The sequence below is a fragment of the Notamacropus eugenii genome, chromosome 6 (assembly GCF_028372415.1).
Source record: "Notamacropus eugenii isolate mMacEug1 chromosome 6, mMacEug1.pri_v2, whole genome shotgun sequence".
Taxonomy (NCBI): Eukaryota; Metazoa; Chordata; class Mammalia; order Diprotodontia; family Macropodidae; genus Notamacropus; species Notamacropus eugenii.
The window spans coordinates 108,497,626-108,785,983 of NC_092877.1; the positions used below are offsets into that span (position 1 = coordinate 108,497,626).

Consider the following 288,358-nt stretch of genomic DNA (forward strand, 5'->3'; position numbering starts at 1 on the left):
TTTCCTGACGTTAGACAATCACAGTTTCTTTTTCTTGGGAATGTTGAAAGGGGGGAAATAATAAGTGAAAATTAAGTAATCCAATACTAAAAATCAGGTGGTGAGCATCTAACCTGACCTAAATATATGCATTCCTCCTGCCTTACCATATCTCTTGCTACAAATCATTCTGAGAAGAACAGACAGCAGCAAGTTCAGTTCATGTGCATTTGAAGGATGGCCACTTCAGAGTTATCCATTGCAAAATTCACGGCCAACAATCAATATGTATTTTCAGGGAGAAAGCTATCCTTCATTTCTGTTATCAGGCAATCTCAGGCAGAAACCATATCCTTTGTACCCTGAATGCTCAGCATTTGCACTGCTTCATCTCAAAGGCTGAGGCAAGGGATTACTTTGTTCTAACACATATTTAGCAGCTGAAAGTCTCTGCATTTCTACTTAAATGAGGGTCTCTAGGGCAAATGGGAGTGTTGAGGGAGAAGGGGAAAAGAAGGAAAGAACAAAAGATGAAGCATTCTATTACTGACAGAAGGTATGGGATACTATCATTCATGAGAGAAGATATTGTGGTCAAACTTCCGTGGGGGCACTGTTAATGTCACAGGCTAAATATCCGAAAAGCAGCTCCTATCTAGTAATAAATATTATTTTCGTAGATTCATCCTGGGATAGTATTAAAAAATAAGTACAGAAAGACAATGTGGCATAATTGAAAAAAGCCCTGTGACAGGAATCAGGAGATGGGTTCTAGATCTAATTCTGTAACTAACTGGATGTGTGACCTTAGCTAAGTCATAACCTCTATGAGTCTCAGTTTCCTTAAATGTTAAATGAGGTGGTTGTAAGAGATCTCAGAGGCCATGTAGTCCTGCCCTTTCATTTTACAGATGAGGAATCTGAAGGTCACAGAGGAAAAGTGACTTGTTCAAAGTCATATAGACAGCAGTAAACATTAGAAACAAGTAGTAAAAAGAATTTAAACTTGGATTGTGTGACTTCAGAGCCAATATGCTTTCCACTCTATCATACTGTTCAAGGTGCTTTCTAATATTGTATTACTCTATGATTAGGGTTTTAATCCTTACTAAGGATATTCTGCATATAAAAGTTTTTTTGGGGTGCTAAAACAGTCCCCCCCAATTACTGACAATTTCAAATTACTGACAATTACTGACAGTTGTACTCTTTACAGAAGAGTAAAATCAAAGCACATTTAATCAACCCATTGATATGTTCACTGCTGTTTATTTGCGTAGACAGAGCAGAAAGACACAGCGATAATTTAGGAATGGGCCACTTGAAGTAGGGCATTAGCCAGTTGTCAGAGTTTAGTGGTTATGATGAACATGCGCTGAAGACAGAGATATTTGGAACTGATGGACTCATTCCTCTAGCTGTATTTTTAGCCTTCTGGGAGTATGTCCCAAAGCTGGAAGTTAAGTAGAATTCAACCAAAAGTCCTCTGAAAAACATGTCTTCTAATAAAAGAATGGGCTGAAGTAAATGAAAGAAATCTCATTATTTCTGTGAAGTAGGTATCAGGGAATAGTGATAGAACAGTGACATTTTCCCCTCCAGGCTAACCAACTGAATCTGGTACCAGCTGGAAATCACTACAAACTACCCTTGTTCGATGGGTGTTTTGGTGGCCTCCTTGACATGGAGTTGTATTCTCAATTGTATTCAGTTTCTAAAACATGCATCATCATAGCACAAATGAAATCTCATTGATTTTGTTTTTTCAGATACTCTTCACATCAAAATCTCATTTGCGTGTTTCACAGAGCGCACAAAAAAGTGCCATTTATGGTGACATATAGTTCAATTTTGTATCTCTTATTGATTTCCATAGCATACTATATGTCTGCTTTCTAAGGACTGAACTGGCTAAGTATAATCACTCTTATCACCAGTAGGTGACCACTTGGTGATGAATTCTCTGGCTTTGATAACTTATAAAATGAAGAAAAAACACAAAAGGCTTACAGTCCCATTTGGTCTCCTTGTATTTTGCAAAAATGGCAGAGTGGGGGAAAAATGGGCAAAGGACAGAAAAGAATCATATGTTTTTAAGTGTCTATAAACATTAAGTGAACTGTTCATAGTCTAAATGTGAGATACTTGTCTAGTGACCCACAAAGAGGCATATTCTTGAAGGAATGGAGTTTTATCAATCTGGGTATTCATGCTAGAAATGAAACCAAAACACAAAGGAAATTGCAGACAGATGGAAGGATGGCACATGGGCAAGAGAGGTAAGTAAAGGAATGAGTAGAATTGGTTTTATTGTACTGCCAAACAAAATCCATCATCTCATGGGACATTTAGTCAACTTGTATTGCAGTACACATAAATATTAAAAAAAAACCCCAGAACAAACAAGTCCCCACACAAGATGAAAATAATTATAGCTTAAGAGCCAATGTTTGTTGCAAAGGATGGAGACAAAGGGAAATACCACAAAAGCTCAATAAGATTCCCCAAACTAAACCAGCATGGTTGATCTATAGATAAATACTGATACTCAGTAACTTCAATGCAAAAATAAGCATATGTGAGGATGGTAAAAAAAGGAAAATAGGTTCAGGAGTAGGAATGAGAGAGACTAAACACTCAGATTACACAGAGACACCTGCCTATACATTGTAAGTACTTTCAGAAGAATAATAGAAGACTCTGGACATGGTGAACATGGAATAAATTGCAAAATTAATTTGATTATATTTAAATAGTTATTAAATGACTCATTGCTGTTATGGGGGTCATTTCTGAATTAGCTCTCTGTGGTTAGTCAGATCATTGACTTGTTAGAGAGAAGATCAAATCAGCATAAAGGTAGAGGAAAGAATGTAAATGATCAAATATATTGTACAATTGAAACTCCAACCTGACTTAATTAAGCAATTTATTAATACCAAAAATTTGAAATGGATGAAAGAACAGATATTGACATTGATTATGAAAATTTAATTCAGAAGTTTCACCAATGTAAGTCAATTGCCATAACAAGAAGTCCAAAAGATCCTGAAAACCACCTTAGTCAGCAAACAGTTGACCCACTGACCAAACAACACTATTTTAGGCTATAAGCTTATTTGTAAAACCTTATAGAGGAGATGGGAGAGTATTTTGACCAGTATTGCCTCATAAGACTTCAAAAATAAGTTGGTAAGAGACCAATTAAACAAAGTCACCTCAAGGGAATTTAAGGATGAAGCTGGAAGGAAGATACCAGATGAAAAATGGAAAAGAGTTGCAAAGCTTATTATAACAAATTATATTTGCCATTAAAGACAGAAGAGTTATCAGATTTGGATGTTAACATCACAGTCCTGAATATCCTTATTTAGGCAAGAAGGGATAGATTTAGGGTGCAGATTGAGACATATATTTTTTTGAGCATGATGAATGTGAGGTCTCATATTTGTTACAAGGGTTTTATTTATCTTCTTTTTTCAATGGTGGGGAGGAGGTAGATTTTCATTCTTTGAAAAGAATTCTTAAAAAGAAGGGAGTAGAAAGGCTTTTGAAAATATTCCACAGTAGACTACATCTTTATCATGTATCATGTATCACTAACTGACTGAAAGATGTAGAGAATACAAGAATGCACTCTGCTAATTGTTTTTAATTGCAAAAAATATTCACTGGTCCATTGGAGCATTGGTATATAGTCTTGTATCACATGTTGTCCTGCATAGTATCTCAAAGATCATTCAATTAAAATGTGAGGCTCCTGGTTTTAGTTGTTTATATTGTACTACTGAGTACTGTGTAGTGGTGTAAAATGAAACCAGTTCTTTACTAGATGGCACTGGGAAGTGATTTTATTGACCCTTCCATGTAGTGGTCAAAGCCATGACTTCACTTTCAAGATACCTAGGCAGAGTCTGTACTGGTCATGACCAAATTTAGGAATTAAGAAAAGTTCCAGAAAAGATTCTTGAAGTGGATATACAATCTTTTTCAAACTGATGATGTATTTAATCACATCTGTAAAATGAGTGTGTAGGGCTAGATACAGTGATGTATGCCTATAATCTCATCTACTGGGGAGCCTTAGACTCTTGAGCTTGGGAGTTCTGAGTTACAGTAAGCTATGTCTATCAAGTATTTGTGCTAAGTTGGACACCAATATGGTGAGCCACCAGGTTTGGAGACCCACCAAGTTGAAAAAAGAAGGGCAAACCAGTCTGGGTTGGAAATGAAGTAGGTCAAGGATCCTATGCTGGGTGTGGGGTTCAGGCCCTGGATAGCCATTTCACTTCTAGCCTTGGTCATATAGGGAGATTTAGACTTAAAAAAAGAAGGGTAGGATTTCATATTCTCTAGAGTCCCTTCTGGCTCTCAAGTCTTAACCTGTGCCTATTTCTAGATAAACTTTAGCCCTAAGCAGAGGTAGAATAGGTAATTCTTTTATGTGGTGTGATTTGAGGAATGTGGCGAAAGCCTTGTAGTGAGAATACTGTGTATAGATAGCTCTTTGGATACCTAATTATGTTATGTTTAAATGTGTTTCTAAAAGTTACGCTCTGCTAAGCAAGTATTTGTTCCCAGAAAGAGGATATATGGACCCTTTAAAAGAAGGCAGCAGATATTTTAGAGAGCAGTGGTATTTGATTCTGTTTGTGATGGTTGCCATGGAAATAGCCTGATGCAAATTTTATTTTAGGTTACACACAGTTAAGTTATTGATTAAAAGGGTAGAGGGATAAGCCTGAAAGCAGTTTCCTTCAAACTAAAGGGAAAAATGTAAGCATAGAGAACAGCCAAGTAGAAAGAAACCTTTTTATGGTTAGGAAAAGACAGTCATGGGAAAAGTGGAGAGCAACAAGGGACTTGGGTGATGAAAGGAATTTCAGGGACCAGTCTGCTGGCTGGCAGAGGGGCTTCTTTGGTGAGAGGAAGCCTTTAAGAAAGTCCTTTCCTCCAACAATCATCCAGTCTTCTAGGTGAGGGATGGCTCTGCCTGCCTGCCTTCTGCACTCCTCCTGAAAGCTTTTCTTCATTTCCTTGTCTTTCTAGTCAAGGATCAGGCAATCTGGAATGACTTTTCCCCCCCTCGTTTAACTTTCTTTTTTTATCAGGAATTTAATAATCATCAAAAGGAGACAAATACTGAAATGCATGAAGAATCAAAAAAAAAAAAAAAAAGAAAAAAGGATTACACTTGAACTGGTACATCTGTTACATAAAGTTTGTTTTTGTTAAAGTGTAAATTAAATTGCACAAGGCAGTCACAAAATTGCCATTTCTACATTCTTTACCTCTTTTGTTTTCTTCTGTGTATGTTAAAATGTTTTATTCATGCATTTTTCTTTCTTTTCTTTGCATTTTTATCATTACCCACTAACTCATATTCCCGTAGAAGCTCCCACCCCCTCCCAAAAAATAGTTAACCAAAGCCAATCACCACAATTTACTGTGTAACCAGACATTTTTTCGGAGTTCTTGCTCCTGATTGCAAACTCCTCATCATGACAACTCTTATGCCTCTGTCTTATTTCTTTGTTATAGTTAAACTTCTCTTCCCTGCCTGATGCCTCAGTGCCATCACTAGTACTAGATTGTGTCCATCCCCTGGCAAAGAAAAGAAAGCTTTGAATCTAACCATGTTTTGGCTTTCAGTCATCTGTGGCTGCATTTGAATAGATATTATCTTTAGACTTTTTTGTTGCTTCATGGTAGTAATTTAAATATATGTAGAAGAACTATCAAAGGATTAAATGACATTGGGATGCTAGTCATTAGTGATGATATTGGGGACCATATTTAGCATGGGGGCTCAAGGCGATAGTATGGATAATCCCATTTCCTCTCAAAGGTACCTTTAAAAGCTTTAGGAGGAGTTATAGTTGACCATGCTAGGATTACCTGACCTCCTAGTATAAATGTGGGTTGGGGAAGTAAGTCCAGAGTCTCACAACATTGTGAAATGTGTTTCCAGCAATACTATCTACCAGTCTGTTGCAAACAACAGGAGAAAAGTCATAGACATATCTAGAGAGTGATTTCCAATAGGTCATGTTCGTTGCTACTTTACCTCTTTGAATACGACACTAAGAGAATGTCTTGGCTTCAGTATGATTAGAGAAATCCAATACCAGCAAATTAGATACTCAGTAAACCAGGGTATGGGAACTGGTAGGAAATGGGCCATGAGAAAAGTGGATTGATTAATGACTATGAAGAAATGATGACATTTCAAAACCCAGTAACCGTCAGTACTTTCATTTAGCAAAAGCTACATGGTGGGTTAGTGAGAAGAGCACTGGGTTAGAGGTCTCAAGACCCCCAGTTTCCTCTTATTATTTACTAGTTGTATTGCTTTTGGCCAGTTTTCTTATCTCCTTGGTCACATTTTCTTTATCTAGAAGATAAAGATGGGAGTGTTAGATTCCAAGGCTGCTGTCTAGCTTGAAAGTTCTATGATTGTTGAACTTAGCACAAGGACAGGTACCACAAATTCTTTCTTCAGGGTAACCTCATCCTAATTGCTTTCTTGAACAGGATAGACCACTGGAGATAATGACTGTCTAATGGCCTTCCTACAGGAGTGGTCAATAATGATGTTGGCCCTAGCTGCTTTCCTGCATGGTTTTGTGCTTTGGAACTTTAAAGGTCTTTTATCAGGATGCATTGGTCTCATTTTCACCTCAATTTAGTGTGCCATTTCAATTCAACTCAATACATATTAAGTGCCTACTTAGTGTAGTGATGAAAATACATACATGGGCTTCAATTTGAACTATTGGACATAGTACACACATTAAACTGAGTACATCTCCACTTGGCTGTCCTAAAGGTATCTCAGATTCAGAAACAGAACTCATTATAGTCATTCCCAATACTATCTTTTCTAACTCCAACATTTTTTAGTTCCTTAAAAGAACAAAAATAATTCTTGGACTTTTGGTGGCTCTTCAAAATAATGCTAGGTCTCAGCTAGGACTGTTGTGATTTTTTAAATCAATAGTAAAGCCATGATAACATTGCCTATCTCTCAGTCTATTTTTGGAATTAAGGAAATAAAATAGTCACAGGCAAGGTGTTGGCAGTGTTGAGTGATACCTCTACTAACAAAAAATTAAAAAAATTATGAGTCTTTTTAGATGACCATGTTGTCTCTGCCTTATTTTTATATCTCAGTGTCTACCCCGCTTTAAAAATGACAAAGAAGATAGACCAAGCATTGGCTGCTGGGGTCAGAGCAGTGCCAGACCATCCTGTTTCCAAAGGAAGATAAAATGATTGGCAAGTTTGATGTCTCCTCCTCTTTGTTACATACTTTTCTTAGCAGAGGGTATCTGCTTCCGGGGGGAATTCTCCTGACAGGCATTTGGGGGTCCTCTTGCTCCCTATACCTTTTTTCCTTGTCCAACTTAGATTAGGAAAGGAAATTGTTGAAACACTCACATGAAAAGACTGAAAGAGTTAATACTATTGGGAGTATATGTCTATTTTCATAGAAGATACATTTCCAGCTAAAGGAAAAAAAGCACTTGATTATGAATTTCTAGCATCAGTGAGCAGGTATGGAAGTATACACATATATAGGCATGGATGTATGTATATACTTCCCCATATATGTATATACATGCATTAACAGACATACAGAAGTACATGTATATGATATGCATATACATACACTTATATGTATATATAGGTATACACACATATACATACAGTAGATACACATATGCATCTATCTATCTATCTATATCTATCTATCTATCTATCTATCTATCTATCTATCTATCTATCTATCTATCTATATCTATAGCTATATATCTGTCTGGTGTCTCTAAGATCATCTCACTTAGGTGGTTATTTTTCTACCTATGCATAAAGTTGGCAATAGTTAAAGGTCTCTACCCCCTTCCTAAAGTCAGTCATTCTTTTTTTACAAATTAAATTGTTTTTATTTTTTGATTACATTTTAAGTTCCAAAGTGTCTCCCTCCCTTCTTCCCCATCCCTCATTAGAGACAGCCACTATTTCACACATGCACACACACACATACACACACACTCACACACACACTCACACACCCCATACTATGCATACTTCTATTTATCAGTTCCTTCTCTGGAGATGGAACAACCTAGATGTTGTGTATTCCACCACAATCATAAACCACAACCTGTTGAGCCATTTCTTGATTGATGGGCATCCCCTCAGTTTCCATCACAAAGAGAGCTGCTATAAATATTTCAGAACATATAGGTTTCTTCCCTTTTCCTCTTATCCCCTTATTACTTTCCATATATAGCATGAACTTTGCATATTACACCACTATGGACATTGACAAATCTAGAATTTTCAGTACCTATTGGGAGTTCTTAGCCTGTGGTTTGGGAACTTATTTTAAAGAATATTTTGACAGCTGTATTTTAATAGTTCCCTTTATCTCTATGTATTTTATTTTATGCATTTTATAACACTATATTGAAAAGAATCTAAGTTTCACCAGACTGCCAGAGGGGTCCATGAAGCAAAAGGTTAAGAACCCTTGATCAATATTAATGACAACAATCCAGTCTCCATATGTTAGTCATACCTGACTCATGCAGTGATTTTTGACTCCTTTTTCTTCCTTCCTTCCTCATCTTTTTCTAGTATATAATGTAACCAAACAAAAAACCAAAATCCAACCTTTTACACTCTTACCCATTTGGCAGTATAATCTTTCCCTAAGGAGAGCTTGTCCTGAAAATGACTTTGCTATTCTTTGTACCATTGGAGGAAGAGAGCAGGCAGACAGTATTCTAGAAAATCAGGTTTTATTGAAACCAAAGTCACTGTGTAGGAAAAAGACTCTTCCTATATATGCTTCATGCCCCAATCGGTGCTGATTTGTCACCTTAGCAGGGGAGACTTCCAGGCTTTGCAGTCAGTATACATGGAAACAACATCTCATAATGACTGAATTTATGATCTGATGGATAATAATACCTGCTCCGCATTTATATCTCACTTGATCTTTCTCTATAGGTCAGCTTTCAACTACATTTGATCATTTTATTATACCCCTGGTGAACCAGTATTTTTGCCCCTGAGGAAATTGAGTCCTAGAAAAGTTAGCTGGTTTTTCCCAAGCATCTGCCATGGCTGGGCTAGAAATCAGGTCTCTTGAGTCATAGTTTGGAGGTCTTTCTACTAGAACCAGCTATTTCTTAGAATTACACTTTTGGAAGGAACACTGGACTCATTCCCTTGCTCTATTTATGGACTATACAAAAATTATCTCCGACAGATAGATGTCTTAAACCTTTATAGTTGAATTTGTTCCATTTGTTTGGTTGGAATGAGCAAGAAGAGGAGAGGCAAATATTTCTTTAAATCTTGTTAATTAAAAAAATGAAGGTAAAGTTGACTCTGAATGGTGATCTTAGGTTTAAAAAAGATCTCAGAAAACATTCACATGGAATTGACTCATGTTTATTCTTGTTTCATTCGAGACACTGATGAATCATCTGTTGAGTAATAGGGATGGATGAGATCAGAGGTTCTTACCTTTTTGGGGGCACAGATTCCATTCAGCTGTCTGCTGAAGCCTATGGACATTCTGAAACTGTTTAATGCCTACATCCTTAGTTAAAAGAAATGATAAATTTCAATTAGAAGTTAGTTTTTTAAAAAAAGTTGTAATTCCCCTCCCCACCCCCATTCAAAATTACAGGCCCTCTGAAGTGTGGATAAACAAATTAAGTAACCCTCAACCAGAAGATCTCTAGGGTCTCTTAATGTTTTATCATGGTGTGATTCTGTGACACAGAAACTGTTCCTCTTCTGTGAGAATGGTGAAGCTGCTGTTGAGAGGTGTGGACAGCGCCTTCCTGAGAATGTCCAGCAGATGGCAGCATTGGGCAGCCAATGGCTTCCCCACCTCCGTTCAGTGCCTTAGATTTTCATTGTCTGTTCTTTCTGGCTTAGGGGGAGGACTCAGCTAAATGCACCTCAAAGACTTTCAAACACTCATGGTCCATGGTAATTCGAAATGGTATGTGTTTGGTAAGTCTCAGTGGGACTAAATCTTTATGGAATTGGCTCAAACGTGATGCTAAATTATGTATAATAAAATGGTTATTTGGAAGAAACTACCCCGTTGGTCGGGTGCCAGGTGAGCTTTGTATTTCATCTTATTTCTACTATCAAGATAAGAATTTTGAAAAGACAGATTGCTTTCCTATAGTCATTTTTGTCTTCTTTAGGATCTGTAGTTTAATTTTAGGAAAACAGCCCGACACCATTTTCTGTGACCCCAGCAGGGCACACCCCTACTTCTTTCTTCTCATCCCCTCCTCCCTTCCAAAGGGAAATGCATGTGCCTTTATGTAGTGGTGCCTTTAGACAGTAGAGGGCACAGTTGGCACGTGCTATGATCAAGCCAGGCATTAGAAAGTGAGCTGACCTAACTCAGGACTTGGGTGTGTTTAAATCATAGTTAAAGGGTGACCTTGGAAGCCGAGTCTGCCTTACCCTCTTGTAAAGGAAGGGGAGATGATGGCAGGTTGGAACCTTTCACACTGCATTTGGGCAGACAGCTGATGGCCTATTGTAGCTCCCGGTATTAGAGGGATGGATTGGAGAGTAAGGATGAAGAACAGTGGGGCTCCGTTGATAGATGTGGGTTTAAACTCCATCTCTGCCACTTGCAAATAAGTTAACCTCTATGGACATAAATTTTCTCTGTAAAATGGGGTTCACAATACTTGTGCCACCTGTGGTACAGAATTATTAGAAATGTAAAAAGAAACAAAGAATGTAAAAATTAAATTATAAAGTACCGTATAAAAATAAGTCATCAAAGCAGATCCCTGTTAATAGACTTGTTCATCTCTTGTGCTCAAAGAGGACCAGTGACATCAGGAAGGGATGTCTTGACTTGCAAGTGAACAGGATTTAAGTGAGTCAGTGCTGTGCAAAGTCTCTCCTCCAGAGTCATCAAAGTCCAGTGGCAAGGCATAGGTAGGACAACTGGCAATGTCCTTGGATACAGAGGGAAACCATGGTCTCTTAAAAGCTCAACCATCTCTGAGATGACAGGACGATAATAACTCATATTTATTAAAGAGGCAACTAAGTGGCTGGAAGACAGAGTGCTGGATTTAGAGTCAGGAAAACCTGATTTTGAATCCTGCCTCACATCCTTACTGTCTATGTCACTCTGGGCAAATTGCTCTCTCAATCTCAGTTTCCTCATCTGTAAAATGGGGATCATAATAGCCCAGGGGATCATGATAGCATAGGATCAAATAATTGCATGATATCTCAAGCATTGAGTGAAACTCAAGTAAGATAACAGGTGGACATGCTTTGCAAGCCTTAAATCATTGCATAAATGCTAGCTATTATTATTCTTAGAACCAAGTGCTAGAAGGGACCTTAGAGATCATATAGACCAGTTTTCTAATGTTACAGATGAAAAAATTGAGATTCAGAGAGCTGAAGTGTTTTGCCTAAGATCACACAGACGGGGGAGAGGTGTTGTGAGAGGCTCTGGTGAGATCATGGATGTAAAGCACTTTATAAATCTTAAATAAATTGCTGTTGCTATGAAGATGCCTGCAGTCACCAAGCTTCCTTCCAGTCTGGTGATGATGTCATTCCCTGAGCCTTTGGTTGCATTTCTGTTCAACGTAAGCAATGTTTATAGTGTGATACAAAGATGTGCTGGCAAATGTTTAACAAGCAGGCTCCGTTAAAAAAAAAGTAGTCAGTTACTTTTAGGCTTAATCTGTATTATGGACACTTTCTTAAGACTAAACGATCAGCACAACAGTAAATCGTGCCCTGATTTGCAGGGATGGTTTACTTCTGAAGTGTGAATGAAAATATAATACTGAAAATTTAACAGCTGGCTCTCGAGCCAGTGTGGGCTGGCTTCAGCACCCCCCTTGGGCGTCCTTCATTTGAATCGGGATCCAATACTCTTTGGGTACCCTGGGCTGCTCTACTTTTGTTCATTTCTGCCATTTTGCAATCACCCTTGATGTCTCCTCTCAGCGTTCATCGGTGTCTTCACCTCTAACAGGAAGGGTTTGGGTTTGATGATCTTCAAGATCTTTTCCATTTGGCAGAAAGAGCACTGACTATGGAGTTAGAACACCTAAGTTCCAAAGGTCATTAAGTAGCCACCAACTGGGGCAAGTCACAGAACTTTTTGAGCTTCAGTTATTTTATCTGTATGATGGGGGTGATTTTTACTTCTACTTCAGACCTCTCAAGAATCATAAGGGAAATGCTTTGTAAACCTCACTTTGATGTAAAAAATGTGAGTACTTTTGTCATTCCATAGACAATGGGTTTACGTAAAGCTAGTTTGGATAACCTGTACAAAGCAATTGATTAGTCATTTAATCAACAAGCATTTCTTCTGTGCATACTATGTGCCAAAGGTGAGGAGACGTGTAAATGAATGGGTACATAGATGATAAAAACAGATAGAAGGCAATTTTTTTTTTGAGGCAATCAGGGTTAAGTGACTTGCCCAGGGTCATACATCTAGTAAGTTTCTGAGGCTGAATTTGAACTCAGTCTTCCTGACTCCAGGGTTGGTGCTCTGGAGGACAGCATGACCAGTATATTTAATCACCAAACTGTAGAAGGGACCTTTCCCCATTACTTAATCCCTTAACAAACCCCTCTTGCCTTTTTAATATTCATAATTTATGTTATGTAATTGCATCTTTACCCTGTAAAAATCCATCTAGATTTCTCTGAAGTTGTTGATTCCTATTGGAACTTGACCAGCTTTACGAGAGGTATCAATCTCAATAAATGCGTATACTTGGATTAGAGGTGGTCTGACTGAATTCTTTGAGACAATTCTACCATAATACATCATGAAGCTGCAATAGTTTTTTGGTGTCCTGGAGCTGAAACTCAACAGTTTTTGCCATCCCTGGGTGGGCACAATCTCTGACTCTGACTTCCCCCTCCACATGGAGCAGAGTCTCTGATTTGGACCCCCTCTAATCCAAAGGTAAGCTTATCTTTTTCCCTTTTCTTAGCTGGGAGGTTGTTCAAGCACCCAGGATCACTTGGGCCCTAGTGTCCAAGGCTTTTGTGGCCAGCAAATTCCCTTTACACAAAGGACACTGTTTAGGAACTTTGAAATTTTTTCCCCTTCGTCCTTCAGTGGGATGCCACTGATGAAAGTGGCTATGGGGGAATTTCCTAAGGTATACTGGCATTAAGTCCCAACTCACATCTATGGGACTACTAACTTGTAATAGGGCCTGGTCTGTGTGTCATCTGGAAGACCCAAGAACAGTTATCACTATCTGTGCTTTTTGTTTGTATCTGTCTGCTTTCCTTTCTCCTGCTCTTGCCAATTCCATCCCATTCCTCTGTAGGGTGGGACATTCATCTCTACTAATGAGGATGTCTCACACCAATGGGCTTTGGGACTGAGGTTACATTAGTGCCCTGGGCCAAAGTTCTTTGAAGTCCCCTGTAAAGATCAGCTGGGGCAAGTCAATAATAATATCTTATTATTGTAATTTTATACTTCTTTCTCAAACTTTTATATCTCATTAAATGAACCCAATTGAACAGAGATGGCATTTGGAGACAAAGGACACCAAGGCTGATTGTTCCTTTGGGAAACAGCTGAGTAGTTAGCACTAATTCTTTTGGAAGCAGGCAGCATGAGATGTAGAATTCAGTTGTCATTTCCTACTCTTTTGGAAAGAATCAAGAGATGAGAAAGAAAGGCCAGGATGCATGGTGGGGAGAGTCTTTGAGGCTCAAAGTGGGTATTATAGTACATTGAGTCTAGAGTGTTCTAACTGCTTCAGTGACTGCAAATTCTCCAATTCTGTATTGATCCGATGTCCATGGATTTTAAAAAGTGGTGTGGTTTCCATGGCTGCCCATTTTTGAAGGGCTATTAAGTTTGGAGATTAGAAGAAGGCAATAAATATAATATATTTCAGTTTCCTTAAGGAATTTGAAGAAGTCTCTTAAGATAACCTGCAGTATTAACTGGAAGAATATGGGTTGAATGCTGGTACAGTTAGGGAATTCTTGGTTTAAGAGTCATACTGAAAGAGTTTTTACTAATGGATCAACACCAACCTAGAGGCAAAATTCTATATCTGACCCTGTGAGATTCAACATTTTGATCAATAATTTACACGAAGCTTTGGAAATTATATTTTACTGCTGATTGGCATCACAAAATAGGAGGGCTAGAGTATATTGAATATATATGCATGTATATATATGTGTACACACACACACACACACACACACACACACACACACATATATATATAAATGTATTGAATTAGGATTCAAAAAGTTGTCTTAATAGACTGGTACCACAGACCCAAACAAACTAACTATAACGGGGAAAAATGTAAAGCCCTGAATTTAGGTAAAAAACATCAATAGTTAAATACAAGATTTGGTAGATTTCAGATGAAAAATATTCAGAAGTTTTAGTTGACTGCCAGTTCAACATGAATCAAGAGTGTGATTTGGCTGCTAAAAAAAACCTAATGGAATCTAATACAATTTAATCTGCACTGATAGAATCGTATATCCAGATCAAGGTAGACAATAGAAAATTCAACCATGCATTGATAGATCACCTGCGGAGCATTGCTTTTAGGTAGGTAGGTAGATAGGTTACGAGCATTTCTTAAGTACTTACTATGTGCTAGGTGCTGTGCTAAGCACAGAAAGAAAGATTGTCACTATTCTCAAGGAGATTATGTTTCTGCTGTGGGAAGACAACATGTGACAGGAAACTGGACAGCAGGAGATGGACTTTGGGGAGGTAGTTGGGCGGTACCTGAAAGGGGGCATGGAGGAACAGTCCTTAGCAAATAACCTGGAGGGGAATGAAGCACAGTTGGCCTGTGCTTGTCCCCAAAATGTAGGTCCCAAGGAATTCACTGATGGGAGGAGGGAAGGAAGCATAGTAGAGATAGGACAGTTAGAAGGCTCCACGCACTGAAGGAAGGTCTGAGGTGAAAGGGCAGCTGATGGTAGCAGAGTCCATACAGTCAGAAGCATGGCCTGGAGGGAAAAGAAATATTGCCAGACTGGACCTTCCATACTGTCCAAATGAATATTCAGGATGCCATCTTGAAGTAAGTAGGATGACAAACTAGAAATACCTAAGATAAGGCAACCAGGGTGGCAAAAAGGTCTAGAAAACATGAACCCACTCTCCCAGAATGCGCATAATGATGAAAAAACTAAGAATATTTAATATAATAATCATATTTATAAATCCTTACAACAGTTGAGGCAGCTATGACATCATCACCCCATGTTGAGTCAGAATGGTGTGATGGATTGAAAGCCTTGATGAAGATGGGGGCACATCCAGAGGATCTAAGGACCACTGTATCTTTGCTGCATATCTTTTCAGGGCAAAGCAAACCCACTTTTGTTAACTGTTGAATGATTTATGAGTGACTCATTTCATCCCAACATTGAACTTGAATTGACAGTGCTCTTGTTAGAGCTGCTTAATCTAGATGGGTTATGATCTGTGTTGATGCAGGGAGGATCTACACCAGCCTTGTCTTTGACACATATTGAGTGTGTCACCTCGGCCAAGAAATTTAACCTCTTGGAGTTGACCTACGTTGGTAAATGGAGTTTCCCCACTTGGGAGTTCCCTCTGCTAATGAAAAAAGAGGTCTAATTCCTATCCCTATCCCCACAACTATTGAGGTAGCTTGTACAATTATTATTATAATCCCTGGGGCTGAGAAAGGTTAAGTTCAAACTTAAATGGGGCAGAGAGATGGCTCAGTGGATAGAGCACTGGCTCTGGAGTTCCAATCTGGCCTCAGACACGTACTAGCTGTGTGATCCTGGGCAGCTCACTTAAACCCAGTTGCCTCCCAAACAACCCCCCAAAACCAAAGACAAACAAACCAACCTTAAATACAGGTACAGTCCTCTTTTTACTCCATGACATTGTGCCTCTAGAGAAGAGAAGAGGGAAGTGCAATAGCAGTTTTCAAATATTTAAGGGGTAATGATGTGGACATACAGCAATTTTGGTACTGCCTCCTGAAATGATATAAACAATATATTTGTAAATATATATTTGTTTAAAAGCAAGTAGACTGCATGTAACACATTTTCACAATTTCTTATTCAAGTTTCTTTTTTGTACTTTGTCTTTCGAAATGTTTGTTTCATTACAAGTTCATGATAAAAATAAAATTTAATTTAAAGAAGAAATATTCTATCATTCTAGAGAAAAGATAACAGAAGTTTCAGGGTAGCAGGCTTCTGACTCAGTGAAAGAAAAAACTTTTTAATAATTGGAGGAGTCAATAGGTAGAATGGGAAGCCATGCAAACCAGCAAACTCCTTGTCACTGGGTTCCAGCAGAGATGGATGACCATCTGACAGGAATATCATACTTGTGATTCTTATCTTTGCAAGGAAGTTGAACTAAATGATGTAACCTTAAAATTCTTTTAATGCTTTGCCTAGTCTTGTTCAGGTAAAGACCAAGGAAGAGATCCCATTGATAAGAACGCCTTTGGAATTACCTGGTTTATTACTCTAAGGGGGCTTTAAGTCTCCTGGAAACATCAGAATAAAAACAAACCCAACCCTGTCGCAGTCTTCTCTGGGATGAAATTTCACCTCAATTTGGAAGAGAACATTCCCAAGAAGTGTTTCTTTTCAGCATGATTAAAGTCCTCAGGTTCATCCAGGCTCATTCATTTTAACTATTCCATTTCCCAAGAATATCATCTCATTACTTTTTCAATGACCCAATATTTTCAGCACAGTGAATGAGTCTCGAAAGTCATTTCAACCATTGATTATTTTTGGTAACCTCCTGATCTGCTCTGAATCCTTTTTTGTTTTAATTTCCATTTATGTCCCCTTGTCTCATCATCTGTTCTGAGCTGAAAATAGTAACTTGGCTTGACCTTATTATCTACCATTTAAGATTTTATAGTCTTTGGTTAAATCTCATCTTAATAAATGTTGCTGGGCTATAGATTTTGGATTTTTAAAAAGGCTGCTCTTTGCAGCTCATATCTGTTATCATGGGATCAAGTTTATTGCCCTTTATGTAGTCAAATTCTCACTATATCTTTTTGATAAGGGGTCCTCTCAGGGTCAGCCTTATGAGTGGGCAGAGTAGGTGACTGCCTACATAATGTGTTTTCAATGGCAAAGGAGCTAGCCCTCTTCTATTTCCAATATCTCTCCCTTCTAAATGATCCATAAAGTTCTATATTCCAGCTTTGTTCCTTTGACATCAGGCTTTTTTCTTCCTGTTAAGATGCTTTTGGATCCCCAGTGGTCTAGTAGAATTAAACACATAAACATATCAAGTCTTGTTATCCTCTTCTTTCTTGGACCTGAGAATAGATTTTGAAAGGTATTTAAGGGGGTGAGATCAGGTCAACCTTCAGGGTTAGAAAATAGCAGAAAAGAAACCCTCTACATCAGGGACTAACTATGCTGACTTCACAGTTTTGAGGAGGGAGGGCTCTGGGTTGCCTGAGTTATGATAATAGAAGATAGCAGAAGGGATTAAATGTGTTCTACAACAGTTAAATTTCTGCCAGCTTCCTGGGATTATTATCCAGTCCTGTATGAAGTTATCTTGAAGTTTTTAATTATACCTCATCAATGTGTACTAAGTAGTTGGGCATGATCCAATTATCATCGAAGACCTTCCAGGGTTAGTGAAACCAGAGGTTTGAAGCTGTGGTACCTGTCCCTTTTGGTTCATTCAGTTTCATGAGAGGAAGCAAATTAATGTACAGGCATTCTGGACTCACTCTCCCATAGTGAGATGGGCTTACGTTTGCCCCTCAGGGTCTCAGGAGTACCCTTGACAGTATATTTCTTCTCTAATGTTTTCAGCTCTAGCCCCCATTCCAGTGTGTTTCCCCAATGTTAGCCACTAGTTACATTTAAAGAATTAACATAGATAGGCTTTTATAAAAGGATACTTACTTCACAGATGTAGCAAGAACAGAAGTAGCAACATTTCCCCCCTCCCCAGTACCTAGGGAACACACTCTCTCCTACACCAACTTGGACCCTGGGAAGCGTGGTCTAAGACTTAATGCACTTTCTACAAAGTGTCTGCACCAGTGAATTCACTCCCAAAGGTATCACGGCCAATGGATGGATGAGTCAGCATCTCTGCTCTAGCTGGGCTAAGTCAAGGAAATATTTTAGATTTTCCCTCCTCACTATCTGGCCTCTGACAAATCCTGGCATAAACTCCAGGTTCAAAATCCTGGTGCTTCTCTCTCCTGACCTTACAAAGCTCATAAGGTAATGACCATTGTCAATCTCCTTTACCTAAAACAGAAAAGAATAAGCACAAAATGGTAAAGCATAAAAACAATTACTTAGGCATCCCACGTTTGGCTCAAAGGAGATGAACCTGGGGCTCACATTCTGTCTCTGTCATATGAACAGAAGCTAGGCAGAAAAGAGGGAGTGGATAAAGGAGGACCTGGAGCTGTTTGATTGGTGAATCACTTTGGAATACACTAAAATTCCAATCATGCAGCCAATCAATGGTTTGACTTTTTAACATGTGATTAATGGGTCAGAAACCACCTACATAATATTAGTGTAGCCTCCAACCTGTGGAGCAGGGAACTTCCTTTATATGTTATCATGCCTTTGGGAAGGAGGCTTTCCAGCTTTTTCCACTTGGGGGATCATATTACTCCCCTCCTATTATACTAACAAAAGAGAATAATACCTCCCTACTCATTCTCCTTCTACCATTCCAATCTCCCCCCACCTCTTTCTATCTGAAATGCTTTCTTCTTCTCATTTTAGCTATCTGTTTAGGTCCAACTCAAATTTCATCTCTTGAGTAAAGCCTTGTCTGTTCTCCTGAGCTGTTAAAGTGGAATCTTCTTTCTCTGAAGTCCTATAGTACTTAATAATTGGAATATACAGATAAATCAAAGATCTCTGATTTTTGACAACATAGAGAAATTATGGTGTAGATCTTCCCTGCATCGACATAGTTTACAACCCATCTAGACTAGGCAGCTCTAGCAAGGGCAGTGTCAATTCAAGTTCAATGCTGGGATGAAATGAGTCACAAGTCATTCAACAGTTAACAAAAGTGGATTTACTTTGCCCTAACATGGAGAAGATATGCAACACAGATACAGTGACCCTTAGATTCTCTGGCTATGCTCCCCATCTTCATATGAAAACATATTTGGTCACCATGGCAGGATAGGATAAAGGAAATGGTTACTCATATGGCCTTCAGGTATTCACCAGTTTTGATGTGTGTTCGTCCTTTGTTGTGGAAGACCGTGCTATCAGAGAAATAATGATATAACTGGCACTTTGTTTTTTTGAGTGAGAGAAGGCTGTGCAGGTCACCGGCCTCCCTTCCCCTCCAGAGCCATCTGAATCCAGTGACCAGATATTCGTCAGGATGACTGGAGATGACCCAGGATGAGACAAGTGGGGTTTAGTGACTTGCCCAAGGTCATACAGCTAGTGAGTGTCAAGTGTCTGAGGTGAGATTTGAACTCAAGTCCTCCTGACTCCTGCACTGGTGCTCTATCCACTGCACTACCTAGCTGCCCTTTAGGGCAAGTAAATCTCTGTCAAAGGTGGGAAGAGAAGGGGTTGGATTTTCCTCATGTTGTGGTTGGAAGGAAAGAGTCTGTCAGGGAAACCATAGTAAATATTAGCTTTATTACATCACCCGTCACTTACTGGATAAATCCTAGGGAATTGCCTGAGACAATAGAAGTTAAGTGATTTACTCAGTCATATGACATGTTAGAGGTGAGTCTTGAATTCGTGTTTTCGGACTCCATGCTGAGCACTCTGTACCCTGTGCAGGTTGCTTTTATAATTACCTGGAATACTTATTTGACATTGATTGTTGATTGTTTACTATTTAGCATCTAGTTATCTTTTCAAGTATTAATTGCCAAATATTTATAAAATATCAGATATGAATAAGATGCTCTGTTAAGTGCCGATAAGAGAAGATTGTTGAAAGAAGCAGTTGTCCTCAATTCAGATTGCCCTAGGCTCAGAGAGGTTCTAGGAGTGGGACAAGAAGAAATGAGCTTGGCTTTGTGGACTTCCCAGGTAGATTGTAAGCTCATTAAAGAAACCTGGAAAAGAATTTTCTTGCCATGGAGCTCCTACTTAGCACATTTTCCTATACATAATAGATATCCTCAACAAATATTTGAATATATGTTAACTAGAATGTAATAGCAATTAGGCAATGGACCTGTAGCTTCACAGGTATAGGCTACCGCTGGGTGAGGGCACTAGCCCTTCTGTTGCAGTTCAGCATTTTCTCTGCGACCTACATATAGCTTTAGAAAATTGCCTCAAGCACTGGGACATTAACCGACTTTTTTTGGGATCATAGACAGGAGGTGTCAGAGGGGGAAATGTGAGCCCACATCTACCTAGCATTGAGTCAGCTCTATAGACACTACAGTTCTCCAGAATGTAAGAATTAAGAGGAATTTGTCTTTGTATCACCTGCCCCTAGACCAGTGTCTAGCCCATAGTAGGTGATTATTAAATGCTTGTTAATTTGGATTAATTAATCCTTTGGATCCTCACTGGGCCAATAGAATTAAACACATAAACATATCAAGTCTTGTTATCCACTATGCCTTCATGGAGCTGAGAATAGATTTTGAAAGGCACTCAAAGGGTCAGGTCAACCCTGCAGGATTAGAAAGTAGCAGAAAAGAGATTTTCCGAATCAGGAGACTAACTATGCTGACTCCACAGTTTTGGGAAGGGTGGACTCGGTTGCCTGAGTTATGAGACTTGCTGCCTCCTATTTAGTTATGTAAATGACATCTGAGGTGAATCAAAACTGGTAAGTTTCTAAGTTTAGACTTAGAAATGGGCTTGATTATCTCACCCTCCCACCCAGAGGTGGATTTCTATTGCAACTTGGACCCCTTGCTATTATAGTTAAACAATAGGTGCTCTGACATCATGGTATATATGTTTCCGGTATAAGTAAAGTCCAACTCCAAGATGGGAGGATACTATTTTTCTGGGACTTGCTAAAGGATTTGTTTTGATTTGAGGTGGTTCTGTGGCATAGTTGTTAGAATGCTGCCTTTGGAGTCATGAAGACCTGAATTTAAATCTTGCCTTTTAGATTCTTAGTAGCTGTGTGACCATTCACTTTCTCTTAGCCTCAGTTTCCTCATCTGTAAAATGGGAACGATAATAATGCTTACCTCTCAGTGTTTTTGTGAGAATCAAATAAAAATATATGTAAAGTACTTTGCAAACTTTAAAGTGGTAGATAGAGCTAGATTGCTGAAGATGATAGATAGCTAAGCATTTATTAAACACTTACTGTGTACCAGCCACAGGGCTAATTGCTGGGAATACAAAAAACAAAAAAAGGCAGTCATTAATCTGAAGTAGTTTACAATCTAATAGGGGAAGATGAAAAAATCCCTGAAGGAGATCTGGAAAGGGTGGGGGGCAGACAGTCAGTATGGAGGTGAAACCGATGTGTCGGTGGTGTAAGCCTCAGATGTGCGCCAAAGTAGAATAGCCCTATGGTCCTGGGCCTTCTCATGATATGGAAATTCCATCAATCTTGGAGCGGCCTCAGGGTGGAGCTGTCCCCAAGGGGGACAAGCAACAAGTATGGGGGGGGAGCAGGTTATGGGTAGGATAAGGACATATAAATAACATCTCTTGTTATTTAATTTGGAAAAACATTTCATAGTATTCTTTTTTTTCTCCTGCTGCATGTAGTTTAGTATCTATGCCATCTCCAATGCACTATGACATTAAACCAGGTTCATATTTGAGAATATTTGAGATTTTCTCTTCCAAATCAATTTAAGTTGTGACTATATTTAAGCCAGGGTTTTAATGAATCTATCAGCACTTTTCCCTTCAAAGAGTGACAGGACATAAAGCTGGAAGTGATCTTAAAGATAGTATAGGCAAATTTCATGATTTTATAGATGAGGAAACTGAGATTACTCAGGGCAGGATGAGAAATTGGATGATTGGGGATAGAAGGATAGGAAAGCCATTGGGGAGCAGAAGGAAAAGATACAGGGAGAGTTGGTGGGAACACTGACCATTAGCTTTTTCTTCACAATTCTTTTTTCAAGGCATGGTGCTATTGACATTTCCTAGGGAATCTGTAAATAAGAAGGGTTTGGTTTGCACACCGAAGTCTTTACTCTGGGAACTGGAATATGATACCCTGCTTAAAGTATATATATATGACAATCAGATTTCCCAATTTAGATACTGACTCATGATGATATTTAACTATTGGGATATTCTTTTAATTCTTCTAGGATTGTTTCTCCATCTACAACACATGGATAACAGTACCTGCTTCCATCTTCTTAGGGATTTGATAAATCACACCCTGGGATTCTGGAGGGACATTTGGATTTCTTTTGTTAAATAAAATATTACCTGTACATGAACTTGGCATTTCTGTATCAGCAGCAAGTGTGGGAATTGTTTCTTCCTACCTGACTCCTTCCTCTTACCTTTTCCTAGCCTCAGTGGGAGAAATTGAATCCCATGTAGTCCAAACAGAAATGAGTCCACATTTTAAAGCAGATTTTTCCTAAGAATTATTCACAGATCTGGTTATGTTGTCACCTGACCTCCAATTCAACATTTTATCAACTCCCTTTTGGATAAGGAGTAACTTCCTGGGAATTCTCTCAGTATAGTGTGAATTCAAGGGCAGGTAGCTATCTGTAGGGTCAAGTTTTTTAAACAAGCAATCAGTTACTAGTATAAGGGGGTTTATTATTCATTCTAACCCTGTGGGTTAAATAAACACAAGAATAGATATGGATACAACCACAGGACCTTTTAACACAGTCATAATAGGAGTACTCATTAGAGCTGCATATTAGCATACCAGCTAAATGAAATAATTCTTGATAAAATGTCTAACCACCTTGTGCCCAGTTGCAAAGTCACTAGCAGGAGCTGTGCCATTACTCTTAGGCATTTTATGGTGAATGGCTAACACAAGGGATTTCCCTAATGGTAGAGCAGAGTTATGTTTGCTTACTCTTTTGGGAAACCCTATTTCTGATTGCTCTAAGAGAGAATTAAGTCAGCCTGAGGCATCCTAATTGTCTAGATGGTAACTTAATAAATCCAGTGTTAGACCTGGGTTTGAATCCTGCCTCCGACTCTCAACTGGTTGTTCTAATCTGCCAGAGCTTCCATTTCCTCTCCTGTTAGATAAGGATGACAGTAGCACCTGCCAAGAGTGTTGTTATCAGGTTCTCATGTAAAAAAAGACTTTACAAAGCTCAAAGAATTTTATAGATACCAGCGGTTTTTATAAAAATTATTCCTATTCCCGGGATCCCCTGCACTAGTGTAACAAAGACAAATGTTTGTGTTTCCAATGTCTTTCATCTGTTGGACCTGGAGATAGACTCGTGGAAGAGTTATCTAAAGAAGATGCATTGTAAGCAGGCATCATAATGACATTTTACATGGACATTATTGGGATGACTTATTTGACCACTACTCCTCTCCCTACCTCCTGTGGAGCTTGGACAGATGTCATTATTTTTCTACTAGGTATTTGTGGAGGGAGCAGTGAGAAGGGGTAATTGTCATGGATACAGATTCCTGTATTGTTCCCTTGTAACAAAATGGCCTTTCCCTTACTGTTGGTGGAAGTTGGAAGTTGTTATTCTATGTGCAACTAGGTGGCATGGTGGATAGAATGCCAGGCCCAGAGTCAGGAAGACCTGAGTTCAAATCTGGCCTCAGATACTTACTAGTTGTGTGATACTGGACAAGAAACTTAACCCTGTTTGCCTCAGTTTCTTCATCTATAAAATGACTTGAGGAAGGAAATGGTGAACCACTCCAGTATCATTACCAAGAAAATCCCAAATGGGGTCATGAAACATCAGATATGACTGAACAACAACTCTACATGCAAAGTTTTTGTGACCAAAGTGAAAGTATGTTGGGTGGGAACATTTGTCTGTCTTCAGGCTGTCACCTCTTTGTCACGATTCAATAATCATGCATGGAATCTGGTTCTTAATTGCATTAATCAGAACTCATTAAAGTCTTTCAAAGCTGCTTGTCTTTATAATGGTGTTTTTATCATATACATTATCCTCCTGGTTCTGCTTACTTTACTCTGTATCAGTTCATGCAAGTCTTTCCAGGTTTCTTTGCCTCCGACCCTTTTGTTATATCTCTTTAGAAAAAAAATTTTGGCACATGTAAAATAATACAGGAACTATATTTCTATCCCAATTGGTTTAATGCCTTTCCCAGAATGATACAGGGTCATTTATGATTGCGGCTCTCTATCCATCACGGTCATGTTGCAAGTCTGGATGATGGGTCTCATGTGTTTGTTGATATCATTGTTCCTAAGATGTGGTACACAGAGCTGAACACAGCATTCTGTACATGATCTGAGGGCAGAGGGGCTAGGCCCTTCCTCCTCTTGGACATTATGCTGTTATGAATGCAACTTAAGCTTGTTCACTTTGGGGGCTGCCATGTCGCTCTGTTGACTACGTGGAGCTCATAGTTTACTACTACTTCCCAGATACTTTTCACAGGAATTGTTGTCTAGTCAGGCTTCCCACATATTGTGTTCCTGCAGTTGGTTTTTTGAAACTAAATGTAAGACTTTCTATTTTTTGGGTACACTGACTTATATATATACATATATGTGTGTGTATATTTATACATATGAGTGTGTATATATATATATATATATACACACACGAATGTGTGTGTATATGTGTATGTGTTTTATTACAAACAAGGCAATTTATTAATGAATCTGGTTTGGTTTGTGCTAATGCTTCTTGGTGGTAGCTGTCACCTGTCCAGCAATTTTGTCCTGATTTCTCTATCCCTGAGGTGTCAGCTTTGGCCCCATCCTGGTCCTTCTCCACCATCTTGAGGCCCTCCAGGGCTTGCAGGACCCTTGCAGGACCTTCAGCATGCTCTTGGAGCCTCTGCTAAAGTGACTGGGCATGACCCCACTGTGCTGGCACCCACCGTAGATATTGGTCGTGGATCTCACACCTGCACTGCCTCAGAGGTACAGGTGATGGGGCTGTGGAGGCAGCCCATGTGTAGAACCAGTTCTTGTCATAGGGTGCCAGCTTCTTATACTTGGCCAATTTGACCATGTCCATGCATCTGGGACTTTTCAGCTTCCCCGACTTTTTCAGGAAGGCAGCCAGGGCTCAGATGAACTCCTGTCCTTTGCCATGAAGCAAGGTATTGTGCGGGCTCCCCTTGGCCAGCCAGGGGAAAGCTGAAATTTATATTTACATGGAAAAGAATATACATTTGTTTTGATTAACTTTCATCTTATTAGATTCTACTGATTGAGTTATTGGATGATAAATCTCTTTTAGCACAGTAGCCATCCTCCCAAGTATTGTTCACAACATAAAGAGATTTGGGAGATTCTCTTACTCTCAACTTGTAGGCTCTACCCAGGAAAACTGGGAAAATGTATGGATGATATTCCCCAGAACTGGAACCAGTTCTTGCCCCACTTGTGAGAATGTAGCAAACAATTTTATGGAAGAAAATTTTATCAAAATAAGGTGGAAAATTGAACAGGAATTTTTGAATGAGCAGACATTAGTTGTAAAGACGCAGCTAACTTCCTGGCTTCACTTAAATGTGAATGTGCCTTCCCTCCTCACCTCTGCCTCTTGACAGCCTTGGACTTTCTTAGGAGGCCTTCCTAGTCCCCCCAAGTCACTTTAGCCTTCTCCTCTAAGATTAGCTTTCTTCTATTCTGTATGTATCATGTATGCCTCTTTGTTTCTACATTGTCTCCTTCATTAGTATGTAAACTCCTTGGCATGGACTGGGCTTTTGTCTCTTTGTATCCTCAGTACTTCGCACAGTGCTAGGCACATAGTAATTATTTACTACTGCTTATTGATTGATTGAATATGAGAACTCCCTTGACTGAGATCTTCTCCTTAAAAGATCCTGGTTTGGTTGCTACTAACTACTGGTGGAACTAGCGGTGATGGGAAGAAGGGTTGTGGATTTCTATCATTCCTTTTTTCTTTTCTGTTTCTCGCAGCTTCTCCTGGTTGTCTCCTCTCCATACAACTGTCAGTCCATGCAACAGTTCCTCAAGCAAAGTGGAACTCATCTTTCTATGTCATCTTTCTTTTGTATGACTAAGGCAAAATACTCTAGGAACTTCTTGCCATGGCTCAGTCCTTAAGGATTGTCCTTTTCTCTCTTTTCTTGTGTCTCCACTTAACAGAGCTCCATTCATCATAGTGCCAACTTTGTGGTGAGTGTGCTTTCTTTTCCCCACTTACTTGAATAGAAGAGGGAAATGGAAAGGGAAGATATTTTATCACCCACTAAACTGTGCTCTCTAGATCAGGAGAAGGAGGCAAATGGTTCAGAAATGATACTTTTTAAAGGAGTTCTTCTTCAAATGTAAGTTACCTGTTCTGCAACAACCCTCTGACTCTCTGGGATTTTGGTTTAGATATTCCCAATCTTTATATCTCCCAATCTTTTTTAAACATATGTACCCTGAGAATCCAGATAGGTGAAATAGACTGATTATTATTCATCATTGTGCTCATATTAAAAAATATTTGTGTAGCTACATTCTGAAGGTGAACATTTAATTCAATAAATAGTTATGAAGTGTAATAAATTTATTAAACCATGTGCAAGGTATTAGGAATATAAAGACAAAATTGTAACAGTCCCTGATCTCAAGGAGCTCACTATGTATTCTATGCAACATGGGGTTTATAATCCATAGGGCCAAAGGGTTATAGATTAAATCTGAGAGGGGGACCTTAGAGGCTATATTTTCTAACTCTTTCATTTTACAGTTGAGAAAAATGAGACGTAGGGAGGTTAAATAACTTTGCCCAAATTCACATAGTTAGTGTTAGAGGAAGGATGTAACCACAATTGCTTTGACTCTAGAACCCCTTCATCTGGGCCAAGTAGTTGGTGGAATGGATAGAGATGGACTTGGAGTCAGGAAGACCTGGGTTTAATTCCTATTCCAAACTTTTACTAGCTGTGTGACTACGAGCAAGGCATTAACCTCTCTCAGCCCCAGCTGCCTCATCTGTAAAATGGGAACAAATCTAGTGCCAATTTTATAAGGTTATTGTGGGAATCAAATGGGACAACACAAGAAAAATGCTTTGCAAATCTTGGAATGCTATATAAATGCTAGCCAGTCATCAAGTGAACAACAATCATTTACTATGTAGCTGGCATATGCTAAAGTGTTGGTGATATAAAGAAAGAAACAGTCTCTGTTCTCGGGGAGCTCCTAGTTTAATGGGGGAGATGATATACCAACAACTAAGTGTAAATGAGATGGATAACCGGATCAATTGCAGATAACCTTAGGAGGAAGGCACCGGCATTAAGAGGGAGTGGAAAGGTTTCTTGCAAAGGTGGAATTTTAGCTAGGACCTGAAGAAAGCCAAGAGATGAGGAGGGAGAGAATCCAGGTAAGGGGTCAGTCGGTGAAAACAAGAGTACAGAGTCAGGAGTATGTGAAACACAGAAGAGGCCAGAATCACAGAGATTGTAGAAAGGAATGAAGTGTAAGATTTCTGGGAAGGTAGGAAGTGGCAAGGTTATGAAGGGCTTTAGAAGCCAAACAGCGTTACCATTATGTTGTGGTTGTGGTTGCTATTTTGGGACTATTGCCTAGGCAAAGAGACACATGGGACTTCATTCTTTTAGCCCATCAACAAATCGACAAATACTTCTTCATAAATGCCCACTACATCCCAGGCACCGTGCTTAAACCCTGGGGATACAATAACCAAAACAAAGCAGCGCCTGGCCTCAGGAGCTTGCGTACTCTGATCATGAGTGCCTCCTCCTTCGGGGAGTCCATTCAGATTTTAAAAATCCTCTGAACTTTCTTTGGTCTTCCGTCCTGAGGATGATTCTCCAAGACCATTTGGCTTGTTGTGTCTCTGCATCCCTCGCTTTCTTGCCCTCCCCTCCTCTTGTTTAGTGCCAGTTTCTCCTTTTTCATACAACCTAGCTTTTCATGAAACTCCCCTCTGCCATCCAAATTTGTTTCCTGCCACAGCCCTTTGCAACCTCACCTTGCATTTTACTGCAGGATCATCTCTTTGCTTACTTGTCCAGCCTTTTAAGAAGAAATTGATCTCTGGAACTTGAAAGCAGAGGTAATTTACATTCTCTAATTATAGCAATGAAGTGCAGTTTGAGACACGGACTGTGTGAAAAGCATAGTTTAAAATTCAGCGGTGTCTTGCTATTAAAATCTAACAGTCTTAGTGCCCCCATTCTCTGTGCATGTCAGTGGCTCTTAATCTGCCCTTCATGCTTTCATTATCTGGTACTGCTACTTGCCTCTTTGGTACCTACTGGAGGCTGTAGACCTGGGGGTTCAGTATGGCAGCCCCTGGCCCCACCGTGATAACCTTACTAAAATCTGGTGTGGGATGCCTCATTCATTTTGACACCAGAGAACCTGCGTTAGAATCCTGTCAGCTGTCAAAGTGATCTTCCCAAAAGTTCATGTCCATAACCTTGTCGTCCTCCCCCCACATTTAATAAACTCCAATGACTTCTCATGACCTCCAGCTTCAAAGAGACCAGTCTTAGTAAGAGTGGTACAAAGATGTCAATGGTTCTGTAACATAAGAGCTGTGACTTATCAACCCCCATGTATAACTTTGGCTATATACGCCACTTGCCCTATGTGCCTAATTCATGGTGTTCTCAATATGTATCCACAAATATGTGTCCAATTCTCCTGCTGATGCTGGGTGTATTTGTGGGAAAGTCAGCCCCAGGTTTATGGGGGAAATATTTTGCTGTTGCTTTAAAAAAAAATCCTTATTTCATGAAATGCCTTATTTGATATAATTATGCAATCGGACTGACTAGTAAATGTAAAAACATTGGTTTTTGTAAGTGAAGTTGCTCATTGACAAAGATTTTATGGGACAAGGGCCCCTAGAGCAAATTTCGTAAGCCTGAAGTAGATGTAAACTGGAAGACCTCATCCCAGACACTATAATATTATATACATGGATTATTGTGGGAGAGTCAGGAGACTTTTATTCTCTGTTTTGCTACAGAATAGATTGTGGATAGAGTGTGTTGTCTTGGACAGGTTGCTTGTTGTGAACTTTTCCTTTCTTAGTAGATGGAGATACCACATATGGCCAAATGATGAGAGTAGTCAGTTTTCAGAGAAAGAAATCCAAGTTATTAATAGCTATATGAAAAATGCCCTAAATCACTAATAATTAGAGAAATGAAATTTAAAACAACTCTAAAGTACCATCATCAGTTGAGCTAAGATGACAGAAAAGGAAAATGACAAATGCTGGAGGGGTTATGGGAAAACAGGTACACTAATGCATTGTTGATGGAGCTGTAAACTAGTCCAACCATTCTGGAAAGTAATTTGGAACTACACTCAAGAAGTCATTATACTGTACCATTATATTGACCAGTCAATAATGCTACTAAGTCTATATCCCAAAGAGATCAAAGAAGGAGGAAAAGGAGTCATATATACAAAAATATTTGTAGCTCTCTTTGTGATGACAAAGAATTGGAAACCAAGCGGGTACCTATCTATTTGGGGAATGATTTGGTTGAACAAGTTATGGTATATGAAGGTGATGCAATACTATAGTGCTAAAAGAGATTATGAAAGGAATGGTTTCAGCAAAACTTGGGAAGAACTGTGACAATTGATGCAAAGTGAAGTGAGTAGGATCAGGAGAATAGTTTATACAGTAACAGGAATATTGTAAAGATAATAAACTTTTAAAGACTTGGTAAGAAGACCAACTGTGACTCCAAAAGACTCATTGTGAAACATGCTATCTATCTCCAGATAGAGAGCTGATGGACTTAGAGGGCAAATTGAAGCATATCTTCCTTCCTTCCTTCCTCCCTCCCTTCCTTCCTTCCTTCCTTCCTTCCTTCCTTCCTTCCTTCCTTCCTTCCTTCCTTCCTTCCTTCCTTCCTTCTTTCTCTTACTCCTCCTCCTCTATCTTATGGTTAATGAGGAAATTTGTTTTGTATGACATATATACTTGTAATAGATTTTATTTTTTTTCGCTTTCTCAAAGAGTGGGGGGAGGAAGGGATGGTTTTTAGAAAAACCTGGGAAGACTTGTATGAACTGATAGAAAATGAAGTGAGCAGACTCAAAAGAATAATTTATGCAGTAACAGTAATATTGTAAAGATAAAAAGGGGAAGAAGAGAATTCAGAAATGAAAATAAACTTGAATTTTAAAAAATGGGGATATTAACCTAGTTCTCTTTATCTCATTGGGATGACTACATACTTCACTCCTGGAAAGGTAGAGGTCCTAGAACTCTTGAAAAGGTGGCAGAGAATATATTAACATTTCATACTCCTGACACCTATCTGGGCTACCACTTAAATAACCTCTTCCAATTCAAAGTGAAAAACGATCGGCAGAAACCTGGTTTCAGATCGAGTTCTTGTGAAGGCATATAATATCATGCCTGTCTCCCAACGGGTGCCATCTGTTCTCATTAGAGTGATAAAGCAGCTACAGATCGGGTAGGGAAGGGGGTCTCCAGGTGCACAGACAGAAGTCTGCTTTCTCAGATTATTTTCTGTTAGGGTTTCTTTTGGGGGAGGGACGGTAGTGTTATTTAGTTTTGTTTTCGTCTTTGTCTGGCAAGCTCAAAGAATTCCTGTCCTACTTTCTAAGAGAACAATCACCTAAATGTTTTTTAGGAAATTAAGTCTGGGGGAAAAAAGATCTTGTTGAGATGGGATATAATGGCTCCTTTACCCACACGCTGTGCTTTGCCAATTCACAACAGAGAAATATTGCAAAAGTTCAGAGCCAAAGTTGATGTGCACACCAATTGCTTAAAAAAAGATTTTGGGGACAGCAATTTTTTTCCCTTTGGCATTCATTTTGGAGAGATATTTTCTGCCAATGTTGAAAAACAGAATCCTATCATTGTCCTCTGTATTTGAAGGTGATACTACCAAGAGAGTTGATTTTTCTTTGAAACTGTGTGCCTCCAAAGGAGGACATAGAAACATTGGGAGTACAAAGAAACACAAAAAACTGATTGCTGCTCTCAGTGAATTCACGTTCTAATGGGGGAGATAACATGTAAATTATAGATGTGTATTTAAAATACCTACAATGTAAATGGAAGATAATCTCTCATGGAAGGGACTGGTGTGCAGGAGAAGGACTGGGAAAGGGTTCCTGCAGAAGGTGAGATTTGTGCTGAGGCTTTAAGGCAGCCAGAAGAAAAAAGTGAGCAAGGAGTACATTCTGGCCATGGGGACAGCCAATACCAAATGCAAGGAATCAGGAGATGAAGGACCAAGTGCAGGGAAGAGAAAGTAGCTCAAGGTAGCTGAGTTGTTGAATATGCAGAGGAGAGTAATGTGTAAGAATTCTGGAAAGATAGGAGGGAACCAACATATAATGCTTTCAGTGCCAAGTAGAACTTTTTAGATTTGATCCTGGAAATAGTAGAGGGCCAATGGAGTTTATTGCATAGGATGGTGACATAGTAAGATTTACACTTTAGGAAAATCACTTTGGCAGCTGAGTTGAGGATATGTTGAAGAGGGGTAGAGGTTTGAGAAAGGGAAGCCAATTAGAAGGCTATCAAAAGAGTTCAGTTGAAAAGTGATGAGGTCTATCTATAGCAGGGTGAAGGAAAGAGGACATATATAAGAGAAGTTGTGAATTTAGAAATAATATTTTATAACAGATTGGATATGTAGGGTGAATCGGAGTAAGGAGTTGAGGAGGGCTCCAAGGTTGTGAAGCTGGGTGACTGGGAGGATGTTAGTGCCCTTGATAGTAGAAGAAATACCAGGAAGAGGGGAGAGTTTTGGAGGAAAGGTAATGAATTCTGTTTTAGTCATGATGAATTTGAGAAGTCTATGGGACACCAGATTCAAAAGGTCCAAGAAGCAGTTGGTGATTTGAAACTGGAGCTTAGGGGAGAGATGAAAGCTGGATACATAGATCTAGAAATAATCTGCTTAGAGGTGATAGTTGAACTCATGGGAGTTGAGAAGCTTATGCAGTGAGATGTTATAGAGGGAAAAGAGAAGAGGGCCCAAGATAGAAGCTTGAGGGAAATTCACAGTCAGTGGGCATCATGTTGATGAAGATATGGCAAAGGAGACTAAGAAAATATGGGTAAACAGGCAGTAGGAGAATCAGGAAAGAGTAGTCATGTATAAGAGAGGGTTTCCTAGAAGAGATGGTGATGTACAATGTGAAAGTTTCCTGAGAGGTCAAAAAGAATGAAGACTTAGAAAAAACCATTATATTTGGTAATTAAGAGACAACCAGCAACTTTGAAGAGAGCAGTTTTATTTGAATAATAAGGTCAGAAGCTAGACGACAGAGGGTTTAGAAGAGAGTTAGAGGAGAGGAAAGGGAGTGGAGATACCTGGCATAGGCAATTAATTGTCTCAATGAGTCTGGCTGAGCTTGGGGTGATGATTGGCTGAAGCGAAGGTTCTTTAAGGATGGGGGAGATATGCGCATGTTTGTAGGCAGCAGGGAAGGAGGCAATGAAGGGCAAAGACTGAAGGGTAGAGAGAGGATCTGGAATCTCTTTAGTGCTCTTTATTGCTAATTCCCATGTTTTAGTGATAACTTAGCTAAAAAGCCTCTATTATTCATGCCACCTAAGAAATGTTTTTGGCGGTGATGGTGGAGTTCTTGTACCCATGCACTATTGATAATGGCAATAGCTATCGTTTACACAATGATTTACAGAACCTCTGATTTGAGCCTTGCCACAACCTCATAAGAATTATTCTATAGGCTTTATTATCTGCATTTCATAGAAGAGGAGACTCAGAAAAGTTAAACTACTTACCCATGGTCACAAAGGTAGTATCAGAAGTGACTTGAACCAGGTAGATCTTCTAGACTCTAAGCTGAGTGAGTACTCTATCCACTCTATCTACAATCTATCGCTAGTAGATGTATATGAGTTAATGATGTCCTTAGCATTATTCTTCTCTCCTTTAATATTTAATTTCCTTTAATAATTCTTTATTATTTCATTTTTCTCTGCTCTAGATCTTACACTCACAATTGGCTGTAAGCATGACTCTGAGGTAGAAAAGGTCTGTCTTTGGGCCTTGGCCCCCTCACTATTATAGGTTCATAGCTTAAGAGGTGGGAGGCACCTACATGTATGTGCCTTTTCCTGATGTCAAACCTTTTCATTTTTTGGATTAGTACCCTTTGGGGTCCCTATGCTCTATCTCATACAATAGAATACTTAGAAGCAGAGTGTTTAAATGAACAGCTCTTTTATGAAAATCATTCTAACACCTTCAGGTAGCAGTGATTCTCAAGGCAGTTATAAAGCAGTCCAGAAAATAAATAATAATAGCTAGCATTTAAATAAAAACACCTAAATAAGAGCAAATTAAAGCAAATGAGAAATAATTTTAAAAATAGGTCAGCAAGATGGCTCCCTGCAGTCTCAGAAACTTCCTGACCAAGGCTTAAAAAAAACTTTTAGGCTCTTGTGAATATGGCCCCCAACTGGGTGGCCCCCAACTGAGTGCTAGAATCTATTATCTAGATAAATTTACCCTGGGGGGCACAGTTAACTCCAACTGCCCCAAGTCTGCCCCACAACCTCATGTTTTCAACAATGCTGGCTAGTGTTGTGGGATTATCACAAATTAACTCACAGCTCTCCGATTCCTGGGCCACAACATACATTCCTCTTATTCTTGCCTATCTATACTGTGGGCTTAAAGTTTTACACAACCACAACTGCCCACTCCCTCATTCTCATAGCAAATGGGGCTAGTATGAACCTATTGCTGTATATGTAGAGTTAAAATGAACTCCAGAGGTTACTTAGTCCAACCTTCCCATTTTATAGATGAGGACACTGACACTTTGGAAGTTTAAGGTTGGTGTCAGAGGTAGACTTTGAACTAAGGTCCTCTGACTGCAGAATGAGTGTTTTTTCCTCTGTACCAATTTCCAAGGGCCTTTTTTTTGCCTGTTTCATCCCTCCAGGCTCTTCCTTCTAGCAAAGGTACCAGTTGATGAAATTAGTTTTGCCTCTTCCCCTGGGTAGTTATAGTTAAATAGGGAACACAAAGAGTCAATACCTTCCAAGCTCTAAGGAAAGAGATCTGTAATAGTGGAATTATAGGAGCTGGGTTAAGGAGCAAAGAGCAGGGTGATCCCACCATCATAGCCTTGATTTCTGAAGTTGGCCCAGCTTTTCTCCCACTTCTCTAGATTTAGGATTGCAGTGTTTAAGACCACTGCCATCACTATATCTTAAAGATAACCAGATGAGTTAAGATAGAACCCTGTAGTCTGTTTTCACATGGGGAAATGCCCCACAGGCAAAGTGTCTAATTTAGCCTGAACATGCTGTGTTCTGACAGCAGCTGCAGCTCCTTCCCCATGGGAGGTCTCTGGTGCTCCCTCCTCCTCTTTCCTGCTGCCTTCAAACTCTCTCCTGACTCCTCTCCTTTTCTCCCTTCCTCTCTCCTCACTTTTAGGACTACAGTACATGGTCTTAGAAAGGACCTTGGAATCTTGAAGCACAACTTTCCCTCATTTTATACAGATCAGCAAATTGAGGGGCTGGGATGTTATAATTTGCTGAGCATCACGTAGATAGTAAGTAGCAGATTACAGTGGGGCAATAGAGATTTCAGACCCAGAAATCTCTCTGAGGTTTCGATTTTATTGCTTCTCCAGTCCTCCAGGGGAAGGATTCATTATCATACCTTGAAACTTTGTCTTTATATCTGAGAGAAATCTTGGTTTAAGACTATGTGCAGACAGATCATGATTGGAGTAGAGGTGGAGTGAAGGGTGGTGGTGCACTCCAGTCTCGCCTTGGTGGGTAAACGTTCCAAGGCCTGAAGTAACTCAAGGACAAAGACATTTTTTCTCTAAAGATAGAGTTCTGGCAAGCCACCCAGGCTGCTATCTTTCCTAGTTAGTTCTGTCCAAGTAGCCACGTTTCAAGGCCAATGGCAGAGACTGAAATTCTTTCAAGGAAGAATTCTCAGAATGGAGAGAGACTTTTTGTCTATGTCTACGCATTTCTGCGAAGCCTCCCCAGCCAGTATTATCCATTAGATTACCCAATCTTTCCACACTGATTTCATGTGACTCCTTCTCTTATACTCTGTGGCCAATGTAGGGGAGTACTTGGTGTTCATTGGAGGAAACATTCCAATTCATGGCTCTGGATCTGCACATTCTAATCCCCTATCCCTGAAATGCTCTCCTTGTCTGTGATTCTTGGAATCCCTTGTTGCTGTCAAGTCTCAGCTCAAGTGCAGCCTCCAAAGTACTATAGTTCTTTCTTTATCCTTCAGCTTAAGATCATATATCCCATAATAAATATTTGTCAAATAAATGACTTTGGCCATTGAAACACAGAGCAAAGAATGGCACTGAGGTAGGGTTCCTTGAACAGGAAGGAAATATTGCACAGATATGGATAAACAGATATGGAAAGAAAGAGGTTTTCAAAAACGTTATTTTATTTTTAATTTATAGAATAAAATAAACACTTCTATAATATAACATAATAAAAAAGATGATTGAATATGAAACTGCAAATCTGTTATGTACAGAGATTTGGCAGCTTTCCTAAGACTGGGTCAAGTCAATCAAGTATCTGGTCAATTAAATTAAAAAGTCAGTCCAATGACTGAACAAATCATTTGGTGAATTCTACTAAAGCAACTGAGCTGGGTGAACTTGGAGGTCCAGCCAAAGCAAATCAGAGTGTCTATACTGGCAAGAATCAATGCAAAATTATAGACTTTTGCATTGTGTAAAATCAATGGACTGCTGGGGAGTCTGGCTGCAATGATTGTGGTAGATTCAGTCTGTTTCTAAAACACAACAATGACAATTTGCGTTAGCTTGATAAGAGGGTATCGCAGATAGGATTTCTATGGCAAATCTAATAGATCTCATCTTTGTAACCTTGTCCCTGCATTATGTCCCAGAATGGGAGGGGCTGCATTGTTAGGTGACCATTTATTTTCTATCTTATTCATTCATTTTATTTAAAGTTAAAAAAGTGTTATTGATGTGTTTTATTTTTTATACTACAGTCACAGAACCCTGTTAGGACTGGGGACTGGATGTATGATTTTATTGTTAGAGGAAACTCTCAGGTGTGGAAACTCCTGTTGTGAATTGGGTGGGCGCATTCTCTACAACTTTTAGCCTTAGAGAGTAGCCTCTAGTGACTTGCCCAGGACCACACAGCCACTGTGTGCCAGAGGTGGTCTCTCAGCCTTCTTGACTTTCAGACGTTCTCTCTCTGCTCCTCTCCCTATCTCAAGGGCCCTCCCTTATAACAAAGAAAACCGGTTAAGCCAAATCAGCTAACACATTGACTGTGACTGACAGCATATGGAACCTTTCCCATAGCTAATCCACTGTCTCTTTAACAAGAGGATGTTTCATGTGAGTTCTCTGAAACTTACGTGGTCATTGCGTTTATTCTGACGTCTGATTGGGTTATTTTCATTTCTATTATTTTAGTCATCGAGTACACTGTAATCTGCACATCACATCCAAATAAACGTTGTGGAATTCAGTTACTGAGACAAAACAGAAGTAATTGTCCTTATAATTAAGGTGAAAACAAAGAGAAAAGGTTGATACACTTAGACCCTGTCTGACATTGATGGGTAATTCAGACAGACATTATGTGGGTCATTGCAAAGGCTGCTGGGGATAAATACACTCCCACTTGACCTGAATCTGAGTCATCTCAGTGTGTTGTAAGCAGACCTGAGAGCCCCTGGCAAAAATTAGCACTAGTTTTTCACTTCTGAGCAGATGTCAATAGATGGTATAACTCATGCCTCAAAGACATATCATTGGTGAGGTAGCTTGGAAATGGGATTGTCCTTGATGGCACCCTACCCTTTCTCCTACTCCTAGTCATGCCTCATTCAATGTCCTTTCTTATTCCTGATGTTTGCTTGATAGATAGATTCAAGTCCAGCTCTAGGCAAGGGGAACAGACTGAAGTTTTCCAATGACCTCCTAGTTTCTTTTGGAATACTGGAATTCCTCTTAGCCAGCTGCCTATTGGTGTCCCTTCCTCCTCATCCCCGGTATCTTTATACAGTCTCTAAGTACTTTGGGCCTCTGGGGCAGTAGCTTTGCTTGGACCTTTTCTTCCACTAGGACACTATGCTATGAACAATTTCTAGATTCCTTCTCATGTTCTGCTGCAGCCAAGCTTCAGCTGGTGTGCAGAGACTAGCAAATTTGGTAAATGAATTAATCCTTGCCAATGGGGTAATGGACAAGAAAGGATCACTGTACTTCTAATCAATCAGTAGTTAATCAACAGGCATGTCTTAAGTGCTTCCTAGGTGCGATGTACCGTGTAAAACTTTAGAACACACCAAAGACATTGTCCTCAAGGAACTTATGTTCTGGTCCAAGGCAACTTGATTTCAGTTTAGCAGAAGACATAAAATTTTAACCCAAAGGTGTAACTTCATTGATAAAAAAATTATATCACCTAAGTGGGACAGATATTTTTAAATAGGGAGGCTTTTTGAATGAGTCAGATCACACCATGTAGGCTGACACTTACTTGGTCAATATACAGGGCAGACCATAAATAAGTTTTGGGGTGGAAGATGGGGACAGAGAGCTGGGTGGCTTTTAGATACATTGGTACCACCCACCCCAAACCCAGTAAAGATCCCCCTTCCCCCAGTCAGACTGTGGCAATTAGAGATAGCAATCTTGCTATATTCAGGAACATTGCTTTAAATAATCCTTCTCTTTAATAGCTTTGCCCCTGGCGTGTGACAGGTGTTTACATTATTAAGTAAAAGCATTTAAACAGCGACCTCCTTGGTATAAGGGTGAAGTAGATTAAAATCCAAGCAGTGCACTAGCCATTTAAATCAATGAGACTTGTCAGATCTGTAACACATGAGCTACTTAGAGGGTGCAGTCACCTATTGTTTTCGAGTTCTGACTAATATCTCAATATGCTCATTGCTTCCAAAGTCTGGCTGGGCCCTGGGATGCTCATTAAAAACTGGATTAGTGGTAGCATCTCTCCTCTGGTGTCAGCATTATTTTATGGATGGTTAAACATGGATCAAATGGCAGTGCTTGGAGTGGGACAGAGCCCGGGCTAACTCCCTTCCTAAAGAAAGGTCCTTTCAAGGACTTATTATCATTTAGTCCCTCTGTCTTATCGCCATCAAGGGCCCTTGAGAGATCCTAACAAAGCTTAGTCTAGACTCCACAGGCCTTTTTGGTATTTCCCAGAAACAAAGCTCCTTTTGTTTATATTTCAGCTTTTAGCAACTTCTGTGGCTTCATGCTGACTCCATCAGAACCAGACCAGCAACCCAGTCCTCCAAAAGTGAGAACCTAATTTTTTTTTTAGACTGTAAGCTCTTTATTTTTTCCTTGATCTTTTTAAAAAATTTATTTATTTAACTTTTAACATTCATTTTCACAAAATTTTGGGTTCCAAATTTTCTCCCCATTTCTCTCCTCCCCTACCCCAAAACACCGAGCATTCTAATTGCCCCTATCACCAATCTGCCCTCTCTTCTATCATCCCTCCCTTCCCTTGTCCCCATCTTCTCTTTTGTCCTGTAGGGCCAGATAACTTTCTATACCCCATTACCTGTATTTCTTATTTCCTAGTAGCAAGAACAGTACTTGACAGTTGTTCCTAAAACTTTGAGTTCCAACTTCTCCTCATCCCTCCCTCCCTCCCCATTCCCTTTGGGAAGGCAAGCAATTCAATATAGGCCATATCTGTGTGGTCTTGCAAATGACTTCCATAAGAGTCATGTGGTGTAAGACTAACTATATTTCCCTCCATCCTATCCTGTCCCCCAATACTTCTATTCTCTCTTTTGATCCTGTCCCTCCCCAGGAGTGTTGACTTCAAATTGCTCCCTCCTCCCATTGCCCTCCCTTCCATCATCCCCCCCAACCTGCTTATCCCCTTATCCCCCACTTTCCTGTATTGTAAGATAGGTTTTCATACCAAAATGAGTGTGCATTTTATTCCTTCCTTTAGTGGAATGTGATGAGAGTAAACTTCATGTTTTTCTCTCACCTCCCCTCTTTTTCCCTCCACTAAAAAGTCTTTTGCTTGCCTCTTTTATGAGAGATAATCTGCCCCATTCCATTTCTCCCTTTCTCCTCCCAATATATTTCTCTCTCACTGCTTAATTTCATTTTTTAAAGATATGATCCCATCCTATTCAATTCACTCTGTACTCTCTCTGTATGTATGTGTGTGTGTGTGTGTGTGTGTGTGTGTGTGTGTGTGTGTGTGTAATCCCATCAACTACCCAGATACTGAAAAGTTTCAAGAGTTACAAATATTGTCTTTCCAGGTAGGAATGTAAACAGTTCAACTTTAGTAAGTCCCTTATGACTTCTCTTTGCTGTTTACCTTTTCATGCTTCTCTTCATTCTTGTGTTTGAAAGTCAAATTTTCATTTCAGCTCTGGTCTTTTCATCAGGAATGCTTGAAAGTCCTCGATTTCATTGAAGGTCCATTTTTTCCCTTGAACTATTATACTCAGTTTTGCTGGGTAGGTGATTCTTGGTTTTAGTCCTAGTTCCTTTGACTTCTGGATTATCATATTCCATGCCCTTCGATCCCTTAATGTAGAAGCTGCTAGATCTTGTGTTATCCTGATTGTATTTCCACAATACTTGAATTGTTTCTTTCTAGCTGCTTGCAATATTTTCTCCTTGACCAGGGAACTCTGGAATTTGGCCACAATGTTCCTAGGAGTTTCTCTTTTTGGATTTCTTTCAGGTGGTGATCAGTGGATTCCTTGAATACTTATTTTGCCCTCTGATTGTAGAGTATCAGGGCAGTTTTCCTTGATAATTTCATGGAAGATGATGTCTAGGCTCTTTTTTTGATCAAGGCTTTCAGGTAGTCCCATAATTTTTAAACTGTCTCTCCTGGATCTATTTTCCAGGTCAGTTGTTTTTCCAATGAGATATTTCACATTATCTTCCATTTTTTCATTCTTTTGGTTTTGTTTTGTGATTTCTTGGTTTCTCACAAAGTCATTGGCCTCAATCTGTTCCATTCTAATTTTGAAAGAACTATTTCCTTCAGTGAGCTTTTGAACCTCCTTTTTCATTTGGCTAATTCTGCTTTTGAAAGCATTCTTCTCCTCATTGGCTTTTTGAACCTCTTTTGCCAATTGAATCAGCCTATTTTTCAAGGTGTTATTTTCTTCAGCATTTTTTTGGGTCTCCTTTAGCAAGGTGTTGGCCTGCTTTTCATTCTTTTCTTGCATCTCTCTCATTTCTTCCCAGTTTTTCCTCCACCTCTCTAACTTCATTTTCAAAATCCTTTTTGAGCTCTTCCATGGCCTGAACCCACTGAATATTCATTTTGGATGTTTGGGATACAGAAGCCTTGATTTCTGTGTCTTTCCCTGATGGTAAGCATTGTTCTTCCTCATCTGAAAGGATGGGTGGAGATATCTGTTCACCAAGAAAGTAACCTTCTATGGTCTTATTTTTTTTCCCTTTTTTGGGCATTTTCCCACCCAGTGACTTGACTTCTGAGTTTCCTCTCCACATCCACCTCACCTCCAGATCCGCCCAGCTAGAGCTTAGGGGCTGAGATTCAAATGCTACTTCCCAGCCTCAGGGCTTTGAGTAGGGGTGGGGCTGCTATTCAGTGTGAGATTAAGTTCAGGTGCTGGGGTGGGGGCAAGCCCTCCTCACGGGCTCAGTTCCCTCAGGGGGTTTATGTGGAGACCTTCAGCAATGGATAAGGACTCCTGACTGCTTTGGGAGCCCCTGTCTGCTGCTGCTTCTGCTGCTGCCTCCCGAGGGGGCCTGAGTTATGGAGACACCCTGCTCCCCTCTCAGCAAGCTGAAAAGACCCTCTCACTGACCTTTGGTGCCTGAGGGTGGAGGGACATGCATGGCTGCTGGAGATTCTGTCCCTGAAGCCTGCTCGGATCTGCTCCCCTCAGTGCCATGTGGCCAAGGGTCCAGGTCTGGGGCACGATGGGCCTTCTGTGCCAGTTTTTCAGGGCTCTCTGGAACAGAAATCTCCTCCACTCTGTTGTTCTGTGGCTTCTGCTGCTCCAGAATTTGTTGGGAGTTCTTCTTTACAGGTATTTTACGGGCTGTGGGTTAGGAGCTAGCATATGTGTATCTTTCTACTCAGCCATCTTGGCTCCTCCCTCCGAGAACCTAAATTTTAAGGAAGTTTTGAGGCATCATCACTATTAAAAAAACAACAACTCCATTTAAGTAGAGAGCAGGAAGTCAATCAAACAATAGACCCCCTGTACCCGGGGGTTGAGAAGTCAATGCAAATTTTTTTTCTTTTGGTAGCCTTGGTTGTACAGGAGAATGGCCAAGTAAAAGCAGTACAAGAGTACTGAGTACAAGGAAATATTTGAAAATGAAAGAAAAGATTCCAACAAGGTCAAAGTTAGAGGTCTGAGTCTCCCTCTATTTCATGGCCATAGGTTTAAGCCAGTCATTTTACAAATTTGGCATAGAAAGAGCACCAGATTCAGAATTAGGACATCTGAGTTTGAATTCTGGCAAGACAGATCATAGGTAATCTGTGATCATAGGTAAGACAGTCAGTTGACAAACATTTATTATGCACTTACTGGATGCTGGGTTCTGTGCTAGGTACTGCTGGGGTTGTAAAGAAAGACAAAAACAATCCTTGCTTTCATGGAAATCACACCTCTTAGAGTCACAATTTTCCCAGATGTTAAATGGAGAAGATAGCTGACCTTTACATAGCATTGTATGCATTGTATTGGTTTGCAAAGTCTTCTCCCTAGATCTATATAATTATAGCTATCTTTCTAACCTATAGCTATATAATTTAATATTTCATATTTCCATGAGGTAAATACTAAAGATATCTTCTAGGCAATGTCTGTTACACTTCCTGATCTACTGTGAAGAAAATGTCTTGCAAACCTTAAGGTGTTAAAGACATTTGAGAAATTATTATTATTAGGGCAGAGAGCACTAAGGATCCCAGTTTTTAGATTTTCTATTAAAATTAATCATTGGTATTCTAAGTGTGAATCTTTGTTAAATGACAAAGGAGGTATGTTTTATGTAAAGACATTCGCCCTATAAATTAAATGAGAAGATACAAAGAAGTTGTAGCTAAATGGAAAAAACTGCTCATAGGTACTCCTTGGAGAGGCAAAAAAACACGTTGGCATATTTGGCTGCTTTCAAAAGTCACAAGAAACATGTCATCAGACACTTGGTTATCTAAGTTTGCATTTCTCATAATGAGCAGAAGGAAAGAGACCACCATGAAGATAATTGCAACTTATGTGCCAACATCTGCTGCAAAGAAGGATTGAAGGAGAGAAATTCTACAAAGAACTTGATAAGACTATCCAACTCTAATCAGCATAATTCTCAGTGATTTCAGTGCAAAGACAGAATAGGATGATAAAATTGTTGGGAAATATGCCTCAGACTCAAGAAACAAAAGCTTGTAGAAATCTCCTGTTGTTGAGTTTTTTTTCAGTCACATCCAACTCTCTATGACCCTATTTTGGGTTTTCTTGGCAGACATACTGGAATGATTTGCCATTTCCTTCCCCAGCTCATTTTACAGATGATGAACTGAGGTAAACAGGGTCAAGTGACTTGCCCAGGGTCACACAGGTAGCAAGGGGCTGAGGCCAGATATGAACTCATAAATGAGTCTCTCTGACTCCAGGCTCAGCACTCTGTCTACTGTGCCACTTAGCTACCTATATATAATGAATACTTCTTCAAAAAGAGAGTCATTAGGCACCAGACAGAGGGAGAACTTTAAAATGTCTCAAAATCAAACTGACAATATATTTTAATTTTTTATAGTACATTTTATTATTTTTAAATGAAAATCTGCCTTTTCTACTTCCTCCTTTCAAATCTCCAAGGAGAAAGAAAGAAAAATAAAATGCTTATCACTGACTTCTACAAATTGATTATATCTTAACACACACATGTGAAATATCAAAATAATGGTAAAGGAGTGATTTCCAAATCAGCTCATTCAACAAATTAGAAGAAAAAATGAGATGCCTTGGCACACAAATAAAATACTCCCACATGACCTATTTAAATAATTATTGAAACCTGAATATGAAAAATGGATAAAGGAACAGACACTGTTTCTATTATCATTTCTAACAGATGTTTTACCTTAGGAAAAGAGCCAGGAGACCAAAAGAGCTTAGAAATCACTTTAGTCAGCAAACACAATCTTCTCACCAAACAAAGAGGTATCTTGGTCATGAGAAGTACCAGTGTAGAATATAACATTTTTTGTAAAACATTACAGAGTTTAGGTTATAAATGGTATTACCTTATGAGGCATGTTGAAAAGGTTAGGGAATGGAAGGGAATGAGCATTCATATAGCTGCTACTGTGTACCAGGCACTGTAATAAGCATTTAAAAAAAAATCCTGTATTTATTTATTTATTTTTAGTTTTCAACATTCACTTCCATAAGATTTTGAGGTCCAAATTTTCTCCCCATAAATCCACTCCCACCACCTCAAGATGGTGTGTAAATTGATATGGGTTCAACACGTACTTTCATGTTAAACCTATTTTAACATTAGTCATGTTGTAAAGAGGAATTAGAAACAATGGAAGAAACCACGAGAAAGAAGAAACAAAACAAAAAAAAAAAAAGGAGAAAGAGCAAACAGTGTGCTTTGATCTGTATTCATATGTGGTACTTCAGAGTTGTTTTGATTCCCACCTCTCTAATCATAGTGATTTAGAGCATTTTTTCATATGACTATTGATAGCTTTACTTTCTTCCTCTGAAAACTGCCTGTTCATGGCCTTTAACCATTTGTCAATTGTGGAATGACTTGTGTTCTTATAAACTTGACTCAGTTCTCTATATATTTTAGAGATGAAATCTTTCTCAGAGACATTGGTTGTAAAAATTCTCACTTTTATTTTTAACAAATTTTATCTCATTTGATCCTTGCAACAACCATGTGAGATAGGTACTATTTACAGTTGAGGAAACTGAGGCAAGCAGAGGTTAAATGGCTTGCCCAGAGTCACAGAACTACTTAAGTGTCTGAACTCAGAACTTCCTGATATCAGGTCCAGAGCTCTATCCACAAACTGCCTCTAGATGTGGAGAGAAAAATGAATTGCAAAAGTCTTTATAATATAAACCAATTTATCCAAATCATTCTAACAGTATTTAAGGATAAACTAGAAGGAAAAATGTAAAAGATACAACAAACTACTTCCCCCCTCAATGACAGAAGAGTCACCACATTTAGACTTTGACATCATATTTCCCAATATATTTAACTACTTTGTGCATGTTCGCATTTATTAACTTTATATTTATGCCATATACATTTTTACATAAACATGTCATCTCCCTCCTTAGAATCCATGCTCCTAGCAGTACTAGAACTAATACTCTTAGTACTAGTATTTCTAGCACTTAGAAGGTGTTTAATATTTTGTCAATTGATTACCATATAAAGGGGGATTAGACTTCTGCAGCTGAAAATCAAATTTTGGGTCAATGTAAGGAAAAACCTCATAACAATTAGAGTTATCTACATGTAAAATGAGCTGCATTGGGAAGTGGAAGGTTTCCTCCTCATTGGAGGTCTCCAAGCAAAGGCTGGATGATCTCTTACTGGATATGATTTACAGGGGAGTCTTGTTCTGACATGGATTGGATCAGGTGGCTGCAGAAACCTCTTCGAAAATCAACAGATTTTGACTCTATTATTTATGTATATATGTATATGTGTGTATATGTATATATATATATGTATATATATATATGTCAATATCATCCTTGATTAAAAAAAAGAGAGAAGGAACAGACTTGCTTATAAAGGCACTACTCTGTAGCAGACCCTATATTTACACTCATGCAATTTACTGAAAAGTATAGACAATACAAGATTGATTTGGGTTATACCACTGGCAGGCCTATACTGCGAAAAGATCAAAGAAAAAAGAAAAGGACCCACATGTATGAAAATATGTATAGCATCTCTTTTCATAGTAGCTCTAAGCTAGAAATTAAAGCAGTACATAGCTATTGGGAAATTGATAAACAAATTATGTTATGTGTAATAGTATACTACAGAATGTTTTTTTGTGCAAGAAGAAATGATGAAATTGGCCAGTTTCAGGGGAAACTGGAAACTATCAACCAATGCTGAATGAAGTGAGCAGAACTTAACCAACTTATATAATGACAATATTTATAAAGAAGAACAACTTCAGAACTCTGATCAGTGTAATAATAAACCCCAAGTTCAGAGGACTAAAGCTCTGCCAGACTTATGCAGACTCAGACATACATTGGTCAATATGGGAATTTGTTTTGCTCAACCATGCGTATTTGTTCTGAAAGTTTTCTTTTTTATTTAAAAGTATTCAATGGAGGGCAGTGGAAAGGATAGATAATAAATGCTTATAAAACATATAAATTAATAAATTTAAAGAAAAATTCCCCAGTTGACCTTGTTTCTTTGTTGACAATAAGGCATTTGATTTGTTCTAGATAGGTAGTCATGAAAGTTCTCCAACATGATGTCTTCAATACATTTATTAGGCTCATACTAGATTCCTTAATAGATACAACATTCGATAGATGGTCTATGTTTGATGATCCCAGTTATCTAGGGGAAGGCCTCTAAGTCCATTAGATGAATTCACTTTGGAAGATTTATTGGGAGACAGGACAAAGACAAGAGTCATACATAGTGAAAACCCATGGATGGTTAGTGATCTGTACTGTGGGAGGGAAAACCTTCATCAGTGAGATCACTGATCTATCAAGGTATTGAAGAAATACTGGTCTCAAGGGGAAATGATTGGATTCATCAGAATGAATCCATCACCATTACTGGAAAAGTAGCTGAAAACATCTGTCATGCTGACAGTAGGTCAATAATGCCCTCAGTGTATATGAAGGACCACAAAGATCCTCTACTTGCTTAAAAGAGTGGAACCTAATTTAGACTGAAGCTGTGTCTATATGACACTGAGACAAGTATTTAATTTGGTCATTTCTCTCAAAAATATGCTAATTCAGTAAAAAAAATCAATCCAGTGATTGAGTATATATGTAAATATGACCAGATAGTTCCATGAAAACACAGTCTTAGGGGCCAAATAAAATCAAGTTCTTCATATATTGGCTCAGATTTGAATTCCCTTTCCCTTAGATTGCAAACTTGAGTGCAAGAACTGTATCTTATTTTACATTTCTTTCTCTGGTTCCTAGCATATTACCTTGAACATAGTAAATGTTCACTGAATATTTGTTCACTTGAATTGATTTTCCTAGGATATAATATGTGCTATATGGGGCTATGTCAGAGGAAGGTGAGAAACCAAGAAATCAAAGTGTGAAACAGATTTACTAGTGTTTATTGCATAGGCCAGATCCTGGATTTATAACTTGATTAACTGAAGGCTTCTGAACAAATTTCTTAATTACCTTCTCTATTAGGGAAATCTATTTTCTTGTGAAATAGAAATAAGGATAGCCATGACTTCCATACATCACTGGGAATTCAATGAAGCAAGAGAAATTAATTTACTCATCTCAGTAAAGTACTTGGACCTCCTTGGGTTAAAAGTACTTTTAAAATTAAGAATTAAATTATGATCAGTTGTTTATGATTCACACTAATGAAAGTTGAGGCAGAATGTGAATAATACAAAACAATTGATTACTTTAAATCCTTTATGTTAGGAAATAAGTCACTCTGTCATCTATACTCTCACAACTTCTGTTTTTGACTTTGTGGCCACAGCCCAGGACATCCCTATAAGGAAGTAGCCAAAAGGTTCCAGGATTTCTCCTTTATTCAGGAATGGATAATTCAGAATCATTTTTCTTTGGAGATTTTTTCCAATTTCTCCTATTTATATATTTTGTTTGTACACAGTGGGACTATATGAGCTCCCCCAGGGCAGGGATTGCATTTTTTTTTTGTTTTCCTTTGTATCCTCAGGGATTAGCACGGGGACAGGCATTGGCAGGTGCTTAATAGATGCTTTTAATGACATGAGTTGCACTTGACTTTGTCTTGAGTAAGGGAGGGCTGTGCAGGTCACCAGCCTCACTTCTCCTCCAAGGCCATCTGAATTCAGTGACCAGATGTTTATCAGGATGACTGGAGATGATGCAGTGGATAGAGCACCAGTGCAGGAGTCAGGAGGACCTGAGTTCAAATCGCACCTCAGACACTTGACACTCACTAGTTGTGTGACCTTGGGCAAGTCACTTAACCCCGATTGCCTCATCCTGGGTCATCTCCAGTCATCCTGATGAATATCTGGTCACTGGATTCACATGGCTCTGGAGGAGAAGTGAGGCTGATGACCTGCACAACCCTCCCTCACTCAAAGTCAAGTGCAAATCATGTCATCATTTCTCTGATGGCATGGTCTTCTTCAGCAATGAAGGATGAACACATTCAATAGATGCTTGTTGTCTTGATGACTGTATTTGAAAAAATATAATATTTAAGAATATTTCAACCTTGTACCTTGATTCCTAAGACTTGAATAACATGTTGTCTTCCATGCTGTCTTCTGCTGAAACATGATTTCAGATGGATAGAACTTAGGAACTAGCAAATATGCTACAAACATTTGAATTCTTGGTTTTGAGAGCTGCCAGTACAAGTTTAAACAAACAAACAAAAAACTCTGATTCATCCCCCCTTTTCTTTTCAAATCTCTGGGTGGGAATGAAAACATGGAAAAGGACTTCAGTTTAGAATGACATAGAGGCATCAAACATTAGTTTTTCTTCTTCTTTTTTTAAGGTTCGGTCCACACTTTCCACGCTGCTTCATCTTTAATCTTGCCTCCTCTCTGGGATTGGGTCCCCCTTGGAGCCTTTCTGGATCATGTGTCTCAAATCATCTTAATTACTTGTGGGCACTCTATTTTCATTTTCTGAAATCCTAGCAAAGGTTACCAAATAAACCTCCATGGGGCTCTATCCCTTGGAAACAGCATGGAGGCACCAGCAGCAGCCCCAGGAATCTCAAAGTTAGTTAAAAGGCACAGGAGGAGTTGGGGAATCAAATCAGAAGCCCCCCTGGTTTTAGCCTGAAGTTGTCATCACACAGTTGCCATTTCAACTCATTTTATTTTGCACAGGGCAGATTCCTCAGGCATTTCTGTTCTTGTCAGGGAGAGAATAATTAAAGATATGTTTTTTTGTTCTGTACTTATAGCCCTCCTTTCCTTGAAAGATCTCGTGGAAACATTGATTACAATACAAGGTGCGAGAAAAGTGGGAGGATCAATTAATCAGTCAATCAACAAGTATTTATTAAGTATCTACTAAGTGCTTGGTGCTGAGGGTACAAATATAAAGAGTGAAACCATCCCTTCTCATAAATAGATTCTAATGGGGAAGACAGCAAATATATATTGAATAAAGGGGTAAAACATGAGATACAAAGTAATTAAGTACAAGGTATTTTGAGAGTGAGGGGAGGGCACTAGCAGTTTGGGGGAGGAGTCAGGGAGGAGATAAGCTTTTATTAAATGCCCACTATGTGCCAGGCATAGTGGAACACAAATATTACCTTCTTTTATCCTTATAACAACCTTGGGAGGTAGTGCTATTACTATTAATATTTTAGAACTGAGGAAACTGAGGCAGACAGAGATCAAGTACAACTGATTGGTTGTTTGTTGTCCTTCATCTTCGAAGAGGACCAAAATGACATCACCGTTGTAAAGTGAAATTTCAGTGTGTCTGACTGTGGCTGATCAGACCAATATGAGCTTGGAATCTCTACCGTGGGTTGGACACAGATAGTCTGTATGAATGTTTGGGGTGGATATCTCAAATCAGTGCATCCTGTGTTTACTTTGTGCTGTCTCAATTCTGCTTTGCTCAAAGAGCACAGCACCTTTTCTAGTAAGTGTCTGAGGTCAGATATGAACTTTAGGCCCAACACTCTATCCACTATAACACCCAGTTGCCCTCCTGAAGGAGGTGTCACTGGAGTTGGGTCTTGAAGAAAGAGAGGGACTCTGTGAAGTAGAGGGAATGTATTCCAGACATAAGGGATGGTCAGGATAAAGGCACCAATGTGGAAAGGAACAGAGAGAAGGCCACTTTGGCTGGATCAAAGAGTGAAAGAGGGGGAGGAATGTCCAATGTGGCTGAACTGTAGGTTGGGGCCAGGTTATGAAAGACTTTAGCTTCTAAACGAAGAATTTGAACTGGCTTGCTCCTGGTCACACCATATAATGCCAGACAAACTGACAGAGATCCCTGACATGGTGATGGCTTGATGTCCATATCACTCCTTCACTCCGCAGATGAGGGGTTTACCCTTGGCTTGGTCTCCTTAAAAGGTGTTCCATTTAAAGACTGTCTTTTATATGTGTCATTTTGCATGAAGGACCTTTGACTAGGAAGGCCTGTGAGGTAGACCAAAGAGACTGACCTTGGTTGTTCTGTCTGGCCTGATGGGAGATAATGAGGAACCCTGACCTGAAGGCAAGACAAAGGGGGAAAAACCCCCACCAAACCTAAAAACCTAAGCTGGGAAGCACAAAAACTTTCTTGGCAGTGATGTCTAGTAGTCGTTGACCTCATCTCCTAAGGGAAGTAGTGAAAGACTCATTACTTGAGACATTTAAACTGGGCCTAGGCAAACTCAGAGGATTGGGCTGCAGGGAATTACATTGGTGTGTCTCTAGACCTTGGGCCTGCCCAGGAGACACATTCTATTTCTAATTGGTTGGCCCAAGGATAAGACCCGTTAGCGAAGGTTATCTCAGCAGTTCAGTTGAGGATAATACTGTGATTTCTGCTTTTGGAAAAGGGAAGAACCTGTTTATAAATACTACTATGTGCATCACATGCTGTGCCATTTATCTAGGCGTCTTCTGTCATCTGCTCAAAGGGATTGTTGAGTCATGTATGGAAATTTTTGAAAATGAATTGCACATCATCCCGTTTGGGTGATAGTTGATGACTGAAAAATCTGTCAGAGGAAGTCTGAGCCGTGGCAGGTAGTTTTTCCTGTCCTGGTACACTTCTTGGAATGACAGGATGTGTAGAAAAAATGCTATGATGAAACAGGCTGTGAGTAGGATCGCTATTTTTAAAAACTCAGTGATCAATACTTTTAGCTAGGTGCTAGAACAGTTCTTCAGGGGAAGGTTTTGGGGTGCAGCCAGTAAATCTAAGGCTCTTTTTGGCAAGTGGCTGATATAAGATGCTGTGGTAGGCTGTACCTTCCTTTAAAGAGAAAAAAATAGACAATTTTGAAGATGCAGATATGCAGGCATCCAAGCAAATGGGAGTGAATTAGAATGACAAATCAGTACTTCCCCTAAGCCTTATGGGACCTATTTTAACATATCATAAGTTCTAAAGATGGAAAGGAACTTGGAGATCTTGTGATCCAACCCTCTTAGAAACTGAAGCTTAGATAGGATAAGTGACTTGACTAAAGTCACAGAACTACTTAGCAAAAGCGTTAGGATTCAAAACTAGGCCTTCTGACTCCAAGTGTGCTCTTTCCCAAACACCCCAATGTCTCTCACATAGGACTCTCACTTCTAAAGGAGACAGACAGATACACAGAGGAACAGAGACACATGTACACACACACACACATACACACATGATGTGCGTACACACACACAGAGACAGAGACAGTGAAATATCTCATAGTTATATAGTGCTTTATAGTTTAAAAAGTTCTTTATATGTTTTTCCCATTAAATTCTCATAGTTCTGTAAGGTAGGTATTATTATACCCATTTTACAGATAAGGATATAAATTAGAAAATTGAGCTCAGAGAGGTCAAGTGACTTGAATGTGATCGCACAGCTAGCAAATGTCTGAGTCAGGGTTTGAATGCAAATCTTCTTGATTCTAAGTCGAGAGAGAGAGAGAGAGAGAGAGAGAGAGAGAGAGAGAGACAGACAGACAGAGAGACAGAGACAGAGGCACAGAGACACAGAGGTACAGAGACAAACAGAAACAGAGAGACACAGAGAGAGAGAGACAGAGAGAGAGGGATAGAGGGAGGGAGACAGAGACAGAGACAGAGACAGACAGACAGAGACAGAAGAGACAGACAGAGACATACACAGAGAAAGAGATGGAAATCGAAAAAGACAGAGATAGGGAGACAGAGAGAAAGAGAGAGACAGAGGCAGAGAGAAATGGGGCAGGGAAGGGAAGGGAAGAGAGGAAGGAGAGAAGGGGAAAGAAAAGAAAGGGAGGAGGAGAGAGGAAAGAGGAAAAGTATCTTCTTGCCAGAGTCTGTTCTATAGTATGGATGTTTCTCAGTTCTATGCCAAATCTGATGTCTCAATCTAAGGGACAGTTCAGTATTAAAACAAGGAAATCCTGCCCTATTGGCAACAGAAAGCTGCTTCCTTGACCCAGACACATGATCTTTTATTAGTGCCTCAGATTTGCTGTTCTGGAGATGGACATGTGGGGTAAGCCTTCGTTATTTTGCTCTCAGTTCCAACTAGACAGTAAACATGAGCTTGGATGTCTCCTGATTGTCTCTGTGGTTCCATAGTTGTTTGTGCCCACTTGCTCCTTCAGTACTAAGTAGTACCACTAAGGTCTCTGTCTCTGATTCTAGCAGCTGAGTCTACTTTCTTATTCCTGGCTCTACCATGGTCACCCCCAAAGAGCAGATATTTGCTGCTCAGTAACTCTTTTCTGCTATTACCAAGATCAGGAGCTCCAAAGGCTATATTTTTGGACAGTTCCTCTTTCCATCTCTCCTACACCCTTTCCACAAATAGCATATCAGCTCTTTGGAGGACAAAATGTATATTTCAGTGGTCAGTGACCTGAACTCTCTGTCATGTCTTCTATTTAATAAACTCAAGTGGCTTCCTATTTACCTCCAGCATCAAGTATAAAAATCCTCTGTTTGGCTTTTAAAGCCTTTCATAACTTGTCCCCTTCCTACCTTTCCAGCTTTCTTATTCCTTATTCTCCTCCACACACTCTGTGATTCAATGACATGAGCCTCCTTGCTGTTCCTTGAACACGTCATGCTCTCTGTTCTCTAAGCACATTTTCATCTTCTGTCCTCTGTGCCTGGAATGTCTCCATCCTCATCTCTGCTTCTTGGCTTCCCTGAATTCCTTTAAGTGTCAGCTAAAGTCCCACCTCCTGCAAGAAACTTTCCTCATCCTCCTTAATGCTATGCCTTGTCTCTGCTTATCATTTTCAACTTATTTATGTATGTCTTGTTTGTACAGAGTTGTTTGCACGTTGCCTCCCTCTTCAGACTTTGAACTACTTGAGAGGAGAGACTTTTTATTTTGATCTTTCTTTATATCCCAAGTACTTAGCACAGTGCCTAGTACCTAGAAGGGACTTAATAAATGCTAATTGACTGACTAATGTGATACTATCTCTAACTATTTACACTATCCCAGTTGTGAAATGTGTACATTTTTACCCTTCCTGATTAGCAGAAAAAAGTCATCTTCTAAAATCATCATAACTTTAAAAAATGATTTAAATTGATTTTATTTAAATTAAATATACCTTACTAAAGTAGCTTCCAGGGTTATCATTCTATAACCTAAGTTCCTAAACTTCTAAAATGTGAAACGTTCTTTTCAACTTGTCTTTCTGTCTTTGCAGCTGTTGACAAATAACATCATTTTTCCTTGCCATTTTTTGGCATTTATTTTTTAAATGAACATTTTTCTCTTATCAAGTATTTATTTTTTTCTCCCTCCTGCCTCCTCCCATTAAAAGAAATACAAATAGACACTTTTATAGTTTTAAAGCATACAGGTCACTTTTATCACAACACTCCTTTGAAGTTCCATGAGCATTATAAATAACCTTAAAGAAACAGGACCTTCTTTTGGTTTTATTATAGGAATCCTTTGGCAAGCAAAGAACCAGGATGAAATTCTGCAGATGAAGTAGAAGTCAGAAAGGTATTATTTACTAGGAATTAGGATTGTGGGAGATGAGATAAAAGTTGACTCTTGAAAGATTGTTAATAATGGATAGGCAGAAGCTGGGGGTAGATTATCATAAATGGGATAAAAGTTAGTGAAAACCAGCAGGAAAAAAGAAGAGCCCTGGGCAAGCTCTCTCTGGACCCTCTATTGCATTTTTGACCAACCGAGGCCTCCCCCTTCACCTTGTCCTTTGGGGTCTTAAAACTCTCTTGATCTTCCTGTGTCTGTGAAGAATGATGGCTGGGGCTTTAGGTCAAAATTGAAAAGAAGATATTTAGCAAATATTAAGTGCATTTCACTCAATGCATTATGTAAGGGGTAATTAATAATATGATGAATTTAAATGTATTTATTTATTTTTAAGTTCTGTTTATTTTTTAAAATTAACTTATTATTTTAATTTTGAAATTAATTACTTTTTTTCCAATTTTCAGTTTTCAACAATCACTTCCATAAGTCTTAATTTTCTCTCCCTCCCTCTTCCCTCCCTCCCTGAGAGGGCATGCAATCTTATATGGGTTCTAAACATATATTCTTATTAAATACATTTTCACATTAGTTAGGTTGCATAGAAGAATTAAAATGAATGGGAGGAACCATGAGAAAAACCAAACTAAAACAAAACATAACACGAGAAAATTGTCTGCTTCATCCTACAATCCAATTCCATGGTTCTTTCTCTAGATGTGGAAGGCATTTTGCCTCAAGAGTCCTTTGAGAATATTTTAAGTGCTTGTGTTGCTGTGAAGGGCTTAGTCTATCAGAAACAGTCCTCACACACTGTGACTGTTACTGTGTACAATGTTCTTCTGGTTCTGCTCATTTCACTCAGCATCAGATCATATAAGTCCTTCCAGGCCCCTCTGAAATCTTCCTGTTCATCATTTCTTATAGCACAATAATATTCCATTACATTCATATACCACAACTTGTTCAGCCATTCCCCAGTTAAGGGGCATCCCCTCAATTTCTAGTTCCTGGTCACCACAAAGAGAACTGCTGTAAATATTATTGTATATGTGGGATCTTTTCCCATTTTTATGATCTCTTGGGGATACAGTCCTAGAAGCAATATTGCTGGGTCAAAGGGTATGTACATTTTTGTAGCCCTTTGGGCATAGTTCCAAATTGCTCTCCAGAATGGTTGGATCAGCTCACAGCTCCACAAAATGAATTAGTGTTCCAACTCTCCCACATCTTCTCCAACATTTATCATCTTCCTGTTTTGTCATGTTAGCCAATCTGATAGGTGTGATATGGTACCTCAGAGTTGTTTTGATTTGCATCTCTCTAATCAATAGTGATTTAGAGCATTTTCCCCTATGATTATAGATATCTTTAATTTCTTCCTCTGAAAACTGCCTGTTCATATCCTTTGACCATTTATCAATTGAGGAATGATTTACATTCTTATACATTTGACTCAGTTCTCTATATATTTTAGAAATGAGGCCTTTATCACAGACACTAGTTGCAAAAATTCTTTCCCAGTTTTCTGCTTCCCTCCTAATCTTGGTTGCATTGGGTTTGTTTGTGCAAAAACTTTCCAATTTAATGTAATCAAAATTATTCATTTTGCACTTCATAATGTTCTCTATCTCTTGTTTGGTCATAAATTTCTCCATTCTCCATAAATCTGACAAATATACTATTTCTTGCTCCCCTAATTTGTTTATAGTATCAGCCTTTATACCTAGATGATGTATTCTTTTGGACTTTCTACCTAGATCATGTATCCATTTGGACTTTATTCCCTTATTTATTTATGGTGTTAGACATTGGTCTATGCCCAGTTTAAACCTATTGTAATACATTATTTTAACAACATGCATAAGAAAATATTCAGGAGGTTAAGACTACATATTCTGACATGGTAGTGAGCATATGTCAATGCATACATTACAAATAAATAATATTTCAATTGCTCAAGAATCCAGGATTTCACTGGTATGAATTCTTCACCAATAGCAATTGCAACTCTCTCTGCCAGATTTGATGGTCTTCATTAAATGCTGTGGTTGAAAAGAAAAACCCTTACCTTGTGGCCAACCTTCTCATGACCATAGGATCATAGAATTAGAGCTTCAAGGGAACTTAGAAGCCACTTAGTCCAATCCCATTATTTTACAAATGAGGAAAATGAGGCCCAGAGTGGTAAAGTGATTTGTCTAGGTAGTAAGTGGCAGAACCAGGATTTGAACATAGGTCTTGTGATTCCAACAAAATTCACCTTACTTATTGACCCTTTACCATATAGATTTGTTTAAAAATCATTCTGTTCTGTTTAAATGGGTTCTGCATAAAAATAAAAGTATACCCCATTTAAGAACTAAGCTTGGAAGAAGCAAGGGTCCTGCCAGGTTGATTAATGTTAATCTTAAGAATCTGATGTGAAGTAACCTTTCCATAAATAGTGAACTTCATTCACTGAAGCCAGGAATGAGTGAAATAGAAGAGAGTTGCCAGGGCAACCCAGATGACTGTGCTACTTTCTCCAATACTTCCCCACCCTTACCCCAATCTTTAGTATATCTCTTTTGCCTCTAGGACAAAATGAAAACTATAGAGCTTGGCATTTAAAACCATCCACAGAATGACTTCCCCCTACCTTTGCAGATTTTTTTGAGATTATTCCTCTTTACATACTCCATGTACCCAGACTGACTTCCTATCTTTTCTCAAAGCACCACATTCTCTATCTCCTGTGTTTGACTCTTCAAGGGCTATACTCCATCCCTTAAATTCACTTCTTCCTCACTACTGTTTCTTTGGATCAATGTTAGATCAGGTGTCATCTTCTAGATGAATCATTTTATGATCCTTCCAGTTGTTAATGCTCTGTCCCACATCAAATCATCTTATATTTACTAGACTGCATTCTAGTATATAAATCAGAATACTAGGGGAGAGACAGCACATTGTGTGTGTGTGTGTGTGTGTGTGTGTGTACGTGTGTGTGTGTTTGTATTGCTAGTGCCTAACAGAGTGTCTCTCATATAGTCCATGTTTAATAAATTTTGGATTAAATTGAATTAAAAGACATAATCAAAGTGGTTTTGACAGACCCAAGGCTCTGGTCTAGCCCTATGATCACCTTGCCTGCTCTTTCCTTATCTTCATTTGTTTAGTGAATTCAGAAGGAAAAGTAGAAAATAGGGAGCATAACAAGTGGAAGTTTAAGGCCTTTCCTAGGAAGGAAAATAGTTCCTTTCCATGTGGAAAGAGACTAGTTAGTGAATACCATCTAGTATCATGAAGAAGCCATGGCATTAAAATTAAGAGTCCTCATTAGAGCTTACAGCAAGGCAATTAATGCTGACAGCTGCTGCCACAAGCTGTCAGCAGCCTAGGGAGATGTTAACAAGCTTTTCAACACCCGAAGCTTAAGTGAGAGAATGTTAAAGGTTATACTTAAAGAAGAATAAGACAAAAACTTCAAATCTAAAAAAATTTAATAATGATAGATGTAACATTTTGCATTTAGTGATAGAAGGCACTTGTGTGTACCTTGAGGTTTGCTTTCTTTTAAGTTTTGCTCTAAATTATATCATGTCTTAAAAATGTTATGCAACCCTTGGAAGTTAGTGTTTAGTTAAATCCTTCTTCATGCATATATGTAAATGTACCTGTCTGTGTTTATTTTCCAGGCCAGTGATTTCATTACTGTAGGGAACTTCTGGTAAGGAAACTCCCACCAATGCAGACTGGCAACCCCTCTGCAGTCGTCAGTCAGTATGACTACAGTTGTAGGAACTGAGCCCAGGTTTACTGACTCTGAGGTTGATGATGCCATGTATGCTGATATATTAACAGTTTTAGATAATTAATCAAAACATGTGATAAATGCTCTGAGACTCAGCTTTATCCTCTGTGGAAAGCCTAGATACTTGATTGTCACAGACATAGCATTAAGTATTTCCTTTCTATCCACCAAGGAATAGCTATCTGAATTACAGGTATGACATCTAAAGAAAAGATAGTTTGCTTAAGGAGTGTCTGCAAATTATTATCTATAAAGTGACATAAGAGGCTTTAGGAATATAATAAGGTAACAGAAGACATTGTGACATTTAAGTGTTTTGTTTAAGTGTGTGCGTGTGTGTGTGTGTGTGTGTGTATGGCAAGGTGATTAGAGGAACATTTCTTTTTTTTTGTGAGTGTGGAGCTAGTGGGAAAGTTAATCTGGTTTCAGAAGTGTCTGCGATGAATTTGGAGCAGATCCAAATATATTTGGGCAGGGAGAAGAATTGAATTTGTTCTCATTCTTATTCAGAGGCACCCTGTCTTTGCCTGATTGATTTTTGCACATGCTTTAGGTGGGCTCTCCACTGGCTTTTGATCCCTCTTTTTGCTGCTCTGCACTTTTCCAGATTAGGGCTTCCTTTTGCACTAATCACAATTTCTTAATATTCCCTGAATGAGACAGTCTTGGAAGCAGGTTTTAATTTGATTTCTCTATGTGGTCTCTCTGCACAGTGTTTTGGTTTGGGCTCGAGGCTGGTCCTGTGCTCTCTATTATAGCTAATGGTAGAGCTTGGCCATATTTAAATCAGTTTTTCTCATGTAGCACTTATGAAAAAGCAAGTTTTGGAAGCTTGGGGATTTATTTAACGAACAGCTCTAGCCATTGCTTCCTTAGTGCCTTCCTGAAGATAATTCTTTCATCTCAAATCGACTTCCATTTTTCAGAACAGAAAGCATCCTGAATGCTCAAATAACCTGATGCTTTTGAGGTGTGATTCCAACAAATTGTTGTTTGCATTTTGCTGTTTTGGAGACAAGCTTAAGAGCTTTGGATGTTGCTGTCTTGCTGACATTTCTGCACTCCGTTCCCTGCTGCACAAATGGTCTTTTTTAACCAAAAAAAAAAAAAAAAAGGAAAAAAAAAGAAAAAAAAAGAAATTAAAATAATGAAAGGTTCCTGAAATTATTCATGTTGTGATACTACAAACCTAACTTCATCACTTAGAGCTTGATAAATGAATAGTTTCTAGATTCATTTAATCCTACTGTGAGTCTATGTAGGTGTATATAGATGATTGCATTCAACTCAAGAAATTCATTATGAAGGGCCTAGGATATGCCAGGCACTGAGGTGATTTGTAGGCTGCTAATAGAAGTTATTAATAGAAAAAACAGTAAGGTGACTTTTTAAACTAGATCATATTAATCAATCCAAATGGGTACTTTATGTTACAAAGAAGCAGGTTGGTAGCTCTTTCCTACATAATACTCTAGTGATGGAAACCTCAAAAGAATAGGAGAATACTCAACTCTGGTACTTTGACTCAAAGGGCTAGGCTGGATGGACCACAAAACCCGGTATCAGTTTTGCGGGCAAGTGGATCTAAAGATGGGGAGGGGTACAGGGCTGACATCAGGCTACTGGAAGAGTGCTAGACCTCTCCAGTCAGTTAACAAACTGACCACAGAAACAGCAGGAGGAGAGATTCTACCAGTAACCACATGCCTCCCACTTAAAGAGTGAGTGTAAATTGTACTTGGCATGTAACTTGTAGTAAATGTTATTAATTGTTCTATCTATAAAACCTATTGTTTATATTATATTTCTCTGCTGAATTGTGTATTCTATGTCTGTGACTGCATCATTGTGGGAGCTTTTTAGGGAGGAAACTCCTTCCATCAAGGCACATTGGCAACTGTTATGTGTCCTGTTCTTAGAGTGTTTCTGAGAGCATTGAGAAGCTGATTTGCTCAGGGACACACAGCTAGGATGTGCCAGACGCAGAACTTGAACCCAGCTTCTCCTGCATGAGGCTGGCCATCTATTTATTATGTCATACCATCTTTTACCATACTACAGACATGCTATTTCCATATGAATGTGAGGTCTGTGTTTCCTGTAACTGTATAAAATCTGATGTTATACTATATTTTACATATTATGTGAACTCTTTGTACTTAGAGGATTTTTGCTCTAGACTTAATTGGCTTGGTATCTGTTTCAGCACATACACATGTTTGCTGCATGTGATCATGTGGGCTATGTGGGCCAAAATATACCAGTGCTTTCATGTGCACTGTTTAATTGGATAATTAATTGTAACTACTGACATACCAATTAATGGATGCTTAGGATATATGTTACATTAGGGCATAACTGTCTACTCTGTGTAATTTTTAGGTTCTGATGATTTTTTTATCCAGGGGGGAGGGAATTTATGAGAATAGAGAAATTCTGCCTTCATGCATAGACTTGCCATGAGGGGACATCCTGGGATTGAAAGCTTAAAAAGGAATGCTTGGGAAGCCAGGAGGAGCATGAGGAATTTGAAAAGGAAAAGGGCTATTTATCCCAGGAATTTCCTCATTCCTGCTGCACCATGTTCCTTTGGGATTCATAGGTATTGAAGCTATCTCTTCCCTCTTTGGTCAATGATGCAGTAGTGATGGCCCAGGTAGGTTTCATTATTCTTGTGGAGGCCAGACTCTGGACTCAGTGTGACTACATCCTGCTAATTCTGGACAGGTATTACCGCTTTCGTATCAAAAGCAGTGACTGCTGATTCCTGAAGACTCAGTTTCTGGAGTGAGAATAATTGCTTCTAGATCTTGGGAGCAGTACAATTTCTGTCTTTCTTTCTATATCTGTATTTGTATTCCAGTCCTAAGTACTATGCATGGCACACAGTAGGTGCTTAATAAATGCTTTGGTGGCTGACTATCCTGATGGACAAACCTCTAATGTAATTTTCTGTTCCCTAGATTGAATACCTGATAGCTGTGGTGTAGGCCTGAGGCTGGGCCTCTGGGCTGAGACTAGGCTGCATTCAACAGGCCTTTATCTCTGGAGCTGGAATGCTTTGGAAAGTAGGATTTTAGCGAGTTGGCCATTGATGTATTTTCATGATTTTTATCCTACTTTCTATTTTAAGTAAAAATTATCCTTTTCATCACTACTGTGTGATATGTGATTCATAAATCAGTTCATCATGGGAAAGAAATTCAGAGGGAACATTAATTTGAGTATATATAAACTCCAAACTGTTTTAGGTAACCAGAAATTATAGGACGGTTCTGTTATACGCAATCCAGATGATGCTGACATTCAGTGTTTTTTGAAACTGCTGGTTGGAAAGAGGGAGTTTATAAGTTACATAAGAAAATCAATCTTCCTTCCTTTCCATCCCTCCTTCCTTTCTTCCTCTCTTCCTTCTTTCCTTTCTTCCTCCTTTAATATTTATGAAGCACCAGTTATGTTCAAGACACTATGCTCATTACCTTATTGTAATATTTTACTTACTAATTCCTCTTTTTCAATTTATTTATCCAGGATTTCTTGCCCACATCTTCAAACCCCTTAGAAATTCCGCATCTTGGTTCTCTATGTTCTAGTGGGTCCACAAGTCCACAAGCATTTGTGTAGTACCTGTTATCTGCCAGGCAGGGGGAGGATGCTAAAAAACAAACTAGAAATGATATTTGTAATCTTAGAAGGGACGATAGTGGTTTCTGGTCCAACTCCCAGCTAAAGCAGAAATCTGTTCCTAACACATCTAATAAGTGGTCCTCCAACCTCTATTTGAGAACCTCCATTGGTGGAGTAGGCAGCCTGCTCCATTTTTGTAAAGCTATACTTTGCAGGAAAATTTTCCTTCCATTGATCAGGATCTAGATCTGCTTTTTGGGGCCAATCTGAACAAATGAATCCTTTTAATTATGGTAACAACACATTTAAAGATAGTGATCATTGTCATACTAAGACATCTACAGTTAAACATTTCCAGTTTTTCCAACTGATTCTTATATGGAATGGATTCTAGTCCTCTCATTCTGTTTTGCCTCCACTCGACACACTCCAAATTATCATTGTCTCTTTAAAAATATGTTCCTTAAATACTTCAGATGTGATCTGACAAGGTAATGTACAATAGTTCTGTTTATTAAGCAGTCTAGGGCCCCATGAGCATTTTTGCCTTTGCAGTTCATTTTCTAGAAACAAGAAACAGAAACCCGTCACTGAAACTGAATTAGGCTTTGCCAGAAGTGGAGAAACATATATTGAAATTTTCTTTTAAGCTATTGGAAGATCATTGTTTAGCTTGCGCTACATTGGTTCATGGTTTATATGGATGGTTGGTTTCAGAGGGTAGTATCATGTGGATATATTATCCCAGGCCAGGACACAACAAAGGTAACTTCTAAGTGTTTCAGAGGGGAGACCACTTGCCACCATTCTATTTTTACTTAGAAGTCCTTGGAAGTGCCCAAGATAGTGATAAAATATTTCTAGTTTATGGATGAGGGCCAGTTCTGACCACAGCAGATGAGCAGCCCCACTGACTCAATTCCCTGTGGAGACCACAGAACTAGAAAGGAACTTACACCTCAGGACAGAACAGTCCTCAATGAGAATCAAAAGAGAGGTGGCAAACTCACATCTTCACAGCAAAATCAAATCAGAGAGAGCAACAACATAGTTGAAGGACAAAGGGAGAGTAAAAGACCAAAGAGGTCTTATCTATCCACCCACAGAAAACTTGAGTGAAGAAAATGAAATTCTCTTCTCCTTCTGGATGATGCATGTGGGGGAGTCATTCAGGAAATCCACAGTGACAGAAAATTAAGCAGGTTTCCTGAAAAAAAAAACACAACAGTGCCTTTTGATACGTAGCTAGAAGTGAAAACAAGGGGAAAGCAGTAATATACAGTGGGCTTTTGTGGAATACTTTTCATCCAAAGATCTCAGAACAGTTTGAGACTATTAACACATGGGTAGTCTCCATATTATCCTAATTTCATTCTTTTGTGGCATTTCATCTTATCTTATGCTAAGTATTTTATAGCCCAGTATATCAGTTATTCCTTACAACAACTTGATATAGGCAACATCGGTACCTACCTCCATTTTTGCAGATATGGAAACTGAGGCACAGATGACTCGAGTTAGCACATGATATGGAGGAGAAATAGGAGCAGAAATGTACTTATGAGCACTAATTATTGAATTACTATTATTATGTTCTATAAGAATGCAAAGGTACACAGAAGGTGCAGCCAGTGGGGGGCTCATTAAATCTTCAAAAGGAGGGAGTGACATTCAGTTAAAACCTAAACAAGGTTCAAGATAAGGGCTCAACATGTTTAAAACAATTAATAACAACTTGTTCCTCTTTGAAAACGAAAGATAAACCACACCACCAAGGCTGTTAGTTCTTTGACATACATTGTAATCAATGTCCAAAATGGGCAGCATAGGCAAATGGATAGAATGATAGATTTGGAGTCCAGAGTTCAAATCTTGCCTCAGACGCTAGCTGTGTGACCTTCCTTAACTCACTTAACCTTCCTGAGTCCCAGTTTCCTCAATTGTAAAATGCAATGGTAATAATAGCTCCTACTGTGAAGATCAAGCAAGAAAATATATGTAAAGCGCATTGTAAATTGTAGCGTGGTATCCTAATGGTAGTCAAGACTTGTATCATGCATTACTAAAACTTGCACCAGTGCATGTGTGATTGCAGTAGGCTTCTGCGGTGTTTAGGGATTTTGCCCATTTCTCTTTTCCGCTGGTTCTTTATATGTACACCTCAACTTCAGGCCCTCTCCAGCATTTTGTTGCTGATCAACCTTGAACAAAGCAACTGTCACAGACCCTGCCCATTCTGAGGTAGGAGCTATTGCTGCTTCGCTGAGCATTGTCAGTGACAAATGGTCCCCAATTCCCTTTCTTTCAGGGCTTTGGAAGAAGCCAAGTCATTCTAGTGTCAGGGGACCCCATTTTAAAGTAAAGAACACTCCCTCAAGGGTCACTAGGAGCTGGGCTGAGTGGGTTACAGAGTGTGAGCTGAGTGAGTGAGTTGGTATAGTGGCAAGAGTTCTTACTGGCTTTGGAATGAGAGGCCCTGGGCCTCAGTACTGCTTCTGATTCTTTGGTTTTTAGTGTGATCACTTAACCTTCCTGGGTCTCAGTTTCCTTCTCTGTAAAATAGAGGGGAAGAGGGTTGGATTAGATGGCCCCTGAGGTTGCTTCTAGCTCTCTGATCTTATGATATAGATCATTATGGTGTCTATTAACCGATATGATAGATATGTTATCTATGATAATATAGACCTGTATGGTCTATATTTACTTTAGCCAATGGAACTCAAGGTCTGTAACAAATACCATTTCAGGATATTAGGAAATCAAACATGATTACCTCTGGAAATCAACAATAGGTCACAGCCATGCTGTGGTTTACAAAGGCCTTTCTTCACAACAAGTGGGGGCATTAATGCAAGCATTATTGTCTTTGTTTTACATATGAAGAAATCAAGGGTTAGACATGATAGTATCATGGTATCAGGGATTCAGAGCTGAAAAGGATCTTAAATGTTTTCTAGACTAATCTTCTCATCTTATTAGACGAAGAAACTGAGACCCAGAGGGGTTAAGTGACCTGCATTAGGTCACAAAGGTAGGAATCTCCAGAGGCAAGATTTGAAAACAGGTCTTTTCCATTCAGAGCCTTTCCCCATCCTACTATTCTGGAATTATGTTTCCACAATCACATGGCTAGTAAGTAGTGAAACAGGACTCACAGCTAATAATACTGTAGCTGAAGAAGATGGATTTAAGCCAAATGATGAGGAAAAGGAAGAACAGATGAAGAAAGTCCCCATTGGGAAGAGGAACATGATTCACTGGGCGAGTAAGAAGACAAGTTGGAAGAGAAAGAGAAGAGGAAACTCTCTGGATCTTCCCCAAGAAGGAAGGAAGCTGGTACAGGATTGAAAATACAAGGAGTATATAAGTAAAGAGAAATAGCTAAAATGAGGCTAGAGGTCAGTAAGACAAGAGAAAAGGAGGCTTACTAATTGTTAAGAAGGCGTGAAGGTTAAGACCTAATGAAGTGAGAACAGCTCCGTAGTTGAAGATCCTGCACAAGTCATCTGCCTTAGCAGTTTTTCATGGGGGAGCTGCTATTAAGAACAAGGGACTGAGGATCTCTTCTATTGGACAATATAGAGAAGAGAATTATTATTATTATTTTTAAAAAAGTTTATTGTGAACTGGACAATTATCAACAAATATTATTTCCATATGCAAAGAAAAATTAAAAAAATTACAACATGAAACTATGAATCTCTCATGTACAGCTGTTTTTCCTAAGGACACATTAACTTTAATGTGGTGGTACCAGTACTGCCCTTCTTCTCTGTGAGCTCTTGGCCTTCTGCTCTCCTGAGCATCCTTTGGTGCATTTTTTATATTTCACTGAAGCTTTCTCCTTGGCTCCTATGCCAGGATGACACAGCAACAGGATGACGAACAGAAAACACTGACTGTAAGAGCTTCTAAAGGCACCTGGGACTCTTCCAAGTCTATGACCCTTGCTGCAAAAAGGACCCAAGATTCACATTCAGAGTGCCTGAGTCCTTTGTATAATGATGTATAACTGAATGCTGGGAATGAAATATCAGTTTCATATTTCCTATGCTCCTTTGTGTGATCTAAAGAGGAATGACCATTAGAAGGGGATACTAAATGACTGAATCTTGTCTTTTTTGGGTTTATGAGCATATTTATGTAATATATATGGAAGATGTGCGTCTAGAAAAAGTTATGGGCTCAAATACATGGTAGATGTTCTAGCATGAATTTTTTATTCCTCTGATTGATACTATGGTGGTATAAATAGAGAGCTTGCCCTGAAGGTAGTAAGACCTGGCTTCAAGTACTACTTCTGACACATACTGGCTGTGTGATCCTGAGTAACGGACTTTTTTTTCTCTTTTAAATGAATTTATTTAATTTTAGTTTAGTTTAGTAATTTTAGTTTAGTTTTAATTTTAGTTTAATTTTAATTTTAGTTTAATTTTAGTTTGCTTATAAGCTTTTGAGTTTTAAATTTTCTCTGCCTCCCTCCCCTCCCCGTCCCCAAGATGGTGCCCAACCTGACAGCAGCTCTACATATACATCCTTATTAAACATATTTTAACTTTAGTCATGTAGTAAAGAAGAATTTGAATGAATGGGAGAAACCATGAGAAAGAAAAAACAAAACAAAACAAAAAAGAGAAAGCAAATAGTATGTTTCAATCTGCATTCAGATGCCATAGTTCTTTGTCTGGATATGGGCAGAATTTTCCATCATCAGTCTTTTGGAGTTGACTTAGAAGAGCTAAGTCTATCAAAGTTAGTCATTGAACAACATGACTGTAACTGTGTACAATGTTCTCCTGTTTCTGCTCATTTTACTCAGCATCAGTTCATGTAACTCTTTCCAGATTTTTCTGAAGTCCACCTGCTGATCATTTCTTATAGCACAATAGTATTCCATCATATTCATATACCACAACTTGTTCAGCCATTGGGACTTCAATTTTTGATGATCTAGTAGTCTATTCCCTGGGAGCTCTGTGCACCAATGAAATCACAGATCTGATAAAACAAATAAACAAACAACTGATAACAGGCAAAATGAGTAAAACATCATATATACTCTCAAATAATTCATGTCTGTTCCTGGGGTTGGGGGGTTCCATGATTGGGACACAATGAAATATAACAGATTCAGGGAAAATATAGTTTCTTGTAGTTGGGGACTAATTGATGGTTTTCATTGGGCAAATTAGTGCTAAGTACACCCCTTAGATTAATAGGTTAAAGGTAGCTACTCCTGGAAAGGTAAAGGGGTGGGAACAGAAAGGCAATGACTCTTTGAGAACCTCTGAAAGTTTGACATTTCTGTAACACTCCATCTCCCCTCTCCCTAGCAGAGCACACAACTTCCCAGAGTTTGGAACTTTCCAGCACCAGGATTGTTTTTGATTAAACATTTAGCATTTTCTTTCAAGAAGCAGTGAATTAAATTCAGTCAGATGTTCCCTTCTCCTTATCTGGTTACAAATGTTCTGCCCATGACAAGTTGCTTTCAGCTCTAAAGAGACCAAATCAGTTGTCAGTTCACATTTAGTGATGTGTCATTGTGCTGTAAATTTCAAATTTAGTTTGTTTTGTGTTTTGCTCTCTATGTATAGTTAACAATTATGAACCATAACATTTTCCCCTGTAGTCCTCTCCTTCAAAGGTAATTCAAAATAAATTATTTTTAAATTGCTGACTTAAAATTGTTTTCCTTTTCATCAGAGTACCAGAAAGCACATCTTAAGAAAGAAAGCCCAGTTTTTTATTGCTAGTACTATATTGATGTTCTTATTACAGCAGTCAAAGTACTCAAAGCCCAAATTAGTTAGTTAATCTGCAGAATAGTCCTTGGAAAAAAGATCTTACAATCATCATACTTCAGATGGGCAAATTAAACTTATTAGTATTTTTCTCCTCCTTTAATATTCAAAACTTCTTTTTTTAAGGGGTAAAAACCTCTGAGGGGTTCTATTTCTACTCTTATTAATATCACATAATTAAAGCCATTTTTCAATATTATAGCAAACAAAGCATATTCCATAAAAGCAATACATACTCATGTGGCAGCATAAATTTGTCTCTTTAAAAACTTAACAAATATCAGGGCATAATAAGACAAATAAATTATTTATAGGCTATTCACTTTTAATTATGTTTTTCAATAAATAGGTATTCCAAAGCATAACAGCAAAGCAAGATGGTCTAATCATATACAGAACACTTCAAGCTAGATACTTGTTAACCTTCTAACAGTAACTGGCCTACTTTATTCCAGATTTTCTTTTCCCATTGGAAAACAAGCAAGAAAAACATTGAATCATTTAATCACTTCTTTCTTACCTATTAATATAATATATAATAGATAATACCTTATCTATTAATTTCTTTATAATTCCATTCTCTCATAGTTCTTCTTGAGAAGGGTTCAAATCTCTTCTCTAAGTTCTCCTAATTATTACTTCTATTTGATAACAAAGAATGATTCATTAGAATATCTCATCCCTGTGTTTTTGACAATTTCCAATGTGATTTTATCAATATAAGCTAATATATTCTATTATTTGATTTTTCCCAGTTTTATCACATAACATCTTCATCCCTGAACAACTTCAACCCAAGGGTAACATGTGGTGTTAAGAGTGAGAGCTGGCTTTATTCATACTTTTGGTATATACCTTGATGAGCAGTCTTTAATTAGAAAAGCCGGTTTAGTAGAAGTCTTCTGAATCCTGTATTGCAATGCTGGAATTCAATGACTTCATATTATTTTCATTATAACATACTCACTCTACCAACCTAGATCAAAGTTTGTCTTAGACTCTTCTACCAAGTCCTAAGGAGTTGCCTGAGGCACTCCAAGGTTAAATGAATTAACTAAGGCCACACAGGATCAGAGGTCATTTTCGAACCAACTCTTTGTGTCTCAAGGCCCAGCACCATGTGACCACTAAAATGTGATCCCTTTCTTTGGGTCCCCTCTTTCACTACCATAGGTTTTAGACTATAAACACTGACATTAGATGTTGGTACTCTATGTATGATAGACTATTGGAGGAACTGAATCATGCTCACATTAGCATTTTCCATATAATATAAAATGAAATGACACAAAAGGTTTTAGTTAGGTAGGAGTATGACTTTGCAGGTATCTTCTTTTTGAAGAGTTGAATAAAGGCATTGGGGAAGTTTGTTTCATCACTCTGTCAAAGATAAGAAGAAATGTCATTTCATGGTGTAAACAGCTTTCTGACCTTGGAGTGCTCATGAGCAGTTGGAGCATTGATCAGCAAAAAGACTTTAATGAAAATATTTGTGCTAACATCTATTGCTTGTAATAAAGAAGAGAAATTACATAAAAAACTCAATTTGTTGCTGTTGTTCAGTTGTTTCGGTTGTGTCTGACTCTTTGTGACCCCATTTGGGGTTTTCTTGGCAAAGATGTTGGAGTGGTTTGCTGTTTCCTTCTCTAGCTCATTTTAGAAATGAGAGAACTGAGGCAAATAAGTGTAAAGTGACTTGCCCAGGGTCACACAGCTGGGAAGTTCTGAGGCCAGATTTGAACTTAGGAAGATGAGTTGTTTTGACTCCAGATCACCTAGTTGCCATATATATTGACTTAGTATAAAACAAATTAACATTATTTATGTTGTATTGTATTTTTGCTTATTTTGTTAAACATTTCCCAATTACATTTTAGACTGGTTCTGGCCCAACTTGATTTGGGTTGCTGGGAATTTGACACCTCTGATGTAGAACACTTGTCTGCACTATGGACAACTCTTTAAGGACACTCAATGCTGTTGTAGAGAACTCTTTAAGATTATATGAGTTGGAAAGATGGTGCAGAATGCATGGGTAGAGGGAATTTTCTCATCTAGGAGTTATTTATACTAATGAAATCACAAGTGCAGTCCCTATTCCTTAAGTATAAGAAATAGCTGGTTATTAATATGAGTAATATCTAAATCAGCTGTCTGTGCAATCAGGCCATCGATGGATTAGAGAAAAGGTCAAAAGTTAATGTCACATCAAAAGAAAACAAAACTGAAAAGGAACTGTAATTAGAATGCCTCCAATCTGACCTATTTAAATAATCCTAGCTGTTGATGCTGAAAATGCAAAATGCTTAAAAGGACAGGCATTGATATTGATCGCCATAGTTTCTCCAGGAAATTTTACTATTGTAAGGCAGTTGCCAAAACTAGGAGGCCAAAAGAGCCCAGAAACCACTTTGGCCAAGAACTCAGTTGCTCAGAAAAGGTGGTTTCCGCAAAGGAAAAACCAAATGAAGGAACAATGCCTCTTGACCCTGCTGAAGTTGTTCATCAGTACACATACCTTGAGAAAGCACTGTACTAAAAATGCATGCCAAGTTGGATCCATCAATGAAGAGGAAGGGGAGAACAAGACTGCTCTGGAATTCTTCTAGGTTATTGCATTTCTTTTTTTAATGATCTCACGATGCCCCCTGAGGTACAAACTCATTTTTTAAAAATTAATACTCTTTTTGTAAAACTTGATGGTTACAAATCATGGAACACCATAAAAATCATGAATGATCTTTGAAATGAAGTAAGCAATGCATAGAATGTATCAGTAGGCTAAGACATACTAACAAAGATGATTCCCACACAAGTGATGGAAAGAATGTTTTCAGGATATGTATAATTGAAAAAGTGAGCTGGTCATATATCGAGAGCCAGATATAAACAGGTGGATAGTCCCAGGGCTGACACAGCCATAATTTGTTAAAAATACTAGGGGAAGAACTCTAGTATAAATCATGAATCCTTTGTGAAAGATCTGAACAAAGATATTCATGTCAGGTAGATAAGGCCAGTTCTATTATCCTCATTTACATATGAGGAAACTGAGACCCAAAGAGTTTAATTAATTCTTCTCAACTCCCCAGCTAATACATAGTAGAAGATAAAATCTGAACCCAGATTCTCTACTTCCAAGTCCATTGCCATTCCCCTTCCACTACAGATGTATATAATTTAACTGATGTGACTTACATGATTCTGTTACTTATTTTTTTCTGAATTTACATAATAAATAAAAAAGAACATTTAACAGCAAAATATAAAAAGAAGATGGTACATGAAATTGTGAATTCATATTGCTTGCTTAAAAAGCATAACATACATACGCACCAACTGCTTGGTGTAGAAATACATCAAATTTCTGAAGAAATAAATGGAGATTAGGTCAGGGATTAAGAGAGAGGATAGAACCTGAAGGGGAACAGTCCCAAGCTAAAACCCCAAGCCTCCTGATTTTTAAAGGGAGATTAAAAGGAAAAAAATAGAACCAAAGAACTAGAGTCCAAGGGAGTGTCTATTAATTGGGGAATGGCTGAACAAATTGTGTAATGTAATATTTTTGGACTATAAAAAATGATGAAAGAGATGATTGCAAAAAATCCTGGATAGTATGAACTGGTACAGATTGAAGTGAGCAGAACCAGAAGAATAAATTACATAAAAAGACAATGACATTGTAAAGAAAGGCAACTTTGAAAGTCTTAAAACAATGCAATGGCTAATTGAACTTTCAGAAGACTTATGATGAAGCAGGTTATTTACCTCCTGGCAGAAATGGTTATCTCAAGGTGCAGAAGTCAAGTCAAGAAGCATTTATTACGTGCCTTCCATGTGCCTAGGCATCATGCTAAACTCTGAGAAGACAAAAAAAATAGATAAAACAAACAAACAAACAAACAAAAATATCCCTCAAACTCAACCCTGAAAAAACAAAAACCAAAACCAATCTCTGCAATGAAGGTGGTTGCAGGTTGTCTGCCTAAGCTTGCTGTGGCTTTATTGATGGCCTCTTTTCCCATAACCCATGGGCAGAACTGGTTGACTCTGTGGGCAATTCTGGAGTAGAAGAAATTGCATTGAATTTGTTGATTATTATTTGGGTATGCCAATTTCAGTTTTTGCCAGAATTGGTATGTGGGCACTGTGTGATCTGCTTCCATTCAGGCAACCATCTTGGTCAGAAGTCTTCTCTTCCTTTTTATTATGAATAAACAGATTTTTACTGATTCAGAGGCCCAAAATTTAATCTTTTTTTAAAATCTTTTTTTCTAATTTATTTATTTATTTTTAGTTTTCAACATTCATTTCTACGAGATTTTGAGTTCTAAATTTTCTACCCATCTCTCCCCACCCCAAGACAGCATGTATTCTGATTACCCCTTCCCCCAATCTGCCCTCCCTTCTATCACACCCTTGCCTTCTCTTATCCCCATCTCCTTTATTTTCTTGGAGGACAAGATAAATTTCTCTACCCCATTGCCTCTTTATCTTATTTCCCAGTTGCATGTAAAAACAATTTTTAACATTTGTTTTTAAAACGTTGAGTTCCAATTTCTCTCCCTTCCTCCTTCCACCCCTCCATCCCCACTGAGAAGGCAAACAATTTGATATATATTATACATGTGTAGTTAAGCAAAAGACTTCCATAAAAGTCATTTGTGGAAGACTAACTATATTTCCCTCCATCCTATCCTGCCCCCTATTTATTCTATTCTCTCTTTTGACCCTATCCCTCCTCAAAAGTATTTACTTCTAATTACACTCTCCTCCCATTTCCCCTCCCTTATATCATCCCCCCACCCCACCCCTTATTCCCTTCTCCCCTACTTTCATGTAGTGTAAGATAAGTTTCATAGCAAATTGCTTATGCATGTTATTCCTTCCTTAAGCCAAATGTAGTGAGTGTAAGGTTCACTTTTCCCCTCTCACCTCCTCTCTCTTCCCTTCCATAGAAAAAGCTTTTTCTTGCCTCTTTTACATGAAAGATAATTGGCCCCATTCTATTTTTTTCCCTTCTCCTCTCAATATATTCCTATCTCATCCCTTAATTTTATTTTTTAGATATCATTCCTTGCTATTCAACTCACTATGTACCCTCTGTCTATATGTGTACAATCCCTCCAACTACCTTAGTACTGAGAAAATTCTCAAGAGTTAGCAATAATATCTTTCCATGTAGGAATGTAAACAGTTCAGTTTTAGTAAGTCCCTTATGATTTCTCTTTCCTGTTTACCTTTTCATGTTTCTCTTGATTCTTGTGTTTGAAAACCAAATTTTCTATTCAGCTCTGGTCATTTTATCAAGAATACTTGAGAGTCCTCTATTTCATTGAATAGCCATTTTTCCCCCCTGAAGTATTATTGGAGGCACAGACTGCCTTTCTTGCTATCCATACCTGGAGTTAGACTCAGAAGAACAGTCACTTAATAGTCCCATAGCTTCTGAAAATGGCAAGTTCCAATAACCAGGTTTCAAATATGATCATAATTTCACTTTGGCTAAGGAATATCTTTTGAGGCAAGTCTTAAGTGTCTTACATACCTTTCTATACATGTTCTAGTTCCTGATTAAATAGCAATCCTAAAATCAAATTTACCATTAAAACTTTAACTTTTCCATCAGTGCCAAATTTTACCTGAGGTTACCTTCCTCTATGAAATTTAGACTAAAATTCTTTCCCCGAAACTGAAGATGTCGTTGATTTATTCTCAGTAATTAATTCAGTCAATTGTTTTAATACTAATTTCTTTTACCTCACTTTGTAACATGTCCAATTTTCCTCCCCATCACTCCCCTCCCCCTGCTTCCTAATACCTTGCATTCTAATTACTGCTTCCCTCAATGTATCCTCCCCTCTAGCACACCTTACCCTTCCCTTATCACCATCTTCTCTTTTTCTTGTAGGGCAAGATAAATTTCTATACCCCATTCCCTGTATTTCTTATTTCCCGATTATATGCAATAAAAATTCTCAACATTCATTGCTAATACTTTGGATTCCAACTTCTCTTCTTGCCCCCTTTCCCTCCCCAACCCCACTGAGAAGGCAAGCAATTCAATACAGACTAAATATGTGTTGTTTTGCAAAAGACTTCCAAAATAATTATGTTATGTAATACTAATTATATTGCCCTCTGTCCTACTCTATGCCCCCTTATTTTCCCCCCTACAATTGACCTTGTCTCTTCTCAAGAGTGTTTATTTCTAGTGACTCCCTTCTTCCATTTGCCCTCCCTTCTATCATTTCCCTCACCCCACTTGTCGCCTCATCCTTTACTTTCCTGTGGTGTGATATAAATTTTCATCTCAAATTTAGTGAGCATGTTATTCCCTCCTTCAGCCACATGTAGAGAGACTAGCTTCATTTTTCCCCTCTCCCCTTATCCCTTTTCTCCTCCACTGAATAAGATTTTTCTTATCTCTTTTATGAGTTATAGCCTGCCCCATTCCATTTCTCCCTTTGTCTTCTTGGTATTTTCCTTCCTCACCCCTTAATTTTTATTTTATTTTATTTTTTTGTGTTGATATCATCTCTTCTGATTCAACACACCCTGTACTCTGTCTATGTGTGTGTGTGTGTGTGTGTGTGTGTGTGTGTATGTACAATCTCTCTATCTACCCAAATACTGAGAAAAGATTCAAGAGTTATAAATATTTTCTTTCCATGTAGTAATGTAAACTGCTCAGTTTTAGAGAATCTTTTATGATTTTTCTTTCCTGTTTACCTTTTCATGGTTCTCTTGATTCTTGTATTGTAAAGTCAAATTTTCTATACAGATCTGGTCTTTTCCTCAATATGAATGATTGAAAGTCCTTTATGTCATTGAATGACCATTTATTTCCTTGAAATATTATACTCAGATTTGCTGGGTAGATGATTTGTGGTCTCAAACCCAGTTCTTTTGACCTCTGGAATATTCCATTCCAAGCCCTTCGATCCCTTAATGTTGAAGCTGCCAGATCTTTTGTTATCCTGATTGTATTTCCACAATACTCAAATTGTTTCTTTCTAGCTGCTTGCAAGTATTGTCTCCTTGATCTGGGAACTCTGAAATTTGGCCACAATATTCCTAGGAGTTTCTCTGTTTGTGTCTCTTTCAGGAGGTGATCAGTGAATTCTTTCAATATTTTTTTTGCCCTCTAGTTCTAGAATATCAGGGCAGTTTTCCTTGATAATTTCATGGAAGGTAATGTCTAGGATCTTTTTTGATCATGACTTTCAGGTAGTCCCATAATTTTTAAATTGTTTCTTCTGGATCTATTTTCCAGGTCAATTGCTTTTCCAATGACATATTTCACATTATCTTCTATTTTTTCAAACTTTTGGTTTTGTTTACTAACTGCTTGGTTTATCTCACAGTCATTCATTTCCCTGAACTCAATTCTCTCTTTCAACGAATTATTTTGTTCAGTGAGCTTTTGAACCTTCTCCTCCATTTGGCTAATTCTGCTTTTTAAAGCCTCCTTCTCCTCATTGGCTTTTTGGACCTCTTTTCCAGTTGACTTAGCTTCTTTTTAAAGCTGTTTTTTTTCTCAGCATTTTTTTGGTTCTCCTTTAGTAAGCTGCTAACTTGTTTTTTAAGGTCTTCTATTGCCTGAGGCCAATTTAAGTTTCCTTTGGAGGCCCTGGAGGCAGAGGCCTTGATTTCCTCTGACAGTACGCCTTGTTCCTCCTCATCTGAAAGGATGGAGGGAGACACCTGTTCACCAAGAAAGTAATCTTCTATAGTCTTATTTTTTCCCCCTTTTTTGGGCATTTTCCCAGCCACTTACTTGACTTCTGAGTTTTCTCTCCACAATCACTTTGCCTCCAGTTCCACCAAGCCAGCAATAGGGGCTGAGATTCAGATGAGCTGCTCCAAACCCTCAGGGGCTTTAGGTGGCAGCAGGGCTGCTCTTCAGTATGAGATTAAGGTCAGCTGTGAAGGTGGAGGCGGGACCACCACACAGGGCTCAGTTCCCTCAGGGGGTTTACAATGAGCCCTTCAACAATGGATGTGGGCTACTGCCTGCTTTGGGAGCCCTGTCGGCTGCTGCCTCTACTGCTGCCACCTGAGGAGGCCTGAGTTATGGGGGCACCCTGCTCCCTTCTCAGGCAGCTGAAAAGACCCTCTCACTGACCTTTGGCACCTGTGGGTTGAGGGATCTGCATTGCTGCTGGAGATTCTGTCCCTGAAGCCTGCTCAGTTCTGCTCCTTTTGGTTCCTCATGGCCGAGGCTGGGCTGGGCTTGCTCAGTATCTGGTATGACAGACCATTCCCGTTGGTCTTTCAGGTCACTCTGGGCTAGAAATCTCCTCCACTCCCTTGTTCTATGGCTTCTGCTGCTCTAGAATTTGTTGAGAATTCTTCTTTACAGGTATTTTATGGGCTGTGGGGTAAGAGCTAGTGTATGTGTACCTTTCTACTCCACCATCTTGGCTCTGCTCCCTGGGTTAGTCTATTTTTTACAGTGTTATTTTCTTCAGCATTTTTTTGGGGTCTCCTTTAGCAAGCAACTGACACTTTTTTTCATAATTTTCTTGTATCACTTTCATTTCCCTTTCCTATTTTTGTTCTACTTCTCTTACTTGATTTACAAATTCCTTTTCTGAGCTCTTCCATGGCCTGAGACCAATTCATATTTTTCTTGGAGGGTTTGGGTGGAAGAACTTTGACTTTGTTGTCTTCTGTTTGTATGCTTTGGTCTTCTTGTCACCAAAGTAAGATTCTATAGTCTGATTCGTTTTTTTTTGGTTTTTGCTCATTTTCCTAGCCATTTACTTGACTTTTGAGCTTTCTGCTTCCAGTGGGGGTTGGGGGGGGGTGTACTGTTAGATGCTGGATTCCCCCACAATCTGTGGGCCTAGAGCTCAAGAAACAGTCGCTGTCTCTGCCCCTGCTGCTGCTGTGGTTGCTGGGAGTTCCTCCACCCTCTTCCCCTTCTGCCACCATGGAGCTGGGGCTGGACCCCTCCACTCTCCCACACTGGTCCCACAGGCTTTTTCCCCTGACCTTCCAATTTGTCCTTAGTGTTTTGGGGTCCTGAAATCTGGAAACTGCCACAGGTGCTAAGAGAATCAGTCTCCCCAAGGCCTGCTCAGTTCCTGTCTGTGCTGGTGCAGCCCATGCTGGACTGTGCCCTTCCCCCTCCATGGCACAATAGACACTTCCTGGTGACCTTCCAGGCTGTCTTGGGCTGGAGATTTCCTTCACTCTATCATTCTGTGGATTCTGTAGCTCCAGAATTTGTTTAGAGCCATTTTTTTACAGATATTTGTCTGGGCTTGGGGGCAGAGCTCTAGAAAGCATGTGCTGTTACTCTGCTGTCTTGGTTCTGCCCCCTCCCTAAAATTTAATCTTGACCCAAGATTGTTGAGTTTTCCTTTCTTAATTCCTTTATTTCCTGCCTTTATTTTTTCATTCCTTCTCTTCCCCTTTTTGTTATTTATTTGCAAAATTTTGGATGGTGTATTTTATAATTAGTATGAACCTGTAGAGAAGGTAAAACCCAATAAAACTGAGTGGTTTGGATGCAGGTAAGAACATAATAAAACAATAATTACTTGCATTTATCTAATTCTTTGCAGTATACAAAGTGCCTTCTTCACAACCTTGAGAGGTGGGTACAATGTTGTTATCTCTGTTTAACCCTACAAATAAGCCAATTGAGGCTCAGAGAAGTTAAATAATGTTTGGGTTTGAATGGCCGGGATGTACCAGAGCTAGGACTTGAACAGGTCTTTTTGATTTCATGTCTAGCATTCTTTTGGCTACTCCCCATGCCATGAAAACATGACCTTGTAAATCTCTACCATATCCCTGTGAACCTTTCTGGGCACTGCAATTACTTTTTCCACTTTAAAGATGGAGATATTGAGACACAGATAGATCAGGGAATTTTTTCCCCCAAAATCACACATCAAGTTTATGATGTAGTCAGAAGGAATAAAACACAGAAATAAAATCAGTTAAATACAAATTGAAGACAGTCCAAAAACAGCTAGAGAGGATGTAGGCAAAATCATGGAGGATAAATCTATATTAGGCTATTAAGGGAAAATTCAGCAGTCATCCCTAACTTGAAAGAATGACATCATAGGGAACAATTTCCACACTTTCCCACAAAATATCCTTTGGTACCAGTGTCAGAGACAGAACTCTGTGCTCTATGGACAATTGTTCTGACCCTGTGTGGCAGTTCTTCAGTTCTTATGTTTCTTCAAATTCCTCTTAGCATTTGGATCTGCTGGAGCATTCAGTTGTGACAGCCTGTGTACTATTTCTAGTCTGGTCAAAACTAGGATGAATGAGAAAATCTCCTATGAAAATCTCCCTTTCTGATTTCCTGCCCCATGGTAACCCAGGTGCATCATTCTTCCTATTATTTGGCACAAAGTTGTTTGGATGCTCAGCTAACACTTGGTAACTGACTGGTGGAGCTTCTTTAAAAATGTTTCAAGTGAGTATTTCAAAGAAATATAATGACCAATTCAACCCACTTAAAAGATGAGCCTGGTTTCCCCCTGACAGCTTCTGCTCCCTTCCCCCTTTAGGTAGTAAAATAAATGAAATTAGCTTTATTTCCCATGCCCCACTGAACTGGAGTTTTGGGCTCTGGTGCCTTCATAGACTGACATGTTAGAGTCTACACTCGGTCTCCATATACTGTCACATGATTGAACTTATTGGGTATGATTTGTCGTGGTCCTTTATGACATTTGTGGATGAAAGGATAGACACTTGTGGGTTCTTTTGCCATTCATAAAATGATATAGCTTGATTGTGCTGAGTCAGACTTAAAGAATCTTAAAATCAGTGCAATTCTGCTTCTATCTGAACCAACACGACCTCAAACTAAAACGGTGAGCTTGATTCTTGATGTAGTAGAAGGAAATGGACTTTGAAGTCAGTGAACCCGCCACTTCCAATGAACTTGAAGTCACTTAGTCCATTTTGTAACCCAATTTCTTCCTTTTTATGATGACCTCTAAGGTTTATTCCAGCTCCAAATCCAAACATAAATGACAGAGCTTGCAAAATTCCACACCTACAGTTCCCCACCTTTCTAATGAGCCTTAAAAGAAGCAAGAGATTTTAAGAACTGGAGGTAAGAGGGAAACATATTCCAGGCATGGCCAACGCCTGGGTAAAGGCATGGATGTGGGAGATTGACACGTTGAGTTTGGGGAACTGCTTGTCCACTTGGACAGAAATTGGAGAGTAGGAGAGTAATATGAAATTATTCTGGAAATGTTGGTAGGTGGCAGCTTGATGGAGGACAGCTTGCATGCCAGGCTGAGGACTTTGTATTTATGAGTGTCTTTCTCATGCCAGTCTAAAACTTTTTCTTAGTCCCATGATGATGATGATTTTTTTTACTCTTAGTTTTCTTGGCTCTGTCCTCATTTGCCACTGTCATGCCTCAGGTTCTCTTTCTTAAATAAACATTTTGTGCCAAGTTGCCATTGTAGCATTGATGATCTTTTATGCTGTGATGGTGCAGTGGTCACTAAAGTGCTCAGTGAGATTTGGATTCTGAAAATTTATGCTCTCCCCAGGGCTGGTCATCCATCTGATTCCTGCATCTCCTCTGGCCCTTGAAGTTGGCCCCCTTTTCTCTGCTACCTTTCATCAAGCATACTCCTCAGGAATAATGGTTTCTAAGCAGAGAAGTTAAAATTGTGTCTTTGCTTTCTTGATGGTTAGAGGGAAACACTTCTCCAAATCAAACAGATAATACATAGTTGCTTGAATTCTTTCACTTTGAAAAAGGATAAGATCTAGTGAATGTTCACGGCATTGAGAATTGGAAGAGAATTCAGGTTGAATGCTCTAAATTTGTAGAAGAGAAAACACTGAGGTAACTAGGTGACATAGTGGACAGAATACTGGCTTTGGAGTCAGGAAGACATCTTTATGAGTTCAAATCTGGCCTCAGACACCTACTAGCTGTGTGACCCTGGAGAAGTCACTTAACTCTGTTTGACTCAGTTTCCTCATCTGTGAAATGAGCTGGAGAAGGAAATGACAAACCACTGTAGTATCTTTGCCAAGAAAACTCAAATGAGGTCACAAAGAGTTGAACATGACTGAAGCAATTGAACAACAAAACATAGGCCCAAAGAGGTCAAGAATTTGCCTAAGGTAACAGAAGAGGAAGGGCTAGGATCTCCTTCTTTTGACTCTAAATCTAGAACTCTTTTCTGCTACATCATACTGCCTCTTATTGGCTGTTGGGTGACTCTCCTAGTCCTGGTATATATTTAAATGAGAACTCTGAAATACATTTAGCCACATGTTAAAAATGTGAGAGGTATCTGCTGTCTGTCCACATATCTTTGCCATGATTTGGATCTATTTGACCACTACTGAAAAATAACTCCTTTCCCTTAATGTCTGGTAGCAAGTTTTTGGGGTGACCAATTCCTTTGCAGATGGAGAGGGGACTCTCAGAGACTAACTACTTGAGCCTATGAGGAATGCAATGTCAGATATGGTATTGCACTAATCCCATTCTGGGATCAATGGAGAGACTTCAGAGAGCTGTTCATGGATACGAAAGGTTGAGAGAAAATGCTGTGGGCCAGAATTTGAGTGACTGAGTGATGGACTGGAAGCTGGAGCTGGGAGACTTGAGTTGTTAGCAACCTTGGCAACAGCCTGATTGAACAGTGGAGGGGTGTGATACTGAACTTGTCCCTGCTGGAGCATTTATGTAGATGGTGTCATTTACCTGTCCCTCTCCCACTTTCTCATACTAGGAGAACACATGTAAACTCCAAAGCTTATCTGTTTCTTTAAAGTTCTTTATTTGCTAACTTAATTAGTACCTTAAAGCCAGCTTAATCTAGATAAAATAAGATCTATCTTAATTGTTTCCAGTTGTGTGATTCATTATTGGTATAGGGGGGATAGGGATAAAGGAGGAAGCGAAAGACTTGTGGTATACTGAGGGACAAAGATTAAACCTTGGCTCAAAGTACTAGGCTTTCTCCTGGCTGGGGGCTTGATTCAAATGAGGAAGAACTTTATGGTTTTGATTTATTAATAACTGATAAACTTCCCTGAGCAGAGTAAACTGAATCTAGGTCCCCTTCCCTGTCTGCAAAGAGTCTGAATCAAGAACAAGCAGTATTAAGCGATGGAAAGAAGTAAAGATTCGGTCAAAAGTAGGTGCCTCAGGCAGGTTTACTCGCCACTGATCTTTATGAAGGCAGGTCTTCTGAGTAAGAGGCAGAGTGAAGGTATTAAATAAAGGAAAGTTTTATTTTGGTTGTTCTACTGTGTCTGACTTTCCATGACCCCATTTGTAGTTTTCTGGGCACAGATACTGGATGGCTTGCCATTTCCTTTTCAGCTCATTTTACAGATGAGGACCTGAGGCAAACACGGATAAGTGACTTGCCCAGGGTCACAAAGCTAGTAAGTCTTAGAGGTCAGATTTGAACTCATATATTCTTAACTCCAGGTCCAGTGTTCTATATACTGTGCCATTGAGTTGTCCTTCAAAGGAAAGTTACCCTTAGTTTGGAGTTAGGAAAGAGTGGTTCTGCCCCTATCCTGAAGGTGAGGGCTTGCTGAAGAAGAAAATAGCTAGTTTTCTTGTGACACTAACCATTGGTTTCTCCAGCTTTTGCAAGGGCTACAATCTCCACTTAATCAGAAATGTAGTGGCAACAACCAGGCATATCAAGGGAACCTTTTCCAGAGTATTTCTAAACATATGTCCCATTCTAAAATTTTTCTCATGCTATTATACTTGTGTAAAAAAGCGTGGATAATATAGGAATGTTTATTCAATATATAGAAATCTAAACTTTACAATCCAAATATATACATCTAAACTTTACAAGGTAGAAATATCAGGGAGTGGTTTTGCATTCAAAATGATTTACTTAATTTATTAAAATATTTCTTTTACATGGTAAGCTCCCCAGGTGCATTTAAACTATGCTTATTTCACGTGGTTTCAGCAATATATCAAATCTGTAAAATGAGAATGTCTATATCATCCCCCTTATTAGAATGTAAGCACATGACTCTGACCAGCCACCCTTCACTCTTCTCCTCCTCCCTCTGGTCTTTGTCACTACTTATCAGCTATCTTCTCATCCTAGAAGATCCATTAGCTCCTGAGAATCCCCCTTCAATTGACGAGTTCCTCCTCAAACCTTCAATTTGAGGAAGGGCCCAGATCAGTACTCCTCTCTCCCCTCCCCCCGGCTCGTGAACCTTAAATTTTGTCACCATGGCATAAACATCTTCTCCCTTTCCCCCCAAACTAATTGTTGGTTGATTAACTGTAATTATATGTCTGGTGCCTAGCATAGTGCTTGGAACATAGCAGTTGTTTAGTAATACTTACTGATTCATCGATTGATTGACATGTAACAAGCAGGGAGCTCACAACTTACTGCTCAGTAGGTAATTCCTAGGGATCTGCCTGAGGTATACAGAGGTTACTTACCCTATGTTATACAGAAGTGTCCACGGTGAGATCTGAATTCAGGTTTTCTTGATGCTAAACCCAGCATTATAATATTATAACATTTCCACTATAAAATTTCTGTTGTAACAACCTGCCTTTCTATGTCTACACTATTCCAACTTAAATGTCCAGACAACTGGAAGGAAGTTGAACAGACAGTGACATTGTGATGGTGTGGAAAAAGGAACCCAGGAGTCTTAGTTCTTGTGTTCTTATATAGAAGCAGAAGAAGCAACAGGTAGGTGGAATATTTATTTCAATATTTCTTCCCTTCAGATCTGTGGTAAAGATTCCTACATTAAGAAGTAATGGAAGAGTCTTATAATCGTAATGAATGAGATATCACATTAATAGCAGAAGCCTTCCATTTGGGAATAAAAGATCTTGAGAAGAAGCCACCTGTCTCATAAAAAAATGAGATGGGCCCAAAGGGGCATTCCATCTGGAGATTCTGGTGACTGACTGATCATCAATGCTCCACTCACATGCCTCTGTGGGATGCAAACCATCCATTATATAATTGCTTATCTATTCCCATCTTTTCCTTTCCCTGCTTTCCAAAATGTTTATTAAGCATTTTTTCAAAGCCCCATGGCCAGACATTGCAATGGCATATATATGAAAAGGAAATCAAAGATTTCACATCTGGCATGAAGTCACATAGTGAGTTAATTGTAGAACTAGGACCCAAGTCCAGAATTTCACTGGGATCCATGTTGAAACACCTGGTCTCAAGAGGCAGCTTGGTCTAGCAGAGAGAATGTTGAATAGGATCTGAGGGTTAACACCTAGCTCTGATACTTACCACCTAAGTGACGTTGGGCAAGCCACATACATGGGCCTTTTTCTCATCTGTAAGATGAGAGGGCTGGAGAACAGGACCTCTGAGGTTCCTTCCAGCTCTTAGTGTATGATCCTATCATCCCATTCTCTGAGTTCCTTTCTGGCTCTAAGATTCTGAGAGTTTCACATTCCTTTCTTATTCTGAGTCCTTGATTGTTATCCTATGGAGAAATGTAAAGGAAGATACAGAAAAGGTGAAATACTTCACCCAGACAATGAACCTAATGGACTCCAGGGTAAAGTTTTTCAACCAGTCTTGACATTCTTTCATAGCGCTTAACATGCGCAGAGACTAATTGATTTCAGTGTGGCTGGCAACCCCTGGTGACACCTGGCTAAGTAGGACAGCAAAATAAAGACAGCTAAGCCATGACCCTTTCAGAAATAGAGCAGAGAATTATTGTCTGGGAAAGGTACCTGATAGGTAGTCCTGAATACTTAAATCTTTTCTTAGCCAGTGTGGGGATGTTTAGCAAGCTTCCTCCTATAGCCTTGACAATGTACTTTCTTCTATGAATGATAAAACCTTGCAGGCTCTCTCCAAGCATTTGGATCTCTTGGGGAGGAGAGTTGATAAGAGTGCAAGCATAACTGCCATGTTTGTGACGTAGACACATAACCTTGTTGTGATGGAAGCATGTACTCCATCCCGGTGGCTCCTCTCTCTGATTGGCTGATTTCTTCCAGAAACCTCATTTTAAGGAAAGCGCTCAGGGTAAGCCATGTTTTCACTTCTCTCTGGATTCCACCAGTGACTCACTGAACTTTCACTGACATCTCTTCCTCCAGCAGGACAACTCTCCTTCCTCCCCCCTCTTCAGCATTTCAGCATCCTTTTATGCGTTTTCTTTTCTATTAGATTATAAGCTCTTTGAGGGTAGGGACTGTCTTTATGCTTATATTTGAATCCCTCGTGCTAAGTACAGTCCCAGGCACTTTGTAAGCACTTAATAAATGCTTCTTGATGACTTTCTTTCATAAGATCATGACTTTAGACATGAAAGGGACATTCAAGGCCCTATAATACAACCCCTCATTTCATAGATCAGTCAATCCACAAAGATTTATCAAGGGCTCATTTTGGGCTAGACCTTGTGCTAAGTGCTGGGAATACAGATAAGGAAGATACAGCCCTTGTCCTGAAGGAGCTATCAGTCTATTGATGAGGAATTTGAGGTCCAGAGACATGTCTGTCATAAAAGTGGTTAGTAATAAAGTTGGAATTTGAAGCTATGCCCCCAACACCAAAATCACAGTTCGTTCCACTGTATCTTCCTAGAGACCTTTGAATAAAGATGGGTGATTGCTTTTGTAAGGTGCCTGAATCTCACAGTCTAGAAGAATCTGCTTATCCCTCTAGACATAAAGAGGAGAAGTTTCTTGCCTAGGGTTTCACAGCTAGGAAGGAGCAGAGATGAGCTAGGAACACAAATCTCCTGACTCTAAGGTACAGACAAGGACTAAAACTGGACTAGAATTTCCGTCCTTTCCTTCTCCCCCCTTTTAACTTCTGATAGATTATAAATTCCTTATGGCCAGAGAATATTCCTTTTTGGAGATCCTTGTGGTCATGCACAGTTCCTGGCACATGGTAGATGCTTAATAAATGCTTACTGATTGAGTGTGTTGTCCCTTGATAGATTTTATTATCAACTTTTGCAGTTCAAATACCCCATATATACATATTTCTATTATGTGTATGAGTGTATCTCTCTCTCCTTTTCTGTCTCTCTGTCTAGCTACAAATAAACAAGAAAAAGACAACAACATAGAGAGACAAAGGAAAAGTCAGAGAGAGAAAGAGAAGTAACAAGACAGAAGTATAGAGACAGAGTTAGACACAAAGACACACACACGGAGTTCCAAGTTTTGTCATAAGACTTGTAGCAGCCACAAAAGATATTCCTCTAATCTTTATAAAAAGTAAACGGTAAAAATCAAGTGAGAGAAGGACCAACCTTAGAGTATTAGCAAATGGTGGGAACTATCGCTTTCGGTGGGCATTTAATGAGGTGACTAGCTAGGTCTGATTATGTTAGCTTCTAGTTGGTCTTTTAAAAAGGTTATGGAAATGAAGGTTCTCACTTTGAAACCAATGGAAAAATCCTCACCGTTACTACATATACATGGTATATATACATATGACTGTGTAATGTATGTGCATGTGCATGTCTGTGTGTGTGCATGTCTGTATACATGTGTATGGCTGTGGATGTGTAAGGGAAAAGGAATATTTGAGAATGTTTGGTTCTGTTTGGTTGTTTGTGTAAGAGTTTCTAGTTTCATTTCAGTACTAGTTAGGGACCACTGTCTCCTCCACAAACATTCTTGCTGAGCGTTGTTTATCACTCTGATGAAAGATCTCTCAGTTTACAAGAATAGCTGTTCTATTGAAAAACCAAGCTGCATGAATTCTGATGATAGAAAACTAGAAGAGGGAGCAAAAGAGAAGCTGTTTACCAGGAGCAGCTGAATGATTTTTTGTTTTTGTTTTTAAGTCTTGGTTCCCTGGGATGAACTCAACATCCCCCCTCCCCCTGGCCCAACCACAGTGGTGGTTGCTTTCTACATTAATGTAGCCAGGGAGAGGGGATTTTTTTTTGTAGTGTTAGACTTAACAGAGAGAGTCTGTGTTATGTGGGTTGTGTTCTATTGCCTAAGGCCACAGGACACTCAATGAAGTTTAGTGCAGGGATCATTATTCTTTATCTTCTAGGGTTTTGATTTGGAGAAATTGAGTCCCAAATTTTGCAGTCTTCAGCTTTCAGGCATCACCGTTTTCAGCAGAGAAGGATGATATGTGATGATCTTCTCAAGTTGTTTTCCAAATTTAATAAAAAAAAAAAAAAGCCTTTCCCATTCCCTACTTCTACTGGTTGGATAACTGTAGTGGGAAAGGGCACTTGACTTGAGTCCACTCTTATAAAAGAAAGCATTTTTCAGCGTTCAGGATTTCCAATGATCTAATAATGATGGCTCCCATATATATGTATATATGTATGTATGTATGTATGTATATACATATCACTCTTTGGTTTGCAGAGTGCTTTTCATACATTGTCATTTGATCCTCACAACAACCCTGTGAATTGAGTGCTACTATTTACTTCCCTCCCTCCCCATTTTATAGAAGAGGAAGCAGGTTACCTTAGAGAGGTTATATGACTTGTCCAGAATCGAACAGATAATTAGTGTCTGGGGTGAAATCCAAATCTAGGTGTTATCGACTTCAAATCCAGCCCTCTCTCTGCTATACCACATTTCCTCTGGATCTATAAATTTTCTTTACATCTAATTTGGGATTTCTTCAAGCTTTTAACAAAGGTATAGATGAAAGACAAATGGGCTTTTAACAAAATGATCATATATTATCCCCCAGGTGGGGGCCTTCAGTGAACCATCAAATATCTAAGTGTATAATTCTTGAATCCTTTATAAATTAGAATAAAGAGGCATGTAGCATTTTATGTGGCTTTTTGGGGAATGAGTTCTAAATATTTTGCAATGTAGTCTAAAAAACAAATTAAGGACCTATTATTTTTGGGATATAACCTTACGAGTCTGGGAAATCTTCATTTTATAAGGGCAAATATAAAAATAGGGTAAGGCAACTGGACCTTTGCCCTAGAGCTCAAAATTTAAAGAATAATCAAAATACTTGCAAGCCTTAGAAACAACTGAACTTGGTACATAGGTAGTAAGACTAATTCTTACTATTCCCCAAGTGGGGCTCTCTCCCTTCAACCTCATCACTCTACAGGGGAGATGTAGACTTAGGGTCACCCCTAGGGATAGTCCCTTTTTTTCTTTCCCCTCCAATCCCTGGCAGGGGATATTCGGTCTTGCTTGATTATTTGTGTATGTGTTTCTATCTTTGTTTCAATGGTGGTTAGTGATCACTTTTCCCCCCACAGGCATTCTCCCTGAGCATTGCCTTGCTGGGTCAACCCTCAAAGCTTGGGTCCTGGATGATACCATCCTGGGAAGTTACTGCCATTGAGAAATTTCCCATCAAAGAGTTTGTCCCAATGGGAAACAGTAGAATAGGTCAGTTTTAAAAGTGCAGGCCACTCTAGCTTTGTAGGGTAGGTAGGACATTCTTAGACCTCATGGCCAACAACCTGAAAGTTGTCACCTGGTTATCCCTAAACATAGGGCATTAATAAAACCAGAAACTAATTCTTTTAGGCTATTCCGTTTGATTCTTTGTGATGACTTCCCAATAACACACTCTCTAGACTGATAAATCTTAACAGCAGGGCAAACCCGCAATGCTGCCCGGCTCCAAAGGCCGGGTAAGTCATGGAGGCATGCACTCTCCCTACAAAAGGGAGCTACAAAAGGTGATTTTTCAATGATCCAAGGTCTGTCAGCTTCATCTCCTTACGAGGCCTCTTGCACAAAGGCTCCTACAGAAAAGGAACAGCAGGAGATGGAAAAAATAAAATATCAGCCTGCTATCCAATAGGAGGAAAGAAGCTGGAAAAAAAACAAACACCAGGGCTTTAGTTCTTTGTGGGCAGCCTCAGTGAGATAACGATGGATGCGAGGCTCATACGGGAGAGTGAATCACTCCGCTGTTCTACCCCAGACGGGAAAGAAAAAAAAAACAGGTGTTTGGGCAATACACCCCGATTTCGAAACCTTGTTACAGTATGAAATATAGTACCATGTTTCCATTCAGATGGCTTCTCTTTGTTAAAAACAATATTTTTTTCCCTTTCTAATAAAGACTATTAAAAAAAAGTAGTGACAAAATAAAATGATGCTCTGAGTGTTAGAATGAAATGTATTTCTCTGGTTAATTCTTGCCTCATCCTTATTTATTAGGAGACTCTATTCTTACAGAAAAAAAGCTTAGAAAGAGCATAATTGCTTATATTTATATGCCACCTTATAGTCACAAAGCACTTTACATCTACTTATCTCACTGAATTCTCACAACATTCACAATAGGACAGATATTATTATTTCCATTTCAAAGCTGAAGAACATTCACTTTCTCTGAGAGGATCAATGAGTTTGTCATAGAATCAGAGGGGACTTAAGATAGCATCTAGATTAGCATCCTTTTCCTCACCCTCACTATTTTGCAGAAGAGGAAACTGAGTCACAGAGAGAGTAAGTGATTTGTACTACTTTTGAATCAAGGAGGTCTTGCCCTATTCTAAATATCTACCTCCATCAAATGGTAAGGTAGAGTCAGTTAATGACTGTATTGCTGAGAATTGTATGGCTTCATAGCAGTAGTCAAAGATTACTGCAGGTTTATGTGATGAGGAAGATAGTAGTGACTTTATCAGAAATACGAAAGGTAGGAGGAAGAACAGGTTTAAGGAGAAAGTTGATGAGTTCTATTTCGAACAAGATGAGCCTTATAAATTATGAATTTGCATTTTAAAATCAGACACATCTGAATAGCAAAGTGGTGCCATCATGGTCCTTCTTTTGACACAGCACTTTTGCAGCATCTCCACACTTTAATCTGTCCTTCTATTTTGTTATTTTATTGGTCACATTCATTTCCTCCCCAGGTATCATCCACACATGCCAAAGTATGCCAGACATTTGCTGAGTGAAGATTTTTCCCCATCCTGATTCAGTTAACGAATGCTCTCTTGAATCCTCTCCTGATATAAAGAACTCGGGTGTAACATTATTAAATCTCCCAATAGATTCGTGGTATAGCTCAGCTTTGCTACTAGAACTACTTTTAAGCAGTTTAAAAATAGCATCAGGCGGATACCTTTGCTCAGGCAGGAAGATTTTGTATTCATTAGCGCTTTCAACCTTGGGTTACTCTCAAATTTTTTTTTCCTACAGGTTTGTCTTGTGTAATTCCCAGAACATACAAACACATTTTTTTCCCTTCAGGACCTACACTGAATGGTCTTGCTGTGTATTTTATAGAGTGCCTTTAAGCCAGCAACACATCTATCTAGGACAAACACTACAGATGCACAACGAGAGTCACAGAACTGAATACAGAGGTACAAATAGGCTGAAATGTGTTCGAATAGTGGGTTTTATAAAAGAATGTCACAAATATTTTGTAGGATTATATATTGAAAAGTAGAAGATCATCTAACAAGGTAAGTGAAAAAAAGGAATGAAGTGTAAGGAAATTAAGTGACAGCGTAGGTCAGAAGTGTCAGAGAGAGGATCTGAACCTGGGGACTCGGATTCTTGAACCCAAGCTTTTTTACATTCTCCCACATTCCCTGTGGGCAGAAAACTAGACTGGTTATTGAGGTAGGGAGTGTTACAGAATTTAGGCTACTGAATGAAAAATGTTTACAAAAGTGTTTACAAATCACTTTACAGTGGTGAGTGAATAAAACCAGCTCAAATAACTACAATATTACATAAACATGAAGGAGAATGTGATTTTTAATGTCTACTCAGTCATCTACCAAGAGCATCTTGCCATTTCCCCTACTTTTACATCGCTTTTTTCCATCTGGAATATTACCCTTTGTAATGGACTACTATAACCATGCCTCCATTTTCTGGGCAAATTAAATCACTCAGCTTTGGAATTTACATCCGGTGGCTAAGTTGTCTAAATTGGTAACTGAGTTTAAATATATCTTTGTTGTTGTTCAGTCATTTCAGTTGTGTCCGACTGTTTGTGACCCCATTTGGGGTTTTCTTTTCAAAGATACTGGAGTGGTTTGCCATTTGCTTCTCCAGCTCAATTTACAAATGAGGAAACTGAGGCAAACAGGTTACTGTGACTTGCCCAGGGTCACAGAACTAGTAAGTGTTTGAGGCCAGATTTTAACTTAGGAAGATGAGACTTCCTGACTCCAGGTCCTACATTCTATCCACTGTTCCAACTAGCTGCTCAAATATATCCAGCTCACTGTACAAAATTCAGTTTCAGATTCTTCCTAGCTGACTCTAGGTAAGTCACCCAGTTTCTCTGAATCTTGATTTCCTCATACGTAAAATGAAGAAATTGGGCTAGATATCCTTGGTGGTCCCTTCTATCTCTAGAACTACAAATTAGGATTCTTGGGTTCTAGTCATCTATCCCTGGACCAGTCCATATTTCATATTCCAATATGGCCATACAACCAGACCATATTTCCAGCTGTCCTGCTAGTGTACATATAACTCCTGCTTTTCCATCTTTTGATCTGAGCATAGAAAGAAAGTCAACACTACCATTGTTTCTGGAAAGGGCATGACAATTGACTGCACTTTGAAACAACTTCTCATCCCTGTGGCTCTCCTTACTAAAACTTCCTTGGTTATCACTCTCTGATATTTGCCATTTTCTCCTAGGAAAGTATCTACTTTTTTGATGGCAGGGACTTTCTCACTTTTCAGTGTATAAAGCAATGCCTGTAGTAAGTACTTAATTAATGATGTTCCTCAATTCATTCATTCTGACCCAGAAGATAAAGGAAGTTTTCATGAAGAAAGCATTAGTTAAATGGATTTTAGAGGTTGGATAAGAACTGAACAGGAGAAGATGGGTGATGGATGACATTCTATGACCAGGGATCAGATTGAATAAACCCAGAAATTCCAAAGGTTGACTTTACAGGTATATGATGACAGAGAGGTCATAAGAAAATAGGTTTTTTTTTAACTTTAAAGAATGTTTTATTTTTTTCAAGTTCATGTAGAAACAATTTTTAACCTTCATTTAAAAATTGTTTTGAGTTCCAAATTCTCTCCCTCTCCCCACCTCACCACAATGGCAAGCAATTTGATATAGGCTATACAATTGCAATCATGCAAAACATTTCCTCACAGAAAAAAATAAAATGAACAACAGTACGCTTTGATTTGAATTCAAATTCCATCAGTTCTTTCTCTGGAGCTGGACAGAATTTTTCCTCATGAGTTCTTTGGAATTGTCTTGGATCATTTTATTGCTGAGAATAGTTAAATCATTCACAGTTGATGATCACACAGTATTCCTGTTACTGTGTACAATGCTTTCCTGATTCTTCTCATTTCACTCTGCATCAGTTCATGTAAATCTTTCCAGGCTTTTCTGAAACCATTCTGCTCATCATTTCTTATAGTACAATAGTATTCCATGACAATCATATACCACAGCTTGTTTAGTCATTCCCCAATTGATAGGCATCTCTTCAATTTCCAATCGTTCGCTATCACAAAAGAGCTGCTATAAATATTTAAATATTTATTGGAAATGTAAAATGAGGTCAGGTTGTGAAGGACTTTATAAAATGCCAAACAAGAATTCTATATTTTATCCTGGAGGAAATATGGAGCCACCAGAGTTTATCAGGGGGGAGAGTGACATGGTCAGATCTTTGCAGAGGCACCTTGCTCCCTTAAGAAAGTCTCTATGATGTAAATGAATATGTAAATTTACATGTAAATGTAAATGTAAATGATGGATTAGAGTAGGGAGAAACTTGAAGCAAGGGATTAATGAGAAGACTATTGCAATAATCCAGGCCAGAAGTGCTGAGAGCCTACACCAGGGTGATAGTTGTGTGAGTGAAGAAAAAGGGGATGTATCCAGGAAGTGTTGCAAATGTAGAAATAACAAGACTTGACAATGGGTTGGATATGGGAGGTGAGTGTAAATGAAGAATCACGTTTGACCCTAGATGACCGGAGGGATTTTGATGCTCTTGACAATAACAGGGGAAGTTTGGAAAAGGGGAGGGATTTTTGGGGAAAGATAATGTGCTTCCTTCTTGACGTGTTGAGTTTCATATTCATTTCGAGATGTCTAAAAGGCAGTTGGTGATGCAACACTAGAACTGAGGAGAGAGAATAGGGCTGGATATATAAATCTGGAAATCATCCAAATAAAGTTGATAATTGAACCCATGGGAATTAATGAGATATTATAAAGCAGGGGTTCTTAATCTAAAGGTTCACACAGAGATTTCATGGATACTATGAACCTGACTGGGAAAAAAGTTATCTATTTTCATTAACTTCTAACTAAAATTGAGTATTTCCTGAAATTATTTTCAAAATATTATTTAGAGAAGGGATCCACAGACTCCATCTGTTTGGCAAAGGAGTCATGACCCGAAAAGGTTAGGAGAACTCCTGCATATTGAAGAAGAAATAGAGGATATAGCATAGAAGACTTCTTTTTTCTCTCAAAAGAAATAATATTGAGCCTGAAACTTGGTTGCTACCATTTATATAGCTAAGTACAGGGAATGAACCTATGATTTCATTGGTATAGTGAGCTCTCACATGGGGAAACTCCCTTTATTAATGCAGACTAGTGCCATTTTAGCACTACATTAATTCAATGAACACATATAGAGTGCTTAAGAGTTATATTCTTAGTTGCTCATAGTACTGAGAGATTCAAAGATTTACTTAAGAGAAAACAGCCAGTATGTGTCAGAGCTAGGACCTCCAGTGCCTGTCATGCTACAGTTGAATAAAAGTAGGAAAAAAATCTCCAACAGCTTATGGATCTTTACTCTTCTTTTGTACTCTTTCCCTCATCTAACCTTCTATACTTCAGAGCACCTAGCACAGTTGTAGTAAGCTATCAATCAAAATCTATTAATTGATTAATTGACTATTGATTAGTTGGCTATTTGACCAATTAACTTAAATATGCTGGATTTTTATAACAAATTATTCCTTACACAGATAATACACCAAGTCCTTTGTAGGAATTAAATGTGGGTTGGTTTTCAAGAGAATGGGATCAATCAACCAGCAAGTATTTATTAAGTACCTACTATGTGCTAGGCACTGTAGAATATGGAACTAGAATAGTTACTCCAGAGACTAGACTACCATTTGGATCATACCTGAATTTTCTGATTCTCATTTTGCTCTAGCAATAAGATTCTCCTTCAACTCCTCATAAATTCCATGTATGATCATAGATAAATTATGAAACTATTCAACTCACCTTGTGTGCCATTCATTCTTTTTTCTCTCATATGCTACCCATGTTTTTATTTTCAACTCCATCCTGATGTGGGAAGAATCAAACACATTTTAAGCAGAATTTTTAATGCAAAAATGTCCCCAGTGGAGCAAAGGGCAAGAATTTAAATTATGTGAGATGATGAATATTTTTTAAGATAAATCAGTCATTTGGTAAAACTGGCTTGTCAAGCAACTTCTCATTTGCAATTAGATGTGAGGAGCTTTTTGTATTCAGGAGAAAGTGTTATCAAATAGTCTCCTAGTGGATAAGAAACTTACATTAAAAATGGAAAACGATTGGCTCCCAATTGACAATGCAAATGAGATCAGAAAGGTGAACCTTGTCAAGTTTTCTACCTTTGTGGACCTCAGTGTCTGACAGTCATCCAAGTTTTAGTTCAATTAAATTCAACAAACATGTTATATGTTATTGTTTGCAATGCACTGTGCTTTGTGTTTTGAGGGATATAGAAAAGAATATGTGCTTTTATAAACCAACAGGGGAAGTAAAATATATGCAAATAAATTTCATAGGTTGTACATTTTAGAGGTACTTAAAGTTTTTGTTCACTTATGTTTGACTTTTTGTGACTCCGTGGGCCGTAGCATACCAATACTGCCCATGGCGTTTTCTTGGCAAAAACGTTGGACTGGTTTGCCATTTATTTTTCAAGTAGATTAAGGCAAACAGAGGTTAAGTGACCAGTGGCCAGGGCCACACAGCTAGTAAGTCCCTAAGGCTGGATTTGAACTCAAGGCTTCCTAACTCCAGGTCCAGTGCTTTATCCACTAAGCCACCTAGCTGCCTCATTTAGAGTATAAAGTACAAAGATAATTTAAAGAAGAAAGGGAGTAATTCTAACTGAGGAATCAATGGAAGCATCATGGAGGAGGTGTCATTTCAGGGAGGTTGTTATATATGACTTTAGTAGAGCTGTGCATGTATGTACATACTATGTATTTGTATGTATTTGTGTGTGTGTGTGTGTAATTTTTAGACTTCAGGGAAGATGAAGACTAAGGAATTCAGTTTGGTGAATCTTAGATTCCCATACACCCTAAAGGCAAACCTCTGTTGTTCTGAGTTTTGTAGCATGGGATATATCACTTGAGACTGGGTGGTTGCCTGATCATCTCCCCATACCCAAAGCTTTGATTTTTGGTTGCCAGCTGGATAGTTCAAGACGTAGAAACTGAAGAGAGGAGAAATTGGATAGTATGGCCTTCTGGGTCATTTCCATGCAACACCAAATATATAATTATCCTTTTACCCCTAGGTCGCGTGCCTGGGTGACCGGTCAGTTAGTTACTTGGTTGGTTGATTGTCTGTCGTCCTTTATTCTTGAAGAGGACCAAAATGACATCACTGTCGGAGTCAAGGTACAGTGTGTCCATCTGTGCCTGATCAGACCAATATGAACTCATAACAGCCTACCACAGCTTGGGCACAAATAGTCCACATGAACATTTGGGGTGGGGATGTCTCTAAATTTGTGCATCTCACCTTTCTTTTGAGGTGCTACAATTCTGCTTTAGAATACAGTGCCTTCTTTGATGTGGACATACCATGCTGGGTAGTCCTGTGCCAGTGTCTCCTATGATATGCAATCCATTCCAAAGTTGTTCAGAGAGACCTTGAGAGTGTTCTTGTATTGCTTGACCTTCAAGTGAGCACTTACCTTGTGTGAGTTCTTCATAAAAGTCTTTTAGGCAAACATATGTTTGGCATTCGAACAATGTGACCAGCCCATTGGAGTTGAGCTCTCTGTGGTAGAGTTTGAATTCTTGGCAGTTTAGCATGAGAGAGGACCTCAGTGTCTGCTACCTTATCTTGCCAAGTGATCTTCACAATCTTTCTAAGACGATTCAAATGGAAATGATTCTGTTTCCTGCTATGACATTGACAATTCCAAGTTTCACAGGCATACAACAGTGAAATCAGCACAAAGGCTCTGTAGACCTTCAGTTTGGTAGGCAGTCTCTCACATAACATACTATGTACCAGGCACTGTGGTAAATACTAGAATAAAAAAGAATGGTAAAAACCAGTTCCTGCCCTTGAGGAGCATAGATTCCACTGGGGGAAAGGGTACCTCTAAATGAAATACATATAAAATATAGACAGAAAGGAAGGTGATAAGAGAAGAAAAAGACAATGGCACTCTGAGGGACAGGAAAGACCTCTTAAGAAAGAGAACACTTGAATCATATCTTGTAGGAAGTGGGGAAACCAAGAATTAGAGCTGAGGGTGCTGAGGACTTGAAGTGTGGGTGGCAGCCCCTGCAGAGGCACATTGCAATTAGGCCAATATGGCTGGATCACAGAGGGTGTGGAGGGAATACACAAGACTGGAAGGGTAGGAAGGCGTCAGTTGTGAAAAGCTTTAAATGCCTTTTATTTGACCTTGAAGATAATATGAAACTGACCGCTAGAGATCATTTAGCACAGACATACTTAGTCAGTCCTTCACTTTGTAAAAATCATAGCTCAGTGGAGGATGGATTAGCGTTTAGCACAGTGCCTGGCACATAGCCAGCACTTAATACATGGCAAATTACTCCAATATCTTTGCTAAGAAAACCCCAAATGGGGTCATGAAGAGTTGGAACATGACTGGACAATGATGACAATAAATGTTTATTGATTGATTGGATTAGAATGGTGAGATTCTTGAGGCAGGAACCAACCAGAAAGGAATTGGAGTAATCTAAATGAGAGGTGGTAGAGGATAGACTTGGAGTCAGTTAGCAATGGATTCAAATCCTGAACTTCAGGACTTGCTAGCTGTATGACCAAGGACAAATGTTTAATCATACTCCACCTCAATTTCATAATCTAAGAAATGGGCGTGATAATACCTCTAGTATCTATTTCAAGAGTTGTGAAGCTCAAATGATATAATGCACACACAGTGCATGGAATCTGCAAAGTGCAGTTATTTTTATTATTACTTTAGTTTACATAAAAACAATACAGTAAAGGTTAGTTATTTGTTGTGTAGAATGCTTCATCATAGGATTCCTTTGCATAGCTATTTTCCTATCACATTTAACATGCTTCAATTAATGAGCATTTCATTTACAGAAACATTTTCATGAGCTCACCTATTGTTTGAGATTAAGTATTCAAAACAATCTATGTATAGTCATGTCCATATAGTAATGATTCAGTGGGCTGACAGAGTGAAGGTAAGAGACATGTTGAGACAGTGAACCATACCTCCAAGCTCCCGGAGAACATATGACAGTGTTGCTATTCCTCAAACTTGAAAATGTTCTAGCTGAGGTGATGGACTACAATTTAAGAAAATGTTGTGAGTAAACCTATACTTTCATATGTGATATATACTATTTCCAGGCGAAAACCAGGTGTTTCTTCCAATAGCAGCTTTACAATGATAGAAATATAGGATCAGGGGGAATTTAAGGGGTCATTTCAGTTCTCAACAAGGGTTGGTGTTAAATTGATCCAGGGCAACTATTTGGGCAGTTTTCTTAAATAATTCATGGTAGGGCACTTCACAGATTCCCACAACCACCCCCTCTTGTGCCTTATTCCATTTACAGTCAGGCAATTCTTTCTTGACTATTACCTAAATCTTTCCTGTTGCAGTTTGAAAATGTCAATCTTTTGGAAGTGAATCACTCATTCTCGAGGCATGGTCCATCAAAACATGGCAAAGAGGGAGGAAAAGATTCATAGGCTGTACATATTCCTTCAGCTTTCTCCCTCTCATTTCTTTTGCACCCTTACTGAATCAGAATTTTTTATTCTGTAAGCTTATTTTATTTTATTTTTAAATTTGGTACCTTTTTAAGTTTAATTTTTCTTCAATTTACATATATTTTCTCTCATCCTCTAGAGAGAAAAAAAGACAGAATATTGTTAAAAATAAGCAGGGTCAAACAAAATGAATCAAAGAATGTAGTTTAGGAAAATGAGGCTCTGAGATTTGCCGAAAGTCACTTGACTAGTAAATAGCAAAGTTAGAACTCAAACCCCAGCCAACTGGCTCCATCTAAAACTATAGCAGTCTGCTTTTATTTGCAGAAAACCTGGCTTTTTTCATTACTAGTATCTTAGGTTTTTGATTGCATATGTATGTTAGGTATCTAAGGTGGATAACATAGCATAATGTCTATGTCTAATAGCCAGTCTAGGAGTCAGGAAGATCCAGGGTTCAAGTCCCGTCTCTAGTATATACTAGTTAAGCATTCATATGCTAAGCCTTTCAATACTACAACATGGGATGCCACAGTAATGGAAGCACATTTGTTCAACTAATGAGCCTGGATCTGAAGTCCATAGTGGTTCTACAGGCCAGACTTAAAAGTTTAATAAGTCAAAAACAAAAGAGAAAAAAAATCTAAAATATTTGTCAATTAGGCATTATTGAAGTTTCTTAGGTTTTGGGGAGGTGGGGGAAGGATGAGAGATACTCTACATTGTCCTAAAATAGGACAAATGGTCTCCCAGACAACATTTATATTATGTATATTTTTATGTCTTGGCCATGCCAACATTATATTATTCTTACTTTTGAAGGCAAAAATATAATAATGAAGGAAAAGAGATTCAATCTTTAAATCTCTACTCCACTATGTTCATGTTATGGATTCAAAAAACTGAGCTAGTATTGAATAAATCTTGAATCCACATGCAAAAATCTTGCATAGTGAAGAGGAAATATAGAGGATGGAGTCCTTTAAATATCTACGAAAAATATAACATGTAATAAGGACAATATATTTCAGAACAAGGTTACTTTGTTTAAAGTAAGGAAAACCACATGAGGGAAACTTCACAGATTTCTGGGGTAATTGACACTTAATGCACTGGTTCTTTACTGTATTTGTGGTCACATGAAGAGGGTTTGCAGAATAAGTGATTATACCAGAGAGTTGTCCCTTACAAATGATTTGATTGTCTGAAAATATTATTTTGTACTCCCAGATGTGCCTTAATCATTCTTTGTGGTGCCTTGTGAAGAATGGGAAGTTAACTTAATAAGTAGGTAGAGATGCTGGCTATATATATATATATATATATATATATATATATATATATATATATATATATATATATATGGGACTAGGAAAAAATGTGTCCTTGAGCACATTTGCAATTGAAATGTTACATATACTAAGTTGGAGTCACAGTCAGCCCACAATACTTCTGGGTGAAGCTGGAACTTCTCAAAATGTAATTAGGAAATATTTGACGAAACAAATGAAAATACAGTAGAACATGGATAATGTTAATATGTGATTTTCTAAGTCACTATGCAGCCTACAGTGATCTTCATGTGTGGTTTACTAGCTGCCCAATTCTATTTGATTTTGGCACCAATTTTCTAAGGGGCAGTATGGTACAATGATTGTATTCCATGATAATGGAAGTTATAGAATCTACTTAATACAAACAATCGTAAACCTACACCATCAGAGGGAGGCAAAATTCCATGCAATTACTCTCTGAATTCAGAACCTTGGACAGAGACCAGATAATTTAGATAAAAGATCTGTTTTCCCAGAATTATTTAGATTGACTCTAGATGTGACTCCAATTTATTAGGGAGCAAAGCACATTCAGTCATCCCATTCCTTAGTCTGTAGAACTCTCAAAGGAAAATGTGAAACAAGATAAAATTGAGATCTTACATAGAGTATTCAAAATGCCTATCAATAGAAAACACATTAAATGGGGTGGAGGAAGGGAAGAGAGGTTTCTAATTTTAGTTTCTGAAAATATGAGAGGATACTATGATTACTTTGCTATATACTTAATTTCACTTTATACTATAAAAAGTACCTCCTGTCTTAGAGTTGCCCTTCACAAAGATAATGTGACTAATTAATATTATTTGGATCTATTCCAGATCTTATACATATGAATGATCACCTTTAAAAGTGGTCCTATTGGGAGCCATGCAGTTATTTAACAATGTTCCAAGTCTCTTTTGGATGTGATTGCAGCACCCGTGGAAGATTCTTTGGAATGCTGTTGTAAATCTTTATTCTTTGAGGGTAGATTTGATTCATTCTGCATTAGTTCATAAAAAGTCCTCTTACGGTTTTTTTTTCTTCTGAATTCACAATATTCGTTGTTTCCTACAGGACAGCAGCCTCAAATCATATGCAATAAAGTCTGATACATAAAGTGGGTGATCCAGCTGGTCAGCACTATTTTTGGTCCAAAAGTGGCATGTGATTCTTATACAACAATGATTTTTTGGAATAGCATGGCTGGGAAAAACCCCTGAAGGCAAATCTAAAGGAGACATTTTGAAAATATTTTCAGGAATGGCAGAATCCTTAAAATATAAAGTCTAAGTAACTATTTCAAAGGCCAACACTCTGATAAGAGGCAGTATGTTATAGTGGAAGGTGCACTGGAATATATTCATAGCTATGTTTTTTGTGATAGCACAGCAAAATAAAATAAATCATGTATAGAAAGAAAATAAGCAGAACCAGAAAAATGCATATATAATGTGTGATATATGAATATAATGGAATGAAATGCAAGAACATGGCTAAACCAAGTAACTGTAATAGCCAATCATGACTTCAGATAAGAGATGAAGAAATGCACCTCCCTACTTACAGTAAAGAGATAGGGGATTACAAGTGCAGAAAACAGCGAATAGTTTGGCCAATGGGTTTTGCTTAACATTTTTTTCTTTGTTACAAGGAAAAGAAGAAAGGAAAGGGGAAAAAACATTTATTAAGACCTACAATGAGTCAAGCACTTTACAGATATCTCATTTAATACTTGCAACAATCCTGGGGGTGGGTTAGGTGCTATTATTATCCTCATTTTATAATTGAGGAAACTGAGGCAGACGGAAGTGAAATTTACTCAGGGTCACAGGGGTAGTAGGTATCTAAGGTCAGTTAGAACACAGAGCTTCCTCATTCCAAAGCCTAGTGCTCTATCCATTGTGCTAGTGACCTGCTTCAAAGTGGCAAGATGGGGAGAAGGAATGTTTATTGGGTATACTGCCAGGGGAGTATATCTGGAAATGGTTAACATTTAAAAACCTGTTTCCTACCAGATTAAATCCAAATATTTTAGCTTGGAATACAAGATTGTCATATCCATTTTACACATGAGGAAATAGATGCAGAGAAGTAACTTTTCATGTAGCTAGTGAATGAAAGAGGCAGCATTCAGACTAAAACCCTTGTATATCAAGTACATTTTTCTTTAATGCAATATATTAGGTGCATTTGTAAAATAATTAAAAATTAATTAATCTAATTTTTATGTCAACCTTTATATATGTACACAAAACAAGACATTATAATACATATTAAGATTAATGTGCATCTCAAGAGATGTAAAAATTAAGTTTGGGCTATTAAATAGATGTAGAGGTTATTTGTTTTTATAATCCCAGATGTCTAAATGTATGGAAATTTGCCTCCACCGAGAACACAAAGAATGCTCCTCAGACTGAGGGCACTGCCCAAAGAGAAGACCTATGAATAATGTCAGTATCTTTCAAATGATGACACAGCCTCCTCTGGTGGAGATTTTCAGTGGATCAGCACTACTTGGTATGTATAAGCACTCTCTTGAGACTAAAAAATTAGCTACATCACTTTAAATGTCCAGAAACTAAAACTATACCTAGGAAGAATCCAATGAAAAGGAGCAGAAATCTACCAGAAAACATATGTGCTTGGACTAAGCTTTATTCCTATGGAAAAAAATCATAATAAGGATATTTTATCTAGGACTCATCCCTCAGGATTTGCCAGCAATGATTTGATGCATTATTTTAAGCTTCAGTTGGAGCATCTTTGACTCTGGTTTGTTGTTTTATTTGGCTGAAGGGGAAAAATCATGATGTTTTTACTTGAATGAGATTCCCTTTGGATGGTTTATGTCAACAAAAAGGATGCATGGCACCATGAGCAGTCTTTGCTTAGAGCCTCTGCTTTTTTAGTACCCACTCATTCCTCAGCCTGTTGTAATCTTGTTTCATTTCCTTCATGGCCTCACTGAATTTTCTCTCTTAAAGATTACCACCAAGTAAACTAATGCATCTAATTGCTATTTCTCAGTCCTCATTCCCTGTGAACTCTCTTTCATTTCTTCCCTGGGTTTCTTCCTACCTCTCTGATCACCTCTCTGTTTCTTGCAGTGGCTCCTTCTATTCCATTCACGTAGTAGTTTTCCCTTTTTCCCAATTCTGGTCTCATCCTTCTCTTCTCTATCTTCATTCTAACCCTTGGTGACTTTATCTACTCTCATTGTTTCAAATGACCTCACTGCCCAGATGTCCGAATAGAATGTACACTTCTTTAAGTCAGGGACTATTTCACTGTTGTTTTTGTGTTCCCAGCCCATTGTGCAGTGGCTGAAACATAGTAGGGACATAATCAATACTCGTTGATTGATTGGTCTCCAGACCACACTGTCTCCCGAACTCCAGAGGATGTCTAATTACCTATAGGGCTTCTCAATATGGAGGTTCATTCAGCTAGTGCCTCAAACTCTAATGTTCAAGACTGAATTTACCATAATTCCTTTCAAATAAGCTCAACAGAAAAAAAATCACAAGTAGGAGCAGGAGATTTGAGAGAAATTATGATAAATTAATACTTAAGACATCAAAATAGTTTTTGGCTGTACCTTTCCCTTACCCTGTCATATCCAATCAACTACTGAACATCATTATTATTTAACTTCTACATACCACTCCCACCTAGCTTCATTTTTCCATTTTCACACTAGTTTGGATCCTTATTATTTTTCATCTAGACTTCAGCAAAACTGTCCTAACTGTTTCTCTTTTTCCAGGCTTTCCAATTCATTTACACATCACTTCAGGAGCAGTTTCTGTCAGGTGACTATCCTGTTCATACACCTTCAATAGCTCATCATTTTCTACCAAATAAAATAGAAACTCTTTAGTCTGATATTCAAGGACTTTCACATACTCTCCCAGCCCATCCCCCACTAGTGCTTCTCTCTGAGATTATTTTCACTGTATATCTCTTGTATGTACACAGTTATTTGCACATTATTTCCCCCATTAGAATATGAGCTCTTTGACGTCAGGGACTGTTTTTACTTTCTTTTTGTCTTTAGTGCTTGACACAGTGCTTGGAGCATAATACATTTGTAATAAATGCTTGTTGACGATCTATCTTCAACCTACTTTTGTAATCATGTTGTCCTAAGTATTATTATGTACTTTGTATTCTAATTAAACTGAGCTATTTTCTCTTTCTTGAGGATAGCCTGTGATTTCCCAGCTTTGTTCACATTGTATTCTCCACCTGAAATGTCCTTTTCCCTGTATTTACCTGCTAAAATCATAGCCATCTTTCAAAGTTCAAATGCTACCACCATGAAGCTTCCCTCTAATCCTTAAGGGATCTAGCAGATTTCTTCTTTCCCTAAACCCTTGCAACACTTTATTTATAGCTCTCTGATGCTCACACAATATTGAATGACCCCTATGAGACAATCTGTGACAGTCATCTGTACTGTCCTGAGCACCTAACTCGTTACCACACACATAGTTAATGAATATTGAATGAATGAACGTAATTAGGCTTTTTAAAAGCAATTGAATTTTTTGAGTTACATTTTAAGTTCTGAACTGTTTCCTTTCTTTTGTACTCTGCAGTAGAGAGAGCCACCATTCAACACAAATATGTGTGTGTGTGTGTGTGTGTGTATGTAAAACCATACTATGTATACTTCTATTTATCAGTTCTTTCTCTCAAGGTAGATAGCATCTCCCTTCATAGGTCCTTTGTAGTTGATTTGAGTATTTATGATAATTCAAATAGCGTAATCATTCACAATTATTCTTTGAACAATATTGCTGGTATTGCATACAATGTTCTCTTGGTTCTTGTTCCACTCTTTATTAGTTTGGTTTTTTAATTATCTGATACAGACATCTCTGTTATTGTTTATGATTCCTTGGGCTATGGCACTACCTAGGTTTTGGGTATACATTGAAAATTATGAACATTTTCAAGTTATTTTAGCTGATTTGATTTCTATATTTGTATCATATTCAAAGTTGTACTCAGAGTAATTGGCCTCAGGTCCCAGGGATAGTAAATGTCTAATTGCAAAAGCAGCATAGGAGTAAAGGAGAAAGGTGAAAAATGGTCTTATTTTACCTCATTAGGTTCTAATGACAGATCTGCCACGAAAAAGGTGTGTGACCTTGGACAGGCTACATCTTCGCACAACCTAACTTTTCTCATCAGTAAAATAAAGAATTTGAACTACATGATTTCTAAAGTTGCTTTTAATTCTAGGAACCTGTGGATTTTAGGAGTCCTAAAGGAAATAATGGTGGAGTATATAGAGTTATAGCAATGTCAATGCCACAGAGCAAGGAGATGGCATAAATAGCATACTGCATTCATAAATGAATACTTAGATGGAAAAGTTATCTGAAATAAATCATGCTCTTGCTGACATCTTGCATCCTAGCATGCTTCTCTGAACTTATTTTTTGATTTTTCTGACTTTAGACCAACGCTCTAAATTCCTTTTTTTTTTTTTACCTGTCTGTGAATTCTGGATAGACTTGGCATCCATTGTGGTGTAGTATTATTGCCACAGTCAGGGAGGCAGGTGAGTTGAGATGTGGTTCTAAGAAGACAGCAACTATTGCCTATTATTGCCTATTTGCCATTATGTCCCTAATGACTGTATTTAATATATTAAGGTAGGGAATGTAATGATTTTGGGTTAGTGTTCTCTATCATGGACTTTGTAGTGAGATGCTTATGTCTGGAGAAGAGAGAGTAAAAGGGTCAAATGAGATTTCTTCATGGCAGAGCACAATAGCTCTGAGGTGTCATGATCTGGACATTTTTTCCTAGGTCTCTCTGCCCCTAGTGTGTGTGTGTGTGTGTGTGTGTGTGTGTGTGTGTGTGTGTGTGTGTCTCCCTGAAAATCTTATGAAATGAACTGTATTGCCAGCTTCCTGAGGCCGTAACCAGAGGACTAAGAAACAATGACCATTTCACATGGTCAGTATGAATTGTATCTTTCACAACATTTTTTTCAGGTCACATCCTTTCCAATTATTCTGTGTGTTCCTTGGTGAAAGGTTGTGGTAACCTGAAAGATACCCTCTCTTCTTTTCAGATCAGGATTTAGAATGTTCCCTAGGGGGACTCTTTCTTTTAGTAAGCTTTGACAGGTCAAATTCTCCAAAGTTATGTATAATAGGTTCATGATTTAGAATTATCCTAACAGTACAGGAAATAACCATTTGATTAAATCATTTTTTTTCCTCATTCATTTACTAGCTGTTGCCTGAACTGACCAATTAACTTGGTCAAAATAGTCACACAGCTTTGGCCAATTGGACATATGTTTAAGGACAGGAAAAGGGGATTATTTTGTGTTATTGTGACATGCAGACTGGCATTCAAACTTTATTAACTATTAAGCATGGTGGCTACGGTAACCTTTACAGTGTCACCTTATTGAAAATTTCACATGGGCATTATGAGAAAGATGCTTCTTATATAACAAAGTTTATTTTCAACCAAATTTTAAAATATAGACTGAATGATTTAGAAATCATATAGAGTTAATGATATAATATTGTCCAATGAAAATAATAAGTATTTATTATTTGAATTTTCTAACTTGAATGGAATTTGAGACCAGTGGGAAATATTATACTGGAATAGAAAACATTGACAGAAACCAATAGAATATAAGCTCCTTGAGGGTAGGTAATGTTTCAACATTGTCTAAGACCTAGCTTCAAGTTTTGCCTATGACATATAAGAGCTAATGACTCTTTAGCTCTCAGTACTCTAAGCATCTTGTGATTCTGTGAAGTTCTATCAATTTGCTTAGCTGCATTGGTGGAGAGACTTTCCACAGTGGGAATTACTTCTATTGCTCAAACCACAGTTCTAAATTTGAAAAAAGTCACAGGTCTGGACTTTGTATTTTCTTATGTGTGTTCATAGTGTTTCCCCTAGTAGAATAGAAGCTTTTCAAGGGCAGAGACTATTTTACTTTATTTTTTTGCCTCTCTATTGTTAGAGCCTAGAATAGTATGTAGTACATAGCAGGACCTGAATAAATTCTTTTAGGTTGATTGGATTACCTAACTAGAGTGTAATAACATGTTTACCATGCTGTAGGGAGGGGAAGGTTGTGGAAAGAAAAGACTTGGGCAAAGTATAGTGAGAATGAGGTTTGAATTTTTCTTTCCTTTGCCTCAACTTACCATTTTCCCTATAGAGATTTAGGGCAGGAGAGAGAAGAGAATTTACTACAGTTTAAGAAACTGGGAAAGAAGAAAGGGGAGAGAAGGGAAAAAGTTGCCTTTCTGTATCAATCTCCCAAGAAACTGATAACTAGTTTCATCCTCAGGACTAGTTTTTTGTATTACATGATTTGCAGGGCAAAAAGTAGGTTCTCTTGTTCCCTATTCAACTCTCACCAACTCCTAAAAGTAAATTCTTCAATACTTTCAGGATATCGTTTCGTCACTGATGCTAACTGATTCTAACAACTTAAAAGATGGTCTTTGAGAATTGTTTTGGCTGAAGAATTTATTACTCTGGAGCCAGTGTGGTAACAAACCTCTCTGAAATGACTGGTTGAGATAACAGATATTTGGCCCATACCATTAGTAGCTGAACTACCGCTACCAAGGTAAACTTGGAGGAGCTTGTGCTTTGTTGGCATAATGCTGGAGAATCCAGGGTCATCTCCACACCATTGTTGTTTGTCTTTTGTTTTTGAAGAGGACCAATGATATCAGGAGGATGATATCTTGACTTGCAAGTGAATTTGATTTAAGTGAGGTAGGGCTGTTCACAGTCATCAGCCTCACTTTCTCCTCCAGAATAATCTGAATCCAGTGGCAAGACATAGGTCAAGGAGACTGGAGATGACCCTAGAGGAACTGGGGGACCCTGACGTTTTTAAACTTAGGCCTTTCCTAGGTCTTAGTTTGTCTGAGGTAACACCCATTTAGTGATTTAAGGGTTTTATTAAGCCTTATTAAGAAATGAAGTAAAAGATGGTCTAGCTTACCTAGTCAAAAAAAAATCAATCTAGGAGGGGAAGACCCTCAGAGTTTCTCATCAGAACAGAAACAAATACTGTTTACACACACTCTGAACCATCAAAATCCAAATAATGACCAAGGGAGGCTTGGGCCAGGACCTATTATTGGCCAATCAGTGAGAGCCAGAGTAATCTGGGTTTAAAGTATATTGAAGTAGTTCCATTTGAATCTCAGTGATCATTATCAAAGCTAGGTTTTGTAGAGCTCAATTTCAAGAAATCATAATGGAGTAGTGGAATTGGGGTATAGTGCAGGGGTGTGTGTGTGTATGTGTGTGTGTGTGTGTGTGTGTGTGTGTGTGTGTGTGTGTGTGTGTGTGTTTGGATTGTTACTATCAGCATAAGACTGAATTTCATCTGCCTTCTTACTGAACCAGGAATCCTACATCTCTCTAAGCTTTCTTTGTACTTTGCTTTTGATGGAATTAAATGCTGCCTTCTTAGAGCTGGATGAACTATCCTGCTGGTAAATCCTGTGGAGTTCACGTTTTTCATTTAGCAGCTTCTGAATTTCCCCATCATTTTCATCAGACCAGTCTTGGTGTTTGCTAGTGTTCTGACCCAGATGAGCAAATGCAGTGCTATACACTAAATCTCTGAACGCTGCCCACTCCTTTTCTGCTCCACTGTTGCCAACTGTTTGTTGGCTCAACTTTCCCTCCAAGTCAGCAGCAAACTGTTCACGTTCAGAGAAGAGCTCTAATTTGTTGACATTAATTCTTCTGATAGTCATTTTGCCTTGGGGGCAGTGCCTTTGATGAAGGTGAATATTTAGCTTGGAAGGGATAAGTCTATGATCAGTCCAGCACTCTACACCACACATTGCCTTTGTTACTCTCACATCTTGTCTATCTCTTCTTACAATCACATAATCTATTAGATGTCAGTGTTTGCTGGGAGGGTGCATCCATGAAGTTTTATTGCATTTAGGTAAATGAAAGACAGTGATGGTGATGAGAAGGTCATGCAATGCACACGTCTTCAGCAGTAAATGACCATTGCTGTTTCTGTTTCCAACTCCATTCCTCCCTAGGACTCCCTGCCAAGTCTGTAGTCTGAGCCTACTCTAGCATTAAAGTCACCCAGTATTATAAGCTGGTCCTCTTTTATCATATTGACCATAAGGGTTTCTAGGTTTTCATAAAATTTTTCCTTGACCTCATCAGGGTTTGTCATGGTGGGAGCATAGACACTGATGATGGTGGCATGGTGTTTTCCTGTGAGTGGCAATCGCATTGTCATGAGCCTGTTATTCACTCCTTTTGGCAGGCATACCATCTTGCTTCACTGCACCCACTCCAGAAAAAGGTGTGTCCAGCTCCACCTTCAGTAAGCTGACCTTCATTTGTCAACCTTGTTTCACTCAGGGCTGCTATTTGGATGCAATGCCTGTTGAGTTCTCTTGCAATAAGAGCAGTTCTTCTTTCAGGTATACTGGATTTTGTGTTGTCTATTAGTGTGAGCACGTAGTAACTCACACTAATTAATAGTAACAATCCAAAGCTCTTTTATGATTCCCTGAAAGCTAATTATGGACCAAAAACCTATGGTGCATCACAACTACTTAGTGCTGATGGAGCCACATTGATTAGTGATAAGGACATGATCCTAGAGAGACGGGCTGAACACTTCCATAGTGTTTTCAACAGACCATCATCAATCAATGCTGAGGCCACTGACCGTTTACCTCAGGTTGGAGTCAATCCCTCCTTAGCTGAACTTCCAACCAAAGAAGAGGTTTTGAGGGCCTTTAGGCTCCTTTCATGTGACAAAGCACCTGGCGCTGATTTTATTCCAGCTGAGATTTACAGGGTAGGGGGACCACTGCTCATACAAAAGCTGACTGAAATTTTCCAGGTTATATGGCAAGAGGAGGTTATCCCTCAGGAGTTCAAGGATGCCTCCATTGTCCATCTCTATAAGGGTAAAGGGAATAGGTTGTCCTGCAACAATCACAGGGGGATCTCTCTCTTAGTCATTGCTGGCAAAATTCTTGCTAGAGTCCTCCTTAATAGACTGATTCTTCACCTGGAAGATGGGCATATACCTGAGAGCCAGTGTGACTTCAGAAAGGGCCGAGAAACAGTCAATACGGTGTTTGCTGCCCAACAAGTCCAGCAGAAACGCTAGAAGCAGAACAGAGGTCTGTATACAATGTTAGTGGATCTGAAAAAGGCCTTTGACACTGTTAGTCATGAGAGTTTATGGAAAATTATGTCAAAATTTGGTTGCCTGGAGAAGTTCATCAATATTGCACGTCAGTTTCATGATGGCATGTTTGCCCAGGTTCTGGATAATAGACACTGCTCTCAGGCCTTCCCAGTCACCAATGGAGTGAAACAGGGCTGTGTGCTTGCTCCCATGCTTTTTAACATGATGTTTTCAGCCATGATATCAAATGCTTTCAAAGAGCATGAACATGACATCAAGGTCAACTACTGTACTGATGGTAAGTTCTTCAATTTGAAAAGACCACAAAGCAAGACCAAAGTAGAGGGAGTGTTGGTGCGTGATTTTCTATTGGCAGATGATTGTACACTCAATGCAGCCTCTGAAGCTAAGATGCAACAAAGTATGAATCAATTCTCTGTTGCCTGTGCTAATTTTGGCTTAATAATTAACACCAAAAAAACACAGGTGCTCCATCAGTCACCAGTACACCATCCATACATGAAACCATTGATTACAACAAGTGGAGAAGTTTTGAATGCTGTGGATAAGTTCACTTACCTTAGTAGTGTACTTTCCAGGGATGTACACTTTGACAATGAGGTTGATGTACACATTGCCAGAGCTAGCTCAGTGTTTGGGAGGCTCTGAAGAAAGGTTTGGGAGAGAAGAGGTATTAGACTGACTACCAAACTGAAGGTCTACAGACCCATTGTGCTGACCTCATTATTATATGCTTGTGAAACATGGACAGTCTACTAGCGCTATGCTAGAAAAGGAATTGCTTCCATTTGAACTGTCTTAGGAAGATTCTGAGGATCACTTGGTATGATAAGGTACCAGACACTGAAGTCCTAGCTCAAGCTGAACTGCCAAGCATTCAAACTATGCTTCAGGGAGTGAAACTCTGACGGGCTGACCATGTTGTTGAATGCAAAATGTATGCTTGCCAAAAAGACTCTTTTATGGAGAACTTGCATGGGGCAGGTGATCACATGGTGGCCAGAAGAAACAATATAAGGACACTCTCAAGGTCTCTCTCAACAACTTTGGATTTGACTGTGCAACATGGGAAACACTGGCACAGGACCGCTCAACATGGTGTGCCCACATAAGAAAAGGTGCTGTGCTCTTTGAGGAAAGCAATATTGAAACAGCACAAAGTAAATGCAGGATATGCAAATTTGGGATATCTACCCCAAATGTTCAAATAGACTATCTGTGCCCAAGCTGTGGTACAGCATTCTGAACTTGTATTGGTCTGATCAGTCACAGTTGGTCATGCTGAAATTTTACTTTGCAATGGTGATGTCATTTTGGTCCTCTTTTAAGACGAAGGACAATGACCAACCAACCAACCAACCGTGTGTGTGTGTGTGTGTGTGTGTGTGTGTATTGCTTGTGATTTCTTGAATGGGTGAAATACTCAATTTTTCCACAATTAGATATAGAAGAATTGGAAATGCAAAGAATTTGAGAATGAACACACTGCAATGGATGAGTTTCAGTCAGGATGTAAATGATAATTAATTGTAAGTGGATTCTTGTTTTGATAAGGGGAGGAATAGTAAGGTCCTGGATGTGTGAATTACATGGTAGGGATGACATGAAGGTGCAAAAGAGAAGAAATGGAGACAATTGTCAAGCTTCACTATTTTTGCAAGGGCTTTTTTCTATTCCAGCTAAACAGAAACTATGCATTTTGAGTGCATATATGCATTGAATTTTATTCATTTTGGGTGATTGTGGCCTTGTATACATCATCCATCAGCGGGGACTATTCTGACAACATTAGTCCCAATAAAATCATATGAAAATATAGATAGTTTATGTTCTTGGACATTCTGACTTGATTAGTATGCTGGACTTCAGAGACAAATTCATTTTCTTCTTGAAGTCTATAGATTATATTGGAGGGTGATACAATTGTCATTCACACAATAACTTGTCTTTCCCATTGACCCAGTGTAGTCACACTGTGGTAATATGTGTAATTTAATGCCTACTGATGGATTCGGAGGAGCTCTTCCAACATCTTTATTATTCAACAGCAACAGTCTCCATTCAACATCTATTTTGTCATGAAAGAAAGCATTAAAAAAAAGCTTTTGATGACTTCTGATTGGGAAAATCTTTCTGCCTAGACAGAATGATGCTTGAAAATGGAAAGTCCTATTTCTCTTAGAAGCACCATCACAAGTTCAATGGGTAGATTTCTTGGTTACCAGGTTTAATGGTTATTCATTAGAGCAGCAATTAGAGTAATGGAAAGAGACTAGGATTTTGAGTGAGAGGATACAGGTCCAAATCCTGGTTGTGCTTTTAACTTACTTATATGACCTTAAGCATATTCCTTCACTTTTATGGACTTCAGAATCCTCATCTATAAAATGACAGATTTGGAGTAGAAGACCTCTAACATCTCTTCTCACTCTGTCTGTGGTTCTTTCATATTGCTCTTAAACTTAATGACTATACTAAAAAAAGGAAATACGCATTTTCCACGTACCAGATAATACATAAAGCATTTAAAAATATTATTTAATTTTATTCTCTTACTATTATCCCCTTTTTATAGTTGAGGAAACTGAGGCAGACAAAGGTTAAATGACTTGCTTAGGGTTATCCAGTTAAGAATTGTATGAGGGAGGATTGGAACTGAAGACTTCTTGATGCTAGTCCCAGCACTTTATCCACCGAGCTACCTAGCTTCCTCCTATGAACACTAACTAAGATTGAATTCCATTCCATTGGTCTTAATAACAAATACCACAGTGACTAGCTGGAAGGAATTACCTAGATGAAATATTCCTGTGCAATTTGACTCATTCTTGTCAATTTTTCTGGCACCAAACTAAAGCATTAATCAAAATCCTAAAGTTCTGATAAATGCTCACGTTTTAGTGATTCTGTTACAGTAGTTTTGAGACTGTTCCCTTCTTTCTACTCATGGGGCCATCACCCTTGTTCAAGCCCTTATCACTTCTCAAGTGGATTTTTGTAGTATATTTCTGAATGATTTTCCTACTTCAAGTTTCTCTCTTCCAACTTTTCCTCAACAGAACTGCCAAATTGATATTCCTACAACATGGGTCTGACTACATCATTTTCCTTCTCAGGAAACTTCAAAGTCTTCCAATTCCCTCTTGAATTAAATACAAACTCCTCTGTTTGATGTTTAAAGCCCTTTGTAATCTGGTACTAACGTATTTCTAGACTGATTTCACATTATTCACACTATTCATCCTCACACACTCTGCTTCCTGGTCAAACTTGTACTTGTCTCTACTCAACACTCCATCTCCAGCCTCCATACCATCCAACCAGCTGTCCTTCACTTCTGGAATATTCTCTCTTCTCTTCCACCCCTTGGAATTCCTAGAAGGCTCTCTTCAAGGCTCAGCCCAAAAGTCATTTCCTACCTGAAATCTTTCCTGATTCACTCAAGTGTTAGTGCTTATTTTGACCATAATGTTCCTTTCCAAAGAATGACATGAACTATTGGGGCTTGAGATCAATTAATTTTCAGTGGTTTTGGGGAGACTGACAGAATTGTGGGAATGGAGAGATTTAACCTGGGGAATCTGGGGCTGTCTTTCACTCCTCAACTCCCAAATACCTCATTCTTTCCAACCAGAAGTAGCCATTTATATAACCCCCAGCTCCTTCCTCTGTACAATTCAGTTCTTTAATGATATTCATACATGTTCTTTCCTTCAATTAATCAACAAGCACCCACTATGAAGAAGGCATCTACTATGTAGAGAGGCAGTATGGTATATGATATAATGGACAGAAAGGTGGCCCTCAGGTTAGAATGATCTGAGTTCAGCAGAGCCAAGATGGCAGAGTAGAAAGACACATAAATTCTACCTTTTCCCTCACAGCCCATAAAATATCTGTAAAGAATGACTCTCAACAAATTCTAGAGCAGCAAAGGCCACAGAACAATGGAGTGGAGGAGATCTCCAGCTCAGGGTGACCTGGAAGGCTGACAGGAAAGGTTTGTCACAACAGATGCAGAGCAGAGCGCAGCCCAGCCTTGCCCATGTGGCACCAGGAGGAGCAGGACTGGAGCAGGCCTCAGGGGCAGAATCCCCAGCAGCAGTGGAAGTTCTCAGATCCCTCAACCTACAGGTGACAAAGACACTTCAAGGGTCAGGGAGAGGGCTTTTTCAACTGGGTAAGAAGGGAGCAGGATCCTCCTCTAGCTGCTGCCCCAAGCAACAGGGAGGCAGCAGCAGCAGCAGTGGGCAGTGGTGGTTGTGGTGGCCATGGCAGGTAGCAGCCAGCGTCCATTGTTGGAAACCTCAGCTTAAAGCCCCTGGGGGAACTGAGCAGCTGATCTGATCTCAGCCCTGAGCATGGTCCTGGGGTAAGAAGGAGTGCTGGCATGTCAGAGCTAAAGGCCACTGAGGAGTAAACTCCTCTTTCTTGATTGTGCCAATCACCTTGGAGGAACTGAGATCTTATAGGTCCCCAGAGTATATCCTACTCTTGACAAAGGACCCAAAAGTCAAGTAATGCCCAAAAAAGGGAAAAAAAATAAGACTATAGAAGGTTACTTTCTTGGTGAACAAGTATTTTCTCTCATTCTTTTGGATGAGTAAGAATAATGCTTATCATCAGGGGAAGACATAAAAGTCAAGGCTTCTGTATCCCAAACATCCAAAATAAATACGCAACAGTCTCAGGCCATGGAAGAGCTCAAAAAGGATTTTGAAAATCAAGTAAGAGAGGTGGAGGAAATATTAGAAGAGAAGTGAGAGAGATGCAAGAAAATCATGAAAAGAGAGTCAACAGCTTGCTAAAGGAGATCCAAAAAAATGCTGAAGAAAATAACATTTTTAAAAATAGGTTAACTCAATTGCAAAAGAGGTTCAAAAAGCCAATGAGGAGAAGAATACTTTAAAGAGCAGAATTAGTCTGGTGGCAAAGAACTGGAAATTGTAGGAATGCCCATCAACTGGGGAATGGATGAACAAGTTGTGACATGTGATTATGATGTAATGCTACTATATTATAAGAAATGATGAGCTCAGTGATTTTGGAAAAACATGGAAAGACTTGCATGAAATAAAGAAAAGCAAAATGAGCAGAATGAAGAGAACATTGCATACAGTAATGGCAATATTGTTTCAAGAGTGACTTTGAAGGAGTAAGTTATTTTGTCTATTATAAATACCCAAATTAAGTATAAAGGACATATGAAGAAAGACATATGAATAAAGACACTGTATGCATCCAGAAAAAGAATTGATAAATAGAAGTATGTATAGAATAACTTTACATATATATGTATGTGTATATATGTATGTGTGTGTATATATGTAGCTACTAGAATCTAATGATAGTCTTCTCTAGGGCAAGACAGGGAAGGAAGGAAGAAATTGACATGATAATTTTGTTGCATATTTGAAAGGAGTAGCAACTTGTACATAGCTTTTGCAGTTTCATGTACAATCACCTTTTTCATTGTACTATGTTATGGAAATGCTTATTTTATTCCATAAATTAAAAGTAAAATTTAAAATTATAAAAAAAAGAAAACAAGATTTTGTTTAATTGAAATGACTGCTTCACAATGGTGTCCCTAGCCCTTTGGAAATTTTGCCTAATGTCTGGGCATTGGGGAAACTTATCCTACCTTTACATGGTAGGCTGAACAATACTAAAGAGGTTAAACCGACAAAACCAGCATATCTATTTGGAAATGCTTAGGTAGTGAGAGGAGGCCACTAAAGTGGCTTTTTCCCTCTTCAGTGAGCCCAAGGATGCTTCAGGTAGGAGCAAAATGACATCAAGAAGCCATCCCCATAGGGACAGTTTTGAGATGTTTTTGAGCTCAAAGATACCATGGTTTCCTCCAAATAATTTCACAGTGAAACATTTTTCATTTTAAGGCATCATAATACAATGTCCTTTAGTTAGATCATAAAAGTTTCCTGCTTTTTGCTTTGTATATAGTGAACTCAGGGGTTAATTTCATATATAATTGGTATTAGATGAATGCTTTATTTCTATTTTTATGTATGGACAGATGACAAGCAGCAGCGGACCAAGGACTGGACTTGGAATCAGGAGAAACAAAAGTTTGAATGCATGTATTAAGCAACTATGATTTAGAAGCATCTATTGTGCAGTGATGCTTGATATTTACTATTTATATGACTAAGAGCAAGTCACTTACACTCTTTGAACCTCAGTTTCCTTATGTGTAAAATAAGTATAATATCATGTTAATATCTACCTCAAAATTGCTAAGAAGATCAAATGAGGAAATGTAGGTAAAGTGCTTTGTAAACCATAAATTACAATTTAAGAGCCAGATATTATTATATGATAGAGATGGTCTGTGCTAGCAACAAGGAAAAATAACAATCAGCTTTTATTAGGTACCTTCTATGTGCCCAGAACTGTGTTAGGAGTTGAAGATATAAATGAGAAGAATGCAAAGCACACTCATTTTTAGTTATGAGTTTATGTTCCATTCTGTTTTTAGTTCTTTGTTATTAAAAAAAAAGACTTTCTATGAATAATTTGACTTACATGGGACCTTTTGTCTTTCTTTCTTGGGTTACGTGCCTAGTAACTAGCTCTTTGGGTCAAAGAATAGACACACTTTCTTCACTTCTTGAAAACATGATTCTAGGTTGCTTTCTAGAATGGTTGCACAAATTCATCATTGGTGATGAATTTGGTGGGCCTGTTTTCCCATAATGCCTACAGCATTGTCTATTTCCATCTTTTGTCTTCTTTTCTGAGTTTTTGGGGGCTGATTGAAAGTCTTTAATGAGTAGAACCGTATAGCTCTTCCCCATTTACAGTAATTAGAAAGGAACTCTTGTAGTTGAAAGGATTATGGTTTCATGGAAATTACCAAGAGAAGGTCAAAATGGATTCAGTACCTACATATAAACAGATATTTTACAAGAAAATTAGAAGAACAATTTATAAATAAACAAGTGATAGAGAACAAAGTTAGGTATAAAATGGATAATTTTGAATATGTTAAATTAAAAAGTTTTTGTACAAAAAAACAAATATAGCCAAGATTTGAAGGGAAGCAAAATATTAGGAAGAATTTTTTATGGACAGTTTATCAGATAAAGGTCTCATATCTAAAACATATAAAGAACTTTGTCAAATCTATAAGAATACAAGTCATTCTCCAATTGAGAAATGATCAAAGGACATGAACAGGCAATTTCCTGATAAAGAAATCAAAGCAATTACAGTCATATAAAAATGCTCTAAATTATTTAAAACAACCTTGAGATATCATTTTATATTTACCAGATTGGCTAAAATGATAGAAGAGGAAAGTGACAAATGTTGGAGAGGATGTGGAAGAATTGAGATGCCAGTTCATTGTTGGTGGAATTGCAAATGATCCAACCATTTTAGAGAGCAATCTGGAATTATGCTCAAAGAGTTATTAAGGTACTTATACCCTTTAGCCATGCAATGCCACTACTTGGTCTATTTGCAAAGAGAATTAGGGAAAAATAAAAAGAATCTATATGTTCTAAAATGTTTATAGCAGCTTTCTTTGTGATGGCAAAGAACTGGAAATTGGAATGCCCATCAATTGGGAAATGGCTGACCAAGTTGTGGTATATGATTGTGGTGGGATACTACTGTGCTATAAGAAATGATGAGTCCAATGATTGGAGAAAAACATGGAAAGACTTGCATGAAATAATGAAGAACAAAATGGGCAGACTCCAGAGAACATTATATATTGTTTTAAGAATGACTTTGAATGAATATTATTTTGTCTATTATAAATACCCAAATTAACTATAAAAGCCATATGAAGAAAGATGCTATCTGTACCCAGAGAAAGAACTGGTAAATAGAAGTATGTATAAAATAATTTTACTCAACATATACATGCACACACACACACACACACACACACACACACACACACACACCTATTTGTGTCTAATGGTAGCCATCTCTGAGGGAAGGGAAGAAAAAAAAAGAAATTTACATGATAATTTTGTTGTATGTTTGAAAAGAATACCAAATGGTGCATAGTAGATTTGCAGTATCATGTACAATCATTTTTTAAATTGTACTACTTTATGACAATGCTTGTTTTATTCCATAAATTAAAAATAAAATAAAATAAATGAGTGCTGGATCTATAGTCCAAAGATCTGGATTTGACTTCTGTATCTGCTACTTACTATGTGACTTTAGGCAAGCCATTTAATCTCTCTGGGCCTCATTCTTATTTCTCATTTGAAAAATAAGATTAGTTGAATTCTGAGGTGTCTTTTGTTTCTGAATCTGTGATTGTGGCAATAAATATTAGGCTATCTGATTTCTTCTTCCCTACATTACTTCTACTTAGTCTGTTTTTCACTATATCAAAATCTCTTTGACCAACTGGTTAAAAACCAAATCCTGTGTTGGAGTGGTGTCCTGTGGATCAGCTAATTAATGATAACAAAATATTCCTCAAGGTGTAATTGAACTTTCTAGACCTGCTGTGTGGTTTGGTGGTTCTGTCTACAATGTGGAAGGATATGAGGTCAGAGAGCAGGAAGCTGGGGATTGCTAGTAGAATTGTTGGTGAGAATACATTATTCCCTGCCACTTTAAGCTCTAAAATCACAAAGGTGATTTACTACATCTGTGCCAAATATTATTAATTCATTCTTGTATTTTTAAATATCACCACAGTGTTTGTGACAAGATCAGCAAATTCTTGTGTTTAATGGAAATCATCAAGACATTTAATACCATCACTACTTACTGCTCTGCTGTGAATGGCCATTACATCTACGCCCATGGGTATTTAGCATGTTTTTCATGATGGTAAAATCCAATAAAAGATACTGTAAACTATTATTAAAATACTGATTAAAGAAGCGTTTTTCTTTTCCTCCACCTCCGCGTTTGATATCTACTACTACCTGGGTAGAACATCAGTCAAGACTTGCGGGGTGGTGTTGAAAGGATGTTCCTCTGAATATTGATTATATAACAATGCATCAAAAGTAAGTCCCAAAATTAACTCTACTGCTTGTTAATAAATAACAATCAATAAAGGCACATTAAGAAGAATAGGGGTTGGTGTTCCCTAGAGGAAATGTTCATAGTAGAGTCCACAGTGAATCGTTTTCAGAAATCAAATTACACCGATGTATAAACTTTCATATATATCTTATCCACTGCACACTTTAAATTCTGGGCCAGCTTTCTTTATTTCCCCACATATTCCTGGACTGCTTCTCCTTTCCACTCCCACATAAGTGCATACTGAGGAGTACCAGGCAATTTGCATTAAGCAAAACATATTTAGGAAGGCAAATGGTTTAGGAAAATAATAAAGTTTTCTCTCCCCCTCTAAAGCTAAATATAGGTGGCTTTTGAATCATCTGAAGGTTTGAGTTGTGCGTGGTACAGCTCTCCCCTCCACTCACCCCCACTAGGAATAATTGAAAGCTGAGGATAGCAGTGGTTAGTTTGCTAAAACCTTTATGAGAGGCATGGAATCACTTGGGGAGAATTGAATATCTTTTGCATTCAAGAAGTGTACTATTTTCAGGCCCCTCTCTCAGCTTTTCCTGGGTTCCATGCCCTAAAGGGTTAGGGGGAAAAGCTGAGAAAAATACTAGAGAATTTTTCTGAGAAAGTTCAAATGACAAGACTATTTGGTTTACAGGAAGAGGAATTCATTATTTTTTGAGTGCCATTGTTTTTCTCTCATTGTCACGCCTTTTATTTACTTCTCATTTCTTTCTAATAGGAAAGAGAGCAGAGGTGGAAAAAGCAGTCCACATCTGAGAATGAGATATCATGCAATGGGTTCCTGAAGCTCTCAAAATATTGTTTTATTGATTTTTTTTATGCCACTGTCACTCTCCCATAACCCTTTTCTGCAGAGAAACTTCCTTGGCAACAAAGAAAAAGAGTTAAATGAAACAAATCCTCACAGTGACCACATCTGACAGCACTGGCAACATTTTGTACCTGCTGTCCACCACTTCTTGACCAATAACAGGGAAATGTGTTTCATCACCAGATCCTTTGGAACCAAGATTGGTTTGTGTATTTAATCTGAAAATTCTGATATTTTTAGCCTTGTTTTTCCTTACTTTATTGCAAAGTTCGTTTTATGACTCTTAAGTTTCTCTCAGAAACACAATCTATTTTTTTGTAACAAGATTCTACTGGAGGTGTATTACTATCTTAGAGAATTAGGAATAACTATTACTCAAAGGGCAATGAGTAGGTTCATGGTAGACCTACATAGGCTGAAATGCACCTAAAGGAATAAATTTAAAAAATGATTGGACATTTAGTAAATGAGGTAGCTCTGGGGAGGAATGAGTATCAAGAAGAAATCACATCAGTTGTATGCAACTAACAAGTCCATACCATAGAAATATGACCAGTGTTGATGGCCAGGTCTTGCTCTTGAAAAGGATTCTTTTTCTTGAATAAGAAAATGATTGCAGCCTTTCTGTGGTGCCTTAAAAGATATATTCCATTATTGAGGGTATGGCCTTCCATTGAGCCCGGAGTATGTATTTTTTTGCTACAGTTCTCACTCTGGTAGCAGTTATATGGTGTATCCTGATTCAATACTAGAAGAGTTGTGGTTGCTAATGTGAAAAACAATTATTAGTAATCTACATTTTAGAGATTCAAAACCTCCCTCAGACCCCTTCTTCCAAAATCCTGACTTTCAATTCAGTTTTTCCTCAGGACATTACTGATAATGAGATTGCATTGACTTTCCTTATCCTGGTCAGCCCCTGCATCCAAGCTTGCAAGTAATTTACTCTAAAGTAGGGAAACCTATTGTGTTCTACTCAAGCTTGGGTGGAGACAAATTCTTTTGTCTAGAGAGCTCAAGGCTGGGAGTGATTTTGTGTGACTGGAAGTGATCTAGCATAGAGATATTTTTTCTGTCCTGGGGTGAAGTGGCAATGGATTGATATCAGTCCCAGTTGAAAGGGTATATAAACTGTGCACCCTAACCTCAAAGTGAGCTCCATTCCAAACTGGACATAAGTATGCCACCTGCTTTGAGAGGAATAAACACAGATACAACCTAATTCTGCATGTCTTTCTTAGATCCAACTCTGAAGGTTGACACTATAATCATCTGGAAAAGAGAAGAGGTAAAAGATGGGATAGGAACACAGCCCCTATAGTTCTTAGGGAACTTATGTCAGGTGGTGACTTTTCAGTCATTCATTGCTAATGATGAGAGAGGAGGAAATGGAGTGACTGTGGGAAAAGCAAGCCTGTGTGTTAAATTGCCATTCTCTCTCAAAAAAAACAAAAAAAGAGAAGAAATAGTATAGAACTAGAGTGGAGGAGGATATCAGGGAAATGTATTATTGAAAAAGAAGATGGGGTAGTTATATAGCAAGAGAAAGGCACAATTGATGGACTGCCCATGGCCTCCACTGATACCGTTGCAATATTGGGAGAAAGTAGCATCTTAGGTAGAACCTTGGCGGCTAACTTTTAGGAAGATTATATGTGTATAGACTCTTATGGAATGGTCAGATATGCCTGGATCGTGATCTGCATCCATTTCCCTGACCCCGTTCTAATTCTAGCTCTGAGAATAGTAATCAGATGTTCATGTTGATGAACTTTATCTGAAAATGGTAATCATTGTGTGTATTGTTTTTTAGGTTCAGTTTTCATAAATGTTGCATACATAGCTTCTCCTATACCATTGCTTACATCTTGAATCAGCTCTGATCCAAAGGTATAATAATTTCATAAAGGGCTACTAATGATGGGGTGTGGGACCTGGACTCTCCAAAACCACAATCCAGCTCCTGAATCTTCCCACACAGCCCCACCTAGAAATTCAATAATCTTTTCAACTATCCTTTTATTGTGGTTCTGATCCAGCTCCAACCTTCCTCCAGACCCAATCCAGCCCTTCATTGTTTGTTAACCTTGAGAACACCCCCAGGAATATTTCCTACCCTTGATTGGTTGGTTGTTGTCCTTCATTCTTGAAGAGGACCAAAATGACATCACCATGATAACCTCAAGTTTCAGTGTGTTCAGCTGTGGCTAATCAGAACAATATGAGCTCTGAATGCTCTACTGCAGGTTGGGCACAGATAATTCATGTGAACATTTGGGGTGGATACTCCAAATTTGCACATCCTATGTTTCCTTTGAGCTGTTTCAATTCTGCTTTGCTCATAGAGCACAGCACACTTTCTGATGTGGGCATGCCACGCTGAGCAGTCCTGTGCCAGTGTCTCCCATGTCACACAATCCCAGGTTTATGGATCACAATCACAATCACAAACAAATCCCAGGTTCTTGAAAGAGACCTTGAGAGTGTCATTGTATTGCTTCTTCTGACCTCTGTGTGATCACCTGCTCTATGTGAGTTCTCCATAAAACAGTCTTTTTTGCAAGCATATGTTGTGCATTCAAACAATGTGGCCAGCCTATTGGAGTTGTGCTCTCTGAAGCATAGTGTGAATGCTTGGCAGTTCAGCTCGAGCAAGGACTTCAGTGTCTGGTATCTTGTCCTGCCAGGTAATCTTCAGAATCTTCTTAAGATAGTTCAAGGGAAAATGACTCAGCATCCTGGCATGGTGCTGGTAGACTGTCCATGTTTCACAGGCATACAACAATGAGTTCAGCACAATGGTTCTGTAGACCTTCAGTTTGGTAGTCAGTCTCATACCTCTTCTCTCCTAAGCTTTTCTTTGGAGCCTCCCAAACACTGAGCTAGCTTTGTCAGTGAATGCATCAGCCTCATTGTCAATGTGTACATCCCTGGAAAGTACACTACCATGATAAGTGAACTTTTGCACAGCATTCAAAACTTCTACATTTGTTGTAATCGATGGTTTCATGTATGGATGGTGTGGTAGTGGCTGATGGAGCACCTGTGTTTTCTCAGTGTTAATTATTAGGCCAAAATTAGCACAGGCAGCAGAGAATTGATTCATACTTTGTTGCATCTTAGCTTCAGAGGCTGCATTGAGTGCACAATCACCTGCAAACAGAAAATCATGCACCAACACTCCCTCCACTTTGATCTTGGTTTATGACCTTTTCAAACTGAAGAACTTGCCATCAGTACAGTAGTTGACCTTGATGCCGTATTCATGCTCATCGAAAGCATTTAGTATCATGGCTGAAAACATCATGTTAAAAAGCATGGGAGCAAGCACACAGCCCTGTTTCACTCCATTGGTGACTGGGAAGGCCTGAGAACATTGTCCACTATCCAGAACCCAGGCAAACAGGCCATCATGAAATTGACATACAATATTGATGAACTTCTCTGGGCAACCAAATTTTGACATAATTTTCCATAAGCTCTCATGACTAACAGTGTCAAAGGCCTTTTTCACATCCACAAACGTTGTATACAGACCTTTGTTCTGCTCCTAGCATTTCTTCCGGAGTTGCTGGGGAGCAAACACCATATCAAGTATTTGTCTGTCCTTTCTGAAGCCACACTGGCTCTCAGGTATATGACTATCTTCCAGGTGATGGATCAGCCTATTAAGGAAGACTCTAGCAAAAATCTTACCAGCAATGACTAAGAGAGAGACCCCTCTGTGATTGTCATAGGACAATCTATTCCCTTTACCATGAACAATGGAGGTATCCTTGAACTCCTGGGGGATAACCTCCTCTTGCCATATAACCTGGGAAATTTCAGTCATCTTTTGTATGAGCAGTGGTCCCCCTACCTTGTAAATCTCAGCTGGAATAAAATCAGCACCAGGTGCTTTGTCACATGAAAGGAGCCTAAAGGCCCTCAAAACCTCTTCTTCAGTTGGAAGTTCAGCTAAGGAGGGATTGATTTCAACCTGAGGTAAATGGTCAATGGCCTCAGCATTGATTAATGATGGTCTGTTAAGAACACTGAGGAAGTGTTCAGCCCGTCTCTCTAGGATCATGTCCTTATCACTAATCAATGTGGCTCCATCAGCACTGAGTAGTTGTGATGCACTATAGGTTTTAGATCCATAATTAGCTTTCAGGGAATCATAAAAGAGCTTTGGATTGTTACTATCGGCATAAAACTGAATTTCATCTGCCTTTTTACTGAGCCAGGAGTTCTGCATCCCTCTAAGCTTTGCTTATACTTTACTTTTGATGGAATTAAATTCTGCCTTCTTAGAGGTGGATGAACTATCCTGCTAGTAAATCCTGTGGAGTTCTCGTTTTTCATTTAATAGCTTCTGAATTTCCCCAGCATTTTCATCAAACCTGTCATGGTGTTTGTGAATGTTCTGACACAAATGAGCAAATGCAGTGTAGGGTGTGTTCAGGGGTGTAAGGTGTGTTCAGGGAGTACCAGTACTTTTGGTGTGGTGGCTGCCAAGCCCTTTTCAGGGCTGCTTTCCACCTTTGGTGTTCACCTGTTTCGCCTATCTCTCACCTGTGGTTCCAAGAAGCTGTAGTGCGTACAGTGGCCACACCCTGGTAAACTGTTTTGGTAGATGGGCCAAATGAGGTTGAGGGTAACCAAGGGGTCCTAAACCCATTGGTGAGTTAGGGGAGTATCAACTCCAAGCATGTGAAGACTTCCCTTGGTGAAATGGGTGTATGAGAACAATTTGTTTCAATGGCCATGAAGGCAGCTGAAGCAGGCCATACGGAGCACTTAGAGCTTGATTAGACACTGAAGAGGCCAAGGTCATCCACTGGGTCTTGAGCCACTGCCAGTCATCTTGACTCTGTCCTGCAACTGGATCATAATGACTCTGAAGGAGAGAGTAAGGCTGAGGACTTTGTGCAACTCTGTCTCACTTAAATCCAATTTATGCACGAATCAAAAGACATCACCCATACCATTTTACTACTATACCTAAAAGTCCTGTGGTAACAGGCAAGTGATGAAGCAGCAGGTGCGGATACATTGGGAACTGTAGTCACAACCCTGCACACAGGCAGCCCAGGCCATAGGGTCATTTCTCATTGGAAGCAGCAGTGGGATTCAGCAACTCCCTGGGTGTCTGAGTAGCCTTTCAAGGATCACACTGCTCACCTCCTGGTATGAGGAAGGAGGCTAGAAAAAGTGCCCTAAAATTTTCTACTTGCCCAACCCTAGCCTGATTACCATGGCAGGTGGGGAATCCCACTCTGTGGTCAAAACACACAAAAAATGTACAAAATGTACAAAAAATCTACAAAGATGATTTCACTCACTATCAGCACAACTCAACAAGTATGCCATCCAAATAGCATCCCTGAGTGAAACAAGGCTGGCAAATGAAGGCCAGCTTACTAAAGCTGGAACTGGATACACATTTTTCTAGAGTGGCCATAGTGAAGGGGAACACCATGAAGCTGGCATAGGTTCTGCAATCAAAACTAATCTAGTCAGCAAGCTGGTATACCTGCCAAAAGGAGTGAATGACAGGCTCATGACAATGAGATTGTCACTTGCAGCAAAACGCTATCCCACCATCATCAGTGCCTATGCTCCCACCATGATGAACCCTGATGAGGTCAAAGAAAATTTTATGAAGACCTAGAGACCCTTATCATCAATGTGCCAAAAGAGCATAAGCTTATCATTCTGGGTGACTTTAATGCTAGAGTAGGCTCAGACTACCAGACTTGGCAAGGAGTCCTAAGGAGGAATGGAGTTGGAAACAACAACAGAAATGGTCATTTACTGCTGACAACTTGCGCATTACATGACCTTCTCATCACCAATACTGTCTTCCATTTACCTGAACACAATAAAACTTCATGGATGCACCCTCGCAGCAAACACTGACATCTAATAGATTATGTGATTGTAAGGAGAAGAGACAAACAAGATGTGAGAATGACAAAGGCAATGTGTGGTGCAGAGTGCTGGACTGATCATAGACTTGACCTTTTCAAGCTAAATATTCGCATTCATCAAAGGCACTGCCCCCAAGGCAAAATGACTACCAGAAGAATTAATGTCAATAAATTAGAGCTCTTCTCTGAGCATGAACAGTTTGTTGCTAACTTGGAAGGAAAGTTGAATCAACACACAGCTGGCAACAGTGGAGCAGAAAAGGAATGGGCAGCTCTCAGAGATTTGGTATACAGCATTGCATTTACTCATCTGTGTCAGAACACTTGCAAACTCCAAGACTGGTTTTTCCTACCCTTAAACCCATCTAGACCCCTTTTCTGGTATATCCTGGTCACCCCAGGCTATGGGCCACTCTTGATCCCACTCACATCTTCCTACAGTCATTCTGTATAACAGTGTCCATCTTGCCCCCATTAAATTACTCAGATTCTTAAAATCCCACCCACTTCTATTGATGACGCAATAAACCTTGTTACTTGGATGGAAAGGAGTCTTGAGTAGTCAAATTCTTTCAAGGCAGACCTGTGTCCTTTTACCCTTGTTATTTTGGAATTCTAGCACCCCTAGACCACAATACTGGAATTATGGTAAGGCAGCTAGGTAGTATAGTGGATATAGCACAGGGCTTGGAAGCAGGAAGATTCTTCTTTCTCAGACATTTACTCACTTTTTGACTGTTGGCAAGACACTGAACCCTATTTGCATCAGCTCCTCATTTGTAAAATTATCTGGAGAGGGAAATGGCAAACCACTCCAGCAACTTGGCTAAGAAAACCACCTAAAGGGGATCATGAAGAGTCATATATGGGGTGGAGCCAAGATAGTGGAGTAAAAGCAGGGATGTTGCTTGACCTCTCCCCCAAGTCCCTCTAAATATATGTAAAAAATGACTCTAAACAAATTAGAGAGCAGAAAAACCTACAAAATGACAGGGTGAAACAAATTTCTAACTCAAGACAACCTGGAAGGTCGACAGGAAAGGTCTGTTGCATCAGTATGAGAGAAGAGCACAGTCCAGTGTGAGACTTGCTGGCACAGACAGGCTGGAGCAGGCCTCAGAAGACCAAATCACTGGCAGCTATAGCAGTTTCCAGACTTCTCAACCCACAAACGCCAAAGACAACTTAGAAGGTCAGTAGGAAAGGCCTGTCAGACCTGGGTGAGACAGGAGTGTGGTTGGGCCCCAACCCAGGGTGGTGGTGGCAGTGACAGTGGCTGCTTGTGGAGCTCTTGGCCCACAGATGGTGGGGGGATCAAGCAGCTGATCAGAGGGAGATTGTAGGGATCTCTTTGCTGGCTCTCGGCCAGGATTCTCTTGGTTTGCCTATGTTTGGATCTGGGCCACAGTCCTGGGTGTCAGTCCTGGGATGAATAAGAACTCTGGTGTGGTTGAGATTGTGGAGGAAATGGAGAGGGATCCTCCTTACAGTTCCAAGGCAGAAAAGAGTACTTGTGGTCACTCACAGAACAGAGCACAGGCCAGGAGAGGAGTAAACACCTCACCTTTGATCATACCACCTTGGAAGAGCTGAAAATTTATAGGTTCCTAGAAACAACTGCCCCAAACCCCAGAAACTTGGGACACCCTCCACACTGGAAGCAGAGTCCCACCTTAACAAAGAGCTAAAAAATCAAGTAATTGTCTGGGAAAATGAACAAACAGTGGAAAAAACCAGACTATAGAATCTTACACTGGAGATAAGGAACATCAAAACATACATCCAGAATATACATCATAGTCATACATCAAATAGTCAAACATCAAACCATACAACAATAGTCAAAGCTCTTACATCCAAAGCCTCCAAGAAAGATACGAATTGGTTACAGGCCATGGAAGAAGTCAAAAAAGATTTTGAAAATCAAGAGAAGTAGAGGAAAAATTGGGAAGAGAAATGAGAGTGATGCGAGAAAATCACGAGAAATGAGTCAGCATTGCTAAAGGAAATCAAAAACTGCTGAAGAAAATACATCTTAAAAAATAGACTAACCCAAATGGTAAAAGAAGTCCATGAAGAGTCATACACAACTGAAATGACTGAAAAACAACAAACATAAGAGTCAGAGCAGACATTCTCCACCATAATCACCAATTTGCCCCCTACGACCCTCTCTTTTCTTTTTGCTCATCTGCCTTTTCCTTTGTTCAAGTTTTCTGCGGCTAAGAACTATGTTTCCCTTTTATTGCCTTCTAGTCAATACCCTGATTGGCTGCTTCCAGCCAAAGAGTTTGAAAAGTGAAAAGGGTGCTTTATCTATTAGTGTTTCTTACTTTCAAAATGATTTCCACTCAACGACCCCATGAAGCAAGAAGTGCAAGTATTATTATCTCCATTTTATAAATGAGGAAATGGAGACTCTAAAAGACTTCAGAATGTCTAAATGTCAGAGAGACTGAACACTGGACTTCTGACTCCAAGTTCAATGCTTACTTCATTAAATCATGTTGCTTCTAAATATGCCTTCTGCTGAATCTGCTTTCCCTTTCTTAGAAATAGGAAAGAAGGCATATGGATGAATGGATGGTCCATATTTATAAGTTCCACCTGCCTGAGGACAAGAGAGAATGAAGACACAAATTATGTCACCTTCTGCCAATACTGTGTGAATTTTTCTGTATTGCTTACTTCAAACTCCAGTAACATATCTATTTTGTGCAGCACAATGTGAAATGTTAATTGGTATTTGGTTTAGTTATATCCTCACTTGCCTATTTGAAATTTGTATTTTTTACAATACCATGGCAACTGAAGACATGTACTAAGGCATATTTAACCAGTAGGGACCCTGTTGACCGAGTGCTTTATTCTGTCCAGTATTAAGAACCAAATGTTGTCAACCACAATACTCTGGTCTGTTGTAACACCATTCTCTCTCTCTCTCTCTCTCTCTCTCTCTCTCTCTCTCTCTCTCTCTCTCTCTCTCTCTCTCTCTCTCTCAGCTGGTTAAGTATCTCTTTGAGTTCTATCCTTTTGTGATTGGCAATGCTTGTCTTTGTTAGTCTAAGGGTTTAATATTTGTCCAATCAGACTCAGATCAATGCTTCTACTGACTAGGGAAAAACAAACAAACCCCAAAACAAAACTTTTGCCTCTCATCCCAATCCTGCTATGGTTCAATGGAGAGTTTACTTGTAAAACCATGTCATAATTACATCTTTAATCATAATAATAGGATAGGAAAAAACAAAATATATAACTACACTAACCAGCATAATTATTTCTTTAAGGACTGTAAATCTTTCTTTGGTCAAATACTCCTGTGTTCTCTGTCACTTCAAGCAAACCATCCTTTTCTCCTTCAAGAATTTGAGGCCCTTCATCACAGCCTTTTCCATGAGGTGCTAGTAGCTTTTTATCCTAGAGTTTTCTCACTCATGGAGAAATCTCCCAAAGTTTCAGTGTCCAGGCAGTGGAGGTTAATTGGGAACTTGACATTCTTTGGACAAATCTTGTCTCCTACCTGTGGGAATTGCAATTTAAGGGATAATACCAGGAACATTGAATTGGTGATAATCTCTCGTCCAAGTGATTCTGTGTCTGTTGCTGCTCTTGGCTTGACTCTGCAGAGACCCATTTACTTGGGTCTCTGGTTTCTTTCACACTATCAAGTGTGAAGGGAAAGCGTCTCCATAGGACATAATTTGTCCTCTTCAAGTGTTTGCTCTCAAGACTACACCTCTGTAGGAAATAGTTTACTCCAATGATTTAGGCTCTAATTGATTGGAGGTGAGCATTCGGAGTCTCAGCCTCAATACTCCCCTTCCTGTCCATTGCCATTTGCATCCCAATCTCCACTCTTTTTCTCCTTCTTTCTTCCTCTCCCTCATCCTCCTTTCTAACTCTAGCAATGAGAATCAAATTATCAAATAAACACTACTATTCTTGAAAAGGTCATGTCAACCATTTGCCCATTGGCTTCAATCAACAGTCCCTATGACTTCTTTGGATCCAGAAATGACCTTATCAGTCATTAATAATTTTCCTTCATTGACAGCTGAGGACAGGGTGGTCCATGAAGGTGATCTTTTTGGGATCATTCACATCTAGTAAAAGCTTTGGTTCTAGACACTAAGCCATCTGCTTCTCAAATTCTCACTTTAAATTTGAAGTAGCCATGATTTTTATTCATTGACAAGGACCATTCTGCCTTGCCTCAGGTGCTTTTTCATGAGTTGATATTGTATTCAGGTCGAGCATTCTATCCACTGCACTACCTAGCAGCCTACACGTAAGATTATGAATGGTTTTTTTTTAATTTGTTTATTTTTTATTCAACTTTTAACATTCATTTTCACAAAATTTTGGGTTCCAAATTTTCTCCCCTCTTGTCCCCTCCCCCCACCCTAAAACACCGAGCATTCTAATTGCCCCTATCACCAATCTGCCTCTCTTCTATCATCCCTCTCTGCCCTTGTCTCCATCTTCTCTTTTGTCCTGTAGGGTGAAATAACTTTCTCTACCCCTTTACCTGTATTTCTTGTTTCCTAGTAGCAAGAACAATGCTCGACAGTTGTTCCTAAAACTTTGAGTTCCAACTTCTCTTCCTCCCTCCCTCCCCAACCCTCCCCTTTGGAAGGTAAGCAATTCAATATAGGCCATATCTGTGTAGTTTTGCAAATGACTTCCATAATAGTTGTGTTGTATAAGACTAACTATATTTCCCTCCATCCTATCCTGTCCCCCAATACTTCTATTCTCTCTTTTGATCCTGTCCCTCCCCAGGAGTGTTGACTTCAAATTGCTCCCTCCTCCCATTGCCCTCCCTTCCATCATCCCCCCCAACCTGCTTATCCCCTTATCCCCCACTTTCCTGTATTGTAAGATAGGTTTTCATACCAAAATGAGTGTGCATTTTATTCCTTCCTTTAGTGGAATGTGATGACAATAAACTTCATGTTTTTCTCTCACCTCCCCTCTTTTTCCCTCCACTAAAAAGTCTTTTGCCTGCCTCTTTTATGAGAGATAATTTGCCCCATTCCATTTCTCCCTTTCTCCTCCCAATATATTTCTCTCTCACTGCTTAATTTCATTTTTTTAAAGATATGATCCCATCCTATTCCATTCACTCTGTGCTCTCTGTCTCTGTGTGCATGTGCGCACATGTGTGTGTGTGTGTGTGTTTGTGTGTATGTAATCCTACCCAGTACCCAGATACTGAAAAGTTTCAAGAGTTGCAAATATTGTCTTTCCATGTAGGAATGTAAACAGTTCAACTTTAGTAAGTCCCTTATGACTTCTCTTTGCTGTTTACCCTTTCATGCTTCTCTTCATTCTTGTGTTTGAAAGTCAAATTTTCTTTTCAGCTCTGGTCTTTTCATCAAGAATGCTTGAAAATCCTCTAATTCATTGAAAGACCAATTTTTCCCCTGAAGTATTATACTCAGTTTTGCTGGGTAGGTGATTCTTGGTTTTAGTCCTAGTTCCTTTGACTTCTGGAATATCATATTCCACACCCTTCTATCCCTTAATGTAGAAGCTGCTAGATCTTGTGTTGTCCTGATTGTATTTCCCCAATACTTGAATTGTTTCTTTCTAGCTGCTTGCAATATTTTCTCCTTGACCTGGGAACTCTGGAATTTGGCCACAATGTTCCTAGGAGTTTCTCTTTTTGGATCTCTTTCAGGCGGTGATCAGTGGATTCCTTGAATACTTATTTTGCCCTCTGGTTCTAAAATCTCAGGGCAGTTTTCCTTGATAATTTCGTGAAAGATGATGTCTAGGCTCTTTTTTTGATCATGGCTTTCAGGTAGTCCCATAATTTTTAAATTGTCTCTCCTGGATCTATTTTCCAGGTCAGTTGTTTTTCCAATGAGATATTTCACATTCTCTTCCATTTTTTTCATTGTTTTGGTTTTGTTTTGTGATTTCTTGGTTTCTCACAAAGTCATTGGCCTCAATCTGTTCCATTCTAATTTTGAAAGAACTATTTTCTTCAGTGAGCTTTTGAACCTCCTTTTCCATTTGGCTAATTCTGCTTTTGAAAGCATTCTTCTTCTCATTGGCTTTTTGAACCTCTTTTGCCAATTGAATTAGCCTATTTTTCAAGGTGTTATTTTCTTTAGCATTTTTTTGGGTCTCCTTTAGCAAGGTGTTGACCTGCTTTTCATGCTTTTCTTGCATCTCTCTCATTTCTCTTCCCAGTTTTTCCTCCACCTCTCTAACTTGATTTTCAAAATCCTTTTTGAGCTCTTCCATGGCCTGAGCCCATGGAATATTTCTTTTGGATGTTTGGGATACAGAAGCCTTGATTTCTGTGTCTTTCCCTGATGGTAAGCATTGTTCTTCCTCATCAGAAAGGAAGGGAGGAAATACCTGTTCACCAAGAAAGTAACCTTCTATGGTCTTACTTTTTTTCCCCTTTTCTGGGCATTTTCCCAGCCAGTGACTTGACTTCTGAATATTCTCTTCATACCCACTTGGCCTCCAGATCCACCCAGCCAGTGCTTGGGGCCTTGTCCCGGGCTTCCTACACTAGCTCTCCCTCCCTGGGCTTCGCTTGGAATCTTACCTCAAGATCTAGATCTCTGTGGGCCTTTGGACGTCTCTGGCCCCTTCGGTGGGGGAGGAAATAACTAGACAGAACACCCATGTTGGCAGCTGCACACTCTTTAATGGTTACATCATCCCCCGAACTTCCCTATGCCCTGGTTTATATACCCACCCTAGCTCCTCCCATGTTCCTCCCTGTGGGTGGAGTCAGCTCTATTAACGAGGCATTCCCAGTACCCTATAGGGCAGGTTAGCACCTCCAGGCATCTCAACTACCCCACAGGAGGCCATGGTCCAGAGCTGGGCCCCAACAGGGTCTGAGATTCAAATGCTGCTTCCCAGCCTCAGGGCTTTGGGTGGGGGCAGGGCTGCTATTCAATGTGAGATTAAGTTCAGGTGCTTGGGTGGGGGCAGAGCCGCCACACGGGCTCAGTTCCCTCAGGGGTTTACTCGGAGACCTTCAACAATGGATAAGGGCACCTGCCTGCTTGGGGAGCCCTGGTCTGCTCCTGCCTCTGCTGCTGCCTCCTGAGGGGGCCTGAGTTATGGGGGCACCCCACTCCCCTCTCAGCAAGCTGAGAAGACCCTCTCACCAGCCTTTGGGGCCTGTGGGTGGAGGTACTGGCGCGGCTGCTGGAGATTCCGTCCCTGAAGCCTCCTTGGATCTGCTCCTCTTGGTGCTGCACGGCCAAGGCAGGGCTGGGCTCAGCTCTGGTCTGTGCACGACGGACCTTTGGTGTCTGTTTTCAGGGCTCTCTGGAACAGAAATCTCGTCTGCTCTGTTGTTCTGTGGCTTCTGCTGCTCCAGAATTTGTTGGGAGTTCTTTTTTGCAGATATTTTATGGGCTGTGGGTTCGGAGCTAGTGTATGTGTGTCTTTCTACTCCCCCATTTTGGCGTTGCCCCCCTATGAATGGTTTTTGCAGAAGTTATAAGAAACCACCTTAGGAAAATAAAAACTCTGTTAACTAAGTTTTTCAGTGAAGTCATTGGATATTTTTCTCAACTTTCTCCATTAACTTTTCAGGGTAGCATGTTTATAAAGGTAACATATACTTTTGAATTTCACAGTTTTTCACTTTAGATAGCATTTTCCCCTTTCTGATAACTTTTTCTGCAACTTGCTAACTACTGAACTGGATTTGATTTGTTTTTTCTCTGTGGATTAGAGAATCCACAGATTCATTTTTCTTATTACTTGAGGTTGCCATGAAAACATCACATGCCACAATAAACCTTAAATTTTTTTCCTGTATTTGAGAAATGTTTTTTAGTCCTTGAAATTTCATTTATAAACTGGCTGCTTAGATTGACTTCCAAAGGTCACACAGGAAGAATGGTAAAGTTCCAGAACCTGAATTGTTGCTTTCTTGAATTTCAGTCATATTCATAATTTATGGAACCACTGCAATTCTAGAACACATTAGAAAAGGTGTAGTTTTGGGTCCTTTATATATGGAGGCAGTGTTGACTGTGAATCAGAACAGATTCATCTAGAACAAATCATGCCAGACTAATCTCATTTTATATTTTGATAGGCTTACTAGATTGGTCCATTATCAACACCCATCATGGAAATACCTGGAACATAAGATAGCTGACAATGTCTCTGATGATATCCTGTGAGCACAGTGAGGAGATGACTAGGGGAGAGAACTATTGGATTAGACTGATTCAGAACCAGTTGAATGACCATACCCCAAAGAGTGACAATAAAGCAAAATCAACCTAGAAAGAAATCTCTAGTGAAGAGCTACCCTAGGCTCTCCTGTCTTTTGCATTGTTCTATTGAATATTTTTACCATTAGGTTAAAACACAGCAAATGCTCTTCAAATATGCAGATAGTACAAGATTAGGAGAGAAAGTTTAGTAAATAATACATAGATAATGGAAACAAGATCCTTCAGGTATACACAGGTTAGAATGAGAGGCTAAATCACACAATATAAAATTTGTTAGATATAAATGTAAAGTATTCTACTTGGGTTCAAAAAATCAACTTCATATGTACAGGATTGGAATGGTAGAACCAGACATCAGCTCATGTTAAAGAGGTAAGCAATTTTAGTACAATGCGAGCTTAACAAGAGTTAACATGTGACATAATCTCTATAATCTGTCAGTCAACAGGGGAGGGGTAGGAAAGGGAACATACATTTTTATGAAGGCTTATTATGTACCAGATGCTGTGCTAAGTCTGGGAGATTCAAAGAAAAACAAAAACAATCCTTTCTCTCAAAGAACTCTCATTTCTAAAGAGGGAGATAACATGCAAATAACTAGGTATAATTAAGATATATAGAGAGTAGATGGGAGATAATCTGAAAGTAAAAGATTATTAGCACTTTGAGGACGAGAGAGAACCAGAAAAAGTCACTAGCAGAAGGTAGAATTTGAACTTACTTGAAGGAAGGCAGGAAAAGTAAGAGGCAGAGGTGAGGAGGGAGAGCATTCCAGACATGGATGACAGCCATTGTGAAGGAAGACAGATAGGAAATGGAGTGTTGTGTGTAAGGAACAGGGAGCAGGCCAGTGCAGGGGGATCACAGAGTGTGTGAAAGGGAGTAAAATATAAAGCTAGAAAGGTAGAAATTAGCCAGGTTATGAAGAGCTTACTTTTTTAAAATTATTATTTACTTATTTTAAATATTCATTCGAAGAAAATTTTGAGTACCTAATTCTCTCCATTCTTCCCCGCTTTCTCACTCATTGTGAAGGCAAGAAATGTAATCTCAATTAAACATGTGAAGTCATGTAAAACACATTTCCCTGTTAGCCATGTTGCAAAAAGAAGAAACGAGAAAAATAAAGTGAAAAAATTGTTCTTCAATTTGCATTGACTCCAACAGTTCTCTCTCTTGGTGGTAGTTAACATTTTTTCATCATGAATCCTTTGGAACTGTCTTGGATCATTATCTTGATGAAAGTAGCTAAGTCCTTCACGGTTGATCAATGTACAATATTGCTATTATTGTGTCCAATACACTCCTGTGTCTTCCCACTTCACTTTGCATCAGTTCAAATAGGTCCTGTCATATTGTTTCATTTTCATCTGAAACCACCAACCTCATAATTTCTTATAGCATTATTCCATCACAATCACATACCACAACTTATTCAGTCATTCTCCTATTGATGGGCATCCCCTCAATTTCCAATTCTTTGCCATCACAAAAAGACTTGCTATATATATTTTTGTGCATGTGAACCTTTTTTCTTTTGTTATGATCTCTTTGGGATACAGACCTAGTAATGTTATTGCTAGATCAAAAGGTATGCAGTTTTATAGCCCTGGGAGCATAGTTCTAAACTGCTCTCCAAAATGGTTGAATCAGTTCACAACTCCATCAACAGTGCTATGAAGAATTTTTAACTTTTAAGAAGAGGACTTATATTTGCTCCTAGAGGTTAACAGAGAGCCATTAGAATTTATAGAGGGCGACATGGTCAGATTTTTCTTTTTAGAAAAATTACTTTGGCAGATGAATTTAGCTGAGATAGAGTAGAGTAGGGAGAGATGAGACAAGGAAGTATTGGAATAGTTCAGGTGAGAGTTGATGAGAGCTTGAACTATTATGGTGGCTGTGTGAGCAAAAAAAAAAGGGATTTACAGGATAGATACTGTGAATATAGAAATGAAAAGATTTTACAATATACTGGATAATGTGGGGTCAATGATAATGAGGAATTAAGGATGATGATGATGAGGTTGTAAACCTGGGTGATGAGGAGGATGACACACACTCAACAGTAATGATGAAATTGGAAGGTTTTGAGGGTACTGATAATGAGTCCTGCTTTGGATATGTTAAGTTTGAGATGCTTAAGGGTTATCCAGTAGGATATACTTCAAAGGTAGTAGGTGGTATAAGCCTAGAGCCTAGTAATGAGATTAGAAATAGATCTGGGAATCATCAGCATGGAGATGCTAACTGAACCCATGGGAACTGATGAGTTCACTAAGCAAGAGAGTAAAGAGGGAAAATATAAGAGAGCTTAGAACAGAGACCTGGAGGATATTCACAGTTAGTGGGCATGCAATGGATAAAGAACCAGCAAGGGAGCCTGAATAACAATTAGACAAAATAAGTGTAGAATAGAGTGAGATCATTGTCACAAACACCTAGAAAGGAGACAGTGTCCAGGAGAAGAAGGTGTTCAACAGTTTCAAATACTGCTGAGAGATCAAGAAGTATAAGGATAACAGATTTTGCAATTAAAAACTCATTACTAGGTTTGGAGAGAGACATTTCAGCTGAATGATGAGCCTGGAAACCAGACTGCTGAGTGTAAAAGGAAAGGATGTGGAGACATCTAATATCGATGGATCTTTTCAAGAAGTTTAGCCTCAAAAGGGATGAAAGCTAGTGGGGATGGCAGGATCAAATGAGAAATTTTTTACTGGGGGATACATGGACCCTTGTAGGCAGCAAGGAAAGGACAAATAGGCAATTTTCTGGAGAAGGGAGAGGATTCATATAGTAGAGTTTGCCCTGGTAAAGAGAAGGGGAAATACCTGGATAGGGATAAGGTGATAAAGGCTAGAAAGTCCAAAGCAAAGGTAGGAGATGAATGAAAGATTGGACAGTCTGGTATCCTCACCAAAATGGAAGCCCTAGCAGGAACCTTCTGGAAATGGAGATCCTGGAAGGAACATATCAATGGATGAAAGGGGCCACAGAGGCACAGAGATGGTCCAGGGTAAAGTGCTTGAAGGAAAGGAGGATGTTTCAGAGTGAAGGTCATATGTGCTGAGAAAAGTTTCAGTGTAAAAAGGCAGTTGAGACAAGGTGGTGAAGTCTGGAGAATCAGACTGGATCATTGTATAGCACAACATGGTAGCTATGATGATTTTTAATAAGAAACTCATCAATATTTTTAAAGCTCAAAAAGTCTGGAGATGAATGAAAGAATGCTAGACTTTCAGTTTTGTTGAAATAGCCTTGGGAAACCCAGAATAACATCAACATCATGATGAGCCATCAAAGCACAATTTTAGTGACTTTTGGTTTTATTAATAGAGACATAGAAAGACAGATGCTTAGTGCCACTGTACTCTGTGCTGGTCAGATCACATCTGGAGTATTATATTTAGTTCCAGGTGAACTTAGCAGAATTAGGAGGGATATGATAGTTGTCTTCAAATATTGAGAGGAACAGATTAAACTTCTTCCACATGGCAGTAGAGGGTAGAATTGTGATTAATGGATAGGAATTGTAGAGATTTGGGGACCAAGTTAGAAAACCAACTGCAGCAATCAGAGTTGTCTAAAAGTTGAATGGGCTGCCTATAGAAGTTATTTTATTTTTAAAAAAGCTAACAGTTATATATCATTTTAAAGTTTGAAAGCACCATATACATCCACATATACACATATATACATACATTATATGCACACACACATATACATTATCTTTACAATGATATTTTGAGGTAGTTAATAGAGGTACCACATATCCATTTTACAGATGAGATAAATTAAGGCTCAGAGAGGTTTACTTGCTCATGGTTGCAGAGCTAGTCAGTGTCAGATGTATACTTTCAATCCAAATCCTCCTTACTGAAGGCCTCCAAATAGAGTCTGGTGGACTGGTATACTGGTAATTTTGTTGATCAGATTCCTGTTCAGGTATAGGTTAGAAAAAACTGAGGTCCCTCCCAATCCTTTGGTTCTGTGAAAAATATTTGCATTTAGCTTCAAATGAAATTTCTCATTGTTTCTTCCTGCAACTTTATTTTCAGGTATTCCTCATGCCTAGTTTTTGTTTTAGGCTGCATGCCACATTCTCTGCCTCCAGAGGAGTATGCCTGATGGAGCATTGAAATGTCTTTTATAACATTCAGTTTTTTCTGACAGCATAACGTCAGTTGCAATCTTCGTTTCAGCATTTGAACTTCAATTGTCCTTAAAATAAGAAGCTGGCGTGTTTCTCTAACTTGGACGTCCTCTTCAGTTGTCAGATGCCTATTATAGTGTGTGTCAATGGCACTGAAACTAAAATACATATCAAATCAATGAGTGCTCATCAACACGGTGGCAAAAGCTAAAATCAAAGCTGCTCGTTTGTATGTCATTTTTATGGGCTGAACCTACCCTTGGAAAAAATAAATGAGGGATGGTGTAAGAAGGCAGTCACGCGAATTCCTGAAGCATAGCACTCAGTGCTGCATTTCAAATTCTTGGGAAGGTGGGCCTCAAAACACATTATACTTTTCACATAATTTAATTGCTTTAATTTTCTTAGATGTTCCCATGTCTATAGGACTCTGATTGTAGAGGCTCTAGCATAGGGTGTGTGCTCTGAATATATGTGATAGATGAATGGGACACATAAATAGCCATCCAGGAGGAGGAGAAAAAGGGGCCATTCTCAGATGGAACAGAATTTCCGTGTTGATGGTGCAAGGCCTCTAAGATGAGTCATCTCCTGCCCAATGAATTGAGTTTAATTCAATCCATACTTTCTCGTGGCTCGCACTGCTGCATAGGATCCTCAAATTTCTTTTTTCAAAAAAAAAATTTACTTAACTCATGTAGATCCTCCTCCTCTCCCCCAACCACCTCTCCCAGTCATGTCAAATCAAGTCAACAAGCATTTATTAAGAACTTGCTATGGGCTAGGTATTCTACTAAGCACTAGGAAAACAAAGAAAGGCAAAAACTCAAGGGCCAACTCTTTGTGACCCATTAGGGGTTTTCTTGGCAAGGATACTGGAATGCCATATCCTTCTCTGGCTCATTTTACAGATGAAGAAACTGAGACAAATAGGGCTAAATGACTTGCTTAGGTTCACACAGCCAGTAAATGTCTGAGGCTGGATTTAAACTCAGGTCTTCTTGACTCCAGGCCTGGCATACTACCTACTGTGTCACTTACCTGCCTCTAGCTGCTATAAATTTCTTTATACACTTTCTTATTTTTGATGATTCAATAGTAAATTTAAAATTTTAATAAGACAGGACACCCTGTAAACTTTTGTATTTATGGATGACATTTTGTTAGACCAATGGATGGGTAAAGAAGGCCTTTGTGATTGGCCATTCAGTCACCTCATCTATCTCTCTTAGACTTTTTTTCTTGATATTTCCTTTGTGTTTGAGATTTTTCTAACTTTCTGAAACTCTTTTTGGACAATGACATTTGAAGGATTTGTTTCACGTTTAAGCTGGTTAAATAATATATATTTGTGTCTCATGGTTCAGATCACTCTGAGATTCTGTGTTCACTTGGATGGCTTTTGATGCTGGGGCTGATGCCAGCAGAGTAATTACCTCTTTTTGGTCCAGTGGAGTTACTTTAGGAAAATTGCTAAAGTACTGATTGTATACTTTGGATCTAGGTTTTACCAAGTATAGGTAGTGGGTTAGAGAAACCACATTAGCTTCTGTTGATTCAGCTTTCATCTCTATGCAGATGATCCTCAGCTCTAAATCTTATCCCTGAGCTCCAGGCTTACTTCAGGTACAGCTTTTCGCACATGTTAATTTGGATGTCTCCTAGGCATTACAAATTCAGCACATCCATACAAGCACTCAAGGTAGCATAGGCAAACTGAATATAAAACAGTTTTTATTTCATTGCACTGAAAATACAGAAGTTGTAAAGGACTTATCAAGACTGTTTATTAAATGCCTGGATCCTTCTTGAATTCATCAAAGACATTTCAGTTAGGTGGGAGAGGAAGTCTTTTTCATGTGGGTGAGATACTTTGTCATTTGTTGAGAAGTTTATAGAAAAGAAAAAGCTCATTCAGAACTCAGAAGTTTGGAGGATCTGGAAGAAGAGAGGAAGGAGTGAAGACACCAAGAGATGAGTTGGAAAGAATTATTACACAGGGGTAACCAGAAAAAGGAAAATGAAAAAGTAGTATGGAGCTATGTCCAAGAAGTGAGAAAGCGAGGAGGGCCACTGACCTTACAGGTATCTCAGATCAGACTTGATTGGTTTTCCACCTCCTTATGGGATGAGGCAAGGAATGCTCTTTTTCTAACTGCTCCTTTTTGTACCTGTCTTTTAATAGGCACTGCAATATCCTCTGCTGCTTCTTGACCCAAATATTTTGCACAATGTGAATCCATAAGGAGGCCAGAGGTTAACAAGGGATAAATATTAAAGGAGAATAAGACAGCAAGTTAAACTTCGGCCCAAATGGTAGAAATTTTATCAACTGGGGGCTCAGAGCAATTGTGATAGTATTCTGAACTTTTCCTTTATATAAACTCCCTAAAGCGCAAAGGAAGAATCCTATGAACCTGAGGGCACTTATGTTACCCTGAGGCTTAAAATTAGCTAATTATCTTAATAGGCTGTTATATTTAGCTGCAGAACCTCTCATAGTTATCTTTAAAAAAATTAACCTTTAAGATTAAATGGGGCGGTTGATCTTGGGAGCAGTGCAGTTAATACTTTCCATGAGTCCTGTTCTACTTCACTATGTCACTGTGGTTCAATCAAGCTCCTCAGTGATTGCCCTTTGGTCTCAAATTGCAACCTTATGTTTTGGTTGATTATTTGTATTTCTTAAAAAACAAACAAACAAACCCGGGAGCTCCAACTACATTAAATTTTTATAACTACTGTGTTCATTGATCAGATTACCCTGTTAGCAGTTACTATTCTAGCTGTATATTTTAATTACTCTTGAACAATCAGCCTTTCTTAGCACTTGAGTAATTTGCTGAGTTTAATTTGTCGCTTTGTCTTCTTCTGGCCTAAATAATTTCATTAGTCATGGCAAACCCTGTGTTGCACACCCTCCCTAGTCTTTTTCAATCAATTTCCTGAGGATTTTAATTAGGAAGAACAGTCAATAAAAGTTGATGCTAACCAAAAGAGCTATTGAAGCAAATGATCATGGAGAATAAATGCCCACAAGATTCATTTTATTAACTGGCGCATTAATGTTTATGCTAAAACATTAATTAATTCATGTAACTCCCCATGACAATGGTCAGTTGTGACACAGAGAAGTTAGGCAACCCATTGAAAGTTGCACAGCAAATCAGAGTCAAAGTGTTTGAAGTTAGAATTTTTGATTTAAGTATTAAATGACTTAAATGTAGTAAAAAATCTCAATATATAGTTGACATTTTTGGGCCATCTTTTGTTTTTAAAAACAGTAAACATTACCCACTATTGTTACAGAAAAGATGGGACCATGTCATAGACTTTCAGAGCTGGAAAAGACCTTCCAGAAGGTCTTTTGTACCATCTCATTTTAAGGAATAAGGGAATGGTTTGCTCAAAGTTACATAGCTAGCTTGTGGCAAAGTAAGACTCTGGTTTCTGGTCTCCTATATTATGACTCTTTTCTTTTGTTTTTTTTTTTCTTTTTTTACAAATAGGTTTAACAAAGATTTATCAAAACTTTTGGATGATGACCACATCTTGGGGTATCAAAGATATCCCATGAATAGTCCTGATCTTAAGGATAATGTCAAAGAGGGCATCATTCCTTAAAACTCACCTTTTCTATGTCCAGAATCCTGAACTCTGAACATCTCCCTTTTTATTTATTTATTATTAATTTTGACATTCATTTCCACAAAATTTTGAGTTCCAATTTTTCTCCCCATCTCTCCCCTCCCCCCATCCCACGACACTTTGCATTCTGCTTATCCCTTCCCTCAGTGTGCCCTCCCTTCTATCACATTGCAACCTTCCCATAACCCCATCTTCTCTCTTTTCTTGTATGGCAAGATAGATTTCTACACCCCACTGTTTCTAATACTTTGAATTTCAACTTCTCTCCCTCCCTCCCTCCCTTTCTCCCTCCCTCCCCCCCTTTCTCCCTCCCTCCCCATCCCCACTGAGAAGGCAAGCAATTCAATACAGGCTAGATATGTGTCATTTTGCAAAAGACTTCCATAATAGTTATGTTGTGTAAGACTAATTATATTGCCCTCCATCCTACCCAGTCCCTCCCTTTTTTCTATTCTCTCATTTGACCTTGTCCCTTCCCCAAATTGCTTACTTCTAATTACTCCCTTCTCCCATCTGCCCTCCCTTCTATCACCCTCCACCTCCTTGTCCCCTCTCCTCTACTTTCCAATAGTGTAAGATAGATTTGCATACCAAATTTAGTGAGCATGTTATTCCCTCCTTAAGGCATATGTGAAGAGAGTAAGTTTCACTTTTTCCCTCTCACCTCCTCCCTTTTCTCCCCCATTGAAAAAGATTTTTCTTAACTTTTTTATGAGTGATAATTTGCCCCATTCCATTTCTTCCTTTCTCCTCCTAATATATTCCTCTCTCACCCCTTAATTAATTTTATTTTTTTATGGATATCATCCCTTCTGATTCAACTCAATCTGTGCTCTGTGTGTGTGTGTGTGTATATATATGTGTGTGTGTGTGTGTGTGTGTGTATAATCCCTCTACCTACCCAAATACCGAGAAAAGTCTTAAGAGTTACACATATTATCTTTCCATGTAAGAATGTAAACAGTTCAGCTTTAGAAAGTCCTTTATGATTTCTCTTTGCTATTTACCTTTTCATGCTTCTCATGATTCTTGAGTTTAAAAGTCAAATTTTCTCTTCAGTTATGGTCTTTTCATCAAGAATGCTTGAAAGTCCTCTATATCATTGAATGACCATTTTTTCCCTTGAAGTATTATACTCAGTTTTGCTGGGTAGGTGATTCTTGGTTTTAATCCCAGTTCCTTTGACTTCTGGAATATCTTATTCCAAGCCCTTCAATCCCTTAATGTAGAAGCTGCCAGATCCTGTGTATCCTGATTGTATTTCCACAGTACATGAATTATTTCTTTCTAGTGGCTTGCAATATTTTCTCCTTGACCTTGGAACTATGAAATTTGGCCACAATATTCCTAGGAGTTTCTCTTTTCGGGTCTCTTTCAGGAGGTGATTGGTGGATTCTTTCAATATTTATTTTGCCCTCTAGTTCTAGAATATCAGGGCATTTCATGAAAGATAATGTCCAGGCTTTTTTTTTTTTTTTGAGATATTTCACATTATCTTCCATTTTTTCATTCTTTTGGTTTTGTTTTGTGATTTCTTAGTTCCTCATAAAGTCATTAGCCTCCATCTGTTCCATTCTAATTTTGAAAGAATTGTTTTCTTCAGTGAGCTTTTGAACCTCCTTTTTCATTTGGCTAATTCTGCTTTTTAAAGCATTCTTCACCTCATTGGCTTTTTGAACTTCTTTTGCCAATTGAGTTAGCCTATTTTTCAAGGTGTTATTTTCTTTAGCATTTTTTTGGGTCTCCTTTAGCAAGGTGTTGACCTGTTTTTCATGCTTTTCTTGCATCTCTCTCATTTCTCTTCCCAGTTTTTCCTCCATCTCTCTAACTTGATTTTCAAAATCCTTTTTGAGCTCTTCCATGGCCTGAGCCCATGGAATATTTCTTTTGGATGTTTGGGATACAGAAGCCTTGACTTCTATGTCTTTCCCTGATGATAAGCATTGTTCTTCCTCATCTGAAAGGATGGGAGGAGATATCTGTTCACCAAGAAAGTAACCTTCTATGGTCTTATTTTTTTCCCTTTTCTGGGCATTTTCCAAGCCAGTGACTTGACTTCTGAGTTTCCTCTCCACACCCACCTCACCTCCAGATCCACCCAGCCAGCACTTGGGGTCTGAGATTCAAATGCTGCTTCCCAGCCTCAGGGCTTTGGGTGGGGGTGGGGATGCTATTCAGTGTGAGATTAAGTTCAGGTGCTCAGGTGGGGGCAGGGCCACCTCACGGGGCTCAGTTCCCTCAGGGGGTTTATGGGGAGACCTTCAACAATGGATCCGAGCACCTGCCTGCTTTGGGAGCCCTTGTCTGCCGCCGCCCCAGCTGCTGCCTCTTGAGGGGGCCTGAGCCACAGGGACACCCCACTCTCCTCTCGGCCACCCAAAAAGACTCTCTCACTGACCCTTGTCACCTGTGGGTGGAGGGACCTGCATGGCTGCTGGAGATTCTGTCCCTGAAGCCTGCTGGTATCTGCTCCTCTTGGTGCCATGTGGCCAAGGCAGGGCTGGGCTCAGCTCCAGGTGTGGTGCGTGACGGACCCTTTGAGTCAGTTTTTCAGGGCTCTCTGGAACAGAAATCTCCTCCACTCCATTGTTCTGTGGCTTCTGCTGCTCCAGAATTTGTTGGGAGTTCTTCTTTACAGGTAATTTATGGGCTGTGGGTTTGGCGCTAGCATATGTGTATCTTTCTACTCCTCCATGTTGGCTCCTCCCCCCCAGGCTCTTTTTTTGATCATGGCTTTCAGGTAATCCCATAATTTTTAAATTGCCTCTCCTGGATCTATTTTCCAGGTCAGTCTTTTTTCCAATGAGATATTTCACATTATCTTCTATTTTTTCATTCTTGGTTTTGTTTTGTAACTTCTTGGTTTATCATAAAGTCATTACCTTCCCTCAGCTCCACTCTCATTTTTGAAGAATTATTTTCTTTCTCCTTTTCCATTTGGCTAATTCTGCTTTTTAAAGTATTCTTCTCCTCATTGGCTTTTTGGACCTCTTTTTCCAATTAAGTTAACCTATTTTTAAAAGTGTTATTTTCTTCAGAATTTTTTTGGGTCTCCTTTAGCAAGCTGTTGACTTGCTTTTCAACTCTTCCATGGCCTGAGTCCATTGCATCTTCATTTTGGAGGTAGTAGATGCAGAAGCCTTGACTTCCCCTGATGGTATGCATTGTTCTTCCTCGTCTGAAAGGATGGAAGGAAATACCTGTTCACCAAGAAAGTAACCTTCTATAGTCTTATTATTTTCCCCCTTTTTTGGGCATTTTCCCAGCCAGTTACTTGACTTCTGAATCTTTTGTCAAGAGGAGGTTCCTTGTACTCCTCCTCACCCCAGGACCATGCTCAGGGCTGAGATTCAGATCAGCTGCTCAATTCCTCCAGGGGCTTTAGGCAGAGTGCTTCACAGATGGACTCTGCTGCCACCACTACTGCTGCCTGGGGCCCATGCTTGGGGGAACCCTACTCCCCTCTCATCCAGGTGGAAAATCCCTCTCACTGACCTTTGAAGCTTTCTTTGGCACTTGTGGGTTGATGGATCTGAGACCCTTCCTGCTGGGGATTCTGCCCTGGAGACCTGTTCCCATCCTGTTCCTGCTTACTGCAGCATGGCCAGGGCTGGGCTCTGCTCTGTGTCCCCAAGTTACCTTTGGCTGGAAATCTCTTTCACTCTGTCATTTTGTGGCTTCTGCTGCTCTAGTTTGGTTGAGAGTCATTTTTTACAGTTATTTTTATGGGCTGTGGGGGAAGAGCTAGAGTATGTGCGTCTTTCTACTCCACCATCTTGACTCTGCCTTCTGACTCTTTTCACTACTAGATTTTCCTATCTCTATCAGTTTCATTCAACAAATTAAAAAAAATGCTGTCACCCCAGTCTTTGTGACCATAAGTGTTCCCAAACTTTATATTCTAGTCATACTGGTCTTTTTACTGTTCCTCATAAGTAGCACTCTATCTCCCTCTTCAATGCTTTTCCATTGATTATTTACCATGCCTTGAATGTATTACCTTCTCATCTCTGCCTCTTAGAATCCCTAGTTTCTTTTCAGACTTAGCTGAGGGTCTCCCTTATGCATTGTCCCTCAAGATCTCCTCTTTTCTTGAGAATCTAGTGCCTTCCTCTGCAAAAAATTACTTTGTGTATGGACCAGACATGAACCCATTGAGGGCAGGGGCTGTTTCACTTATGTTTTTGTCTCACCAGGGCCCAGCATAGTGCCTGGCGTATACATGATTGTTGGGTGATTAAATGTCTTGGATTATAGGAGCAAGGCCTTGAAGCTATATGTGGACATGAAGCATGTCAGACATACACGGATTTTTGAAAATAAATATGATAGTGGAATGAGTATCCAGTAAGTAGACCTGGATTCTAGCTGGAGTTCTTTTACTAAAGAGTCTGTAACACTAGGAAGTTTCTTTGCCTCATTGGCTTCCATTTCCTCACTTGGAAAAATCAGGAGACTGAAAGAGGTGAGCTTTAAAATGCCTTCAAATGCTAACAACATTCTATAATTAAAAAAAAAAACTGCCTCAAAAATGCAATTAAGGGAAGTATAGGAAGAAAACAAGCATTTATTAAGTGCCTAGTATGTATCAGGTATTATGTTAAGTGTTTTACAAATATGTCACAACAACCCTGGGAGGCTGATGCTATTATTATACAAATTTTATAGTTAAAGAAACTGAGGCAGGCAGAGATTAAGTGACTTGCCCAAGGTCACACATCTGGTGCCTGTCTTTGGCTGCATTTGAACTCACATCCTGATTCCAGACTTAGGGCATTATACACAGCATCTACCTAGTGGCCAATAGGAGCTACGTATGAAATATTTAGTTAACAGATTTGTTGAAGCAGAAAGGAGGTATAGTAGAATGAATGGTTTTAAATTCCAGCAGGCTCTGTGATTATGAGCAAGTTATTCTCTGATGATCAGTTTTCTCATTGGTGAAATGGGGATAATATTTATACTAGCTTCTTCTCAGGATTATTGTGAGGAAGAAGCTATGTGTTCCATAAACTTCCAACCACTGTATAAAAAAGAATGCTTATTGTTACCTCATCACTGTTTAAGGCAGGTATTCATCTCCTTGAAATATCTCCTGTGACTAGAGGTAAATAGCCTCAGTTATGTTTTCAGTAAAAGAGTAAAACATGTCTGAGCTGTTTAATCCTTTGAAGTAGGTATTTACTAAATGACACATTAATAGGGCAAATGACATCCTAGTGGAGAGGAGTCTTCATAAATACCTGACCCACTCCCTGGGAATAACATAAGCCTTTGGAGGATTGGAATGGGTCATTCTTGAGATTGTTTGATCTCTCTGAAAGAGGGTCAGCAAACTACTAATAAAAGGTACAAAGAGAGCTTGTGAGTCAACAGTCCTATTATATTTCATCTCAGTGGATTTGCCCAGTGTTCTAGCTTATCAATCAATCAACAAGCATTTCTTTTTATTTTTTTAAAAATTTTATTTTGGACTTAAAGGCTAGAACACAAATACAGAATAGGGAAAAGAAACAAAAACATATCATAAACTTAAATATGGGAACTTGAATACAAAGTAAGAAAGGAAAAAAATATGTCATATGCATAGCAGAACATAAGAGAGGATTCAAAATATGTAACAATAAATTTTCATTTCAAGAAAGCCTGTATGATAAATAATACACTGTATTGAGAACTGTCCATCTTTTCTTTGTTTGCTTGTAAGTTTTCTTTTGTTGTCTGCTGTCTACTTTTTTCCTTTCTTCTCCCCTCCCAAGGCTATAATTAAGTTTGGATATGTTTCTCTATAGCTGTAGATACATACACACACACATATATACATACGTATATTTACATACATATATACATATATATGTATGTATATATATACTTTCCCAAGCAAATTCTACTCCTGATCTTTGTTTATATGTTTGTGCATATCTCTTGTTTCCTATCCTTTCTGCCTCCTCTACTTTACTTTTACCCACTTGCCCTCCTATTACTTGCCTACTCTCCTCCAAGGATCCCACCCCTATTCTTCCATTCCCATAAATCTAGACACCCTGCTATACCCCCTTTTACTTCCTTTATCGTGCCCTCTAAGGATCCCTCCCTTGTCCTCTCCCCACACCCTGCCCCATGCCTCAATTGTTTTGTTTCTTCTGAATTTAGACTTTTTTTATTCTTCTAAATATATATGTATTGGTCCCTCTTAAGCCCATTCCTGATGAAAGTAGGTTACCAGAACTACCCTCTCTCCTCCCCCAACTAATTCCTCTGTATTGATTCTTCTTCTTCCACCTCATTTGTATAAAATAATTACTCTTTTTAGCTATTCCTAAATGGTTTTACTTTTGAAATTCATATCATAGTCAGGTTTACCTCAATCTTTGTTATAAGCCATTCAATTATTAAAAAGAATCCCTTATAATCAGTCTTTGGTATATACTTTATGTTTTTCTTGGTTCTTGTATGTTGCATCTTCTATTAAGTTCATGATTTTTTAAAACAAAGTCTTGAAAGTACAAGAGTTTATCAAATGTCCATTTTTTTTCATTCAGGATAATGCTTAACTTTGCAGGGTATGATATTTTCACCCAGAGCCCCAGTTCTTTTACTCTATGATATATTGGGTTGCAAGACCTGTGGTCCTTTAATGTCTCTGCTGCTAAGTTTTGTGTGATTCTCATTGTGGCTTCATTGTATTTTAAATTGTTAATTATTAATCTTGATGCTTTTAATATTTTATCCTTGAGCTGGGGGGTTTTGAAATTTGACTATGCTATTCCTATGAGTTGTCCACATAGGATCTCTTTTACGTTATGATCGATAATTTTTTTTTTCTATTTCTACTTTCCCCACTCCTTGTTTTAATATTTCAGGAAAAATTTTCTTTATTTCTTGGATTATTGTATCAAGATTCTTGTTTTGATCATAACTTTCGGTTAGTCCAATTATTTCTTTAGTCCAATTATTTCTATATTTTCTTCTCTCGATCCATTCTCCAAATCTGTTGTTTCTTATCAGATGTTTCACTTTCTCTTCCATTTTTTCATTATTCATATTTTATTTAATTATTTTTGATTTCTTATAATTTCTTCACTTTGCCCAATTCTAATTTTCAAGATGTCATTTTCTTCTTTAAGATTCTGGATTTCCTTTTCTAATTGGTTGACTTTCCTTTCATAATCTTCTTGTTTTTCTTGGCTTTTTCTTATTTATTTATAGTTTTTCCTCCAATTCTGTCATTTGATTTTTAAAGCCTTTTTAAAGATCTTCTGTGAATTCTTTTCGGGCAGGTGACCATTTGCTTTTTGGGGGTTTCTTTACTTCAATATCCTCCTCTCAAGATGAACCCCAGTCATCTTTATTCATGCAATAGCTTTCTATGGTTGTATTCTTTCTCCTTTTCCCGTGCTTTTTTTTTTTTTTTGTGTGTGTGTGGTAATAGCTTAATTTTTCCAATCACCTCTAGATCTGGGGTATGGAAAATGGTGCCTCTTGCCCCAGATTTTCAGTTTTCCCCTCTAGTCTGAAACCAAAGACAAATCTCCAGCCTCCTGCAAGTGCCCCAAACTAGGGGCTTTCTGCCCCACTGCTTCTGCACTCGCTGGGCTTGTGCTGGTGCCTTACTGCCCACCCCTCTTTGCTCTTCGCAGCACAGCTGGGTCTGGCGTTCTTCGTCGGCAGAAGTTCCCTCGATCTTGGGCTCAGAAGCCCAACTCCTCTCACTATCCTGGGAGGTCGTGGTGGTGGGGAGTATCTGGGGCTGGGGCTGAGGTAGCGTCTCCAACCAATTAATCCCAGGACTTGCCACTTGCTGTTAAAGCAAACGCTAGCCTGGAGGTGTTTACTCTTCACCAGGACGAAACCTCATCCTGGGATTTTTTTCCCCTGATTTTCTTAAATTGTCCCAGGAGGACCCCTGTCCTGCCCCTAGTTTTATTTATTTTTACTCCGCACTTTGCCTTAGGGTGATATTTTAACGCTTTTGTGGAGGAAAATCTTGAAAGCTTGGAATTTTCTGACCTACCCCACCATCCTCCAACAAGTATTTCTTAAATTCCTTTTCTGTCTCAGGAGCTGTGCGAAGTTCTGGAAATACAAAGAAAAAAGTGAAACTGTCCCTGATCTCAGGAGCTGACTCTCTACGTGAGTGTATGTATGAGTAGACACAAAATATCTCCAAAGTGAGGTTATATGTTTTTGGTGCGAACTGTAAGTTGCCATTTGCCGCCTCTGACTGACTAAACGCATTAAAATGCTCTTAATGACATGACACATTTTTTTGGGGGGATGGTGTTAGTAGATTAGGTGGGGTCAGAAAATGTGTGTCAAGTATAATAAGGTGGTACTTCAGTTAAGATACGAAGGAAATGCCTTTTGATCTGTTTCTTCTTTCACTCATGTGACTAATATGGAACTATATTTTACATGATTGAACATGCATAACCTATGTTAAATTGCCTACCATTTTAGGAAGACAAAAAGGGAGGGAGAACAATTTGGAACTCAAAATCTTGTAAAAATGAATGCTGAAAATTGCCTTCACAAGTAATTGGGAAAAAATACTATTTAAAGGGATTTCTAGGGAGAAGAAGTGAAGAGGAAGAACTTTTCAGGTGAGGGGGGTGAGTGGGGGTGGGGTTGATGGGGAGAAGCAGCCCGTAGAAAGGCACAGGGAGATGAAATATTATGTGGAAGGAACTAGAAGTCCAGGTGGGCAGGATCATAGAAAGTTGGGAGTTATTTTATACCAAATGAAGTCAACAATCAAGTCAACTGGGTCCTCCTTGCAGCAAAATAATATTTATGTACTTCCTGAATTACTTCACTATCTTACTCACCTTAATGGTTATTCCAAACCTTTCCAGCCCTCCTCAAAGCTCTCGTGGCTTTGGCCATGGATGGCCATCATCCTCTCAGCTGAGAATTTTGTCTCATACTTTACTGAAAACTTTGGGGCCATTTAGCAAGAGCTCCCTCTTTCCTGTTCATTTCCTGTCACTCATACTCTCCCTCCTCTATTTCCTCCTTTACTCCTATCTCATATAAAGATTTGTCTCCTTGTTAAGGCAAAGCCCAGAAAATGCACCCTTGATCTCTATCCTGTCTTCTCTAGAAGACTGGTCTTTCTATCATCCTCACTCTCTAATCTTTAGACTTCCCCCTTCTGTTGACTGCTTCCCTATAAACATATCCATGCCTTCTTCATACTTTAAAATCCTTCATTTTATCTTGCTATCAGTATTCGATATCATCCAAAATCTTTCCTCTCTTTCATGGCTAAACTTATTGAAAAAATTTTCTATAATTGATAACTTCACTTTCTCCGCTCTTCTAAACTCTCCACAGTCTGACTTCTGATCTCATCACTCAACTGAAAATACTTTTCCAGTATTACCATTGATCTCTCAATTGGTAAATTTAATGACATTTTTTCAACCTTCATCCTTCTTGTCCTCCCTATAGCCTCTGACACTGTCAATCCTTCCTTCTCTTGGATGCTCTCTCTTCCCTAGGTTTTCATGACACTGCTCTCTTTTGGCCCTCTTCTTCCCTGTCTGATCACTTCTCAGATTCATTTGTTGTGTATTCCTACAGGTCATGCTCACTAGCCATAGCTGTCCTCCCTATCCTGAGCCCTTGTCTCTTCTCTCTCTATGCTGTCTTGCTTAGTGATCTCACGAACTCCCATGGATTCAAATATTACCTCAATGTAGATGATTCTCAGATCTATTTGTCCAGTCATAACATCTCTCCTGATTTCCAGTTCACATCTCCAGCTGCCTATTGGACATCCTAAACTGGATGCTCTGTAGACATCTTGAATTCAACTTGTCCAAAACTGAATTCATTATCTTTCCTTCCAAACCCTCCACTCTTCTGAACCTTGCTATTCTTGTTGAGGGACTCACTATTCTTCCAGTCATTCAAGCTTGCAACCCAGATGTTATCCTTGATTCCACAACCTCACTAAACCTCTCCAAACCCCATTCCTAATCTTGTACCTTGTCCTACTGTTTTGACCTTTGCATCATCCTCTGTGCATGTACATTCCCTTATTTTCTCTAAAATAGTTACCATTTTGGTGAAGACCTTTATCATTGCATACCTACACTACTACATTCTCCTTCTGGTTGGTCTCTGCCTCAGGTTTCTTTCTACTTTAGTCCATGTTCCATTCAAATGTTAAAGTGATCTTCCTCCAGTGCCCATCTAACCATGTAGCTTCCCCACTCACTAAATTCCAGTGTCTAAGATACAGCCCTCAGGATTTTAAAGCCTTCACAAAGAGATCCTTTCCAACCTTTCTAGACTTCCTTCAAGATTCCACTAAAATCCTTCCTTCTCTAAGAGAGATTTCTTGATTTGCTCCATTGCTGATATCTTCCCTCTGAGATTACTCCCTATTTATACTCTCTATATTTTATATATATGGCTGTATAAAGCCTTCCCAATTAGAATGGGAACTCAGTGAGGACAGGAATTGTTGATGATTTCCTTGTCTCATCATTTAGCACTGTGTCTGGCACTTAGTAAGCAATTAATAAATATTGTTGACTTGGTGTGACTTGAATTGTAGACTCCATTCTCCATTTATTTTTGAAATTGGAGGACTGTTTGCCCTTCCCTAATCTTCTAATAGCTTTCTCATTCTCTATGATTTTTCAGAGATCATTATGGAAGTTCAGCAGACACATTTTCCAGTACTCAAGAATATAGTCCACCTTGGCAGCTACAATACTCTCTCACTATCTCTTTACTTATATTCTGGGTCAGCTCCTTACAGACCATTTTTTCCCCTGGACTTTCCAGTTCAAAGATTAATCTTATTCTCAGAGATAACAGAAACCATAGCCCTATCATTTCTTTGAGACCACATTTTCCATCAAGATAGCTGAAAAAAATCTCAGCTTTCCTTAATCAGATCATTTTAAACTTCAGTGCTCAGGACATTCCTACATTCCTACAGAAGGCTTCCTTGCTTTTTCACTAATTCTCTGAAATGAAATAAATGGATAGAGGGGTGGGTCTAGAGTCAGGAAGACCTGAGGTCAAATACAGCCTCAGTGTTTACTAGCTGTATGACCCTGGTCTTACTTACCTTACCTAATTTACTTACTTTCTGCCTGCCTCGATTTCCTCATCTATAAAAATAGGGATAATAGCATTACTTACCTTCTGGGGCTGTTGTAAGGGTAAAATGAGATAACATTTGTAAAGCATTTTGCAAATCTCAAGGAACTATATAAGTGTTAGCTATTATTATCATTATTTTACTTGCTTTTGCTTCCATGTTCTGTACGTATCTTTTAAAAATCTAATTTGGTTAGTGAGGTCTCTGTGCATCTGTCTTAGTCTCTTTAAAATTTACCTCTTTTTCTTCCTCATCGGAATGGTTTTTTAAAAAAGATTTATTTTTGAGAACTTTCCATACCTCCTAGTCTGACTTCCCCTATAGAATTTTAGTCTTTGGGATTTTACTTTATCCTTCTTCTATATCCTTTGAAATCTGTTCTCTCCATATCTGGGTTGAATAATAGATCATCAGCTTTTTATTCCTTTCTTTCTTTATCAATCAATTGTTGTTGCTACTGTCGTCCAGTTTTGGTTGTGTCTGACTCTTCATAACCCTGTTTGAGGTTTTTTTGGCAAAGATACTGGAATAGTTTGCCATTTTCTTCTCTGGTTCATTTTTACATGTGAGGAAACTGAGACAAACAGGGCTAAGTGATTTGTCCAGGGTCGCACAGCTAGTAAGTGTCTGAGGCTGGATTTAAACTGCAGTCCTCTGCACTTCATTTCTGGCACTCTATCTGCTGAAGTGGATAGGATGATCAGGACTTAGTTCTAAGATGCTGGCATTGGTAGGGGATATTTCCTCCCCCTATTTTCTCACTTAGCATTGAGATAGTACTCTCCTTCAACAGCATTTGAGGTAGCTTGGTGAAATGGAAATAAGTAGAACTTTAGTGTGGTGATGCATGTCTGTAATACTTGGGAAGCTGAGGATGGAGGATCTCTTTAGTTCAAGAATCATGAGCTTCAAGGGGCTACATCAATCAGGTGTCTACACTAAGTCCAAAACCAACATAGTGGGCCTTTGGAAGTGGAAGACCACCATGCTGCCTGAAGAGAAGTGAATTTATTTAGGCTGGAAGAACAAAGAAGTTTAAAAGCTTCAATGCCAATCAGTATTGAGATTAGGCTTGTGACTGGCTGCTCTAACTCCTGAGCCTGGGTGAGATTAGGAGACTTAGGAAAGGAGATGGAGATAGAGACATACATATAGAAAGATAGATAAATTGATAGAGAAAGAGAAAGGAAGGAAAGAAGAAAGGAAGAAAGGAAAGCAAGAAAGAAAAAAGGAGCTTTTACTCCAACAAGGCTGATAGATTGCTGGGTCTGAAGTCAGGAGAACCTAAGTTCAAATCTGGCCTCAGACACTTATTATCTGTGTGACCCTAGACAAGTCACTTAACCCTGTTTGCCTTAGTCTCCTCATCTGTAAAATGTGCAAGAGAAGGAAACGGTAAACACTTCAGTATTTTTGACAAGAAAACTCTAAATGGGGTCATGAAGAGTTAGACACGACTGAACAACAATCAGTCAATTAACAAGTATTTATTACGGGCCTTCTATGTGCCAGGCACCATGCTAAGTGCACTATTACTTCTTGCCAAGGCTCTCCTCATTTCCATTCCAAAGAACATTTCCTCCTTAGTGATGAGCCTCAGATCCAGAATGGAAATTCCACGTTTTGATTATTCTGCCTTTTGAAGGATATTATTATCATTTAGGTGAGTCAATAAATGACTTGCTCTCTGCTTTGAGCACAGAAAGACCTCTAGTAGCTGTTAGGATAATTGAAGTTTTCCATCGTTCTTATCCTATGCCTCTTGCCAGGCTTGTGACAGATTGCCCAAACCACACATTGACTTCCTCTTTCTGTACAGGTGGTCTCTAGTATACTCCACCGACAATCTGAATTTTCTGTCTGCTTCCCTTATTTTTCTTTCAAATGCCTCCTGTTCCTCCCCACACTTCGTGTTTTTTCTTGCACTTTCACTTTCTATAAATGGCTTAAAATATAGGAAAGACAGACTATTGGCCAGGGATAAAAAGTACCTAATAAAGATTGGTAAGAATGTATTTACTTAGTGTCTTGAAAATGTAATCAAAAGAGCATATGGATTTTCAGGGCAATTTCTTGAACAAATAAGAAAATCCATTAAAAATGACTTTTCTAAATCAACGCAATAATTCACAGTAGGAAACAAAACACATGAGTATTTTTCTAAAGAGAATGGATCTAAGTAGATAATCTGTCTTAGGCCCAGGTGGGTCTCCTGCACATTTACCAGAGAAAAACTAAGGATGGTTAGTCCAACATTGAAGCATTGCTGCTGGGCCCATCAGGGCTGGGTATTGCAATCACTCCCAGTTCTGAGTCCAAGGACGGTGGTTTCCGTTCTGGCAAACCTGCAAATAATAAAAAGGGAGCAAGGCTCCCTGTTCTTATAGTCTTCAGCTCATTAAAAACCTACACTGGAATCATAGATGGTTCTATGACCAAAAAAGGCAACTACTGACCCATATGCCTGCTATCTCATCTTTGTAAAATTGTTATGATGATGGTCTGGGCAGACATTAAGCATACCCTTGGTAAAAACAAGAGTCGGGATTTAATAAGCAATAGTAAACTTACCCTTTCGTTGTCAGACAATTGACTGATTGGGAGAGTGTAAGATCCCAATATGTTTACTCATTAATAATAATAAATAATAACAATAATTAGCATTTATATAGCACCTACTATGTGAGAGGCAGTAATATTATCTCATTTGATCCTCACAACAACCCTGGGAAATAAGTGCTATTATTATCCCCACTTTACAGTTGAGTTAATTGAGGCAAACAGAAGTTAGGAGACTTGTTCAAGGTCACTCTGCTAGTAAGTGATTGAGGCCAGATCTGAACTCAGGTCTTCTTGACTCCAGCCTCAGTTATCTATCCACTACGCCACATAGCATCCTCCAATTACAAAAAAAATATGGACTCAGCAATAAAATTGATGCTTAAAACCTCTTCACAAACCAGCATGGTAAGATCACAACTGATTCCATGACACACAATTACAAAAATAACTTTGGTTAAAGATCTACTAACGGTCAGCATTAGGTGAAGCATAGAATAGGGAGTCTTAGATACATGGAATCTTAGATTTAGACACAGAAGGGACCTGAGAGGTCATCTAGTTATATGCTCCATTTATAGATAAGTAAACTGAGGTCCAGAGAGCTGAAGTACCTTGCCTAAACTTCCACAGATCACTACTTGTGGCAAAACCCTGAATTTGAACCTGGTCTTCTGACTTCAAAATCTAGGCTTCTTTATTCTATGCCATGCTCATTTGATGTTCATAACCTTGTGAAGGAGATCCCACAAGTATTTTTATCCCCATTTCACAGATGAGGAAAGTGAAACTAATAGAGGTTAAATGGCTTATCCATGGTGACACGGTAGTAGATAACAGGCAAGATTTGATCACAGGCTTTTGACTCAACACTCAACATTCAAATATCTTATGCTGTTCCCCATTGATTGAAATGTTCTACCAGCTTTCCTACTTATGGATTACATGATTGATTGCGTTGAACCTTGGAACACTAGTATGCTTCCCTGAGGAGAGCCAGCATGTTAGAGTAAAAAAAGGGTACTTCATTTGGAGTAAGGAAACTTGGGTCCAAATATCAACACTCATTACTGGCTATTTGACTAGAGGGAAACCACTTGTCTCTCTGAGTTTCCATCATCATCTATAAAATGTGGACAATAATGTTTATATTATGGACTTTACAGAGTTGTTTTGGAGAAGGCACTTTGAAAGCCTCAAAAACCAAAATAAATATCAGTTACTAATTATCATCATCCTTATTCACTCAAAGGCAATTGGTCTGGTCATTCACCTTGGAAAAACAAAATGGATGAAAGGCAAATGAAGACATGCAGTTTAATAGGTGACCCATTAAGTCAGTCCATCAGTACCTACGATGCTATAGATTGGCAGTTTCTTTTTTCTAAAATAGCTCAATATAGATATTCTTTTTTCTCTTCTGCTAATCTAGGAAATTAATATTTTTGTAAATATTTTTGCATTTCACTTAAATTGTTAAATTTATTGACTGTATTTTGCTGTTTGCCTTTTTCATCTTGGCATAGAGAAAGGGCATTATCTGCTTTATTTTATAGTAGGACAAAACTACCCCCTGTCCTGTAAGAACTGAGGAAGTAAAAAAGAACATGGGGTTTGAAGGAGAAGAAGGAAAAACACAGGAACCCTAAGGTTTAGGTACTGGGCCTGGAGGCTACACTACCCAGGAATCCTCATTTATTGTGTGTTGGATCATAGAATTACAGATTTAGAGTTGGAAGGGATCTTTGAGGTCATGGACTTCAAACTGCTCATTTTATAGATGAAGAAACAAATTTAGAGGGTAAGTGACTTGCCCACATCAGCCTGCCTTGAATCCTCGTGGCAGAGAGCATTGTGCCATAAGCAAAACAAGTTGAGAACTACTGAGAGCAAGGTATAAAAGACAGTTAATCTAAGTGCTATGCCAGTATCCAGAAAATATGAAAAAAAATGGAGAAAGATTTCAGCATATTGAGTAGGTCCTCTATGTTAGATTTGTGGAAAGATATGGCTAAGAATTACACAATCTGAGAAGTAGGGACAGATTGGGAGTTCTGAGTTGGAAGGAAAATCCCCAGTGATGGGAGGAAGTTGATCAAAAAGGATGTAATAAGTAGAAACCATGTGCCAGACACAGGAGTTAGAATCAACTGATCAATAATCAATAAACATTTATTAAGCACCTACTCTGTGTCAGGTATTATGCTAAGTGCCAGGGATATAATAAAAAGAGGGAGAAGGCAGGCCCTGCCCTCCAGGAGCTAATATGAAAGGACAAAAAGGAAACAATCTCTTCCCTCAGGAAACTTTATATTCTATCTATCCATTGAAGTGTTATTTTAAGGGGATAGACTTTATATTCCGTTGTTGCTTTGATGTTAGTTGTGTTTTTCTCTCTGTGACCCCACTTTTGGGATTTTCTTGGCAAAAATACTAGCATAGTTTGCCATTTCCTTCTCCAGCTCATTTTAAGATGAGGAATTAAGGCAAACAGGGTGAAGTGACTTGCCTAAGGTCACACTGCTAGCAAGTATCTGAGTTTAGATTTGAACTCAGGTCTTCCTGTCTCCAGGGCCAGCTCTCTATTCACTATACTGCCCAGCTGTCCAGACAGACTTGATGCCTCTTTTTAAGGTTTACAGATACCTCAGTTTTCAAGGAGTGCTCAAGAAGGTGAGAGACAGGTAAAAACTTCTCCATAAACTGATAATAGACAAGTCTGGATAGCTCACCATTTGGGAGAGGACTTACTGGCCATTTACACATAATAAAAATAACGGTACGATCCAGGGAGTAAAGGGCAATGATTTCATTTTCTTGGCTGAACTTTTTGTCCTGGTTCAAACTCATTTTCATGGAAATCTGGAGATGATCTTTGGAATTAAGTAAATTCTGGAGGATCTGTTCTCAGGCTTTCTAATAGCTCTTGCTGTCTTGCAAAGTCTCCAGATATGTAGTTGGGGGTACATGGTATCCTCAAGGGAATTAAATGAGAGTTTCAAGGAAGAATTCACACACTATGAATTCACTCCTCTCTGTAGGCCACACACTGGAATACTCTCTGGACTTTCTCTACCCATAGAAGCTTCTTCATCCTGGAAACTCACTGTACTCCTGGATTACTCACGTGGGAAGAACCCTCTACCTTGTGATCTCCTCCCCCAACTTTCTGTACCGTGCCTCTTCTTTCCTCAGGTAGTTTTATCTTTTCCCTTCCCGCAACTTTTCAGCATGCTGTTGTATGTTGTCTTTCCTAATTAGAATGTAAACTGCTTGAAGACAGTCTTTCTGCTTGTGTGTGTGTATTGTGTATATATATATATATGTATGTATATATATGTATGCATATTATGCATTGCATGTATGTATATATTTGTGTGTGTGTGTATATAAAATGCCTAGGGAACACACATGAAACGACAGACACATAGATTGCCCTGTTGACGTAGCATATGACAAGCAGGGTTCAAAGACAGATTATATTTTTGTGGGCACTGGTTAGCATGGCACCTGTTTTCTGTTGTAACAGAACTTGGTTTCTTGGGACAAAGACTTTTCTTTTGGAGAGAAAAGGTTGATTTATAGCCAAGGTTCTGGGCATGCACTGTTCTCTATCTCCTATGGGAAGAAAAATAGCCGAGTTTTCCTTGTCATGATACTGGGTATATGAAGGACTTTCCTCTCTCACTAAAATAATTGAAACAAACCTCTAGGAGCTAAGAAAAATGATAATAGATTCCACTCTTCCTTCTATGGGTTAGTGGATGATCTAACTGCTCCCATTGAAGCCAGAAGCTAAACGTGTACAACAACATGTCCAGTGGAGCCATACCTGGTAAAGACCCTGGGATTGGTAGAGCACCACTAAGCAGATGCCCATTGCTCTGTCACACCATTAGGAAGAAAACTTAAGCAGGAACAGTTCAATGATACTGCAGGGAGACATTGGTGACCTTCTAGCACTGGAAGTGATAATTCAATGTCTCTGTGTATTCTCAAGGTCCAATCTTTACAGTGATATTGTCTTTATGAAAGGAGGTACTACAGGTTTATGGCAGAAATAGGCTATTTTTCTTATGCTATTTCATTTTAAAGTTTCATTTAAGATATTCTAAACTTAACAAATGCCAAATAAAATAAACATAGTAGGCATATTAGAAGAGTAGACATAGATATAGTAGAATAGAAAAAAGTGGATTGTACATGTTTAAGGGTAGAAGTCAATTGAGTTAATCCACCCAGCTTAAAGAAACAATGAAAAACTATGTCCTTGAGACCTTTATCAGGTGGAAACATCTCTATGGAATCAGCCAATCGATCAAAGTCATTAAATTAATGCATACCCTTGTTATATCCTGTGGGTCTTCTATGAAACAGTAAGCCACTTTGGAAAATAGAATTATTCAAGTATCTTGGTATTTAGAGGAGAGATCAGTTTCTAAGCTTGAATAATATATTTACTAATATATATTATATATTATACATGGAGGGGATCAGCGGCACAGTTGCAATCTGGAAAATCCATGCAAAATATTTTGGACTTTTCTTCATACCAGAGAAGTCTGAATTATTATGGTATTAAAAGATAAAATATGTTGATTTTATATAATACTTTACATATGTTTTATGTATTTCTGAGTTTCTAAACTTTCTCTGTGTTATCTTCTGGCTTTCACGTATTATCTGTAGCTTCTGCAAAACTTCCCAAATTCTTATTTAATTTTTTATGCCAACCAGTGATATATGAAAATTGCAATGGACAAAGTTTGTGATGTGGAAGGGATAACTGTATATTATTCATGTTCTAGTATCTTGAAAGGGAGTCATTTGATGGGAATAGGGAGGGAGGAGAGGAGCTTGTTCTCTTTGCCACATCTTGACTAGTGGAAGACTTTTTGAATTTTGGAAGGCCAGATGATTTGGATTTTTCATCAGTGTCTTAGTAGCAGTCCCTGGAATACTGTGATTGAAAGCAGATTCTGCATTGGCAGCCAAGAACAAACTGGAAAGGAAACTGGAAAGGAGGAAAGGCAGTTTCAGGACTGTACAAGAAACCCAGCACAAGGGTTTCACCACACCGGAGGAAAAATCTTGGAGTCTCTAGAAAAAAAATGCCTACCATTTGTTTTTGTTGGTTTTTTTTTTAGAAAAAGGACTTTAAGGAGTAGTGTTACTTCCTTTTTCACACGTGCTTTCAGCATGAGCCCACTTTCCCTTGGGCTTTCCATGTTCCTTGTGGGAGAGTACGTCACAGACTTTGGGGGGGAATGTTTTGTACCATCTCTTCCTACTATATCGGTTTAGTAGATACTCATTTCTAAAAGCTAATAAAATCTGCCTGACTAAATAATCAAAAGGGGAAGCGTTGATAGCTTTAGTTTGTGAGCCATAGCATTAGAAAGATCATGGTCCATGCTTCAAATACCCAACCTGCCAATGATAGGAGGGCTTGGGAAAGAAGCTGTCATAAGATCATTTCTGGTTTGGCTTTCTTATCATCGTTTACTTAAGATTATTTAAGATGAGTAGGTTATATATGTAGCTTGAGTCTATAAAATCAAACTCATTAACTATAGGTCTAATGTTAACCCTGATGGTTTTCTGTTCTACCTGACGTAGACTTTTCTGTCATCTCTTCTTTGAGGTATAAATCTTTACCTTCCCTTCCTGCTTTCTGTAAAATTCCCTTGTATTCCTCCTGCCTATGCAACTAAGCCTATATAAACCTATATAACCAAAAACCTTTATAAGGTTGCTGAAACTGATATTTCGGGCTCACTGACTTTTTGTTCAGTGATACCTATGCTTTGCACATACTCAACTACAATTTTTTTCTCCTGTATTTTTGTATTCTTGACTGCATGATTGGCAGCAGTATCTTATTAACTGATCCTGGGGGCAATTTTTGTCACAAAGTCTAAGAATATGTGCTACAAATGAAACTGTGAATCTTTTTGTGTAAGGTTTGCTTTTCTTTTCATGTATATGATAAATTCAACATACGTCTTTGATAGATGTTCTACTTTTATGTGATACCTCCTATTTTCTTGTGTGCATTTAAAAAAATGCTTCAATGAGCCTCTTTTCTTTTTCTTTTTTTTGGGGGGGAGGAGGAGAAGGGTCAACCCTATTCTTTCCCATTCTCTTTCCTACCTCCCATCACTCCACTGGAAAAAAAAAAAACCTCTTATGGTAGATGTGGACAATCAAGCAAAATTAATTCCTACCTTGGCTATGTTCAGAAATGGATGCCTTATTTTACATCTTGAATCCTTGACCTCTCTCAACAGGTGGGTAATGTATTACCATGGATCTGGAAATCACTATTGGTCATTGAAATTCTTAGGTCTTTCAAAGTTTTCTTTATAATGTTGTTACTACATAAATTGTTTTTCTGGTTCATTTACTCTATTCTGCACCAATTCACACAAATCTTTCCAGGTTTCTTTGAAACCATGTTTTGATAATTTCTTATTGCACCAAATGTTCATGTGGACTATTAGTGCCTGATTTCTGGTAAAGCCTTCTGAGCTCATACTGGTCTAATCAGCCACAGTTAGACACATCATTCCCTGACCCTAATGTAGTGATGGATTTTGATTCTTTTTGAGAACAAAGAACGTACATTCCTGTGTTATTTCATTAAATGCCTTTGCTTTAAATTAATTGTATACTCAGGTTGGCTAGTAAAATTAAACACGGTGGGGACTTGTGAGTTATAGTTTTGAGTGGATGCAGGCTTACAAAGTACCTTAAACCTGGGTGCCTCCTCTTTCTGAAAGGAGGGGTATTGTCAGTAATAACATGGCATGTGGGGGTTTTCCATTGGGTTATTTGAAAAGGATTGACCTTGGCAAGCAACTTCTTACCCTGTTCTTAGTGATAGAGAGAGGAAGACTGGGCCCTTCTACATGCCTAGAGGATGGTCAGCTTTTTGCTGAGGCCTTTCTCTAAAATTCCTCCATTAAAATATGTAGCTGAACTTCCTGGGGCCCAATCTGCTTGCCTCATAGTCTGCCAGTGAAGTACTCAGGTGGGAATCTCCCACAGCTGCTGTGTGGCAGACACTGGTTTTCCAGTTAAATCAAATGAAGCGAGTGAGTCAAGTTCTCATAAACCATTTGCCAAGTGTGATGACAGTAGGCTTTCTTTTTCTCCCTTTAGAAGAAATGACAGTAAGCATTTTTTTAAGCTTGTGCCCAGAATGTAACGAGTATAGTATTTTTTATTCTGGTGCTGCTTGACTTGCTTCATTGGCTTTTATGATGGTGCTTGGGTACGATTAAATGACAATTTAATGTGTATAATAACTCATTTAAAGTTTTAGCGAGGGCTTGAATGAAGGTGATGGGTTTGAGCACATTTCCAAGGCATAGTGTATTGTTTCAGCGTAAGTCAGTCTTGTCTTGGCAGAGAACATCCCCAACCTTCTTGTTTCCTCCCTTTTCCTTAGTGTCTCTTTCATACTCTATTTTACATCTCTGTGGGGGTAACACAAGTATGTAATTTGGGTGTGTCCTGCTTTATGTCTCACTGAATAAAAAATATTTTTTTGGAGAGGGTCTGGGAAAATTCTCTTTAGTCTCCTGGAATTCTGTGCTCTTTGGGTAAAAAGGGCAAGTAGAGCAGGAAGTCTGAAAATCTTGGCCATGAGATTAGGTACCTAACCTTCTTACTTTTGTTAGAACATGCATCTAATATGACATGTTACCCAGCTGACTCCTCTAGGTCTAGGGTGGGTTAACTAATGAGGGTAACCTTATACAAATGTGAGGGAGTGTTGTAACAGGTTATAATAAATAGCATCATCTTATATTTGTGTTGGCACTTGAAGATTTGCAAGAAACATTACTCAAAACAACCCTGTGATGTAGATCCTGTAAGATGAATTCTACTCATTTTGCAAATGAGGAGACTGAGGCTTAGAGGTATGGCTCTTTACCTTTTGTTTTTTTGTGTCAAGGACTCCTTCAGCAGTCTGGTGAAGCCTATGAACCCTGTCTCAGAATAATATTTTTCAGTGTATAAAATGAAAGAAATCATAGATTTACAAAGGAAATTAATTATATTCAAATAAATACATATTTCCCCCATCCAAGTTCATAGCCCCTCTGATACATATACATATATACACATACATATATATATACATATACACAGTGTGTGTATATATGTATGTGTATATATAAAATATATTAATATAAAATATAAATAAATATACGTGTGTGTGTGTGTGTGTGTGTGTGTGTGTGTGTGTGTGTGTATCCCAGGTCAAGAACCCCTGGCTTACAGAGTGATTAGGTTGCACAACTGATAGATGTAAAAGAATGGGGTTCAAACCTAACTCCAAGATCAGTGCTCTTGAACAACTCTCTCAGAGCCCTAAATTCTGGAGTAAGGACACTTAGATTCAAATTCCAACTTTAACACTGAGCAGACTATGTACAGATCCACTTTTGGCCTCAGTTTTCTTGACTCAAATGGAGCAATGCCATTTACCTTACTTCTCTTATAAGTCTGCAGTGAGGAGAGTGCTTGTAAACTGTAAACAATTGTGATACTCACTACATTAAAAGGGAATATCCTTCATAGGTCAAGAAGGGACAGTGTGGTACAGAAGAAGATGAATGCCTTTCCTTTTTCTATAATCCCCAAATAGCATGATGAGTCTGACAGAAGTGAGGAGGAAATGTGGTCCTCATTTCTTAAGATGCCCACCTCCTTTCCTTACAACTCCTAGTCTGAACCTTTTGCCTGTGATGGATTGGTCATGAAATAGAGAAGCACTTGGGAATTTTGGTTCAAAGAAGTCTCTAGCTTTTAATTTTACCTTAATAGTTAAGTGGGTTGAAAGTTACCTTTTTCTTAGGGCCTGAGCTGCTTGGTTCTAAACTATAGACAAATTTTTAAGTATTAAGAGATACTTGGTGAATGAGGGATACGGAGAGTGATAGGAACGGGTACTGGACCTGTAATTTAATTGGTATAGGAAATTCTTTGGGTGAGAAAACACAATAAATGCTCTGTCTGTCTGTCTATCTGTCTGTCTATCTATCTATCTATCTATCTATCTATCTATCTATCTATCTATCTATCTATCTATCTATCCTATCTATCTGTCAATCTGCTTGCCAATATAATGAGCACCTTCTTTGTAACTTACACTCTTAGAAAGTTGCCTGGGACATATAGAGTGGATGTGACTTACATGAGCTCACACAGCTCCTATAAGTCAAAGGCAAGACTTATACCCAAATTTTCCTGACTTGAAGGCTCGTTCTCTATCTACTACACCATACTGGTACAATGGAAATAGTACCAAAATTGGAATGCTAAACTCCAGGGAGTCAATGGATCTGAATTCAAATCTAGTTTTTATCATACAATTCTGTCTCCATGATCTTGGGTATGTTACATAACCTCTCTGGGCATTAATCTTGTCCTTTGTAAAAAGAGGGCATTACTCACTCGATGGTTTCTAAGGTCCCTTCCTGCTTTAAATGTGTTACTTAAGATCTCTGTTTTTAAAGGCGTTGTGATATAGTAGATAAAGAATTAGCTTTGAATCCAGAAAGCTACATCCTGACTGGGTGACCCTGGTCAAGTCTCTTTATTTTTCGCTACTCTAAGCTAGTGGTGTCAAACTCAAATAGAAACAAAGGCCACCAAACTGTACATTAGGATACAGCCTGCATATTGACTGAAAAAATCATATATATATATTTATATATTTCTTTTTTTAATTAATATGTCAAAACACAAGTTCAGATAAGAACTACATTTTAATCTGGTTCTGATAGTCCTTGGGAGTGTGTGCATCACATTTGCATGCTGGACATCTCTGATAAAGTTTGTAAAATGGAGAGAGGCTGCCTATGTGTATAGGGAGAGGCAATTGCTTCCCCTGGGACTTCTCTAAACCAGTGAAATCACAGGTAGTCCCTACTCCTCTGAGAAAATTTAAAAACCACATAGATAGCAATCCATAAAGGGATGCAACATTTTAAAGTTCTATGCACTATGGGCATAGTGGATACAGAACCAACCTCTGAGTCAGAAATATCTTGGTAGAGGTCTTGCCTCTGACATGAACTAGTTGTGTGACCCTGGTTAGGTCACTTAACCTCTAGGGGTCCCAATGCAATTCTCTAACACTAACAGTTACTGATCTGCATCTGTACAACGATTTCTGATCTGCATTGCTAGTGATAGTTTCCTGACTGATAGTTCCTTAAAGCAGTAAAATCACAAGTCTGGACTATACCTTACAGGTACAAGTTGGTTTCCTTTTCTTTCTAGAGCAGAGCCTTCCTAGGTCCTGAGACATCTATTCACTTAGCACAGGTTTACCCTAATCATAACTTCAGGGCCTCTATGAGTTGATTTAAGAGTGATTATTTTCTACCCAGAAGTACTTACTTCTGGTTTTGGAAGTCATAAAATGTTGCATGTGAGGAATTGAAAATTGTCTAGCATGGCTCAAATGTAGATTGCATAGAAGGAAATAGAATTTTAGCAGACGGGAAAGATGGGAAAGGACTGGACTGTGAAGAGCTTTAAATGCCAAACAAAGGATTTTATATTTGATTCTAGAGATAACAGGGAACCACTGAAGTTTATTGAGTAGGGAATATGTAACATGATCAGATCCATCCTTTAGGAAAATAATTTGGGCAGCTGAAAGGCTAATGGATTGGAGTGTAGTAGGGTGAACACTTAGGAAGCTATTTATAATATGCAGGTGACTGGTCATGAGGAACTGAACTAGGGTGGTGGTGAGTGAAGAGAAAGAGACTTATGAAAAAAAGATGTAGCAGAGAGGGAAATGATAAAGTCTGGCAACTGATTTGATCTGTGGGGTGAGCCAGAAAGAAAAGTTGAGAATGATATTGAGTTTTCAAACCTTGGTTACTAAAGGATAGTGGTGTCCTCAACAATAAAGCAGTTCAAAAGGGGGGAGGGGGAAGGAGGAGAAAGTGAGTTCTGTTTTGGATATATTGAGTTTGAGACACCAAGGAGACATCTAGTTTGAGATGTCCAATAGACAGCTGGTGATCTGAGACAGGAACTTAGGAGACTGGGGTTGAATGTATAGATCTGAGAATCACCTGCATGTAGATGATAAGTGAACTCATGGGAGTCATATTTCTTCAGCAGGATATGAATACCTCGAGGGTAAAAACTGCTTTCCCTCTCCCCTTTCATACCCTAGAACCTGGTATAGTGACTTTCATGTAAGTAATTGATAAATATCTGCTAAATTGAGTTGAATGGACTCTTTGTCATTGTCTATCAAGAAGGGTAGATGGAATTATGTTTTAGGCAGCAGGAGTTCTTAACCTGCTTTTTAAAGTTTGTTAACTGCATTTGAATATAATTATTTCCTTTGTAATCTTATGGATTTTTTATTTATGCTTTTAAAAACATTATTCTGAGAAGGGGTCCACAGGCTTCAGCAGATTGGCCAAAGGGGTCTAGGGCACATAACAGGGCCAGAATCCCTTTTTCAAGGTTCTTCAGGATGTAGGAGATGTACTATTATAGCCAAGCTGACCTTGAAGGGAACCCTCTTCATGGTGCTACAGAATAGGCTGCAAGGAGAAATGACAAGCTGGCTAAGAGGCTTTTTCACTCAAACCTTTCTAACCCCACACAAGGAGAGCCTCTTAATTAGATGTGCTTCTCGGCAAAGAGAGGATGCTAGTTCCCAAAACACATGCAGTCCAAGTACTGGAATATCAAGCTTTAAAGTCATTTGTTCACATCTCAATGGTCCTCTTGGAAAGGAGTGTGGTTGGAATGCTTGCAGAATAGCAGGGTACCTTGGGCGACAGGAGGAATGCCACTTTACTGGGCAATTTAGGAGAGGAATTGAAATCACAACCCCTCATTTATCCATTGGTAATAATGTCTAGTGAATGACAGGGTGTTTTTCTGGCAGGAGCATTTTCTGGCTAGAGAACAGGGCAAGGCTTGAAACAATGCAGCTTCTGACTTGTGTGGATTATTCTCCTTTCCTCAACCAAGGCAGAAAGAACTGGGGCATCACTGATGGTGCCCTCTGAAATGATGGCATTTTAGGAGGGAGGGGGTAAGGTGAGGATGGCATGGGGAAAAATAGAAAGGAACATGAGCTGCTTTCTATTCTTTTTTTCGTTCTTTCCTGCTTGGTTCTTTTTAGTGCCAAATTTGGGCATTAAGAGCCAGAAAAGGGAAACAAGCAGATGGTGGGGAAGGAAAGAGTAGGCATGGTGGTGTGAAGGAAGCCTTCTGTCCCTCTCTTAGTCACTGGTGCCCAGCATTTGTGTCTAAAGACTAATTCTGACTCAATTATTGGAGTCCAGGGATAGAAGGTCACTTTCTTAAAACTGAGCAGTTAGGTTTACCTAGAATTTTCACTTATGCTTGCTGAAGTAGGATACTGTATAATTTACTTGTCCTATTCTTTCATAAAGATTAAAGGAAGAAACACAAATATGATTTAAAAGGGCAGAGACTAACACATCTTTTCACTTAACAAAGGCACCTACTATGTGTACTGTGCTAGAAATTGTGGGGTGGAAGGAGATTTAAGGATAATATTTTATATCTGTTCCTTTGAGGAGTTTAAAACTTAGGAGTGATAAGTGAATACACATATAAGATTTCATGGAAATTAGAATGTATTCAATGGACAAGCCTCCACCAAAATCCTAATCTGATGTTTCATTGTGACAGGAAAGTGACTGTGAGTTGTAGAAGGCAGCTAGGTGGTATAACAAATTAGAGTGTTGGACTTGGAGTCAGAAAGACCTGAGTTTGAATCTTGCCTCAGATACTTACTAGCTATGTGACCTTGGGGAAGCCATTCACCATATACCTACCTCAGTTTCCTCATCTGTAAAATGGAGATAATAATAGCACCTATCTTATAGGTTTGTTGGGTGGTTCAAATGAGATAATATATCTAATGTGCTTTGCAAACCTTAAAGCACTAAAAACATGTTATATACGGTTATTTTTAGTTATTATGAGGTGATACCAGTGGAGCTCTGGCAGGGGCAAAGTAGAAATGCCCAGAAATGTATGTCTCCTGATACTAAATACTCAGTGGGTTTCCTCTATATCTTCCCCCTGTGCCTACCTGAGTACTCTGAAGGCAGTATCCATCTTGTGTTGAGTTGCTGTCCAAGGTAGACGGAGCTGAGTGTGATATGGAGGCTTTCAGAAAGCTGATTTTTAAAAAGAAAAAACCATAACAATTTATGAAACTTTCTATTAAGGTGAGGAAGCATTGTGAGTAGAAAGTAGAGGTGCTGCCCACACTGATGAAATTAGAGGTGTCTTCAAGTGTTGAATTACATAAAAGAAGTTCAAAATGCTATGACACAAGATTAAAGAACCAGAGGAGTGAATGCCTTGGGGCACAGTAATGACCCTATGTGCATAAAGGCTTATTATATAGGAGAGTAGTGACCAATTATTCTCCAAAAGCATGTGCTAAAAATAAATGGGCTTTAGCCACAGTGGGAGGAATTTAAGTTAGCTCTAAGGAAGAATTTTCTGTTTATAAGGACAGTTAAATCTGGAGAAGGTATATAATTGAATGTAGAATTATCTTCTCTAGAAAGGACTTTAAGTAAATCAGTTCCTCCTTTGCCTGGGATGGCTGAACTGGGGTAAAGTCATAGCAAATTTTGCACCTGCGGGAAGGGGAAAGTAGGGGAGCTCCATTGAGGGTATGGCTCCAGGATGGGAACAAAGCTTCCCCCACTATATTGCCCAAGATTTGGCAATTGCTGGAGGATGTGGGTGGGGGTAGGGGCAAAGCCTGGTGATCTTTCAGGGTCCTTGACTCTAAGATCCCATATGTCTAATCTCTCCCTAAGAATTCAGTGCAAATCGTAAATCTGATTTTAATAATTCCTAGCTAAAAGAAGGAAACACATTTTCAAAATGTAAAGGCAGATTTCAAGGGACTGATATGCTTTCAAGAGAGGGAGAATAGCAACCTAAATGTTCCCTAAATGTTTACATGTAAAATTTAGCTTTCAGCAGCTGCCAAGAAATGGTTCTAAATCTTATTGCTTCTGCTATACATGAATCTTGTCTGATCAGCAGCCCTTTGTTCTTCAGGGGCTAAAAATTATTTTGTTTTAAAAACTGGAAAAAAGTGTCTGTGTTTATCCTACTTTGCTTGGTGAAATTGAATAACAGGGAGTCCATGAATAATAGAAAACTTCTAAGGACTATGAAACTAATATTGTTATATAACATAACTACATTGAGATGAGCTTCCGGGAAAGCAAAACTCGCAAGGGAAAAGCTTACATTTCCCTAGCATGGAATAAATGGGATTCTTGAAGACAGGACATCATAAAGTCATAGATTTTTTCACCCTACCTCCAGCCACCCCCAACTTTCAGGCAGGTGAATATCTAAAGGAGGGGTGGGGAACCTGCGGGCCTTAAGTCCTTGGGTGTGGCCTTTTGACTGAGTTCAAGTTTTACAGAACAAATCCTTTTATTAAGGGGATTTGTTCTATGACATTTGGATTCAGTCAAAGAGCTGCACTTGAGGACCTAGGCCACATGTGGCCTTGAGATTTCAGGTTCCCCACCCTTGGAAACCCTCCTGATCAGATAATTATATATATTTTTTTCTTAAAGGTCTCTAAGTATGAGTTCTCCATCTTGGCATTTTTATGCCAATTCTTTGGCTCATGCCAATTCTAAGCAAAATTTGTCTTTGGTATCTGGTATAACCCCTCTAACATGATCTTAATCATTTCTTTTTCAGGTATCCTATGATCTTGCAGTGACCTTTATCTCCCCCCAGTGAGATCCTTAGATAGAGTTCCATGCTCAGAACCTTTTCAGACTATCTCTCCTCATCAAAATCTTTTCCAGGTATTATTTGGCTTATCTAATAAACTAACCAGGCTAACACATGAATGAATTAGTATGCTGCCTTTCGCAGGTTAGATGTTGAAATTTTCCAAGGGTACAAATTCAAAGAATTTTGCTTATCTGGAGAATTTCAAGTATAGCAGTAGGTTATTACACATGGTGTTTTTTGGGCAGGTGATTCTCAAATCAAATCTTAACCTAACTTATTGATATGATCAGCCATGTTGATAGTCATGAATGATTAAAGTTGTGGATCTGGTTGGGAAATGTTGACCAATTTACCTTGAAATAGAGAAAGGACTGAAATTTGCCCTTCCAGGTGTCAGAATACAACTATTCACCATTCATTTAACTCAGTGTCCACTGGTTGTGGCATTTTAGTGCTTGAATGTCCCTAAAATGACTACTTTGCTGATCTGAGGATGCATTGAATGGATGTGAGAAGTTTGAGGGGTAATAGGTCCACCTATACTGCTCTTTTTCTCACTTCCCAGTAGTTGAAGATCAGCGTGAAAAATACTTGTGTTTGCAATCAGTGTTGTGACACAAAACACGAATTTTGTTTTTCTTGGTGACAACAAAATCTGATGCATTTGGACTTAAAACAGCCTTTTCTGGTCACTTCCAACAGTGGACAGAGCCATTTAGCATTTGTATTGTGCAGCTCACTTTTAGAACCTGATGATATCTGATAAGGCATAATTTGTAAATCACTAGTGGGAACTGATTAGGGATAACAATATTGATAACAGCTTGTTAAGGCTGGGATTGAATTTAATCTTCAGTTTTTCATGTGCATCCTAAAAAGCATTCTAATAACCTTTACATTCCAGGGACCAATTTTACATCTGCTCTCACCAAATGTTTAAGGCAGCATTTCTCAAAGATTTTGGTCTCAGAACCCCTTAATACTCTTAAAAATTATTAACCTTTTGTTTATGTGTAATATATCTATGCATGTTATACTATCAAAATTTACTACATTAGTAGTTGAAACATCTTAGTATTTTTATGAAAATAGTTTTGACCTTGTGGACTCACTGAAAGGGTCTTGGGGACCACCAGAGGTCCTTGTGTTATGCTTTGGGAACTGCTGCTTTAAGGAGATAGAGCAGTCTTAGGACAAACACTGTATCTGTCTTGTTGTTTGTATATGATACCAAATGCTGGCACATAGTTGCACCATCCTCCTCTCCCACCTCCACCTGCTTTTCTCTTGGTTAGTATGTTGGAAAGACACACCAAAACATACCCAAATGAAGAAGTTTGTGTTTGGGAAATGAGAACCATGTAACAACTCTCTTTTTATGACCTAAAGGCTCACCTGGGTTTTATTTTTGCTCCATGATTCATCCAAACCAACTAAAGGTACAAGATTTAGGTAGCCTAATTAAATATATAGGTGCTGGCAATAACCTTTCTTCTTCATTGATATTTCAATATCTCATTGAATTTGTGAATACTTTTAGTGGCTACTTCCATCAATGGTAATGTGTCAACCCATCCACACTTCATCCTGTGCAACTGTTATTCGTCTTCCCATAAATCCTTCACCCTCTAGCATGATGGACCTTCCTCTGGGTCCCTTGCTCTTTTTAAAATAATTTTTTATTAGTATCTTCTGTTTTTGACATAATCATAATTTCCCCTAGGACAGCTGAGTGGTGCAGGGGATAGAGCTCTGGGCCTGGAATCAGGAAGACTCATCTTCCTGAGTTCAAATCTAGACTCAGACGCTTACTAGCTATGTGACCTTGGGCAAAGCACTCAACCCTGTTTACATCTGTTTCCTTATCTATAAAATGATCTGGAGAAGGAAATGGCAAACTGCTCCCATTTTTTACCAAGAAAACTCCAAATGGGGCCACAAGGATTTGGACATAACTAAAAACAACTGAAAGAAAACAAGAAGTTTCCCCTAGAATCTCTTTCCTTTCACCTTCCAGACATTTATCTCATCCTATTATAATTTAAAGACAAAAAAAAAGAAAGAAAAAGAAGAGGAAAAAAAATCTCAGTATGACCAATCAGTTCATTGAAAAAGTTTGAAAATATGTGCAATAGATAACACTTGTGGACCTCCCATGTCCACAAAAAGGTTGGTTTTTCCCCAGGTCTTCCCACCTCTATGTGTTGCTGTAACTACAGTGAAATGAAGCCCAACTATGGGGACTTTGTTGCTATATGCTGATTCATTGCTGAATAATCCAACTTTCAGTTCACCCTTAAGACTATGCTATTAATAACCCTGACCCTTCCAGGGAAAATGATGTGGTTTCTGGCCTCCTTACATATCCCTAAGGGGAAAGAGGCATTCCTCCTCCCTATCAGCTGGCTGCCAAATAACCCTCTAGCTACCTATTGTGGATTGGCTACCTTAAGTTCTACACAACTAATAGTTCTCATGGCATACCCGATGCTCTTACTTTTAACACTCTCTTTTCTATGACCCTTTCTTCTTTTTGTCCATAACTTGAAAAAATTATGTAATATATTGATGACTACATCAATTATACCGTCATATAATTAAATCTACAAGCACCAACATTTCTTTATCTCCGTGTTCCTATTCTTCTAATATCTCTATATTTGGAATTATAACAATGGTTCCAAAGGTTATCGTTTAGTGTTGTACTGCTACTTGTCCTTTCACCGGGAGCCAGAAAGCTGCTTTTGCTTTTACCAAAATGGCTGGGATTTTGTGGACTTGCTTCTCTAATAACATTGTCAGGATAGACCTGGGGCAAATTTAGATCAGTGGTGTCCACTAATCCATATATAAGGATCCCTCAGGGGCTGCATATTGACTTAGTTTCAAAATGAAATGTTACCTATGTTTTGTTGTACTTTTACTTATTTCTAAAATATTTCCCAATTACATTTTAATTCAATTATTGCTGCAGTTGTGAGTATTGCAAGCTACTGGCCTACTTACCTTATATTTGATACCTCTACTCTAGACCACCACCATCATCATTAAATTCTGTAGCTTTTAATAAGCCTTCTTATTCAACTAGATAGTCTTTATGACCAAGACATATGTAGTTGTGATGAAGGACTATTTTAGGCACATAGCATTCTCCTGTGGTCACGTAGCTGACTATACTAAATTTTGGTCTGTAATATTTATTGGCAAATAGTTTAGTGTCATTTTTCTCATGGCCCAGGAAAAGAACATTTTGGAGAAGAAATAAATAAAAATTGGTACAAATATAGTAAAATAATGGAGTATATAGATTGCAGCACAGTCTTTAGCATAGTACAGTGTAGACCAGGGATGGGCAACCTACAGCCTCTAGGCTACATGTGGCCCTATAGGTCCTCAAGTGAGGCCCTTTGATTGAATCCAAACTTCACTGAACAAGTCCCCTTAATAAAAAGATTTGTTCTGTAAAACTCGGACTCAGTCAAAAGACTGTACCCAAGGACCTAGAAGGTCACATGTGGTCTTGGGGCCATAGGTCCCCCACCCCTGGCATAGACTCTTATTTAAATGAAATATTTACATTGAGAAGTGGGAAATAGATAAAAGTAATAACATTGACTCTGGCTACCACTACTTTTTAAAGAGGTTCAGTGTATGTAAAAAAGTTGCCATCATAATAAGAAGACTAAAAAAGGTAATACGCAATGAGTTTTCTCAATGAGATCCATTGACACTCAAGAGAATGACCTAGCTGTCCCCACTGGAAAACAAATGAATAATGCACATATTATAGCATGCAGTAGGACTTATAGTGTATTGAATTAGACAAATATTTCAGGTGGAAAATAAAACAGGCTGAAAATTAGGAGACTATATTTGGGAAATGGTGTAGTCTTTTCAATGATTTCTAGCTTTTTGTTGCCACAAAAGCCAATTACAAATGTTTGATATTCTCTCAGTGATTCTGTGTAACTGTGAATCATGATCATTCAATCTCAGAAATATAAAAATTGCAAATGAGCCAAAGGTCAGTGGAAAATGCATGGTAGAGGATGTAGGTGTACTACAGCATAAAGCTAATGATGAGTTGTGTGCAATAAAGTATATAAAGGACGATATGAAGGACATCTATAACCAGGAAAAAAATGTCTTCCTTCCTTCCTTCCTTCCTTCCTTCCTTCCTTCCTTCCTTCCTTCCTTCCTTCCTTCCTTCCTTCCTTCCTTCCTTCCTTCCTTCCTTCCTCCCTCCCTTCCTCCCTCCCTCCCTCCCTCCCTCCCTCCCTCCCTTCCTTCCTTCCTTCCTTCCTTCCTTCCTTCCTTCCTTCCTTCCTTCCTTCCTTCTTTCCTTCCTTCCTTCCCTCCCAGTCTCCCTTCTTTCCTTTCTTCCTTCCCTCCCAGTCTCCTTTCTTTCCTTCTTTTTTTCCTTCTTTCCTTCTTCTCTTGCTTTCTTTCTCCTTTTACAATCTTAACTTTCTTCCAAAGTCATTTTTAACCTTTAGGTAATTTACTAATGTCTGTGTTTTTGATTTCTTTTGTGAGCAGATCATTTTTTTTCCTTATTTAATTTTCTTTGAAATCCTTAAGCTACAAAATGTTATTGTTCTATGCCAAGGCAGGTGCTTTGAAAACTTTCATTATTGATAATACAAATGCAGAGAAGATGAGGCATCTCTGGGGATTTCTCCATGGCCATTACAGCTATCTGTAAATATTCATTAATCTGCTATCATGAAAGTCAAATAGAATGTCACAAAATTACTTGTGGGGAGTAGGGAAAACCCTGAAGAATTTGGAGGATGCATTTAATTTTCAGGTTTAGAATGAAGAAAATGATCTCTTTTTATGTTTGCAAACTTGTGGTAAGATTCTCTTTCTATAATATTAAATTATTCTGAGATACCATGGTAGATTTATTTCCGAAGTTCATAGGGAGTGCCTGATTGTGGGCCAGAGAGTGGGATTCATCTCCATTATTGTGGGGCCAAAACGAAGTTTTTTTTTCTTCTTCCCCACCCTCTTATTTTGTCTCTACAGCTAGCTAAATGGCTTTAGAATGGACAACCTTAAAACTGCCCTTTCTGAAAGTGTTTTGGTGCTTCCAGTGATAGGAGCTTTGGACATTTTTCTTAAGACCCACCTGGACTGTCATATGTAGTTATACTTAACTTTAATATTGATTTATAGCTGCAACTAGAGTAGGGCAACTGAGTCTTTGTTCAGGGAACTGTCAAAATTTGTACCCTTTTAGTAGCTAGACAACTTATGACTATACTTATTTGTTACAAGTGAGGGCATCTATTTGTAGGGAGAGTTAGTGGGTAGTTATAGTGATGAAAAAAAAAAGAAATAAAACAGCAGCAAAAATCATCAAAAATAGACTGAAGAAACCAAAACTTTAGAAAGGTACATACACAGGGCATTTTTCTTAGTGACTTATTTACTTCAGTATATACTTAAAACTTTTAAATTGTATATAACAGAAATTCAAAGTTTCATATACAGTCTTTTTTTCTTATTCTAATTATGCCTAGTTAGCAAGAATAATAGTTTAAATATGCAGTTACTAGATAATTAGCTTCTTTTCCCTTTGGTTTCTGTAGCTGAGGTAAGGTTCTTCCTGTCCTAGGCTTGTCCTGCAGTGCACTTATCAGTATCTTGGGGTCTCTATCTCCGCATGCCAGGTTACTGTACCACCATCTCTCCCCCTTTGGAAGAAGAACAATGTCTCTCCTAACTCACCATTAGCACGGCTCTGAGCCCCAGAATTGCTGTTCATCAGTTTGGTGCTGATTTTTCTATCTTTTCTTTTGAGGTAGCCATGTGAACTAATCCAGGTTTAGAGGTCAAGGGTGAAGTGATGTGTTGGTTTCCAGCAAACTGATAAAGACTTTGCATTTAATCATCACTTGTTTCCAGAGAGGAACTCCTAGTCTTTGGAGTCACTTAAGGAGAAATATAATCTAGAAAATTAAAAGCATCAGCAATATTTGCAGTCATGGAGCTTCAAGGTCAGGAAACAAAGGAGAGGGCACTCTTGTCACTGATTTCAAAGGAACTAATTCTTAGGGTTATTAGCTGCCTCAATTTACAACGCTATATACTCGTGAACACCAAATGCTCATTATCAAAAATTAAAGAAGCGTGGAGCTGAGATTTGAATTATATTTTAGATAATAGATTTTGGAACATGCTTCCTATTGTTAAAATTGACCTGCCTTTACCACTAATAAGGGCTTGTGGTGGGTAATATCTCAGGAGAATGCTGAGCTTGTTTCAGTGGGCATAGGAAAAGGAACAAGGACAAGCTGCTTGCTTTCTATTTCCAGGGTCATTACCAAGGCTGGTCCTAGGTTAAATGGTGAAACAAGTCAGTTTGTCTTTAGCCTTCTTACCATCCCCTCTGGGGGTCCTTTATCTCATCTCATCAGTACCTGCTGCCCACTCTGCCTAGGCATCTAGTCCAATAGTCCAATTTCTAGTCTAATACCCTTTAGGTGCACTGACCTTTTGATCCAAAACTACTCTTTGAAAAGGATTTGAAACTCACTAATAATAAGTTGCATCTGCTTGAGAGCACCTTAATGTGGTTAATATACATTAAAAAAATCAAACTGTACAATACAGAAAGTCAGTTTCATATGTAATCTTTTCGTTTCTTCTAGTTCACCTAGCTAGCATTTCAATAAGGATCACAGCCGAAAGCTGGAGTTCTTAAGCTTTTTGTGTTTCATGGACCCCCTGTGCAATCTGGTTTTGGACCCCTTTTCAGAATAATATTTTTTAAATGCATGAAATAAAATACATACTATCACTGAGGAAGTCAATGATACTGAAATATAGTTATCAATAGACACAAGTTTACAGATGAAAAGAATGAAGCCCTAATGTTGGAATTGCAGGCATTAATTAGGAAGTAGATAAATTTTTGGGGGAAGAGGGGAAAAAAAGAGAAGTGGATCCCATGATTTTCCCATCAATCAATAAATCAATAAACATTTATTAAGTATCTCCTATGTGCTAGATGCAGCTAGGTGGTTCAGGGGTTAGATCACTGGTCTTAAAGTCAAGAAGATCTGAGGTCAAATCTGACCTCAGGCATTAATTAGCTGTATGACCCTGGGCAAATCACTTAACCCTGTTTGCCTCAGTGTCCTCATTTGTAAAATGAGCTGGAGAAGGAAGTGGCAAAGCACTCCAGTATTTTTGATGAGAAAACTCCAAATGGGGTCACAAAGACTCAGTCAGGCACAACTCAACAACAACAAAAATAAATGTGATAGATATTGTACTAGGCACTGGGCATGATTCTGTCCTGGAGAAGCTTTACATTTGTATGTAAATAGACACAAAATAAATATGAATTAATTTTGGGGGAGAAGGTGGCACTAACAGCTGGGGGAATCAGGACAGACCCCATGTAGGAAGTGTCATTTGAGCTGAGCTTGGAAGGAAACTGGGGATTCTAAGAAGGAGAGAGGAGAGAAGAATGCATTCCAAGCATGCGCCAGGGGACAGAGATGGGAAATAGAATGTTTAGTGGCAGGACCAGTAATGGAAGCCAGTATGTATGGGATGTAGTATAAATGGAGAGAGTGATGTTGCAATGACCCCTGATATCACATGGTGCATAGTTACACAAGACTACTGAGAGGCTATTACTCTGGTCCACTCTTTTGTTTCATCATGTCTAGGTTTCTGTACCAGTTTCTTAGCTGACATCCTCAGTTTTATTTCCATTTTATAACTTAGATGCAATTTCTAAAAAATACATGACTCAGGTATTGCTTTAAAAAAAAATCACATCACTGAAGGCATGTTTACTATGACATAAAATTGTTCTCTCTCTCTTTGAAAAAACAAATTATATGAGCCTTGGCTTTTTTTTTTTTTGCTTTTATACTACTTTTTAAAATTTCATTTATTTTCTTTTTAATTTATGAAATAAGACAAACATTTCCATAACATAATAGAGTGTAAAAAGATTATTGCACATGAAATTGCAAATCTATTATGTACAACTTCATATTCTTTTTAAATATATAATAGTTATTATGTAACTTTCTTTTTTTCCCTTTTTTCTTCCCTCCCCCCATCAAAGGAGGGCTACCATTAGACACATACACATATTTATAAAATATGTATATGTAAAACCATTCTACACATATTTCTATTTATCAGTTCTTTCTCTGGAAGCAGATAGTGTCTTCCTTCATAGGTTCTTTGTGGTGAATTTCGGTAATTTCTCCATTGACACTTGAACTTGTGCCCCTCTGCAAACACCCCCTTTCTGACTCCACCACTCTCATCTAACCAAGCATATGTCTTATTTTTCCCTGGACTGTGGTCTAGTCAAACAGATGTCATGGTTAGGGACCATGGTTATTGAGTGGCTATTATGTCTGGGCTTTTTAATCTGTTGTATTCCCTACAAATACTCTCTCTTTAAAAAGCAGTTGCTGTGGATGGGGTGCTAAATACAAAGTCAGGAAGGCTTGAGTTTATATCCTGATTCTGATAGATACTAGTCATGTGATAGGGACACTTTAAGTCTGGGTCTCAGTAGTTAAATCTGTAAAATGGGTTTATCTGTAGTTTACTTCACAAAGTTACCAGGAAGTTCATATAAATATATGTGACATTGTAAACATATATATTGAATTTATATTCTCTTACTTCCTATTATTTTCCTTCCATCCAAACTGGGTAACTCTTGGAGGATTTCACTCTTACTTGTGAAAGAGTTCTTCACACGTCTCATAAAGCTGCCTTAATAGTCTTTTCTTCTCCCAACTGAATAGTCCCTGTTCTTTGAATCTTTCTTTCTTAGATTTCAGCCTTTAAATCATCCTTATGGCCCTCTCCTGAAGGTCATCCAGGTATTCGGTGCCTCTCATTAGCCCATAAACAGACATGATAATAGTATGAGTCTGACTGGGAACATCATAGCTAAGTAGTGAAATGGGAGCATTCCTACTGAGTTCATAGCTTATATTTCAAATAAATGCATGCATGAATTCATTTATGAAAGGAACATTTATTAAACACCTACCATGCACATGAACATCCCTTTATTAAGTTCTTCCTTAAAAAAAGCTGGCATCCAATAAGGCAAGCAGTATCTATGGCTGACTTACCATTGTCTCTAATATATCAAAGATCTTTATCATGCTGGCTCTTGGCTTGTCTCTATCTTGCTCTGGGGGAGGAGGAATAGAAGAAGAATTTCATCAGGTGTGACTATAGAACTTTATTCTGTTTATTTTAGTTTGCCAAAGTAAAAATTGAACTCATATTCTCTTTACTGTCTACTCTAATTACTAACCATCCCTTATGTCTTAGCTGGAGTTTTGCGACAGTTCTTTGATAACCAAGATCTGCTGAACTCATGAATTTTGGGTAAGCAGCTGGCTTTTCTAGTGCCCTGATTCCTTTCCTCTTACAGCATGTGCTGTTTGTTCTATCACCTTCAAGGATTGGATCCAGACAAATTTGTTAAGTTAGCAATGTTTGTCTGCTTGCCTCTGCTTGGTTTTTATCATCTTTCTTCCCCATTGTTCCATGTTTTCTCTTATTTTCTTAGTCTTCCCTTTCATAAATCTTACAAACTCATCTACATTATAATTAGGGTCTTAAAATATAATTAGAGCCTTAAAAGTGTTACCCTTTTTTAGGAGAGTATTTTCAAAGAACACCACTGAGAGAAAGCGATTCTTAACCTAAAGAATTGCTGTACTGTTGCTAGAATCTCAAGCATCAAAGAAAAGAGATATTTTTGGGTAGAGGGGCCTTCCTGCCAACTGACTGATTCTACCATAAAGGTAGGTGGCCACAAACTAGGTCTACTTTCATGGCAATTTCTGCCTCCTTTTCACAAAGGCTTTTTGACTAATCCTCTAAACCTGTTGAAATCTACTTTCTTTAGAATTCATTTAAAAAAATTGCTGATTTTTCTCCTTTCTATTTCTAATGGTTCATGGGCACTTTTTGGGTAACTTTTCTCTCTTGAAGCATCTGCTCATTATAACATTTTCTGTGCTCAACCCTTTGGAGAAATATCATAGCTAGGAAGGTTTCACTATATATATATATTGGGATATTTTTGTATTAGCTCCATTTCTCTTCTGGCTTTGCACACCATGGGGTTGATTTGAGTGTAGAGCTCCCACTGACTTCAAAGGGGCATGAAATAAGTAAGGCAAGAAAGAGTCCCATATAATTTTCCCAAAGGCATCTTGACTTTAAAAAAGACTTGATAATATTTTTAAACAATATGAATATTAGTCCTACTAAGTGAGTTTTGACATTATGAATATCAGTTACAATATTTGAGAAACACAGCCAAGAAATAACCATTTGATATGAGAGAAGCTTTTTCATTTAATTTGACAGAGAAATTTTCTAACTATATATACTTGTAAGAGCTGATATGTTCTCCCAAGTAATTCAAATCCTTTTACAGTTCAGGTAACCAACCATCCAACGTAAAATGTCTGACAGGGCTTTTGACTTTTTTACATGATATTGAGAAATTCACAAGATATTTTAAGCTATATGAATGAAAGGTGATTTACACTTTAACACACTAGCCTGCACCATAACATGGATGACTGTGGACAACTGTGTTCAATGTGAGGATTGGCTCAAGCTCAGTTGGGAACTTATATGATCATCAAACTCATTTTATATATTTAGCCTACCAGGGAAGAAACCTACCTTTAAAAGTAAAACATTTAATTGAGATTAAATTCATTAAGGAATAGTAAAATTCTATCAGTTCACATCCTCTTGCGATTAGGGTTTCATCCTAAGAGAATAATGGGGCAAGCTGGTTTCTTCTGTGACTCTCACTAGTGTGGGGAGAAGCACGGTCAGTGTCTTTTGTGCAGCCAGGGTGAAGGATAGGAAGACCAATGTATATTGCATTTTAATCTTTACCGCCCTCCATTGTGTCATTTCAGTGATCACAGGCATAGTAGGAGGCTCCCTTGGCCACCTCAGCTTTCTCCAGCTTGCTCTTGGCAGCTCTAAGCAGGCTGTGCCACTGTCATCCAACATCTTGCACCTACCACATAGTGATGGTGAGAGTTTTCCTTAGGCCTGTCCTTGAGGCCCAGAGGAACATGGAGAATATATTCTCCTCTAATGTGCTCCTATTGCACTATATGTAAAATGGCCATGCCAATATTTGTACCATTTTTCTCATAGGGATGTTGTATGGGAAGTTTTTGAACTTTAAAACATAAAAATATGTCCTGTTGTTCTGCAACCATGACCTATTTCCTGAGATGGTTTTCTCTGGTACCACTTCTGATTTACAGGTCTATCTCCGTGCCACAGAAGCCTTTTTCATCCTGGAAGTTCACTTCACCTCTGAATTCTCACTGGAAGCATATGGTGTCCCTCCAACTCCTTTCTCTGATTGGTTAGTGTCACTGGGAACTTCCATTTTAAGAAAAGTATCTGGGCTCTACTCCTTCTTTCTTAGAGGATTTTTTTCTACCATATTGCCAGTCCCCTTCCTCATTTGACTTTTCAGCTTCCTTTCGTGTGATTTCTTCTCTCATAGGGACAGAGACTATCATTCTTTACGTTTATAGTTGCATTTCCAGTGTATGACACATAGCAAGTGCTGAATAAATGTTTGTGGACTTGCCTTTTGAAATTTTTTCTCTTAACAGTTCACATTTCTTGGAGAAAGCTAGCTTAATTGGCAACAGAATACAGCCTATGAACTGCTGTAGCAACATTATCAAACATGATTAAATAATTTATGTCTATACTATCATTCTGACCTCTTTCCTCTTTTTTTATGCTGTCATGTAGGGAAAAAACCAAATTATTGTTTGTGTCTGGGTCCCCCAATTTTTTTTGAGGAAGAACTACATTTCATTTTCCTGAAACCTTGAGAGAACTGGGGTGAGGGGGAAAGTTCACAAAAAGACCCTCTGAACTGAAATTCTGTGAGAGGGTATGGTAGAAAGAACACTGAACTCAGAGTCAGAGGATCTAGGTTGAATCCTGGCTTAGCCACATAGTCTAAACGTTCCTAGACTTTAGTTTCCTCATCTCTAAAATGAGAGTGTTGGTCTTAGATCAGTGGGGTCAAACTCAAATAGAAACAGGGGCCACTAAACTATAGGAAGCCACATATTCACATTATCCATGATATATTCTTTTTATTTTGTTAAATATTTCCCAATCACATTTTAATTTGGGACACATCTGGTCTAGATGACTTCTAGAGATATGCTCCTATGATAATTTTGTCATAAAGTGTTTCAAGATAGATTAGAATCAGGGAAAAGTGGGAAGGGAGCAGTGGAAAGAAATGTATTCCTATAAATCATAGAAAGGGTTTTTGGTGTGAGGAAACTGTTCGACTTTCTAATTGTCCTCATTTGGAAGAGCTAGAATCTGTCTTGTGGAAGCAGGATGAAAGTCTTTGGTTTGGAAGTAGACAATTGTCTGTTTTTATTCTAAAGAGACTTATAAGCTTTCCCCTGATCCAAATTTGGCATTCTCTTTCTTGTTCATTTGTTTAATCAGGTTAAATGAATACCATCAGCACGAGAGAGGAGAAACTCAGCTCATTTTATAGTAAACCAGTTATTAGCATGTTTTCTATTTGCATAAACACCAGGCTTGAAGCTCATTGATAACTAAACAATTGACCTTGCATTTTCAGAATAGTGGTGGGTTGCTCTATATTCACAATGATGGGCATATAACTCTAGTTGCATACTTAGCAAAACTATATTTCAGTAGGAATATATGGCACCTTTTACAGGAAAGAATAAATAACCTCTTCCCTAATTTTAAGTAAAGGTGTGATCTTCATGCTCTTTTGCGGTCTAGTCACTAACTCTAACTCTTATCAGGTGTAATATATCCCTGTTGGCAGTTTGATTTAATTGGGCTTGTGGTAACTGATTCAATTGAGCACTTTAATTAGGTAATTATTTTGTTATAAAAGCTGCTTCCCAGCTTGCCAGAGAGATGGGCTTTTCCATTTTCCTCAAGCTGAAATGGAACCTGAATTCTTTTCTTTTATAACAAAGAGGAATATAAATGATCCAAAACAGAATTAGAAAGACATTGAAATTGAGTTGTAGGATAAAGAAAAATAACCTTGACTTATCTATCAAGAAAATACCAGTGTGATTTGGAGGAGTAAAGAAAGGATGAGAAATGTGGGGACTGGGAATGTTAATCCTGATTTTGCCATTAGTTTTTGGTGTGAATTTTGCTTAACCCTCCTGTACCTCAGTTTCCATCTGTAAAAAAAAAAATCAAGATTCCTACTTTATAGGTTTCGTTAGAAAAATAACTGATGAAGACAATGCTGGTCTAATGTCCCAGAGCTAGAGAACAGCTATTAACAAACAAATTAATTAGGATTCTTTTTATAGATCTATCGTGAGTGATTATCTTTTGCTCCCTTAAGAAAGATCTGGTGTATTGCTGAGAACTCATTCTGTGAAAATATTGGTGAGGCTTAGCCTTAAGGGAAAACAGGACCTCATAGTTACTTCATACTTTGGAAATTCAAGTCCATTATGTTGTATTGACAGGCAATAATGATTATAAATAAATTAAGGAGTCCCCAGTGCAAACAAATAAATAATTATAGCTGGCACTAGAAGTGTAAGCATAACCTTAATTAACAGCTTTGCTAATAGCTATGCTCTGTTACTGATGCCCTAAACTGAATTTTTAGTTGTGATATAGCTGACCATCAGAGTCTCCCTCTCTCCATTCCCTTTTTCCTTCCTTCCTTTTAAATTTTTTTCCCAAAGCAAGCTCAAGTCTCTCCTTAGGGCTCTCAACTTCACCATTAACCAGGTTTCTGGGCTGACAGCTGCTTCCTTAGCTTTTTGAATACTAAGTCTAATTCGAAATACTAAACAGCATGCTATGCAAGATTCATATGAAAGTTGTATGTGCTACAAGTACAGCATTCAACTAATATCATATTTATGTTTTGCTTGAGTTTTTTAAGCTCTACCTTTTAAGCAAGGATAATAGAAGCAACTGAACCACTTCCCCAGTGGAGTCCATTTAAACAAATGAGTAGAAATTGAAATCTTCCTTGGTGGCTGATGGGAATGATAGATAGTTCTGGCTCAGAAACCCACTGATCAGGAAAAGAAAAAAAGAATTTCAAGAAAAAACAAGGAAGCAGCTTTCTGAATTCATGTTGGTAAAAGACTGTTTTATCTTCTCTGATTTCCTTCATTGCCTTCATGTGATGTCTTCATTCAGAGACTTTGATTCCAGTACTGGGCATCTGTGAGAAAATGAGTTATATTTAACTGGAATTAAGTGAATTGAAAAAAGATCAATTTCATCTGCAGGCTTGAAGTTTCAACAATGCACTTCTTTCAGGTGACTAATGTAATGTGTAGTCCAGAACCATAGGAAAGTAGCTCTCTAGGTTAAAGAGAAAAAAGATTCAGTGAAACTGAGCCACCATAAATACACTCTGGTGGTTGGAGTTCCAACCAGTCACCTTCTAAGATTTCCCTTTTTGATATTAGAATTTGGTCATCACTATGTTTAAATGAAAAAAGAAAGAGTGTCTTCATCTTCCATACACTCAAACTAATGAAACATTGAATAAGGGAAAAGCATCATTGAATTCTGCAAAAAATAAAGTATTTACATCCATAAAGAATTGGGGCAGTTCTCCTCTGAGAGGCCCCTATCTCTCCCAGAGACATGTCTAGTTGGTTGCTCCCAAATAGTTCTATGTCATGACTGTTCATTTCTTCTTGGTTCTGGCTCCTGCTTAGCTGAGTAATCATTTTGCTTTGCTCAGGATTTCTCATTTTTGTGCCAATTCCTTTCCATCTTTTCTGGCCAGCATTGTTGGTGCTGGCTTGGTCCAGAAACCTCTTGCTGTTCCATAAATGCCTCTGTCTCCTGCCATCTCTGGGGCCATGTGAATCCTTGGATTAGGTGAATGGACTTTTCCACAAAGGAACCCTTAAGTCTTGGAGTGTAGCCTCTCTCCTCTCTGTCTCTCTCCTGCTTTCTCTAGTTGGTCAGCTTTCTCTTCTTGAAGAGCAAGTCCTAGATTATAGCCAAGGCTGTGAACTGGCCATGAATCAACCATCCATAACATGGTATCAAAGGGGTGAGGTGGGAGGCACCCATAGACAGGAAAGTTTACACTTTTTTTTAAAGAGAAAACCTTGTTAAGGAAACACTGGAAAGATTCAAAAAATTCCTTCTAGATTCCTCCTGCATCCTCTACAATGGGAAAAATGTCCATTAAGGGCCATAATGGCACCAGCCACTGGGAGACTCCTACCTAATTTGATATAGCCACATATTCTGCGATATTATGTGGTTGTTTTGGGAATGTGCTAATAGTAAATCTTCTAAGAGCAGGACTCAGGACTGGTCTAGATGACTTTAAAAAGAAAATGAAGGCTGTTTTTATCATCTCCATCTTCAGTTTCAGTGTCATTTCCCTTCTTTCAGAGGTCTTTCCCCAAAAAGGCAGTATAGTTCTCAAGCTATAGCCTTTCTTCTGTCCCTTCACAGAGGAACACAATTTTGAGAGTACATGATGTTTTTTAAAATATTTATTTATTTTGTTTTCAACATTCATTTCCACAAAATTTTGAGTTCCAAAATTTCTCCCCATCTCTTCCCTCCCCCCACCCCAAAATGCCTTGCATTCTGATTGCCCCTTCCACCAATGTGCCCTCCCTTCTAACACCCCTCCCTTCTTTTATCTCCAGCTTCTCTCTTGTCCTGTAGGGCAAGATATATTTCTATACCCCATTACCTGTATTTCTTATTTCCCAGGTGTATGCAAAAACAATTCTCAACATTTGTTCCTAAAACTTTGAGTTCCAGCTTCTTTTCCTTCCTCCCTCTGCACCCATCCCCACTGAGAAGGCAAGCAATTCAATATAGGCTATATCTGTGTAGTTTTGCAAATAACTTCCATAATAGTCATGTTGTGTAAGACTAACTATATTTCCCTCCATCCTATCCTGCCCCCCATTTCTTTCCTTCTCTCTTTTTGACCTTGTCCCTCCTCAAGAGTGTTTTCTTCTAATTGCTCCCTCCTCCCATTAGCCCTCCCTTTCATCATCCCTCCCACCCTGCTTATCGCCTTCTCCCCTACTTTCCTGTATTGTAAGATAGATTTTCATACCAAATTGAGTGTGCATGTTATTCCTTCCTTTAGTGGAATGTGATTAGAGTAATCTTCACTTTTTCCCTCTCATCTGCTCCCTTTTCTCCTCCATTGGAAAAGCTTTTTCTTGCCTCTTCTGTGAGAGACAATTTGCCCCATTCCATTTCTCCCTTTCTCCTCCCAATATATTCCTCTCTCAACCCTTAATTTTATTTTTTAGATATGCTCCTTCCTATTCAAGTCACCCTGTGATGTGTGTGTGTGTGTGTGTGTGTGTGTGTGTGTGTGTGTGTGTGTGTGTAATCTCTCCAACTACCCAGATACTGAGAAAAGTTTCAAGAGTTACAAATATTATCTTTCCATGTAGGAATATAAACAGTTCAACTTTAATAAGTCCTTTGTGATTTCTCTTTCCTGTTTGTCTTTTCATGCTTCTCTTGGTTCTTGTGTTTGAAAGTCAAATTTTCTATTCAATTCTGGTCTTTTCATCAAGAATGCTTGAAAGTCCTTTATTTCACTGAATGAACATTTTTCCCCCTGAAGTATTATACTCAGTTTTGCTGGGTAGGTGATTGATTTTTGGTTTTAATCCCAGTTCCTTTGACTTCTGGGATATCATATTCCAAGCCCTTCAATTCCTTAATGTAGAAGCTGCCAGATCCTGTGTTATCCTGATTGTAGTTCCACAATACTCAATTTGTTTCTTTCTAGCTGCTTGCAATATTTTCTCCTTGAGCTGGGAACTCTGAAATTTGGCTACAATATTCCTAGGAGTTTCTCTTTTTGGATCTCTTTCAGGAGGTGATTGGTGGATTCTTTCAATATTTATTTTGCCCTCTGGTTCTAGAATATCAGGGCAATTTTCCTTGATAATTTCATGAAAGATGATGTCTAGGCTCTTGTTTTGATTATAGCTTTCAGGTAGTCCCATAATTTTTAAATTGTCTCTCCTGGATCTATTTTCTAGGTCAGTTGTTTTTCTAATGAGATATTTTACATTATCTTCCATTTTTTCATTCCTTTGGTTTTGTTTTGTGATTTCTTGGTTTCTCATAAAGTCATTAGCCTCCATCTGTTCCATTCTAATTTTGAAAGAACTATTTCCTTCAGTGAGCTTTTGAACCTCCTTTTCCATTTGGATAATTGTGCTTTTTAAAGCATTCTTCTCCTCACTGGCTTTTTGAACCTCTTTTGCCAATTGAGTTAGCCTATTTTTCAAGGTGTTATTTTCTTCAGCACTTTTTTGGGTCTCCTTTAGCAAGGTGTTGACTTGCTTTTCATGCTTTTCTTGCATTTCTCTCATTTCTCTTCCCAATTTTTCCTTCACTTCTCTTCCTTGATTTTCAAAATCCTTTTTGAGCTCTTCCATGACCTGAGACCATCGCGTATTTATTTTGGAGGTTTTGAATGCAGAAGCCTTGACTTTTATGTCTTCCCCTGATGGTAAACATTGTTCTTCCTGATCTGAAAGGATGGGAGAGAATACCTGTTCACAAAGAAAGTACCCTTCTGCAGTCTTATTTTTTTCCCTTTTTTGGGCATTTTCCCAACCAGTTACTTGACTTTTGGGTCCTTTGTCAAGAGTAGGGTGTACTCTGGCGACATGTAAGTTCTCAGTTCCTCCAAGGTGGCACAATCAAGGGAGAGAAATTTACTCCCTGGCCAGGCTGTAGACTGAGATTCAGATCAACTGCTCAATTCCTCCAGGGGCTTAAGCTGAGGCTCCAACAATGGAAACCTGCTGCTGCCTTCTGTGGCCACTGTAGCTGCTTCCCACTGCTGCTGCTGCCACCACTGCCATGGCTGCCACCACTATTTCACCACCCCACCACTGCCACCTGAGGCTAGGGCTAGGGGAGGACCCTGTTCCTTTCTCACTCTGATTGAAAAAACCCTCTCACTGACCTTTGGTGCCTGTCAGTTAAAGGATCTGTGAACTGCTGCTGCAGCATGGGATTCTGTCCCCAATGCCTGCTCTGGCTCTGCTCCTCCAGGTGCAGCCAACGCTGGGCTGTGCTCTGCTCCATGTCCTGGTGTGACAGACCTCTCCTATTGGCCTTGCAGGTCCCCCTGGGCTAGAAATCTCCTCTACTCCATTGTTCTGTGGCTTCTGCTGCTCTCAAATTTGTTGAGAGTCATTCTTTACAGGTATTTTTATGGGCTTTGGGGGAAGAGCTAGAGTATGTGCATTTTTCTACTCCACTATCTTGGCTCCACCCCCCCAGAGTACATGATATTGTATAAAGAGGGTGTTAGTAGAGACAGTGGTTCTACCCACGACTTTGGCAGTAGACTTGTTCACTAGGCCTCAGTTTCCATATTTATGAAATGGGGAGAATAATACATGCTTTCTCTCCTTCATGAAGTTGTTGTAAGGATTGAATAAAATAATGTATATAAATGTGCTATAAAATATGAATGATAATGATAAAATTCATTCATGTTAAATGTTATCCTTCCTTAGATATTTGAAACCTAAAGGAGAACTTTTAGAGAAGGATCAAAAACATACAATTGAAATTCATCTAACATGTATTGTCTGCTGTGTGCAAGAGAATTGTTTGAGGCGATGTATGCAAAATATAGATAAGATATACTGTCTGTCCTCCTGGTTTGGTCCTTGAGGACCTGTCCTCAAGTCTAATAGGGACACAGGATGCATATGTAACCCATTATAATACAAAACAACATATAAATGCCTGGGAGTGACACAAAGTGCCATGGGGTGAGAAAGGGAGATATCACTGATTGGGAGTTCAGGACATTCAATGACTGAGGGAGAATTTGAGCTGGGCTTTAAAGAATGATGTTAAGGGAGTAGAAATGGATCCTTAAGAGTAGAATTTTGTGTCTCAGTCAAGGAGAAAAGCATCTAGGTGGCCTGGAGGTTAGAGTGCTAGGCCTGGAGTCAGGAAGACCTGAGTACAAATTTGGCTTCAGACAGTAGCTGCGTGAGTCTGGGAAAGTCACTTAACCTCTGTTGGTCTTAATTTTTTCATATGTAAAATGAGGATAAAACCATCTCCCTCTCAGGGTTGTTGTGAGGATCGAATAAGCTACAATCTGTAAAGAAAGTACTTAGCACAAGTACTTTATGCCTGGCACATAGTAGGTGCCTGATAAATGCTTGTTCCTTTCCTTTACCCCCTGAACCTTCCACCCTTTGTGGATGAGTCTCTCCCAGTGTTGCTCCAATCCTGGATACCATTAAGTGGATCAGCCTTAGCTTCTGTAAGATTCAGTTCTCTTAGTCTTCCAAGGATCCTGATAACAGTAAGAGTATTGAAAGGATTAAGGAAATGAAATTGGTAATAGTTTCCAGAATGGGATGATGTATAAAAACAGAAAGTTTTAAAAATTATTTTGGAAACTTATTCATTCAAATGTCATATGCCATCTTACATTAGTGTTTGTAGATCCAACGCAAGCAAAAGAAATTTGATTTTTTTTCTTGCTGCCAAATGAGTTTAAGTTTCACAGTCTAGTACTTTCCCAGTAAAGGCAGCTTTAGATGGAAGAATAATGGACTCCACACAGACCTCTCAACTCCCAAAATAGATCTGCGAGATTCAAGACATTTCAGAGGGGAAAAAAAAATCCTCCACCATAGTTTCTTTTCTTGCAGGTACTGTAGAAATAAAATGATTTCCATTTGTTTCCACTGTCATTTTAGTCACCTTTAGAACTTCATTATTTCTTGGTTTTTCTTCCTCTCTTCCTGTTTTCACCTCGCTTCCTTGCCCTCCCCACAACCTGTTTTCTCTCCAGACTTTTTCACAGTTCCTGGCTGAGAAGTAAACTTGTAAATTATCTGACAATAAGAGTCAGAGAATAAGTAAGTCACCATCCAGTCTGATAGGAAAATCAAAATGTTTGTGATATGTCAAACCTTTAACAAGTCAACTGCTTCTTTTGAAAAAATGTGTTTGCTCTGTTTCTGGCTGAGAAGAACCTAGTAGTTCTATGCATTTTGTTTGAATGTGAAGGGAAAAGTCAGAACGGCAGTAGTATATATCAACCACCTAACATATGATTTTTTAAGAATTTGATTCCAGAGTTCAGACCCCTATATAACAGGACAGACTTCTCTCAGGCATTTCTACTGCACACAGTAGGTGCTTAATAAGTTCACTGACTTGAGTGCATTTTTTGTTCAAGTTCCGTGGGATTGAAGCTTAAACCCATGTACCCTGAACAAAAGATGCTTTCTCTTTGATAGCAGAATTTTGTTTCTTTATGATTTTCAGAATTATTTCTTGCTTGGATCTAAAAGAAACAAACACCAGCAACAACTCAAAAATCCCAAACCCCACAGTTTGGTGCCTAGAGCTCTTATTTCCTTCTTCACTAATCTAAAAGAAAGAGATGAACACAGAGCAAAACAAGCCCAGAGTTGTCATTTGCTCCCTTCATTCATGACAATTGTTTCCTATTTGACTTTTATCCTGTGGTATATAGAAGTTAAACTGACAACTTTATGAGAATGCTGGGAAAGTAAATTTCTAACGCAAGTAAACAACTAAAACCTCTCACATTTTAAAAGGCTTATTCATTTTGCCCCTATGTAATACACTCTGTGCTCAACTGCTCACTATCTCAGACCTTCTGTTTGCTTTTTCTCATGTTCTCTTTTCCTATGATGATGTTCTCCCCTTTTCCATTGCTAAAATATTTTGGAAATACCCTGTTTCCCAGAGCTAAGGTCAACAAGCAGACCGTTTCCTGAGTTTTGCATAATACTATACTTTGCGCTCTGGATGATTTCACCCTCAAGCAAAATGTATTGCACCAGGTGTTCATGCCCCCTATTTTACAGGGAACTGAGAGCCAACATCCATCATGTCTCTGACATGCTCACAATCCCTGTTTCTTCTACTGTACTCCTGTTCCCACCACAGAACTCTGGTCTGTAACCCATGGAGTAATCATGACCCCCAAGAGTTGGGACAATACAGTTATCACAGGACATGTGGGAACATTAACTCAGGACATAAACATGGTTATGTCATAGTCCAGCCCAATTATATATGTGTGTATTGCCTGTACATGAACATGTTAAGCCCTCCTACTCAGGAGGACTTCCCCTTACAAATGTTTTCCTCATTCTGAAACTAATGAAATCATGACTTGATCTCTTACACATTTACTTCTGGCCTGCTCTGTTTGGGCCCCAGTCATTCCCAGATTAGAGACCAGTCCAGTCTGGACCTCTTTCAAAATTCTGTTGTACCTATCAAAAATCCTGCCCCTCTTACAAAGCTCAGCTCAGTTCTTGTCTTTATGAAATCGTCCCTTATTCTCCCTACCAGAAGCAATTTCTTTTCTTTGAAATCCCGTGTCACCTCTTGTTTGTACCTCTTTTATGCATATCTCCTTCTGCCTAGTAACATTGTACTGCAATTATTTACCAATCTGACCTCTACTCTACTCTTGGAGGGCAGGAATTGTATCTTATTAACCTTTGAATCTAGTCTGTAGGTAATAAATGTGTTTTTTTCACCCAGGGAAGGAATGAATGAATCTCCCGATGGGTTAAGTGGAGATCTTTCACAAACACAGCAAAGTCTTGAAATATTAGATCTTTAGAGACTTGGAAAGGGTGAATAATTTTTAAATGAAACATCTCACAATGGATCATTTGATGAGTCTATCAAATTTGGCAAACTGTCCTATCTTGAAAATGATAAAAAAAAAGTAAAACCCTGATAGTTTAACCAAACAAAATAGAACCCTGATTTCCATACATGTAGTATCCAACATGATCAGATAAAATTACTGCTGAGCTTCATTTGATATGAATAACTTTGCTGATTTAGAAGAACACAGCAAATCTACTAACATATGCAACCAAATCCACACATGCAGTCTCTAGCAGGTTTCAGACTGAGAGACTCAATTGTGTGTATTTAGGTGTTTGAACACAAACACTTTATCTGGGCAAGGGAAAAGAGCAGAAAGATCTTTCATTCTCACTTTCTTTTCCAAATCCTCTATTTTGTCTTGCAAATCCCCATAGTAATGCTCATGGGTTGCCAAATTATTCCTTTCTTTTTTCTTCTATCTATCCTGAAACAATGAGGCTCACTTGCTATCTGTCCAAATAGCCCAAAGGCATGACTACGTTGGTCTGGCTTGTTCCTTTAAAGAGAATGACATACCCTTTGCCATATTTGTTCCAGAAGTTCAATGTAAGTCTCCAGGCAACTCTGTCCAGATTATAGGTAGAAATAGCAATGAGATAAACAGTCTCTCCAGCATACTCCTCATCATTAATTCTATTATACAATGAATCAGACCACTCTGGATCTCATTAGCCAGACTCTCTAACAGCTTGGCCATTTTCAAATGGACTGCTAGTTACAGATCATGTGTGCTCAAATATGTCATCAATTCCACATAATTCCCCTAATTGAGAAACTTGTACTTCCATTGCGTTCTCAAAAAGCAATTTCCTAATGACTTATTAAAACAATACTGTCTGCCAGCCTTTCAAAGTTCCACTTTTGCATGGTGTCATGGTATAATTAGTAATACAGCGCTGATGATTGAGCTGAATACCAAGTTGAGCTATTTTGCACACCTTTAACTGAGTTCCGTTGCTAATGGGGTAGGGAACTCTGATTGCTACTTGCTGCCTGAATGCAACAGCAGTAGCTAGATCTTGGGATTACTGCAGCATTTTGATTTTAGCCTCTTAATCTTTTGGAAACAATTGGCATAAATGAGTCCCAGAGTCCATCATACCAAGACTTAATTGTTGGGCTTTTTAAACTACTTTTCTCTGGTTTGAGAATTTCTAAAGGAAATAATGACCCTTAGATTTTGTATCATTATGGAGTCTGATCATAGCTCTATGAGGGAGACAGATATCAGGAATTATATTTCCTTTATGGATGGAGAAACTGAGGCATGGACTGTGTAAATAACTTTCCAAAAGTCATAATGTAGGGTAGTATGAAAACAGTGAAGAAAATGGTCTTGGGATCAAGAGAATATTCTGGTCAATAGATGTATGTGACACATTATTGATTGAGGTATCCAGGGCCAGTCCTAAGCAAAGTAGAAAAAGGGTAAAATATTGTCTTTGTCCTTAATTTACTTGCCCTGTCCACCCCCCCAGTTCATAACCTCATTGGTGAGTTCCTTTGTATTAATTAGCTAATTGGTATCATTATCTCAGAGCAAAGGCCTAAACTGCATCACATGAGTGGTAGTAACAGAAGGTTCTCTCCATAACCTGAGGTAACTTCTCCCACAAATACACATAAACCTAAGCGGGAAGGATGAGCATTCACATAGAGTACACTAGCTGAAAAGTGCAGAGGGAACCTATGTGGCTAAGTCAACTAATGTCTGGTGTTACAATGCTCCGAGCTCTTTCTGCTCTCATGATGGCCTCACACTGTTTCCTGCTGGGCATAGTGTTTCTACTGAGTTGTTTTACTGGGCTTCCTAAGCCTGCTTTTTAAATGTAACTCATCTAAAAAACCACAGCTTTATCTCTGGAAATGCTCTCAGCTGGGCACCATGAATTTATCTCTTCTAAGATTCCGTTGCTGGGGACAGGGACAATAAAATGAGGGAGAAGAGTTCTCCTCCCTCCCACACTGTACCATGGGACAGGCACAAGAGAAAAGAATCACTTTTTCCCCCGTTACCTATCTGTTTCTAGTTGCTTTTCCATATCACCCATTTAGCTCTGATATCAACTATTACAAGCATGGTATAATGAAAAGAGCATTGGATTTGTAGACAGAGGACCAGGGTTTAAATCTTGTCTGTCACTTATCTATATGGGTTTGAACAAGTCTCTTAACCTCTCTGGACTTTGGTTCCCTCATCTATAAAATCAAAGGGTTGGATTTGATGACCTTGGGATCCTTTCTAGATCTAAGACCCTCTGATCCAATTCAGTAAAATAAATATTTATCAAGTATTTTTCTGAATCATACTGGATCTAAAGGTCTTTGTATTTTAGTATGAAGGATAAAGAAAATAAACCAATAACTGAAACACAAAATGCAAATCCATTGGGAATCCAACTTCAATGTCTCCAGGAAATGGATATTCCCTTAGACTAGAAGAGCATCAGGAAGCTCCCATGATGCCAGTAATTGGAGGAGTACATTGCTGGATGCCAGCAACAGAAAGCATAAATGAAGTACAAGTCTTCAGAGGATGGAGTGTGGCGTGAATGTTAGTGTAACATTTCAAATAATTTGTGCTGTAAATTAGGAATTGAGGGATATCTATCAGTGACCTATCAAATGAGTCATTGTGCATTGTGAGCGGGAGTATGTTTGGGGGTGGATTGCTGGATAATTGGAGGATATACTTCAGGCTTCTGGGGGAGGTTGCCCAGGGTTGTTCTCTCAGTTGAGTCTTTATCTGAGGTACATGGGAATAATCAAGAATTAATACATGGTATAGAAGCAAGCATCCTTAGCCCATAACCAGCTGGCAGCTTTGAGGTGTGTTGGATCCTAGGCCAACCATTGTGGACTGATCTACACTTATGGGGACTATGGTGACTAAACCTCACAAAATATAAGTTGCTTGGCCCCCACATTGAACTTGACAGTATATATGAATGGCTACATACCAATGAGAAAACCACAAGCTAAAAGAGAGTCCAAAAGTAAGAGATGCCTTCTGCCTTGGGGGGTGAGTGGTACAGATCTGAGAAGACTTCAAGGAGAAATTTTCAACCCTTTCAGCCAATGGAAAAGATTCTTAGAGGCTAAATATCAAGATAGGGATGGGGCAGTGGAGGGAGGGACATTATATTTCAGGGGTGGGAGATGACACGTGAAAGGCAAAGAAAGGAAGAGAGGGAGAAAAAGAAAGGAAAGGAAAGAAAGGGTAAAAAAAAAGAAAGGAAGGGAAAGGTAGGACAAATTCAGGAGACTGTGAGTACTCCAGTTTGGTTGGAGCATAGAGTTCATGAAGTGAAGTTGTTAGAGGTAGGATTGTCGTTCAACAGATTGTAGAGGGCCTTGAATATGGAGAAGAAAGAGTAATGGACTTTAGTTGGAGGACTTGGATTTGATCCTTTCTCTCTGCTAAGCCAGAATGTGACCTTGTTACAAGGAAGGTTTCTGTTTTTTTCATCTCTTAAATAATAATAGCTTACATTTACGTAGGACTTTAAGGGTTGCAAATACATCGTCCCACAGGATCCTTACAAAAACCCTGTAAGGTTCATGCTGGCCTTGTCTCCACTTTATAGTTGAGGAAATTGAAGCCCAGGGATAGGCCGTTACTTGTCCAGGGTCACAAGGCTTGTACTTGGCTAAGGCAAGATTTGCATTCAAGTCTTCCTGACTCTTAAGTTTCATGCTCTATTTTCTGCAACATGCTACTTCTCAAAATAAGGATAATAATTCTTATGCTCTCTATCCCAGAGGGTTGTTTTCAAGAGCAGACATGTCAGATGTGTGACCTGAGAGCCACATGTGGCCCTTAATCCTCCAGAATGTGGCCTGAACCAGATTAAAATGTAATTCCTAGCTGATTTTAATGTGTTTATGCATCAATAAAGAAGAAATATATGTGTGTAGTTTTCTAAGTCAACATATGGTCCACAGGGATCCTTATGGTCCCCATGTCTATTTGAGTTTAACATCACTGGTCAAGAGCCAATGAGGTAATGTATGTAAGTGACTTTGTAAACTAGGAAATAAACGTGAATGTGAATTATCGCTATTATTATTGTACTGAATACAGCCTGAGGAGTTCAGATGATTCTGTAGGCTGTAAGAAGCCACTGAAGGTTTTGGAGGAGGGGAATTCTATATTTAAGAAAGGCAGGAACAATGAATGAAAACCTTGTTGGTCTCCTAGGCCTCCTAGTCTAAACTTCAGTTCCATAAATGGTTCTTCCTCAGCTCCGGTTTGATTTCCTTTTTAAATTCCTCCCTGTTGGCCAGGGACTCTTGGCTGTCTGTAGAATTTCTTTTAGGGGCAGTGTGGCCAGAGAGTTGACCTTGGAGTCAAGAAATCTGGGTTCAAGTTCTGCTTCTAATTTCTATTGGCTGCGTTCCTGTGGGCAGCTCCCTTAGGCTCTCAGTGCCTCAGGCAACTCTTTAAGAACATAAATCATATTGAAATAGCACATTGGCACAAGTGGACACTGATAAAATGACAGGTCCATACCAGAAAGCCTTCTGCATTTGCTTCTGTAATATACTCTTCCCACTTAAACAAACCAGAAATTCACACAAAAATTTGGAGAAGGCATTCTCTTCTGCAGACCACTCCCATATTTTGTCTGTCAGATGACTTAATGTTTTAATAAAATTTATCTCTTTGGATGAACCTTAAGAATTCTAGACACCTTGGTAGGCTAATGTGGTGGTAGTGGTATTCAGAGTGGGGAACTGATGTCTCAATTCATATCACAAAACGTCTGTTGTGTGGGGAGATAGCTCCACATACTCCTTCCCCTACTTGAAAAAGGAATTTTTTCCCTGTCTTAGTAAACAAAGTAGACTGCTTGAAGGTATATGATCAGAAGAGCTGGAGTTTAACAATTAGGAAGTTTGGAGGAGAATGAGAAAGAGATTACATGGAAAGATTTGCAATCCAGTTAAAAACTGCATATAGCTTCCCTTTCTTTGGCGGAGAAGTCAAGTATTTTTAAAAAAAGAATAAAGTCCCACAAATAGCCTTCATTTGATTTAGTTGAGAAGATGATAATAAGAAAGCATCAAAGCTGATTTAGAATCTTCCCCTATGAAGCAGGGGAATTAATCACAGTATTAGTCAAAAGGCTTAATTGTTATGACTTCTTCTTTCATTTCAATGGGAGAAAAACAACCTTTACTCTTGGAAATAGTTTTCTGAAGTTACAGTGGGGCAGATAACTATGCTTCCTTCTGAAAATACTTAGAATTTTAATGTAGCCACAATATATACCTGTAAAGTAATTTATATCAGACTGAAAAAAACCCCCCAGCTTCCTCCCTATCTCCACTCCTTGACAAATTAAACCAAATCAGTGATACATAAGAGTATATATACCATATGCTCCAAGAAAAATTTCATTTAGTATTGAACACTAAGTGTTCAGAATTGATTAGTTCCTCATCATTAATGAGGTGATTTACAATCATCCCGATTAGTTATTCTTTGTACCAGCCCTGAAGAATAGGTCTCAATTTACAGGAATTGAACAGAGAGGTTAAGCAATTTGCCAAAGGTCACACAGTGAGTTGGTGGCAGAGCCAAGATTGGAGTGCACGGTTCCGATGGATAATTTCCCTTCCATCGCCATTTTAATGAAATCTGTGTAGTTATTCATCAAGTGCTTCTCATTTAAAATGGAAAATCTCACAGAGGAAAAGATGCAAAGTGCTGTGAGGGATATAAAGAGGAAGACATTCATTCTAGCTGGAGGTAGGGAGGGTTAAAGGAAGACTTCATTGAAGAAGTAGCACTAACTGTGGGTCTTGAAAGCTGAGAAACATTTTAACAGGCAGAAATTTATAAGAAAAACATAAGCTCTCAAATTTAGGATCACATATTCTTTTCCTTATTTCAGCCATAGTTCTTATGGCCTGCATTCCATAAACCTTTTGGTTTGCTTCAGTTTGTTTGCTCCAGATCTCTTATTTGATGTAGCAGAGCTCTCAGTGTGGAAACTCCTTTCATTCTTACAGATATATAGACTAGCACAGGGGTGGGGAACCTGCAGCTTCAAAGCCATATGTGACTTTCTAGGCCCTCAAGTGTGGCCCTTTGAATGAAGCCAGACTTCACAGAACAAATCCCCTTAATAAAAGGTTTGTTCTGTAAAACTCAAATCAAAAGGTCACACCCAAGGACCTAGAAGGTCACATGTGGCCTCCAGGATGCAGTTTTCCCACCTCTGGACTTGCAATTTATCCTTAACTTCTCTCTTCTATCCTTCATTTCCTTGCCTGGGGGTATAGAGACATTAAGTGACGATGCTACAGTCCAGGGACTAGGATGTGTCAGAGGAAGGACTTTAAACCAAAGCTTCCTGGAATGTAAAGTAGAGTCTCTATCCTCTGAATGGCGTTACTTTTCTTGCATGTTGGCATTAATTTATATAACTTTTGTATTATCCTTTCATTGTTTTTTTTAAAATATGACAAATAATAATGATAAAATTATTTAATTGTTTTAATTGTGGAAATCTTATGTTGATAGTAAGAGAGTAAGGTCAATAGTGAGAACCTAGCTTTAGGCATGTGACGGGGCAGATCACTTAACCTATGTCTGTCTCAGTTTCTTCATCTGTAAAAATGTGAATAATAATGGCACATCTCCCAGGGTTGTTGTGAGGATAAAATGACATATTATTTGTAAGGCATATTATAAATTTTAAAGTGTTTTTATAAATGCTAACTGTTGTTGTTGTGGAATACTTAGCTGTAATACTTATGCCTGTACCTTCCACAAAGTACAGCTAGGTGGTAAAGTGGATAGAGTTCTGGCTCTGTAATCAGGAAGACCTGAGTCAAATCCAGCTTCAGACACTTATTAGCTTCAGTTTCCTCATCTATAAAATGATCTGGAGAAGGAAATGGCAAATCTCTCCACTGTCTTTGTCAAGAAAACCCCAAATGGGGTCATGAAGAGTCAGACACAACTGACAAAACACTCCCCTAAAGCTTTCTACAAAGGAGATGTAGGGGACTAGATGGATACTGGATCTGTGATTTCATTAGCTTGGGAAGCTCCTGGGCAAGGCTGGCACCTTCTTTGCAACTTAGAGTCAAGAGTTGTCTAAAGCGTGGAGAGGTTGTCACTCGTCTAGGTTAACACAGCTAGTTTGTGACAAATGCAAGAGTTGAACCCAGGTCATCCTGACTTCAGGACTGGCTCTCTATCTTGTAGACCAATTTGGCTCTATACACAGGCATGTTACAAGGATAAAATGAGATGTGTTGAGGGACTTCAAAAACCTTGAAGTGCTATATAACTGCCATCTATTATTATTATTATTATTATTATTATTATTATTATTATTATTATTATTATTATTATTATGAACCAATATAATATAGCAGATAGAGGACTACAAGAAATCCAAAGAATTCCAATCTTGAGTCACGAAGACTGAGTTAAAATTCTACCCCTGATAACTATTGGTCGTCTGACTATGGGTAAATTACAGTTTCTTAGTTCTCTCAACTATAACTCTTTAAGACTTTAAGTTGCAGTTTCAGAGTCTGCCTTAGTGCAAATAACTTCCTCACTGCAAGTACTCTACACAAATGAAACAATAGGTGAAGGTAGTTTCCAATGAGACATTTTATAAGATTAAAATTAGTAAAGTTTATTGTGTTGTGTAGGCATTATTCAAAATAATTCCCATAGTCATTTTTTTCAATACTTGATTCTGTCTCTTTTCTCCCCACTGTTGCTCCCCTGCTTTCTGAGTTATTGATTTCTTCTTTAATGATAGTAGTTCCATGTCTATTTTATGATCCTTGGCAGTTGACTGCTACTTTCCAGAGCTGACTGGACAATTTAAAAGGCTTGTGTTTCTTCAGATGAATTGTATGTTGAGAAGACCAATTTCCTCTATTGCTTCTCTTGTTATTGTGTATTTGGGCAGCCTGGGTAATACTTCATATCAAAGCAAATGATCAAGAACAAAAGAGAAATTCAGAAGCATAATATTGAAGTTTTATAGGTTGGAGACATAATGGTAGCATAGTTGGAATAGAAGTGGTCAGAACCATGGCCAGGGACAGTAATTCCTGTGGTTTACATTGAAGCTGGGGGAAAGCAGGCAGCTATTGCCACTAGAGGGTACTGTCTCATAACTGTGGTCATGTGCAGAAAAAAGTATTGTCTGGGTCTTTAAAGAGTAGTTGTCTCACTCAATCTGGCTGAGTTTGGTAGTTTTAGAAGGTTGACTTTGTTCTCAGAGGGAGAGTATAACACAGGTTAGACTGTGGGGCTTGGGACATGTTCCACTTAAGTGGTTCAGTTTTCTGGGGAGAAACTTCCTTGGTTTTTGTGTCTGTTCCTGGCACATTATCTCACAGGGATAGAACTGTGAGACAGTGTGTGTGCACAGGACCTTGAGGTGTCAGGTGCCTTGTGGGACTTCTTAGTATTATCCTCATATGCAAGTAGTCAGGCCAGTTTCAGTATGGGTAGAGTGATCAGATGGAGTTTTGAATATATTTCTGATACATTTGTTTTTGAGACTTCACTCCATTGTGCCAAGGGCATGTTTGAGAGGTTAGATTTCATAATAGGAATTTGTTAGACAAAAGGGTGTTTGATTGAATTGGTTGCTTTATTGTCCACCAATCCTTATTGTGGTGGAAATATTTATTTTTGAGTTGTTTATTGCTTCTTTGTCTAATACAAATAGTTTTCACTTTATTTGATTATTATAGAAGATGGAAAGTGGTTGGTCACACACTTGTATGTGCAATACTTCAAAGCCCCCTTCAACCTTTTCTTTCAATGGCTAAACACTATTGCTTCTTTTAACTTTTTCATATAGACCTAATTTCCCTTTTATTTCTTTGTTTTCTTGGTAAAATTTCTCTATTATTTGACAAAAGAAATCTTGCATAAGGAAATAGAAAACGATTATAAATTTGGGTGAGATAGTTTAGAGGATTCAACTAGGATTAGCTGAGACTGGCTTGGCCCACGGTTAAAGCAATTGTGGAAGGTTAGCTGAATATAATGACATTTTCAAGTGACCTAATATTGTACTTATACCATATAGCCCCCTCAATACTTTCTCACTTATTTCCTATGAAATACACAAAAAACATATCTTCAGTGATCAGCGTCTATATCTGCATAATGGATACATGGAACAACAAAAAACACAGTACCTGCACTAGAACTGCATGTCCTATAGTTAAGAGGTAATAATTGTTAGTAATTTTTATAATTTATATGATTTCTTAAGAGATCTTTTTATTTTGGAGTAGCAAGGTGATATTACCTGGTCACCAACAGTCTGCATACTTTCAATTAGTATCAGAATAAGGGGTTCAGCCTTCCTCTGAAAAACTTATTTAACTTTTATAAACATATGATTATATAAGAGAAAAGTAAAATGCTATAAGATCATAGCTTTAGAGAGTAAAAAAACCTTAGAGGTCAAATAGAACCAGAGGGCAGCATAATATAGTAGAAAGATTGTTGGACATGGACTTAGAGCATCCAAATTCAAATCATACCTCTGTTACTGCCTGTGTGACCTTAAACAAGTCATTTAGCTTTTATGGGCCTCAGTTTCCTCACATGTAAAATGAGTGCTAGCCTAGATGGGGCCAAAGGTTCCTTCCAGCTTTAAATCTAAGATCCTATGATAAATCAACTACTTCATTTTATATGTGATGAAATTAAGCCCTAGAGAGAGAAAATAATTTGTGTAAGGTAATAAAAGCATTTCAGAACCTGGATTCAAAACAGGTCCTTTGACTCCAAATTTAGTTTTCTTTTTTTTCTGTACTAAATATTGGGTGAAATGAACATTTATATGTCTAGATAGTTGGTTATTCTAGTCCTCTCAGTTATTGGATTTTTGCTGTAATTGTTAGAAACAGAATATAATAGGAGAGGAGACATCAATAATTATGGCAGATGGAGTTTCTTTCAGTCATAGTACTAACATATTGGAGAAAAACAGCATTACCCATAAGAGGCCTCTTTCTATCTTCTCTAAGAAGGATATGGAATTTAAATTATCCACTGGTGAAGAAGAGGAAGGGGTGGGGAAAAAACTGATGACAAGGCAGAAAGACATTCTTCACTTCAGTTACAAAAGTATAAAGCTAATAATCTTTATTTATGAGATAGAACCAAAACTGAGCAATTTTGCAAATATATTCTACTGAGACAGTTTGGGGTATTGGAAGAGTATTGAACTGGGAATTAGAAGATCTGGGTTTGAGTCTTGACTCTTCCACTTACTGACTATGTGATCATGAATAATTCACTTTACCCATTCAAGTCTCAGTTTCCTCATCTGCAAGATGAGGACAATAACACTTACATACCTTGAAGACTTTTTATGTGGAAAGTGCTTTTTAAAATGAAAAAAAAATTTGAGCTGTTTTCAGGTGAAATAATATATTTTGATGATTCAATATTCTATGTACATAATATATATGTTTTTTGATCCTCACAACATTCTACTTGTGGGGTGCTATTATTCCCATTTTTTTATATGTGAAAAATAAGACAGGTAGAGAAGAGATAAATGATGAGCCTAAAGTCACAAAGATTTGACTTTTTCATGGTCCTGCTGGCCACATCCAAGTCTTCTACTCCCAGATCCTGTGCCTTTTCCACCAGAACCCTACTGTAATATGACTATAAATGTCTATATGAAATGTTCAACAGATGTTTGGCTATCTCTAAGCAGGGGTGGTAAAACATGATAGGTAGAGTGTGGGGCTAAGAAACCTAGATTCACATCTGGCCTCAGATACATTAGCTGTGTGATCATGGGCAAGGTACTTAACCTCTTAGAGACCCAGTTTCTTCATCCTTTAGAGGAGGATAATGATAACTGTATTTACTAATCATAATCTTATGCAGTTATAAGGAGGAAATTCTTTGCAAATCTTAAAATTAAATTTGTTATTGCCTTTGGATAGTTTATAGTAAGCCAGATACTCCATAATATATGAAGTTATGTCTTAATACCCAAACTGTTTGACCATTTAGATAAAACTATCCATTGGTTAAAAGTATAACCCAAAGGGGTAGAATTTTTGTGCATTTCCATATTTCAGTGGCTCCATAATTCCACTGATGATAGTACTCCCATGATGATGGTACAGATTATGAACCATCCACACTTTCTCATCCTGTGCAACTAACTCTTCTTCATGTTTTCCCATAGACTTTTCACTAATTATCCTCAATGTGTTGGTGATATTCCTTTAGGTCTTTTTTTTTTTTGGTTTGTCAGTCAATAAGCATTTATTAAGCACTATGTACCAGGTTCTATACTAAGTCCTAGGGATGTAAGAAAGGGTAGCAGATTGTCCTTATCCTCAAGGGACTCATAATCTAATGGAAAAAATAAAAAGCAAACAAATGTGCAAACAAGATATATGAAGAAGAAATAGGAAATAGAAAAAGAGGTAATCAAGAGCAATTGGAAAAGGCTTTCTGTAGAAGGTGAGATTTTTATCTGGTACTTTAAGGAAGCCAAGAAAAGCAGTAGGTGAAAATGAGGAGGGAGAGCATTCCAGGCTTGGACAGTTAGATAAGATACTTGGAACTGAGGGATGGAGCATCTTTATTTTGTGGAACAGCAAGGAGTCAATGTCATTGGATTGAAGTTTGTCACTGAAAGTAAATAAGTATGACTGGAAACGTAGGAGGGGTGAGGTTATAAAGGGCTTTGAATGCCAAACAGAGTGATTTGTATTTGATTCTGGGGGTGATAGGGAGCCACTGGAATTTACTGAGTAGTGGGGTGACATGGTCAGACCTCTGCTTTAGGGGCATCACTTTAATGGCTGAATGGAAGATAGATTGGAATAGGGAGAGACTCGAGGCAGGCAGATCCACAAACAGGCTATTTAAATTGTCCAAGCATAAGGTGATAAGGTCTGGCACTAGAGTGGTGACAGTGTTAGAGGAAAGAAAGAAGAGTATTCTAGAAATGTTACAAATGTAAAAAATTGACAGGCCTTGAAAACAGATGGGTTATAAAGGTTAAGAGATAGTGAGGAGTTGAAGATGACTCTTAGGTTGAGAACCTGAAGGATTGGGAGGACGGTGTTACTCTCTATACTAATAGGGAAGCTGGGGCGGGGAGGGCTCAAGGGAAGAGATAATAAGTTCAGTTTTACCACTATGTGAATACCAGAGAAACTCTTGGACTGTCTGTCTCTTGTCACTTGCCCCAAATATGTGACCATACTTTTCTGATCATGCATTTTTTTGGATAATGTCTTTTATACCATTTCCTTCATGAAAGTTACTGGTAATATGAAGTAACCTACTTGTACCCACAACATGTTTCTCCATTTTCCTTTGGGTCACCTGCAAATTTCTTACAATATTGTGGTGTATCATGATTCATTATCATATAACATTGAAGGGAGAATAGGGACGTTAAATTTTGTTTTAATTCAGGAAGTAGTTTGAAGTAATTGGAAGCACTGTGCAGTTTCACAAATGAAAGCTACCTCCTCTCTTTCTCTTACTCAAGTTTGAACCCACATCACTGTGGCTCTGCAGTATTTGTCTGAGATATATGTAGGGATGAATTAACTCAATGGGTCTATCCACCTGCATATCATAGCTTTGGGATTATTCACTCACTTTATTTTTTCTGTGTAGATAATTAGGATAAATTCTTTTGAATTTTGGGTCTCGTTAAGAAGGCTCTGTAGTGTTCTAAGGTTTGATGTAATCTGCACAGTGCCATTTGCAAACAGGACAATCTAGAGGACCTCACTATCTAAAGGGAATCTTCCTGCCATTTGAATTCCAAATTGGATGTCCATCATGTCAGTGTCAAATATCTTCAGAAAGCATGTCTCACTTGGTGAACAATAATCAAGCATAAATGAATAAAGTGATCTCTGTTGAGCATCTGTTAAGGGACCTTGTATGTTCCTAAGACATGTACGGAAGAGATCTTACTGAAAAAAAAACTGTTAAGATCTCATTTTAGCCACTTGAGTAAAAATCTATTTTTTTATTAGTAATCAAAAAACAAATATAGTGGGGTCCTGTGTCCGCTGTACTTGTCAATTTTGTGATTGTGATAAAGTGGTTTGCTATTGAAAATTATTTATTACTTTCTCATATTTTCATCATTGAGACTGAGGAAACTCATGATATATGTGTAAATCATTTTTACAGGGAATTTATAGAGATGAGAAAGTAGTTATTATTGTCTTGCAGATACCTTTGGGGGTAATAAAACAGGAATAGTTTCTGTGATTTTTCTAGGCATTTAATATTTTCTCCTCTTTTATAGATCTTGAGAATCAATTCTTATTTTCTTTTAAAATTGGGTCACCTCAATTGTGGATTTCTTTATTCTATATGTGGTCTTATCCAGCTTTTATGGTACCATTTTTACTTCTTCATATTACACATTGAAGACTGAGATATGACTCAAATCAAGTCAACAAACATTTATTTATTGATTTCATTTTATTTTTTGCCTCATTTTAATTTTTAAAATTCTTTTTCTTTTTTTTATTTTCAGGGTTCTACAATACTACTATATAGCTTAGATTTTTTTCCCTCCCTCTCTCTCTACCTCCCCTCCCCCTCCCTGAGATGGCATACAATTTTATATAGGTTCTACACATACATTCCTATTAAATATATTTTCACCATAGTCATGTTGTATAGAAAAATTAAAATGAATGGGAGAAATCATATAACAAACCAAAACGTAGTACAAAAGAAAATGATATGCTACATTCTGCAGTTGAATTCCATAGTTCTTTCTCTGGATGTGGAAGACATTTTGCCTTAAAAGACCATTGGGAGTTTTTTAAGTCCTTGCATTGCAATGAAGTTCTAAGTCTACCAGAAAAAATCCTTGCATGCTGTGGTTGTTGTACAAAGTTCTTTGTACAAAGTTCTCCTGGTTCTGCTCCTTTCACTCAGCATCAGATCATATAAGTCTTTCCAGTCCTCTCTGAAGTCTTCCTGTTCATCATTTCTTATAGCACAATAGTATTCCATGACATTCATATGCCTTAATTTATTCAGTCATTCCCCAGTTGATGGGCATCCCCTTGATTTCCAGTTTTTGGCCACCACAAAGAGTGCTGCCATAAATATTTTTGTACATGTGGACCTTTCCCCATTTTTATGATTTCTTGGGGATACAGTCCTAGAAGTGGTATTGCTGGGTCAAAGAGTATGCACATTTTTGCAGCCCTTTGTACATAGTTCCAAATTGCTCTCCAGAACAGTTGGATCACCTCACAGCTCCACCAACAATGAATTAGTGTTCCAACTCTCCCACATCTTCTCCAACATTTATCCTCTTCTCCAACATTTATCATCTTCCTGTTTTGTCATGTTAGCCAATCTGACAGGTGTGATGTGGTATCTCAGAGTTGTTTTGATTTGCATCTCTCTAATCAATAGTGATTTAGAGCATTTTTTCATATGACTATAGATTGCTTTAATTTCTTCCTCTGAACACTGCCTGTTCATGTCCTTTGACCATTTATTAGTTGGGGAATTATTTGTATTCTTGTATATTTGACTCAGTTCTCTATATATTTTAGAAATGAGGCCTTTATCACAGACACTAGTTGCAAAAATTCTTTCCCAGTTTTCTGCTTCCCTCCTAATCTTGGTTGCACTGGGTTTGATTGTGCAAAAACTTTTCAGTTTAATATAATCAAAATTATCCATTTTGTACTTTGTAATGCTTTCTATCTCTTCTGTAGTAAAAAATTCTTCCCTTTTCCATAAATCTGATAAATACACTATTCCTTGATCCACTAATTTGTTTATAGTATCAGTTTTTATACCTAGATCATGTACCCATTTGGACTTTTCTTGTTTATGGTGTCAGGCATTGGTTCATGCCTAGTTTCTGCCACACTGTTATTCAGTTTTCCCAGCAATTTTTGTCAAACAGTGAGTTCTTATCCCAGAAACTAGGGTCCTTGGGTTTATCAGTCAATTGCTATATTCATTGCCTACTGTGTCTTGAGAACCTAGCCTATTCTACCTATCTACCCTTCTGTTTCTTAGCCACCAACAAACATTTATTAACAGCCTACTACGTGTCAGGCACCGTGGTAAACATTAGGAATACAAATAATGGTAAAAGTCAGTCCTTACTCTCAAGGAGCTTATGGTCTACAAATGTTGGATTCTATTGTAATCTTTGTCAATTTGTCAAAGAAATGTTGATGTATCTCTTGAGTTTGTTGTTTGTTCACTGCCTACCAAGTTTCATCTTTACATATTCTAGGAATATCTGGTTTAATGTGTCTCATTCCCAGCTTTCTACAGATTCATTATTTTGTCTTCATCACTCTTTGCTCTTTTATGAAGCAATACCACTCTTAACATTTCATGATAAGTTGTGCAAATAAATTACCATGATTTTGCCTGGTGAAGAGAGCAAGAGTGTGATGGATGAGATAGCTTTTGTGTTTTTTTGACTTCTTTAATTACTTAAAAGAAAAAGAATACTTCCCCAGTGATTCAACCTATATAGGGAATTCTTGACAAGGAAATTCCTTCTACCAATGTAGACCAATAATTATTCTGAACTTATAGTCTTAGAGAGTTGTCTGAACATTGAGTGATCAAGTGACTTGCCCATGATCACACAGCTAACATGTGCCAGAAGGAATATTAAACCTAAGTTTTCTTGTCTTTGGCTCACTAGCCACTTTGTATGCCATCTTTGAAATTCTTGTACATGAGTCAAACTTCTTTAGAATTTTGTGGTAGCCTATATCAGGCTCATTTTCTTTATCTTCTTCCAATTTTTCATTGAGCAGTAGTTTTTTTTTTTTGAATAGGCTGGGTTGGATCAATTGTATTCATATGCCTTACCTTCTCATTGTCATTCCTTTTTTAATTTGGTGTTGATTTTGCCTTCACAAATTTGGTAGTCTGATTGCACACAAATGACTACTTCAGAAGTCACCCCTCCCTCAGTAACTAATCATTTCCTGTTAAATAAGATGTAGTCTGTTCCATTTTTTAGTATACTGTTTTGTGCTCACCATGTTAAGCACCATGACTTTCAGTCTCTTTCATGATGTATATTCAGTCATCCTGCCATTTTTGTCTCCACAGAACTTCTCACATCCTCCCCACCTTTCTCTATGCACACAGTTGCAACCTTAGTTCAAGCTCTTATCACTATCCACTTATACTCCTGTAATAACTTTCAAGTCAGTCTCCTTTCCTCAAATCTCTGCCTATTCCAACTCATCCTCCACATGGCTGACAAAGTGATTTTCTTTAAGCACAGATTTTACTCTGTGACTCTTACTCCAGTGGTTTCCTATTGTTTCTAGCGCAAAATATAAAATTCTTTGTGTAGTTTTTAAAGCTCTTCACAACTTATCCTCACATTTTCTTGAATGTTGGCACTAATAGGAAGTGAATTAATTCAGTAATCACTGATCCAACCAAATAAATATGAGTTTTCCCATCCTTTCACCTCAAACTAGGTCTTATGTGAGCAATGAAATGGGATTTTCTAAAGTCCGTTCAGAACAGCATTTACAAATATACTTACTGATTTTTTTTGCTTATTATTTGTTCAGAGTAAGTGCCTTAATCCTATATCTCTAGGCTATAACAAGTAGACTATGTGCCTGGGAAATGTGACACTTGGATCCTATTTCTGGCACTGCCCCTGGCTTGCTGTGTAATTTGGTATAACAATCACTTATGCCTCTCCCTTTCCCCATTGTTGAGTCAGCTGCTGAGAACACTTAGCACTGTCTAGGCCTAGGATATCAAAATTGTTCTCTAGGTGTGGCCTTGGAAACAGAATAGGGCCAGAGGTAGTGGTATTGGTGGGGAGGTTGGTGTGCTTTGTCAGAGGAGCCAGAACATTTTTCCCCTAAGAAGATTCAAATAGAAGCATTTGGGCCATGTCCACCTGAGGATCCAACATACATTTTTTCTTACTTTCCAGTTTAAAAAGAAATCAGGGGAGTTTTTGTTTCACTTTTGGGACATACCAAAATGTTTGATGATCCAAGGATTTTAAAAAAATCACAAAATGAGATAATATTAAAAATCTGCAAGGAACATTTTGATCCTATAAGCTTTATCTAGGTGGCTTCTCTCCCAGCAAGAGGAAAGACCTTTTTTGAGGCAAAGCTTTCTTTGCCTCATTCAACCATCAAATCATATGCATTGAATGCTCTGTGCTGGGTACTCTGGTTTATTACATAAAATCATTTCCTTAGTTCTTGTTAAAAGAAGCCAGCCCACTGAGTATTCTGCAAAGTCATTCAATAGCTTTATTTTTTTTTCCAGCAAGATTACCACCTTTATCATAAGTTGGCTCATTTTAAGTAGGTAGATCATAATTAATTCAGGGTGACTTTAGCAGGGGATTGTTAGAATCTGATCTTCTTTGTTGGGTAAAAACTAGGCCTTTCTGTTATGTTAATAATATCATATTTATATGGCACTTCACATTTTACTTTACAAAGTACATTTCTGACAATCTTTTGATGAAGAAAGTATAAGGAAAAGGAGAGGAATGTGACAGGTTAGGAAACTGATTTCATGATTTCTTCCATGTGGAAAACTCTGAAAGTGGAAACCTCTATTAATATAGATCAGAAACTTGCCTGCAGTTTATAGTCTTAGAAAGATGACTGGCTAGTGCTGAAAAGTTAAATGATTTGTCCAGGGTCACATAGTAAGTGTAAGAAGCAGGATTTGAAACTAGATCTTCTTGACCCTATGTTGCTTTTCATCCTCATTTTACAAGTGAGCAAACTGAGGATGAGAAAAGTGGGGACATTTTTAGGGCTACGTAGTTAGTTAATGACAGCCTAAGAACTTGTACAAAGATCTTCTGACTGAAAGTTTGGTGCACTATGGGATTTAATGTGATTCCCACTCAAAGAGCTGTATGGGTTTGTCTAGAATTGTGTATGTGTATGTGTATGTGTGTGTATGTGTGTGACAATCCTAATAGGTCCTGGAAGAACACAATGTGTATTACATTTTCTCTCCTTATTTCTGAAGTGTTGTTAGGTGGGTAATGACATAATGGATAGAGTCATGGGTTTGGATTCAGCTAGACCTGAGTTCAAATTCTGCTTCAGATACTAATTGTGTGACCCTAAGAAAATCACAAACTCTTTCAGACTCAGTTTCCTTATCTACCAAATATAATATCACCCACCTTATAGACTGTTGTGAGGATCCAATGAGATAAAATATGTAAAGTGCTTTGCAAACTTTGAAGTATTATATACATGCTAGCTATAACTAAAGTAGTGATCATGGGAGGTAAGGGGACAGGAAATCACAAGAAGGCAAATTCAGCTTGAGAGATGTCAGGGGCGGGGGAAGGATGCTAACTTCAGTCTCTTGTAACAGTGAACCCCTCTATGGTTCCTGTAAGTCTCAGGTGTTTATGATGTTTTGTTTTGCAAACTAGTATTTGCTACCTGTGAACTTGGACAAGTGACTTGCCTGAATTCTTTCCTGGAACTTAGTGAACAATGCTCTTGTGCCTTCCCAGTCACCAATGGAGTAAAACAAGGCTGTGTGCTTGTTCCTATGCTTTTTGGCTTGATGTTTTCAGTCATGTAGTCAAGTGCTTTCAATGATGATCAAGGTCAGCTATGGTATTGATGGTAAGTTCTTCAATTTGAAAAAGCTACAAGCCAAGACTAAAGTGGAGGGAGTGGTGGTGCATGATTTTCTGTTTGCTGATGATGTGCACTCAATGCAGCCTCTGAAACTGAGATGCAACAAAGTATGGATCAATTCTCTGCTGCCTGTGCTAATTTTGGCCTAATAATTGACACCAAGAAAACACAGGTGCTCCATCAGCCACCACCACCACCACACTGTCCATGTGTGGAATTATCAGTTAAAAGAAATAGAGAAATTTTGAATGCTGTTAATAAGTTCACTTACCTTGGTAGTGTATTTTCCAGGGTTGTACACATTGACCATGAGGTTGATGCATGCATTGCCAGAGCTAGCTCAGTGTTTGGGAGGCTCCAAAGAAATGTTTGGGAGAGAAGAAGTATTAAACTGATTACCAAGCTGAAGGTCTACAGAGCCATTGTGCTGACCTCATTGTTGTATGCCTGTGAAACATGGACACTCTACCAGCACCATACCAGGAAACTGAATTGCTGTCATTTGAACTGTCTTAGGAAGATTCTGAAGATCACCAGACACTGAAGTTCTTGCTCAAACTAAACTGCCAAGCATTCAAACTATGCTTCAGAGAGCACACCTCCAATGGACTGACCATGTTGTTCGAATGCAAAATGTATGCTTGCCAAAAAGACTCTTTTATGGAGAACTTGCATGGGGCAAGTGATCACATGGTGGTCCGAAGAAGTGATACAAGGACACTCTCAAGGTCTCTCTCAAGAACTTTGGATCTGATTGTGCGACGTGGGAGACACTGGCACAAGACCGCTCATCATAGTGCATCCATATCAGAAAAGGTGCTGTGCTCTAAGAGCAAAGCAGAATTGAGACAGCACAAAGTTAATGTAGGATGCACACTTTTGGAGTATCCACCCCAAATATTCACATGGAGTATCTATGCCCAATCTATGATAGAGCATTTTGAGCTCATATTGGTCTGATCAGCCACAGTCAGATACATTGAAACTTGGCTTTATCATGGTGATGTCATTTTGGTCCTCTTTGAGAATGAAGGACAACAACCATTTGCTAAACCTGAACCTGGACAAATGCCTTGCTTGGGTTCCTTCTTGGAACTCAGTTTCCTCATCTATTAACTGAGTGAGGTGGGCTATGTGACCTGGGAGGTCTCTTCCTGCCCCAGATCTAAGATCCTGTGTTCTGACTTCCAAGACTTCTTCCAGCTCAACTATCATCCTTGGATCTCTTTTCTTTTTCTTATCTATTGCATTCCTGGACCTGACCTGTCTCTTCCCTCCCCAACTTCATAAAGTATTTAAAAAAAAAAAAGGACTGCAGGGCAATAAATCCTATTGCCAGCCCTCAGAGACAGCTCTTAGCGTAAATATATTGCCACTTGTAGGCATATAACAAAATGTTTGTGCTTGGTTCTAGGACCCCTTACTAGAAGTATCTTCATCTGTCAGCTTGGCCATATCTGGTACTGGAGACACTTTGGTAGTTCCTTGTGACAACATTTCAAAAATGCTGATTTTGGAGATTTTTTATATGGTCAGACATTTGCATTGTTCAAAAAGCATTTTCTCCCCTTATGCTGCAAGTGGGCATTTCTTCTTATAACACAAATATAATTTCTTCTTATAATACAAATATCAGTAAAGTGAGTCAATGAGAGTGTGAAAAGTCACTGATGAAGAGGAATTAGGGAGAAGTCATGAAATAAAAAATAGGGGTGACTAAATCAGCTTCAGAATGGTCTCCACTTAGGACATTACTCATTCCAGGCTTCTTTTAATCCAGGGTTCTGGGGGAACTTATAATGTGCTTCCTATGCCTTCTGCATATCACCTTTCTATTTGGCAGTTTTTCTCTTTCCCATCTTAAAAAAAAAAAATTCTGTGCTTTCAGACACCTTATTAAAGCAGTTCTCTTCAGACTGTTAGAGCTAAGAGTCTGTCAGCATTTTTCATTATAAACCTCTGTCTGCTGACACTCGAGCCTTAATTGGCACTGTTGTATTAAAAAGACAAAAATGCTTTAAGTTAAAGCTGGAGAGACGGGCTAGATTTCCAACCTTAACATGGCATTTCCTGAATTTGGTGGGTTGAAGTTAGGACTTTCATGTTAAATTTCTTTTCTTTGGAAATGGATTCCACCTTTGTCTGCAGTGCTCAATTTACCTGCAGAGAATTAGAGAAATCTCCCTTTGGGGCAGTTTGTTTCTTTGTTCTCTCTTTTTAATCTGCCCTGACTTTAGCCTTATTCTTTTTTTCCTCCCCATACTCGTATGGGATCCTTATGGCATGATAATTACTGAGCTGTAGTTTAAGCTCTGGTAGTTACCTTGGAGAGCACCTCATTTAGTTGCCTCATTTTATAGAGGAAGAACCTGAGACCCAGTTAAGTTAGGAAGTGACCTACTCAAAATTGCCCAGCTAGTTAGTAGCAGAGCTGGAATTAAAACTCAGACCTTTCAGTTCCCAGTTCAGCAGGATTGTTGTTTGAGGTAAATCCAGATGAAGCACTCTAAGCAGAGCTATTTATTCAGTTGTGAGATGCCTTTATAGAGTGAGTCAGGACAGCCCTGGGTTTGAGTCCTACCTTTGTGATTTGTTATTGTTAGGTCTCTTGTTTTTGAGGAGGATCAATGACGCCATGGGGTGATGCCTTAACTCTTGGGTGAATTAGACTTCAGTGAGTTGCACAAAGACATCAGCCTCACCCTCTTTTCCAGAGTCATGATGACAAGTCCAGTGGCAAGAAAAATGTCAATGACTGGTGATAGCTGTGGGATGCAGTGGATGACTGGTGTTTTTGATGTCTGATTAAGCTTAAGTGCTCCATGGTGCCTGCTTCAGTCACCTTCATGCCCACTGGGACAGATCATTCTGCCCATTCTATCATGGGAAGTCTTCACATGCTTGGAGTAGACACCTCCTCCCCCTCAACTCTCCAGTGGGTTTGAGGTCTTTCAGTTACCCTCAATCTGATTTGTTTTGTCCACCAAGTCAGTTTGACTGGAGTGTGGCTGCTGCACATACTACAGTTTCTAGGAGCCCAGTGAGGGCTTGCTTTGCTATTTGCTGGATGTGAAACTGAGGGCAAATCATTTAATCTTTCAAAATACTATCTATCAATCTAGGTTAATACTGGTAATACTTCCCTCACAGAATTATTATGAAATGAAACATTGTAGGTAAAGTGCTTTGGAAACTTTAGTGTGACACAAAATATCAATGGTTACTATTAGTTAATTAGTTATCAAGGACTTTCACAAAGAGACAAGTGTTAAATTGATTTTCCTCACTTTTTCCATTTTCTTGCAAAAACTTTCCTCCTTTCTGGGAAAAATGAAACAAAACAAAACGTGGAAAGACCCACTTAAACTGATGCAGAGCAAATTAAGCAGAAGAAAGAGAAGGGCTACAATAGGATTAATGAAAATAGCTCTAATGGGCAGCTCAGTTCAGATTAGTTGCAATGAAGCATTTTGGTCCCAGAGAACAATTCAATTCAATTCAGCAAGCACTTATTAAGCACCTGCTGTATTCCAGGGAAAGTTCTAGATATTGGCATTACAAAAACAAAAGGAAGTTAGTTTCTGCCCTCAAGGAGCCTCCATTCTCTTGGGGGTGGGGTTGGGGAGGGTGTGGAGTGGCCAAATAACACATGCAGAGATAAACTAATTCGATCTGAAAAAACAGAGAGGAAGAGGGAGAGCATCCTAGGCATTGGACACAGCCTTTGCAAAGGCATGGTTATGGGAAATGGAAAGTCACATACAGGAAGGAGGAAGTAGTTTGGCTGGAATGTAGGGTGTATGAGAAAAAGTAATATATAATTAATTGACCTGGAGAGATAGTCAGGAGCCATATAAATGAGTCTTCATTTTATTCTTCAGGCAATAAGGTGTCACTGAAACATCTTTGTTTTAGGAATAGCAGTTTGACAACTGTGAAGAGGAGGGATAGAGAAGGAGAGGGACTGGATGTAAAAAGCCCATTTCAGTAGTCTAGGCAAGAAGTGATATAGGGGTATAGGGGTATATATAGGGGGTAGATATATAAGGGTAGATATTGTGTGAGTAGAGAAAAGAGTATGTATGCAAAATATGCCTAGAGGTAGATTTGAGAAGACTTGGCAACTGACTGAACGTGACAGATTATGAAGCACATTTATCTAGGTAGATAAAATGTCAAATGTTTTATTTTGTTGGTCAATTTTACTTATCTTTTATTTTCTTAAAAGAGGAATTCAATGATTGTACAAAGTATACTGGAAAATTACTGAGATACTATAAAGTAAATACCATCAATATTGTTTTTGAAAATTAAAAAACCTATTATAAATATTTTTAAAGCCCTTCTTCCCCATTTTATTATTTTTCTAAACACTATGGGAGGATAGACATTTTGTAATGAGAAAATTCCTTTGAATTATTGAGGTTGCACACATGAATTAAAGGGCTAAGGTCAATGAAGAAAAAGGAACAATACAGAGTGAGAAAAAAATTCTTAGAACAGTGGAATTAAAGAACCAAAATGAACTCTAGAAAACATCCAATCCCAGTCCTTTTCCATTAAAGAAATCCCTTCTTTAACATCCTTGTTAGACATCAACCTATCATGCGATGAATTTTCCCATTGACATGGAGCTCACTGCTTTTAAAGCATCAGTTCATTGTTGGACAGCTCCAAAAATTCTTTTTTGGAAATATCCAAAAGTCATATACTGATAACTTCTATTCCCTGATCCTATTTATGAACCAATATAGAATGTTGACCTCTTCCATGTGAAATCCTGCTATTTAAATAGATGACAGCATGCCTCCTGTAAGTATTTTATTTTCTCTGAATCTCTCTAGTGACCTCACCTTTTTCCAAATGCAATACCATTTCAAGTTCTATTATCATCCTGGTCACCTTCCTCTGTATGATCTTCTGTTTTTCAAAATCCTTTTCAAAATGTGGTACCCCAAACTGGGCACAATATTCCAATCATGGTTTGATTAGCAGAGTACCATGGAATTATTCATTTGGACACTGTGCTTTCCATAAGTTTTCATTATGAAGTTATGCAGCCTGTCCCCCTTTTTGGAATTGACCCTGAAACCAAGTGCAGATTTTATATATATGTATACACACACACACACACACACATATGCTTTTTAATACTTTCTCTGGTTTCACTAAGGTGGATACTCTCTCTAATGGTGAACACAATCCATTCATACCTTCTAATTATGTGATATTCCTGCCTGTGATTTCTCAGAAATCCTTCACAGAGTCCAACTGTAGACTTCCTCTAGACATTCTGGACATTGTTTGGATATTAATGGAAAATGACTGCTGTCTGCTGATTCCTCATTCTTGCTGCATGACCCCTTTTCCATTTGTTCATCACACTTTAAACAACCTTTCCAACATAATCCTTGGCTAGTAATATTCTATACCTTATTTGTGCCTGCCTAGCTATTGTCCCATGGATGATACTCAGTTTCATTCTTTGGACATTGTGGTGTTCCATGAGTTGCAGTCATATCACTGGAGGAACATTGATGTTTAAAAGTAGGACTTAGTTTTGGGATCATTAAAATTTGAGATCATTATAAATGCATTTCCCACAGGAATGCAGCCCACCTTTTCCTCCTGTTAAATTATGGGATCAACTCATTCCATAAATAGTCTTTTCCAAGATAATCATATTGATGGATAAACTCTAAAGGTCATCTATATACCTGCATATTAATCTAGCAGCTTTCATTCTTCATCTACTTGGTCATTCAGCTCTCAAATGATTGTCATCTCATGTGTATGGGAATTTGATGTAATTGGTGCATCATCTGCAAAAGGGGACATATGTAGATTTCATTTATAGGGCATTCCTCTGTCTGAAATTTGCCCTAGCCATTCTCTGTGGTAGTGACAAACCCCTTTGTTGACCATAATTCTCATATTTTTGCTTTAATATTTAATTTAATATTAATAAACATAAGAGTGTCAAGTAAAATTATCTCAGTTATCATATTTTTCCATGAATCTTGGATAATTTGTATATATGCATACATATGTAAATGACCATTTGTATAAACACTGTACACACACATATGAAAGGACTGAATTTAGGATATGCTATTTACTAGATTGAATGCAATCAATACAGCATCATGTACAAATGGGGCATCTGAAGGTCTCTGTCACTTACAGGGAATTCCTCTTCTATTTGGAATCTGTGCTAGACTATGTGTGTGTATATGTATATAGAAAATACCTATGTTCTCTATACATATAATATGCACATATATATATATACTATAAAATTTATAATGTAAATATGTAAAATAATATAATGGCATATATAATATAAACACTATCTAGCATATCATATGTTACAAATATATTAATGTATAATGTATATGAAGATATATGTATAGAGTGTGTACACATGTAACTGTGCACATATAACATATACATGCATATATACACACTAAGATATGTATGTGTGTATGTATGTTTACATACATATATATCAAGGGCTCTAATTTAGGATGTGTTATTTTACTGGGTTTGATCAGGATAGCATCATGTGCAAATGGGACATCTGAAGGTCTCTGTCATTTACAGGGAATTCGTCTTCCATTTGGAAACTGTGCTGAACTGTGTGTGTATGTATGTACATATGCATAACATAATATATAGAAAACATATAATATAAATATATAAAATAACATAATATATCACCCATGTATACAATGCACACACATGTATATGTATACATATAGAGGTTTTATACACACATATATGTATGCACACATGCGTGCACATAACAGTTTGTTGGATGATAGGGGCAGTGATGGGGAATCTGTGGCTTTGAGGCCACATGTGATCCTCTAGGTCCTCAAATGTGAACCTTTGATGGAGTACAAACTTCCCAGAACAAATCTAAGGTCACATGTGGTCCTCTAGGTCCTCAAGTGTGGCCTTTTAACTGAATCCATAGGATTTATTCTGTGAAGTTTAGATTCAGTCAGAGGGTCACACGTGAGCACACGAAAGGCCACTTGTGGCCTCAAGGTCCCAGGTTCCCCACCCCTGGAAGGCAATGTTTTATTCTACCAAACCGAATGTTTTTGTTTAGCTGTCAAACAAGAAGCCCAGTGGGATCTTGTATTTTCTATAACTTTTAGTCCATTGTGTGACTGTAAACATATCCTATGCTGAAGAAAACCATCTGTGGAAGCCCACCATTCTTGTGCCATCACTAAAGATGCCCCTGGTAAGTGTGTGGATTACTCTCATAAGGATTTTGTGGCAGTAAGAAAGTAGGCACATAGGTTGTTAGTTAGAGATATTTTCTAAGTTGCTTTTACCTTAATCTTGACATTCTTGCTATAAATGAAATCAGAAGGCAGATAAAGCACCAGATAAATGGAAAGCTGACTCACAAGTTCTCCTTGGAGAAGCAAATAATGAGTTGATAAAAATGGTTTTTAGCATTTGCCCAAAGGCAACATGAAATATTTTGTGGGATACTTTGTCATTTTATCTTGCAGTACTCATGACAAGCAGTTTAAAGTTATTTATTTTAATATTTAATAAAATAAGTTTTATTGGTGCCTTTTCTCTTTACTTCAATGTCATTTCTGGATATAATCTGCCTCCCACCCATGGCCTTGTGGAATTAAAACTCCCTTGCAACAAAGACAAAAACAGCTAAGCATAAGCAACCAATATAGTGATGATTACCCTGCTAAGAGGTGTGTTTCATTATATCTTCCCTGGGATTGAGATCAGTTTTTATAATTATTCAGAGTTCAACTGCTATTTAGAGCTTTTTTTCATGAAAAGCATTTACAAATGACCCCCATGAAGGCAATGGCAGCTTATGAGCTAATATTTGTTTCAAAGAATGAAGAGGTAGAGAAATATTATTAATAACTTGATGATACCTTCCAAATTGTATCAACATATATAATATATGTATATGTATTAAATATCGGTTAGTGACACTACAAAGGGGCATGGAAAACATTTAGAAAACTTGTTGTAGGAGTAAGAAATGAGAACAGTCAAAGACCACATAAAAGCTTCTTGCCTACATATTAAAAATACGTCTTTCATGAAGAAGAGTTGGGAGGTACTAATCCTGGTGAAAAACAAATAGGATTGCAAAAAATAAAATGAATTACCTTTTAACAGGCAGAAAGCAACTGATTATCATATGAAAATCATTTTTGTTTAGTCAGATCATCAATTTTCTAGAAATAATGAAAAATAAAAGAAGATATGACATGAAATTGAGGCAAATTCAACTTGAACTATTGAACACACTGTTGGTGCTGAAAACAGGAAATGGATAAAAGCACAGGCATTGAAATGAACTATTACCATTTTCTAAGGAAGTTTACTTACAGTAAATCATTCACCACAAAAAGGTGCCAAAAGAGTTTAGAAACTGGCCAAAGGAACAATCAATTTCCTTGCTAAGTGGAGAGGCATGGAAGCCAAGGGTAACTCATTTAGAAAATAAACTTGTTTTACAATCTTCCTAAGGAAGATAACAGAGGATTATCAGCAGTATTGACTCAAAAAAGAGAGTGAGGTAGAGGAATATACAAAAGGAATGAATTTGAGAATAATCAAAAAAATGGAAAACATTTATAAAGATTTCTATGATAGCCTCTTTTTTTAAAATTAATAACAATGGAACCACAATTTAGATTTTTATGTCATAATGTCCATTTTGTGGTGTGAGGAAATAGAAAATGAACTAAGGAAATCAAAGCTAGGAAGAGCAGTTGGACAAGATCATACACGGAGGAGGTCCATTCTGAAGTTATGGTGACTACATTGAGGGGAAGAGGGGAAAATCAGTTCTCAAATTCTTTGAAAGAGGAAGAGATACTAAGTACATGGAAAAATCATTATTCATATTAAATGTAAAGTTTCAGGTTTTTAAAAATTATCCTAGTCTGTTTAAATTCTGATTCTGCCCTCCCATGTATTAGCTATTCCTTCCAGCTTTGTGTCATTTTCATTTGTCATTTGATAAGCCTGCTTTCCTTTTACCTTCTTATCGGCAAATTTCTAGTCACTTATATAGTAACTATCAATCAAATCTCAGGTTATTCTACTTGTTACTTCTATTTATAGGGTATTTCCACTTCAAGATATTGCTTAAGGGAAGAAGGAAATAGGGCCATAGTTTCAATAGGTCATTAGATCTGGGGCCATTTTTAGTTGGCAAGAAGGCAAACGATGTCCACCTTTTTCTAGATACCACCTCCTATGCCTAAGGTATTCTCTCCTAGATAATGGCTCCAAGGAATCAAATCATATTGGAGTCACTGTGGAAATGTGCCAAGTTATCATTGCTCTTTGTCTCCCCAGTAGCCAAGTTTTAATTCAACTTCCTCTTATAACATTACTTCACCTCATAGACATTCTTCTTTTGATATGGATCTCTGTCAGGCTCCTTTGTAAAAATGTAGACCTATTACATTCTCTTTATTCACCTTGGCACTAATGTCCTGACTTCAAATAAATGTCCTGAAGCCCTTTTGGCTAGTTTTTATAGAGCAATGCATTTCCCAGGTACCTTCCATCTGCTGTCCTTCTTACTTGTTTAAGATCTAAAATGAGGGCAAAGAATCACAAGGCATAAGGAATGACTTATAATTTCTTTGTGTATCTCTGTTTTTATGGTAGTATTTCATTAGCACTCTCCTGACCTATGGGATTTCTTTTTGATAGGGTTGACTAACTTTTAACTTATACATTGGGACTTTGATAGATCAGTGATTGCCCTAAACTCCATCAGAGCCTCCTAAGCCAGGGCTTCTGGGAAATGCCTGTCCATTAACCCATTTTCTACAGGATCATTTTGCACTCTTCTGCTGAGTGATGGAATGTGAGATTCAAAGAGAGGTTTAGGGGATGAAATTGTTTCTAAAAAGTGCTGTTTCTCATCTTGTGAAATTCTTTTCCCTAGAGAAGTTGATTTCTTTGTGTAGTATGTAACCTCTAGCTACTAAATAGCTATATGTACTGTGATTTCCCTTTCATAATCATATGATTATATGGAATTTTAGATTACATCTCCTCTTATTTACTCATTTTTGTCTGTGTACTTCCATAATTCCTTTGTAGTGCATTTATCCAACTCATTGGAGGCCCTCCTTTGTTTCCTTAAATATTGCAGAGATACTAATAGACAGGGGGCAGTTAGGTGACACAGTGGATGGAGTGCTGGACCTGAAGTCAGTAAGACTCCTTGCCATGAGTTCAAATCTAGCCTTTGACACTTACTAGCTTTGTGATCCTGGGCAAGTCACTTAACCCTGTTTGTCTCAGTTTCCTCATCTGCAAAATGAGCTGGAGAAGGAAATGGCGAATTACCCTAGCATCTTTGCCAAGAAAACCCTAAAATGGTGTCATGAAGAGTTGGACATGACTGAAATGATTGAACAACAACAACTGATAGACAGATAAAACATTTATTAAGTGATTACTATGGTCCAGTCACTCTTCTAAGCACTGGGGATCTACATGCAAGTACGCAAGACAGATCCTAATTTTGAGAAGGTGGAAAGATAAAACAGGAAGGAGATCTGATGCAAGGAGTTGGGCAGAGACTGAGAAGAGTCATGAAGTCTGGCTTAGGGAAAAATAAGATAAAAACTCATCTATCAAAGCCCAGAGTGGTTCCAGACCTGGCATCTAAGGTTCCTTTGGTTGAAGTGGAGGTCTCAGGGTGTGGAGATGCAAAAATGGCCTGGAGGCCTGGTTCTGGGCAAGATAAAGAAATGCACAGGTTGTAGGGACACACGCCAGCTCCCAGGGCTCTGGGGCTAGGAAATCTCTGAGCTCAGGAGTTTTGAACTGCCATGGATTATGCTGATCAGGTCTGCACTAAAGTCAGTGTCAGTATAATGATCTTCCAGGAAAGGAGTGAGGGCCACCAGGTTGCCTTAGGATGGTTGAACTGACTCATGTCATAACTGGAACAGATCATGGCTTCAGTCAATGCCAGTTAGGAGTGGAATTGATTCTGAGTAGCCCCTACATTTCCAGGCTAGGTGAGATGGGGAGACCCAATCTTAAAAAAAGATACTGCCATATGTGCATGTATATATGGGGCAGCTAACTGGTGCTAAGTGCAATTAAGTGGATAGAGCACTGGTCTTGAAATCAGGTAGAATCATCTTCTTGAGTTCAAATCCGACCTCAGACACTTACTAGCTGTGGGACCCTGGGTAAGTTACTTAACCCTTTCTGCTTTGGTTCCTCATCTGTAAAATGAGCTGAAGAAGGAAATGGCAAACCACTCTAATATCTTTGCCAAGAAAGCCCTAAGTCAGACATAACCAAAATGACTCAACAAAGAAAAAAAAAGTCACAGTATGCATATATACATATATATTCATATATATATACACATACATACATGCAAACATATGCACACATAGCAAAGGCTTGCATACAGATATACCAGTGATGGCAGTGGTTATCCCGCTTACTGGTTTCTTTAATACTTTATTTAATTATATACATATTTCTATAATTGTATGTGTATAATCATATATATAATTAATACTTTGAGGGAAGAAGGAAGTATGGCTATAGTTTCAACAGGTCATTTTGGGGGTGCCAACTATGATGATGATGACCGTCCCAGCATGTTTTAGCTATTTTGTGAATTAAGAGAAGTTTTCACAAAAGAATTAGCCCAGCAAATAAAACAGACTTTTATTATGGTATATTTGAACTCATACAAGGTTTGTGGCTTAATGAGACAGAGAGATAGAGGCAATAAGAGAAGAAAACAACAATGCATTGGGGTGATCCATATCTTCACAGTGAGGCCAGCCAAGTGATAGGCCTTGGGTGCTGCCTTGGATTTACTGATAGATGAGCAGCTCACTTAGGCACACCTGATTGACTTCTGATTGGCAACAGAGATTGGTCAGGCAGGGGAAGCCCCTCCGTATGACCAAGAGAACTTCCAGAACAGAGCTTTTCAGTAAAGGACAGGAGCAGAGAGAGAGCCTGTTGGGTAGGAAAAAGGAAATGTGGCTAGAGCAAAACCAGCTTGCTACAAGTGGACCTCAGTCCCCAATCCCGGGGAGAGGTTATTTTTTGGTATTATCACTGTGAGCCATGAAACAGTTAATAAAAAATTTAAAATAAAACATCCATTTGTTCCTCCATTCCCCTCAGTAGTCCCAGAACTATCTTCTTAGGTCTATGTTCCCTTTTCTAGGAGTTTGTAATCATTACAACAGCTATTTTTTAATGTTAAAATATATTTCCTCATTAGTCATGTTCTCTGCTTGAAGGTTAAACTTTTGATTAAGTGATTCTTTAGCATCTCAATTGAGAAAAGCAAGTGGTACCTACTTTCATTATTCTATCCATCAGTTGTTGCTTTTATTTTTTTCTTCAGGTTATCAATATTTTCTTCATATAGCTCATTACAACACAAGCAGCTAGAAAATCTCCAGTGTGGGTTCTCAGTTCTTTGTGACACCTTCTGGTTTTTAAACCAATCACATTTCCTCCCTTATGTTTCTTAGTGATATTTCAGGCAAGTGATCCAGATCATGAAACCTAGGATGGTATAATTTTAGGATTGGTCTGAAGAATAGTGGTTGATATTGTAGTAGAAGCCTAGCTCCCCTAGTAGATGGAAAATAAAATAGGCAATGGGCAGGTTCTAAGACTGGAGATGAGAAGATGTGCAATCTGAGCCTTAAGTAGCATGGCCTAGTGGAAATGAGTCTCGAGTTTTCAGGATAGCTCTGTGTTACAGCAGGGTTTTTTTTGGGGACCCGGTGCTGTTCTCAATTTCTTGACCTATAAAATGAATTCTATTCCTCTCACTGTACCATGCGATTAATTGGCAGAACTAGACTTTGAAAAGACAGAAGTTTTGCCTCCTCCTCCAGTGTCCTATCAATCAGACCATCAGTTTTCACTTTGTAGTGATATTCATTAACTAATTTTTATGCATAGAAAAAGTCTTCAGAAAGAAAGACTAGAAGATTTGAACTTTAAATTAAAGGTAGCAGTTCTAAAATATTTCAATGAAAGAGAACTGAGGAAGAGCTAACATAGCTACTTGTTATGATTTAAACTGGGTGCTGTTCTCAGCCAGTAGTTCACATGGATTGGCTTGTAATCATTTCAACTTCAAAAGAGAAGGTTTTTATTTTAAAGTTTCATCTCACTCATTTTAGACTGGCAAAGGTGAGAAAAAAGGAAAATGACAATGTTGGATGGATTGTGGGAAAACATATCTGCAATGTTGGTGGAGCTATGAATTCGTACGGCCATTTGGGAAAGTAGTTTGGATCTGTGCCCAAGAAGTTAGTAAAGCATGTGTGCCTTTTGACCTAGTAACACTACTACTAGACCTATACCCCAAAGAGATCCAAGAATAAAGGAAAGGATCTATGAATGCAAAAATATTTATAGCCACTCTTTTTGTAGTGGAAAAGAATTAGAACTGAAGGGGTGTCCATTAGTTGGGGAATGGGTGAAGAAATCGTGGCGTAAGAATGTAGTAGACCATGATAATGTCATGATAAATGAGATGGTTTCAGAGAAACCTGGGGAGATGTACATGAAATAATGCAAAATGACACGAGCAGAGCTAGGAGAACAGTTCATATTTTAACATCAACATTGTAAAAATGAATAATTTTGACTGACTTAAGAGCAACTCGATGATCAATAATGATCCCAAAGGACCAATGATGTAGACTATTGCTTTTTGATAGAAAGGCAATACATAGAATGAGGTTCAATTTTGAAAATAGTCAATATTGAAAACTGTTTTGTTTGATTCTTCTTGTGTATGCAATGTTTTGCTCAACAATTTATTGCATGGTTTTGTTTTCCTTCTTTTCTATGGGGGAGGAAAGAACAAATTTAGGAAAAGAAAAAGAGAAACCTTAGATTCTGACTTATATCCAGGTCTTTCCAAAAGGGAGGAAAAGAAGGGTACTTAATATTCAAGGTAAATCACGTATTGGATAGATATTTATTTCCTACACAGAAATGCAATGATATTGTATACAAAAGAGTCAAAATATACATTGATTGGGAAACTTAAAACAGGATTCAGTAAATTAGTTTACAACTAATATTATGCTCTCTTAGGAGGCTGATACTTAAACCTCATCAGAAAACAAGACTGTTTGAAAGGCTTTTGATTAAGGCATTTTATCCTTCACCTTGGCTCTGTACTGTCTAAACAATTTCTCCTATATGTCTTTTGTTAAAAAAAAAAGTCAGACTTTATCTTTACCAAGAGCATTGGTGTGATAGTTGGGGACTTCCCCCCTACAGCGACCATTTACCCCAAAGTACCCAGGACTATTCATAACATTTGAACTAATGAGGTCATATATAAGCTTGGACATCTTCCTCTTAGGAAAGGCATTCATTTACTGAATATCAGAAAAGAGCAAAATCAAGAAGCAACCTCAAAACCAGGCTATTGCTTGCTTAGGAAGGACTTGTGCTTTAGGTGTCACACCCTTCAGTAGAGGAATAGGTCAAGCTGCTCTGACTTGCACCCTTCAAAAGAAGCCCCACATTAAGACTTGAAGCAAGGAAATGAGCTGGAATCTATCTCTCCTTTTAACTGGTGTAGCACCTGTGCATGATTTACACCCAAGATTATGTTTGGCTTATTCTTTATTGAGAGTGCTCCAGCCTTTTTTCTTTGAAAGCAGCAAAAACTGTGTGAGTCCTGTAATATCCAGCTTCTTCCACATTCCAACTCCAACTCACGTACCCACTAATACTAAATAGAATGTAAGCTCTTACAAGACAGGCACCAGTCTGGCTTGAAGGTGGAAGAACAAGGGACAAAGATAAAAATGGATCTACTCTAGTAGAAACTCCAGTCATGGAGAAATTTCCATTTGGTTAACTTCATTCAGGTTTTAAAAATTCCATATTGGTCCATGAGCATAGAGGAAAATTGTGTGTGTGTGTGTGTGTGTGTGTGTGTGTGTGTGTGTGTGAAATTATCCCAGACTGAGTGAAGCAGTAGGCCATTTAATCATCTGTTGGCTGAAAATTATATCTATATCTATTTTAGATTTAATGTGCAGTAAGAGAAGCTACATGGCAAGAGAAGTAAAATGTGGTCAATATTAAGAAAATTTTGGTGAAATTTAGGTGAATGTTCAGGAAGGGTAATTGTACCTAAACAATTTTGAATTCCTTCTGAAGGAAGTGAAACTTATTTTTAAGACTGGGGAGGGGAACATGGCACAGAATAAACACCTTTTATAAAGAAAACTAATGAGATGTAGGAATCCAAAAAAATTTGTAGTGGAAAAGATGAAAACTTCAAAGAATCTATTAAAATTGATATGATGACTAATATGTATAAATTTCCCCCCTTTTCATGGTTTTCATGAACAAATATTGTTTTTTTGAAGATAATAAAAGTAATCTTTAGATCATTCACATATATGTCATTTACAGTTATCCCTTCCATATCACAGTCTGTGTAAAATTTTTTCGCCCTCCCTTTGCACCAGAGAAATTTGAATTATTATGGTAACCAAAAGATAAAACATGTTAATATTATACAATGCTGTAGCATTGTATTTTATGCATTTCTGAGTTTCTAAACTTTTTCTGTGTCCTCTGCTGAGCTTTGTGTATCATCTGTAGGTTTTGCAAAACTCCCTGAAAATTCCCACTTAATTTCTTATGTTGACCCACAATATATTGAAACCATGATGGGGAAAGGATGTGAAAGGAATAACTAATTAGTATGTCCTCTTTCTTCCATAAGCAGAGACTCAAGACATTATGCCTTGAAAAAGTTCTCATAGTCAACAAGAATTGATTAATTTGAGGCCAACCTTCTGCTGAGGAGGCTCTCATCAACAGGGTCCACACTCAAAGTCTTTGCAGCTGGTAGAATCCATTAAGGGACATGTTGCTGCATTAGAAGGCGGCGTTAGTGAAGGATGATACAAACAAAGTGGTACATGCACTGCAAGAAAGCACTTTCTTTTTAGACTGAATTTTATTTTTTCCCCAATTATTGAGTATTTATTTTTTCCCTCTACCTACTGGAAAAAATAAGAAAAATAAAACCCTTGTAACAAATCTGTATTAGTGAAGTAAACTAAGATCTGCATTAGCCACATCCAAAAACAATTGTCTTGTTCTTCACCTTGAGTCTATCACCTTTCTGTCAGGAGGTGGGTGGGCAGCTAGGTGGTGCAGTGGATAGAGCACCAGTGTAGGAGTCAGGAGGACCTGAGTTCAAATCTCACCTCAGACACTTGACACTCACTAGCTGTGTGACCTTGGGCAAGTCACTTAACCCCAGTTGCCTCATCCTGGGTCATCTCCAGTCATCCTGATGAATATCTGGTCACTGGATTCAGATGGCTCTGGAGGAGAAGTGAGGCTGGTGGCCTGCACAGCCCTCCCTCACTCACAACAAAGTCAAGTGCAAGTCATGTCATCATTTCTCTGATGGCGTGGTCTTCTTTGGCAATGAAGGATGTACACATACACAGGAGATGGGTAGCATGCTTCTTCATCAGTCCTCAAGACCTGTGGTTGGTCATAGCATCAAAATGTTTCAGAATTATCTCTACAATGCTCTTCTTACATATAAATTGTTCTCCTGACAAACTAACTTTTAAATAGTTTTGTCTCCAGAATGTCAGGGTCAGAGTTTGAAAAGTCAAAGAATATGAGAAAAGGAAGCCCAGATCCTCTCTTATTACAGGCCAACCTATCCTCAGACAGAAACTAGTCTAGATTGTATGTCTGTATCCAGAGTAGAAGGGCCCTTTGGCAGAAGGTGTTGGGGAAGGGACTCAGCTCTTTGGGTCCAGTAGCTGTTATTATTAACTCCTTCCCCTTAAAAAAAAGGCATGGCCAACAGGAAAAAAAATTTCTAGATATATTTTAGATTACTAACTGTAGAACCATGGCCCAACTACTAACAGAAGCTAGGAAGATATCTGCTAATAAACTGCAGCAGAGGTTTTTGATAAGCTGTATCATACTTGGAAATCTGCACTGTGAAGATTCAACCAGAGCATCAGATAAGGTAGATCCAGGAAGCAGGAACAGGAAATAGAGCCAAAGAATGAAGATATTAAGGGATCTGTTACAACTGGAAGCAGTATGAGGATTTGGGTACTTCCAGTGGCTCAATTTGTATACCCAGGTTTCTGTGGTCTGTAGATCATTCTTGCTAGGAGGCTCTTCTCTTCCCACCAAAGTCTTTTCCAATTCTCCCCATACATACCGACAATGAGACCCATACTATATAGGCTTTCTACTGACTTCTTTTGGCCTTGTTGTCAAGAGCAACTTGACACATTATTTTAAAAAACGTGATGGTTGGTTTTATTCATTTTGTTACCTGAGGAGAACTAATATTTAGCTACAAAAGTGGATGAAAGATCTCTCCTCTGGTACAGATTACAATTTATATATGTCTTCAAATTGTGTTTGATTCTTGTCCATATCCTTCCATCAAGGTCTACCCGGTGTGTTGGAGGCCGTCTTCTGGTTCTTTGAATGTTTTGTAAATAACAAAACACCATCAGGTTGTTGTCCTTCACTCTTAGTATATATAATCAGATTACTCTTGTTTAGCTCATACATTTCACCGTGTACATATAGGCATATGGTGGGAAAGAGGGCAGAAGATATGAAGCTTACCTAATAAGTTATTTAAATACAGTTTCTATTGGAATAGAAGATGGCAAATATATGAATCACAAATTCAGATTTAAATTAAACTTGTTTTTATTGCCTTCTATGTACAAGACACATAGCTATAAAGAGACACTGAGTATACAAAAATGAAGGTACAGCTCTCATGAATCCAAGTCTCTGGAGGCATTCTCCCTTGTGTTTATGTTTGGGAGCTCTTGTATGAAATTTTCCCCTTCCAGAAAGGGAAACTAACAGGGCACCACTTATCTGCTTCCACAGACATCCTCTGCATCTGTGGAAGTATGACTAATTTGCCTCGAAGATCAGACATAGAGAAAAATTCACCTTAGGGAGAAGTTTATGATGAGTCTGTACATTCAGGCTCAGTGGTAGCTGTTTGTTTGATCAGTTCCTTCCATGGGTCACTCCTGTTCTCAGAAGTGTGCTAGTAGGGACTAGTGTATGAAAAGGCTTAAAGGAAGAAGAGGGAATGAAACAACAGATAAATGTGGCAATATTATCTTCATATAAAAGAATCTCATCTTAATTATTTACTACTTTCCTTGACATTGGTGTTAACAGGAAGCACTACTTTCTTTTACCTGAGTCCCAGATCCCTCAAGGATACCAATAAAAAGCACAGCATTCTCGTTGCCATTCAGACAGGACTCCCTTCTCCAGATAAGTCCTGCCAACAACAGGAAGAGGGCACGGACAATAGCGACAATCAAGTGAGCTGCCTGATATTTCCGAGTCAGGCTGATTTAGAAAAGAGAAGAAGGGAGGGAAGATTGGTAGCTTTCAAATTCCCCATCAGGAATAATCCTAACACCTACTTTCATATTTTGACCACATCGAATTAGTCAGTGATACTGTTTCATTGCAGAAGTCACATATCGGCACTGGGTTTCAGTTTACAGGGAAAAGCTGTTTTGCAATGGAGTTGTGAGCTTTAACTAATTGGTGTTTGTAGAGAACTTTGAGATCCCCTTTGGAAAGTCACTACAGAGCCACTAAGTACTATTATCATAATGCTTATCGAGAAGTGATGAATCCATTTCTTAAAATAGTCATTCATTGTTATATGGATGAAAGCATGCTGTACTCAGTCCCATTCATCTTGGATACAGAGTTTCCTGAAGATGAATGGAAAGAGGAAATTAGTGGAATTTGGAGTAGCTTGTGCAGAAGAGAACCATTTTGGGAAAAAAGGGCTCATTTTCTTAGAACGACAAATGCTAGAAAATGCCTTTAGCAACATTTATACAGGCTAGGTAATTGTAATTCTAACAAATGAATGTCTACTGCAGCTACCTCAAATTCCCTCAAAATGGAGGGTCTAAGGGGAGACTGTGACTTGAAAGTAAATCCAGGCACTTCAGCTCACCTGAATACTCATGGCCCCCAAGATCAAAAATTGTACTGCTTAGTAGGTGTTGTCATTTTTGTTGTGTTTCTTCAGATTATCTTTATCTGACTATTTTAACGGAAGATTCTACTTCTAGTTCTGGACCATTGGTTACTCTGGGAAGCAACCAAGAGAGAAGGAGGTAGTTCCAATAGCTGCCTTGAGATTCGTATCCATACACTACGGGAATCTGAATAATAACATTTTGGGATATAATATGGGACTAGATGTCAGTAATTTTGGGTTTGGATCCTGCCTCAGACAGTAGTTATTTGATCCTATCAAGTCATTTAACTGCTCTGAGCTTAGATTTCTCATCTGTAAAATGGGGATAAAAGTAGCATCTACCTCAACATGATTATTGTGAGTATCAAACTGTTCCAGTATCTTTTCAAGAAAATCCAGATAGGGTCATGAAGAATTGGAGATGACTCAAATGGCTGGACAAAGGGCTTTGTAAGCCTTAAAGCACTATACAAATGTGAGCTATTATCATTAGGTAAAGAGAGAATGAATGACATAGAAATAGAGGCATTGGATTTAGAGGTACTCTTTTGAAGAATTTGATAATAGAAAGATGAGAAATAATGGGATTGCTTGAAGGGAGCAGGTGGTGCAGGTTCACCCATTTGTTTTATGCCATGTAGCCTTTTTGGAGAGGCTAGGTGGTGTAGAGAATAGAATGTTGGTTCTGAAAACCAGGAAGACGTGAGTTCTAATCCAGCCTTAGATACTTACTAGTTGAGTGACCCTGGGCAAATCACTTAACCCTGTTTGCCTCAGTTTTCTCATTTATAAAAATGTGCTGGAAAAGGAAATGGCAAACTACTCCAATATCTGAGCCAAAAAACCCTCCAAAACCCAGACGGGGTCATGAGGGGTCAGATATGACTGAATGACAGTCTTGAGTTTCTGGATCCATTTTAGGAGGCCCTGTGACGTTGGGCTCAATGTAACTAGCATGCAATGTCACTGGCAATAAGAATGTCTGGAGAAGGTCACCATCTATAGGAAATCTCTCATGAACTTGAACTTTGCATTGGACATCTTCCATGACAGTGACGAACTCCTTTGGTAAATGTAGGTCTCTCTGTTGCATGCTTCATTTGATATTCATAATTGGAGGACCATCTTTGTTGGTGAATCCATCAAAGAAACTTGTATGGTCTTAATATACACATGGGTGACACCTTGTTGGAGGAGAATCGTTATTTCTTTTTCATTCTGCCAAATCAAGTTCTTTTCAAAAGTCACCAAGTAAAAAGCATTGGTAGGATCTTGAAATTAAGAAGGTGGCTTGGTGTAGAATATTGTTTATGTAAGCCTGCCTATTACATTCTCATATCTTCATTAAGGATGTCCTTGATGTATGTGGAAATTATTCTCATTTTATAGATATGAGAAAGTAGACACAGGAGTTGTTATTAATCTCACATCTTATCTTTTTTTAGTAATAATACTAAAAATTGTGATTCACCTCCACCAAATGTTCAGTGGCTTCTCCTTTTTTAAGATAATTTGACTGACAGTTTCTCAATGCCCTCAGCCCTGTCACTTTCAGCTTGAAACTCCACTGTGAACACATACGGCCCAGATGCTCCTCCCGTCTTTGTTTTCTCTAGTTCTATTTTTTATGTGATATACTGGGGACTAAGATTTTATAGTACAAATATGGTAATTTCTGTGTTTTAGGACTGTATGTTTGGAGCCAGAGGGGACTTCAGAGGTCATCCAGCCCAACTCCACTATTTTACAAGTGAGAAAACTGAACTCAGAGAGCTTAAGTGATTTATTCAAGGTTACACAGGTAGAAAATGATAGAAATAGGTTTTGAACCCAGGTCCAATAACAGCACAGTCAAGTATTCTTTCTACTATATCTTGCTTAGCCATGATGAAAATAGTTTTGTTACAGAAACGCTATTTTATTTTTTGTTCTGTTTGCTGTCCTCCTTCCCGGGTCGTCTTTAAATATTCTTTGGGTACTCCGGTTGAATTGGGACTCATCCCACACTCTCTTCCCTTAACAACTTCTTGCTACTTTTGTGAGATGAAACCAACTTTTATGATCCTTTGTGAGATTTCTGCTGAGTTTATGTACTAAACTGGTATTGCATTTGGTTGCCATACCCCTCTGCTTGTTAAAGAGAGCAAATGTTTGCTGATTGAGACAGTTTTGGGGTCCTTTTGGCCTTCTCAGTCTAGTGAGTGCCTTATATCAGTTAAACATCTATGGGGAATGGTAAACATTTATTCCTTTACCAATCTTCCATTTTTAGTGTCGGGGGCAGCTAAGTGGTGCAGTGGATAGAGCACCAGTGCAGGAGTCAGGAGGACCTGAGTTCAAATCTCACCTCAGACACTTGACACTCACTAGCTGTGTGACCTTGGGCAAGTCACTTAACCCCAAGTGCCTCATCCTGGGTCATCTCCAGTCATCCTGATCAATATCTGGTCACTGGATTCAGATGGCTCTGGAGGAGAAGTGAGGCTGGTGGCCTGCACAGCCCTCCCTCACTCACAACAAAGTCAAATGCAAGTCATGTCATTATTTCTCTGATGGCATTGTCTTCTTTGGCAATGAAGGACAAGCACACACACACACACACACACACATACATTTTTAGTGTCATGAGCTTGTTTAAATAGATCAGGTTAGAACTGCTTTGAGTGCATGTCCCATCTCCTGATTTTTATGCTTTATTTCTCCTTTGGTGTCAGATTTGATTTTTGCTTTAATAAGTGGATGGTCTTATTGCACACAGATGGTTGATTCTGAAATGATTCCCACACTGGTAGCTAGTTGTTTTCTTTCTGCTAAGATGTGATCAGCTTCATTTTTTGGGATGCTATCTAGTCTTTGCCATGTCCAGTACGTCCATGCTTTCAGGTGGGTAGGTAAGAGGCTTCTCGGTAGTGTATATACATTTGATTTCTTTGATTTCTTTATTCTAAGTCTCATTACCCAACATAGGAGCACATGAACTACAATGATAATAATGATAATGAAAATTATAACTAGCACTTATGCAGTGAGTTACATTTTGCAAAGCTCGTTACAAATATTATTTCACTTTATCCTCATAACAATCCTAGGAAGTAAGTACCTTCATTTTATAGATGAAGAAACTGAGGTCCTGGGTCACATTGTTAGTGTCTGAGGCTGAATTTGAACTCAATTCTGACTCCAGGGCCAGTGCCCTGTCCACTGTACTATCTAGCTGCCTTCATGGGATCATAACTTTAGAATTGGAAGAGACCTTATAGATCATCATGTCAACCTTCTCCGTTATTCTATAGTTGAGGCAGAGAGAGATTAAGGGTCTCGTCTGTGACCACATAGCTAGGGAATAGCTGAGGCGGGATCTGAACCCAGGTGTATCTGACACCAAGTCCATCTCTCTTTTCACTGGTGTATTGAAGCCACAGATAATAAAGGATATGTTGATTTCATTTATAAGATTTCATCAAGTTCTTATAATTTCTTTCACTTCCTATCCTCTGCAACAAATCTTGACTTTTAAAGTAGAATTATTTTCATGGTAATCTTTTTGTTTATGTTCACCATGAACCCTGCATAGAAAAATAGCCACATTCTCTATGAAACTCTGTCTCTAGTTGTCTTCATCTGTATGATAAAAATCAATTCCTGCAACTCCTTTATTTACATTTCCAAAAGCTATCAGTCATTCTCCCATTTAACCATGACTTTCTTTTGTCTTCTGTTTTTAATTACCTTGAGAATATAAAAACTGAAGCCATTGAATTACTTCAATAGAATATAAGTTTCTTGGCCATTGGAAGGAAGTAAATAAGCATTTGTTAAGTGCTTACTATGTTCCAAACATTGTGCTAGCCACTTTATAAATATTATATCATTGGACAAATAGCTAATATTTGGAGTATCTATAATTAAACTATTTATAGATAATATAAAATGTGTATAATTATTGGCAGCCTCTTCTTTCCTTTCTACTATTTTGTCCTCACTGGAGAAGGAGAAGGGGGCTATATATGATGGAGAACTAATTTTAATTTTTCTTTGTTTCATGAGTACATTGGCTAAAGAGCTCATCACTAAATGGCTATCCTAGTGGCAATGATTTTCTTTTGGTGCTTAGCTAGGCTAGTTCTTGGAGGGTAGACAAGTCTCTCTCTAGAACTATACAACAGTACTATATATGTATGTATGCATGTCATTTTATAATATAAAACTGATAGATATCTTTGAAAGTTGATGGGAGAAAATAGTCAATATTTTCTTGACAATGACAGTATTAGAGCTGGTTCTAAGTTCTTTAGTATTCCAATTTCTAAGTAGGTATTCAATTTTGTTTATCTCCAACTTCATATCAGAAACATCAAACATAGCAATTGCAGTTCTACTTGTCAAGGGTGGTGTGTGTCTTTGGCGTTTTCCCATTTTATATTCTAAAAAGATCCACTCTATGGTGACTTTAATCTCCTACAGGGAACTGATACAGAGCCTGCCAAGACTGGGCAGTTCAGTGAAATGCAATTGTTGATTGTCCTTTGTTTTTGAAGAGGACCAGTGGCATCACTGGTGATGCCTTGACTCTTGCGTGAATTGGATTTAAGTGAGGCAGAGCTGCAAAAAGTCATCAGCCTCACTCTCCCTTCCAGAGTCACTGAAGTTCAGTGACAAGACAAATGTCAAGATGACTGGCAATGACCTGGGATGCAGTGCATGACTTTGGCATTTTTGACATCTGACCAAACTCTTATGGAGCCTACTTCAGTCACCTTCATGGCTGTTGGAACAAATGGTTCTCATCTACCCATTCTGCCAGAGGAAGTCTTCACATGCTTGGGATAGACATCTCCTAACTCACTGACAACTTTGAAGCCTATCAATTACTCTCAACTAGATTTAGCATGTCTACCAAGATAGTTTTATTGGGGAGTGGCCATTGTGCATGCTACAGCTTCTTAGAGTCATAGGTAAGAGTGAATACCAAATGGACACCAAGTTCCCCTGAAAAGGGAATTATTCAAGAAGGAATAAAGGAACTCTTCTTTATCTACAAGGACTCATCATAGTTCCATTATGTAGTCATTGGAGTCTATTGATATTCATTGGACTATCCAAAAAATAGCAAATAAATTTGAAAAACCATAACCAGTACAGGTACTTGAGTAGTTTCCTGTCTGGGCCTTTACAAAGTAATGATGGGCTGTTCAGATCAACCTGGGGAGTGACATGATAAGATCTATACTTAGGTTCACTTTGACAGATAGATAAGAGTAGGGAGAGACGAGTTAGAGAGAATAATTATGAAGTCATGGCGAGCAATAGTGCAGGTGAGAAGTAATGAGACCCTGACCTAAGATGGGTCCTCTTTGAGTGGCGAGAAGGGACAGATACCAGAGATGTTTTGGAAGTAGAAATGTCAAGATTGGGCAATGGCCAACATGTGGAATGAGGGAGACTGAGAATTAGAAAGATAATACTGAGGTTATAGACATAGATGATGGCAAGGATAGTGATGTCCTTGGCAGAAATAAAGAAGTTTGATAGAAGTCTTTTTTTGGGGGGGCAGGAAAGATATTCTGCTTAGGACATGTTGAGTTTGAGATATCTCTAGTATATTGCTTGATCAGGAAGCTAGTGATATAGAAATGGAGTTCAGGAGAGAGGCTGGGTTTGGGTAGATCTAATAGTCATCTGTGAAAAGATGATAATTAAATCCAAGAGGGAAGAAGGAAGGGGAAAGAGAGAGATGGAGGCAGGGGAGGGAGAGAAGGGAGAGAAAGGGGGAAGAGTTATGTGAATTAGCACCCACAGTTATGGAGAATAATATAGATGATGAACCAGTAAAGGAGACTGGAAGGAGTAGTAACCCAAGGAGGAGGAGAACCAAGAGAGATAAATCATGAAAATGCAAGAAAGAGAGTGAACTAGTGACTTCAGCCTTATGAGGCCAGCTTGCTAGCCATCTGAGTCAACCACAGGCAGGGAGGTAATTAGTCAATACATAAGCAGATTTTTCAAAATCGGTTTCTCTTTCCACTTCAGCTGAAGAGAAGAACTTCTAAAAGGTCTCTCTGAACAACTATACCTTGTGCAGCTCTGATTACTTAGAACAAAGGATTAAACAGGCCTGTTTGGGGTGGGGTCAATCTTTTTGTTATTAAGAAAAACTGACATGCAGGAGCTTTTAGAAGGTGATTGATTATAGTGATTTGAAAAAATTTCAAATAAGAGATTCAGGTATCTAAAGTTTGTGTGGAAAATTCTTTATCCTCAGTAACTGTGACTTTTGATTTTGTTAAACACTGGTTTCCTGAGATACTGGGTTTTTCTCTTCATTGCAGAATGCCTCTTCTTCTTGCCATCTCCCCATATAAACTATGAGATTTAAGAACTAAGCTATTAAGTAATAGTTTCAAATTGTCACAGATGCTAAAAAAGCAACATTTCTCTAACTTGGCTCTTTTCTAGTCTCTACATGAAGTCTAAGAGTGAAATCTTTGGGATGGAGGTCACTAGACACAAGATTTGTCTGTACTGTAGATGAGCCTGGTATGGTAATCTTTATATGAAGAAAACTCCATATAAATAACAACGTATTTATTCATTGTAGGGGTAGACGTTGACAAGCTGTGGTAAACCCAGAAAAAGAGCATTCCAGAATGATGAAAGGTCTTGGATTCCTACTATATGAAGATCAACTAGAAGAATATGGGATATGCAACAAGAAGCTAAAGCAGGACTTAAGGGTGACATAATCACTGTCTCTGAGTACTTGACAGCTGTCAGGTCAAAGAGAGGATTTGAGTTCTTCCATCTGATCTTAGAGGGTAAAAGTAGGAATAATGATAGAAGTTGTAGAGAGGCAAATTTAGGCTTTATTGTATTTCTACTTATTGCATTCTATATAATCTTATTCTATTCTATTCATTTTATTTTATCTAGAGCTGTTCAAAGTGGAATGGTGACTTCATATTCCTTCTCACTGATAATCTTCAAACAGAGGCTAGAACACTTCTGATTGGGTGTGTTGGAGTCAGGATCATTTTTCAAGCACAGGTTGGATCAGACAGCTGCTGGGGTTCTCTGCAACTGAAATTCTGCAATCCAGGTGATGTATTATAGATCCCATGGCTTGTTGGTGGTGGTGGTGAGAGAGGTCAGCTAGGTTGTGTAGTGGTTAGAGTATTGAACCTGGAGTCAGGGGGATCTAAGTTTGAATCCAACCTCAGATGCTTAACAGTTGTGTGACCCAGGGTAAGTCATTTAACTCTGATTACCTCAAAAAAAGAAAAGAGACAGGTCCTGGCCTCAGTGGTTATTCAAATTATGGAGAGAGATGGGCTGTCTCTTTGACTGTAACATTTCTTCACTGTGTGCTCCTGGCCCCCTCAGAACATTCTTTTCCTGCTTCTCTAGCCTCATATACACAGTAAGAATGATGCGTAGTTCCTGCTTCTCCTCATTTCACAGAACTTCTGGGATGACAGTGTCAGAAATGAAGTAGTTATCCTTTGCTCTGAAATTGTGCTCTTAAAAAAATTGCATTGAAATTGCTTTTGGTGCACAGTTTGTTTACTCAAGTTGCATCCTTTTTTTTTTTTTTTTTTTTTTGCAATTTCTGTGCATCTCCAACCTACTAACTTTAGAAGACTTTCATGTCAAGTTAAAGGACTGTACTCATATCTCTGAGCATTATAAAAAGAAAAGAATTAGGCACAGCTATTTACTAAATAATAGTTACAGTTAACTTTGCTCATCAGAAATCTTCTCTGAGTATGGTAGAATTGGAGTTTCTTTTAATGTGGTGTCAAATTTAGAGTACCTAACAAAAATGCAGCTATTTTAAGCATTTCATTTTAAATAAGAGTTTAATTCCTTACCTATTCTCTTTTCCTAGAGGATTAAGGAGACAAGATGTCTGTGGATGTGTGGATACTTATAAGTACACATTTCTTGCTATAATGGTGCTCTTACCTTTTAGCTTATATGACAAATTAGACTTTAGAAGATCTGAGTTCTACTTTGAACTCTGTCATTATCTGGGTTTGGATGTCTCCTGGGGCAGCTTTGTCTTGCCCTCTTTAAAATGGAAATATTTATGAACATCGTGTTTGTAGTATTTAAAAATTTTTTAAGAGTTATGAATGGGAAGGCATTAAGTAAACTAGAAACTTTCTTTTTAACATATTCCTTCCCTGATAGTGTCACTTAATTCACACCTTATAGTAATGGAGACTTTTTAAAGGGCCTTAGATTAATTAGTGCAGAAAACTGAGTGTAGATAGAATGTTTTTTAAGTATGGATGACTTCACTTTATGAATTAGATTGCTTTTTATAAAAAAAAATGTTGCGTGTAAAGCACGTATTTCCAACTTAATTCAAATGTCCCTTCTTACCTCAATTATAATATTAATGATGTGTTTTCAGTGTAAAAATCATTCTACCCCTACTCATAATAAAATCCTAATACATATATATCAAGAAGGAATTGGCTTTCATCACTACACTGTCTATTTTCATTTAATTCTCTCATATCCCCAATGAAAAATGAGCTAATCAATTTATATGATCTCACGTATTTATTTGAAAGCACAGATATATTAAAATGTACCATGTAGTTAATTCTCTTTTTATTTCAAGGTCTTCTTGACTCTATGAAGCTTGAATGTTTAAGCATGTATCCTGGATATGATGTTACTCCATATGTTTAGTAGAACTCCCTTACAGGAATCCTAGGATCACAGATTCATAGATTTAGGTCTGGAAGGGACCTTAAAGACTAAAAGTCAGTCTCCTAATTTACTTATGAAGAAACCAAGGCACACAGACAACTTGGCTATGGTCATATAGCTAACAAGAGAAGCTAGCAAGAAGTTTGAAATATAATAGAACCCAAGTCTTCCTGATTCCAATTCTAGCACTGTTCATTTCTCTACATAGGAAGGGATGATTTTTCAGATGTTTCCAGAAAAGGTAATAAGTTCCTGAGATACAAAAAGGTCTTAACGCATTTTTTCAAAGTACAACCACTGTCTTTTTCTTTGGTCCAAAAGTTTTTACCTCAGCTACTAATTGGTAACAGAGATATTCTCTCCAACATATTCTCTCTAATACCTTTTATCTTATGTTAATGCTTAAAATGTGGGCTAGGCCAGCTGTTCTGTAACTTGTGGAGGCTTTGACATATACAAACTATTTTTGAACCTTTTTTTATTACTAAAACTTATTTGTACAAGATAATTACTCCTCTTACCTGTTCCTAAATGTTTTTACCTTTTAAAGTCATCACACTTAGGTCTACCCCAATCTTTCTTATGAACTACCCAATACTAAAAACAAGGTTAGACATAAGTTTTACATTTTACATACATAAAAGGTAAACCATCTTTCCTTATTGAGTCCTTTGTAATTGGTCTTTGGTATACACCTTATATTTCTCTTGGTTTATACCATATATTTGTATGTCATTTTCTATTAAGTTCAGTTTTTTTTTTAAACAAAGTCTTGAAAGTTTGACAGTTCATTAAATGTCCATTTATTTTCATTCAGAATTATGCTTAGTTTTGCTGGGTATGATATTTTTGGCTGGAACTTTGGTTCTTTTGCTCTTTGATATATAATGTTCCGACATCTGCGATCCTTTAATGTCTGCACAGCTAGGTCTTATGTGATTCTAATTGTGGTACCATCATATTAAAAGTTGTTGCTCGGAATATTTTATCCTTGAGCTGGAGGATTCAGAATTTGGCTATCATATTGACTACAATATTCCTGTGGGTTTTCCTCATAGAATCTCTTTCAGGTGGTGACTGGTGGATTTTTTCTATTCTTACTTTCCCCTCCTGTTCTAATGCTTCAGGGTAAATTTCTTTAATTACTTCTTATATTACTGTATCAAAAATCTTTTTTTGATCATAGCTTTCAAGTAGTCAGATTATTTTTATGTTTTCTCTTCTTGATCTGTTCTCCAGGTCAGATGTCTTTTCTTAAAAGACATCCTCTTTACATTCTCTTCTATTTTTTCATTCTTTATATTTTGTTTTATTATTTCTTGATCTCTTATAACTTTACTGGCTCCTGCTTCCCCAAATCTGATTTTCCAGGAGTCATTTTCTCCCTTAAGATTCTGGATCTCCTTTTCTAACTGTTTGACTTTCTTTTCATAATATTGTTTTTCTTGGATTGTTCTTTTTTTGGTTTAGTTTTTCCTCAATCTCTTTCATTTGATTTTTAAAGTCTTTTTTAGGTTCTGTGAATTCTTTTTGGGCAAGTGATGATTTGCTGTTACTCTTTGGAGTAGAAAAGGGTTTCTTTGCTTCAGTGTCCTCCTCTGAATATGAACTCCAGTCTTCTTTATTCTCATAGTAACTCTCTATTGTTGCATCCTTTCTCCTTTATCTGTGCATTTTTTTTGGTAGTAGTAGTAAATTTTTGTAATAACCTCTAGTCCTGGCATATGGAGGATGGTGCCTCTGGCCTCAGATTTTCAGTTCTCTTCTCTGGCCTGGAATTGGAACCAAGACCCCCAGCCTCCTGCGAGTGCCCACAGCCAACAGAGTCCCTGCCCCACTGCTTTTGCACTTACCAGATATGTGCTGAGTCCTTTTTGGTGCCCCTGCCACATCTCCACAGTGCAATTGAGTTTGGCTTTTCTTACCAGTAGACTTTCCTTCCATTTTCCCTGGTTCAGATGTGCAACTGTTCACTGTCTCTGAGTAAATATTCCTATGGAAGGGACCAAAGCAGCCTCCCAATTTAGCTCACTCCCTGGCTTGTTGCTTGTTTGTTTAAGTGGATCTAGGACCTAACCTGGAGGCATTTACTTTTCACAGGGACCAAATCTTCCCCTGGGATTTTTCATCAGATCTTCTCCAATTGTCCTAGGAGGACCCCTGATCTACCCCAGCTCGTATTTATTTTTAGCACTCTCTATTTGCCCTGAGGCACTATTTCATCTCTTTCGTGGGGGAAAAACTAGAGATCTTGGAATTTTCTGACCTATTCCACTATCTTCCCAGAATTCTCTTCTAGAAACTATTTTTCTCAATGATCAACAACATTAATGTGCTATGGAAATGTTTGTTTTATTCTGTGAATTGAAAATAAAATAAATTAAAAAAATTAACAACAATAGTCATCAAATACAAAGCCTTTTTTGAATTCCTTGTCCTGATTGACTGCTAAGTAGCATTTGACATTGTCGACTCCCTTATGATACTCTCCTCCCCTATGACTTCAAAGGTAAAATACCCTCATAATACCACAATACCCTACCTCTTTACTTTTTTCCTCCCTCGTTCCTTGGCTATATGTTCTTGTCTTGACCCTTTATTACTGATGTTCTCCAAGATTTTGACCTTGGTTCCTCACTATTCTCTCTCTGCTTTGGCAGTCTTGCTCATTTCCCTGGCTTCAACAACTCCTCTGTGGGTGATTTCCAAATCTGTCCTTATGCTCTTTATCTCCAGTTGCCTAATGCACATCTCTAGCTGGATGTACATTAGGCAACTCTAACCTAACTCTAACCTCAACAAGCTCAGCTAGTCCAAACCTGAGTTTATTATTTTTCTCCCTGCACTTGATGATTCCACTTTTTCTAGGTCTGGTCTCATTATTTTGGCTAGGGGCACCATTAGACCCCTGGCATTATCTCTGACTCTCCTTTTTCCTCAGTTCTCATGTCCAGTAATTAACAAGTCCTATTGATTTCACCTCCACAGCATTTCTCATATTTATTGTTTGCTTCTACTTTCATGATAATTTACCTAGTACAGACCTTTGTTATCATCTTCCTTCATTATTGCAATAGATGTCTAATAGTTCTTTCTAGTTCTATGCTCTCACTTCCTATTTGTCCTTCATTTTATTACTAAAGTAATTTCCTCTGTCAAGAAACGGTCATGTCAGTCCTTTGCACAAAGATGTTCAGTGGTTCTCTATTACATAACAAGAAAATGTAAGTTTTTCTTCCTGGAATTTGCATCCCCCATAATTTACTGTTACCCTTTTTAGCCTTATTTCATATTACTCAAATGAGATAAGATTTAGAAAGTGCTTAGCACCGTGCCTGGCCCAGAATGGGCACTTAAGAACTGCTTATTCCCTTTCCTTCTCCTTCTCCTTCCTCTACAAACACTACCTTTTCTACTACTCTTTGCATCCCCAAACATAGTCTGTGATTTTTCCTCACACTCTTTCTTCCCTGTGACTAAAAGCTCTCTCTTCTTTTTGGACTGTTGAATTTCCATCCATCCTATAAGGTCCAACTGAAAAGACACTTCCTCCCTGAATAGTTTTTTCAGATCCTTTCTGTTAGTAATGATCTTCCTCTTCAGATAATCTACAGCAGTTATTTTACAGCCTCTCAGGGATCTTAATCCACTTAATATTGTATATTACATCTAACCTTGGCCTTAAACAGAACATTCTAGTTAACATGGATTGGGTTCAATCTTGTTTTTTTTTTTTTTTTTTTTTTATGAATCACTCTTTTTGGTTTATAATCCCATCTAGAATTTCTCCTAAGAAGATCATAATTTTGCTAATTTCTTCCCATTCAGGGGTTCTCTTAGGATCATCAGAATTTGGCAAATATTTAATTCTCCACAGAAAAGATAAAGAGCCCTCAGGTGTTATACAAATGCTAAGGTTAATAATAATCAAATATAGATCCATCCATATTTTACAAGAGAGAAAGTATAAAACACAAAGGGCTCTCATAAACAGTTAAGATGACTTTGGCTTTCATGACCTCATATAACTATATAGTCTTCCAGATTTAGAGTACTACTGTAGAGTTTAGAATTCTTCAGAAAGGGGAAAAAAATCTCTTTAGTGGAAAAAAGGAAAAGCATTGGAATTCCTATGGAGTCATCCTTTCTTCTAAAGACCTGCATGGGCCATAAAACTCATAATATTCTTTGAAGGCAAAGTCTGGTTTTGTTTCTCCAGATTACAGGTTATTTTTATAAAAATTCAATTAATTTATCTGTTTTTAGTTTTCCACAATCACTTCCATAAGTTTAAAATTTTCTGCCCCTTCCTTCCTCCTCCCTCCCTGATACAGCATGCAATCTTATGTGGGTTCTACACATACATTCTTATTAAACACATTTTCATATTAGTCGTCCAGATTGCAGCTTTGAACTTTTTTGGGTCTTATCTCTGGTCCTTGCTTGTTTCCACTTCTCCCTTGCTTGGTCAAGAAACTCCTTTGCTTCTCTCAGAGAAGCTTGAGGCTGGAATTCTTGGATTGTTCAGGAGTTCTTCTGCCACATTTCCATTACTGTTTCTGATTTGTGTTCCTATGGCCTCTAGCTTGATGTAGGTCACCTGGGCCTTCACAGTCCCTTGATACGCATGGTTTCCTGGAGAAAAGCCTATGTGACCCAATAGTCCTGCGACCTTCCAGTTCTATAGACCTTTCTGGAAATTGTTATCTCTAGACATCCATTCATTTTCACTCTGGCTGTCTAAGGTGGGATTCTCTTTATCACTGTTGTTTGCTCTCGCTTCTATAGGCCAGGTTTCAGGGCACAGATAAATTGTATGACTACTTATGATGTAATCAATCATTATTGCCTACGGGGATAACAGGAATATCTATACAGCATTTATTGAAACATTTTCAGTATCAGAATAAAGCCTTCATTCTTTAACCTTTTTAGTTAGGAAATAACTTTGACTAGGCTTTTTCTGGGCGCACTATATAACATATATATATGTATATAAAACATATATAAACACAACATACAATTGGTTGTGTTTGTCTTATTCACCTACTAGACTGTAAACTCTTTGAAGATGGGGATAGTAACTAATCTAGACTTTCTATTTTACCTGGGACTTAGCATAATGTTTACTAATTGTTTGCTGAATTGAATGCATCAGATATTAAAATCACTGCCTGTATTCATAAAACTGAGTTTCTACTGAATATCCTCAAAGGAAGTTTTATTCCAACATCAAAAGTGGTGAGCAGCTGTGCTTTCTGTCCTCTGCGAATAGGAGAAGAGGAATGGTTGAATTGCCATGCGAGGGATTTAGGAAGACCTTTCTCATCATAAGGGTTTTGAGATCCTGGAAAAGATTCTGTATAGAATAGGAAACATTTCCTACATTTCCACACAGGAAATAGAATCCTTTGGAAGCCATTTGGCTAGGGTTATGGGAAGGAAAGGAAGAGAGTTCATGGACTTAAAGAGAGTGGAAAGAGAAAAAAACTAAAATGTCATGAGGCTGTGGATGAAGACTCTCTGGGGGAGTAGAAATTGTATACATTTAGACATTTTTAAGTCAGGAAAGAATGGGTTAAAAGGATAATAACACCTTCAATAAAAGGAGAAACAATGAAAATTTGAGTAGGTTGTGTTTATAAGAGGACAAATAGATTTATGAAACATATTTAGGGATTGTTGGTGATATGTAAGTAATTCTTAACTTGTTAAAATGTTAAGTGTGAATATATACTCATGACTATATTACTAAAACTCTGGGGATTTTCCTTTTCTAGAGATTTTTAAAGGAAATGATTCATGACTATCATCTGTTAAGGTGTTGACCTGCTTACTGTTATGGGAATGGCCAATGCAAGTTTTCTGGTCTCTAGAATACATAGTCCTGAATTATAGACGTACTCTTTTTTTTTTAACCATGTCTTTCTGAGTGATCAGACTTGGACTCTATGAACAACACTTCCCTTGATGGAAGCTAATCTTATGGGAACAAAACTCATTTCAGAATAAGAAAGAGTTAAATTTTCACCAAAAGAGAACTTCCTGTTGGGGCCTTTAGTGCCCTACTGCTTATTCCAGACAGTAAAAAGTTTGTACAGTTGACATTTTCTGACTCAACTCCTCCTATAATTGAAATTACTTTATTAAACAAGCTTGAATCATTTCAATTACTTGGTGGCCTGGAGTGCTGGTGGCATACATGATGACTACATGCTGATTAAATTAGAGGTGGGGCACCCCGGAAAGATGCACATACCAGAAAATAGCTTTCTATTTCTCCAATATAAAAAGCCCTCTCTAATTCATATTCAGAGGATAGATCCCTTTGGGTTGTATATTAATATTCATAAGATAAACCATATAGCTAAAGCAGAAGATTAAAGTCAAGTCTCTTAATAAAGAAGCAAGAGTAATGACTACAGTAAAATCTCCAAAAATGCCATTATCCCCCTGAAGAGTGAACACTGCTACTGTACATGTGTTGCTGCTAAGCAAGAGAACAATAAAAAATGAATTACTGCAGCGATTTGGATTTTAAAATCCGCCAGAGAGGAATGAACAAACAAACACTAGACTTGCAAGAGACAGTAGCCAGAATGAAGCAGTCTTAGAGAGGAACAGACTTGGAGCAGTTGAAAAGAGTGCCTTTTTACAAAGGCAGAGAGGGGGGTTATGGGAAGCAGCATTAAAACAGCAACAAAGCCTGGTGCCCATTAGAGCAGGCTTTTTGGATGTCTCTTGGATGAAACAAACCAACAAAGAAAAGCCAATGCAGCTCACTAATCATGGAGGGGCCCCTTTCCTTTTTATGTTTGGGATGATTTCTTCTAGATATAGCCAGAATATTGCAGCCTCTCAGAGTTGAAAGGGACCGAGAGGTGATCTAGCTCAAAATGAACCTGCTCTAGAGTCCCATTGGTGCACAGTCATCTTTCATGAAACTAGAATCAAGAGCCTGCCTTTTACCCTAATAACTGACCTTATTTTAGCATCCTAACTGATTTTCCATTGATTCAAATAAACAAACAAGTTCAAGCCTATCACCTCAAAGAGTTCACCACTGTTCAATTTCTAATGTCCCTCCTGGTGCTAAGATTCAATGATTCTGACCCTCTTCTACAAGAATTTGCTGGGCACCTTGTCAGCATCTCAGCAGATCTTCTTAGCTATTAAAACATCTAATGGCAAAAATCCAAGTGTAATTTTCTCAGATGAACCATATCTGTGTCAACTGTTTCTATGTGTGCCCTGCTGGATCAGTGAGATGGTTGTATTCTTGGAAGAGAAGAATGCTGAACTACCCAGATCTGAGGGGAGTTTCTGGAAAGAGAGGGAAGTAAGTGCCCAGTATGTCCTTAGGGATCATTCTAGTCTGGAATGAGGTCATGTATATGTGGTGGGAGGCAGTCATAAGGAGGTACGAAATCCTCCAACAATCCCGAAGTGAGGGTTATTGAGAGAGCCTAAAAATAATAAAGCAGTTGGCTTTGATCATAGGAAAATAGATCTAGGGCTGGAAGGGAATCAGAAGTCATCTAGTTTAACTTGTTCGTTTCATAGATGAGGAAATTGAGCCCACATAGGTTAAGTCACTCACCTAAGGTCACACAGGTTATAAGTAAATGAAAGAAATGAGATTGATCCTAGGTTCCTCTGACTTTGAAACACGTGCTTTTCCCAACGTTCCATATAGTACTTTACTGTTTATAAAACACTTCCACATATACTGTTTTATCTGCGTCTCAAAACAGTTAAGAAAGGTAGACATAGGATCTGAGACTTACAGCTAGAAGAGACCTACTGTAGAGATCACATGATTCAATCAAACCCATTTCCCAGATGAGAAAACTGAGACTGAAAGAAGGGAGGTGATTTGCCCAAAGTCACATAGGCAGTAAGCAATAGATCTGGGATTCAAACCCAGATCCTCTGGTTATCAATTTGCTGCTCTTTCCACTGTACTAGGCTGGCAGTGCAAGTATTTGTTTGTGGTACTGACCTGTGATTTTACTGGTGCAGACTCCTTCAATGTGTGCAGATCAACAGCTTTTTTGACACTTAACAATATTAGAAAGTTACATGGGAGCAATGAGAGGTTGAATGACTTGCCCAGAGTCACACAGTCACTGTGTTATCAGAGGCAGAATCTGAATTCAGATCTTTTAGACTCCAGTCAAGTCTCTATCCGCTATACCAGACTGCCTCTCATATAAAAGTTATCTTCATTTTACGGATGAAGGAGCTGTGGCCAGAAAAAAGGGCAGTGATATTCCTTGCTTGTGATCATAGAGGTAGCAATTAGTAAAAGTGGGATTGAAACTTAGGTCTTCTGATTCCACATGCGACAGTCATTCCTTAGGGGTTCCCTTGATACATTCATTTCAGAGCAGAATCATAGAATTTTAGAGAGAGGATCTTAGGAATAGCTTAGTTCCACATCATCATTTTACAAGTGAGAAAATTGAGGCCCAGGGAGGTAAAGTCACTTGCCCAAGGTCATATGGTGCCAGAGCTGGGTCTAGAACCCAGTTTCTAAGTTCTTATTCTGGAGCTCTTTCCATACACTATGCTGTATCCTTGCAAAGTGACAACCAAGAGCCATGCCGGGCAGAATTCAGAAAGCTGGAAAGACATCCCTGGCATTACTGTTTGGAATCACACTGTTTTGAATTACATACCCATCTAAAGAGATGGAAAATTTTTGGACTAAATGTTGACTCAACGGTAGGTAACCTCCCCTACTGTCTGTGAAAACCAGCTGCCTCTGATTTCTCCACAGTTTAGTGGATATAATGAAATGGCTTTCAATGCAGAACATGACTTCAGTCCAAAGCAGGGGGCTTTTTGGGGGGCTGTCTGAGAAGAGGAATACTTCATCAGACACATTTAACCTGGGTTCTTTTCCTGTCCTTGCTCTGATACTAAGTGGCTGTGAGACTGGGCCACACATTTAACCTTTTTGGCTGAAGTTCCTTTATCTTGAAAAGGAGGGGTTTGGATTGACATGATCTCTAGCTATTGTTTCTTTCTACACAAACACTCCGTAATATGAATTTTCTGGCTTTAGAGTTCTAAATTTCTATGACAAATGGTGTTATTAAACCAATTCAGTTCATTTCAAAACAACAGACATTATTTGAGTCCATCACGTTCAAAGCATTGTGCTGACCCCTGGGGATACCAAGACAGAAATACAACTGCCTCTAATCCCAGGGGCTTTCATTTTACCATTATTCTCTCTCCTCACAGATATATTGAAAATGGGTTCCACAAATGCCCTCAAATTTGTGTTATTTTTAGCACAGCCCTCTTCTGTAATTGGTCTGATCCACAACTTTTCTCTGGCTTTTTTCTTTTTTTTTGCTTTTTTATTTTCTGAGTGCTATTTCTATTTTATTTCAAATGCAGTTTGGTGACATGGTAGATCAAGTACTGAACTTAGATTCAGGAAGACCTGAGTTCTAATTCTGCTTCAGTCACTTCCTACTAGCTGTGTGATTCTGGGCAAGTCACTTAACTGATCCTGGCAATAGTTTTTTCATCAGTCAAATGAGGATAATCAAGACACCCACCTTACACGGTTATTATGAGCATTAAGTAAGATAATATGTGTAAAGTGCTAGTTATTTAATATTGTTATTGTATTATGTCATATATATAGATGAGGTTCATCGGATTATAGATTAAAACTGGAAAGGAATTCAGAAGTGATCTAATCCAACCTCCTTTTATTTTTCTTTAATGAGATTCACTTATTTTCAATGAATAAGTATTTTCTTTCCTCTTCTTATTCCATTATTGATAAAAAAGAAAAAAAGTAAAGTAAAACTTTTGCAACAAATGTACATAGTCAGGCAAAGCAAATTCTGATGTTGACCATTTCCAAAAATGTGTCTCATTCTGCATACTGAGTTCATTGCCTCTTTGTGGGCAGGTGGGTGGGCTGGATTATTTAGCACTAGTCCTTTGGAGTCATGATTAGTCCACGTGCTGATCAAAGTTGTTGTTGATTTTTTTTACAGCATTTTTGAAGTAGAAATTTGTCTTCTGCTCTTTGAATGTAATGTAATGCTATTGGGCCCCAAGTAATGACGAAATTGTTGGTTTCAGAGAAACCTGGGAGCACTCGTATGAACTGCAGCAACTCACTCATTTTATAATTGAGGAACCCAAGACCCAGAAAGGCTGTGTCTTGCCTGTGGTCCCACAGACAGCCAATGGGGTGGAGGATGGGGGATGAGCGGGTAGGATATGAACCAAGATCCTGCCTCCACATTCAACATTAATTTCTGTGTACCAGTCTGGCAGGACAATTGTTTGGTTGTTTTAGGTTCAAACTTGTGATTTCACTGGTTCAGGCAATTTCCCTTACCTATACAGATCAGTAACTATTAAGCAGTCTAGAGTAGTCTTCTAGTCTGGAGTTACTGGGAATTCAAGGGATGACTTGTCCAAAGTCACATAGATAATAAATGGGAGAACTGGTGATCCAGCCCAGGGCTTCTAATTGCTTGCGTTACACCTTGCTAAAATGGTATTAAGCTTTCTTTGTGACAGGTTGTGTTTTCAGAAGCCATTTTATCATCATCAGCAGCAGCCACAATAGCAACAAACCAGCAAAGAAAAAATATTCTTCCTTTTCCCAGCCCCAGCCCCAACCATGAATATTAGGGAACTGGAAGAAATCATCTTGGATTGGAATTGGAACTGAAAACTCTCAATAATCATAACAATAATCCTAGCAAAAATAACTAGGTTTTCTATGGTGCTTTGAGGTTTGCAAAGCAGTTTTCATGTTCTCATCTGGAAAGAATCAAGGAATTGACTTTATTCCCCACTGACCAGCCTAGTGGGCATTTCCTGCCACTTCTCATTCAGCGCTACTACCCCTTCTTTTCTTGCCCCAACCCTCAGAGGTCTCTGTCTGAGACTCAGTTGCCATTTGTTTGTACTTCTCATCTGCCCCTGTTTTTATTTTGCATTATAGTTATCCTATATGCTTCCCTATGGCCTCATTATAGTATGAAGGTGACTGGGTTCTCTTGAAGGCTAAAGCGTCTGACCAAAAGCATTGTGACTTACTGCAGAGTGAAGCTTTGAATACAAGTCTGGTGACAGACTGTGTGGCTTGTCTGGGGACCAAACCAGCTCAGCTGTAGGGACCTCTTGCCCGATTGGCTGTAGGATGATGCCATTTTTTCAGCTGGAGGATTTCTCATTGAGGAATGAAGGGATACAATCTACATGGCTGAAGGAGGTATCTATACCAATGCAAAAACAGAATTAATATGTATCAGTTACTTATCATATCCGTCCTATTGGTCTATAAGGCCCATGTCATTAGTCAGGGCATAGCACAATAAAATATACATATGATTCGTGGCCAGAAGATTTTGGTTTGGATTTTGACTCTGCTACTTACTTAAATAGTCAATTGATAAACATTTATTAAGCACCTATGTGTCACGAGAAATAGCATGATGTAGTAGATAGAGTTAGGAAGACCTTGATTCAAGTCCCACCCATGGTATATTGACTATATGACCCCAATCAATTACTTTACCCATCAATGCCCTAGACATCTCTCCAAGACTATAAGTAACAGAGGAAGTGCTGACTTGAGAGTTCCCTATACCAATGAAAACAGGTCTATCCGTATATCTACTGTGTGCCAGGTACTGTCCTAGGTAGAGTGGTGATAAAAAGATGACAAGTCACTTGACCTCTGAGCCTCAGTTTTTTTAGTAGTAAAATGATGGTATTGCACTAGGAGATTTTTAAGCTCCTTTTCTATTCTATATCCTATAATTCCAGGAATGTAAGATTATATCTTATCTACATTTTATATTTCACTTAGTACCTAACATAGAACCCTGTAGTCACAGATCCTCAAAATATCTTTTATTTTTTATCATTTCTATTATTTATGTTATCTGTTTTATCTCCACCCCACTCTCCAGCACTAGTCTGTAAGGTTCATGTAACTAGTTAGGCATATAGTTAATATGAACTGAATTAATATATTTAGTTTATAATTCTAAATGGTTATAATTCATTATTCAATAAGTAGAACTTCTAGTTATATAGAATAAAAATAGGATAAATTCCCTTTCCTAATTTTTTTAATGGAAACATGCCCATTCACCGGATTTTGAACTGGAAGGAAACAGCCAGCAGCTAGTTCAGCTTCCTCATTTTGCAGATGAAGGCACAGAGATTTTAAGAAGTGGATTTATTTGTTTGAGGTCCTATAGCTAGTAAACAGTGGAAGGAAAGAAATAAGCTTTTAATAAGCTTCTACAATGTGCCAGGCACTGTGCTAAACATTTTAAAAATATTTTCTCACATTATTGTCATTGTTTTTCATTTAATCCTGGAAAGAAGGTGCTATCATCACCACCATTTTATAGCTGAAGAAACAGAGAGAGAGAGAAACTAAGTGTCAGAAGCTAGATTTGAGCTCATATCTTTCTGCCTCTAGGCTCAGAACTCTATCCATTGTGCTACCTAACATACATAAAGCAAACCTTGATCTTTTGCCTATAGGATCAAGGCCATTAATACACTAATTAACACTCTGTGTCCTATGACCAGACACATTTCTTTCAATTACAATAAAGATCTTGTACCTAAATGTGATATGATTGGCATCTAGAGCAAAGTGGTGGGCTTTTAAAGTAGAATACTCTGGCTTTGGAAGAGAGGCTAAGGCCCCTGTAAATATAGCAGTTATAATCACTACATTTAACCCTTGTGTTAAAAAAAGAACATAGTAAGTTTCCTTGATGCTTTATGAGAGGAAAGGGCTAAAGCTGTCTGTCTGCTAGCTACAGGCAATGATCAAGAGCTTTTAACTTTCTTTCTCTGCTGTCCAAAATAGTGTAATATTCCATCTGAAAATAGGCCTGCCATTCTCCTACTAATCTGGAAGTGCTGCTAAACAAGGGCACTTAACTGCTTCAAACACAGAAACTGTCAGCTGCTCCCTATTGATATACAGCATTTGGGGTGAACAGACCAGCTTCATTCAGGCAGCTGCAGTGATCTCTGTATGAGTCTGCCAAGAGCATATGTGGGCAGAGGGGAGACATGGCATGCTTTCTAAAAAAAGAGGGAGGAAGGTTTTATGAAATAATTACTCTCTTTAAAGACTATTATGCTCATGCTTTCTGGGAGAAGATGTCCTGAAAATTGGAATTAAGCACTGAGTATAGTTCAAGGCATATAAGTAGGGTCTTTGAACACAGCTGAAGATTTCATATATGTGTGTGTGTATTCTATATATATGTATATCTACCCATATACATATATATACACACACACATACATACAGATACACACATATACATATATGTGTACACACACAGTCTTTGAGGCTCAAATTCTGGGGTCTCAGTGGGTGCAAATTCTAAGCTGGTGCTTACTCCAGAATGACCTGTGGTGGGACTTTGGCCAATTTGGCTCAGCTTTCCTCCCTGCTGAAACTTAGAATGAACACACAGTTCATAGGTCGTCTCAAAGAGAGACCACTGTCAATGGCAGTACCTAGCACTGCTCATGCAAGGCTAAGTCCTATGTAATGATATCCTGGTGACTTTGCCTCGAGGTGCATCTAAGCAAATGACATCAGTCCGAAGACGGATAAGGATATGTTTTAAAGTACAATAGAAAATGTTTTCTATTACAGATTGAATTAAGTTTGACTAATTTAATCAAGTCTTCCCAAATGTCATTTTTCAAAATTTCACTTCATAGGTATTTCAATTTTGCTTGCCATGTCCTCCTCTCCATTTTACGTTTGTCCTTAATCTTTTAATACTTTCTTTTGTATCTTTGCTCATTTGTTCAGAATCCTTACTATTCCAAAATGCTCTTTTCAATCAGGTCTTATACTTGTCAAAGAATGGTAAATAAGTGCAATATTGCAGATAAGATGAAAAAAGGTTATTAAAGTCACATCAGTGCATGGCATAGCAATACTTGAGATACCAAGGGGCTTTTGCCCTGATTGAACTCAAACGCGTCTGAAACGTCTCAATCCCTGAAATGTGGGCTAGGGAAAAAGACATCACATTTTGACTTGTATACCCAAGCCACCAGCTTCAAAGTCATCTATCTAGGGGCATGCTGAGGGATATTTGCATGTGGAGGAAAGATCCATCATCCAGCTTCCATTTTAAGGAGTTATCATCTATTTCCTTAGGCATTTGCCTGTATGGATTTATATTTTACCCTCTTCTTCTTTTCCTCCTTCTTGCTTTTTAAATCAGTTGGGATTTACTCACAGGCACCTGCAAACTGTTTTTAAATAAGTCAGGACTCCAGCATTAAAAATGGCGAATCACAATAAATCCAGAAGAAATAGTGTGTTGGTAAGCCTGCAGATCTTTATGTGATAGTTTCAGTCCCAAACACCCTCATTTCTTACAATATTTGAATATTTTTGGTTTACAAAATACTTCCACTTGTTTTTTAATGTTAGAAGTGTGTATGTTTTTATAACTCCTACTAAGGCGTCTTATGTTCATTACTGTCTCCATAAAAACTCGTGATTTGGTGGAAGTGGTACACTTTATGAGCTGTCATGGGATATGCTCCATATTATGTTAAGACTTGCAGGAAGAAGATGGCAAACAAATCATATAAAGTTTTTCATTTTCCAAGATGATTTTTACATTGGGTTTCTTCTTTTCAAAAAGTTTTAAATGATATATATGTTTGACAAAATAATGTATTTTGTGCATTTTCCCCCTTTCTTTCCTATATAATGACCCCAAAGAACTGTACTCTTACCAGAAGAATACCTCGACAAATTTAGGGATCCCAGGAGGCTTCCCTCACTTAAATCCAATCCACTTGTAAGTCTTGGCATCACTTTCCTGCTGAAGGAAAACAACAAAAACAACAGAAAAATAAGAAACCAAGATTTCAAGAGTAGGCCAATATACCATCCACACTAGCTATGTGAAAACCAAGTGAATCTCTCTGAATCTCAATTTCACCATGTGTCCAGTGGGGATAGTAATGCTATAGCCAGTAATCAAGAGATTATGGGAAAAATTTCAGATGAATCCTTAGATTAAGGACAATTGCCAGTAGACACATATCAGGAAAAGGATAAGACTTTAGGGTTGGGAAGTGCCATCCTCTAACTTGAAATTTGCTGGAATCCACAAATTAGGCAAGAAACAAAAGGTTCTTGAGGAGCCTTCACAGAAGTAATGCATCACTGAAGGGTGTGTATCAGTGGAATTTGGAGAGATGTCACTGAAAAAATTATGTTATATATCACCAAGAATTGATACTCTAATGGTTCTGTGACCTCACTATTTGGGTATTCCTTCTTGTAATATAGCTCTCTGCCTATTAGTGCCTATTCATTCTGTGTAGATTTTGCCCATGTCTTTCTGTAAATCATCCACCCAACCTGCTAGGAATCTTTCTCTATTTTTTCTTGAAATTGTGTAGCTATCAATGGTATGTGCAGGCTACATATCAAATTCTCACTCTTACCATGTGACCAGGGCACATTCTTTTCTGGTCATTCATAAATCATTTATCTGATGACATCCTTCCCACTACTTCTCCTGGGTAGTTCTTCATTGATAATTTGTGGCAATTTACCTATATGTACCCAAACATAATCTGTCAATATGGGTCTTATGCCCTATTATAACAAAATTTTGTCATGAAGAAAACATTGTATTGAGAAATAGAAATTGGGAACAGGTAAAGGGAGAGCAATGATTGAAACAGAGATGCTAGTGGTAGCAAAAATTCTATTTTGTGGCACATTAGAGATAGTTTATCCAGTTTTACCATAACCAAAATAAAGTATTCTTTGAGATCATTCCACTCCATTTGCTCCGATTTCATGCCTACTAAGCAATTCTAATTAGTACTTCAGTTTCCCAGATACCTCAATATCAGGGTGGGAGATATTTGAATATTTCAGTTACCAAAAAGGTACCTCCCCTACTGTCAAAGTGATAATAGAGCTTCTTCAAATATCTTTGATATGATCCCATACATCTCTTAAAGTGCCATTCTGTCTCTGCATCTATCACCTTCTGAACTTCTGTTCTCTACTGATGCTTCCTGTATCCAAAAGTGCCAATCTCTGCTCTACCACTGAGCTTCTGCAAGTATCTGCTGAAGTTATCATGGGTTGCTGTGGCTGCTTCTTCTTCCTGGGTAACCCTTCTTCCTGTCCACCCTTCTCCACATTTGTTGTGTAGGTTGCACAAAGAGACAGCTTTCTAAGATTCAAGGTAATTTATGGGTCTGCAACTCCTTAGACTATATATAATTCATGAATCCTCACCAATTTGTTTAACTTTCTACAGTCAACCAGAAGACATAGTTAGCTTGGAGCAAAGGCATTTATTGAAACTACATAGTGAGAAAAATTAGCAACAAAACATTTCCAATTAAATTTAGGGCACAGTACTCCACAAGTACACAACATCAATGAGAACAGAGGACACACAAGGAGTTAACATTTAGGGTGTCCCAGAAGTCTTAGTGAAGTTTTAAGCCTAAAAATTTAAAATAAGACTTTTGAGATCCTCTGTATAGAGAGAAACACATTGGTAGGTGCACGTTAGAAGCAATACGTGCCTCAAATGCTGCAGACCTAGGTATCTTTGTGCAATACTTGTTGAACTTGGTCCCGTGCTGCTCTACTATCTAGTTTCTACCACCTCTAGTTTGTGGCCTGGATGAAATCTTCATCTGGGGCGTTGTTGTGCTTTCTTAGCAAGCTCCTTGAGAAAGAGCAGGTACCCTCAACCTAGGACCAATTTACTGCTCCCTCAGGGTCTAATCTCTGAAGTCTGTCATCTCCTGAGTAAGGGATTCTCAGCTTCAGGCACCAAGATTTCTGGAACAAAAAGCAGGATCAGAAAGCTAAAGACTTCAGCCTTTGCATTTTCTCAGTAAAGATCCTTCTTGGTAGAGGAATGGGTCCTATTAGTCAGAGACCTCACTCTGGCTTATGATCCCACATTTGTGTCTCTACAGTCCAGGCCATAAAGGGAAAGGTCATTTACACAATAACCACCAAATATTTCTAATGTTGAGTGTTTCTTCAGTGTAAGCCTATGTTTCTTCCATTGGCTCATGTAAATAGATGGGCAGACAAAGGAAGCAGAAGCAATCTATTGCCAGGTGATAAAGCCATTGTTTCTTTGAATAGCCTGGCCTTTTTTGACACAAATGTGGCCACTCAGAGTCTGAAAGGACTTTTGGTGTCTCATTCTTATATTCTGAAAACGGTCACAGAAGGTAAAAAAAAGGTGGAGTCGAAAAAAGGATTTTATCCCCTTACGTGCGGATAATAATAATAGCTACCATTTTTTATAGTAATTTTGGAGTGTGCAAAGCACATTGTATCTCATTTTATCCTCACAACAACCCTGTGTGGTAGGTCTTATCGCCATTTTACAGATGAGGAAACTGAGGCAGACAGAGATTAAGTGATTTTCTTGGGATCACACAGCTAGTAAGTGTCTAAGGCTGGATTTGATTTTGGAACTATCTAACTCTGTCCCTTTAATACTAAAAAATTGCCATTTTGTTTTGCACATCAGCTTCTTGGGAAATGGTGTGAAGCAATGTCACAGAGCCTGATCCTTTCTGGGGAAGTGATAAAATAAAATTTCTGATACTACAAAGCTGATGGACCATAGACCAATGAAATATCTACTGTTTTTTTCCCATTTAAAGTTCAAGAAAAGAAAGGTCATTTTCACTACAAGACCTCTAACCATTCATTTCTTTAGATAAAACAGCACTGAGATAACCAGAACCATTCATTCCAGTGTTATCCATTTTCGGGGATAACTGTTTTTGGCTTATTTCTTTACTACAAGTATCTGTGCTATCATTTCCCATGAAAAGTCTTTCTGAATTCCTCCAGTTAGTTTTGAGATTCTTTTCTCTCTCCCTTTTTCTCTATGTCTCCTGTGACTTTGTAGTCACTGACTGGAATGGGTGTCCTGTCTCCCTAGCAGAAGTGAAAACCCTTGAGGACAAAGACTGTCTCATTATTTTTCTACCCCCAGTGCCTAGCATAGTACCTAGGGAACAATAGATACTTAATAAGTGCTTGTTTAATGAAATTGAATACTTACCATATTAGTTTCAGATACTGGATGTGTAAGTACCTTGAAAATTTCAAAGGATTGGTAACTAAGTGAACAATCAGTCTGTAGACATCTGTTAAGTACCTACTATGTGTCAGGTATTGTGCTAGGCAATAGAGATGCAAAGACAAAATTGAAACAGTCCCTGTTTCATTCCTCTCTCAAGTAGCTTGGATTCTATCAGGAAAGATACTGTATATATGTATATGAACACATACACACATGTATGTGTATGCATATGTGAATATTGTAGAATAATACAAAAGGTTTAAGAATTTAAGAATCAATTAGGGAGGGAGGTGAGGTTTGGGAAAGGTTTTATGTAGGTGGAACTTGAGTCAAATCTGGAAAGAAGTAAATCATTCTATAAGTACAAGCAAGGAGAAAATGAATTCTAGGAATGAAGGACAGTCAGTATAAAGCACAGAGACTGGAGATGGGGTGTTGTGTATGAGAAGGGGCAAGAAGGCCATTTTGGCTAGACTAGAGAGTGTGGGATGGGGAGTAATGTAGAATGATGCTGAAAAGGTTTCATGGGGGGTGGGGCAGGTGATGAAGGACTTTGAAAGTTTATGCTTTTTAAAACTTTCAATAGAAAGTCACTAGAGTTTGAATAGGGGAGTGACAGGACCAGACTTTGATTTTTGGAATATCTCTTTGACAGTTGTGTGGAGGATGGATTGGAAAAGAAAAATTAATGCTATTTATTAATGGGAGGTTTATCGGGGATTACCTTGCATTGTAGGATAAAATATTTGCTATCATTTTAAACAGTCAGCATTACTGAGTTCTATTTTGTAATAGGAAAGACTAGGGTATGCTTTTGAAGAGGTTCAGTTTTCTAACACTCAGTTTTATCTGTTCATACTTTTTTTGTTTTTTGGAGAGGTAGCCCTAAGTAATTTCTTATGTTCTTCTTCCTTTGATGTATAATCTTTGAAATATTCATGGATATTATCTTGCTCCTTTGCCTATGAATCCAGGCATTTCTCCACAGTTTCTCAATTATGTCAGCTTCTTTTCTTTCTCTTTCTTTCTTTCCTTCTTTCTTTCTTTCCTTCTTTCTTTCTTTCTTTCTTTTTTTCTTAATTATGTCAGCTTTTTTTCTTTCCTTCTTTCTTTCTTTCCTTCTTTCTTTCTTTCCTTCTTTCTTTCTTTCTTTCTTTCTTCCTTCCTTCCTTCCTTCCTTCCTTCCTTCCTTCCTTCCTTCCTTCCTTCCTTCCTTCCTTCCTTCCTTCCTTCCTTCTTTCTTTCCTTTTAAAAATGAATTTCTGTCAATTTAAGCTGGGGATCCTGGATCCTGGATGTGATAGAAGAATGTTACATATTTGGGCAAATAACTAAACATTAGTCAGGATGGTTCTTTCTTCCCACTTTCCTCCATACCCGCCAACCTGAACTTGCCCTCAGCCTTCAGGGCTTCCACCTAGCCCAGCGTTGGACCTGATCTTACTTGTTGCATCTTAACCTTTCCTTTTCCCAGGCAGATTTATACTATAATCACTTCTATTTGATGAGAAGGGGCTGAACTTTCTTGATTAAAGGAAAGGGGATATTAAGTTCAGGTATCTTGATATTAAAGTCCAATGGATGATTGATTACATTTGCAGTCACTTAGCAATAAAAGTGGGAGAGGGTTATCTTGGAATATGTGTTTATCAAAAGAGTAGACTAATGGTAGCCTGATTTAAAAAGTCACATGCTTCTGGTCATTGTGGGCCACATAGAGAGTTTCTGAGCTAACCCTTAAGCACTTCACACACTAGCTTAATCCTTAAGTGAAAGCTGGCAAATTAAGTATCATCTAAGGGACACTATTGGAAGAAGGCATTTCAGTAATGCAGTGTAACAGATACAAAGGGAGATGTCAGACTAGATTTAGAGGTTCATGTTTCTCTGGGGAAAAGGAAGCTGTAAAAGTTCTTAACCTATGAAGGGTACACTGTTCATGTAGAGAAAGCTCATAACCTTGTAGCAGAGTGTATGTATCTTCATGTACTATTACGCATTATTTCTATCAGTAGTCAAGCACCCTTTGAATGGGCATTTTGTTTAATCAGGATGTGTGTGTGTGTGTGTGTGTGTGTGTGTGTGTGTGTGTGTGTGTAGAGAGAGAGAGAGAGACAGAGATCATGGGTTTGTAATGAATCATGGAAACAACTCAGACAATTGAAGGTTTCCAAGTCAATAGCTAGATCACACTATATCTTAAATGGTGATTGAAATTTCTTTGGGATATTAGAGCTTTTGGTAGATTGTTGCATGGGATACTGAATGTGTATAGAATTCAAGCTGGTTCACCCTTGCAATGAACTCACAGTGGGAGCTATTCTGCTACTTACTCAACGTTTGTCAGGTACCCAGATGGCTGAGCAGGTCTCAGCAGGATACAGACAGGACGACTTGGGTACATTCTGAGATATTCATAACCACATAGCTCAGAATGTCACCCCTCCCCATGGGATGTATTTTTAACCATCTCATGAATCAATAAGTTAGGAACGTAGCATAGAGAATGTGTAATATTTCCTGGATGTTCCTTGGTTTGTTCATTTGTTCATTCATTTCGACTGAAGTGGACATTATTCCCTCCCCCCCCCCCCCCCCTCGGAGCCCCTGGGTTGAGAAATGTCTGTTGAGTTTCTAGGTAGGTAGGCTTGGGCCTAGTAGCCACTTTCTGTTGTGCCCCTTTGCCTAGTAGCCACTTTCTATTGTGCCCCTTCGCCTAGCAGCCACTCTCTGTTGTACCCCTTTGCTTGGCAGCTGCTTGGGCCCCTCCTCTTTGTTATACCCCTTTGCCTGGCAGCTGATTGGGCCCCCCTCTCTGTTGTACCCCCTTGCCTAGCAGCACCTAGGAACCCCTGTCAAAACTGTTCTGTGAAAAATGTGTGCTATTGGAACTGCAAAGCTGTACCGGGAGGTGCTAAGATGCTTAAAAGGCACACACACCTTTGTTCCGGACTGCCTCCTTTGTGGACAGCCGCCGGCTAATAAAGACGCTCCCAAATTCTCAATTGACTCTTGCCTGTGCTTGTCTCCGTCTGTCCATTTCACAACATTTATGAAGACTCTATTGTTGCCACATACTGTGCTATGTCCTGTTAGAACAAAGGTCTGAGAATTGTGGTCTTGTGATGAGACATTATGTTTAGGGAAAGAAAAGGGAGAAGTTAGCTGTTGGAACTAAAAATCTGTAATAGATTCCAGCACCTATCCATATTGGATAGAAGAGAATCTCTTTCTGTTGCCCAATACATAGACATAGCCAGTCTGCCTAGTAACACCCATGGGCATGACGAGCACCATTGCTACTAAAAGACAGCATTGTAGAGGGAAGAAGGATAGAAACAGGGAGTCTGCCTTTGGGTGATTCTGCCAATACAAGTTTGCAAATGCTTCTTAGCTCTTCAAGAGGATTAATGGGACCTAATGTTTGAGAAATTCAAAGGTTCCCATTATTGGGGCAAGAACTCACTATTTAGCAAAAAGTGCTTGGAAAAATTGGAAAGTAATCTGCTGGAAATTAGGCATAGAACAACACCTCACATCATGTTTCAAAAAAAGCTCAAAATGGATACATGATTTAGAAGATATCCTAAACAAATGAGAAGATCAGGGACAGAAGCTACTTGTCATTTCTATAAATAAGGGAAGAGTTCATGACAAAATAAGAGATGGAGGAGATCACAGGAGGCAGAATGGAAAAAAATGATGTTTACATTACATTGCCTTTTAGAGTCTCAGTTTCCTGATCTGTAAAATGGAGATAATGATACCTGTACCATGTACCTCAAAGGGTCATTAGGAAGAAAGAATTTTAACTTTCAAGTGCTACACAATGTGAGCTGTCATTGTTTGGTCATAGATCTGAGGGCATGAGGAGATGAAATTAAGAAGGAATATTGTACACTTAGTGGAGAAAAAACTTGAGATCTATGGTCAGAAGGTATGGACAGATCTTGGCTCTGCTCTTTATTAGCTGCATGATCTAAAGATCATTGAATCTCAGTACTTTTTTTTAAAATCTATAAAATGGAGATAATACTTATACTAACTACTGCATAACTTTCTGTAGGGAAAATACCCCACCCCAATCTCACTATATAAATCTGAGCTATTAATCCTTCTATGAGACCTATATTCTCATCTTTTTCTCTTAACACAAGCACACAGAGCCTGACATCTCTGTCCCTCTACTTTCTTCCTTTCCTTCCTGCCTACAGCAGCTCTGTCTTCTAGTTCTAAATCTATGATCCTTCTCTTTGTTTTCTCTCTCAATTAATTTCAATTAAATCTAGCAAATATTTATGAAGCTCCTATTATGTGTAGGGAACTCTGCAAGGGCTAGAAATACAAAGACAAAAAAAAATGGTCTCATCTCAGAATGCTCATGTTCTCATCTTCTGGATATTCTTTCCATTCTGGATTTTGGGACCCTTCTTTCTCCTGGCTCTTCCCCTGCCTGTCTGACTGTTGCTTCTTAGGTAGAATGTAAGCCTCCTTAAGGGCAGGGTCTGTTTCACTTAAATCTTTGTATGCTTAGTGCCTAGGAGAGTTCCTCACACATAGTAAATGGTACTTAATGTCCTTGTAATGTTAGTCTCACTTTCTGTACATCATTCATGTCCTGTTGTTCAGTCATTCTATTGTGTCTAACTCTGTGATCCCATGGGCTATAGTTTTGTGGGCTCTTCTACCTTCACTATTTCCCAAAGTCTGTCCAAATTCATGTTCATTGTTTCCATGACACTATCTATCCACCTCATCTTCTGTTGTCCTCTTCCCTTTTGCCTTCAGTCTTTCCCAACGTCAGGGTCTTTTCCAGTGAGTCCCATGTTTCTCATTACATGACCCAAGTAATTTTCAACTTTAGTATTTCAGTTTTCAGCGAATGGTCTGAATTAATTTCTTCACCTATGTCCTACTCTTTGGTATCCCAAAGCTCTATCCTGGGCCTATTTTTCTTCACTCTCTACATTCTCTCTTAATGACCCCATCAGTTCCCACAGGTTTAATTATCACTTCTATGCAGATCCATACATCCTGCCTCAATCGCTTTCCTGAGCACCAGTTCCTCATCAAAAAATGACTATTAGAAATTTCAAAATGGATATCCTCTAAACATTCAAACTTGACACATCCAAAACAAAAACTCTGTTGTCCCCTCAAACCCTAAACTCAATTTTCCAAACTTCCTTATTTCTGTTGAGGGTGTCATGGTTCTTATAATCTTCCAGGTTTGTAATCTTGGCATTCTCCTTGACAGCTCATTCCCCCCTCTCCTCATGTGTCTAATCAGTTGTCACATCTTGCCATTTGTACTTCCACAACACCTCTGGAATCCTTTGTATTCTCTCTATTTACATAGCTACCACCTTTACTTGGGCTCTTACAGTCTCTCACTTAGCTATTCTAGTGTCCTCCTGATTGGTGTCCCCATCTCAAGCTTCTTCAACTCCACTTCTTCATATAGCTGCCAAAGTGATATTGTTTGAATCAGGTCACCATTACTTAATGAACTACAGTGGTTCCCTATTGCCTCTGAGATTCAATATCCATTCCTATGCTTGACTTTTTAAGCCCTTCACAGAACCTGGCCCCAGCATAGTCTCATTATACATTATTCCCCTTCCCATATTCTTCAATCCAGCCAAACTGGCTTTCTGTCTTTTCCTCACATGTAGCACTATGTATCCTGTCTCCACACCTTTATCCCAGAAGTCCCCTATCCTTGAAATTCACTGCATTCTCACCTCTACTTCACAGAATTCCCATTTCCTTTCAAATTTCCTCCTCAACTCAGAGGACCATATTAGGAATGTTACAGTTTAAAAAGAGCTGTGGTTGATAATAAAAGCTAATGACCATGGAAAGGGGCTTCCCTTCTTTTTGATTGGGTGGGGAATAGGAAAATCAAAGAAAGGTTTGATAGGAAGATAATAAGAGAGCAGAGCAAAGACAAGAAATTCAACTTTATTTTTGTTTTTTTTCTCAAGGAGAATGATCTTTTGGCTAGAAAGGACAAAACTGAAATGATTAACAGGTAGGTGTATGTCTCAGATAGAAACCAGGAGAAGCTCAGTGACCCGGGGTTCAGAGGGGCTGCGTTAGATTCTTCATAGTCCTTCCCTCATGCTCCTTCTGTTTTACTATACACTGTGTATGAGGTTATTGGAAACCAGTTTACCAGCATTATCCCTGTGTCCATATAACAGTGCATATGAAAGAGAAAGAACATTTTTTATGTGTTATTGAATGGTAAAGAGAAATAAGGATAAATGTAATGAAACCTTCTAAAAAAAACCCTATAGAAATCCTAAAGAATAATCTAAAAGAGATATAGAGGAAATAACTGACTTTTTTTCTGGGCTAGACCTGTGACTTTATCAGTGTGGGGAATCTCCTCCTTGGGGCAGATGTTTGCCACATTCGTGATTGCCAGTATTTGAAAGTTGTTTGGGGCACTGAGGGCAGTGATTTGCCTATGGGTACACAGCTGCAGTAGGATTACATATACTTCACAACTTACTTATCTCATGTAAGCCTCACAATATTCCTTTGAGGTAGGTAGTACTGGTATTACATTAGCTTTATTTTACAAGTGACAGAACCGAATCTCAGTGAGGTTGAGGAATTTGTCCACTATCACACAACTAGCAAGAATGAGAAGTAGCATTTGAACTCTGGTCTTCCTGACTCCAGGTCCAGCTTTTCCTCTAAACTACTAAGTTGCCTTTAATATAGAGAGGTTGTCTGAGGTACCTGTGACAGCTAATGTGTTTAATCTGAAAGCAAAATTTTGTTCCGGTCACTTCCTCTTTTCCCTGGTCATAGTTTGCAATCCTCAAAAACTCCCTTGCTGCTACTCTGGGGTTCTTTTGCTTTCCTAGATTCTCAGATTGAGGTGAGCCTAACTGAGCAACATTTAAGCTTGTACTGAGTCCTGTCACTCTCTGAGACTGTCAGTCTCTGCCATGAAGCCCCACCTTTAGGCTAATGCCCTCAGTCTATGACATCTAGGACTGAGAATGAGACCTCCCCCTCCAAATGATCTACACCCACCTAGACCAAGTGTCAATCCAGACTCACAAAATTTCCCCTTGGTTCCTATCTCTATGGCTTGAGATCAGGGTTTTAGCTTACAAAACAGCAGACTTTCTCAACTAAGAGCAAAGCAAACCTTTTCAATGTTACTTTTTTAATTGCTTCCTTTTGTGAGAGAAGGAATAAATTATAATTTTTTTACATCAGTACATGCATTGGTAATTATTTCCCTAAAAAGAGTCATAGAGACAACAAAGCATGCCCTGTAGGGTGCTCAGCAGTGTGCTGGCAATATTGATCTGAGGAGGGGAAGCTTGTTATCAGATGAGGAATTAAAAAGAGGCTCTTTGCTAGCTCATTCATACTCCATGTGAGCACGTTGCATCTGTGCTTGGGGTTCCGTACTGGCTTTCCATCTGTTTCTGAATGCGATTCAAGGTGTTGGTTTTGATCTATGGGGCTCAACGTGATTGGATCCGGACTCCTTAAGCGACCATCTCTCTTTCTCTGCAGTGGCCTGTGACAGTTGAAACTAGCTAAAGTTCTCTTGGGAAGAATTTGAGATTGGGGCTGGCTCTTGAGGCAAGGTGCTCTAGGTGGAGGGCTCCCAGCTGGAGGATGTATGCCCAATCAGCCCACTGTAGCCTACACTTGATGACCTTCATGGGTCACTGGCAGCACTGTTTGCCTGAGTGTTTACTTAATTTGGCAGTGGATGAGAAATAACAGCGAGAAACAGGAGAATAGGTGGAGAAATCTTTAAAAAAGGAGTTTTAAGTATTGTTAGTTAAGTTTTTGTTTGGGGATGTATGCCCAATCAACTCACCACAGCCTAAATTTGATGACCTTCATAGGTCAATGGCAGCACTGTTTGCCTGAGTGTCTGTTTAATTTGGCAGTGAATGAGAAAGAACAGCACAAATGAGAATAGGTGGAGAAAGCTTCTTTGAAAAGGAGTTTTAAGTATTGCTAGTTTAGCTTTCAGTTACATATTGCCAAAAATTTACTTTTAATTTATTTTATTCTTGCTAGTTTGTGATGGGTTATTCACCCCTTTTTTCCAGAGTCTAGATTAATTTTCTTGTCCCACTCATTCAAATACAAGCTCATTTTATGGAGGGATTGTTCATTCTTTGTTTCTTTGGTGTCTAGAATAGTGCTTGGTAGTAGGTGCTTAATAAATACTTGCCTAGTGATTGGTGGATAATTAGAAATGTGAAATTAAGAAGGAAATAGGTAAATTAGGTAAATTCTCCATTGAAACAGATTAGAACCCCATTCCACATTTTATTTTATGATCTTCTACAGTATATTTTTTGGAAAAGACTTTTTACCCCCTAGAACTCTCAGTGCCAACTCATAGTCTTAAAACATGGAGATGAAAAGATTCTCAAGGCAAGAAGCCTTTTTAAAGCATCCACTATGTGCCAGATACTGTGCCAAGCACTAGGGATACCAATAAAAAAAGTAAATGCAAAAGCCCTGTTTTCAAGAAGTTTGCATTCTAAGAAGGGAAGCTAAAACATGAAAGGAAACTGAAAAGTGTGGAGCAGATGGTACCCATGTGGGGACGTGGTGGGGAAGTCCTTAGATTTAAAAGCAGAGCCAAGAATTAAGCATAGGTTGCGTGGGCCCAATGCTAAAATGGAGATCTCAGGAGGAATTCCACAATGGTCTCCAGAAGGGAGTCAGAGGGATGGCAGAAGGAGAGGTCCTCAGCCAGAGAGAAGTGATCATTTCAGGCATGTTCTGAGGTAAGTTCCAAGCATCCAGAACAGAACTGAGAAGGGAATTTTCTAATAGCATTGTGTTCATTCTCATAGACAGACATCGAAAGAGATGATGTGATGCTATTTTGGAGTCCAAGGACGCCCCCTCCCGCTATTTCTTATCTGTGTGATCTAGAATAAGTTACTAAAAACTTCACTTTCCTTATGTGCAAAATGAGGGGGTTGGATAAGATGACTTCTCTGGTCTTTTCCAGCTCTAAATCAATGATCATATGGTTTTGAGTGAGTATAGTTGAGAATCAATCCATTGGGGTGGCAGGGTTGGGGAATAATCTGGGTAGGTACTACTGCCTTTTATTTCTAATTCCTTTAAAAATAATACTACTATGGTATGGACACTCTCATTTTAGACAGTCATAGTCAGTCTCCTGACTAGATATTCCTTAGAAGATACTTCTGCTTTGAGTATGGAGGAAATGAAAATGGTAAGAATTAGAAAATTTCCCTTTGTTTCTCCTTACTCTAACCCCTATACTCTAAAAAATTCTAGTATCAAATAAAGCCATAACTAGGGCAGGGCAATGGAGCTTTGCACAGTGGGGTTCATATTTAGAAGGTACAAAATTTTATATGCTGCTTTAAAAATGGAATAATATTAAAAAATTGCTATATTTTCTGCTATATTATACTGAGCCTTCATGGCTCAGAGTAAGACTCAGGTTTGAGGATTTATAGGAATTGGTATTTGGCAAGCTAATACAAACATGAGCATTATTATGTGGAACAGCAAAGCAGGCAAAAAAAAAAAAAACCCTAGCACGCACAACACTATATGGTAAGATAGACAGATAAAGGTTTGACCTTACAGAGGCAAAGAAACTTACCAGCTTAGGGTAGCAAAGATCTTGGTGGGAATAGATATTCAGATTAGTGTCTGAACAGGAAGATTTATACCTTAAAAATGGGTTTAGTTTAGAATATCATTGATGTCCAAAATAGAAAGGGGCGGTCCTAAATAGACCCAGATGTGGAAGGGAGAAAGTTCTGAGTTAGAAATAGTAGACTCAGGTGTGGAAAGTTTCCTTATCAGAATCAAAAACTGGGTCAGGGTTTGAGTTGGTAACTGGAGATCAAGAATGTAGATGCTGCAGTCTGCAAGCAGTCTCATCTAATCAGGAGCTGCAATTATTTAAAGACTTGACACAGGGACAGGAAAATTACAATCTGTCTGTCACTGCTTATATGTTTATGTTTAGCAGGACCACTTAGCCAAGTGACTCCATATTGGAGTCCTATCATTTATAACTTCAACATCAAAAATATATTTCAAAACACCACAGTTATCAATCATGGTTACCTTTTGACAATATTTTCATTGCTTCCACAGTGTGGAAACTAGTTAGCAAGAATAATTTATTAAACCAGGGCATTATCATATAGCACCTTCTTTCTAAGGTTTCCGCTTTCCTAGTCTCTCCCCCCAAAGATGATTAGAAGATGCATTTAGCATTGCTTGCTCTGGGTACTGTTACATCTTGCTTTCCCAGGCACCAAAACTGGCATTTACAATTCAGGTGTGGAGTACTGCAATGAGTATTGGCCAAAGAAGACATATGATCTAATTCTGTTGCACAACTCAACCTTGAGCAAAGCCTTTAGCCTCTCTGAGCCTCAATATCCTCACTTATGAAGTGGGCACATGATTACCTGCCCTGCCCAATTTAGAAGGTTATGAGGATCAGATGAGATAATGAATTTCAAGATACTTTGTGAACTTCAATAAAAAGGTTAGTTATTATCTTTTCTCTTAAAGTGATTCACAGAATCTCAAGACATGATAGCATGGATTATCATTTTAGACATCGAATACCAAACCTTTTTCTGATAATAAATGGTGCTACATTCCATATGTAACATGAGCTACATAATGCATAGCTTTAATTTTATCCAGAAACAAGTAAGTTGTAGATCTCACTAATTAATAAACTTTTTTGGAACAATAAACTTTTTCTGAATTTTGCACTTCTGACAACATTTAGTCGAGAAAAGACAGCTGACATTGTTTGTGGTGATGAAGATTAAATGGACTGCATCTGAATTTAATTGAGTCTCTGTTTGAATAATATCCACAGTAGGTCCTGCTGCACTGTTTGGTGATTGATGGTGTGAATTGAACAGCAGTAACATCTGGGCCCAAAGCTGTTCTTAGCTTTGAAGGGGTTGATTCCTTTGAGGCCAAAAGTCCCTGTATCATTGTCCAAATAGTCATTAGCAGATAGACTGATTGGAATGTGTTAATTAAAAATTTAAAATGTAGAAAGAAGAGATCCTAAAAGACTTATTTTCATACCCAGAAGTAAAATGTTTCATTACTTAAAGGAAAAATCAGTTCCTACTTCCATGTATATGAAAGGAGAGACAATGGAGTGGGAGAAAGGAGTCCCTACTTTCTCACATACCAAAAGAGATACTATGGAGTAGGAGAAATGCTTGCCCAGATACCAAAAGAGAGATGACAGAGTAGGAGAAATGAGTCTCCACTCCCTCAGATATAAAATGGCAACCATGGAGTAGGAGAAATGGGTTCCCACTTCTTTGGATATCAAAAGGCTGACTGACTATGCAGTCAGAGAAATGAGTCCCATCTTTCTGAGGAACCAAAGGGGAGACTATGCAATATTATTTATTCTTGTCTGAGTTTATTGAAAGAAACAATGAGTTGTATCTAAATGGAATAACTAAAAACACTATGTCAAGGCTACAAAGAGATATATTTTAATATAAAGAAAAACTTTTTGAAAATGGAATGGGATACTCCATGAAGGAGTGAGCTGCTCATCTTTTGAAAGGTTCAAGCAGAGGCTGAATGATCATTTGTCAAGGACATGGTAAAGCAAACTTCTGCACTTGGTGGGAGGCTAGAAGATGTCCTATAAGGTTGGGTTCTGTGATTTTATGAGGGTATGGACTATTTCACTTTTATCTTGATATTCCCAATACCTAGTATAGTGGCTAATACATAGAAGGTTCCTGTTTGATTGGTTGGTTGAAAGGGTCTGCAAACACCCAGAACAAGGCAAGTTTATACCATTATGAAGGAAACATTAATGTCACAAAAAGACCTAATTAGTGAGACAATAAAAACTCAGCATGAGATGAATTTACACCTTCTCTGGCACCTTATCAGTACTAGAACAAAAAGCATAATTAGTGGTGTAACAAGGACCCTGGACAATTCTGAGGCATGTCTTTGATGTCAGTAAGAGAGACTCACAAGTTTATAAACATGGATCTTCAGAATTTTAGATCTGGAAGGGGAATTTATGGAGATAGCATTAAAAAATCTAACAAGCATTTATTTTCTTTTACCGTCCCATCTGAAAAAGGAAAATGAAACATTTATAACAAATATGCATAGTCAAGAAAAACATTTTTCCACATTAGCCATGTCCTAAAGGTATTTCATATTCCTCTTAATTTTCATCCTTTAGTTAATCTCACTTTAGTTATCTGGTCAAATCTTTTTACTCAAGAAAAAAATAATGCTAACTTTTATATATGGTGTTCTCATTGTCTCTGTAACTTACATCTTGCTGCTAAATGCTGAGTATACTTGACTTGGTTTTTCTGGAGAGGTAATCTCTTTCCTTCCCCTTTCCTTTTTTCCCACAATAAGAGGAGTCTGATTGACGCTACTTGTCTACTATTCTTCAAGTGATACTATTTGGGTATGAGTCTTGGGACATCAAGAATCAAAATTTTAGGAGACCCAAAAGGAAATAGAAAAGTCCAGCATCAGTAGGTTATTGCCCGTTATTCATGGTAACTTATATGTAAGATGTAACACCAAAGACATCATCAAGGATACGTATGATCAGAAAAAGAGATGGGTAGGCTTTGTAGTGAGGGGGAGGCAGAGAAGATGAAGACTATATTAGTACCCCTAGAAGTATTAAAAGAACTAGAGGATGACCTTTAGCATGCTGGATGAATCCTCTGGGGAGGATGTACAGAAAGACATGAATAAGAGTCTTGTAAGATTAGAAGGTGCAGGTGGGTTTGGGATATCAATGAGGTCACTGATATAATGGAATATCAAAGTTATAAAATACCAAAGTTATCAAAATTGTATATATATATATAAATATAATAATGGCTAGCATGAACATAGTTCTAACTATGTGTTATATACTATGTTAAGTGCTTTACAAATATTATCTCATATAATCTTCACAATAATTGATGCTGTTATTATCCCCATGTTACAGAGTTGCCTAGGGTCACACGGCTATTACATGTCTAAAGCTAGATTTGAACTCAGATCTTCCTGAGTCTAGACCCTATGCTCTATCCACTGAGCCACCTTGAATGAGACAGAAATTCATTTTTTTTAAAATGGAAAGTCCATGGGAAAAATAGATGTTTGCAAAAAAATTAGCAGATTCCTTGAGAAAATGTACCCCACAGTTTTTTTTAATACAAAACCAATCTGAAAAAATGAATAGAAATGTGTGTGTATATAAATGTATATGTATACACACACACACACACACACACACACACACACACACACAGAGTGAGTTCCTTTTTGTCCACTCAACAGAATTGCAGAGATTCATCCCTGAGGAGACACGAGGTCTATTAAAATGATAAAACAATAAACACAAGCAGACTGGGGCATGAAGAAGTTGTGCTTATCTGAAAGAAACTATAAACTTTAGAAGGTTCATTTTAGAACATAAATTGATATCCTTAGCCAAAGCAAAGATAGCCGTAAGGGGAAAAGAATCAACAAGTAATGTAAGTAATAAGGATTTTTTTTGTCTTAGTCATCATCCAGTAATGGTTTCACATCTGCTTCATCTAGCCATGTTGGCAAGCAAAATTTTTGTGTTTCAGAATGTGTTTGTGTCACCAAAATTACAAGAACAAGATTTTAAGCTTTTTTGATTACACTAGTGATTTGTAGGGTATGGAGCCAGTGTGTCTGCTGTAATGTGTGAAATCTGTGTCAAAACAATCATGTTGTGTATTCATTTCTGCTTTGCCCTTGCTATGTCGGGAAGTACACATATATTCTGCCCAAGAAGAAAGCTCTTAGTTGACACACTGGCAAAAAAAATCTTTTTGTCAAGTAAAAGCAAGTATATGAAGAAAAAAAAGAACCTTTATTTTGGAGAATGTCAAAATAGCTTCAATCACTAAGTTTATTTGAGATCTGGTGAGCAAAAACTTGTGATGCTCTTGCAATGAAATCTCTAATTCTACTCACTATCTCAGTTATTTATATGAAGGGAGAAGAGGAGCTGAATGGATAATTCATTGGGCATTTATTAAACTTGACGCTACAAAGCGCTGGTGATATGGCAAATATAATACAGCTCTCCTATCAAGAAACTCCAATTCTGTTGGACTCTAAGAGCATCTGATTAAAATTTATATTTGGCTTTATGATATATTCTAGTGCTAATATACAGATTTAGAGGCAACATGGTGTAGGAAATAGAGTCAGGACTTGGTTCTAACAAGTTCTGGATTTAAGTCTTACCCTTGATACATTATGTAATCTTGGGCAGGTCATTTAAACCTTTTAGTACTCTAAACTAGATGTGTCAGACTCAGGACCAGAAAGCCACTTGCGCCTAACAAAACTTGTGTGGCCTCAACCAGATTAAAATGCATTGGGAGTTATTTAACAAAGTACAATACAACATAGGATATGTCAATTTGTAGTTTTCTAAGTCAAATCCCTTTCTTCTTGAGTTTGATACCACAGTTCCTGACAAGTCTCAAGACCCTCATTAGCAGAGAAGGGGACATGCACTGCTAGAGGGAGTTTCTTCAAGATGTTAGTTTCTTCACTAGGGACCTCTATAAGTTTTATCCATCTCCTGTGCTGAAAAATGGATTTTTCTGATTGATATTCACAGCTTTTCACACCTAATAATGAAATCACATATCAAGAAAAGTCATCTCTGGAATGAGGGAATGAGGGTATTCTGATGAGCAACTCTTTTCTTCAAGAAAGCAGGACAACATTAAATAAAAGATTTTAGAGTTATTTGTGTTTTAACCTTGTTATTCTAGGAAAAACACGTATCCCTTACCCAATAAGAAAGTGATTGATTAGCATATTGGCAAAGACATCTTGTATCCTTATCTTAAGTAGAAATAATCATATGATGATGAAAATAGAGTATTTGTTTTAGACAATATCAACCCAGGTAAAAAAAGTATTTAAAGACTAATTCATAGAAACTGCCTATGTTAAATCACCCATTTTCTTTTCTCTGCCCCTCTCCCCTATTTGTCTCTCAATTGAATGTTTATCTAGCTCTCATTTAATTTGGTGGCAGGACGAATGGATTGAGTATGTGACAAAAAGTTAAAATTCGTTACACTCTGACTCATATTGAAAATATTATTGTACAAAGAGTAAGAGTAAATAAAATTGAGTAGTGATAATATAAAAATCAAACAAAAATTTAAGTAATAACAATCTACAAAGTAGAAAACAAAATATAAATAGCTGAAATCTTTGTTGGGGATAAATCAGATGACTATCTATTGCTATGTGTATCATTACGGGCATCTCTGTTCTCATGGAAATCACCAGCAAAAGATGGTCATATAAGGAAATATAAATGAAATCAAAAAGTATATAGACACGTTTATGAATGACATAGCCATTTCTATCCATGAGAGATGTACAGAATTTTTAAGACTGACCTCAAGGATGCAGATCTATACTACACTGGAATATCTTTTGTTGTCGTTGGTTGCAAAAAAATACCTTACCAAATGTAATATTTTCATGACCCAGTAGGATAATTTCTTTATTCTTATGTTCTTTTGAACCTCTTCATGTGGTCTGAGCTATTCACTGCTGACACTGAGAAGCTAGTGGGGCTGTTAAAACTTTATTCTCTAACTCATTTTGTCACTAGACTATTTCAGGAGCTTTTTAGTTGGTTTATTTGCCTTTCTTTGCCTCTTGCTACTCCCATTCATCCTCCACTGAGCTGCCAATGTGATTTTCTTAAATCTTAGGGTTGCTCATGTCACCTACCCTTCAATTACTCAATAAACTTCAGCATCTCCCTATTTTCTCCAGTTCCTCTTTTTTTGATCTTTTTGGGATATACACCTAGTAGTAGATCAAAAGATACACACAGTTTATTACTTTTTGGGTATAGGTCCAAATTGCATTCTAGAATGTCTGCACCAATTCAAAGCTACAGCTACCTACAGTTCATTAATGTGTCTGTTTTCCCTTTGTCTTTGGACATTTGTCATTTTCCCTTTTTTGTCAACTTTGTCAACATGAAATGGAACCTAAGAACTCTCTCCTTCATTTTACAGATCAGGAAACTCAGTCATCAAGAAGTTAAGTGACTCTCCAGCTATAACAAAGCTAGTAAATGTCAGAGGCAGAATTTAAACTTAAGCTTTTCTTACTCTAAGTCTTGAACTATACCCTTTATAACCAAGCTGAAAAAGTTTTTTGAAATACTTACCATTTGGAATCATAGAAAATTAGAGCTGAGAAAGAACTTGAAGACCATCTAGTCCAATAGCCTCATTTTATAGGGGAGAAAACCAAGACCCAATATGGTGACCATGAATTGACCAGGATTATATAGCTATTTATTGGCCACATAGGGGCTAACACTGAATTCTCTCTCTCTCTCTCTCTCTCTCTCTCTCTCTCTCTCTCTCTCTCTCTGTTTCTGTATATGAAGAGCCACAACATAGTACCCTTTTAACAGTAATATATTCCTCATAGACTTTTCCTTTTTTTCTGTGATGTCTTAAGGAAATGTTTGATCCTTAGTTGGATTTTATTTAATTGACTAAAGTTAACAAGGACAGCTTTAACTTGGTATTTTTATCAGATGTCTCTCATAGAGTGTTAAATTTTCTGGGGGAGCTTCAAAGTCCACCCTGGGTTAGAAGATCAAAAATTTCTAACGGGGGAGATGAGAAAAGCCCATGTTGTAGAATTCTTGGTGGCAAAGTGTCAGATAAAGAGTTTCTATTGTACTCAGATAATTGTGTCTTGACAACTTCAGAGGAATAACACATGCTTGAACCTGCCTTGAATTAAGAATGACCACAACCTGCCTGTTTCCTTGTTACCTGTTTAGGATTACCATCTATCAACAATGACTAAGAGGTTGAAAAATTTTTAATAGTGCTTTGAAATCATCACACTGAATTATCATACCTAATCACAGTCACACACTCACGCAGTCACACCTATCTGAAGACAGAATAGGCAAGTGTGTATGCAAGGGTGTGGAAGAAACTGAAAAATCCATCCTCCAAAAGTCCCGCATTTAAAGGCCATGGTGTTCAACATTCCAATTAGAGACTCATGGCTTTGGATTAAGGTATTATCTCCATAAACCTCCTTTAAAAATGGAAATGTTTTTGGTAAAGGTAGCATATTAGCCAATTGGTTCTTTAAGTTAAATAATCATGTGACAGCTATGAAGGGTTGGGGGATGGGTTTCAGGAGTAGATATAATTTAATTTAGAGGTTGATATAGATATGGGTTGGAATACTGGCAGGGCCATAGCTGCATTAGAGTGACCAGAGATTTTGCCACAGAGTACAGTAATTTATTAGTCACAGGTAATATTTATATTCCATCAGCCAGTAGAAAAGACTAAGTTTGCCATCTATTTGGCAAGGACATTTAGTCAAAATAAGAAACCCCAGATTTATGGGTTTCATCCTTCAATAGTAGTTCCCTCATCTGAAGTCTTAGTATGCTGGGGTCTCTGTCCACACTATCTGTGTCTTTCTTTCCATGAGGATGAAATTGAATTTATGTTATGCTTGTCCTGGACACATTGTGTGGTGCTTTTCTCAGACACAAGAACTGCCTGATGTGACTCTGAGTATGTAGATTGCCTCTAAGAGAAGCTCCTAGTTTGTCATTTTGGTGAAGAGCTTTGAGCATCAAAAGAAAGTTTAATTCCATTAAACCTTCATGAGGGTAGTGGTGGTGTATGTGGGAGGGTTAGTAGTGAGGGTAAGAGAGGAAGAAAAAAATGCAGAGATGACAGATTTTCCATTTCACAATTCCTCCCAAGTAATAGCTTCTGTACCTTGGAGAAGTAACATCTTCATTCATCTGCAAAAATAATGTGTACAACTTGCTCATCAGTTGGGCAAAATTGCCTTTTCCCCTCCTCTCTACACTGACTGCTCTCCTGTCCTCTGATCCCAAATATACACACATAAATACCGAATATCTTCTGCCCTTAGAGACTGTGGAGACTTCCAGTGGTTCATCAGTGAAATTCTTACAAACCACTGGGCTTCAATTTAATGGCACAGTTCAAAAAGCTTCTGTTGACTAGGAATGACTTGGACCATTGTCAGTTTGGGTCACATTTGAGCTGGTGGGTACCTTTTTATCACAGTCATTCACCAGCGTGTGTTCCAGTTTAATGGAATTCTGTTATGAGCAGGTTCACAAACATTTCCTTAGCAAAACTGACAAGAGTTGCTTTTAGGAACTTGAGAGCAGATTTGGTAGAATGTTAAGCCATGCATGTAAGTAAATATGAATTAAGTCATCTTCAAATTTGGGCTAATCTCTAAAGAGAGTGTGGCTGCCTTTGAGAATCCAAGAAAAATAAAAAGACAGATTAAATTATTTGCATACAGTTAAACTAAATACTAAATATGCCCTTAGGATAAAATCTTTATATTGCTTCTTAGCATGTCAGAAAACAAACAATCTCATCTATAGCTAAGAAGATTAAGTGTTCACATACCTACATTTTCAGGAACGCTACTGTTTTTACCTGTCCTTGATGAGGGCACAGAGCTTATGCATTTAAACCAAAGGAAATGTTATGAATAGCATCTGCTCAAGTCTTCCTTCAGCTCTGTTGGTTCTGTAGTCAAAATCAAACTTCTCCGGATGATTTGCTTTTGCCTAAAAGACAAATTTAGAGAAAATTGGAGAGCTGCCATAGCAACTTTTACATAGCTACTTCCCTTCATGCCTTTTAGTCCAAAGACATGAAAACAGTTGATGAATCATGTGTCTTGCATAATGTTTGGCAGACAGTAAGTGCCAAATAAATGCTTGTCAATTGTTTGGTAGAACACCATAGCAAAATAGAAAAATCAATGTAGGTGGGATATTTGAAGATCATAATATCTTCAGTGTTTTTTATGGGATGATCTTTACACACTCTGAGAATTCTCTCCTTTATCTCTTTAATTTTCTTTTAAAAATTGCCAAATCATAGAGGGATCATAGAGAAAGAGTTGGCAGGAATCTTAGGGATCATTTTTACAGATGAGAAAACTGAGGTCCAGAAATGACTTGCCTAGCTCACACTGGAGTAGCAAACTTGGGATTTGAATTCAGGTCCTTTGATCCCAAAGGCAACACTCATTCCACTACATGACTCAATGCCAAAGTAACTCATTCTGTCCTAATGCATTAAATTAGAATATAAGAAAATATTTTTAAAAAGGAATTTTGAGGGACAACAAAACATGCAGCTTGGTACAATAGAAAGAGCAGTGACTCTGGAGTCAAAGGTCTCTTTGGTGATCTTGGATACCTTAACATTTCTCAACCTCAGTTTCCTCACTCATCAGTGTGAGGACAGGGTTAGACCAGATGACTTCTAAGGTCTCTTCCAGCTATGATCCTATGATCCCTCTAACTACAGACAAATTTAGTGTTCTTTTTGGATCATTATTTATTCAAAACAATGGCATGAGCTCCCACCAAATATCTACATCAGACCCTACCAAATGACACAAAAATTCAAAAGCTAAAGGCATTCAATTAAAACCAGCAAGGTAAATAATGATGCATTGAATCAGGTAGTAAAGGGTCTCTGAATCCATAGAGAAATAGTTGCCATCTCTTTTAAGTTCAGGGGAGAACCAGCTAACTTTTCACTTAATCTTTCTGTCACCAACAGAGTAGGAAAGGGATAGTCAAACTCACAACACTGATGCTAGGCTTAGAGTCTGAAGACCGAGTAATTTCTCCTTTAACCTTGGTTTTGCAGACTAGAAATTCTTGACTTGTTGGAACTGGATGAACCTTCAAGCCTCATGTCCTAAATCTCATGGTCATCTTTGTGGTTTATATACATCCTGGAGCTCAGGATGCCATGCCCAAGTCTGTGCTACTTATTCTCACCACCTGCCCCTCTTTGCTTCTTCTGCCATCTTTGCCATCACCTGAGCCTCTGCTGCTCATGTATCTATCATGTATGATAGACTCTCTTTAGGAGGGTCTTTATTTTTTAAACCTTCAATGAAGAATTTCTTCACTCAACCAACACCCGTATTGGGTGATGGCATCCTGCTGCAGGTCCACGTGCAGTTCTTTGGGCAATGTAGTCTAACAAATTTCCCCTATGAGTAAAATGGGGGGAATGCTTGACTGTAAGCATTGTGATAAATGGAGTCCATAGACGTGTCCTCCACACGTACAAGAAACTTCTATTTTGATGGGATTGTCTCCATGTGTACATCTCAAGCAGTGCCTTCCTGGGTGAGTATGATTTGTCTTGAGAGTAAGACAGCGTTACGTGGGGTTTGTTGTAACTCTATGAAACAGTCCCTTTCCCCATCCAGCTCTTACCTTAATAACTTCTTGGTATAAAGCAACACAAAATAGATTTGCCCATACTTACATTCTTTGGAGTGAAAGGAAGTGAAATTAGGTGTGTATTTGTGGTGGGAGGTGGAATGGAACAGTATACAGGAGTCTCCATTATGAGAGCAGACTTCACACTAAGTGTCTATTTTTCTGATAGAACATAAAAATGTCTTAGCTTTTACTTTCTCTGGGGAGACAGTGTGATGAGGTACATTGCATTTTCCACTTGGAATCAGAAATATTTGGTTCCATTCTGGCCCCACCATTTAATGGATATATGACTTTGGAAAAATTGCTTAACCTATCTGAGGCTGTCTCCTCATCTGTAAAATGGGCATCATAACACAGGGACATGAACAGAACAGGTGTGAAAATCAACTGAGATCATGCATATTAAGTGCTTGGTAAACTTTAAAGCTCTATATCAGTATTGGTTATGGTTATCTAGATCTTCCTTGCCTACATTCTCCTTTCTAGATAATTAAAATATGATTCATTTTTTTATTAATTTATTTGTTTTCAGTTTGCTATAATCACTTCTATAAGTCTTAGATTTTCTCCCCCTTCCTCCCCTCTTCCTCCCTGAGACAGTGAGCCATCTTATATGAGTTCTACACATACATTCTTATTAAATACATTTTCACATGGGTCATGTTGCATAGAAGAATTAAAATGAATGGGAGAAACCATGAGAAAAAAATAACAGAAGAGGTTTCATTCATTGACTAATGTGTTTTCAAAATGTGATTCTTAAAAATGTATTATACTTTGGGTACATCAGCCACTTGCCAACAATACCTACCTTAATACCTTCACACACTTTAATAATGTGGAGCCAGCCTTGGCCACTGTATTTGATCTGAGCATTTTTTAGCAATTTTAGACAATTTTAGCATTGCCTAAATTTACATTGTTGCAGTCATTGGAGTCTACTTTCTGTGTTCTTTATCAGTTCAAAGAATCAGAGATTTAGAACTGGAATTGATCTGAGAGGTCATCAAGTCCAACCCTACTCATCTGTAAAATAACCTTTAGTTTTCTACATTCACTTTTATAGTATTTTTAGTTCTGAAATTTTCCCCCTTGTTCTCTCGCCCCACCCCAAGATGGCATGCAATCTGATATGGGCAATACATATATGAGCATATTAAACAAGTTACTACATTAGTTATATTGTGAAAGAAGAATCAGAACAAAGGGAAAAACCAGGAGAAAGAAAAACAAACAAAAAAAGAAAAAAACGGTATGCTTCATCTGCATTGAAACTCCAAAGTTCTCCCTCTGGATGCGTATAGCATTTTTCCTAATGAGTCTTTTGCAGTTCTCTTAGATCACTGTGTTACTGAGAAGAGCTAAGTCTTTCAAAGTTGGTCATCATACAATGTTGCTGTTGTCGTGTAAAGCGTTCTCCTGGTTCTGCTACTTCACTCAGCATTGGTTCATGTAAGTCTTTCCAGGTTTTTCTGAATACTGCCTGCTCATTAGTTCATATGGAACAATAGTATTCCATTACATTCATATGCCACAACTTGTTCAGTCATTCCTCAATGGATGGGCATACCTTCAATTTCCAATTCTTTTCCACAACAAAAAGAGCTGCTATAAATATTTTTGTACATATGGGTCCTTTTCAGTTTTCTATGATCTCTTTGGGATACAGACCTAGTAGTGGTATTGCTGGATCAAAGGACGATTTCATAGCCCTTGGGGCATAGTTCCAAATTGCTCTCTAGAATGGTTGGATCAATACACAACTCCACCAACAACATATTAGTATTCCAATTTTCGCATATCTTCTCCAACATTTATCATTTTCCGTTTTGTTATGTCAGCCAATCTGATAGGTGAGATGTACACATGGAGACAATCCCATCAAAATAGAAGTTTCTTGTATGTGTGGAGTTGCTTTGATTTATATTTCTCCAATCAATAGTGATTTAGAACATTTTTCCATATGACTGTAGAAAACTTTACTTCATCTGAAAACTGCCTGTTCATATCCTTTGACCATTTATCATTTGGACAGAGACTTGTATTCTTATAAATTTGACTTACTTCCCTATATATTTTAGAAATGAGGCCTTTGTCAGAGATACTGGCTGTAAAAATTGTTTCCCACTCTTCTGCTTCCTTCCTAATCTTGGTTGAATTGGCTTTGTTTGTGCAAAATCTTTTCAATTTAATGTAATCAAATTTATCCATTTTCCATTTTATAGTTCTGTATCTCTTGTTTGGTCATAAATTCCTCCTTTCTACATAGATTTAAGAAGTAATCTGTTCTTTGCTCTCCTGTTTTGCTTAAAGTATCACCCTTTATGTCTAAATCATGTACCCATTTTGACCTTTTCTTGGTATGCTGCATAAGTCTATACCTACTTTCTGCCATATTGTTTTCCAGTTTTCCCAGCAGTTTTCATCAAATAGTGAGTTCTTGTCCCTCTACCCGTTTTAAAAATAAGAAAACTGAGACTCAGTGAGTCAGTCACTTGACTTATGCAGCTCCAGAACCTCAGTTGGAATTTGAACCCATAGACTAATTCCAAGTCAGTCTATTCTCTGTCCACTATGCTGTGTGGCCTTTCAAATTCACGTAACTCTTTCCTTGTTTCTTTGAATTCTTCATATGTGTTGTTTCTTAAGGTATAACAATATTCTAGTAAATATTTACAACACAATTTGTTGATTCATTCCCTAATCTTTGGACCCTTATTTTGTTTCTAGCTTTTGGTTATTGAAAACCTAAGTAGGAACTACTTAGGTATAAATGGAATCTTTATTCTCTTTGAAGGGGTAGAAGATTTGGAGGTGGATTTCTGGTGGTTTTTCACCTAAATTACTGCTATTCAAGTGCACTGGACTCCATAAATCAGCCTGTATCCATCTCCCTGAACTTGAACTATTTTGTTTAACCAGAATGGAACCATCTGGATCATAGTGTAATAATGTACCATCGCATAGTGTAATAATATATCACTTAATTAACACTTGTGGATAATGAGGTATTACATATAAGTGAATTTCTCTTTTATTCACATAATTGAAGCTTTCTCTTTAAAACATCAAAACTTTATTTTTTATTTTAACTGTCTTTAGTGGAAGTAGTTATAAAATATATGACATGCTTCCTTGTCTGCCTTCTTAATAAAAATTGACCACAATTTAACTCAAGGCCATCATTAGAATCATAGAATTTAAAAATCATTAGAATCATAGAATTTTAGAGCTGAAAGGGACCTTGGAGACCACTCTGTTCACTTCCCCTCATTTTCAATGAAGGAAATGAGGCCCAGAGAGGTTAATTGAATTCTTTGAGGTCACATAGTTAGTGGTGGAGCTGGGCTAGAACCTAGCTCTTGAATCCTAGTTCATTGATTTTTTTCCACAGCATCACACATTTTGAAGGTGCTTTAATTTAGCAACACCTTTAGGGACTATTGTATTTTATATTTGCCCCTTCACTAAACAGCCAAGAAATGCCGTGCTTTTTGATTTCTCATGACTGCTTTTGGAATCTTTGCTGTTTTCTCACTGTCAGACTGTTACTCATTACAAACTTTCTTGCTGCTACCAACATCCCTGTTTTATACTATGTCACAGTCGTTTAAGGGCAGGAATTTTGTTTTTATATTTCTTTGTGTTGGAACATGATGCCTTGTACAGTGTGTTGTATATAGTAGACATTCAATAAATATTTCTTAATTGATCCTAATCTGTTGTGTACCCTGCTTGTTAGAATTGTGTATAAACTAAGAGTAATTAGGCCCAGAGGAAGGGCCTGAAGAGTTATTTTATAAGCTTTAGTATATGTGTTGTTGTTTGGGTCATTTTCCAGTTATGTCCAGCTCTTTGTGACCCCATTTGAGATTTTCTTGATGAGGATACTGGAGTGGTTTGCTATTTCCTTTTCTAACTCATTTTACAGATGAAGAAACTGAAGCAAACAGGATTAGGTGACTTGCTCAGAGTCAACTCAGAGTCAAATTTGAACTCAGGGTGAAGAGTCTTCCTGATTCCAGGCCCAGTGCTCTATCCACCATGCTATCTAGCTGCCCCATAGTGAATGTACTGTGTGACTTTTTTTTTTTAACTCTTCGGAGATTTTGTTTACTTCTGAACTTTGCTATATTCCAAATAATTGAGGCCACTGCATAAGTGACCTCTGGGATAAGTGAAGGTTGCGGTACTCCTATAAAAATTCTTACATGTGCATACAGTTTTATAATTTTCACCTTAAACTTGTAAAATAGCTAGGGTAGGTATTTGTAGTAGAGCAAGGTCTATAACCCAAGTCACTTATCTTTTAATCAAAAGCTTTTCAACTACTTTGTGGGGTTGCCTATATTTGGGTTGAATTTCTTCTATTATCTAATCTCTGCAGATTAGTGAAAGGGAAAGAGTGGGATTTATAGCTTTCTAAAAAACCCAATAATATGGTATTTTAAATTACTTCTCTATCCACATCCCAAACATAGATTTGCCTAGGTTTAGTTTTAATATCATCTATTATATGATCTCTCCAGATGATCAGCTAAGGGAAGGGGCAGAATTATTTTACTTTATTTTTACCCTGAGCAGTTACAATTTATGTGCATGGAGTAAATATCCTCCCTGAGGCAACCATAGATCTTTTGAAGTATTGCATTGTTATGAATAGTATTTTATGCTGCTTATAAATTGTGTATGATAAATATGTGCATGTCCCTTTATTCTGGCAGAATCTGTTCCCCCAAGGGAGACCTACTGAGGAACTAGAATACAACAAGGTCACTCATGGACATTTCATATACCAAGCAATCATGTTGCTAACAGGCCTGGTATCATAGAAATATGTCACAGGACTCTTCCTGGCCCACTGGTCAGACATTATTTGACCAAACTAGGGGGTAAAATCTTCAGAAGATCCCTGCAGTAAACTAAGTGTAAGCATAGCTTCTGAGTATGAGGTACCCCCAAAATCTTAATCCAGTTTTAAGCTATTAAGGTTTAAAATTGAATTAAGATGGTGATACCCTGCATAGATGTAGAAGTCTTTCATTTTCCATTTAAGGTCAATGAAAGGTGTCCCCCACCCCACTCCCACTCCATCAGTAATCTTAAAGTTTTGTTTTGAAAACAAGATACAAGAATAAAAATGGGAGGGATCAGATAATCCTTCCTAGCTTTTTAATTTCATACTACTTCCTGCCTAAATAAAGGCCTTAATCCATTGGTTTTCAGGTCATGTCAAAAACATATATTTTCTAGGTTGACTTTAAGAGAAAATTGTGGCAATTGTTGACAGTTTTATATATCATTCATTTATTCACTCATTTAACATTTAGTAAGCAATAAGTACAGTGTTGTGTTGTAGAAAGAGGCTGAATTTGGAACCTTTGAATTCTGACTTCTACATGGATTGTGTGATCTTGAGCAAGTCATGTTCTCTCACAGGGCCTCATTTTTTTAATCTGTAAAATAAGACAGTTGGACTACATGACTTCCAGTATCCCTTCTTGCTCTCAATGCTATCATCCTATTTATTTATAGAAAAATGCATGTATTCATCTTTGTGCATGACTTCAGGGAGTTCTAACATAAATAAAAAATATATGCTCTGTGATCCACCTTCTAATGGAATATATGATACCCACTACTATCACACAAGTTGGAAAAAACATCAGAAATTGCCTCCAAAATACTTCAAACACATACCAATGTTGCTCAAATTAAAATGATCTTCAAAAAGTTTTACTATACATCATGGGCTTTACTCATATACCAAAGGATGACTGGCCACATCTAGGGGATTATAGAGAACTACAGATTGGGTTCTAATGAGGTAGAAGGCTACAGGTCATACAAAAAGGCAGCAATGAAATGGAAAATTCCTCCAGCTTGTTAAAGACATAGCAGTGACACAAAAGGCAGTCAATCAGCTAGCTCTGATTATTTGTAGCATCCCAAAGACACTTAAAAATGTAATTTGATCATAAATATTGAGGAGAAAAAAGTCTGATCACTGTGTTTGTACTGAAATGTGCCTTCTATCTTGCTCATGTAAGATTATCTGGGAACAAGTGTCATTTTCCTGATATTAACAACTATTGGAACCCTTAAATATTTGCACCTTCTGAATTGTTCTCTAGAAGCAAATAAATATTAATTTTCATTTTGGAGAATGAGCTAATACCTCTACCTTCAATATACCCAGTGACTGGCTGGACAGGATAAAAACAATGTCCTCAGGAATTTCCAAACTATGTAATGGCATTGTGTTTGATGAATACTAAACTCCACAGGAAAAGATGGATTTTGATTGAAACTATAAACTCAGCTCAGGTCTGCTTCCATAACTTATTTTCTGCAGCATCTAAATGTAAATTGTAAGGGTGAAGAGCAGTTTTATGTGATGTCCAAAATTGCCTTTTAAAGAACCGCGATCCCATGTCAGCATTTCAGTCCAGCCACTGATTCAGGCAATCGACAGTGGATATCTACCACACTCTAGAGTGTTCGGTGGGTAATTCATATTCTCCTTGTGCCTTTCAATTACAGGTAGGAAAATGAATAACTAATCAACTTAGATCAAAGATACCTGATTTGTACGCTCTCTTTCTTTTTCACCTCTGTCTTCTTCCTGTTCACTTTCCCTTTCCCGGGTACTCATAAACCAGAATCACTTAAGGATAATAGCTCCTTCAAAAATGCAACTCCATAAGATTTAATTAAACTTCAAGTCCCAGGCTGGCCTGGGGATGCTGAAGTAGCGTGAGATGTATCTTTGTTCAGAATGAGCTTGGGAGTTGAGTTGCTTCAAGGTGTCAGAGACCAAGTACATTAAAAGAAAGATTTGACTTCTCTCTGGCTGCTGTAATAGCAGCATGGTTCAGTGAATTAAACGGTGGACTAGATAGAGGGCAGCCCTCTGACTTAGCCCCGAGTGACCTTTGTGACCTCTGGTGAGGCTATATCTCTTCCCTTTATTTTTTACCTACCTTTCCTGCCATCTGATCCACTTCTCTCATTGAAAAGATGAGAAAGTGGAGGCCCGAAGAATGTTAATGAGCTTGCTAATGCCAAACCTAATGTCAGAAGTATCAGAATCAGGATTCTAATGCATATCATCAAACTCCAAATCCAGCATTAGTCTAACAGACCATTCCTTCCTCTAATCCAGGGGTCTTAACTTGGGGTCCATAATGTGGATAAAATAGATGGCATCTTTATTTTTTTTTAAATCACTAACTGAAATTTAGCATTTTCTTCAATTATTTCCAAACATTATTCTGAGAAAGAGTTCATAGGCTTCAGTGGATTGTCAAAGGGGTCCATCACACAAAAAGAACCCCTGCTGTAATCTCTTGGTTTCTTTCCTCCCCCAAGAGAAACTGGGACATTCTATATATGGTGCTGTTGTTGAGATCTCTCCCCCAAATTTTTAGATGAAAATTTTAATTAGAAGATTATTGTTGTTGTGTTCATCCTTTGTTGCCGAAGAAGACCATGCCATCAGAGAAATGATGACATGACTTGCACTTGACTTTGTTTTGAGTGAGGGAGGGCTGTGCAGGTCACCAGCCTCACTTCTCCTCCAGAGTCATCTGAATCCAGTGACCAGATATTCATCAGGATGACTGGAGATGGCCCAGGATGCAATGGGAGACCTGAGCCCCTTAGGCCGAGGCCTATTCAGGTGTTCACTTAGGGTGAGGTAATGTCCATTCAATGAGTAGGCCTGTTTAAGAAGTCATCAGGGGAATGGCCGGTTTTATGAGTCAAGTTGAGAGGGAAACAGCAACAGTTAGAAGATGGAGAAAAAGAGAAGCCCTTGAAGGAACAGACAATAAATAATGTGGTTTAGTAGATAGAGAGTTGGGTCCCAGGGTCAGAAAGGCCTGGGTTCAAGTTTCTCCTTTGCTATATATTGGTTGCGTGGCTCTGAGTAAGTCACTTCACCTCTCAATAGTCTAGGTCAGGGGACACAAACATGACATCTGCAATACTCCTGAGTGTGGCCTGAACCAAATTAAAATATAATTGGGAAATATTTAACAAAATAAGAAATAATGCAATAAAACAGATAATATTACTTTTAAAAATTAAGTAAAAATGCAGCATTCAGTGATTCTTATTTCTATTTCTATTTATTTGAGGCCACTACTGTAAGCAGCTCTATAAGTCCATAAGGTGAAGAGAAGTTGCCAATCTACACTGGTAATTTACTTGCTTGGGAATTCTATATACTAAGGAAATCTCATTTTTAGTACCTCCCTTCATCTCACAGAATCACAGCTTCTTGGGGTAAGTATGGATCCAAGAGGTCATAGCTAGACTCAGACTTGAATAAGAATCCTAAGAAATGGTCCTATCTCCTTCTTTGCTTGATTTTTTTTTTTTTACTGAAGTGGAATCCATGACCTCTAAAGGCAGCCCATATCTCTTTTTGGATAAATTTATTCTCAGGACATTTTTTTTCCTTACATATAGCTGAAATCTTCCTCTCTTTAACTAATACCCAGTGTTCTTAGTCCTGCTCTCTGGAGCCAAGCCAAAAAAGAATCATTCCTTTTCCACATGACAGCCCTTGAAGACAGCTGTAATGTTCTTCCCCTATACAAACCCCCAGGTCTCATCTCCAGGCTAAGTCTTTTCAGGTCTTTCAATTTATCATGTCTGGCATGATCGCAATATGACTTCACCATCCCAGTTGGTTTCTTCTGAACTCTCCATATTAACAATGCCTTTGCAGGGAAGATTACATTATGTAGTGGACAGAGAGATGGACTTAAGTCAGGAGCATCAGGGTATAAAGTCCAGCCTTTAACATGTGATAGTTAAGTGACCATGGGTGGGTAAGACACAACTTCTCTTTTTGTAAAACTGGGATAAAAAGGCCTGTAATAATGAAGTAACATATCTAAAGAGATCTGTAGACTTTAAAGTACTCTATGTATCTGTTCTTATTCCCAATATATGGCACCCATAATTAAACACATGCTCTAGCTGTAGCAAGACCACGATAGAGTACAGCAGGATGGAAAGTTCTCCTTCATTCTGGAAACTGCCTCTCTTAATGTTATCTAAGATTGCATTGGGCAACTAGGTAGCACCATAGTGCATAGAGCGCTGGACCTGGAGTTAGAACCCCGCTATCTGAGCTCAAATCTGGCTGCAGACACTTGCTATCTATGTGGGGCAAGTCACTTAACCCTGTTTGCCTCAGTTTCATCATCTGTAAAATGAGCTGGAGAAGGAAATGGCAAACCATTCCAGTACCTTTGCCAAGAAAACCACAAATGGCGTCACAAAGAGTTGAACATGACTGAAATAACTGGACAACAAAGACTGCATTGACTTGACTTTATTATTTTTTAAAGTAATGCCTTTAAAGTGATGTTTTTACATTGCTTTCATTTATGAATATTTTCCTTCCTTCCTCTCCAATTCAGTGAATTATCTGTTGTAACAATGGTTAAAAAAGAAAAGAAAAATATAAAAGTTCAACATAACCATCCAACACATCTACCATGTCTGATAGCATATGCAATAGTCCACACTCATAGTCCCTTATCACTGGCATGCAGAGATGTAAGTACATTTTTACAATTCTTCTCTGAGGCCAAGTTTGGCCATTGTAATTACAGTTTCATTTTGTTGGTTTTAAAAAATCTGGTGTAGTAATTATGCATATTGTTTTCTTAGTTCTACTTCATTCGCTCTGCATCAGGTCATAGAAATGTCATGTTTCTTAAAATTCTGCACATTGATTGTTTCTTTTGGCTGTAATATTTCATTACAATAATATGCCATAATTACTTTAGCCATTTCGTAGTTGAGGAGTGCCTACTTTGTTTCCAGTTACTCTTGAATACATAAAACTGCTACGATGAATATACAGGACTTTATTTCTGTCTTTTAAAATTGTTTTTATTTTATTTTAATTTTTTAAAGATCATACTGTGTTTATTTCCTCCAAACATCTGTTTCTTTGAAGGTGGATAGGAAGTCTTTCCATGATTTTTAAAAAATTTTTTATTAATTAATTTATTTTTAGTTTTCAATTTATTTCTGTCTTTTACCTCTTTGGGGTCATCTTGCCTGATGGTGGGATCTGGGGTTCAATGAAATTTTAGTTGCTTTTTCTAAAGCATCTTTCCAAATTGGTTTCCTTAATGGGGGAACCAATTCACAGCTCCAACCAATAGTATATAATCTCTCTCTTCCTCTATGTTAGTCCTTCAACATTGACTATTCCTGATTTTTGGTCATCTTTGCTACCCTTAGGGGATGCAAGGTGAGATCTTGAAATTGTTCTGATTTTTATTTTCTTATTATTAATATTTTGAAGCAGTCTTTCATATGGTTGCTAAAATTTCACAATTCTTTTTTAACTCTTCATATCCTTTAACCCATATCTATTGAGTAGTGTCTATTAGTCATGTATACACACACACACACACATATATGTATGTATGTTTTCCTGTTAATTCCCTATATATCTTGGATATCAATTTTCTCCAACAAATTGACTCCATTATCGTTATCTTCCTTCTCTAATCTTTAATCTCCTTTCATCTAATGGTTCTTTCCTAGATGCTATAAGAGTTTTTTGGGCAAGAAATACCTTAATTAGACTCAAACTATTGTTTTTTATCTCTCCTCCCTTTCATAGCCAAACTCAGAAAATAGCTATCTATAATCATTTCCCCTCCTCTCATCTCCTCAGCCTTTTTACTCTGGTTTCTGAACTCATCACTCAACTAAAGATACCCTCTCCAAAGCTACCAGTGATCTCTCAAATGCTGAAGGCAATGACCTTTTCTTATTTCTCGTCCTTTTAACTCCTCATCTCTTTTGACTACCATCATTTGATTATCTTCTTCTCTCTGAGTTTTCATGACACATTTCTCTTGGTTCTCTTTCTGCTTTTTTGAACATTTCCTTCTCAGTCTTTTTTGCTGATTTATCATCCATCATGTCTCCTAACTGTGGGTATTCATCAAGCTTCTGTAATGAGACTTCTTCTGTTCTCCTTCTAACTCTCTCATTCAGTGATCTCCTCAACTCCCAAGGGTTTAATTATTATCTTTATGCAAATAGTTCCAGATTTTATGTCTAGTGGTAGTCTTTTTCCTGAGCTAGAGTCTCCTAAATGTCTCTGTTTACTGTAAAGTTACTACTGTACCCCCCTCCCCCTGCAGGCTTCTTGCATCCTACCTATGAAGAAAGAGCTGACCTTTGAATGAAGTTATCAAAAATGATTAATTTAGATAGGAAACTACCAAATACCCCTTGAGAGGCAGGGGGTAGGAGATAATCTCCCTAGTGGCAGCAGCCATGTGGTATCCTGTAGTCTTAGGGTCAGAGAATCACGAATTTACAAATGAAAGCTACCTTAGAATTCACTTCTCTCATTTTACAGATGAGGAAACTGAGGCACTGAGAGGTTACATGGCTTGTCCAAGGTCACGCAGCTCCTGTTGAGGTTCAGTTTGAACTTGTCTTCCAGATTTCAAGCTTAGTACTCATTCCATTGCAACACTGCCACCCCCAAATCAACTGAGGTATGCCTTTTGTGCTGCTTGTCATGGGTGTGGTTTGCAGTGCTTGTCCCAAATGCAAAAATTCTAGCTTTGCTGTATCTCTGAGGTTCTTGGGTCTACACAGTTTATCAGGCAAGGCTAGTAGTGTGTAGATTTTTTTCAATATTTTAGCACTGTTTCCCCTGCGAAATGAGGGCAAAATCCTCTAGGGGCCTCTTTATCTTTCTACTCCCCTTTCCTGGCTCTGTTTCTTTCTTTTCTTGCTTTCTTTTTCTTGCTTGCTATCAGTTATCAGCCCCACCTATTTCATGCAGGCTTTCAAGCAGACACCATTTATTCTTCTTTGTCACACAAAGAGGGAAAGAAGAAGAGGTGGAAAGATCCCAACAGCCTCTGCACTTAATTATCAGATCCCATACAAACAGAAGATGCCTTCAGCAGGGGTCAGAGGAAAAGAGGTTTTATGCAGATAACAAATTTCAATTATGAATCAATTAAAATTTTAAAAATAATATGGAATTATATACCAGTTAGTTATAAAGCTATTCATACCCTTTGTCTTAGTGATATGGGTCTTTTTATTAAAAGTTGTTATTGAAAGGGAAAAATTCTATTCAAAAATATTTTTAATAGCATTATTTGTGATAGCAAAAAAGAAAATGAAAAGAAACCAAATGCCGACAGATCATAGGATGGTTGGATTTTGGCTTGTGAGTATAATGTTGAGAATGAGAAATGTGAAGAATATAAAGATATATGAAAAGACCTATAAAATAATTCAGAGTAAAGAAAGGACAATCCAAAGAACACCATACTTGCTGATTACATGAGCATAAATAATCATAATGATAAAACAACAATCTGAAAAAAGATTTAGAAAAGGGGGGAGGTAAATGAAGAGGAAGAGCTTGATATTGCTTTGCTAATTTGCATATTTTTGTTTAACTGTACATGATGATAGTTAATGAAAGTTCAGTTGTTGGGGATTGTCAAGTTTATAATGAAAACATTTTTCGTTTACAAAAAAACAGAATCCAGCTTCTGGCCGTGCTTACCTTTTCCTTTCTCTGTTTTCTCCTCCCTGCTGATCAGACTTCAGTTGCCTTTCCCCACTCTTGTCTTGCTTTGCTCCCTCAGGATCTTGTCTTATCCTTCAGTATTTTTAGGTAATATTATTATCAGTTGCCTTTGAGTATCGTTTGTCAAAGGGAGGGAAGGAAGCAGATACGACTTTCAAAGTATCCTCTTCATTGGTCTTTCTATTCAGTCTTGTTGTTTGGTTGTTTCAGTCATGTATGACTCTTTGTGGCCCCATTTTAGATTTTCTTAGCAAAGATTATGAAGCAGTTTGCCATTTCCTTCTCCAGCTCATTTTACAGATGACATAACTGAGGCAAACAGGGTTAAATGACTTGCCTGGCGTCACTCAGCTAGTAAATCTCTGAGGTCAGATATGAACTCAGGAAGATGAGTCTCCCTGACTCCAAAGTCAATATTCTGTCCATCATGCCACCTAGGTGCCCTCTATTCAACCATATATACTCACTATTTACTCATCTAAATCTGACGCACAGTGGGGCACAGATTACATGATGGCATCTACTAATTATTGTACTTATTGGTCTGTATATATCACTTCACTGAGGGTAGAGATGGTGAAAAAATTCCCTCTGCCAATGCAGATGGGCTCCAGTTTGTTCAGAGAGTTGTCTGAGGCACTGGAATGTTTGAGGACTTGCTGAGGGTCATCTAGCTAGTAGGTATCAAAAGTGGGACTTGAACTCAATTCTTCCCAACTACAAGGCTGGCTCTCTACCCAGTGCTTCATGTCTGCTCTCATGAAAGTTTTTTATTCGGTGGAGCTTGATATTACTTTGGTTTCATATCTCTTGAATACTCCAATGATCAGGGATGCTGCAATCAGTAGAGATTTGGGGCTGGGTTTCTGGTTGTATATTAAGGGCCTCTGCCAAGTTGGGCAAGTAGTACAGAAGTGGTTCTTGGTCCCATAACTCAATGGATGATTTGTGTCATAATGTTCTGTGTTTAAATTGCCTCTTTTGCTAGATGGGGATTATGATTCTTATCTTTTCACAGGGATACTCTATGAATTAATGGGATGATGGGGCAGTGTCTTGTATTGCTTACAGCAGGCAGGAAAGAATTAAACTGTCACAAAATGAGGCCATGCTTTTTATTCATAGTGGTGCTATTTGGTTCTACCTTAAATTTTCAGTAGCACTATTGACAATTAAGGACAGTCCCCAATACTCTGACTCATACTATATGCTCTCTTAGCTATATAAGTATTCAAAAAATTGAGAAGCTTTGATTAAACACTCCCCACCCCTCCAACTTCCTCCCCACCAAGTCAGCATCTTGCTTCCAGAGGGACTTTGGATAGCAGCTTTATTAATTTATCAAAACAGAAACTGATTCATCAGTGACAAGGTCACAAATTTTAGCAATCTGTTCGATATGTGGGATGTGAGGAAGAAAGCCCCATGCAGAAAAATGTTGTGTGAGACATGTCAAATAACATGTAAAGGGCGTGCAAGGTAGGGCCACAGAAAGCATCAATATTATTGAGTTTTGTCCTACCAAAATCCCTTAGTTAAAAAAAAAAAAAAGAAAAATCCCAATAATCTACTTTGGAAAATGCTTTCTACATATATTATGCATGACATTTCCAGGCTGCCAGATTTCTGATTGAACTGGTGATTAGGGGACAGACAATGAAGCAGCATCTCCTGCTTTCTTTTTCTCCTTTCTCGAAAGTGTTACCTCAGCTCTCCTTCAGCTGAATGCTTTATGAAAGTCAGAGACAGGAAGAGAGAAAGACAGAGGAGGGAGG

The 288,358-nt window shown here is 38.3% G+C and overlaps 1 pseudogene; it reads right to left on the reverse strand.

Moving 5' to 3' along the window:
• Positions 1-24,844: 24,844 nt before the first annotated feature.
• LOC140512098 (small ribosomal subunit protein eS19-like) lies at positions 24,845-147,546 on the reverse strand (annotated as a pseudogene).
• Between the last annotated feature and the right edge of the window lie 140,812 nt (positions 147,547-288,358).